Source organism: Coregonus lavaretus (assembly GCF_964263955.1).
Source record: "Coregonus lavaretus genome assembly, chromosome: 16".
NCBI lineage: Eukaryota > Metazoa > Chordata > Actinopteri > Salmoniformes > Salmonidae > Coregonus > Coregonus lavaretus.
In genome coordinates, this window is record NC_140003.1 from 3,614,054 (window position 1) to 3,902,411 (window position 288,358).

The following is a 288,358-nucleotide window of genomic DNA, read 5'->3' on the forward strand; positions in this document are numbered from 1 at the left end:
CTGAGATTAGGAGCACTCCCTTTAAGAGTGTGCTCCTAATCTCAGCTCTTTACCTGTATAAAAGACACCTGGGAGCCAGAAATCTTTCTGATTGAGAGGGGGTCAAATACTTATTTCCCTCATTAAAATGCAAATCAATTTATAACATTTTTTACATGCGTTTTTCTGGATTTTATGTTGTTATTCTGTCTCTCACTGTTCAAATAAACCTACCATTAAAATTATAGACTGATAATTTCTTTGTCAGTGGGCAAACGTACAAAATAAGCAGGGGATCAAATACTTTTTCCCTCACTGTATTTACAATTCCAACTGTGGTAAATTTAATTGATTGGACATGATTTGGAAAGGCACACACCTGTCTATATAAGGTCCCACAGTTGACAGTGCATGTCAGAGCAAAAACGAAGCCATGAGGTCGAAGGAATTATCCGTAGAGCTCCGAGACAGGATTGTGTCGAGGCACAGTTCTGGGGAAGGGTAGGAAAACATTTCTGCAGCATTGAAGGTCCCCAAGAACACAGTGGCCTCCTTCATTCTTAAATGGAAGAAGTTTGGAACCACCAAGACTCTTCCTAGAGCTGGCCGCCCGGCCAAACTGAGCAATCGGGGGAGAAGGGCCTTGGTCAGGGAGGTGACCAAGAACCCGATGGTCACTCTTACAGAGCTTCAGATTTCCTCTGTGGAGATGGGAGAACCTTCCAGAAGGACAACCATCTCTGCAGCACTCCACCAATCAGTCCTTTATTGTAGAGTGTCCAGACGGAAGCCACTCCTCAGTAAAAATAAAATGACAACCCGCTTGGAGTTTGCCAAAAGGCACCTAAAGAATCTCAGACCATGAGAAACAAGATTCTCTGGTCTGATGAAACCAAGATCGAACTCTTTGGCCTGAATGCCAAGACTACTATACCCAAATGCATAGCCTACACAACACACAGCCAATGCAACCTTCATTGCAGTCAATAATTGTGGTCAGTAGATGTGGTTTGTGGTTGTGGTCAGTGATTGTGATCAGAAGTTGTGGTCACTAGTTTCAGTCAATAATTGTGGTCAGTAGTTGTGTGGTTGTGGTCAGTAGTTGTGGTCAGTAGTTGTAGTCAGTAGTTGTGGTCAGTAGTTATGTGGTTGTGGTCAGTAGTTTTGGTCTGTAGTTGTGGTCGGTGATTGTGGTCAGTAGTTGTGGTCACTAGTTTCAGTCAATAATTGTGGTCAGTAGTTGTGTGGTTGTGGTCAGTAGTTGTGGTCAGTAGTTGTAGTCAGTAGTTGTGGTCAGTAGTTGTGTGGTTGTGGTCAGTAGTTATGGTCAGTAGTTGTGGTCAGTAGTTGTAGTCAGTAGTTGTTGTCAGTAGTTATGTGGTTTTGGTCAGTAGTTGTGGTCGGTGATTGTGGTCAGTAGTTGTGGTCTCTAGTTTCGGTCAATAGTTGTGGTCAGTAGTTGTGTTGTTGTGGTCAGTAGTTGTGGTCAGTAGTTACTATCAGTAGTCAGTAGTTGTGGTCAGTAGTTGTGTTGTTCAGTAGTTTTGGTCAGTAGTTGTGTGGTTGTGGTCAGTAGTTGTAGTCAGTAGTTGTGGTCAGTAGTGGTCAGTAGTTGTGTAGTTGTAGTCAGTAGTTGTGGTTAGTAGTTGTGTGGTTGTGGTCAGCTGTTGTGTGGTTGTGCTCAGTAGTTGTGTGGTTGTGCTCAGTAATTGTGGTCAGTAGTTGTGGTCAGTAGTTGTGTGGTTGTGGTCAGTAGTTGTGGCTAGTATTGGTCAGTAGTTTTCTTAAAAGACATAGCTAGCTAGTTAGCTAGAGACATAAGAAACTTGCTAGGAAATTAAGTTTACTTTTGAAACACCATGTTAACTAATGGGAGTTTTTGGAGTTACAAAACATTTGATATTATAAAGGTATAATAGTTATCATAATAATTTTTTTATGGTTTGTAATTTGGAGTGTTCTGCACATTTTAAGAGTGTGTATCATAAAAGGTGTACGAACAGCAGTGTTCCTAAAAATTTCATATTTTGGTCACCATAAACTTCCATGTTAAAATTTGCATTTTTAGGTGATTATATTTCAGAAAGTATGATGAGTATCAACAATTGAAATGTAAGCAATTCTAGTTAGACATCTCTGCATGTTATACAATTGGCATGTTTTGCAGAAAAGCTGTAGATGTCACACCCTGATCTGTTTCACCTGTCTTTGTGATTGTCTCCACCCCCCTCCAGGTGTCACCCATCTTCCCCATTATCCCCAGTGTATTTATAACTGTGTTCTCTGTTTGTCTGTTGTCAGTTTGTTTTGTTTTGTTAAGCCTACCAGCGGTTTTACCCTTGCTCCTGTCTTTCTCATGTTCCTGTTTTCTAGTTTTCCCGGTTTTGACCATTCTGCCTGCCCTGGCCCTGAGCCTGCCTGCCATTCTGTAGCTTTTGGACTCTGCCTGCCTTTCACCTGTCGTTTGCCTGCCCACTGTTTTTGTAATAAACTTTTGTTACTTCGACACTGTCTGCATCTGGGTCTTCTCCTGAAACGTGATAGTAGGATGAGTAGCGGTGGGAATAATAATGATAATAAGAAGAAGAAGAAATTGAAGCATGACAAATAACAGTAGTATATTGCTTCGCAAGCACACTAATAAAAACAGGAAACAACAAAGAAATTACAAACAGCGAAACAGAGAAGCAAACATACAGTACATGAAGACAAAAAACATGAAGCAAACATGAGGGGGTGGGGGTGTGGAAGACAGAGTACAGGGACAATACATGGGGTTAAGGCACATGGGACAGTAGAACATAAAACATTAGGGAGTCCAGTGGGGCAGGAGTGACAGTAAATATTTTCCATTCTTCAATTACATTTTACTGTATTGACTGAATTGGAATTGACCTCCTGAAAGACCAGGAAATGGTGTGTGGTTGACAATCAAGAAAAGGGCAAGCTACAGTATGTTATCATTTATTTCTATAAAGAATATAGATTACCAGTGCAGGAATACAATAACAGGTCCTTACATCATAGGCCTACAGCATTACTTCCTTCTGTACCATTAATGCTTCCATACCTTGAAAGGACACAGTGCTCACAGATGGTGCTGAAATGCATGGCCAATCACAGTTGGAAAGATTCGTGAAGCAGTCTAAGATAAAGGGGCAAGTTCAATGTCTCTTACTCAACTTCATTTTCCACCCTCTCTGTCTGTCTGGCTGTCTAATTTCTCTCAGTTAAACTCTCTGCAGTATATCTCCTGTTCTTTTCTGACATTACACTGATCCTGACAAACAAGGAGTTTCTCATCAGGGTCCCTGGGATCCTTAGTTTATCACCTGGACTCTCCCATTCTCTCCATTCTCGTTTTTTTCTATATAGTTTTATTGTTTAAAACAATCAGGCTCACACAAACACGCGTGGCAGATAGGGGGTTGGGGTGTTAATGGAATGCTTTAGCCTGACTCCATTCACACCACAGGACCACTGTGATATGGCACCAAGGACAATTTCACAGGATTTGTCAGGTTTTGTGTGGTCGGCCATAGGCCTGTCAAAATACGGCATATAAGGAAGATTTAAGGGATTTGTTTTCATTGTTGGAGATACGCAGGCAGCTAAACTAGTTTTTAACCTATTTCAGCCCTGAAGTCGGAAGATAGTCGACACTGTGACAAGATAATGAGCCTCTCAGTTGGTGAAACTGGCTGCTGGCATTAAGACATCATTATAACATCATTAGAACATCATTAGAACCAGAAATAGGTTGATATGACGTCATTGCAACCGGTTTTGCCTGCTGGGTATAAGACTATTTTTGTTGTTTGTTATTTGTGGCTATTGGGAATAGTTTTCTGTTTTTAAATCCAATGACAAACCAAGGAACTTGTTTGCACTTTGGTGCACTCTAGCTCCTTAGTGTCACAGTCGATATCTGTGACGTGTGATGCAGAGCGTTTCTTAAGGTTAAAAAAAAACTACAGGCGACTGACTATGTCTAGGTTTTACTGGTATGTCCACTGTATCTTCAGAGGCAAAGTGAGTCAGACTCCCACCCCATTCACTTGTTGCTGTCGTAAAGGTGTTATTCACACACACACACACCCACACACACACACACACACCCACACACACACGCACACTCAGGTAGACAACAAATCCTTGGAAAGTTGGTTCGTGTAGACGGTAAACAATTGACACACACACACACCAGATACCCCTCTCAGGCGCAGGCAGCCATTACAGAAATAATCGATAAGTCGGGGTGTTGTGACATCAGTGGTTACTGGGGTAACGGGGCCAGAGCAGACAGTGGTGTGTTATCAGTGCGGTGGGCTGGAGAGGTTGCCAGACAGGCCACTGCTTGCGATTATTCTGTCTGACTAAAGAGTGGTGTGTGTGTGTCTGTGTGTGTGTGTGTGTGTGTGTGTGTGTGTGTGTGTGTGTGTGTGTGTGTGTGTGTGTGTGTGTGTGTGTGTGTGTGTGTGTGTGTGTGTGTGTGTGTGTGTGTGTGTGTGTGTGTGTGTGTGTGTGTGCGTGCGTGCGTGCGTGCGTGCGTGCGTGCGTGCGTGCGTGCGTGCGTGCGTGCGTGCGTGCGTGCGTGCGTGCGTGCGTGCAGACCTGGGTTCACTATTTAGGGTAATTGAATTACTTTCAAAGACATTCGGAAGTAAGTATTTGGAAATACACTTGGAAAGTATTGGCATGTATTTGAATTTCCAATACAAATATTTAAACACTCCCCATGCATTTGAAGCAAGGTCTGTTTGGTATTTGAAAATAATTTCAAATAGTACACTATTTATGGGAAATTATTTGAAAAATACACTGAAAATAAATATTTATGTACAAAAAAAGCCCAGGTCAACACATATACATTTAACTGCCAATTCAAGGCAAGTTGATGTGCTATATTCACACCTATTCACACCTCACTTACCTACCAACTTCTAACGGTACCTGTTAAGCTAGTTGATTGAAAGGCAAAAAATGTAGCATTTTAGCCATACATTTGATTTCTTCATGGTTTTTTGAAGGACACTGCTTACATGTTGACAACATCGGCCTTGCGCGCGCATCCGCGGCATGTCGCGAAACACACATGAAACATTAATGGACATTTAGCTAGCTAGCTATTGCTAACTAATTTGTTGTGGGAGATGAACATTGAGTTGTTATTTTACCTAAAATGCATATGGCCCTTTTATTAAAAATTCTTTTGAGTCATACAATATCGTGTGTCAATAAAAATATATTGGTCCGCCAAAGCAAAAACCTGATAAAAATGAATTTATATGAATGCTCTAAGTAAAGAATTTGTTTGCTCCCTGGGAAATGAATATCATATTAGTCAGTGACAACTGTGTGGAGTTTGGAGTTTGTGACAGCAACTATGTGATCTTATTACAGTATTATAGACACTATGTCCTGGGATTTCCTATGATTTCCTATGTAAAACAACCCCTTATAATGTATGTTCCATTGTGTTTAGTCTTGGAAGTTGCATGTGAGCATTTGGCCAGTAACCAAAAGGTAATCCCCGAGCCGACTAGGTGAAAAATCTGTCGATGTGCCCGTGAGCAAGGGAATTAACCCTAATTGCTCCTGTAAGTCGCTCTGGATAAATTACTAAAGTGTAAAATGAGAAAAATCAACCTCCAATGAAACATTAAAACAGGACTTTTGAGCCAGTCGTATCTGCTAAAGCTACCATAAGGAGTGTCTAACTATGCGCTCGCAGGAGGATGGTGCGAGGGGATCGATACAACATGGCATTAGACTGATGTTAACATTGTGTATTAGCATTAGCGATCATCCTGTCCTTCTGAACAGGAACATTATAGACTGATTAGAGCCACTCGCAGTCACACACACACACACACACACATGCAACTATTTAAATACTCAAATACATGTACAGTGGGGAAAAAAGTATTTAGTCAGCCACCAATTGGCAAGTTCTCCCACTTAAAAAGATGAGAGAGGCCTGTAATTTTCATCATAGGTACACGTCAACTATGACTGACAAAATGAAAAAAAAAAAATCCAGAAAATCACATTGTAGGATTTTTAATGAATTTATTTGGTCAATAACAAAAGTTTCTCAATAATTTGTTATATACCCTTTGTTGGCAAAGACACAGGTCAAACGTTTTCTGTAAGTCTTCACAAGGTTTTCACACACTGTTGCTGGTATTTAGGCCCATTCCTCCATGCAGATCTCCTCTAGAGCAGTGATGTTTTGGGGCTGTCGTTGGGCAACACGGACTTTCAACTCCCTCCAAAGACTTTCTAAGGGGTTGAGATCTGGAGACTGGCTAGGCCACTCCAGGACCTTGAAATGCTTCTTACGAAGCCACTCCTTCATTGCCCGGGCGGTGTGTTTGGGATCATTGTCATGCTGAAAGACCCAGCCACGTTTCATCTTCAATGCCCTTGCTGATGGAAGGAGGTTTTCACTCAAAATCTCACGATACATGGCCCCATTTATTCTTTCCTTTACACGGATCAGTTGTCCTGGTCCCTTTGCAGAAAAACAGCCCCAAAGCATGATGTTTCCACCCCCATGCTTCACAGTAGGTGTGGTGTTCTTTGGATGCAACTCAGCATTCTTTGTCCTCCAAACACGACGAGTTGAGTTTTTACCAAAAAGTTATATTTTGGATTCATCTGACCATATGACATTCTCCCAATCCTCTTCTGGATCATCCAAATGCACTCTAGCAAACTTCAGACGGGCCTGGACATGTACTGGCTTAAGCAGGGGGACACGTCTGGCACTGCAGGATTTGAGTCCCTGGCGGCGTAGTGTGTTACTGATGGTAGGCTTTGTTACTTTGGTCCCAGCTCTCTGCAGGTCATTCACTAGGTCCCCCCGTGTGGTTCTGGGATTTTTGCTCACCGTTCTTGTGATCATTTTGACCCCACGGGGTGAGATCTTGCGTGGAGTCCCAGTTCGAGGGAGATTATCAGTGGTCTTGTATGTCTTCCATTTCCTAATAATTGCTCCCACAGTTGATTTCTTCAAACCAAGCTGCTTACCTATTGCAGATTCAGTCTTCCCAGCCTGGTGCAGGTCTACAATTTTGTTTCTGGTGTCCTTTGACAGCTCTTTGGTCTTGGCCATAGTGGAGTTTGGAGTGTGACTGTTTGAGGTTGTGGACAGGTGTCTTTTATACTGATAACAAGTTCAAACAGGTGCCATTAATACAGGTAACGAGTGGAGGACAGAGGAGCCTCTTAAAGAAGAAGTTACAGGTCTGTGAGAGCCAGAAATCTTGCTTGTTTGTAGGTGACCAAATACTTATTTTCCACCATAATTTGCAAATAAATTCATTAAAAATCCTGCAATGTGATTTTCTGGAGAGAAAAAAACTCAATTTGTCTGTCATAGTTGACGTGTACCTATGATGAAAATTACAGGCCTCTCTCATCTTTTTAAGTGGGAGAACTCGCACAATTGGTGGCTGACTAAATACTTTTTTTCCCCACTGTACATGCCAATACTTTCCAACTGTATTTCCAAATACAATCCAATATTCAACTACTTAAAGAAATGTCCAAATACTTACTTCGAAATATCTTTGAAAGTAATTGAAATACCCTAAATAGTAGGTTTGAACCCAGGTCTAATACACGCTCACACATAAACACACAGTGGCATACACACAGTCTAAAAATACAGCCACATCAAGAGGACTGATTCTAAAGATCATTGCAATTTGATCCTGCCAACCTTACCCTGCCAGTGCTATTGTGGATGCAACCTTTGGTCCAGCCAAACACTACCAGACCTGATTCGATTTATCAACTTGTCTTAGCTTTCAGTCAAGGCTTTGATCGGTAGACTCAGGTGTGTAACTGATTGGCTGAAGCAAAAACCTGCGTACTGTAAAAGCCTTCTTTGCTGTTAAACCCCTAATGTACTATTCATGTTGTTCCAGATCTCTATAAAGCCAATATGTTAAGGGATGTCAACATACACATTAAAGTAGTTTAGATTTACAATTATGCACGTATGTTTCCATCTCAACTTCTCACTCTTTTTATGTCAACACACACGAGAGTAGTTTAGATTTACAATATGCATGCTTCCTTCTCACGTATGGGCAGCACTTGTTTCCAATGTGTCTCCGTGTGAACATTACAGCACTGGAGTTATCTCAGCTCACTCCTTTCTGCTTCACATGCTGGAAAAAGTCTGTAGAGGAACATGAAATATGCATAATAGTCACACACATGCACAGATGTTGCACACACAGATGCACGCACGCACGCTCGCACACACACACACACACACACACACAAGCATGCATCCACATGCACGCACACACTCGCACACACACACACACACACACACACATACACACACACACAGAGAGACTCAGGACTTTATTTTGGCTGGCGTTAAGGACAGCCCTAACACCAGGTTCAGCGGGATGGAAATATTTGAGGGGTGTCCTTAAAAACATGATCCAAAGTGCTAATTTCAGGCAGTGCTGATGGGGATATTTAAGACCAACCAAAATCTGGTTTTAGCGGTAACGCAGTTGGTTATGGCATGAATTTTGACAGCGAAAATGCATCCTATCCGGCCGTGATGCACACTGCCCATATGTGCATGGAACAAGAGTATCCCAATGTGCTTTTGGTGCCTGTATACTTAGTATTTAGAAACATAAAAAAGTCATGTTTTTTCCCATTTTGTTTTATTTGATTAAAAACCAAGCATCGCCTCCCCTCCTCTCAATGAAGGCAATTTTTTGTCTGCCCAATGCAATCGCGGAGTAGTCCAGACTGTCGATAAGGGGTTTGGCTCCTGAGACCGCTTGGAAATAAATCTTAATCACCAAAGCTTTATTAAAATATCAAGTTTGAGGGCCTCCCGAGTGGCGCAGCGGTCTAAGGCACTGCATTGCAGTGCTTGAGGCGTCACTACAGACCCGGGTTTGATCCCAGGCTGTGTCAGAACTGGCCGTGACCGGGAGTCCCATAGGGCGGTGCACAATTGGCCCAACATTGTCCAGGTTAGGGGAGGATTTGATCGGGGGGGTCTTTACTTGGATCATCGCACTCTAGCAACTCTTTGTGGCGGGCTGGGCGCCTGCAGGCTGACTTCGGTCGTCAGTTGAATGGTATTTCCAAAATGTGTAGCTGGCTTCTGGTTTAAGGAGTGCAGTTTGGCGGGTCATGTTTTGGAGGACGCATGACTCGACCTTCGCCTCTCCCGAGCCCATTGGGGAGTTGCAGCAATGAGACAAGATCGTAATTGAAAAAGGGGATAAAATACAACAACAAAAAATATATATCAAGTTTGAGAAGAGTAAAACAGTGAGCTGACATTCCCTTTTTATCTATGCATTGTAGGCAGACACACATTATTTTAGCCATGCAGGTCCCATTTTGGACGTCCACAAAACCCACTCCATGATGTAGGCTACGTGTCCATGCCCATCATGAAACGAGAGATGAGAACCTCGAGAGATGAATACCGGTGAACCTCATATTTAGAAGCGATCTGTAAAAATGGCTTTTTTTTCCATTTCATATGTTCAAAACCCAAGCCCTCCCTTAGGTCTACTATAACGAAGGCTGGTTCAACAGAAATGAATGTCTTTTTTATCCTGGCGATTTTATGATATCATTACATTTTACATGTATTTATTGTTGTTCAAAAAAAAAACGGCTTGTTTTTCGTTTAATTTTATTACAACAAAACGTATTAGAATGATTCACCTTCCTGGTTTTATGGTGACAACGTCCGTGGCGCGCTTGCAATGCAACTCCTGGAGATGTGTGAATACGATCTGATCTGTAAGATGGATCCGATTATGTTCATAAAACAGGGGCCTATTTGGGAGCAGTATAACGGTGAGTGAACATTCTACCTTTCTATTTATACTGGATCTTTGTCCAGCTACTGTTAAAAGTTTGGATGTGCGTAAAACCCTCCATAGTCTGCGTTGTTTTAATATTATATGCCCATGGGGAGAAATTATGGTTCCTGTAAGTGTGACATTGCCTATTTAAAACAAGTTGTTGTTTTGTTTGGAATTTGATTGGAATTACTAATTCTCTTTTTAGGCCTTATCAATAATTAATTTAATCTTGCTTATTGGCAATGTTTGGCATGTCCATGCTCAGCCATAATGCAATTTACAATAGGCCTAGCCTCTATATCAGTGTGAATGCTATTGAAGCCATGCAATTACTTAGAACAATGTGGACTGCAAATGGGTTCAAGTTATAATATTTAGCAAAGATAGGTCTACAGTTTGTTATTTTGTTTCTGTAAACCATTTAACAAACTATAACGGACTAACACTGGAATTGGAGTTGATTCCAAGGCAAAACATAAAAGACGGTAAATACACAACTTGAAGCAACCACATATTTCAAAATGGAGAACATTCTGATTGGCCAGTGATGGGCCACGACACACCCACAACTTGTTTATTCCTCAAAACCCAGCCCTTTTGCGCCAACACCAGCAAGTGTACCGATAATTGTGATAGTGAAAATAGTGAAAATATTTCGGACACACCCCTGAATCTGTAGCGCTACCGCGTGCGCTTAGATTTACCATTGCATTAGGTTTGTTAAAATAGAGCCCTGAGTAATTCTCCAGAGTGCAATTACATTTAAGTCATTTAGCAGACGCTCTTATCCAGAGCGACTTACAGTTAGTGCATACATTATTTATTTTTTCATACCCCCTGTGGGAATCAAACCCACAACCCTGGCGTTGCAAACACCATGCTCTATCAACTGAGCTACATCCCTGCCGGCCATTCCCTCCCCTACCCTGGACGACAATTGCGTGCCGCCCCATGGGTCTCCCGGTCGCGGCCGGCTACGACAGAGCCTGGATTTGAACCAGGATCTCTATTGGCACAGCTAGCACTGCGATGCAGTGCCTTAGACCACTGCGCCACTCGGGAGACAATAACTTCACATCAGCCAACACAGGGAGCAGAAGCGACACGAGATGATATTGAAAAGTCTGTTGAGTAGTCGGTTACGGATTATGGAATGGGAGTTGAGGCAGTGGGCTGGAAAGACAGTATAACTTGAGCGGAGGGGCATTGATGGTACACTGCGAGGGAAAAACAAAGACAGTCTGACAAACAGGCCCAGATCTGTTCGTCAGTGCACCACACCTGGTCCTCCATTGCCAAATATTTGGCACCCACCTGGGTGATGCCACAGCTGCTGAAAAAGCACTCAAAAGCTACCATACATCGACAGTGGTTAAGATCCAGTCCCTTAGCTTTCTCTGCCATCTCCAGACACAGCATGCAGACACTGCATGCAATGTGGACTGCAAACATTTTAAACATATTTAACAGAGATGGGATAGGCCTACATTTTGTTGTTTCATTTCTGTAGGCTATTTTGGCTATAACAGACTAACATTGGAATTGGAGGCGAAACATAGACTGAAATACACAACTTCAGCTCTTCTTCTGGAGAGCTCTTCTTTGTCTACACCTATTCTGCATCGTTCACATCCTCTTAAGCCTTAGCCCCACCCATCTCTTTAAGGATTAACATGTGAGGCCATGTGCTAAACAGAGTGAGTAAGATAGTGTAGTAAACAACCACAGATTTCAAGACTAAAAGTGATAGTAGCAGAAAGTAGTAGTACAAATACATTTGATCTATTCCTTGGCCTATTGTCACGACTTCCACCGAAGCTGCCTCCTCTCCTTGTTCGGGCAGGCTTCAGCGGTCGTCATCACCGGCCTTCTAGCCACTGCTGCTCCTCATCTCATCATTCCATTGGTTTTGTCTTGTTTATTACACACACCTGGTTCATATCCCCTCATCAGTACCTGTATAAGTGTTCCCTCTGCCCCCTTGTCTTTGTGTGTGATTGTTTATTGTGGAGGATAGTGAAGCTCGGTGGAGCTCCGTGTATTTTGTATCGCCGGGATATTTCCCCATGTGCCTTGTATTTTCCAGTGCGCCTGTTTTGAGCACTGGAGTCTTTGGAACTCTGTATTTGCGGAATAAAGCTTGTTATTCTGTGATTTACCCTCTTGCGCCTGACTCCTTCAACATCACCTCATCACAGAATCACACACCTGACATGGAGTCAGCAGGAGAGGAGCACATGCCTGGAGTCGTGGCACGGGTCCGGGAGCATTCGACAATGCTAGCCAGCTTGGGAGAAGCGATGATCTTTTGGGACCAGCTGAGCGACCAGATCCAGCCACCCACACCCCAGCACCCAGATTCATATATCCCGACCACGGGATTTTGACGGGACAGCTGCCCTCTGCCAGGGATTCCTCCTACAACTGGAGAAGGTGTCCGCCCTCGTCTCCTGCCTCTCAGGGAAAGCCCTGGAGTGGGCCAACGTGGTCTGGAGTGAAGGAGAAGCCGTGTTGGACAACTTCGGGGAGTTCCCTCGCCTCTTCCGGGCCGTCTTCGATCACCTGCCCGAGGGTAGAGAGGCGGGCGAGCGGCTGGGCCACCTAAGGCAGGGGACGAGGACCACGCAGGACTTTGCCCTGGAGTTTCGGACTCTAGCGGCTTGGTCCGGGTAGAACGAGCGGGCCCTCATCGACCACTTCCGGTGCCATCTGCGAGAGGACGTCCGAAGGGAGCTAGCATGCCGTGACACCACGTTGTCCTTTAATCAACTGGTGGACATTGCCATCCGGTTGGACAACCTGCTTGCTTCTAGAGGACGTCCTGGACGGGGCCTGCCCGTTTCATTCCCACCCCAACCAGGATCACGAGAGGATGGAGCTGGGTGGTGCGGTGATCCGGGAGAGCGGAGGACGAAAGCGCCAGTGTGACTCTGGTGGCACGAGAGGACATTTCACTGCACGCTGTCATCAGCATTCTTTTGGGTCTGGAGGCGGCAGGCAGGATGCTCTTGCGTCACCCCAGGTATCTAACACCCACACTCGTTCAGAGCCATCTGCTGCGCATTCTACCCTACACATCCACTTCCCTGATTACACAGTAGTTCCCAGTGTAAGGCGCTGGTCGATTCAGGCGCAGCTGGGAACTTTATGGACAGGTCATTTGCACATAGTCTAGGTATTACATTGGTTCCCCTATCCATTCCACTCCCCATCAGATCACTTGACAGTCGACCGTTAGGGAAGTTACAGTACCAGTCACTATGGTTACGCACGAGGTCCAGTCTCCTGATTTCCCTGTTGTGTTAGGTCTTCCCTGGTTAGCACTACACAACCCCACCTTTTCATGGCCGTAGAGGGCTCTCACGGGGTGGTCGCGAGAGTGTCAGGGTAGGTGTCTAGGTGTTTTCCGTTGGTGCAACCACGGTGGAAAGTCCAGACACTACCTCCACATTGCACATTCCCCCCGAATTCCTTGATTTGTGCACGCATTTTCCTAAAGGCAGGCGACCAAATTACCACCTCATCGGTCGGGGGATTGTGCGATAAACCTCAGAGTAGACGCTGTGCCTCCCAGGAGCCATGTGTATCCCTTGTCGCAGGCTGAAACGGAGGCAATGGAGACATACGTCTCCGAGTCCCTGCACCATGGCTTCATACTACCCTCCACTTCGCCCGCCTCCTCAAGTTTCTTTTTTGTGAAGAAGAAAGACGGAGGTCTGCACATTGATTACCGAGCACTGAACAAGGGAACAATACCTTATAGTTATCCTCAACACCTCATTCCATCGGTAATCGAGACAATGCATGGGGCGCGCTTCTTCACAAAATTAGATCTTCAGAGTGCGTACAACCTGGTGCTTGTCCGAGATGGGGATGAGTGGAAGACAGCATTTATCACAACCACAGGGCATTCCGAATACCTGGTGATGCCGTACGGTTTGATGAATGCTCCATCTATCTTCCAGTCCTTTGTGAACGAGGTGTTTCGGGACATGCTTGGTCGTGGTGTGGTGGTCTACATCGATGACATTCTGGTGTATTCCGCTACGTGCGCCGAGCATGTGTCCCTGGTTCACAAAGTACTGGGCCGACTGTTGGAACATGACCTTTATGCCAAGGCAGAAAAGTGTCTGTTTTTCCAACAGTCCGTCTCCTTCCTCGGATACCGCATTACCACCTCAGGTGTGGAGATGGAGGGAGATCGCATTACAGTCGTGCGTAATTGGCCAACTCCAACCATGCTAAAGGAGGTGCAGCGCTTTGTAGGCTTTGCCAACTACTATCGGAGGTTCATCCGGGGCTTTGGCAAGGTCGCAGCTCCCATCTCTGTTGAAGCGTGGGCCGTCCCGGCTCCGCTGGTCTGCTGAGTCTGACAGGGCTTTCAGTAACCTGAGGGTTCTGTTCACCTCTGCCCCGGTACTGGCCCATCCCAATCCATCACTACCCTTCGTAGTGGAGGTGGATGCGTCCGAGGTAGGGATAGGTGCTGTCCTATCTCAACGCTCGGGCACGCCACCCAAGCTCCGCCCCTTTGCCTTCTTCTCCAAGAAGCTCAGCCCGGCGGAGCACAACTACGACTTTGGTGATCGGGAGCTGTTGGCTGTTGTCAGAGCCCTGACCTTGTGGAGGCACTGGCTCGAGGGGGCGAAACACCCTTTCCTCGTCTGGACAGACCACCGTAACCTGGAGTACATCCGGGCAGCGAGAAGGCTGAACCCTCGCCAGGCCAGGTGGGCCCTATTCTTCACCCGGTTTGACTACACTGTTTTACATCCCAGCTACGAAGAACATGAAGGCAGACGCACTGTCACGGCTGTACAACACAGAGGAGAGGCCAATAGACAACACCCCCATACACCCGGCCTCCTGCATTGTGGCGCTGGTAGTATGGTTGATGGATGCGGATATAGAGCAGGCATTACGCACAGAGCTATCTCCACCTCAATGTCCAGCTGGGCTGAAGTACGTGCCGTCTCTTGCCCGTGACCGTCTAATCTATTGGGCACACACGTCCCCCTCCTCTGGTCAACCAGGTATCGGCCATACAGTGCGCTGCCTGACCGGAAAGTACTGGTGGCCTACCTTGGCTAAGGACGTGAGGGTGTATGTCTCCTCCTGCTCGGTGTGCGCCCAGAGCAAGGCACCTAGGCACCTCCCAGCGGGTAAGTTATAGCCATGGTCCCACCTGTGTATTGACTTTCTCACTGATCTTCCCCTCTCTCAGGGTAACACCACCATCCTGGTCGTTGTGGATCGCTTTTCAAAAACCTGCCGCCTCCTTCCTCTGCCCGGTCTCCCCACGGCGCTGCAGACTGCGGAGGCCCTGTTTACTCACGTCTTCCAGCACTATGGGGTGCCAGAGGACATAGTGTCTGACTAGGGTCCCCAGTTCACATCCAGGGACTGGAAGGCGTTCATTGAACGTCAGCGTGACCTCTGGGTTTCACCCCGAGTCTAATGGGCAGGTGGAACGGGTGATTCAAGATGTGGGTTGGTTCCTGCGGTCCTACTGCCAGGACCGGCCCGGGGGAGTGGTCGGTGTTCTTGCCATGGGCCGAATATGCCCAGAACTCTCTCCGCCACTCCTCCACTAACCTATCACCATTTCAATGTGTTTTAGGTTATCAGCCGGTTCTGGCACCATGGCATCAGAGCCAGACCGAAGCTCTTGCGGTGGACGACTGGTTTCGGCATGCGGAGGAGACGTGGAACGTTGCTCACGTCCACCTCCAGTGCATTGTGTGTCGCCGAAGGCCAATGCTGACCACCACTGCAGTGAGGCCCCGGTCTTTGTACCGGGTGATCTGGTCTGGCTCTTGACCCAGAATCTGCCCCTCCGCCTGCCCTGCCGGAAGCTGAGCCCACGGTTTGTGGGGCCATTCAAAGTCCTGAGGAGAATAAACTAAGTTACATATAGGTTACTATTCCCTCCGGATTATCGTATTAACCCCTCGTTTCATGTGTCTCTCCTCAGGCCGGTGGTGGCTGGTCCGCTCCAGGAGTCTGACTCCTTCAACATCACCTCATCAAACCTATATCATAATCTGACTTTGGTGCAGGTCATGTTGTTCTTCACATTACTGTCTCTGGTAAACACACACTATATCAAATAAAATCAAAGTTTATATGTCACATGCACAGGATACAGAAGGTGTAATGGTACAGTGAAATGGTTACTTGCATTGTAGCAATATCAAAAATAGAAAATGTCCAGAAAATATATTTTATAAATAATTTATATTTATTAGGTTATGCTTGCCCAGACACACTTTTCTAAATTGATGGGTCATGTGAAATAAATGCTATAACCACCCCCCAGCCACATCTAGCTATATGGATGGGTCACTATTGTCTAGACATATACACATGTTCATGAAACAGATTTTAATAGCTAGCCACCATGCATGAAATGCAGTAGTATGAATCTGCAGGTAGCTAAAGCTAACCAACTAGGTTCAACGTTAGCTAGCTAACATTAGACTATACCTAGCAATGCAAATAACTATAACTAGATATGATTTCTGAGATATAAATAATATTTCTACACAGATAATACACGTAACGCTAGCTAGCGAGCCAGCAAGCTACTGTTCGCTAGCTAGCAAACAATATGCTTTAACTTGCAATGAAAATGACTTTCTGATAAAATTAGAAACGTATAATATCTGAAAATGTAGCTAGACTCTTACCCGTATACATGGATGAACGCTTCACAGCAGCGTGTCTTTTCTGTTTTGTTTGTAGCTAGCTACAGCTTGTTTGGCCAGTTGTGTCAAGTCACTCCGGTTCACACTGACCGTGTGCAGAAAGTAGTCCATCACAACTTTTTCCCACTGTTCTTTGTTCATAGAGCCTGCTAAATTCAGGGCAGCAATGTTATTGAGAGCAGTACCAACACTTTTGCAGTTCTCCATGTCTAACGTTATATAATTTAAAAAAGCAGTGGTAGCAAGGATAATCTACACATACTGAGTAGCTCATGACCAATCCGAACTCATCTCTCGGCATGTCCAGCCCATCAAGATGGTCCTGACAGACATGGAAGCTCTGCTTCTAGCTCCTTAGCAAGTTCGCAGTGTTTTGTTTCTTTGTACATTATTTCTTACATTATTAGCCCAGAACATTTTTTGTGTTATTACAGCCGGAAATAACTTTTGGATATCAGAGCGGTGGTAACGCCCCAGCATTACGACCAGCAATACAACTTTCCCGAATTGTATCCTTTATTCGTTCCCCCCAGGGCAATTTAATTTATCCCAGAGGCTGCTCCAAGACGCCGCCAGCGGAGAAGAGGTATTCGGAGTGGACTTCTAGTCCGACTCAGGAGGCGTGCACACCATCCATCGCTTCAGATGGCAAACAAGCTAGTCAACGTTAGCCAGTTAGCTTAGGTGCTTGACGCTCGGATCAACCCTACTTTTCGGCCAGAGCATCCAGTGTGCGCTCCGAGAGCGAAACGCTCTGAATTTTATGAACGTCCAATCTGACAAAGCTCTGAGTTTACAAACGCCCAGAGCACACTCTGGCACTCCAGATTAAATTGACGAATACACCCGTAGTATAAACCAGCCTTTAGTCTTGAACTCTTTGGTTGTTTAGTACATAGCCTCACATGGGAATCCTTAAAGAGATGGGTGGGGCTAAAGCTTAAAAGGGTGTGAACGATGTTGAATGGGTGTAGACAAAGAAGAGCTCTCCAGTAGGTACCAAAACATTCAAGGGCCATTTTCTCAAAAATTTGGTTACAAGTTTACTTTGAAAGCCATTGTTCCTCAACTGTAGTGTATGATATACAATTTTCTAGCACTGAGTCTCTACTTTTATCCAATGTAAAAAAAACAATTTCAAATTTAGCTACATAAGACCGAATCGAGCCGGTCGGTCACAAATGACTATCGCCCCATAGCACTATCATCATGAAGTGCTTTGAGAGGCTAGTTAAGGATCATATCACCTCCACATTACCTGACACCCTAGACTCACTTCAATTTGCACACCGCCCCAATAGATCCACAGATGATGCAATCGCAATATCACTGCACACTGCCCTATCCCATCTGGACAAGAGGAATACCTATGTAAGAATGCTTTTCATTAACTATAGCTCAGCCTTCAACACTATAGTACCCTCCAAGCTCATCATTAAGCTTGGGGCCCTGGGCCTGAACCCCGCCCTGTGCAACTGGGTCCTGGACTTCCTGACGGGCCGCCCCCAGGTGGTGAAGGTAGGAAACAACATCTTCACTATGCTGATCCTCAACACTGGGGCCCCACAAGTGTGCATGCTCAGCCCTCTCCTGTACTCCCTGTTCACCCATGACTGCGTGGCCACGCACGCCTCCAACTCAATCATAAAGTTTGCAGACGACACAACAGTGGTAGGCCTGATCACCAACAATGACGAGACAGCCTACAGGGAGGAGGTGCGGGCCGTGGCGGAGTGGTGTCAGGAAAATAACCTCTCCCTCAGCATCAACAAAATGAAGGAGCTGATTGTGGACTTCAGGAGAAAGCAGAGGGAGCACGCCCCTATCCACATCAACGGGACCGCAATGGAGAAGGTGGAAAGCTTCAAGTTCCTCGACATACACAAAATAGTCCACATTGGTGAAGTGAAATGAAAAAAATAACTTGTTTCAAAAAAGTATAACAATTTAATAATGGAAAAGTGGTGCGTGCATATGTATTCACCCCCTTTGCTATGAAGCCCCTAAATAAGATCTACTGCAACCAATTACCTTCAGAAGACACATAATTAGTTAAATATAATCCAATCTAAGTGTTACATGATCTCAGTAAATATACAACTGCTCTGAAAGGCCCCAGAGTCTGCAACGCCACTAAGCAAGGGGCACCACCAAGCAAGCGGTACAATGAAGACCAAGGAGCTTTCCAAACAGGTCAGGGACAAAGTTGTGGAGAAGTACAGATCAGGGTTGGGTTATAAAAAAATATCCGAAACTTTGAACATCCCACGGAGCACCATTAAATCCATTATTAAAAAATGGAAAGAATATGGCACCACAACAAACCTGCCAAGAGAGGGCCGCCCATCAAAACTCATAGACCAGGCAAGGAGGGCATTAATCAGAGGCAACAAAGAGACCAAAGATAACCCTGAAGGAGCTGCAAAGCTCCACAGCGGAGATTGGAGTATCTGTCCATAGGACCACTTTAAGCCAAACACTCCACAGAGCTGGGCTTTACGAAAGAGTGGCCAGAAAAAAGCCATTGCTTTAAGAAAAAAATAAGCAAACACGTTTGGTGTTCGCCAAAAGGCATATGGGAGACTGCCCAAACATATGGAATAAGGTACTCTGGTCAGATGAGACTCAAATTGAGCTTTTTGGCCATCAAGGAAAACGCTATGTCTGGCGCAAACCCAACACCTCTCATCACCCCGAGAACACTATCCCCACAGTGAAGCATGGTGGTGGCAGCATCATGCTGTGGGGATGTTTTTCATCGGCAGGGACTGGGAAACTGCTCAGAATTGAAGGATTGATGGATGGCGCTAAATACAGGGAAAATCTTGAGGGAAACCTGTTTCAGTCTTCCAGAGACTTGAGACTGGGTTGGAGGTTCACCTTCCAGCAGAACAATGACCCTAAGCATACTACTAAAGCAACACTCGAGTGGTTTAAGGGGAAACATTTAAATGTCTTGGAATGGTCTAGTCAAAGCCCTGACCTCAATCAAATTGAGAATATGTGGTATGACTTAAAGATTGCTGTACACCAGCGGAACCCATCCAACTTGAAGGAGCTGGAGCAGTTTTGACTTGAAGAATGGGCAAAAATCCCAGTGGCTAGATGTGCCAAGCTTATAGAGACATACCGCAAGAGACTTGCAGCTGTAATTGCTTCAAAAGGTGGCTCTACAAAGTATTGACTTTGGGGGTGAATAGTTATGCACGCTCAAGTGTTCTGTTTTTTTGTCTTATTTTTAATTTTTTTCCCCCCAAACAAATATTTTGCATCTTCAAAGTGGTAGGCATGTTGTGTAAATCAAATGATACAAACCCCCCAAAAAAATCCAGGTTGTAAGGCAACAAAATAGGAAAAATGCCAAGGGGGGTGAATACTTTCGCAAGCCACTGTGTGTTACTTTTCCGTATGGGAAGCTACAGCAGCCAAGGTGATAATGGCTTGAGTCATTTTTGCTGTTTTTTGCTGTTCTCCATATCACATTTTAGAGCTTTTAAATTGTGTAGAAATGCAGTAAATCAGCTTCAACTTTCAAAAAATGTATTGGAGGGGGGGTAAAAATTCATTGGAAGGGGAGTTACTACTGAACATTGAATATGGATCAATATAGATCACGTCAAATGGATTTATTTGAATAAATTAGCGCAGATACAAATTAACATTTGAAACAGTTATTCAGTACAATGCTTCATAGTTTAAGCCAATTTTCAACACTATTTGTGACACAATTGGCTGATTTCTCATGGCCACCCATGACTGGTTCTTGGCCCGCCCTTGGCCACCACATAAAAAAAAAAGAGAATCGCTCATGAGAACATTTAACATTCTTCAGGGACATTGATGATGATTTTGCACTTTGTAACAAACATATGGAGCAAATCAATGGGATTTTACTGTGAAGCTCGAGGTGCATAATTTTGTACATCTTATTCTCCTAAAGACAAATCCAAAGTCATGTCCATAAAACTCTATCTAAACTCTGCGTTTCATGTACAACCAGACTTTTCAAACCGATAACAACATTCATAAAAAGATATGTGTGTTTGAAGAGTGGAATGTTAGCTTGGCCAGAACTGAAATTACCTTTCTATTCTATTCTATTTCTGTGTGGGTGCGTGTGTTTGCGCTGTCGGCCCATTAGGCCAGCCCAGAGAGCGACAAGCTCTTTTAGCAAATTAGCAGAGGATGTCTGAGACAGGGTGGCTGAGACAGGCTTTGTTATTCTCCCTCTGAAGTTGGTTAAGGAGAGGACAGGGGGCATGACTAGGCCTTTTATGTCCCTCCTGTGCACTGTAACTCTTACTTGAGAGAGAAAGACTGTGTGTGTGTGTGTGTGTGTTTGTGTGTATGTGTGCATGTGTGTGTCTGTATGTGTCCCTTGTAGGTCGATCCTCCTAAGCATGTTTACAGTGTATTTGCTGTGGATTTACCATGTGTTTGTCTATTCACCCCAGGTCATGGTTTATTTTGATTTCTATTGCATATCATATGTCTAACCTGTCCCCCACCAGCTCATAGTTTCTACTGGTTTCTATTGTATATCATACACTCCAAAATAGTTCTGCGGCTGTCCCTATAGGAGAACCCTTTCTGGTTCGAGGTAGAACCCATTTTGGGTCCAGGTAGAACTATTTTGGGTTCCATGTAGAACCCTCTGTGGAAAGGGTTCTACATGGAGCTCAAAACGGTTCTACCTGGAACCAAAAGGGGTTCTTCAAAGGGTTCTAGATAGTACCTTTTTTTCTAAGAGTGTATGTCTGCCCTGTCCCCCACCTGGTTATGGTTTATACTGGTTTCTATTGTATATCATATGTCTGACCTGTCCCCCACCTGGTCATGGTTCATACTGGTTTCTATTGTATATCATATGTCTGCCCTGTCCCCCACCTGGTCATGGTTTATACTGGTTTCTATTGTATATCATATGTCTGCCCTGTCCCCCACCTGGTCATGGTTTATACTGGTTTCTATTGTATATCATATGTCTGACCTGTCCCCCACCTGGTCATGGTTTATACTGGTTTCTATTGTATATCATATGTCTGCCCTGTCCACCACCTGGTCATGGTTTCTGTTCATGCGGCCGGAGTATCTGTGGTGAAGGCTGGTTCGGAAAGTTGTGCTCATTCGCTCGGACATGCAAAATGACTGACGCTCCGAGTAAATAGCTGTGCGAGACCGCCGACGGAGTCATGTGCAATGGAAAAGGTTCCATTATTTTATCCTTCGTCATTCTATTTTTGTCATTTCTCTTTCCATCTATTGGCTTCTTGTTGTTTATATTCTCTGCTCTATTTTACTATATTTCAATTCAATTATTTTATACTCCATTGATTTGTGTATACCACTTGAGTGGAGCTCTTCATTAGATCCCATCACACAGATTAGGGTAGGTATGGCATGTAGGCATGATGAACAACGCCCTCATACCTGAAGTCTACCCAATATCCATGGTATCATGTGTTGGATGCCATTTACTCTATTCAGCTATGTAACCAAGGAACTTCTTGCAAGTCATACTGGGATTTTAGCCAATTGCCAGCTGCATGGAGATTACTGGAGTATTGAGTAATGGCAGTGATCTACTAAACCAAAAGTATGTTGTCCTTTAGCACATCCTCACCCTCTGGTCGAGAGAGAGAGAGAGAGAGAGAGAGAGAGAGAGAGAGAGAGACAGAGAGAGAGAGAGAGAGAGAGAGGGAGCGAGAGAGAGAGAGAGAGAAGAGAGAGAGAGAGAGAGAGAGAGAGAGAGAGAGAGAGAGAGAGAGAGAGAGAGAGAGAGAGAGAGAGAGAGAGAGAGAGAGAGAGAGAGAGAGAGAGAGAGAGAGAATAGCCTGTGGCCTGTGTGGTCGCTGACCCCGGTACACATGTATGTAAGAGTCAGCATGGGTTCAAATCTACCATTTGTCTCACCCTCCCCCTATCTTCCCCGTCTTTCCAACACTGCTCTATCTCTTTAAAAAAATTACGAAAAGACTGAGACTGTCCCTCTCCTTATAAGATACCTTGAAAAAAAGAAACCCATCTCATCCAGAGGCGCTGTCTTCTCTCCACTGATAATGGAAACCCCAATAAGAGTTTACAATTAGTATTACCTCAGGGCAGCAGACATTTGGACATATGTTTAGAATTACTTCTCTTATTGGCCACGTGACTACCGTGTCAGTCGTAGTGTCACTCAAAGCAGTGCAGTGACTACAGGATGCATATAAACATGAATTAAAAACGAGCGTGAAAACAAAGGGAATTTATATTTATGTCGGTTAAATGTTGCGGTTTAGCATATCAATGATTAGGGCATATGTTACAATTACCATATGCATGTGGATTATTGAAATCATGTTTTTTCATGTGTCACTGGGAAAAGTGACTTCTCAAAAAACGGGGGTAAGGGGGTCATGGAAATCTAAACAAACAAAAGTCATTCTTCCCTTACTCCCGCTTTTCCCAAGATGCAATGCAGTTAACCCTTTTTTAATTAGAACCACGGAAACATTTGTCTGCCAAGTTTGTGGATGAGTTATTCCACATTTCATGGATTGTTCAAAGCAGGAGATTTTCATTAGACACACAATTGATGAGTGATGTGGAAAATTCTATGTATTAGAAATTCCTGCTGGTTCATTTCATGCACCAAATATGATAACGCTGGCACCGTTTGAGCTTAGAAAAAATAACAAGGGCACAAACTTGTGGCACAAATTAGAACCTGTAACATCTGTCTGCCGGATTTGTGTTACGAAAATGACTTCATGTTTGGTTGTTGTGTTTTTGAATAGTCATTCCAGTCAATCACACTAAGAGAACATAGCAAAATACTGTGGACACAGTTTTAATTGTTAGCTTGTGTAATCATGTAGGTCTTTAAATATATTGTAGTGACCTTGGAACAGCACCAAATGACCTTGTAAAAAGGTACATACCTCCCAAATCTAACTGCCTGTAGCTCAGGACCTGAAGCAAGGATATGCATATTCTTGATACCATTTGAAAGGAAACACTTTGAAGTTTGTGGAAATGTGAAATTAATGTAGGAGAATATACATTTTTTTTTTTGTTCCATCATCATGAAATGCAAGATAAAGGCCACAATATAATATTGCAGTTTATGCGCAATTTAGATGTTGGCCAGTAGATGGCAGCATTGTGTGTGTGCAAGTTTTCAGATTGATCCATTGAAGCATTGCAATACTGGACTATTTTGTATCAAGTCTGCCCAAATGTGCCGAATTGGTTAATGGATACATTTTCAAGTACATAACTATAGAGAACATACAAAAATTATATGGTAATACAAAATGTACGTTTACACACTCCCAGGAATGTGATACATGATGGATCACTAGCTTATACACTAACTTTCACACATCTAGATGGCGGGGTGGGTGTGGAGCCAGAGACAGCAGGGGTTCAAACTGTAGAACCCAGTTCCTACATTTGAATATAAAAATTGATTTTATCAAACAAAAGTATGCTACATTTTATCTCTGGGACCCTTAGGATGACAAATCAGAGCAAGATTACTGAAAGTAAGTACATGCAATGTACTTCAGAGGTGAATGTATCAAACCAGTTGCCGTGATACGTTTTTTGTTGTTGTGCACTCTCCTCAAACAATAGCATGGTCTTTTTTCACTGTAATAGCTACTGTAAATTGGACAGTGCAGTTAGATTAACAAGAATTTAAGCTTTCTGCCCATGTATGACATGTCTATATCCTGGAAAGTGTGCTGTTACTTACAACAGTCATGCTAATCACATTAGCGCACGTTAGCTCAACCGTCTCGTATATGGGACACCGATCCCGTAGAGGTTAAGTAACAAACCAAATATTTGCATAAATAAAAACAAGAAAAAAATGAAAAAATAACAATTACAAGGCTATATACAGGGAGTACAGGTACAGAGTCAATGTGTGGGGGAACAGGTTTAGTCAAGGTAATTGAGGTCATATGAACATATAGGTAGGGATAAAGTGACTATGCATAAATAATAAACAGTGAGTAGCAGCAGCGTAAAAAAGGTGGTCAATACAAATAGTCCGGGTAGCCATTAGATTAACTGTTTAGCAGTCTTATGGCTTGGGGGTAGAAGCTGTTAAGGAGGCTTTTGGACCTCGACTTGGCACTCCGGTACCCCTTGCCATGCGGTAGCAGAGAGAACAGTCTATGGCTAGGGTGGCTGGACAATTTTTAGGGCCTTACTCTGACACCGCCTGGTATTGAGGTCCTGGATGGCAGGAAGCTTGTCCCCAGTGATGTACTGGGCCGTACGCATTACCCTCTGTAGCGCCTTGCGGTCAAATGCCAAGCAGTTGCCATACCAAGCGGTGATGCAACCAGTCAGGATCTCTCGATGGTGCAGCTGTAAAACCTTTTGAGGATCTGAGGACCCATGCCAAATCTTTTCAGTCTCCTGAGGGGGAATAGGCATTGTCGTGCCCTCTTCACGACTGTCCCGTCCATGTAAGCGGGGGCGTGCTCTGCCCTCCTTTTCCTGTAGTCCACAATCAGCTCCTTTGTCCTTCTCACATTGAGGGAGAGGTTGTTGTCCTGGCACCACACTGCCAGGTCTGACCTTCTTCCTATAGGCAGTCTCATTATTGTCAGTGATCACGCCTACCACCATTGTGTCGTCGGCAAACTTAATGATGGTGTTGCAGTTGTGCATGGCCACGTAGTCGTGGGTGAACATGGAGTACAAAAGGGGACTAAGAACGCACCCCTGAGGGGCCCCCGTGTTGAGGATCAACATGGCAGATGTGTTGTTGTCTACCCTTACCACCTGGGGGCAGCCAGTCAGGAAGTCCAGGATCCAGTTGCAGAGGGAGGTGTTTAGTCTCAGGGTCCTTAGCTTAGTGATGAGCTTTGAGGGCACTATGGTGTTGAACGCTGAGCTGTATTCAACTAACAGCATTCTCACATAGGTGGTCCTTTTGTGCAGGTGGGAAAGGGCAGTGTGGAGTGCAATAGAGATTGCGTCATCTGTGGATCTGTTTGGGCGGTATGCGAATTGTAGTGGGTCTAAGGTTTCTGGGATGATGGTGTTGATGTGAGCCATGACCAGCCTTTCAAAGCACTCCATGGCTACAGGTGTGAGTGCTACGGGGTAGTAGTCATTTAGGCAGGTTCCCTTGGCATTCTTGGCCACAGGGACTATGGTGGTCTGCTTTAATCATGTAGGTATTACAAACTCGGTCAGGGAGAGATTGAAAATGTCAGTGAAGACACTTGCTAGTTGGTCAGCTTATGCTCTGAGTACCCGTCCTGGTAATCCGTCTGGCCCTGCGACCTTGTGAATGTTGACCTGTTTAAAGGACTTACTCACATCAGATACGGAAAGCGTGATCACACAGTCATTCGGAACAGCTGATGCTCTCATGCATGTTTCAATGTTGCTTGCCTCGAACCGAGCATAGAAGGCATTTAGCTCGTTTGGTAGGCTCGCATCACTGGGCAGCTCGTGGCTGGGTTTCGCTTTGTAATCTGTAATAGTTTGCAAATCCGATGATAGCATATGAAAACGGCATAAGTCATGACGAAATGTGTAGAAATGCAGGAAATTAGTTTTAAAACTGCAACATTTTCTCCCTGCCACGAACAGGGGGCCCACTAAAATGGTCTTGCCCAGGGCCCCAGATTTGGTTAGTCCTGCCCTGCTCTACCCTGCCCAGTGAAATCACTCACTGCATGATCATACTAGGTCTAAAATTACACTGGGTTCTCTCGTCAACACAGGGAAACTCACTAAACTAAAGCCGGGGTAGGCCCCAATGCTAAGCCCAGAAATATATTGATTTTCTACGACCATTTCACTGTGTTGATGATCTGTGAGGGTGTCTCAATATTTCATACCACACACACATTGTCTTTTACCTCATTACTTTTGTCTTCAACTCAGACTGAGCCTTATGTAATGACTTAAGAATTCACATTGAGAATGTAATCCCACTCTATAGCATCCCCATAGCAACCTAAGAGATCAGGGTGTGAAGCACCTCTCTGGCTTCAGTCCCCACCACGGAGCTACGTCAGGGGAACCAAGGTGTGAAGAGTGAAACCTGGATAAGAAATGTCAGGCAGGCATAATGTGTCCGGCAGCTTTGTCGCGTCACAGTTTCTCCTCTCACCTCTCATCGCAAGGAATGCGATGTGCAACCGCGGCAACTGTGACTGCTGGGATGGCTGGATGGGGAATGCCTGTGAGATCAGGATGGGAACTGAATACTAACATCACAGAACATTTCAGTAGCTACACAAAGAGACTGTTCTGTCAGAAAAGGACAGAGCAGGGAAGGCTGCTGTGAAACCCCAAAGGGGGGAAAGAAAGGCAGAGAGTGATGGAGAGGAGGAGCAAAGAGTAACCAACCAAACTGGGATGCAATTCTTCATTCAGATTTCTGCATATCACTTGTATAACAGCATTCATTGAACTGGTTACAAAACTACGTTTTTTTGTACGCAAGAAAACAACAACTGTGTAAGCAAAAAGCAGTCTTTATCTTTAGAAGACATTCCCATGTAACCCATGTAACCCTTTATATGTTTCCAATACAACTATATGTATGAACATTGTTTATATAGGAATGCTTACATTTTCCAGAAAGCTACACTTAATAAGATAGATGCAGGTACATACACATAATGCAAACATTGAAAAGAAAGGATAAATGTTTTATTATTAATATAATCGTTTTAATCCATAGTCTGTGTGAGGGGATGATGATAATGTGTGTGTGCTGATGATAATTTCCGCTTGGGGTATTTTCACCAGTGGTGTGTTTTTGGGGTTGAAAGTGCTTAATCACAAATTGGACTCAAAGAACAGCCTGCACTCAAGTCAGGAGTATCATTTGAGCATTTTATTTATTTTTTAATAATAAAACATTGAATGTACCACATGACACAATACTTTTGCATGGAAAACAATGTAAATACCATAATAATATGTGGGTATAAATGTGTTATAACACGACATATAACATGTCTCCAAGGGGCATACCTGCAATGGTATATATTTTTATATGAATAATTGTAATAATGCCTATTCCTTTCCATTGCTGTAAACAATCACAACCATCATAATCTTCTACCACAAGTCAATGCATGGTAACTCCCCCTCCCTTGTGAATTCCAATTTTTCAAATGTCGTGGTCAAGAAAAAAAAGAAGAAGAAACCACACATAACTCTATAGTGGCATGGTATTCATGTCACTTCAGAAGGTGGTTTCAGGGGACGTGAGTTGCCTTTACGCGAGAATCCAACCTCTACCTGAAAACACGATTGATTGGAAGTAGTACAGAAACATTTAATGTAAATAATTATACTTTGGCTTTTTCATGCTTTTTAGTACTAGCCAACCTCTCGTTTTATTTATCCCATCAAAATGATAGGTGCAATAATATACTGCACAGTATATTGCATTAATGTTACTGACATTACAGTCACACCTTTATATAAATATTTTATTCAATATGTTGTAAATGTGTGCAGACAAACTCGTTGCATATAATTTATGTATGTAGAATTTGCAGTACATACCAACAGTTCTTGATACACATAGACTACTACATGCAGTTCATCAATGCCATCCTCTCCCCATGCAACAGATGAGACAACGGGCAAACTATGTGGTTGAAAAACTAAACTAAAGCACATGTAACAAAGATCCCCTCCAACTAGATTTCGACAAATGTGTTGACAGAGAGAGAGAGAGAGAGAGAGAGAGAGAGAAAATTGATTTTCTTTTTTTTAATGACAACTGTTTCGGAAGGATCAGGAAAACGACATCACACACAACCCGTATACAGTAGGAACAAAACAAACACACAAACAAGATGGCGTCTAGAGCGATAAAACAGATGCACTTTTACACACGTCAGTCATTTACAAAAATAAAGTTCCGCCTTCGAAGAACCAGTCAACTGGTCTGCAAGGGCTTGGGTAGCCTACCATGTATAGTTAATTATGATGTGGGGAAATGACTGGAGCTACATCCCAAATAGCACCCTATTCCCTATTTAGTGCACTACTTTTGACCAGGGCCCATAGGGCACTTGTCAAAAGTAGTGGACAATGTAAAAAATAAGGTGCCATTTGGGATGCAGCCTGGGTCTCATGTGGAAGAGGGACACCAGCCCTAAAGTCAATTAAAATTATTTCAGCTCCTTTGTTTTATAGTAAGACATTGTTATAATAGCATTCATGTAGCTTTGTACAGACAAGTGTTTTTAAATCTAACTAACAATGTGTTTCAACATCCCCTAGAAACTAGTAGCTCAAAATCCCAATAAACTCTGGAAAATAATATATAGTCAAATTAATCTCTTAATATATTTGCAATTTTAGCAGCATACAGTAGCTTCAGTCTACTTATCAACATTCTAAATCGTATCTATCAAAACTATTATGAAAATCGTTAAATCAAGACAAGTTTGGTAGTAAATCCGCTGATAGATTTAGATAATGGTTGATAAATTGCTAACTGTCATGATCAGATCAGGACTGAACAGAAAGTGCAGTGAAGTACTCTAGCTCCAGTGGAAGTAGGAGTGTGCCTAACAACATGCTAATTCGAGTCCCAAACAATTTCCAAACAACTCCACACTCACATACATAGGTCTGAACAGTACCTTTCCATTATCCCATAGTCCCTTGTGGAAAAACATGCATGTAAATGGTTCTAGGCATGCCGAAACCTCGATTCATATGAACACGAGATTTCAGAGGTTCATCGAGAAAACCAACAGAGAATCTATTCATCAATGGGATTATTTTAGTGAAAATTAACCATATGGTAAATCACAGTGAAAAAAAACACAAAACAGGAAAATCTAGTCAGAATCCGACTGCCGTCGGCTGCTGTTGCCATTGATCTACACAGTAACAACTGTGGTATCGTAAGATGTTCTGGCTTCTTGGATACTTTGGTAATTTTATGAATCAATCTCTGTGGTCTGTAAAGGATGTTGAGTGAATATTGCTACTAGGTCTCTATTGGATGTGTTTGGTGGGTGAGGCACCTTAGGCCCAGTCGTGACTGGATATATGTTTTTGCATGCCAGGGATTGAGGTCTAAACAGGCACGTGATAGGCCAAGTTGAGCGATACTGGACTCTTCATGCTGAGCTAGGAGAAAATCCTCTGGTAATATCTCAAGATATTAAGTAGTTTAAAAAGTTTTTTTTTGTATACCGTGAAAAAGTCATAAGCCATCTCTTGCATTGCTGCTGCAAGTAAAAAGAGAACACAATACTAACCTTTTTTAGTTTGCTGAACAAAATGGGGATGCAGCCGATCAGTGGCACCTACTCGCGTTCAGCCGCTTTCCACTCCAAACCTCGAGTAGAGTTGTATGTAAAGTGGCTGCTTGTAAAATTGCTGCCGCTGTTGGCCTTGAAACATTTGTTCTGAGCCACAACCTAGCCCGTTGCTCAGAGAAGTCACCGAATGAGGGACAGAGGCCTACAAGGCCTATTGATATTCCTAGAGTCCACGCTCCGAAATAAAATAGATTTCAGTTTCCTAGTTACCTACCGGACGAGGCAGAGCTAACCGCTGGTGGGATCGGATAGTGATATGTATGCACCACTTGTTAAAGCGCTCTCCCACACACACAAGCATTTGTGTGTCTATGTGTGTTTGTGGGATCCTCGCATTGATTGCAGTGGGGGTAATTAGCACTTCATCAGCTATGATTGCGGGAGCTCTCCACCAGGCTCCAGTGTTTCTTTATCAAGCCGTAAAAAAAAAACAAGCAGCCTGAGATTCTGACTCTCCCCTTGATGTAGACGTTGTGTGAGAGTGTGTGTATCTGTGTGTCTTCCTAAATAAGTCCCTGGAACCAAGCCACCGGTGGCATCTTATTTTGTGCATGTGTGTGTGTGTGTGTGTGTATTGGTGGAAGAGTGTATTTCAGTGTCTATGTGTCTGTGTGTATTACAAAACCACACACTGCCCCTGCAAAACGTAACTTATTAGACAAAGAGAAAAGTGTGATAATAGAGAAAGAAAGAGAAAGAGACGAGAACATACTTGTAAAAAATAGAGGATAACAGTCCACATTTCTTTTTACTATATTTGTACAGCATTTAGCCCAGACCATAACTGGTGGACTGTGGTATAGGAAATAGACTCTGCTGCAACAGGGCATATAAGTAGAGGGGGTGGTCTTGGGTTACCGTCAGCAAGCAAGGTACCACATGTGGCCGTGAAACACACATCATTCTCATGGATTCTCACAGTTACTGAGAGGATTCTAAAGGCGCATTCCATGGTCAGGGTCACTCTTCCTTCCTTTTTAGGAGGGGGGAGGGTCGACGAACACCTTTCTGGATTGATCCACCATTGATGAGTTAAAGAGAGAGAGTGAAGATGAGGAGGAGAAGAAAGGAAGGAACGAGGGATTGCCTGGATCTGATCCACAGAAGAAAGACGGTGCAAGTTTGGAGTCCAGTAGGGAGAATCCCTGCCTCCATCGTGTCCCCCCCCCCCCCCCCCCCCCCCTCCACACGCACACACCTCCCTGCACACACACATAAGGTGAGGTGTGGCTATGTGTGGGGCCTAGCAGTTGTAGTAGTAGTAGTAGTAGTAGTAGTAGTAGTAGTAGCAGGCTTGCTGGCTGGTTTGCCTCCATTCATCACTGGGGGCTCGGTTGTGCTTTTACTGGGAGGGACGGTGCCTTTGGGAGCTTTGGTCTCTCCTACGTCATGCAACGATGGCTCTCTGTACATAGCAACTATGGGGGAGAGAGCAAGAAAGGGAAGTGAGGAGATGGGGAGACAAGGAGGGGTGAGAGGGAGAAAATGGGAGAAAGGAAGAGAGGGAGGATAGAAAGAGAAAGATAGAGAATAGAAGAGAGGGAGAGAATAGAAGAGAGGGAGAGAATGGAGGAGAGGGAGAGAATAGAAGAGAGGGAGAGAATGGAGGAGAGAGGGAACATGTTGTTAGTAAAACCCAGAGTAAAATAGGTTCTCTTTCTCCTTTCTTCAAATAAATAATTCTAAAACTAAATGACTCCTCTTTCACTAAAGAATACTAGCATGAATGATTTAATCATTTATAAGTCTCATTGACGCAGAGGCTTCGATTTATTTTGGAAATCGTTCCAGACTGCACCCAAAGTGGAGAAAAGAGACCAGAAACGTTCCAAAAAAAGTCGGGTAAGACATTCTTTAGCCTGTGGATGCTGCCATCTCTTCCTCTCCTTTATACGGACCCCAATCTGAATGTGACCAAAGCCTTTGTGCAGTGGGAACATCCCAAATTATCCTGTGCTTTACGCTCCCTGCACTGCAGTTGTGTCACAGTCATGACAGTGTAGTACAGGTTTCTGGAGGCTTCCATGTTTAAATAAATGACACAAATCAGCTGGGGAGGGGCGGAGAGTGATGTGGGCGTCTGCAGACGCACCATAAAGCATCAGCATTTCATGGCCGCAAAGACAGGTCTTGTCCCTTCCCCTTTGTGCTATACGCCAGTCTATAAATTATGGATGGGGCTGATAAATACAAATTGCATGGTAAGGGGAAGATAACTGTACAGAATTCCCTGATTGGTGATTGCCCTCTAGTCCACCTCTATGGTCAGGGATTTAAACAGGAGGGTGCCTCATTTCAATCTGGGTCCTTCAGACAGAGTTGAGGATGCCAACAACAACAACAACAACAACAACAACAACAACCACCACCACCACCACCACCACCACCAGTATGTCATTGAATGTGAGTACCAACATATTTTATTGCATAGAAGACGAATAAGAAAAATACTTCCTTACCTCTGTTTTGTTTGTGTGGGATGTCGGACGCTAATGGCCAAGCCAAGTAGCCATTTAGTAATTTATCTGTTTTTCTTTGTTACATGTAGTTGGTAACTGACTTATGTTTATTGTCATTTGAACCTTTTGTGCAGCTGCTTTATGTTAATTAGGCCTGCTTTATGGCTATGCTTGCTACCTTGTTAACTTTATATTGTTTGTTGCCACATGCCATGCTACGTAGCCACTTCATGTAGCCTGCTCTAGCTTTGGCCTACCATGCCGCATGCTATCGCAGCTCCTTCTGCCATTCGTTCCCTGCTGCTATACCCATTCATATGCTTATCATATTTGAATATTGCTATTGGTACTCATCTGATATGCTAATTAACAGCCAATTAATTATGCATGTTTGCTTTTATTGCCTGTGACGCTCTACAGACCCACTGGCTAGTCCATCTGATTTCAAGACATTTCATGTCAACTGTCTGTCAATCATTCCATGCCATGTATCATCTCCATTACCTGAAAAATATTTAAAGACTCACACCTCTGCCTCCGCCTGCGCTCTAATCATAGTCCCACAGTAGATAAGCATCACCATAACCCTCACCTAAACCTTCATTCAGTTACAATAACCATCCTTCAATGTAGCGATGGGTGGTTACGCGAGGTGGGATTTATGGTGCGATAAACAGTAACAGGGGCGTGATCGGATAGATGCTGCTGTGACAGGGTCTAGGTGTGGAATGGTCATTCTGAGGGGTGGCGGTTGAAATGTGGTCTTGTGAACCTGCAGGGGTGTGCTGGCTTACATGTTTTTGACTTGTGTACGGTTCTGGTGATCTATACATATACCCTGCCTCAGAGGTGACCTTTACATTTAATAAGTTTGACACTTCTGACATGGGTGTAAAATCTGTGGGTGGAAGGGTATTTCCTACCTGCTGCATGAACATGGTACCAGCAGTCAGTAGCAATGTGAACCATATACAGAAAAGGGTTCATTTGCTTTAGTGTCGCTATCAGCCAGGAAGAAAGCCTTCCCATATACAGTAGACGGTACGGAATTGTTTTGCGAAGGTTAACCTTGAAAGAAGTCTAGCAGATTAAGATCCTAATTTTCTAATGCCTATACTCTATGCTACTTTAATGCCGTTGAAACGATTCTGTTCTAATGAACACAAATCGGACTCAGAATGTGGCGATTGCTTACCTTCTAATGGCTTGGGCAGGAAGTGAGCAGCTGGTTTTGTTTTCTTCACTCGATTCCCCTTCATGACTTGGCCCTCTTTGTTGAGTCCCAGGAACCAAGCCCTCCCTGACTCCTGTTGCCTGTACAGCATCGACGAGTAGATCACATAGTAGTTCTCAAACACAGACTCTTTGAACTTGCATTCCACCGTAAAGAGTTCCTGCAAAGAAAGAAATACAGGTTAAGAATCAGGTCTGTGGCAGAGTCATGGCAGAGTGGTAATGGTTCCTGCTCTCAATACATGTACAAATGACCGCTGGAAGCTGGGGTTTGATACCAGAGTCTACCCTTCTAACTTTAGCTCCTCCTCACATGTATCCCCCTTGTAATTTCTATAAAATAATGCTTGAAAATACTTATTTTAAGTATCGGGTATGTTCCATTTTGGTCTCAAGGCATACCGTACATCAAGGGGACACCCTATTTCCCCATAGTTCACTACACCTCTGGTTAACTATCACATAGAGCTCTGGGGAAACAGCAGGGCACTGCTTTTGTAGTAAGGTGTCATTTCAGACACAGGCTTTGTGCAATTGCAAAAATAACAATGAAGCTAAAAAGAGACACGACATACTGCAACTACATCCGATTCATGTTTGAACATGTAGCCATATCCAGAGGTCAAATCTCACATTTGTTTCACACTAGCAGGTTACAAATTAGTGTTATGACTGACATAAGTGCCTACCCAGGTAAAGTGTCGCCCATATTTCCACATGTGCTGCAGTGCCCTGAGGTAAATCTGTTAAAACAACCAGCAGATAGTTAGCTCTCTAGAGTCATGTCTGATAAGTGTGGTGGTGGCAAGATGGCACACTCACTTTCTCCTTCGTCTTACCCTTGACTTCGTGTGTTAATGGGTTGCGCATGTTCCCACCTGAATACACCTTTTGCGAAGCTTTGACCTAATCACCCCAAAACCACCACAGTCCATGCTACTCATGTCCCCACTTGACACGTGCTACCCACTAGAAAGTGTACAAAAGTAGTTCAAATAACCTTGCCTGAAACCTGAAGACTTGTCCTACAGATGCCATATCTTAATTTGACAGTTTCTCACAACAGGAAAATAATCCTGCAGGAAATGTGAATTATTGTGTGGATTATAATTAATGGAAATCTTTTGTAGGGGTTGATACATCTTTCGTTTGGGCAAATCAGGTCTGACATATTGAAGTGGAAATATCAAACTTTAGAAGCATTTAGAAGTGCTTTCCCAAGTTCAATTTGTTACACTAGCTAGATTATATTTGTGTATGTTTTGCTAGCAAACACCCAGGCAAGAGTCATGAAAATACACTCCTTACATCTGAAATAGTCTGTGCAAACAACCTTTTAGCTAATCTAAAGGCATTCACACACACCTTTTTCTCAATGGCAAATACCGGAGCACCGACTCTCTCTCGCCGCTTTCCCCCATTCATCTCCTTAAGCTGAAGAGAACTTTCCTGCATTGTCCGCCCTCATGGTTAAAAATAAAGGGTTTTATTGGGATGTTTTAACGCTTTCTCAGGTTCCGAGGAGAAGCTCTAAGCACATCTGGTTGGAGGAGTTCACTTGAGCCCTATTCAGAACCCTGTTTGAATACTTCCAATACACATCCTTCCCTCATTCCTTAGTATATTGATTGCTGACATGATTACATAGGCAAAGTAAGATATCCCACTACTTAGCGTACACATTTTACATTTTACACTCTTATCCAGAGCGACTTACAGTTAGTGAGTGCATAATTTTTTTTTTTTTCATACTGGCCCCCTTTGGGAATCAAACCCACAACCCTGGCATTGCAAACGCCATGCTCTACCAACTCAGCTACATCCCTGCCGGCCATTCCCTCCCCTACCCTGGACCAATTGTGCGCCGCCCCATGGGTCTCCCAGTCACAATTCGAACCAGGATCTCTGCCTTAGACCACTGCGCCACTCGGGAGTACACCTATCCAGACGTGAGATCAGCAAATTATTTGAACGGGTCTGAATCCTGAAAAGGATTAGTGAATGGCGTTCAAGACCACCAATGAGTCCACATATCTCTTTTCAATGCAGAACATGTAATTTCCATGGCTGTTAACAATGGGTTATTAGGAGAGTTGTACCTTAGGTTTATAGCTTGTGCTAATTCCTGACACTAATCACTCTCTCCCACAAAAGGGACCCTCAAATCTCAATTTCCCTCTGACGTTTAATATCATACCCTGTAATTTCCCATAACTAGGGGTTTATGAGCAGGGCTCGACGTAGTTAATAAATATGAGAAGGTCTTTCCACTTTTGAAGTAATTGCTCATCACTCCCCCAGCATCACCGTGGGGATCATTTATGGGGTGAGCGCGTAGTAGTGGGTACATCCCAAATGATCCTGTGCTTTACGTTCCCTGCACTGCAGTTGTGTCACAGTCATGACAGTGTAGTACAGGTTTCTGGAGGCTTCCATGTTTCAATAAAGGACACAAATCAGCTGGGGAGGAGAGTTATGTGGCCGTCTGCAGACGCACCATAAAGCATCAACATTTCATGGCTGCAAAGACAGGTCTTGTCCCTTCCGTAACTAGGGGTTTATGAGCGGGGCTCGACGTAGTTAATAAATATGAGACGGTCTTTCCACTTTTGAAGTGTTTGCTCATAACTCTCCCAGCATCACCCTGGGGATCATTTATGGGGTGAGCTCGTAGTTCCAACAATGTGCCCCATCACCGAGTAATGGCAGGTTATTAGCGCTGTGTTAAATTACACTTGTCAGGGCTTAACAGCCAGTTAGGAGGGATTTAATGTAAAAATGTCCCCTGAATTACACGAGGCAACACCATCAAATCAAATCAAATTGTATTGGTCACATGCGCCGAATACAACAGGTGCAGACATTACAGTGAAATGCTTACTTACAGCCCTTAACCAACAGTGCATTTATTTTTTACAAAAAAAGTGTTGAGAAAAAAAAGAGCAGAAGTAAAATAAAATAACAGTAGGGAGGCTATATATACAGGGGGGTACCGGTGCAGAGTCAATGTGCGGGGGCACCGGCTAGTTGAGGTAGTTGAAGTAATATGTACATGTAGGTAGAGTTAAAGTGACTATGCATAAATAATTAACAGAGTAGCAGCAGCATAAAAAGGATGGGGTGGGGGGGCAGTGCAAATAGTCCGGGTAGCCATGATTAGCTGTTCAGGAGTCTTATGGCTTGAGGGTAGAAGCTGTTGAGAAGTCTTTTGGACCTAGACTTGGCACTCCGGTACCGCTTGCCGTGCGGTAGCAGAGATAACAGTCTATGACTAGAGTGGCTGGAGTCTTTGACAATTTTGAGGGCCTTCCTCTGACACCGCCTGGTATAGAGGTCCTGGATGGCAGGAAGCTTGGCCCCAGTGATGTACTGGGCCGTACGCACTACCCTCTGTAGTGCCTTGCGGTCGGAGGCCAAGCAGTTGCCATACCAGGCGGTGATGCAACCAGTCAGGACGCTCTCGATGGTGCAGCTGTAGAATTTTTTGAGGATCTGAGGACCCATGCCAAATCTTTTCAGTCTCCTGAGGGGGAATAGGCTTTGTCGTGCCCTCTTCACGACTGTCTTGGTGTGTTTGGACCATGAAATTTCGTTGGTGATGTGGACACCAATGAACTTGAAGCTCTCAACCTGTTCCACTACAGCCCCGTCGATGAGAATGGGGACGTGCTCAGTCCTCTTTTTTTTCCTGTAGTCCACAATAATCTCCTTTGTCTTGGTCATGTTGAGGGAGAGGTTGTTGTCCTGGCACCACACGGCCAGGTCTCTGACCTCCTCCCTATAGGCTGTCTCATCGTTGCGGTGATCAGGCCTACCACTGTTGTGTCGTCGGCAAACTTAATGATGGTGTTGGAGTCGTGCCTGGCCATGCAGTCATGGGTGAACAGAGAGTACAGGAGGGGACTGAGCACGCACCCCTGAGGGGCCCCCGTGTTGAGGATCAGTGTGGCAGATGTGTTGTTACCTACCCTTACCACCTGGGGGCGGCCCGTCAGGAAGTCCAGGATCCAGTTGCAGAGGGAGGTGTTTAGTCCCAGGATCCTTAGCTTAGTGATGAGCTTAGAGGGCACTATGGTGTTGAATGATGAGCTGTAGTCAATGAATAGCATTCTCACATAGGTGTTCCTCTTGTCCAGGTGGGAAAGGGCAGTGTGGAGTGCAATAGAGATTGCATCATCTGTGGATCTGTTGGGGCGGTATGCAAATTGGAGTGGGTCTAGGGTTTCTGGGATAATGCTGTTGATGTGAGCCATGACCAGCCTTTCAAAGCACTTCATGGCTACAGACGTCAGTGCTACGGGTCGGTAGTCATTTAGGCAGGTTATCTTAGAGTCCTTGGGCACGGGGACTATGGTGGTCTGCTTGAAACATGTTGGTATTACAGACTCAGTCAGGGACATGTTGAAAATGTGAGTGAAGACACTTGCCAGTTGGTCAGCACATGCTCGGAGTACACGTCCTGGTAATCCGTCTGGCCCTGCGGCCTTGTGAATGTTGACCTGCTTAAAAAACTTACTCACATCGGCTACGGAGAGCGTGATCACATAGTCATCCGGAACAGCTGGTGGTCTCGTGCATGCTTCAGTTTTGCTTGCCTCGAAGCGAGCATAGAAGTGGTTTAGCTCGTCTGGTAGGCTTGTGTCACTGGGCAGCTCGCGGCTGTGCTTCCCTTTGTAGTCTGTAATAGTTTTCAAGCCCTGCCACATCCGGCGAGCGTCAGAGCCAGTGGAGTACGATTCAATCGTATTCCTGTATTGACTCTTTGCCTGTTTGATGGTTCGTCGGAGGGCATAGCGGGATTTCTTATAAGCGTCCGGGTTAGAGTCCCGTTCCTTGAAAGCGGCAGCTCTACCCTTTAGCTCAGTGCGGATGTTTCCTGTAATCCATGGCTTCTGGTTGGGGTATGTACGTACGGTCACTGTGGGGACGACATCATCGATGCACTTATTGATGAAGCCATTCATTCATTTGGCAATGCGTGTCAGCAGTGAGCGTTTATCAAAGGACCGCTTGATCATGTCCAAGATGTCAGAGGCAGGACCTGTCTCTTCTCGTCTCTCCTCTAGTCTCCCCCTGTGTCCAGGGGTATAGGGGGCAGTCTGTAACACTCTGCACTCTACTGACAGGACTCAGTTTATGAAAAATATAATGGATTGAGGTAGAGGTTATTTGGAGTGAGTATTGACAGGCAAGTTGTTGAGAACGAACAGTCTTAAAATACAGACTTATTTGCGGTAGTGGGAGTTAAAGCTCCATGGCTTCATCTTATGCAACCAAAGGCTCAATTTAAAATGCATCAGCTGAGATGGTACCAATTAGAGGCTAGTATCAATCATGCCTACCTTATTGGGTGGATATTTAAGCTTTATGGGTCTGCTCTCATCCTGCTGCTACTGCTACTATGCGCTGGCTCTTGTTCTACCTCGACGCTGCTGTGTAAGTAGAGGTTTCTCGCTATGGTGCTGTGTTCTGATATTTTCTTTGCGAATCCTCGCTAGCTGTGTTCGAACCTCATCCACGTCGTTCCATATGTTCATGTTACAATGTTTGGCTGCTGCGGGATGTCACTGATTGCGAGGATCAACCATGTTGCTGCTCTACTGTTGTCAGTTAAATAGCGACTTCAAACTAGCTAGATGAGTAGAATTGGCCGTGAGTAGCCTATTATATACAGTGCCTTGCAAAAGTATTCATCCCCCTTGGCGTTTTTCCTATTTTGTTGCATTACAACCTGTAATTTAAATTGATTTTTATTTGGATTTCATGTAATGGACATACACAAAATAGTCCAAATTGGTGAAGTGAAATGAAAAAAATTACTTTTTTAAAAAATTCTAAAAAATTAATAATGGAAAAGTGGAGCGTGCATATGTATTCACCCCCTTTGCTATGAAGCCCCTAAATAAGATCTGCTGCAACCAATTACCTTCAGAAGTCAAATAATTAGTTAAATAAAGTCCACCTGTGTGCAATCTAAGTATCACATGATCTGTCACATGATCTTAGTATATATACACCTGTACTGAAAGGCCCCAGAGTCTGCAACACCACTAAGCAAGGGGCACCACCAAGCAAGCGGCACCATGAAGACCAAGGAGCTTTCCAAACAGGTCAGGGACAAAGTTGTGGAGAAGTACAGATCAGGGTTGGGTTATAAAAAAATATAGGAACATTTGAAAATCCCACGAAGCACCATTAAATCCATTATTAAAAAATGGAAAGAATATGGCACCACAACAAACCTGCCAAGAGAGGGCCGCCCACCAAAACTCACGGACCAGGCAAGGAGGGCATTAATCAGAGGCAACAAAGAGACCAAAGATAACCCTGAAGGAGCTGCAAAGCTCCACAGCGGAGATTGGAGTATCTGTCCATAGGACCACTTTAAGCCATACACTCCACAGAGCTGGGCTTTACGGAAGAGTGGCCAGAAAAAAGCCATTGCTTAAAGAAAAAAATAAGCAAACACATTTGGTGTTCGCCAAAAGGCATGTGGGAGACTCCCCAAACATATGGAAGAAGGTACTCTGGTCAGATGAGATGAAAATTGAGCTTTTTGGCCATCAAGGAAAACGCTATGTCTGATGCAAACCCAACACCTCTCATCACCCTGAGAACACCATCCCCACAGTGAAGCATGGTGATGGCAGCATCAAGCTGTGGGGATGTTTTTCATCGGCAGGGACTGGGAAACTGGTCAGAATTGAAGGAATGATGGATGGCGCTAAATATAGGGAAATTATTGAGGGAAACCTGTTTCAGTCTTCCAGAGATTTGAGACTGGGATGGAGGTTCACCTTCCAGCAGGACAATGACCCTAAACATACTGCTAAAGCAACACTTGAGTGGTTTAAGGGGAAACATTTAAATGTCTTGGAATGGCCTAGTCAATTCCCAGAACTCAATCCAATTGAGAATCTGTGGTATGACTTAAAGATTGCTGTACACCAGCGGAACCCATCCAACTTGAAGGAGCTGGAGCAGTTTTGCCTTGAAGAATGGTCAAAAATCCCAGTGGCTAGATGTGCCAAGCTAATATTTTGCATCTTCAAAGTGGTAGGCATGTTGTGTAAATCAAATGATACAACCCCCCCCCCCAAAATCTATTTTAATTCCAGGTTGTAAGGCAACAAAATAGGAAAAATGCAAAGGGTGGTGAATACTTTCGCAAGCCACTGTAGCTACTCGTGTGTTCCCAATACCAGCTTTCGGGCAGATTTGGCACGCTCCGTGAACACACACCCCATCATGGGGAATCATCCCCCGTCATACAAGAAGGAAGTAACTTATGCTAGGCTAGCATACAGGCAATGAGTCGATATACAAGAGCGAGTAGCAGTGGTTTCTAATCATGAGCAGGAGATGGCGTTATCATGGTGATTCGATAGTATTTCAGTCTATATGCATACGTTTATCGTTTAGTGCAGCATCAATATCGATAGTGTTCACTGCGCGTCGCACTGCTCATGAGAACGCTGGAATTATGCATGTCTAATCCTGTGTCATGCATTTTGCATAGGTGGTCCTCCCTGTCAGTCCATCTTGCGTTCTAGTAGTTTTATTCTAGTGACTGGTCTTATTCTATCATATGCTATAGTAGCGATCACTTCATTCTAGTCATGTATGAATTCATTTTCTGTGCATTTTGTTATTTTTATGTCTTACGTACTAGTTCTACTTTGTGTTTAGTCTGTAACTAATGCTGTGGTGAATGCTTGCACACTCAGTTGTTAACTGATATTCCTTGCTTCATTTTCTACACATAGTATGCACATGGCATGGCTGCCAATATTGCATCGTGGGAGCAACCGCTGGTTAGGCTCTGTATACTTCACCTAGGTGGATGTTGTGTTATTCATGCATGGCTGTATGTTCTGTATCATCTGCACATAGTGTTATGGCATGCAGTGGTGGGAAAAAGTACTAAATTGTCATACTTGAGTAAAAGTAAAGATACCTTAATAAAAAATTACTCAAGTAAAAGTTAGTCACCCAGTAAAATACTACTTGAGTAAAAGTATAAAAGTATTTGGTTTTAAATATACTTAAGTATCAAAAGTAAAAGTAAAAGTACAAATTATTTCACAGTCCTTATATTAAGCAAACCAGGGGGCACTATTTTCTTGTTTTTTAAAAATTAACAGATAGCCAGGGGCACACTCCAACACTCAGACATAATTTACAAACAAAGCATTTGTGTTTAGTGCGTCCGCCAGATCAGAGGCAGTAGGGATGACCAGGGATGTTCTCTTGATAAGTGAGTGAATTGGACAATTTTCCTGTCCTGTTAAGTATTCAAAATGTAACGAGTACTTTTGGGTGTCAGGGAAAATGTATGGAGTAAAAAGTATGTTATTTTCTTTAGGAATGTAGAAAAGTAAAAGTTGTCAAAAGTACAGAAACCCCAAAAAACGACTTAAGTAGTACTTTAAAGTATTTTTAGTTAAGTACTTTACACCACTGATGGCATGGTTGCTACTATTTCAAGAGCACACAGTGAGGTTGTGGTTACTTAGAGGGCAACACTAGCTATTCCTTCCACAGCATCTGCTGGAGCATTTAGTGCGATGGCACATCATTTTAGGATAGTAGTAAGCAAGTTTGTGCGTTTTATCATGCATGCTAGTACATAGTGCATATGCAGGCATCTTATACCCTGATGCAACTTGTGCTGGTCCAAATGTGTGGACTACATGAACTGTTCAGCAGTCAAGTAGCTTGATATCTTGTGCTACTCGAATGGCGTTAGTCTATCGTCAGCTAATGTCTTCTGTTATATATGAGTTCATCATGCTCCAATAGCAGGGATTTAATTCACGTTGGGTGTCGGGACCCTTCAGCGTGCAGTCTGCTCAAGAATCCATCGCTCTGCCTACTCTTCATGGCCTATGGAAAAGCAACATGGATATCAGAGTATTTCTACTCTCTCTCAGTAGCACTGAGTTCATGTTAAGGCAACGTGTCGAGATTACATTACACTTTTGCAGAGGCGGTCTATATGATGGCTTTAGGGGTTCTTCAGTCTGAATACACTAAATGTTCATTTCCTTGAATTTTGCATGATCTCTTAAGTTCTGTTTGTATTATGGACTTTCACATGTGGAACATTGTCGTCTGCTTTGTCCTCTCTTTCATGTTATGCTGCCTGCATGCTGAGCACATGCAGCACCTGGCGAACCTCTATTCAACATTGAGGCTGGTAACCAATGACAAAATACTGGAACTCATCACGGCTCTGGTTCCTTTGTCAGCGCTGAGAGCTAGCTCTGAGCTATTGGCGCTGCTACTGTGCTGCTACTTCACTCTGATCCTCTGCTGCTACGATGTTACAATTTATTTATTCTAAGACTGTGAAACCTACCTGAGTTCTTGCAGTATTGGTTTTTGATCATGATTCTGTCAGCCCGTGGTCCATTAGCTATTTTGCATAGGTAGAATATCCTCATTCACCAAGATGACAGCTCTTTCCACCTCATGGGCTTCAAAAGAGCAATATTCAGGCAACCTCACTCTATGAAAAAAATGAATTAATGTTAAGGGAAGGGTGTTTTGGCTCGTACAATGATTTTATTAGAGGCAGTCGTCTTACGGCTTTCTACATTTATTATATATATTTTTTAAAGTACCCCCTTTTTCGTGATATCCAATTGGTAGTTATGATCTTGTCTCATTGCTGCAACTCCTCAACGGACTTGGTAGAGGAGAAGGTCGAGTCATGCGTCCTCCGAAACATGACCTGACAAGCCACGCTGCCTTTTGACACACTGCTCGCTTAACCGTGAAGGAAGCTGCACCAATGTGTTGGAGGAAACACCATCCAACTGACAACCGAAGTCAGCTTGCAGGCGCCCGTCCCGCCACAATCCCCTCGGCCAAACCCTCCCATAACCCGGACGACGCTGGGCCAATTGTGCGGCCCCCACCATGGGTCTCCTGGTCACGACTGGCTGTGACACATCCTGGGATCGAACCCGAGGCTGTAGTGGCACCTCAGCACTGTGATGCAGTGCCTTAGACCGCTGCACCACTCGGGATACCCTTTCACAGGTTTTTTACGGTTGGGGAATGCACTTCATATTCATAATTTTTTTTATCATTGCATGATCTCACGATTTTCTGATTTAATTATGGACACTCATGTTCACTGTGTTGGTATAGCATTGCCAAACTAATAGGAAGGGTAAAGGTACGCCAGGTGTCATTGCTCAAACTAACACTGCTTTCTGTTCTCTCTTCCATGTTATGCTACCTGCAATGGGGACCATAATTCATGGTCGCCATTGCAAACCAATGACGAGATATTGGTTTTCATCACGACTCCGTCAACTCTGCCATCACTACTGGCTATCTCCTGAGCTATACGCAGCCATTCATTTTGCATTGGCACTGCTTCAAAGGCTTCTCTATCTGTCCCTGCATCCACACTGAAGATCATGGGGCTTGGTCCTCTGCTTCCTACGAATGCTATGTTAGCTTAAAAGCCAAGGAGATTTTAGATGTCAAAAGTGATGAGTTAATCTGCGAGTTCCATGCCTTATATACACTACATGACCCAAAGTTTCTGGACACCTGCTCGTCGAATGTCTCATTCCAAAACCATGGGCATTAATATAGAGTTGGTCCCCCCTTTGCTGCTATAACAGCCTCCACACTCCTGGGAAGGCTTTCCACTAGATGTTGGAACATTGCTGCGGGGACTTGCTTCCATTCAGCCACAAGTGCATTAGTGAGGTCGGGCACGGATGTTGGGCGATTAGGCCCGGCTCGCAATCAGCCTTCCAATTCATCCAAAGGTGTTCGATGGGGTTGAGGTCAGGGCTCTGTGCAGGCCAGTCAAGTTCTTCCACACCGATCTCGACAAACCATTTCTGTATGGACCTCGCTTTGTGCATGGGGGCATTGTCATGCTGAAACAGGAAAGGGCCTTCCCCAAACTGTTGCCACAAAGTTAAAGGTATAGAATAACCTAGAATGTTGTTTGCTGTAACGTTAAGATTTCACTTCACTGGAACTAAGGGGCCTAGCCCGAACCATGAAAACCTGCCCCAGACCATTATTCCTCATCCATCAAACTTTACAGTTGGAACTATGCATTCGGGCAGGTAGTGTTCTCTTGACATCCGCCAAACCCAGATTTGTCCGTTGGACTGCCAGATGGTGAAGTGTGATTCATCACTCCAGAGAATGCGTTTCCACTGCTCCAGAGTCCAATGGCGGCAAGCTTTACACCACTCCAGCCGACGCTTGGCATTGCACACGGTGATCTTAGGCTTGTGTGCGGCTGCTCAGCCATGGAAACACATTTCATGAAGCTCCCAACAAAAAGTTGTGGTGACGTGGCTTCCAGAGGCAGTTTGGAACTCGGTAGTGAGTGTTGTAACCGAGGACAGATGATTTTTACGCACTACGCGCTTCAGCACTCGGCGGTCCTGTTCTGTGAGCTTGTGTGGCCTACCACTTCACGACTGAGCCGTTGTTGCTCCTAGACGTTTCCACTTTCCACTGACCCCGGTCAGCTCTAGCAGGGCAGAAATGTGACGAACTGACTTAATGGCGGTGCCACGTCGAAAGTCACTAAGCTCTTCAGTAAGGCCATTCTACTGCCAATGTTTGTCTATGGAGATAGCATGGCTGTGTGCGCAATTTTATACACCTGTCAGCAACGGGTGTGGCTGAAATAGCCGAATCCACTCATTTGAAGGGGTGTCCACATCGTAATAAAGATCAGTGCATATTAGCACAGGTGGTTGGCTAGGTGCTTATTTCTTAGGTTGCTTATAGTAGATATTTCATGTAGGCCACCGATGATTAGGCTACTCATATAGTTCAGTGATGGCACCCGGCGGTGCTTTTTTAGGGCAGCTGGGTACACACTGCTACGTGGTAGATAGGCAGATGGTCACATGTGCCAAGATGAAGCTCATCTAGCCTCAAGCGAGGGTACCCGGCGGTACGTCACAAGGGATAGATGGAGTTCTACATCTGGTTAACATTCTACTTATGATTAATTAGCATTATAGGATTACTTTAGGTATCATTCAGTAATATTTCAACGGTGCTTCTGCCATAGCTACACATAGTCGTCTGGCATAAGGTTCTGCTGCTTTGGGGGATTGGCATAGCTTAACGCATTCAATGCCCGTAAACTATATTTTATATGGACACTTTGCTCGGGCAGTGAGTTACCCTTCAGGTTGTTATTTTTGCCCACCAGTCAGTGAATGTTATTCCAGTTAATGTGGTCTATTGTAAGGCTTCCCAAACTTTTTATGATTTGTGACCCTCCAATTGAGGTGTCTTTTGAGTCGTGACCCACCATAAAGATTGAGCAGTGAAAATAAACATACACAGACCAAAGTAGTAGAAAGTAGAAAATATAATCTTTGCAGTGGAGAGAATTTTGCAGTTTCAATCTCCTGCAATTTCACACATCCTGCCATGGAACAGAAAGAAAATGTTACTGTTGTAAATCCAATTTCCTGCAATTCTATACATTTTGCCATGGAGCTGAGAGACTGTTTTGTTTACTTTTTAAGCTAATTTCCTACAATTCTAAATTTCAACATGGCTAATCCTGTGTTATGCTCAAACATAACCAAATTAATGGGGGCCTGCGTGTTTAGCTTTTAATTTGTTTGTAGGTTCTCAAAGATTATAGAAAAATATATACAGTTTCTTCAGAAAGTATTCATACCCCTTGACTTATTCCACATTTTGTTACAGCCGGAATTCTAAATTGATTTTTTTCGCTCATCCGTCTACATACAATGCCCCATAATGACAAAGTGAAAACATGTTTTTAGAAGTTTTGCACAAAAAAATGTGAAATACAGAAATATCTCATTTATGTCAGTATTCGCACCTTTGGCAGCGATTACAGCTCTGAGTCTTTCTGGGTAAGTCTCTAAAAGCTTTGCATGCCTGGATTGTAGAATATTATTATTGTAAAAATTCTTCAAGCTCTGTCAAGTTGGTTGTTGATCATTGCTAGACAGCCATTTAAGTCTTGCCGTAGATTTTAAATTCAAACTCAAGAACATTCAATGTCGTCTTGGTAAGCAACTCCAGTTTTACTTTAGTGCCTTATTGCAAACAGGATGCATATTCTGTACAGGAATCCTTCTTTTCACTCTGCCATTTAGGTTAGGATTGTGGAGTAACTACAATGTTGATCCATCCTCAGTTTTCTCCTATCACAGCCATTAAAATCTGTAACTCTTTTTAAAGTCACCATTGGCCTCATGGTGAAATCCCTGTGTGGTTTCTTTCCTCTTCAGTAACTGAGTTAGGAAGGACGCCTGTATCTTTGTAGTGACTGGGTGTATTGATACACCATCCAAAGTGTAATTAATAACTTCACCATGCTCAAAGGGATATTCAAAGTCTGATCCATCTACCAATAGGTGCCGTTTGTGAGGCATTGGAAGACCTCCCTGGTCTTTGTGGTTGAATCTGTGTTTGAAATTCACTGCATGACTGAGGGACCTTACGGACAATGTGGGGTACAGAGATGAGGTAGTCATTTAAAAAATAATTGTAAATACTATTTAAAGTCCATGCAACTTATTATGTGACTTGTTAAGCACATTTTTACTCCTGAACTTATTTAGGCTTGCCATAACAAAGAGGTGAAATACTTATTGTATCGACTCAAGACATTTTGAAAAACATAATTCCACTTTGACATTATGGGATATTGCGTGTTCATCTGAAGTTATATTACTGATTGGTATATGTTTGGTAGTTAAACCTATTCAATTTGTCTGAAATCAAACAACGAGTTTGACAGATCAATGTGTTTTATTTAATTGAATTAATTTTTCTAAATTGCTTTCAACACTTCAAGCACATGCACATTTCATAGCGGGGTGGGGGCAGTGTAGTGGCGGAAGCCTATCAGAAGAGGAGGTATGGCTTATTTGGGGCGTGGCTTTCAGTTTGTTCTTTTAAGCCACCTGTCAGAGTGAATGTCATTCAAGTTAATTTGTTCTGTTTTAAGCACCATGCAGAATTTTCTTTGTAGACTGCCTGTACTGATCTGTATTGATACTTGCACAAGTGCGTGTGATACTTAGAAGCCTAGTTAAGGCTTCCATTGATGAGTCACCATTTGTCTACCATATTGTGGCCAATAAATGTGAAAGTTTTATGTAAAGATAATTTGAGTCATTCCACCACTAATTTCTTGATTTGCGGGGAATTGATTTTAATTGCTTGTAATCCAATTGAATAATTTTTGATTGGTAATTCCAAAGTGAAAAATCAACTCTGAACAACGTGGAAAAACATGTGGTGATAAATAATATTTTGAATCCACCTTATTTTTGGCTTTACAGGGACTTGATTCAATTGCTTGTAATAACTGAGTATTTTTGTAGGTTGATCCAAAGAGTAATTTTTTACAGTGCAAGCTAATATTTTGATTTGCAGAAAATTCTTTCAATTAGATTTTACCAATTGAAGGAACACAGTTAAGTTACTCCAATACAAGAATTTGCTTATCTTTAAACCTACTTTTGAGGTTGTAGTTGCATAGTATTTTAGTTTTTTAGTAAAGCAAATAATCAAGTAAAAAAAAAATGAAAATGTAGGTTGAGTTGCAGTCAAATTAGGTTTTACTGAAGTGAATTATTGATTTGATTGTAATCAAATGATACTAGCAGTTAGAGCGTTGAGCCAGTAACCGAAAGGTCGCTAGTTCGAGTACACGAGCCGACAAGGTGAAAAGTCAGTGACCTTCAACAAGGCACTTAACCCTAATTTGCTCCAGGGGAGCCATACTACTATGGCTGACCCTGTCAAATGACACTTTTCATTGCACCTGTGTATGTGAAAATAAACTTTTATTTAATAATAAAATATTATCTGAAGTATTTATTTGACCTGGAAAAAAGTGTTACCACTTAAAGTAATTTATTTAAGTTTATCCAACAAATCACTTTTTTCAGTGCAGTATGTATCTACTGTATATTAGCACCACAATATGAGAGTGCGGTAACACACAACAAAACAGCAGGTCTGAATGTAAGAGGAAGCAGTGACTGTTGACTGTGCCATTCAACCAATAACCACACCTGCAACAGGTGTGGCACCTGCTCAACTGGGTCCAAGTGTCTCTTTTGGGATCACATCATCTAACACTGTGTTAAAACGTTGCCTTCGAAACCAAGCCAAATTGCCTTGCAGCCAATTTACAAAGCCAAACAAGTTTTTACCTTCATGGTTCCCTGAGTCACTTCAATTAGGTAATTACACATCCTCGTCAGGTGAGGCTCATTGCTGATTGGCTGGCCGATGTAATTGGCAAAATCGTTTGTGCGACGGGCCAGGTTGAGCCAAGCGCTGATGACTTACACCGTACAACTCTCCACTGGCCCAAGAGTGGCTGAACAAACGCACCACCTGACACAGCCTGGTAATTAGAACTAATCACTCAGGCTCTGTAGAAATATGGATATTTTACACCATCATTTTCTAAGTCAATAGCTTGTTAACAGGGGGGGGGTCAGTGCCAATCCCATATTTACAATGTGCAGCGATATTGGAGTGGTAGGGGAAGATATGTATAGGGGCAAGATGACTAGGAATCAGGATATATGATAAACAGCATAGCAGCAGCGTATATGATTGTGTGTAGAGTTAGTATGAATGTGTGTGTGAGCAAATGAAGTGTGTGTTGGAGTGTGAGTGTGTAGAGTCCTGTGAGTGTGAATAGAGTCAGTGCAAAACAAAAACATTAAATAAAAGGGTCAATGCAGATGGTCTTTCTAGCCATTTCTGTTAGCTATTTAGCAGTCTTATGGCTTGGAGATAGAAGCTGTTCAGGAGCCTGTTGGTGTCAGACTTGTTGCTCCGGTACCGCTTGCCATGCGGAAGCAGAGAGAACAATCTATGGCTTGGGTGGATGGAGTCTAACAATTTTCCGGGCCTTCCTTTCACACCGCCTGATATAGAGGTCCTGGATGGTGGGGAGCTCTGCCTTAGTGATGTACTGGGCTGTCCTCACCACCCTCTGTAGTGCCACGTGATCAAGGGCGGTGCAGATGCCATACCGAGCAGTGACGCAGTCAGTCAAGATGTTCTCAATGGTGCAGCTGTAAAACTTTTTGAGGATTTGAGGGACCAAGACAAATATTTTCAACCTCCTGAGGGGGAAGAGGTGCTGTTGCGCATTCTCAACTGTGTCCGTGTGTGTGGAACATTTTAAGTCCTTAGTGATTTGGACACAGGAACTTGAAGCTCTTTACTCGTTCCACTACAGCCCCCCGTTTCCTGTTGTCCACGATCAGCTCCTTGGTCTTACTGACGTTGAGGGACAGGTTGATGTCCTGGCACCCCACTACCAGGTCACTGACCTCCTCACTGTAGGCTGTCTCATCGTCGTCGGTGATCAGGCCTACCACCGTCGTGTCATCAGCAAACTTGATGGTGGAGTTGGATTTGTGCGTGGTCATGCAGTCGTGAGTGAAAAGGGAGTACAGGAGGGGACTAACGGTCGGTGTGGTGGAGGTGATGTTGCCTACCCTCACCACCTGGGGTCGGCCCGTCAGGAAATCCAGGATCCAGTTGCAGAGAGGTGTTCATTCCCAGGGTCCAAAGCGCTTGGTGACGAGCTTGGAGGGGACTATGGTGTTGAACGCTAAGCTGTAGTCAAAGAACAGCATTCTCACATAGGTATTCCTCTCACCTAGGTGGCTGAGGGCAGTGTGGAGTGCAATTGAGATTGCGGCGTCTATGGATCTGTTGGGGCGGCATACAAATTGGAGTGGGCCTAGGGTGTCTGGGATGATGGTTGATGTGTGCCATGCATTTAGTTCATCTGGTCGAGAGGCATCGTTGGGCAGATCACGGAGGGTCTTCCTTTGTAATCCGTAATGGACTGTAGCCCCTGACACATGCGGTGGGCGTCGGAGCCTGTGTAATAGGATTCCACCTTGTTCCTATATTGTTCTTTTGCATGTTTGTTTGCTCTGCGGAGGTCGTAGCAGGACTTCTTGTACTTGTTTGTCCTCCGCTGTAGCCTCGGGGTTGGCTGCGATTGCCAAGTGTGTGGTAGCCCTGTCCTTCATCTTAGCGCCAAACTCTGTGTTAATCCAGGGCTTTTGATTGGGGAAGCAGCTTCACTGTGGGGACAACGTTGGCAAGTCCTGGAACATATTCAGGCTCTAGCAAAGCAGTCCTGTAGCACAGCCTCTGATTCGGATGATCATTTCTCTACGGAGCGCGTCTCGGGTACTTCCTGTTTGAGCTTCTCCTTATAGAAAGGAAGCAGGAGTATAGAGCCATGATCTGATTTGCAGACAAAGGAGGGCCTTGTATGCTTGCTTGTGGGTAGAGTAACCATGGTCTAGGACTTTATCGCCCCTAGTGGCGAAGGAGGCATGTTGATGGAAGTTGGGCATCACGTGTCTTAATGACATGGAATTAAAATCACCTGCGACAAGAAAAGAAGCCTCCGGGTGCATGGCTTCCTGCTTGTTCATAGCCTTGTACAGTTCGTTACGTTCCAGCTTGTTGTTTTTCTAGTCCTGAGGTGGAATATATATATACAGCAGTCACGATAAAAGCTGAAAACTCTCTTAGGAGGTAGAAGGGTCGGCATGTGATCATCAGGTGTTCCAAGACGGGTGAACATGGGTTCGAGACTTCCATTGCACTAGAGTTAGCACACCATTTGCTGTTGATGAAGAGGCATACCCCTCTCCCTTTCCATTTCCCTGAATCCAATGTGCTTTCTGCATGGTGAATGGCAAATCCATTGAGTTGGATAGCCACGGGGGGGGGGGGGGGTGTATCTTGTCCTAAAGCCATGTTTCAGAAAAGCAGAGAATATTGCAGTTACAAGAGTCTAATTGATACCAAGTCTGCGATCGGAGGTCATCCATCTTATTAATCAAGTGATTGGCCAGTAGAATGGAGGCTGGTTTCCCCTTCGCCTTAATCTCGCCAGGACTCCTCCTCTCCTGCTTCTTTTTCGGAAGTTGTTTCCTCTTGGGTAGCCCGAAAATGTGGCGTTTGTATCTGTCATTATAGCGTCTGTGACAGCATGGGCAGCGCCATTGAGGCTATCTCCATTTGAAAGTAGTCCATTTTCTTCTTCATTCGCTGATTGCTCCCAACTCATAGTTATCCCCACCAAGATTACTTATTTAAAATGGTGGAAGCGCTCAATGGAAATGTCCATGCTAAAACGGGTTATATCCATGACAAGTCCTCTATCACTATGACAACAGGCACAACTCCGAAAGGATAATTGTTGTGTATTTATTTTTGCTGAAATGCCACGTGCGTCCACTTGTATCAGTGCATTCAACAACCTAACCATTACATAAATGTAATTAGCTCAAATAAGCCTCAAGTAGCAAATTAGCAATTGCATTTGTTGTTGACCAAATTCGATATTCATTGACCTCCATACAAAAATTCCTCACCCCGTGGGCATATTCTCGTGGACAGATTTTGGGCGGAGTAAAACATCTTGCTTTGTCTTCCTCTCTGCCGATAATCATAGTGGTTTGAAGATGACTCAGTGATAGTCAAACGACTCCTCTTCAGACGCATTGTGTGGCACTGATTGCATCTCCAGCTTCAATAGTTCTTTTATTTATTTTTCATGCTTCTCTCGTCACTGTCTGTTTTCTGGATGATTGTATTGAGAAAGTGAAAAAAGCCAGCCAGACATATGTCCTCTTTTTTGTTTGTTTTTAAAACATGTTCAATAATTCATAAGGGGATGCTAAAAAATCCCAGTCTGAAACTAAGTCCTCTCCCCTTTCTGTTTACCTCATTTCTGATGCCTTGTTTGAATCTTGGATCCAAAATATTTCACCTTCGACTTCAGCTGGCCATAATAAAATTGGGTTCATAAGTATGACACGTTGGTGGTCAAATTGCTTCAGCAAAGACTGACAAATAGGTGAAAAACTAATCCAGAAATCCCGTTGCGGATAGAGACATAGAAGTACATGGTTGTGGCATTTAATTCACCAGTCAAGGCTCTGACATGGACATCCATCTTGTTTCTTCAGGTGAAGAGGTGTGCACAGCACGCCCTCCCAGTTGATGTTTGTGTGTTTGTTGTGTGTGTCTGGTGAGTTTGGTCGATAAGAGAGGGTGTAATGGAAAGCTCGACCTAATTTCCCCACCCCAACCTTTACATGAGCGGTGAGGTGAAAAGGGTGTGTCAGGGGCTGTCTTGGCTTTGATCTGCAGCTTGCAAACTTCATTAAGGAGAGACAACCTCTGGTCCCCACTCTCAGCTCCTGCCGCCGTGCTTTCCTTGGCAAGCCCTTTATCCTCTTCTCTTTTATTCTCTTTTTTTCTTCCAGGGCCCCCAGAATATGACACACACCTTTGCACTCGGTTGCTATGGCAACAGTGAAGGGGGTGCTCTGGAATAGTGAGAAGCGCTTAAAGAAAAAGACCGGTGGTGGTCATTCCCTTTAGGAATGTACATAGCCACAGCGCTGGAGACAAGTGAAACAGATTAGTGAAATTTACATATTTTACCCCCTTTGATTACACTAATTACATCAAATGTCTCCCGTGATCATGTGTCAACATATGACATATTCCCTTTCAAAGTGTACGAGATGTTGTATTTTTCTTGTTAAAGAGAGAGATTATGGTTTGACGCATTGCAGTTTTATTTAGTCAGCAAATAATGGCACAGATTAAAATGAGCTATTTATTATCTAAAGCCCAAAGAAGTTCCTACAATTCCTACACAGTTCAAACAATATTTGGCTAATATTCTACAACTTCAACAGGGAAAATACATTTAACCACCGACTGTTTCCTCATTGCTGTTGCTCTAAGATGGCAACATAGCACATGTCAATTGAATCTCAACAAGGAAACAGTCGGGTTGTATTTGATTAGTGCTTTATTAAAAAGTATGTATTTCAACAAATGAAGAAACCCACTGGGCACCGATGTCAATTCAACATATATTGCACGTTGGTTCAACTTAATTTAGTTGAAGTGACGTGGATCCAATGTTGATTCAACCAGTGTGTGCCCAGTTGGAAGGCACTACAGAGGATAAACATACACTAGCGGTCAAAAGTTTTACAACACCTACTCATTCAAGAGTTTTTCTTTATTTTTACTATTTTCTACATTGTAGAATAATAGTGAAGACATCCAAACTATGAAATAACACATATGGAATCATGTAGTAACCAAAAAAGTGTTAAACAAATCCAAATATATTTTATATTTGAGATTCTTCAAATAGCCACCCTTTGCCTTGATGACAGCTTTGCACACTCTTTGCATTCTCTCAACCAGCTTCACCTGGAATGCTTATCCAACAGTCTTGAAGGAGTTCCCACATATGCTGAGCTCTTGTTGGCTGATTTTCCTTCACTCTGCAGTCCGACTCATCCCAAACCATCTCAATTTGTTTGAGGTTAGGGGATTGTGGAGGCCAGGTCATTACATTTTACATTTTACATTTTAGTTATTTAGTAGACGCTCTTATCCAGAGCGACTTTACAGTTAGTGCATATGCAGTGGGGAGAACAAGTATTTGATACACTGCCGATTTTGCAGGTTTCCCTACTTACAAAGCATGTAGAGGTCTGTACTTTTTATCATAGGTACACTTCAACTGTGAGAGACGGAATCTAAAACAAAAATCCAGAAAATGAAATTGTATGATTTTTAAGTAATTAATTTGCATTGTATTGCATGACATAAGTATTTGATATATCAGAAAAGCAGAACTTAATATTTGGTACAGAAACCTTTGTTTGCAATTACAGAGATCATACGTTTCCTGTAGGTCTTGAACAGGTTTGCACACACTGCAGCAGGGATTTTGGCCCACTCCTCTATACAGACCTTCTCCAGATCCTTCAGGTTTCGGGGCTGTCGCTGGGCAATACGGACTTTCAGCTCCCTCCAAAGATTTTCTATTGGGTTCAGGTCTGGAGACTGGCTAGGCCACTCCAGGACCTTGAGATGCTTCTTACGGAGCCACTCCTTAGTTGCCCTGGCTGTGTGTTTTGGGTCGTTGTCATGCTGGAAGACCCAGCCACGACCCATCTTCAATGCTCTTACTGAGAGAAGGAGGTTGTTGGCCAAGATCTCGCGATACATGGCCCCATCCATCCTCCCCTCAATACGGTGCAGTCGTCCTGTCCCCTTTGCAGAAAAGCATCCCCAAATAATGATGTTTCCACCTCCATGCTTCACGGTTGGGATGGTGTTCTTGGGGTTGTACTCATCCTTCTTCTTCCTCCAAACACGGCGAGTGGAGTTTAGACCAAAAAGCTCTATTTTTGTCTCATCAGACCACATGACCTTCTCCCATTCCTCCTCTGGATCATCCAGATGGTCATTGGCAAACTTCAGACGGGCCTGGACATGCGCTGGCTTGAGCAGGGGGACCTTGCGTGTGCTGCAGGATATTAATCCATGACGGCGTAGTGTGTTACTAATGGTTTTCTTTGAGACTGTGGTCCCAGCTCTATTCAGGTCATTGACCAGGTCCTGCCGTGTAGTTCTGGGCTGATCCCTCACCTTCCTCATGATCATTGATGCCCCACGAGGTGAGATCTTGCATGGAGCCCCAGACCGAGGGTGATTGACCGTCATCTTGAACTTCTTCCATTTTCTAATAATTGCGCCAACAGTTGTTGCCTTCTCACCAAGCTGCTTGCCTATTGTCCTGTAGCCCATCCCAGCCTTGTGCAGGTCTACAATTTTATCCCTGATGTCCTTACACAGCTCTCTGGTCTTGGCCATTGTGGAGAGGTTGGAGTCTGTTTGATTGAGTGTGTGGACAGGTGTCTTTTATACAGGTAACAAGTTCAAACAGGTGCAGTTAATACAGGTAATGAGTGGAGAACAGGAGGGCTTCTTTAAGAAGCCCAACAGGTCTGTGAGAGACGGAATTCTTACTGATTGGTAGGTGATCAAATACTTATGTCATGCAATAAAATGCAAATTAATTACTTAAAAATCATACAATGTGATTTTCTGGATTTTTGTTTTAGATTCCATCTCTCACAGTTGAAGTGTACCTAGATAAAAATTACAGACCTCTACATGCTTTGTAAGTAGGAAAACCTGCAAAATCGGCAGTGTATCAAATACTTGTTCTCCCCACTGTATATATATATATATATATATATAATTTATTTATTTTTCATCTGATGCAGCACTCCATCACTATCCTTCTTGGTAAAATAGCCCTTACACAGCCAGGAGGTGTATTGGTCATTGTCCTGTTGAAAAACAAATGATAGTCCCAATAAGCCCAAACCAGATGGGAATGGCGTATCACTACAGAATGCTGTGGTAGCCATGCTGGTTAAGTGTGCCTTGAATTCTAAATAAATCACAGACAGTGTCACCGGCAAAGCACCCCCACACCATACCACCTCCTCCTCCATGCTTTACGGTGGGAAATACGCATGCAGAGATCATCCGTTCACCCACACCGCGTCTCACAAAGACACAGCGGTTGGAACCGAAAATCTCGAATTTGGACTCCAGACCAAAGGACACATTTCCAACGGTCTAATGTCCATTGCTCGTGTTTCTTGGCCCAAGCAAATCTCTTCTTCTTAGTGGTGTCTTTTATTAGTGGTTTCTTTGCAGCAATTCGACCATGAAGGCCTGATTCACACAGTCTCCTCTGAACAGTTGATGTTGAGATGTCTGTTACTTGAACTCCGTGAAGCATTTATTTGGGCTGCAATTTCTGAGGCTGGTAACTCTAATGAACTTATGCTCTGCAGCAGAGATAACTCTGGGTCTTCCATTCCTGTGGCGGTCCTCATGAGAGCCAGTTTCATCATAGCACTTGATGGTTTTTGCGACTGAACTTGAACAAACTTTCAACGTTCTTGAAATGTTCCGTATTGACTGACCTTCATGTCTTAAAGTAATGATGGACTGTCATTTCTCTTTGCTTATTTGAGCTGTTCTTGCCATAATATGGACTTGGTCTTTTACAAAATAGGGCCATCTTCTGTATACCCCCCCTACCTTGTCACAACACAACTGATTGGCTCAAACGCATTAAGAAGGAAAGAAATTCCACAAATTAACTATTAACAAGGCACACCTGTTAATTGAAATGCATTCCAGGTGACTACCTCATGAAGCTGGTTGAGAGAATGCCAAGAGTGTGCAAAGCTGTCATCAAGGCAAATGGTGGCTATTTGAAGAATCTCAAATATAAAATATATAATGTAGAAAATAGTAAAAATAAAGAAAAACCCTTGAATAAGTAGGTGATCTTAAACTTTTGACCGGTATTGTAGGTACAAGGTAAGCGTTTCATAATGTACATTTTTTTTTACCTTGGGCAAATTTATGTAGTAGGAGCTGAATTCCACAAAGCCTGGTTTCTGCTGAAGTTCATCAGAAACTTCCTTCACCATGGAGTTGAGTTTAGTCAGCTAAGAAAGGAGTGTGTGTGTATGTGCAATCATGCGTGTGTGCGTGTGAGAGAGAGGGGAAGGTGAGAGAGCATAGAGGGGGGGGGGGGGGGGGAGTAGGGATGTTCAGTGATAGTCAGTGGAAATGAGCGAATGGAAGCTATAGTATGAAAATGTATGCACTCACTAACTGTAAGTCGCTCTGGATAAGAGCGTCTGCTAAATGACTAAAATGAAATGAAATGAAATGAATATCTGATGACATGATGGTAAGATTAAGAAAAAACACTGTTTGTATTTATGTTTACTCAGGAATTATCCTTTGCTAATGTAAGAACAAGACTTGTAATTGTTTTGGAGATTTTCAGTTATTACTCCAATTCAAACTCAAGCTGAGGAGCACAGATGGACGGGATGCTTTAACAACTTTATTTTACGTAACTGAAATTGCCATTTTGTGTTAGGATTTTATGACAAACAAAATAAATCAGCATTTGGCAGTCAGATAAACAGATAAACCAAACTTCAGTTTGTGTGTGTGTGTGTGTGTGTGTGTGTGTGTGTGTGTGTGTGTGTGTGTGTGTGTGTGTGCGCATGCATAATATGACCCAATCACAGTGATTATCAAGCAATACATTTCTTTACTTGGCAAAAACTCTTTGTTTTGACAGCCACAATCCGCTAATACTTGGATCAGGAGGCAGCTGGAGACCACTGGATGAGTTCAAGCCCCTTTTCAAACCCATTCTAACTCCATTCTTGCTAGATTATAACCAATAAAATCCTTGTATGCTAAGACTCTATTTGAACGATTTGAACAGTTTTTAGACCGTTATCGAATAGCCTAAATTATCTGACTAGGAAACCGTATATAACTGGTGTAGACTTTACAGTGAAATGTTTGCTTACAAACCATTCCCAATGATGCAGAGTTTAAAAATAACATGAGGAATAAAATAAAATACACAGGAATGGAGCTACAGTATATACAGGGAGTACTAGTACCAGATCAATGTGCACCTCTGCACATACTCTGTACTGGTACTCCCTGTATATACTGTATCTCCATTCTTGTGTATTTTATTTTATTCATGTTAGTTACTATTTTATTTTTTTGGTAGATATGTACATGGTAGATATGTACATGAAGGCAGGGTAAAGTGACCAGCATCCAGATAGATTATGAGAATAATAAGAGTAAAATAAAGAACAGAGCAGCAGCAGCAAATGATGAGTGTAAAAGTGTGTGTGTAGTGTTTGAATGTGTGAGGGATTTGTGTGGGAGTGACAGTGTAGTGTGTGTGTGTATATGGTGTGTATATAAAGTCTAGTGAGTGTGCGTAGGGTCAGTGGAGATATATATCAAGACGGCTGTATAACAGAACACCTGTATTCATAAAAAATGTAGGGCCTGTAATCATATCAATCATGTGTAACTTCTGACATTTATCACATCGGTTAACAAACTAGGTAATAAGTAAGGTAAGTAGTTTAAGTGGTTCTGTAACTATTACCATAGATGAGGTAGACCACTTTTTATCAAAGGACAACAACGTGGTATTATCCTTGATGAAGAATCCCCAGTGCACTGTTTCACTCTTTTCTGTTTGAAGTGCTAACATGGCGTTCTTGATAAACAAGGCTCGTCTAATGATGTCCATAACATAGTTTTGTCTAGAAACCTTGAGAAGCTCTTTGAAGCTGAATCTGGGAATATTGTCTGAATATTAGAGCACAATACCACTCAAGCATAAATTGCACTGTTGATTTCATTTCCCTCGCCGCATTTCACCTTCGGACAAATGTGACAGTTTATTAAATAATTACCAAAAGAAGAATAGCACTACGGCAAAGGGAGACTACAACATCACTTCCTCGGGGGATATTAAAAAGGACAAACTATACATTACTAAAACTAATATTCATAGAGTATTCAAAGAGTCAGTATTGCGTATGATAGGGCAATGTCCCGATTATCTATGACTGAAGTGCCAAAAGTTCACTACGGTTTGTACTAACACTCACCAGTTTTTTTCTGTCTGCTCTCTCCTTTTCTCTTGCTCTCTCTCTGTTTCTCTCTCTCGCTCTACATTTCCTTACAGCGCTCTCTCTCGCTCTTTACTTCTATCATGGAGGATATCGATTTTTGAGAGGTGGATGACAAAAAAGCACTGACTCTTTTAAAACGTTTGGCGACCTGAAGCACTTAAGCGTTCAAAATTGCACCCCCAAGGGGACAGACCTTTTAGGTATGTTTAGATTTTTAAGACCATAGTCAGACTACACACACACAAAATCACACATTGTGCACATGTACGCACGGACGTACACACACTTGCACACACTCTCATGCGTTTCCACTCTAAACCAAAGACATACTGAATTCAGATTTCGTTAAAGGGATAGTTTACCCAAATTACCAAATTACATATTGGTTTCCTTACCCTGTAAACAGGTATAACATCAATCCATGCTTTGGTTTAGTTGACCTGATACTGTTTCCAAATGCTAACGTTTTAGCATTTGTGGCACAAATCATGATGCGCAAAAAATGCTAATGACTTGAATGGACTTTGTGCCACAAATGCTAAATTTCCATCCACATTTAATGACATTACCTTGAATGCATCCTCCATATGCACCGTTGTTCTATCTAACTCGTTTCCAATGAGAAATATGAAGATTGAAGTCCCCTAGCATGTCTGTGTTATAAAAACTTTAAGGCACCGATCGCTAGGGTCATTTTGTAAATGCATTTCTGCTCAAAAACGCATTTTGATAAAAAATCATGTTTACGTTCAAATGCTGCTCCTGTGAAGTAGTGACGTGAGACATACCCCTAATTTCCTGAAACGAGTCACAAATGACTAAAATGTTAAGTCTCCCCAGCAAAAGACAAAGCAATCGTAATGGGATGAACCAGGCCCAAAAAAGTTTGACTAAATCATACAAATAGTCTAAAGTAGAATTCTAGCTTGAGTGCAAGACAATTTTCCAGTCCCAATTCATGGAAATTATTTTCAATTTCTCCTGATAATTGCATCCTCTGGTTTTGTGCTTAACTAGTCAAAAACAAACAGAGCAAAGGCTAACAAGGTCAATAATAAATCTGATTGAGTAGCATAAGTACATTACAAAGGATATTATATTTCTTCACTTTTATTTCCTTTCGTTAAAGCAGGTGTCGCAAGAAATGGAATATAACGTTGCAGATAAAGTTCGGAATAACATCTAAAGACCTGCATCACTATACTGAGAGCTTTGACATTTCTAAAAGGACATATTTAAGTGTTTTGGTCATTTTTTTTCAGGGCCCCCATACTGCACAATTAGGATGAGGAAGTGATTCACTGTTTGGGGTAAGTTTCTCAAGAACAATTGAAATCACTAAGTTGTCTGGACCCTTTAACATGCTATTTACATCAAAAATAGAGATTTGGTTATAAAACAACTCCTTCAAACCTTATTCCAGTGTCTAGTTGTGGATGACAGTTCTGTGTCAGGACAGGGCTAATAAATGATTCAGTAAAGTCAGAGACACACAAGCCGAGAGCAACTGGCCAATACCCAGAACAGACCACCCCGCCACCAGGTTCATAGTTCAAAGGTCAACTGATGGCGCCAGAAACTTAGTCAAATACAGAGGGAAGGGGAAATCATGTGGTTCCAAGACTCTTTAAGAAAATAGTCCTGCACTGGGACTGACTTATTCACACTGGCTTTGCTTGAACTGCATCGCTATGGTTGCTTTTTGAACAAAGTCAACTCTACACATATTGTCACTAGATAGCACTTGAAAAGGCACTCTGTTTCCTTTCATGTTCACAATGACCGTCTTTATATAAAACCATGCTGCATCCTAAATAGTCTTCTATTCTAGATTGGCCAGTCATCTCTCGACAGGGGAAAGCCGAGAAAGTCCTCTCAGATGGGTTTCAGAGAGACACACGCACACACACAGGAAAGAAAACAAGTGCACACACAGGCGTGCGCAGGCATGCATACCTACACACACATATTGCTGGTACGCAAACACGCTTACACACACACAGTGGCTGTCAATATTCAGCTTCAGCCCATAGAAGCATGAGTCGGACTCAGGATCCTGTTCTCCAAAGATGAAAGCTGGGATATAACGGATACCTACTGCATAAGCAGGCAATTGACTGCTTTCCCTGACAGTACAGTAACATTTGAATAGAGATTAGATTAATCTGATATGAATGCAATACTAGAGGTTGACACTGGCAGCATGTGGTAGACAACAGCTTTTCATAAAGATGTTTAGCTTTATTACAAATGAACAGAATGTTAATCTGTTTTGAGCGGCTTTGGCGGAGTTATGGTATGATATTGCATTAATGCATTTTAATGATGACACTATCATAACGAGACTAAACTTTTAATAGATCAAACTGAACAAGTCTGAATGCCATTATATTGTTGAATTACAACTCACCACTGATAATGAACATTGGAGCATGTTTAAAGCAGGTCAGAATATGAATCGACTAGGATCCTCTGCTTTGTGCATCAGATAAATATGTCCAAATGTCACTGAAGATGACATTTCACCTTCCATTTCTTAACTGCTGTTAAGTTCCACTGCATGAATATGCACTGTTATTGATAATTGGCTTTAAAGTTCCGAACCCTCATTGGTTTAAATGGTGTCAGCAATTTTTATCTTGTACTCTTTTAAACTTAACAACATTAATTGGGGTATTGGGCAGCAGGTAGCCTAGTGGTTAAGAGCATTGGGCCAGTAACCAAAAGGTTGTTGGTTCAAATCCCCGAGCTGGCAAGGTGGAAAAATCTGCTGTTCTGCCCTTGAGCAAGGCAGTTAACCATCAACAACTGCACCGATGACGTTGATTAACGTAAACCCCCGCACCTCTCTGATTCAGAGGGGTTTGGTTACATTTCGGTTGAATGCATTCAGTTGTGCAACTGACTTGGTATCACCTTTCCTATTTAGAGTACTATATAGGTAGAGGACATTGAACAGAGCAAGGCTTTGTCAATAACAACATTTTGACAAAAATGCAGATAGAACCTTAGTCCCAAGCTCTCGAAATGCAGTAATATTGACACCGGTGTATATTTAGGACTATAAATTAATACAGAATAGTATTAAATCATGTTTTTCTTCCCTTAACTTAAAACTGGAATTCTAAGATGGCATTCTCTGGTTTCAAATGTTTTATTATGAAGCATAGAACCATGAATACAGATGTACAATTTTTTAGAGCTTATTTTTTTTAACACAAAGGACAAAAATAATATCACAAGGGTATGTTTGACGTGTTTAAAGAAAATTGAATTTATATATCAAAAGTGTGAAAGTAAATGAAAAGGAAAAACTCCAACTCAAGATAAGAAACAAACAGAGAAATAGAACCAAAAATAAAAAAAACTCCTGAATACCCCCCAGACTAAGACGGCATTTTCATCTCAGTTTTCACTGTTATTGTTGATTACTCTCAAGAAAGAGAATTTAGCTCCCTCATGGTTCGGTTGGCCAGCCTTGATGGGCAGTACCATTCCTACTCAGTCGAGTGTGAACGTTGCTGACAAACAATGTTACTGCAAGAGTGCAACCAAATAAAAAAATGAAACAGTTATAAGTATACACAACTTTGATCTGACTGAGCAGACATTAGCCAAATCTGAAAGCACTGAAAGGAAGTAGTACTGTAGGAGATGAGTGTGTGTGTGATAATAACACATATGTGACCCACCACCTGGATTCGGTCCTATGTAGCAAAATTTCAAATGGTGTTTTTTTTACATTGGATAAAAGTAGAGACTCCGAGATAGAAAATGGTATATCATACACTGCAGTTGAGGAACAATGAGAAAGTAATTCTGCTTTGAAAGTTGATAAACTTGTAACCCCACTTTTGAGAAAATGGTTCGTGAATGTTTTGGTACACCTACTGGAGAGCTCTTCTGTGTCTTCACACATTCAGCATTGTTCACACCCTCTTAAGCCTTAGCCCCACCCATCTCTTTTAGGATTCACAGTGTAGTAAACAACCAAAGATTTCAAGACTAAACGTGGTGAAAGTAGTAGCAAAAAGTAGTAGTAAAAATACACTTCATCTAGTCCTTGGCCTATATCCTAATCTGACTTTGGTGCAGCTCAAATTGTTCTTCACATTACTGTCTCTGGTAAACGCACTATCAAATAAAATCAAAGTTTATTTGTCACATGCACAGGAAACAGAAGGTGTAAACAGCAGAGTGAAATGGTTACTTGCATAGTGGAGTCTTTTGTTTAACCATAATCCTAACTCTAATGCCGCATTCAAAACAACTGGGAACTCAACAACAACAAAAAACTCTGACTGGGAAAAATCGGGTTGAACAGTCATCCAATTCGGAATTCCAACTCGGGAACTCGGGCCTCTTTCTAGAGCTCCTACACCGATCTTACACGTAATGTTAGCTAGCGAGCCAGCCAGATAACCATAGCTAGCTAACAGTACGCTTTAACTTTTTTAAAATTTAAATTTATTTTTTATATTTCACCTTTATTTAACCAGGTAAGCCAGTTGAGAACAAGTTCTCATTTACAACTGCGACCTGGCCAATATAAAGCTTGCAATGAAAAACTACTTTCTGACAAAATTAGAAACGTATAATATCTGAAAATGTAGCTAGACTCTTATCCGTATACAGTACATGGATGAACGCTTCTCCCTCTGTCATGGATGCCATGGTTACCCTTAGTTTGAAGATGTAATCCGGAGACAGGTATTTTATACAACAACGTTCTTTCTGTGTTCTCTTTTTGGACTCTCCGCATTTGGCAATCATCTCTCTGCTTCCACCGGGCATTCCATTGATTTTCAAAACTCGGTCAACTTCTTCCGTGACAAAGACTCCGTTTCTTCCCCACCATTGTCATCAGAAGACTCTACAATGTCTGGTTCAATTAAAATGTTTAAAAAAATTAAAAAATTAAAACATTCAAATGTCTCTCCTGTGAAGTAGTGATGTGCGACATACGCCTAGTTTCTTGAAACAGGTCACATCTGATGTAACCAGTGAATTCAGTTTGGACACAAGGTGAAAAATGAGCCTGGATTTCTCAGTTAATCCCACAGATTGCAGAGCATCTGATATGCCAGCACTGTCTCGCTCCCCTGAATCACAGATCAATTTTTCAAACAGACGCATTATGTTCTCTTCAGGATGCCCAATGTACTACCCACACTAGGCTTATTGAACTTTGCAGATTGAGAACATGTACAGAATTGACAAGATGATCTTGCAATATGGAACAACTGAGTACCATGTCCATTATATATGGGTACGGGATAACTATTGCACATAAACAACTGTCACTTTATCCCTATATGAGCAATGCGATATCTACTGTATCTAAAAGTGTACCCTGATATTGGACACTTAAATCTTTCATCAATAGCATCTCTCGCTCCCTCCCTCTCAATCCAAGCACTCTCGGGTAATTACAGTCTCTCAGTTTGTCTGACAACTCTGCAGCCTCACACCCTTCAAATGTAAATGTTCTGCAGAGCCACAGTGGACCGCTGAGAGGAATGCTGTGTGTGTCTGTATATGTGTCTCTGTTGGTCTCTCCTGTCTCAAACTACTAAGACAAAAAATTATCAAGATTCCCTGAGGTTAAAATGTACTGCAACAGAGTCTATGATGCAGGAGAAATTAGTTCCATTTTCTTTTTTGCTGGGTCCAGAACAATTAAGTTAAGAGTTAGGATGAGTTACTTTATTGTCCTCAAAGAGAACTTTCAGGCTTCATAAACGAATATCCACTACATTTATTTTATGGACTGCTTAGTGTTTACTGTAAATGGCCTCAAATGACAGTATTCACTTCAAAATTAACTGGTAAAATGGTAGTTCCATAAGAATAAGTATTGTTTGGGATCTGTTAGAGTAGGACAACACTAGGTTCCATTTCACACAGTGCCTTCAGAGAGTATTCATACCTGTTGACTTTTTCCACTTTTTGTTGCGTAACAGCCTGAATTTAAAATGGATTAAATCGAGATTTTGTCAGTGGCATTCACACAGTACCCCATCATTTCAAAGTGGAATTATGTTTTTAGAAATGAATTAAAAATGAAAATATTTAAATGTCTTGAGTCAATAAGTATTCAACCCTTTGTTATGGCAAGCCTATGGTGTATTGGGTTTAGATGGGTGAAACATTTAGAATTTAGACTGTAACAACAAAATGTGGAATGAGTCAAGATATGAATACTTTCTGAAGGCACTGTATCTGGTAGCTAGTGTCAGTTCTAAATAGTACCAGAACATATCCACTAGTTATGAAATGTAACATAAAAATAAAACATTTCCTAGATATCTTGACAAATGAAACCTAACCCTCAAATATTATTTTAAATCCATTCACCTTTGAACCTTATAATGCATCAGTTGTAAATGGACATTAACATTATGTTATCCAAACTAATAGTACCATCTGGCTGTGTGTCTGCAGACCCTAAGCCATGTCAACAGGGTCACCAGTTAATAACATAGTGATATAAAAGAGGTATTAATCAGACAGTGCCTATCCAATGGAGATCAAAGGTCAGGAGGTAAGGTAGGGTTGATATCAAACCACATGACTAGTATAACTATTGTTATGCAGTATTGCGCTAAAGCACTACCATTATGTCATTCTGGTATTACGCCATTGCAACGGCAACACGTTGTAACTGGATGGAAACATCTGGATGGGGATCACGTACAAACATAGAAACAATATGGTTAGGACTACCATACACACTTACTGCAAGGTAACATTTCATTGTGTGCTGAATGGCCCAAACGTGCACGCACATGGCATGCACAAACACACAAGCAGCTCTTTTAGATGCTTGCCGTGTTGCAATGATGAGACCCATGAAATGGTATATGTCCATGTGCTTGTTATGCAGCCTATGCCAGGCTATAGCAGAGGCGACAGTAGAACACACAATATTTGGAATCTTTAGGTTGGCAGCGCAATGCAACAGTATAATGCCAATTTGTTCCTAATATAGTCCTTACATACTATACAGTGCCTATAGAAAGTATTCTCTTGATTTATTCCACATTTTGTTGTGTTTACAGCCTGAATTCAAAATGGATTAAATGTATTGTTTTTCTCACCCATCTGCACACAATACCTCATAATGACAAAGTGAAAACATGTTTTTTTGAAGTTTCTGCTAATTTATTTAAAAAAAATGAAATACAGAAATATCTAATTTGCATAAGTATTCACATCTCTGAGTCAATACATGTTAGAATCACCTTTGGCAGCAATTACAGCTGAGAGTCTTTCTGGGTAAGCCTCTAAGAGCTTTGCACGCCTGGATTGTACAATATTTGAACATTATTATTTTAAAAATTCTTCAACCTCTGTCAAGTTGGTTGTTGATCATTGCTAGACAGCCATTTTCAAGTCTTGTCATAGATTTTCAAGCCAATTTAAGTAAAAACTGTAACTAGGCCACTCAGGAATATCCAATATCATATTGGTAAGCAACTAGTGTATATTTGGCCTTGTGTATTTTACGTTAATGTTGTTGATGCACCCTCAGTTTTCGCAGCCATTAAAGTCTAACTGTTTTAAAGTCACGATTGTCCTCATGGTGAAATCCCCGAGTGGTTTCCTTCCTCTCCGGCAACTGAGTTAAGAAGGATGTCTGTATCTTTGTAGTGACTAGGTGTATTGATAAACCATCCAAAGTGTAATTAATAACTTCACCATGCTCAAAGGGATATTCAATGGCTGCTTTTTTATTTTTACCCATCTACCAATAGGTGCCCTTCTTTGCGAGGCATTGGAAAACCTCCCTGGTGTTTTGGATGAATCTGTTTGAAATTCACTGCTCGACTAAGGAATCTTACAGATAATTGTATGTGTGGGGTACAAAGATGAGGTAGTCATTCAAAAATCATGTTTAACACTATTATTGCACACACAGTGAGTGAGTCCATGCAACTTATTATGTGACTTGCTAAGCACATTTTTACTCCTGAACTTATTTAGGCTTGCCATAACAAAGGGGTTGAATACATATTGACTCAACACATTTCAGCTTTAAATGTTTAATTAATTTGTAAACATTTCTAAAAACATAATTCCACTTTGACATTATGGGGTATTGTGTGAAGGCCAGCATCACAAAATCTAAATGTAATACATTTTAAATACAACATAATGTGGAAAAAGTCAAGGGGTGTGAATACTTTCTGAAGGCACTGCACATGCTACTGATTTAAAGGACTGTGACATGTCCATATCCCCAGAATGTGGTTTTAGTGGATTATGCAGTAGGAATTTCACCAAGGAGACATTATATTGTTGCCTCCAAAAAAAGTTAAAACTTTCCCATCCTTGCCATCTAGGGATAAAAAATGGCATGGATACAATTGAGATAGCCAGCCAGTCAGTCAGAAAGCCAGCATGAAAATGAGTCCTTCAGATGGCCAGCAAGCAAGCCAGCAAGTCAACCAGCCAGTAAGTCAGCCAAGAACAAAGCCAGTGTGTTGATCAGCTAAGGGATCGAGCGATGCCATCTGCAGCGGTGCGATACAGAGATACTCTGACATACATGGCAGCACAAGACACACACACACCCCGATACAGACACAGCTCCACAGTGTTGTGATAATCTACAGCACAGAGATAAAGGCCATCATCTATCTGATCAGGAGATTGGATGAGGAACTGTCACAGTACTTTTAGTACTACGCGTTATCACCAAGACCAGGGTGATACGCTTTCTTATCAATATATCTAAATTTGGAATATTGTTTTGTAGCAGTATTTGGTTTGATTCCAATGAATTCCCGACTAGCTATTGTTATCAGCATTTGCAATGTAGAGATAAAGACTTAATTCTAGACTATGCCTTTTCCACTCATAATGGACTTGTAGCGTACAGAGTACTTTTAGAGTACAGAATACTTTTAGAGTTGCAGTGGACATGTTTTATAGTGGAGGGGGATGACTTTGACCTTGTTTTAAAACTGCTGAAATGTAACTGCTGCCTGATTTTCTGAGAGCCATAAGTGTAAAATTCCCTGAATCTTACTGTCCTGACAGCAGATCCTCTCTGTGTGTGTGTACACACGTGAGATCTTGGTGAGAAAAAGAGAGTGAGAAAAGCATATTGAGGGCACTCGAAGTGTGTGTGTACTATGGACGTATAGTCCACTTTTTGTCCAACATACAACACTGGCAATTTCAATTATACACATACATTGCCCACTGTGTTAAAGTCTTCTTCTTCTTCTTCTTCTTCTTCTTCTTCTTCTTCTTCTTCTTCTTCTTCTTCTTCTTCTTCTTCTTCTTCTTCTTTCTCCTTTCTCCTTTCTCCTTCTTACCTTACAACCCAGTATAAGCTATTAAGTGAGTTACACTGTATGCCCTCTTGCAGAAAATATTCTGTTGACAGAGAGTAACTCATTTCTATTTCACATTAACACAATTCTACAGAGCTACACATTTCTCACATAGAGCTCTATGATGCGGGATACCAATGCATACAGAGTGTTAACTGACTCAATGGCTCCAAGACTGTAGTGTTATATATGCAGTTAATATTATTTGCATGAATTTACAACAAGCACAGGAAGTGTGAACACACAAATAATTTTCATGATTCACAACCTTCCTGTAAGCGCTCTCTTTGTTTCTCTCTCTCTATTGATTTTAACAACTGCAGTGGTGAAGCTTGATAAAATGTTACATTTCATGGGGTAAAATAGAATGGGCACAGAATAATTGACGTGGAGGAGAGAGAGAAAAAAGGAGAGGAATGGGGCTAGGTTCACTGCATGCTCAGTGGAACACTGGGGGCTGTTCTGTCACAGCAGAGGCTTCCATCTTTCATAACAACACAGAGTAGCAACTGAGGGGGGTCAGCAGGAGCCAAGCTTGAACCAGCATCCCTGCAGCCACAGTGAAAGCTCAGTCCTATGCCATTAAGGTTCAGACTTCTTAGTAGACGCCAAAGCCACAGTATGCCATCCCATAACACAATATACTGTATGCCTAAATCTTACTATAGCACTGAAGGTCACTCCAACACCAATTTGACATACAAAAGTTTACCCTCACAGCTAAATACAACTCCCATGAAATATAGCAGTAAATATAGCATAACCGTAAGTACTGTGGAGAGGTTTGCCAATGATACAATTCAAATTAATATTTGAACACTTGTAATAATAATAATTGACTGGATTGATATAGCGCTGAGGTACTCAAAGCGCTTTACATAGTAAGGGGGAAACTCACCTTATCCACCACCAATGTGTGGCACCCACCTGGGTGATGCATGTTGACAATTTTTGTGCCAGAACGCACACCACACATCTGCTATCAGGTGGTGAGGTGAGGAGTGATATATGCCAATTAGGAATGAGGGGGATGCTTAGGTGGCTATGATGGAATGGGGCCAGGTTGGGAATTTAGCCATGACACTGGGGCAGTTTTAATTTTGGCACTCTTTTTTTATTTTTATTTGTGGTCCTCTGTAGCTCAGCTGGTAGAGCACGGCGCTTGTAACGCCAAGGTAGTGGGTTCGATCCCCGGGACCACCCATACACAAAAATGTATGCACGCATGACTGTAAGTCGCTTTGGATAAAAGCGTCTGCTAAATGGCATATTATTATTATTATTATTTAGTCTAGTCATTTTGACTAAAATATCATGAAGTCTTAGTCACATTTATGTCATTTGAATAATGATTTAGTCTAGTTATTGTTAAAATGATGAAAACAGTGGTCCTTTTTAGTCACGTTTTTGTCACATCACATTTGTATTGACCTATAGTTAACATAAATCACTGACTTCCATGTGAACAAACATACATAGCCTTGTTTTACCAAAACATTTTCTGCATAACATCCTAATCTCTTCCCAACAGCAGACATATGAAAAACACACAGCACCAGTCAAAAGTTTGGACGCACCTACTCATTCAAGGGTTTTTCTTTATTTTTACTATTTTCTACATTGTAGAATAATAGTGAAGACATCAAAACTATGAAATAACAGATATGGAATCATGTAGTAACCAAAAAAGTGTTAAACAAATCAAAATATATTTTACAAGTTAGATTCTTCAAAGTAGCCACCCGTTGCCTTGATGACAGCTTTTGCACACTCTTGGCATTCTCTCAACCAGCTTCATGAGGAATGTTTTTTCCAACAGTCTTGAAGGAGTTCCCACATATGCTGAGCACTTGTTGGCTGCTTTTCATTCACTCTGCGGTCCAACTCATCCCAAACCATCTCAACTGGGTTGAGGTCGGGTGATTGTGGAGGCCAGGTCATCCTATGCAGCACTCCATCACTCTCCTTCTTGGTCAAATAGCCCTTACACAGACTGGAGGTGTGTTTTGGGTCATTGTGCTGTTGAAAAACAAATGATAGTCCCACTAAGCGCAAACCAGATGGGATTGCGTATCGCTGCAGAATACAGTGGTAGCCATTCTGGTTAAGTGTGCCTTGAATTCTAAATAAATCATAGACAGTGTCACCAGTACCCCCACATCATCACACCTCCTCCTCCATGCTTCACGGTGGGAACCACACATGCGGAGATCATCTGTTCACCTACTCTGTGTCTCACAAAGACATGGTGGTTGGAACCAAAAATCTAAAATTTTTGACTCATTAGACCAAAGGATAGATTTCCATCGGTCTAATGGCCATTGCTTGTGTTTCTTGGCCCAAGCAAGTCTCTTCTTCTTATTGCTGTCCTTTAGTAGTGGTTTCTTTGCAGCAATTCTTGCCATAATATGGACATTGTCTTTTACCAAATAGGGCCATCTTCTGTATACCACCGCTACCTTGTCACAACACAACTGATTGGCTCAAACGCATTAAGAAGGAAATAAATTCCACAAATTAACCTGTTAATTTAAATGCATTCCAGTTGACTACCTCATGAAGCTGGTTGAGAGAATGCCAAGAGTGTTCAAAGCTGTCATCAAGGCAAAGGGTGGCTACTATGAAGAATCTCAAATATAAAACATATTTGATTTGTTTAACACTTTTTTGGTTACTACATGATTTCATATGTGTTATTTCATAGTTTTGATGTCTTCACTATTATTCGACAATGTAGAAAATAGTAAAAATAAAGAAAAACCCTGGAATGAGAAGGTGTGTCCAAACTTTTGACTGGTACTGTATATAAGAATAAACAAGCAGCTAATCTCAGTAATGATGAACAAAATGCTTTGAATGAACTGAAAGACAATCCAGATATTATGATACAAATGCTATTAAGGGAGGGTCTATTGTGGTATTAAGCAGGGAACACTAAGTTCTATTTCCCTCTCTGTTCAAACCCCACAGACAGAATAAAAAAGGATATACAGTGGGGGAAAAAAGTATTTAGTCAGCCACCAATTGTGCAAGTTCTCCCACTTAAAAAGATGAGAGAGGCCTGTAATTTTCATCATAGGTACACGTCAACTATGACAGACAAATTGAGAAATTTTTTCTCCAGAAAATCACATTGTAGGATTTTTTATGAATTTATTTGCAAATTATGGTGGAAAATAAGTATTTGGTCACCTACAAACATGCAAGATTTCTGGCTCTCACAGACCTGTAACTTCTTCTTTAAGAGGCTCCTCTGTCCTCCACTCGTTACCTGTATTAATGGCACCTGTTTGAACTTGTTATCAGTATAAAAGACACCTGTCCACAACCTCAAACAGTCACACTCCAAACTCCACTATGGCCAAGACCAAAGAGCTGTCAAAGGACACCAGAAACAAAATTGTAGACCTGCACCAAGCTGGGAAGACTGAATCTGCAATAGGTAAGCAGCTTGGTTTGAAGAAATCAACTGTGGGAGCAATTATTAGGAAATGGAAGACATACAAGACCACTGATAATCTCCCTCGATCTGGGGCTCCACGCAAGATCTCACCCCGTGGGGTCAAAATGATCACAAGAACGGTGAGCAAAAATCCCAGAACCACACGGGGGGACCTAGTGAATGACCTGCAGAGAGCTGGGACCAAAGTAACAAAGCCTACCATCAGTAACACACTACGCCGCCAGGGACTCAAATCCTGCAGTGCCAGATGTGTCCCCCTGCTTAAGCCAGTACATGTCCAGGCCCGTCTGAAGTTTGCTAGAGTGCATTTGGATGATCCAGAAGAGGATTGGGAGAATATCATATGGTCAGATGAAACCAAAATAGAACATTTTGGTAAATACTCAACTCGTCGTGTTTGGAGGACAAAGAATGCTGAGTTGCATCCAAAGAACACCATACCTACTGTGAAGCATGGGGGTGGAGACATCATGCTTTGGGGCTGTTCTTCTGCAAAGGGACCAGGACGACTGATCCGTGTAAAGGAAAGAATGAATGGGGCCATGTATAGTGAGATTTTGAGTGAAAACTTCCTTCCATCAGCAAGGGCATTGAAGATGAAACGTGGCTGGGTCTTTCAGCATGACAATGATCCCAAACACACCGCCCGGGCAACGAAGGAGTGGCTTCGTAAGAAGCATTTCAAGGTCCTGGAGTGGCCTAGCCAGTCTCCAGATATCAACCCCATAGAAAATCTTTGGAGGGAGTTGAAAGTCTGTGTTGCCCAGCGACAGCCCCAAAACATCACTGCCCTAGAGGAGATCTGCATGGAGGAATGGGCCAAAATACCAGCAACAGTGTGTGAAAACCTTGTGAAGACTTACAGAAAACGTTTGACCTGTGTCATTGCCAACAAAGGGTATATAACAAAGTATTGAGAAACTTTTGTTATTGACCAAATACTTATTTTCCACCATAATTTGCAAATAAATTCATAAAAAATCCTACATGTGATTGTCTGGAATTTGTTTTCTTATTTTGTCTGTCATAGTTGACGTGTACCTATGATGAAAATTACAGGCCTCTCTCATCTTTTTAAGTGGGAGAACTTGCACAATTGGTGGCTGACTAAACACTTTTTTCCCCCCACTGTAGATAGCTTCATTGATCATGCTCTTTTGGAGGGTTGGATAACGGAAACAGAGAAGGACTTTCTCATTACGCCACACCCAGCATGTCCAGTTTATTATGGCTTACTGAGAATACATAAAAATATGGATAAACCTTCTTTACGTCCCATAGTGTCAGGTAACAGTAGCACTATTGAACCCCTGAGTATGTTGATTTCTTCATCTCTAAATTTGTGCCAGCATTGCCAGCCTTTTTAGGAGATAACCAGGGATGTGCTTAAGATCATCAATAACTACAGATGCGACACTGAAAGCATCTTGGTTACATTTGACGTTCAGTCTCTCTACACTAATATGACGCAGGTCTACGAGCGCTCTCCCGCGATCTCAAAACTAAACCGGAGAGTATATTACCTCAGTCTAACCTTATTCTGTCTCTCACTGAAAAAGCCCTCACATCAAATTACTTCCAATATGCGGCCAGTTTCTACCCACAGATTCGGGGTACAGCGATGGGAGCTGCATTTGCTCCTAACTATGCACATTTATTTATGGGACACTGGGAGGAGACCTTCATTTATGATGTCCAGAAAAACCCATATTTCAAGAATGTCGCCCTTTGGAAAAGATACATAGACGACATCCTACTGGTATGGAATGGTACTGACGCTCTCCTCTCTGAGTTTATTTCTTATATTAACTTATCTGACTCTAATCTCAAATTCACAGCAGAGAGAAGTCGGGAGACAGACTTCTTGGCTCTTACTTATAAAGGAAACAAGTTGGAGTCTACTATCCTCCGCAAGCCGCAGAGTAGGAATACACTTTCATGCACAGACGGTAACCACCTGGTACACCTTAAGCAGAACATACCTGTGGGTCAATTCCTAAGACTGACCTTACTGTAGTACAGAGATTTAGAGCGCAAAGCTAATGATATGCGCACCAGGTTCCTGCAAGATGGGTATGATAAGAGTGTCATTGAACAGGCTTCTACCCGTGCTAGAGAGACTGAACGTCAAAGCCTATTCACAGGCACTAATAGAAACCAGGACAAAACGCCCCCACGTTTGTTTTTCTATGGACTACAGCCCATGTGCCGGTCATGTCAAATCCATTTTATTGAAACACTGGAACATCCTCAAAGGTGATCCAAATCCAGGAGAGTTCACAACATTGCCCCCTGGCATTTGTTTTGCTCCATTCGCGCAATCTAGCCAATGGCAATTACAAGTGTAGCCAGTGTGCACATTGTCACAATACATATATATTTAGCAGACGCAAGGCACTTAACCCTAATTGCTCCTGTAAGTCGCTCTGGATAAGAGCGACTTACAGGAGCAATTAGGGTTAAGTGCCTTACTCAAGGGCATATCGGCAGCTTTTTCAACTAGTCGGCTCGGGGATTAGAACCAGCGACCTTTCGGTTACTGGCACAACGCTCTTAACCACTAAGCTACCTGCCGCCCCGAACACGAACAATACTCAAGTTTTTTTTACCACCCGAGAACAAGAATACAAAATCCAAAGCTTTATTATTTGCAGCAGGGGCGCAAATTTCACTGGGGACGGGGGGGGGGGACATGTCCCCCAGTTTTATCAAAAAAAAAAAATATATATATAATAATATAAAATCATTTAAATTGTGATACAAAAACAAGGCAACGATGTGCTTTAGGACCATGTGGACGCCTCCGAGTGGTCGGGTAGGCTGTTTGGAGTGTTTATCCGACTGGATTAAAATAATAATAACAATTATGTCGCCCCCCACTTCTAAAAACCAAAGTTGCGCCCCTGAATTGTAGCATCACAAATGTCATATACATGCTCAAATGCATCTGCGCTGCTGCTTATATTGGTCAACCTAAACGAGCATTGAAACGTCACATCACAGAACATAAGGCTGCAATTCGAAATAAAAACATGGACTATGCTATTGCACGCCACTGCATCGAAGCAAACCATGGCTCACCTTCCTCCCTGCGCTTTGTAGCCATAGAACCCGTCCAAATTTCACCAAGTACCGGTGACATCGCACGTAAACTAAAACAAAGAGAGGCATTCTGGCAGTACTCATTAGACACTTTGGATCCAGGGGCTAAACAATGATTTTTCACTGTCCTCGTTTCTAATGTTGTTGCATTGATTTTTTTGTTTGTGTTTCCGGATCACAGACACCCAAATATTACCTATGTATATTCTGACATGGCCTATTGAATACCGAGATGGACTATTTATTTTATTATCTTGTGCTCTAATTTCCCATTTACCTTGAAACATATTATCATTGATTATTGTCCAGTCATATGGTCAAGTGCTGAAAAGAAAGACCTACAGTGGCTTGCGAAAGTGTTCACCCCCCTTGGCATTTTTCCTATTTTGTTGCCTTACAACCTGGAATTAAAAAGTTTTGGGGGGGTTTGTCTCATTTGATTTACACAATATGCCTACCACTTTGAAGATGCAAAATATTTTTTGGGGTGAAACAAACAAGAAAAAAAAAAAAAAAAAAAAACTTGAGCGTACATAACTATTCACCCCCCCCCAAGTCAATACTGTAGAGCCACCTTTTGCAGCAATTATAGCTGCAAGTATCTTGGGGTAGGTCTCTATAATCTTGGCACATCTAGCCACTGGGATTTTTGCCCATTCTTCAAGGCAAAACTGCTCCAGCTCCTTCAAGTTGGATGTGTTCCGCTGGTGTACAGCAATCTTTAAGTCATACCACAGATTCTCAATTGGATTGAGGTCTGGGCTTTGACTAGGCCATTCCAAGACATTTAAATGTTTCCCCTTAAACCACTCGAGTGTTGCTTTAGCAGTATGCTTAGGGTCATTGTCCTCCTGGAAGGTGAACCTCCGTCCCAGTCTCAAATCTCTGGAAGACTGAAACAGGTTTCCCTCAATAATTTCCCTGTATTTAGCGCCATCCATCATTCCTTCTTCCATATGTTTGGGGAGTCTCCCAGATGCCTTTTGGCGAACACCAAACGTGTTTGCTTATTTTTTCTTTAAGCAATGGCTTTTTTCTGGCCACATTTCTGTAAAGCCCAGCTCTGTCGAGTGTACGGTTTAAAGTGGTCCTATGGACAGATACTCCAATCTACGCTGTGGAGCTTTGCAACTCCTTCAGGGTTATCTTTGATCTCTTTGTTGCCTCTCTGATTACTAATTATGTGACTTCTGAAGGTAATTGGTTGCACCAGATCTTATTTAGGGGCTTTATAAAAAGGGGGTGAATACATATGCACGCACCACTTTTCCATGATTTATTTCTTAGAATTTTTTTAAACAAGTAATTTTTTGAAATACACTTCACCAATTTGGACTATTTTGTGTATGTCCATTTGTCATGACTTCCTCCGAAGCTGTCTCCTCTCCTGGTTCGGGCAGGCTTCGGCGTTTGTCATCACCGGCCTTCTAGCCACTGCCGCACCACATCTCATCATTCCATTTGTTTTGTCTTGTTTATTACACACACCTGGTTCACATCCCCTCATTAGTACGTGTAAAAGTGTTCCCTCTGCCCCCTTGTCCTTGTGGGTGATTGTTTATTGTGAGGAGAGTGTAGCTCGGTTGAGCTCTGTGTATTTTGTATTGCCGGGGTATATTTTCCCCGTGTGCCTGTTTGGTTCCAGTGCGCCTGTTTTGCGCACCGGACTGTTTGACGCATTTCTGCGTAACTCTGTATTCTGGAATAAACTCTGTATTCTGTGATTTACCCTCCTGCGCCTGACTCCTTCAAATCACCCATCACAGAATCACCCACCCGCCATGGAGTCGGCAGGAGAGGAGCGCATGCCTGGAGTTGTGGCACGGGTCCAGGAGCATTTGACGATGCTAGCCAGCTTGGGAGAAGCTGTCGGGACCAGCTGTGCGACCGGATCCAGCCACCCACACCCCAGCACCCAGAGGGATCCATATATCCCGACCACGGGATTTCGTTGGGAAAGCTGCTCTCTGCCAGGGATTCCTCCTCCAACTGGAGCTCTACTATTCCAGCATCAGCCTGGCCCCATCGGAGCTGGAGAAGGGGTCCACCCTCGTATCCTGCCTCTCGGGGAAAGCCCTGGAGTAGGCCAATGTGGTCTGGAATGAAGGAAGAGCCGCGTTGGACAACTAGGGGGAGTTCGCTCGCCTCTTTCGGGCTGTCTTCGATCACCCGCCTGAGGGTCGAGAGGTGGGCGAGCGGCTGGTCCACCTGAGGCAGGGGACGAGGACCGCGCAGGACTTCGCCCTGGAGTTCTGGACTCTAGCAGCTGGGCCCTCATCGACCACTTCTGGTGCCATCTACGGGAGGACATCCGAAGGGAGCTAGCCTGCAGGGACACCATGTTGTCCTTCACTCAACTGGTGGACATGGCCATCCGGTTGGACAACCTGCTGGCGGCCAGAGGACGTCCTGGAGGGGGCCTGCCCGTTCCAATCCCGCCCGACTCGGATCACGAGCTGATGGAGCTAGGTGGAGCGGCGATCCAGGAGAGCGGAGGACGACAGCGCCTGTGTCACTCTGGTGGCACGAGAGGACATTTCACTGCACGATGTCGTCAGCTTTCTTTTGGGTCTAGAGGCAGTAGGCAGGGCACTCTCGCATCACCCAAGGTTTCGAAGACCCACACTCGTTCATCCACTTTCCTGATTACATTGTAGTTCCCCAGTGTAAGGCGCTGGTCGATTCAGGTGCAGCTGGGAACTTTATGGACAGGTCATTTTCACACAGTCTAGGCATTACATTGGTTCCCCTATCCATTCCACTCCCCATTAGAGCAATTGACAGTCGACCATTAGGGTCCGGGTTGGTTAAGGAAGTTACGCTACCAGTCACCATGATTACGCTAGGGAGGTTACAGCACCAGTCACTTGGTTACCCACGAGACTCTGTTGTGTTAGGTATTCCCTGGTTAGCACTCCACAACCCCACCTTTTCATGGCTGCAGAGGGTTCTCATGGGGTGGTCGTGAGAGTGTCAGGGTAGGTGTCTCGGTGTTTCCATTGGTGCAACCATGGTGGAAAGTCCAGACAGTACCTCCACCGTGTGCATTCTCCCCGAATACCTCGATTTGGCGCACACATTTTCCAAAACGCAGGCAACCAAATTACCACCTCATCGGGTGATGAGCCTCCGGGTAGTGGCTGTGCCTCCCAGGAGTCATGTGTATCCCTTGTCACAGGCTGAAATGGAGGCAATGGAGACATACGTCACAGAGTCCCTGCGCCATGGGTTTATACGTCCCTTCACTTCGCCCACCTCCTCTAGTTTCTTTTTTGTGAAGAAGAAAGACGGCGGTCTGTGCCCATGCATTGATTACCGATCACTGAACAAGTGGACGATATGATTTAGTTATGCTCTACCCCTCATTCCATATGTGATCGAGTCAATGCGCTTCTTCACAAAATTAGATCTCCGGAGTGCGTACAACCTGGTGTGTGTCCGAAAGGGAGATGAGTGGAAGACAGCATTCAGCACAACCACGGGGCATTACGAATACCTGGTGATGCCGTACGGTTTGATGAATGCTCCATTTGTCTTCCAGTCCATTGTGAATGACGTGTTTCGGGACATGCTTGGTCGCGGTGTGGTGGTCTACATTGATGACATTCTGGTGTATTCCGCTACGCGCGCCGAGCATGTGTCCCTGGTTCGCAAAGTGCTGGCCCGACTGTTGGAACATGACCTTTACGCCAAGGCAGAAAAATGTCTGTTTTTCCAACACTCCGTCTCCTTCCTCGGATACCGCATTACCACCTCAGGTGTGGAGAAGGAGGGAGATCGCATTTCAGCCGTGCGTAATTGGCCGACTCCAACCACGGTAAAGGAGGTGCAGCGCTTTATTGGCTTTGCCAACTACTATCAGAGGTTTATCCAGGGTTTTGGCAAGGTCACAGCTCCCATCACATCTCTGTTGAAGGGTGGGCCGTCCCGGCTCCGCTGGTCTGCTGAGGCTGACAGGGCCTTCAGTAACCTGAGGGGTCTGTTCACCTCAGCCCCGGTACTCGCCCATCCCGATCCATCACTACCGGTAGTAGTGGAGGTGGATGCGTCTGAGGTAGGAATAGGCACGGTCCTATCTCAACGTTCGTGCACGCCACCCAAGCTCCGCCACTTTGCCTTCTTCTCCAAGAAGCTCAGCCCAGCGGAGCAGAACTACGACTTTGGTGATCGGGAGCTGTTGGCTGTTGCCAGAGCCCTGACTGTGTGGAGGCACTGGCTCGAAGGGGCGAAACACCCTTTCCTCGTCTGGACGGACCACCGTAACCTGGAGTACATCTGGGCAGCGAGGAGGCTGAACCCTCGCCAGGCAAGGTGGGCCCTATTCTTCACCCGGTTTGATTTTACACTATCATACATCCCGGGTACGAAGAACGTGAAGGCAGTCACGGCTGTACGACACAGAGGAGAGGCCCAGAGACAACACCCCCATAATCCCGGCCTCCTGCATTGTAGTGCCGGTAGTATGTGCGATGGACGCGGATATAGAGCAGGCGTTACGCACAGAGTCATCTCCACCTCAGTGTCCAGCTGGGCTGCAGTACGTGCCTGCTCTTGTCCGTGACCGTCTGATCTACTGGGCACACACGTCCCCCTCCTCTGGTCACACAGGTATCGGTCGTACAGTGCGCTGCCTAACCGGAAAGTACTGGTGGCCTACCTTGGCTAAGGATGTGAGGGTGTATGTCTCCTCCTGCTCGGTGTGCACCCAGAGTAAGGCACCAAGGCACCTCCCAGCGGGTAAGTTACAGCCTTTACCAGTTCCACAACGGCCATGGTCTCACCTGAGTATTGATTTCCTTACTGATCTTCCCCTCTCTCAAGGTAACACCACCATCCTGGTCATTGTGGACCGCTTTTCCAAAGCCTGCCACCTCCTTCCTCTGCCCGGTCTCCCCACGGCCCTGCAGACTGCGGAGGCCCTGTTTACACACGTCTTCCAGCACTACGGGGTACCAGAGGATATAGTGTCTTCTTGTTTTTATAAGAAACGTGTTGGAAATCCAAAATTCTAAATTATTTGCATAGTCAATTTACACACAGCACTGACACACGCACTTACCCCACCAGACATGCCACCAGGGGTCTTTTCACAGTCCCAAGGTCCTGAACAAATTCAAGGAAACATGCAGTATTATACAGAGCCATGAGTGTATGAAACTCCCATCTTATATTGAGCAAGTGACTAGCAAACCTGGTTTCAAAAAACAAATAAAGAAACACCTCACTGCACAACGCCTCTCCCTCATGTGACCTTGTTGTGTGTATGTACCAGAGTATGTGAGCAGAGTTCAGTGGTTGGAAATCGCTCATGAAATAGTGCTCGCACATCGCTCCAGCGCTCCATGTCCTTTCCAACCGCTGAGCTAAAAACTGCTCTGCTTCAAATTGAGATAATGGCACCGGACGGGATGGCTGCAGTTTTATGGGCTCTTAACCAACCGTGCTATTTGTTAGTTTTTTCACATTCTTTGTAACTTATTTTGTACATAAAGTTGCTGCTACCGTCTCTTATGACTGAAAATAACTTCTGGACATCAGAACAGCGATTACTCACCTTGAACTGGATGAATACGTTTTTTTTATTTAGTCGGACGAGAGGGATTTGCTCCAGACACCCGACAGGGCCCTCATCCCTGTCATTCACAGTAGAAAGAGACAGAGTTATCGCAGAAGGAGATCGAGGTGCCTGGTAAGGAGCCAGCGACGAGTGGCTAATCTGCCTTTACCATAGGTACAACTGGCCAACGTACAATCGCTTGACAGTAAAGTGGACGAACTACAAGCACGTATATCCTACCAACGGGACTTTAAAAACTGTAAAATCATATGTTTCACCGAGTCGTGGCTGAACGACGACATGAATAACATACAGCTGGCGGGTTATACACTGTACCGGCAGGATAGAACAGCAGCCTCTGATAAGACAAAGGGTGGCGGCGGTCTATGTATATTTGTAAACAGCTGGTGCACAATATCTAAGGAAGTCTCAAGGTTTTGCTCGCCTGAGGGAGAGTATCTCATGATAAGCTGTAGACCACACTATCTACCAAGATAGTTTTCATCTACAGTCGTGGTCAAAAGTTTTGAGAATGACACATGTATTGGTCTTCACAAAGTTCGCTGCTTCAGTGTTATGAGATATTTTTGTCAGATGTTACAATGGTATACTAAAGTATAATTACAAGAATTTCATAAGTGTCTTTTATTGACAATTACATTAAGTTTATGCAAAGAGTCAATATTTGCGGTGTTGACCCTTCTTTTTCAAGACCTCTGCAATCCGCCCTGGCATGCTGTTAATTAACTTCTGGGCCACATCCTGACTGATGGCAGCCCATTCTTGAATAATCAATGCTTGGAGTTTGTCAGAATGTGTGGGTTTTTGTTTGTCCACCCGCCTCTTGAGGATCGACCACAAGTTCTCAATGGGATTAAGGTCTGGGGAGTTTCCTGGCCATGGACCCAAAATGTCGATGTTTTGTTCCCCGAGCCACTTAGTTATCACTTTTGCCTTATGGCAAGGTGCTCCATCATGCTGGAAAAGGCATTGGTCATCACCAAACTGTTCTTGGATGGTTGGGAGAAGTTGCTCTCTGAGGATGTGTTGGTACCATTCTTTATTCATGGCTGTGTTCTTAGGCAAAAATGTGAAAAGCAACCCCAAAATGAATGGTCTCAGGATGCTTTACTGTTGGCATGACACAGGACTGATGGTAGCGCTCACCTTGTCTTCTCCGGACAAGGTGTTTTCCGGATGCCCCAAACAATCGGAAAGGGGATTCATCAGAGAAAATGACTTTACCCCAGTCCTCAGCAGTCCAATCCCTGTACCTTTTGCAGAATATCAGTCTGTCCCTGATGTTTTTCCTGGAGATAAGTGGCTTCTTTGCTGCCCTTGTTGACACCAGGCCATCCTCCAAAAGTCTTAGCCTCACTGTGCGTGCAGATGCACTCACACCTGCCTGCTGCCACTCCTGAGCAAGCTCTGCACTGGTGGTGCCCCGATCCCACAGCTGAATCAACTTTAGGAGACGGTCCTGGCGCTTGCTGGACTTTCTTTGGCACCCTAGCGCCTTCTTCACAACAATTGAACCTCTCTCCTTGAAGTTCTTGATGATCCGATAAATGGTTGATTTAGGTGCAATCTTACTAGCAGCAATATCCTTGCTTGTGAAGCCCTTTTTGTGCAAAGCAATGATGACGACACGTGTTTCCTTGCAGATAACCATGGTTAACAGAGGAATAACACCCTCCTTTTAAAGCTTCCAGTCTGTTATTCTAACTCAATCAGCATGACAGAGTGATCTCCAGCCTTGTCCTCGTCAACACTCTCACCTGTGTTAACGAGAGAATCACTGACATGATGGCAGCTGGTCCTTTTGTGGCAGGGCTGAAATGCAGTGGAAATGTTTTTTTGGGATTACATTTTCATGGCAAAGAGGGACTTTGCAATTAATTGCAATTCATCTGATCACTCTTCATGACATTCTGGATTATATGCAAATTACCATCATCAAAACTGAGGCAGCAGACTTTGTGAAAATTAGTATTTGTGTCATTCTCAAAACTTTTGACTACGACTGTATATTCTTCGTAGCTGTCTATTTACCACCACAAACCGATGCTGGCACTAAGACCGCACTCAATGAACTGTATACGGCCATAAGCAAACAGGAAAACGCTCATCCAGAGGCGGTGCTCCTAGTGGCCGTGTACTTTAATGCAGGGAAACTTAAATCCGTTTTACCTCATTTCTACCAGCATGTTAAATGTGCAACCAGAGGGAAAAAAAACTCTAGACCATGTTTACTCCACACACAGACACGCGTACAAAGCTCTCCCTCGCCCTCCATTTGGCAAATCTGACCATAATCCTGATTCCTGCTTACAATCAAATACTAAAGCAGGAAGTGCCAGTGACTCGGTCAATACAAAAGTGGTCAGATGAAGCAGATGCTAAGCTACAGAACTGTTTTGCTAGCACAGACTGGAATATGTTCCGGGACTCATCCGATGGCATTGAGGAGTACACCACATCAGTCACTGGCTATATCAATAAGTGCATCGATGACGTCGTCCCCACAGTGATTGTACGTACATACCCCAACCAGAAGCCATGGATTACAGGCAACATCCGCACTGAGATAAAGGGTAGAGCTGCCGCTTTCAAGGAGCGGGACTCTAACCCGGAAGCTTATAAGAAATACCGTTATGCCCTCCGACGAACGATCAAACAGGCAAAGTGTCAATACAGGACTAAGATCGAATCGTACTACACCGGCTCTGACACTTGTCGGATGTGGCAGGGCTTGTAAACTATTACAGACTACAAAGGAAAGCACAGCCACGAGCTGCCCAGTGACACGAGCCTACCAGACGAGCTAAATTACTTCTATGCTCGCTTCGAGGCAAGTAACACTGAAACATGCATGAGAGCATCAGCTGTTCTGGACGACAGCTGTGTGATCATGCTCTCTGTAGCCGAAATGAGTAAGACCTTTAAACAGGTCAACATTCACAAGGCCGCAGGGTCAAACGGATTACCAGGACGTGTACATGTACCAACTGGCACGTGTCTTCACTGACACGTCTGTAGCCATGAAGTGCTTTGAAAGGCTGATAATGCCTCACATCACCATTGTCCCAGAAACCCTAGACCCACTCCAATTTGCATACCGCCCCAACAGATCCACAGATTATGCAATCTCTATTGCACTCCACACTGCCCTTTCACACCTGGACAAAAGGAACACCTATGTGAGAATGCTATTCATTGACTACAGCACAGCATTCAACACCATAGTGCCCTCAAAGCTCATCACTAAGCTAAGGACCCTGGGACTAAACACCCCCCTCTGCAACTGGATCCTGGACTTCCTGACGGGCCGCCCCCAGGTGGTAAGGGTAGGTAACAACTCATCCGCCACGCTGATCCTCAACACGCAGGCCCCTCAGGGGTGCGTGCTCAGTCCCCTCCTGTACTCCCTGTTCACTCATGACTGGCCAGGAACGACTCCAACACCATCATTAAGTTTGCTGATGACACAACAGTGGTAGGCCTGATCACCGACAACGACGAGACAGCCTACAGGGAGGAGGTGAGAGCCCTGACAGAGTGGGGCCAGGAAAATAACCTCTCCCTCAACGTCAACAAAACGAAGGAGCTGATCGTGGACTTCAGGAAACAGCAAAGGGAGCACGCCACTATCCACATTGACAGGACCGCAGTGGAGAAGGTGGAAAGCTTCAAGTTCCTCGGCGTACACATCACTGACAATCTGAAATGGTCCACCCACACAGACAGTGTGGTGAAGAAGGCACAACAGCGAAATACTGCTTGGCCCCTAAGACCCTCAGAAACTTTTACAGATGCACAATTGACAGCCTCCTGCCGGGCTGTATCACCACCTGGTACGGCAACTGCACCGCCCGCAACCGCAGGGCTCTCCAGAGGGTGGTACGGTCTGCCCAACGCATCACCGGAGGCACACTGCCTGCCCTCCAGGACACCTACAGCACCCGATGTCACAGGAAGGCCAAAAAGATCATCAAGGACATCAACCACCTGAGCCACGGCCTGTTCACCCCGCTATCATCCAGAAGGCGAGGTCAGTACAGGTGCATCAAAGCTGGGACCGAGAGACTGAAAAACAGCTTCTATCTCAAGGCCATCAGCCTGTTAAATAGCCATAACTAGCCAGGTACCACCCAGCTACTCAACCCTGCACCTTAGAGGCTGCTGCCCTATGTACATAGACATGGAATCACTGGCCACTTTTATAATGGAACACTAGTCACTTTAATAATGTTTACATACTGCTTTACTCATCTCATGTATACACTGTATTCTATTCTACTGTACTAAGTCAATGCCACTCCAACATTGCTCATCCTAATATTTATATATTTCTTAATTCCATTCTTTTACTTTTAGATTTGTGTATTGTTGTGAATTGTTAGATACTACTGCACTGTTGTAGCTAGAAACACAAGCATTTAGCTACACCCGCAATAACATCTGCTAAATATGTGTATAATACAATTTGATATGGGATCTCCTTAGATCAGAGGGAAGAGTGCCCCCAGTACCACTTCCAGCAGCATCTGGTCTCCCATCCAGGACCAACCCTGCTTAGCTTCAGAGGCAAGCCAGCAGTGGTATTCTGTCCCAAGGACTACTTGTGGCTGTCCAAACACTGCTCATTTGCACACTACATTGCACTTGAAGCAACAAGCACAAGAACAGCATTTGTATTTGCATGGTACTTGACATTTAAACACTGGCAAAGCAATTAGGTCTGTATTAGGGTCATTTAAACAGAGTGCTGGCTGGGTGCGTACGCTCAGATAGCTACTGCGGTGTGTATTCAAGGGGAAATGAGAATGTTGGCATGGGAACACAGGCACGGACAAGTGCATACATACACATAGGCACTGCACAGACACACATGCATGCACAGGTGGCTATAGAGGAGAATAGAGAAGTATCTTGTATGTTCCCTGGTATGCCCAAATTAATCCATGTTAAGCCCATGTTCTTCTTCAGTTTATTTGTGGACAGGGAAAACAAGAATATACCAATGATTTATTACAATATGACAATAAAATTGAAATCACACTTTTACATAGGTGAGGAAATAATAATAAATTGGCGGCGCTGAGGAGGGTGCGCGTCTTGTCCTGCTCAACTTAGCATTTCTAGGGCTCGTTTTGCGTTAATTATTACTTGCTTTGCTCAGAATATTAGTGCAATAATTTCCTATGACCGACAAACACTTCTGGATCATGAATCGGAAGCTACACACTTATCTCTCAGCCTCCCAGATCTGGATTACTACATTCACTCGGCACAGCGGGCTTACCTGTTGCTGCTGACCAAGATGACTGAAGGCAGCGACAAAGAGGAAGGAAAGGGGGACTCCAAGCTAGGCTACACAGCCTCCTCTTCCTAGTATCCTGATGGCTAATGTCCAATCGCTGGAAAATAAACTTTGTACTCAGAGCAAGGCTTCAATCTCAGAGGGACATCAGGGAATGCTGTGCCTTTGTTTTTACAAAGACATGGCTTATGGACAATTCGAGCCGTGGCTTCTGGTAAGAGTAGGGGGAGGTATATGCTTCCTTATCAACAATTCATGGTGTAGCGAAGTTTAAAATATCTCGAGCTCCTGTTCACCCGACCTGGGGCCTCATTTATAACCGTAGCATAAATTTTACACTAAATATCGGTGTGCGCCATTTCTGAAAAGACTGAGATGTATAAACTTGCAGCATACCATACATACGCATGTTACCTGTTGTAAAACTGTGCGCGCATGAACGAGCATCATAACTCAACCTTAAAAACGCCCACCATTCACATGTTATGGTGACAATAACACACTTATTTGCTTAATACTTTGCGAGTATTGGAATTTGGCTAAATATCTAAAGGAAATAGCAATGGCGAACTTGATCAAATGTCTTTGGAGGTATTGGTAATGTTTTTCTTTTGCAGTGACATTTACTGTAGCCTATCAGAGCATTTCTGAAAGACAAAAACAATTGCAAATTGTTATGGACCTGTAAACAGATGGTTTGAATTCAAGATTGTTTTGCATTTCCTTTTTCCCAAACCTAAATATGCTGCACTGCCAGCGAATTCTGAAACATTATCTACTTTTATTTTTTTACTACAGTAGGCTATACTAACAGTGGTAGCCTAAACACTTCAAAGCAAAATATCAACTGTCTGTTCACCTTGTGTATATTATAAACCACTCTCACTTTTGGAGAGCAAAAACTAAAATTATAATAGCCTATCTAATAGGCCCAATTAAATGAGAGATGTACGTGGTAATTTCTTGAATGGCTACTTCAGGAATATGAACTCATCAAAGGTGAGGAATTTATTCTGCAATAGTTATGATATACACTGTATACAGTATGTGGACACCCCTTCAAATTAGTGGATTTGGCTATTTCAGCCCCACCCTTTGCTAACAGGTGTATACAATTGAGCAAACAGCCATGCAATCTCCATAGACAAACATTGGCAGTAGAATGGCCTTACTGAAGAACTCAGTGACTTTCAACGTGGCACCGTCATAGGATGCCACCTTTCCAACAAGTCAGTTCGTCACATTTCTGCCCTGCTAGAGCTGCCCCGGTCAACTGTAAGTGCTGTTATTGTGAAGTGGAAACGTCTAGGAGCAACAACGGCTCAGCCGCGAAGGGGTAGGCCACACAAGCTCACAGAACGGGACTGCCGAGTGCTGAAGCGCGTAGTGCATAAAACGAGTCTGTCCTCGGTTGCAACACTTACTACCGAGTTCTAAACTGCCTCTGGAAGCAACGTCAGCACAATAACTGTTTGTTTGGAGCTTCATGAAATGGGTTTCCATGGCCGAGCAGCCACACACAAGCCTAAGATCACCATGCGCAATCCTAAGTGACTTGTCCCGAAGCCACACCTGCGAAGTCATGGCTGTGTGCTTAGGGTCGTTGTCCTGTTGGATGGTGAACCTTCACCCCAGTCTGAGGTCCTGAGCACTCTGGAACAGGTTTCATCAAGGATCTCTGTACTTTGCTCCGTTCATTTTTGCCTCGATCCTGACTAGTCTCCCAGTCCCTGCCGCTAAAAAACATAATAATATATAATAATATATATCCAAAGCGACTTAAAGTCATGCGTGCATACATTTTTTTTGTGTATGGGTGGTCCCGGGGATCGAACGCACTACCTTGGCGTTACAAGCGCCGTGCTCTACCAGCTGAGCTACAGAGGACCACATCCCCACAGCATGATGTTGCCACCACCAAGCTTCACCGTAGGGATGGCGCCAGGTTTCGTCCAGACGTGACTCTTGGCATTCAGGCCAAATAGTTCAATCTTGGTTTCATCAGACCAGAGAATCTTGTTTCTCATGGTCTGAGAGTCCTTTAGGTGCCCTTTGGCAAACTCCAAGTGGGCTGTCATGTGCCTTTTACTGAGGAGTGGATTCCATCCGGCCACTCTACCATAAACGCCTGATTTGGTGGAGTGCTGCAGATATGGTTGTCCTTCTGGAAGGTTCTCCCATCTCCACAGAGGAACTCTGGTGCTCTGTCAGAGTGACCATCGGGTTCTTGGTCACCTCCCTGACCAAGGTCCTTCTCCCCCAATTGGTCAGTTTGGCCGGGCGGCCAGCTCTAGGAAGAGTCTTGGTGGTTCCAAACTTCTTCCATTTAAGAATGATGGAGGCCACTGTGTTCTTGGGGACCTTCAATGCTGCAGACAGTTTTTGGTACCCTTGCCCAGATCTGTGCCTCGACACAATCCTGTCTCGGAGCTCTACGGACAATCCCTCCGACCTCATGGCTTGGTGTTTGCTCTGACATGCACTGTCAACTGTGGGACCTTATATAGCCAGGTGTGTGCCTTTCCAAATCATGTCCAATCAATAGAATTTACCACAGGTGGACTCCAATCAAGTTGTAGAAACATCTCAAGGATGATCAATGGAAACAGGATGCACCTGAGCTCAATTCCGAGTCGCATAGCAAAGGGTCTGACTACTTACAGTATGTAAATAAGTTATTTCTGTCTTTTTTATTTTATTTTTGCAAGAAATCTAAAAACCTGTGTTTGCTTTGTCATTATGGGGTATTGTGTGTAGATTGATGAGGGAAATGTTTTATGTAATCCATTTTAGAATAAGGATGTAACGGAACAAAATGTGGAAAAAGGGAAGGGGTCTGAATACTTTCTGAATGTATATATGCTCGGTCTATAACTGTGCATCTCTGAGCTAAGGTTAACTCAATCATTTAATGCTAGGACACTGATTGCAAGATATTAGCTCTTTGTTCCTTAGCTTCTTAACAATTGCATAATGGTAATTGGAAATGATTATGGGCCTATAGCATTCACATAATAATGGAGTCAGATTGATAAATGTAGTTTATTATTCAATATAATTTTTACAAATCTACATAATGGAGACCCCTGATCCTCAGTCAATGGGGATTTACACCAACCTACATAATGGTTGGATAATCTCCACCAAACTAAATGGTGACTCATCTAGTTGATGGTGATTTTCTATATTACACTACAACACCGTTAATAACTAGCAGTCTTGCTAGTTAGTGTTACATTCCTCCTACTATGGCTGACCCTGTAAAACAAGACATTTCACTGCACCTATCCGGTATATGTGAGAAAACATATAAAATAATTTATGCCAGAAATACTCATATCTGGCTATACATTGCTTTGACCTAGCTAGTTAACGTTATCAAACAGAGATATATGTAGGTCTTAGCTACGATTCCTAGCTAGTTGTCTAACGCTAGCTGTAAACAGCCAAGTTGACTTCCTATTTTAAAAGGCCTTGATGAGTAGAATAACTAGCTAGCTAGCTAATTCACATTGGTATTTGGAAACTATCCAGTCCTATGATTAAATGTCTGTCATTTACAATGCATTATTTGTTTTGGCAGTCATACCATACCTGATTCTATTATTTTATATTTTTATATTTCAAGGATATCCCCCCTGTAATCAGCCAACACATTTGCAAATGCAGAACCCCAATCAAAGTAAGTACATCATCATTTTTTTTTGCACATTTACCCTTTTCTCAACATTGTAATATTGTAATAACATGATGTTCTACTGGAAACCTGCCTTTATCTATGTACGTGGGTGTGTGTAATAATGTGTACATTTCCCGCCAATGTGACACCACCAGGTGTGAGCCTGCTTTGAGAAGGTTCTTGAGGAGGTGACCTGCTACACCCCTTGCTACAGTGTCTTTCAAAAGTATTCATCCCCCTTGGCATTTTTCCTATTTTGTTGCATTACAAACTGTCATTTAAATGGATTTTTATTTGGATTTCATGTAATGGACATACACAAAACAGTCCAAATTGGTGAAGTGAAATGAAAAAAAAAAACTAATTAAGTCCATTAACTTACTAACTGGCATATCTGACCACAATGTTACATTGGTGGTTAAAAAGCTAATTAAAAATAGATTTAAGAACCATATTAATGTGCAACAGTACGACAAAAAAATCCCTAAAAGTGAGCAGAGTAACTACGATGCAGCTATAAGTCAAATTTACTGGTCTGATCTGTTAAGCAATGAAGACCCATAGTCTGGATACAGAACATTTCTGTCAGCTTTTGACAAAGTGGATACCTCATTTACCAGGAAATGTCAACGTAAGCCAAGACGGAAAACCTCTCTACCATGGCTCAAAGAGGACCTCTGGAGCCAGATGAGAGAACAGGATCTCTGAGAAATAAGGTGGTAAGGAATATATAAAAAAAGCAAAAGCAGAGTTCTTCCTCAGAGTGATCATTGAAGGAAATGGCAAAGTGATTTGGGAAAATCTCAACAAACTAACAGTGAGAGGAGCTGAAAAATCCAAAAAACATCCTGAATGATAGGTTAATGGGATTCTAATTCAAGACTCCAATTTCATATCCACCACCTTTAGCAATTTTCTTGTTGACTGTCAGGGATCTGGCTCAAAGATTTTCAACCAAGACCACAGTTCTCACTCCCATGGATAATAATAAACCAATTCCTGAAATCTCCGCGTCAGCAGTGGACAGTACTATTAGCTTCTTCAGGAGCTCTAGAACAAAATATGTATTTGGTCTAGACACTGTATTCCTGAAGAGACACAAATATTCTCTGATTGCCCCTATGTACATCTAGTTAATCTGTCCATCAAATATGGGTTCTTCCCCAATGCTTGGAAGTCTGCTGCAGTGACAGCGGTTTTAAAATCTGGTGACCCAACACTTGTGGAAATGTACCGACCTACAAGCATTCTTCCAGTGCTATCAAAAGTAGATGAAATATAGGTGGCTGATCATCTGACTGATCACCTCAATCAGGGCAACTCCATACATCAAATGCTATTTGGATTCAGAACTAACCATTCTACCGAAACAGCCAATTGCTGTTTTCTGGAGTGCATTAAATCTAAACTGGACATAGTGGTGAAGTTGGCACAGTCTTTTTGGATCTTAAAAAGGCCTTTGATACTGTGAATCATGAGGTCATCCTATCCAAACTATCCTCCCTTAATGTGTCCACTGAAGCCATTAGTTGGATGTATTCCTATCTGACAAACAGAAGTAAAATGGTTTGTTTGGGGGACACTCAGTCGGACTCTCTTTACTATAACATTGGGGTCCCAAAAGGGTCAATATTAGGCCCCCTTCTGTTTACCATCTATATAAATGATCTTCCCCTTGCTTGCCCACAAGTTAACATGCAGATGTATGCAGACGATACAGTCCTGTATGTACATTAAAAAAATAGACAACTAGTTGTTAACAAGTTAACAACTGAAGCTATGGTACACATTTCTAAATGGATGACTAATTCTTGCCTCCATTTAAATATCGACAAGACTGTTTGTATGTATTTCTCTAAGAAATCCATTGATTCTTCCCAATGTGCTGCTCTTGTTAATGAGGATAATCTGAAAGCTCTGTCTAACTTCAGGTATCTCGGCGTCATTTTGGACTCCAACTTGACATTTTAAGAAACATGTGAAGAAGGTGGTTAACACGGTCAAGTTTGGATTATCCAACTTTAGGTTTATAAGACCTTACCTTCCTCTGGAGGCTTCCAAACTATATATGCATGCTATGATCTTCTCACATCTGAGATATTGCCTCACATGCTGGTCACAAGCAGGAGCTACTATTCTGAAACCAATTGAATCACTCAACAAACAAACACTTAAGATTTTTGATAACAAACCAAACAGTTACCACCATTGTCACATCATTCACAAACATAATTTATTCAGTCTGGATAGCGTTAAGCAGTATGTAGATGCAGCCCTGTCTTTAAGATCCTGCATAGTCTTGCCCCTCCACCCCTATGCCGGCATATCATACTCAAGGAAAGCACCTTCAGGATAACAAGGGCAATAACTAGAAGGGATTGTGTTGTCCCTTTTCGAAACAGTACATTCGGTCAATCGGCCTTCTCTGTTAGAGCTACAATATACTGGAATGCAATGGACTTGAAAAGCTGCACTGATTATTGTACTTTTACATTTAAATGTAAAACATGGCTCAAATCTATCCAAACCTGTACACATTCGTTATCTGCGTTTCCTCATATGTAAGACGACAGTTGATGATAGTGTTGTTGTTGTTAGAATGATATATTATTGGATGTAATGTATTTTGTATTGTTGTAGTGAGTATTTGTATTGTGGCTGTGTAATTGCCCTTACCTGCCCTGGGACTACAGGTGCAAATTAGCTTTTGGCTAACCCCGGCACATTTACATGGATGTTGCATTACTGTAATATGCATTACTGTACATTGTCCCCTATAAATTATGGGACGCTCTAGACTTCAGCCCCTTTGTTATTGTCAGAGTTAGTCTAATGATCCTACAACGTGACCATTATTAGAGACTATTGTAGGGTAATATACTGGACCGGTCTGCCTTGTTGTTCAATGGAGTCTAATGAAACCTCTTTCAGGAGTGGGCACCAGAAAAGACAAGCATAAAAGGGAACAAAGAGGCACATCAAGGCACAATAGAGGTGAGCATGTCTTTATCTGTCTTGATGACCTCATGCACTAAAGAAGCCATTAACAATAAGTCATAAGCTAAAGACGGCCCTTCTAAAAGCCTATTTCACACCACAGTCTGCTGAATTTGCATGATCACTTTTCTTTAAATTGGATTTCGGCACAAATGAAAATGTGGCACTGATTTACCCATGGATTGATGTTTCAGCATTGTCTCAATGAAGAGTTCGGCGTTCGTCTAGCTATCTGCGACATGCTTGCGCAGTTACAAGCTTGCTAGAGTTAGCGGCAGGCAGGCGAGCAATATCCACCATCGTAGTACAGATGAAGCCTGACCTGCAATGTGAAGCTAACTGAAGCTGGCTAGCTTTATAAAAGCCTTAGTAGATCTAGCTTGCTTCGTAGTATACCACTCTGGTGAAACACAGTGAAACACACACTGTAACACATACATACACCAACCACCATTCCCTTGTATCTCTCTCTCTCTTTTAGTCTAATTGCTGGGATGCCAGTGAGATAGTCAACTAGGAGACATACGGAGTCAACTCCAGCTATGGCTTACTCTCCATGTACATGTGAGTGTCCTCCAATCAGCACCTCAATGTCTTAATGGCTTCTCAATGTCTTTTTAGAAGTTTAAGTAATGCATTATTTGCCTTGACAAGCACCCCATTTCCAACCAGAATACCTGTAGTTATACTGGTATGCCTTACTGATAAGACCATGTCAATTTGCTCTCCTTCCCAGCTATCCCTCTCTCCCCCTCAGTGTTCCTCTGGAGAAGCCTGCCTCAGATGAATGAGACAGAGGGCAACCCCCCAATACAACCACCTCGTCTCACTGAAGAACGATGAAGGCAAGACTCAGGAGTACAAGTACAGTACCATGGTCTAAGAGGGAGAGGTGACATGAATGAGTAGTGCCGAGGGCAGGTGGGTAAAGAAAGGAATCACAGACATACACTAATACATGAACACATACAAACGTGTATCAGAGTTAAGAACGTGCCGTAAGCTCACTCCACAGCTAGCTTGAAATTCAATTCGTACCTTTTGGTGGCTCAAACGTTGTCAAGGAGGACGGTCAACAGTGGAGGTTGCTGAGGGGAGGACGGCTCATAATAATGGCTGGAACGGAACTATTGGAATGGCATCACATGGCAACACATGGAAACCATGTTTGATGTATTTGATACCATTCCACTGATTCCGCTCCAGCCATTACCACGAGCCCGTTCTCCCCAATCAAGGTGACACTAACCTCCTGTGACGGTCATCTGTGTGTGCAAGCAGAGGATCACTGGTTCGAGCCCAGTGTGGGACAGGGACAGTGGAGGAAGACACACCTGATTAAAATCATCCACACGTGATGATAAGTTGATTATTTGAATCGGTTGTGTAGTGCTAGGGCAAAAACAAAAATGTGCACCCCTTTGGGTCCCCAGGACCAGGATTAAGTAATGCTGTTCTGTCTAGACTAATCACATTCCCCACCTCACCTCCCACTGGCTACCTACCGTATGTAGACATGATCCAACTCTGTGAACAAATTTTTACATTTTAGTCATTTAGCAGACACTCTTATCCAGAGCGACTTACAGTTAGTAAGTGCATAATTTTTTTTTCATACTGGCCCACCGTGGGAATCGAACCCACAACCCTGGCGTTGCAAGCACCATGCTCTACCAACTGAGAGACACGGGAATCATCTTTATTTCATATTCTTGATTTTTTGTGCTAAGGAGGTCCGGTAGGTTAATATGAATAGTACTGATGACTGTATTACAATCATTTTGGTAAAGTTGACTTGAGTGAAATATTGTTATGTTTTTTTATGTTTTGGTATTGTAATACTTTCTGTAACTGATCTCATCATCTGCTGCTTTCATTTCAATAGCTAAGTTGTTTATGAATTACACAATTGTCAGAAAGTGAGGATAAATCAGGCTATGATGCTGCAACATCAGTAAACAGCCATCTTAGTGAAGAACAGCATTGCCTGGCCACATATGTATTATTTGGGATGAGACTCAAAGTAATATTGGAGATATGGCCAAAGATTAGCTAATACCGATAATCCAGGTAAGACTATACATAGCTATAAAATTCTACTTCTGTTTGATGAAACTGTTGCGGCATTATGCTATTGTATGTGCTGTAATTTGAGCATTGGTTTGATTAGCTAACGTAGCTACGGTGGAGAGGTCGATTTGATGCAACAAAATCAATGTTTGTAGCCGATCTGAGCTCATGCCTGTTTGATAGTTAATCTGCCTTGAATTTAATTGTGAATATGGCTGAGATAATTGAACAAAAAAAGTATGTTGAGGGCCAATGTTGTCAAGGTACAACGAGTTAACTAGCCAGCTAGCCAATTTGTGCTATAGCTGGGCTGCTCGGACGAGACGTGAACCCGGGGAGTCTATCTGGCTTGAATCCAAGTTTGAATATGGCTTAGATATATGGCTGAGAACAAAAATATATTGAGCGTCAATGTTGTCGGGATATCAAGTTAGCTAGCTAGCTAAAAACTTGTGTAGCTAGCTGTTGCTAAGATACGAGTCACTCACCACCTTCCGGAGACATTTGAAACCCCACCTCTTTAAGGAATACCTGGGATAGGATAAAGTAATCCTTCCACCCCCCCCCCCCCAAAAAAAAAAAAAAAGTGATTGTAAAGTGGTTATCCCACTGGCTATAGGGTGAATGCACCTATTTGTAAGTCGCTCTGGATAAGAGCGTCTGCTAAATGACGTAAATGTAAATGTAAATACGAGCAAGTGGCTAGGTAATTGCAAGAGTAGGGCTGAACAAATACAATCCACAGAGGAACCTATGACTAGAAACAATGACATTTTTTCAGCATCTGAGTCCCACTTGTCTTCCTTATAGCCTATTAGATTACAATAGCCACATTGTATCTATGTGTTTACAAATCAATATTTCCAAGGTGTATTAAGATATCCTAATACAGTTTGTTTGTGTATGTAGTGCAGACAGCTGACTACTTGTATTCCAAATTGTAGCAATATCAGAGCTCGCTATATTGGGTTACATGAGCTTATGTCCTCCAGCCAGGCATATTCTGCACTTTTTAAGTTTAGGGGGTGTGTCACAATATCTATAAATGTAATCACTTTTGCAGTAAAATATTTTTACACATCCATCCATTTCATGAATGGGAGATATAAGAGATGTGAAAAAAACATGGTTGTGTTTTGTTCTACCTTGGGTAAAGCCCTTTTTGAGGATTGGCCAATAGCCTAGAAGTGGCCAGCATGCCAGGCACGGTGGACCCACTCAAATTTGACTACCGCTCCAACATATTCACGGAATATTCAATTTCCATCGCTATTCACACGGCCCTAACACATCTGGACAAGACGAACACCTATGTTCATTGACTACAGTTCAGCATTCAACACTATTGTTCCGTCCAAGCTCGACACCAAGCTCAGAGCCCTGGGTCTGGACACCATCCTCTGCAACTGGATCCTGGACGTCCTTATGGGCAGACCACAGGTTATGAAGATTTTCAACAACACCTCCTTCACACTGACTCTTAAAACAGGGGCCCCCCAGGGGTGTGTCCTCAGCCCTCTGCACTCCTCCCTGTTCACCCACGACTGCGTGGCTTTGTACGACACCAACTCCATCATCAGGTTTGCTGACGACACCACAGTTGTACGCCTGATAGCCAACAATGACGAGTTAGGGAGAAGGTAAGTGAACTGCCATTGTAGTGCCAGGACAACAACCTCTCCCATAACGTCAGCGAAACAAAGGAGAAGAGGAGGGAACATGCCCCGATTCACATAAACAGGACTGCAGTAGAGGGGTGAGCAGTTTTCAGTTACTCTGCATCCAATTCACAGAGGGCTTGACATGGACACCCCCACTCTTGTCAAGAGGGCGCAACAGCATCTCTACTTCCTAAGGCAGCTGAAGAAATTTGGCATGCCACCCCGGGTCATCTCCAAATAGTACCGCTGCACCATCGAGAGCGTCCTGACTGGTTGCATCACGGCCTGGTATGATACTTGCTCCGTCCACGACCACAAGGCCCTCCAGCTGGTGGTGAAGACGGCCCAGTACATCACTGGGACCGTGCTCCCACCCATCCAGGACATCTACTCAAAACTGTGCCTGAGGAAGGCCTGCAGCATCATCATGGACCCCACAAACCCCAGCCACGAACTGTTCACTCCCTTACAATCGGGCAGACGGTATCGGAGCATGGGGTCTGATACCAACAGGCTCAGAGACCGTTTATATCTTCAAGCCATCAGACTGCTGAACACTTGAACTGGACTGACCACCTACACTGACTCTCCGCACCTTAGCACACATGCACTCACTCACACACACACCCACACAGATATACACCCACCAACACACACACACACACACACACACACACATTCAAACTACACACACATCGCAACTGCTGCTACCAGACTTGTATTATTATTGCTAAATACTGCACAATTTAAACACTTGCCCCCCAATCCCCACTTCCCCAAAACACATCTAAACATTGGACACTTAACTGAGACCATATACCTATTAGAGTATATCTCACCCCAAAATTGTATTTAGTCAGGCATTTTGAATTCATACCTCAAAAGTGTTCTATAGTCGAGCAGATGAGATGATAAGGGGTCAAATAAAATAAAATTGTATTTGTCACATGCACCGAATACAACAGGTGTAGACCACTTACGTATTGAGCGAGTCACTGGTAATTCCTGCTTTAGTTTTTGCTTGTAAGCAGGAATCAGGAGGATATAATTATGGTCAGATTTGCCAAATGGAGGGCGAGGGAGAGCTTTGTATGCATCTCTGTGTGTGGAGTAAAGATGGTCTAGAGGTTTTTTTCCTCTGGTTGCACATGTCACATGCTGGTAGAAATGAGGTAAAACGGATTTAAGTTTCCCTGCATTAAAGTCCCCGGCCACTAGGAGCGCCGATCTGAATGAGCGTTTTCTTGTTCCCTTATACAGCTCGTTGAGTGCGGTCTTAGTGCAAGCATCATTTGCGGTGGTAAAAAGACGGCTACGAATAATATAGATGAGAACTACCTTGGTAGATAGTGTGGTCTACAGCTTATCATGAGGTACTCTACCTCAGGCGAGCAATACCTCAAGACTTCTTTAATATTAGACATCGCGCAGCTGTTATTGACAAATAGACACACACCCCCGCCCCTCGTCTTACCAGACGTAGCTGCTCTGTCCTGCCGATGCACGGAAAACCTAGCCAGCTCTATATTATCTGTGTCGTCGTTCAGCCACGACTTGGTGAAACATAAGATATTACAGTTTTTTATGTCCCGTTGGTAGGATAGTCTTAATCGTAGATCATCATGTTTATTTTCCAATGATTGCACGTTGGCCAATAGTACTGATGGTAGTGGTGGATTACACACTTGCCTCCAAATTCTCACAAGGCACGCCGACTTCCACCCCCATTTTCTCCGTCTTTTCTTCACGTGAATGACAGGGATTTGGGCCTGGTCTCGAGAAAGCAGAATATCCTTCGCGTCGGACTCATTAAAGAAAAGATCTTCATCTAGTTCGAGGTGAGTAATCGCTCTTCTGATGTCCAGAAGCTATTTTCAGTCATAAGAGACGGTAGCAGCAACATTATGTACAAAATAACTTACAAACAACGCAAAGAAACAAACAAAATAGCACGGTTGGTTAGGAGACCGTAAAACGGCGGCCATCCCCTCCGGCGCCAGTATTGTCAATATGACTTGAGTGTAAATGATGGCTATGGTCCAATGTCCATACTTGCATAATACTAAGAATGAAACAATGTATGGGGCATTCATTCTAAGTAGTATTCTAGTGTGAAAATTGGAGCAGAGCCGATGTGTGCATGACTACTGTACGTTGATTTCTACTGCCTTTATGGGGACCTTCAGAAGCCAGCTTTTCTACTGAATTCGCATGATGCCCCATGGGCCATAACTCACCAGGTATAACTCTCCAGGTAATCCCGACTGGTGTGGAAGCATTGGTAGAATGTCCATGGCACGACGGCCAAGGCGGAACCAAATTAAATGGATTAAGTGCTCCCTTATGGAAATGATCCTCTCTAAAGATTGTCCTTTAAATGTAATCACGGTGGGGGAGAGAGGATCAATAATCTAGCCACTGCAGAGGTGCCGTGCCTCTCTAAAGCAGGTGGGAATCAGACATGCTAGGGGATTAATTAGTCTATTGGGGGCGAACACACAAGACCACAACCCCACTTTCTCATGGCCACAGAGGGTTCTCACGGGGGGGTCGCGAGAGTGTCAGGGTAGGTGTATGGGTGTTTCCGTTGGTGCAACCACGGTGGAAAGTCCAGACGGTGCCTCCATCGTGCGCATTCCCCCCGAATACCATGATCTGGCACAAGTCTTCTCAAGAAATAAAGCGACTAAATTACCACCTCATCGGGCGGGGGATTGCGCAATAAACCTTCGGGTAGACGCTGTACCTCCCAGGAGTCATGTGTATCCCCTGTCGCAGGAGGAGATGGAGGCTATGGAGACATACGTCACCGAGTCCCTGCGCCAGGGGTACATACGTCCCTCCACTTCACCCGTCTCAAGTTTATTCTTTGTGAAGAAGAAAGACGGCGGTCTGCGCCCGTGCATTGACTATCGACCACTGAACAGGGAGACGATTAGATTTAGGTATCCTCTCCCCCTCATTCCGTCAGTGGTTGAGTCATTGCATGGAGCGCGCTTCGTCACTAAATTAGATCTCAGGAGTGCGTACAACCTGGTGCGTATCTGAGAGGGAGATGAGTGGAAGACAGCATTCAGCACAACCACGGGGAATTATGAATACCTGGTGATGCCCTATGGTTTGATGAATGCTCCCTCAGTCTTCCAGTCCTTTGTGAATGAGGTGTTTCGGGACATGCTTGGTCGCGGTGTAGTGGTCTACATCGACGACATCTTGGTGTATTCCGCTACGCGTGCCGAGCATGTGTCCCTGGTTCGCAAAGTACTGGCCCGAATGTTTGAAAATGACCTTTATGCTAAGGCAGAAAAGTGTACGTTTTTCCAGCAGTCCGTGTCCTTCCTCGGATACCGCATTTCTACCACAGGTGTGGAGATGGAGGGCGACCACATTGCAGCCGTGGGTAATTGGCCGACTCCAACCACGGTAAAGGAGATGCAGCGCTTCCTTGGCTTCGCCAACTATTATCGGAGGTTTATCCGGGGCTTTGGCAAGGTCACAGCTCCCATTACATCTCTGTTGAAGGGTGGGCCGTCCCGGCTCCGCTGGTCTGCTGAGGCTGACAGGGCCTTCAGTAACCTGAGGGAACTGTTCACCTCGGCCCCGGTACTGGCCCACCCCGATCCATCACTACCGTTCATAGTGGAGGTGGATGCATCTGAGGTTGGGATGGGAGCATTCCTGTCTCAAAGCTCGGGCACGCCACCCAAGCTCCACCCCTGTATGTTCTTCTCAAAGAAGCTCAGCCCGGCGGAGCAGAAGTACGGCGTTGGTGATCGGGAGCTGTTGGCTGTGGTCCGAGCTCTGACAGTGTGGAGACATTGGCTTGAGGGGGCGAAACACCCATTCCTCGTCTGGACGGACCAGCGTAACCTGGAGTACATCTGGGCAGCGAGGAGGCTGAACCCTCGCCAGGCCAGGTGGGCCCTATTCTTCACCCGGTTTGATGTCACACTGTCATACATTCCGGGTACGAAGAACGTGAAGGCAGACGCACTGTCCCGGCTGTATGATACAGAGGAGAGGCCCAGAGACAATACCCCCATACTGCCAGACTCCTGCATTGTAGCACCGATAGTATGGGCGATGGACGTGGATATAGCGCAGGCATTACGCACAGATCCATCTCCACCGCAGTGTCCAGCTGGGCTGCAGTACGTGCCTGCGCTTATCCGTGATCGTCTGATCTACTGGGCACACACACCACCCTTCTCTGCTCACCCAGGTATCGGTCGTACAGTGCGCTGCCTGACCGAAAAGTACTGGTGGCCTACCTTGGCTAAGGACGTGAGGGTGTATGTTTCCTCCTGCTCAGTGTACGCCCAGAGTAAGGCACCTAGGCACCTCCCAGCGGGTAAGTTAAAAACTTTACCAGTTCCACAACGACCATGGTCTCATTTGAGTGTTGATTTTTTTAACTGATCTGCCTCTCTCTCAAGGGAACACCACCATCCTGGTCGTTGTGGACCGCTTTTCGAAGGCCTGCCGCCTCCTTCCTCTGCCCGGTCTCCCCACGGCTCTGCAAACTGCGAAGGCCCTGTTTACACATGTCTTCCGGCACTATGGGGTACCAGAGGATATAGTGTCTGACCGAGGTCCCCAGTTCACGTCAAAAGTCTGGAAGGCGTTCATGGAACGTGTGGGAGTCTCGGTCAGCCTGACCTCTGGGTTCCACCCTGAGAGTAATGGGCAGGTGGAACGGGTTAATCAGGATGTGGGTAGTTTCCTGAGGTCCTATTGCCAGGACCGGCCGTGGGAGTGGTCGGTGTTCATGTCATGGGCAGAATATGCCCAGAACTCTCTCCGCCACTTCTCTACGAACCTAACGCCATTTCAGTGTGTTTTAGGTTATCAACCGGTTCTGGCACCGTGGCACCAGAGCCAGACCGAAGCTCCTGCGGTGGATGACTGGTTTCAGCGCTCAGAGGAGACGTAGCACGCTGCCCATGTTCACCTCCAACGTGCCGTGCCTTGTCAGAAGGCCAACGCTGACCGTCACCGCAGTGAGGCTCCTGTCTTTGCACCGGGGGATCGGGTCTGGCTCTCGACCAGGAATCTGCCCCTCCGCCTGCCCTGCCGGAAGCTGAGCCCGCGATTTGTAGGGCCGTTCAAAGTCCTGAGGAGAATCAACGAGGTCACATATAGGTTATTACTCCCCCCTGATTACCGTATTAACCCCTCGTTTCATGTGTCTCTCCTCAGGCCAGTGGCGGCTGGTCCGCTCCAGGAGTCTGAGGTGCGGGAGGTCCCTCCACCTCCTTTGGACATCGAGGGGGCGCCGGCGTACTCTGTCCGATCCATCCTGGATTCGAGGTGCCGGGTGGGGGGCCTTCAGTACCTCGTGGAGTGGGAAGGGTATGGTCCGGAGGAACGGTGCTGGGTCCCGGTGAGGGATATCCTCGATCCCTCTCTGCTGAGGGACTTCCATCGTCGCCATCCGACTTGCCCTGCTCTGTGTCCTCCTGGCCGTCCCCGAGGCCGGTGTTGGCGCGCTGCTGGAGCTGCGCATCAAGGCGGGGGGGGGGGGGGGGGGGGGGGGGGGGTACTGTCACTTATTCAGCCCGAGGCTGCCCCTCTTCCTTGCTCGGGCAGGTTTCGGCGTTCGTCGTCACTTACTAGCCACTACCGCTCCATTTATCATCACTCCATTTGTCTTGTCTTGTCAATCACACACACCTGGTACTCATTCCCTCATTAGTCTGTGTATAAGTGTTCCCTCTGCCCCCTTGTCCTTTGTGAGTGATTGTTCGTTGTGAGAGTGAGTTCGTTGTGCTAGTTTCGTTCTGTCGCTATATGCGCTACATTATTGTACAATGAATAAACTCTTGATTTCGGTGTTTTACCTCCTGCGCCTGACTCCGTCATTCACACCTCATCACACTACTTCTGTAGAGGATAACGCCCACTTCATCTGCCATCTGCAATATTTGCATGGTTGTGTTAAGGGATTGTACAATATCCCCCTCCTCTCTGTCCTATCCATTACACATTCTTATTATTCCTCCTAGTCCATGTAGTCTCTCCATGCAGTGGTTCAATTCCAAATAGCACCCTATTATTCACTATATAGTGCACTACCTTTGACCAGGGCCCATAGGGCTCCGGTCAAAAGTAGTGCACAATATAGGGAATAGACGGTCATTTGGGATGCAGATACAGTTTCTCAGCTCCGCTTCACTGTACTACATCATAAATAAGTGTCTCGTAAACCAGTGACTCAGAAAACAGCTGCCCACAATTTTCCTTACGCAGGTAATGATCTAGAATAAACAGGAGAATAAAGGAGCGAGAGAGGAATGATAGAGAAATGAAGGAGGGGGACATGAAATGAATAGACCATAAGCTGTTGATCCGGAGAGAGATAGAGGATGGATCACCTGGTGGTATGTTTATGAGTTATTGTTCAGCGAGCGTGTTCCCCCATTGTGAAGCAAATCATAGCGCTACAGAGAGTAGAAGCTATGCAGGGAGTACCAGAGTTTATGTTAACTGATTCTGTGCTGTGATGCAGGCACAGATGCAAGCCTCTTCTTGCTTTTGTAATGCCTTTTGACTGCAGCTAGACTTTCTACTGTAAAAGTACAGTACATGCTGCATACAGTAGAGATCGGAGACAGTGCAGTATGAAGTTCTACAGTATTTTATATAGATCTGGACTGCATTCCAATTCTCCACCCCTCTCCTAAAGTGTACACTTGCACACTTCCCAGTCAATTTAACAATGGTGGAAACTCCCTTCAGCCAATGCTCATGTAAAGGACGTCAAGCTGCTTAGTTAGCATTTACCGGTTCACCCTGATTCAGCTCATACCGAGGCTCAAACTCAGGACTTCTGCCTTGCAAACACATACGTGACTGCCCTCCTGAAGCCTCACGACCTGTCACGCTATTGAAAAAGGCTGCCTTCAATTGCGCAAAGGGCAACACCTCAGGCTGAGGTGTGGGTTCCACAGATCCCCATCTGCTACACTTACATCGATCCAATGCTTTTAAATCCATGACAGGGGAGTGTGCAAATGTACACTTTGGGAGAAGGGAGGAGAATTGGGATTTCATATTCATTGTTGTCACAAAGTCAAATAAATTCATAATAATTCCTAATAATTTCATAAAACCATGTTTTAATTAGTGAATGGTGTGGGGGGGGGGGGGGGGGGGATTTGATACAGTAGAGTACTGCGATATAATTTTTTGGACGATATATCAATTCTCTTTTTTTGCTAGGTAGTTAAAGTTAGCTAGAGCTAGTCGGCTGTACTTGCGCCAAAACTCTGGTATTGCTCCTTCTCTATCTTGTTGTCCATATTCTTTTTAAATGGTGAGCCAACATTTTCAGCACTTTCATTTCCATGACATATCAAAACTCGTTTTCTTATGGCTCTCTCTTGTCCATCTGCAGCAGACATGGTGTGCAATATTTTTGGAACATCAAATCGCAATAAAATCGCAGTATCGAATCGCATAGAATCGTTAGAATCGCAATACATATCGTATCAGCACCTAAGTATCATGTTAATATCGTATCGTGAAGTCCCTGGCGATACCCAGCCCTGTAGTTTTAATCTCGTCTAAAGGCTCTAGTCTAAAGGCATTTGAAATCTCAGTCTGTCCTTGCAGATTGGTTCATTATTAATCATAACAGTGCCATAATGTGGCTGATCACCAAAGTATATTCATAGCCCCATCTCGGGCCCCTGCAAGCAGTGTGCCAGGCCAGCTCTGACGGGTACCTCCGACCTTGTTGTTCATTAATGCATGAAGCTGGTCTCCCACTAGCCCCTGTGACCACCGACCTGCCTGACACTGACACTGGCACTGGCACTACATTAGAGAGAGCTGGGAAAATAATGAGGCTCAGCTAACAGGTCTGTGTCTGACTGTCCTCTGTGGCGGAAATTAGCAAAGTAATTAAGCACCTGGAGAAGTGCCTATAATGACCTGCACCTCTATTTCCTCCTCACCTCTAGGTGACGTGCTGGTATGTGAAGTCAGGGGGCGCAAAATGGAACCTGTTATCTGAGTGCAGCATTTTCGATTTGCAGCATGATATCGTTCAACAAGATTGTTCTTCAGGCCTACTAGTTATTATTGTAGGTCAATATCATCGGAAATAACCAAATAACCCATTATACGAGGTTAGCTCCCCATCACAGGTTTTCCTATTAAATTTTTCTATGGGATTGTGTGTTGGTTATCAAGGTACAGTACATAAGGACAAGCTGGCAGGTTTGTAATCAATAAAACAAATTCACACAAACACACACACACACACACGGGGTGCTACAAGTCCTTGACTGCGAAATAGTGCTACAACTGTTCTATTCAATGGTATCTATTTAGTTTCACTACAATAGTTTTCCACCTCATGTACTGGCCACTGCTTGCTGTCATGTTAGAATTGTAGGGAACCCAGCCTTGACTTAAACTGCTGACAAATCCTGTCAGATTGTGGTCCCATTTTGAGCAGATGTTTCTGGCCAGTTGTAGATGCACAAAGAAGACGCATTTTGATCTGATTGTGTCAGATCCGGTTGACCACCACTGAGGGTGGACGAGGACTATTATCCATGGTTTGTCTGTGGCATTTAAAATCAAATGAAAATCAGATCATAACTTGGATGCATTTGAGTCATTATGAATGAAACACAAACGCAAGGGACATATTTCAATACCATTATCTTTTATGAGGGGATTTGAAAAGTAGTTTCATATGATGCATGTTCTGAAGATAGGAGAAGAAAATGACCTAGGCTATTGTACAACCTAAGGGATGAATACCATGCCCATGATCTCAATAGATCAAATCAAATCAAAATGTATTTGACACATGCACCGAATACTTACGAGCCCTTTCTCAACAATTCAGAGTTAAAAAGTAGGACAATTAGCAATTAGCAAAGCAAATTAGCAAAGTGTTGGTCCCATGTTTCATGAGCTGAAATAAAAGATCCCAGAAATGTTCCATACACACAAAAAGCTTATTTCTCTCAACTTTTGTGCACACATTTGTTTACATCCCTGTTAGTGAGCATTTCTCCATTGCCAAAATAATCCATCCACCTGACAGGTGTGGCATATCAAGAAGCTGATTAAACAGCATGATCATTACACAGGTCCACCTTGTTCTGGGGACAATAAAAGGCCACTCTAAAATGGGCAGTTTTGTCACACAACACAATGCCCCAGATGTCTCAAGTTTTGAGGGAGCGTGCAATTGGCATGCTGACTGCAGGAATGTCCACCAGAGCTGTTGCCAGAAAATGGAATGTTAATTTCTCTACCATAAGCCTCTTCCAACGTCGTTTTAGAGAATTTGGCATTACGTCCAACCGGCCTCACAACCGCAGACCACGTGTAACCACGTCAGCCAGGACCTTCACATCTGGCTTCTTCACCTGCAGGATCGTCTGAGACAAGCTACCCAGACAGCTGATGAAACTGAGGAGTATTTATGTCTGTAATAAAGCCCTTTTGTGGGGAAAACTCATTCTGATTGGCTGGGCCCTGCTCCCCAGTAGGTGGACCTATGGCCATTTCCCTTATATGAAATGTAACTCACTACAATTTCAATGATTTTACTATGTTGCGTTTATATTTTTGTTCAGTATACAAGGAGTACCGGTATCAATGTGCTGGGGGTACAAATTAGTTGAGGTGATTGAGGTAATATGTACATGTAGGTAGGGGTAAAAGTGACTAGGCAATCAGTATAGATAATAAACATAGTAGCAGCAGCATTTGTGAAAGTGTGTGTGTGTGTGTGTGTGTGTGTGTGTGTGTGTGTGTGTGTGTGTGTGTGTGTGTGTGTGTGTGGCGTCAATAGGCATGTGTGCGTGTGTTTTGTGTGTGTGTTTGTTGGAGTGTCAGTGTAGTATGTATGAGTGTGTGGGTAGACGTCCAGTGAGTGTGCATAAAGCCGGTGCAAGAGAGTCAGGGTAAAAAAGGGGGGTCAATGCAAATAGTCTGGGTAGCCATTTGATTAACTGTTCAGCAATCTTATGGCTTTGGGGTAGAAGTTGTTCAGGAACATTTTGGTCCCAGACTTGGCGCTCCGGTACCGCTTGCCACACAGTAGCAGAGAGAACAGTCTAGGACTTGGGTGGCTGGGGTCTTTGACAATTTTTAGGGTCTTTCTCTGACACTGCCTGGTATAGAGGTCCTGGATGGCAGGGAGCTCGGCCCCAGTGATGTACTGGGCCATACGCATTACCCTCTCTTGTGCCTTGCAGTCGGATGCCAAGCAGTTGCCATACCAACCGGTGATGCAGCCAGTCAAGATGCTCTCAATGGTGCAGCTGTAGAACTTAGATCTAATAGATTCTGCATAAATGTCAGGTCTGTGTTATAAGTCCAAACTGCAGACATAAGGCACAAAAGGAATCCAAGGGAGCGTGTTCCAAGGGAGCAAACTTTTGAGAGCAGAATGGAGCAGATAGAACAAGACAGGAATGATGAATAGGAATATCAAACACCCAAAGCACCGGGGACTCTTGGTTCCTGCATCTTTGCAAAGAATCACTCCGTTTCACACCGCCAACTCTTATACAAGCTGTTGGGTTCCGCTTTAAATGACGTGCAGCTTATAAATGCTTCATAAAGCCTTCATAAAGCCTTCATAAACACTACATAAATGTGTTACAAATCATCATAACCGTATGTCATGCTTTAAAATGGTTCATAAATGTGGCATAACTGTGACATAACCACCAATATCAAATGTGACATGTCACACTATGTTAAATATGACATAAACCTGTGCTTTATAAAGGGTGGCATAAGCAACACTTAATAAAGGCCTTATAAGTCATATTAAATTGAAGCTTCACAAAGCATTTATAACCCTGTCATGCATCTTGGTAGAGCATTGCAACGGCAGGATATTGGGTTTGATTCCCGGACCACCCATATGTAAAAATGTATGCACGCATGATTGTAAGTCACTTTGGAAAAAAGTGTCTGCTAAATTTGATATATTACAATATATTTCTCTAAAACATTTCTAGGATGGCCCAACCTCTTTCCCTCTTGGGTGCATAGTCAATAATGGACCTGACCTCAAACTTCCCCCAAAGTGCTGTGCTGCAGGATGACACACACTCTAAAGTGCAGTTATGTCAGTCAGTAAAAAAAAACATTTATTTTAATTAAAAAATGTTTTGCCTACTTCTGTTTTTTCCCAAATTCCGTTTTCTTGGTTTTATTATTCCAGGTTTCGGCTTTCCCCCAGTTTTTTCAGGTTTCCCCCAGTTTTTTCACACTTTTTTAATAGAAAAACAAAATTGGATTTTCTCTGTTTACAACAATGCTTAAACCATTGACTTTTGTTGTCTGGGAAAAATCTAATAAACTTTTTTGAGTGTAGTTGCCCTTTAATTCAGTGAGCATGCCCTGCACTGTTGTTTGTTTAGCGGGCTTGCTGCAGTACAGTAAGTGCACATGTGATGTGATTCGGCCGCCAATGGAATGGGTGGAGTAAAAGGCCAACAACACTCCGTATTATTCAGAGTCCCATGAAATGACACCATATATATATTCTACAGACTCTACTGAGTATTCCCTACAATACTTTTACTGCTGCACCCAAAATAGTTCTTGCTCTAAGCCAATATGTATTCCATTACAGTGATTTGCATTGGGGGCATTTATTTGACCTGTTTTACATTTGAGTCATTTAGCAGACACTCTTATCCAGAGCGACTTACAGTTAGTGAGTGCATACATTTTTTCATACTGGCCACCCGTGGGAATCGAACCCACAACCCTAGCATTGCAAACGCCATGCTCTACCAACTGAGCTACCCAAATGTTATGCAAATGTGACTTACATATGAACAAATATGAATAATTGTTCATATTTAGACAATTATTTTTCATATATCATGAATGGTTATTGACACTTTTCTACTATTACGTGGAGGACCGGAAGTCTTTTTTAGTGTTGCTGGTGAGAAGTTGGTTATGTGAAGAGTTCGCAAATCAAATGCCCCACTTGTACTGCCACTGGACTGCAAAAAACGTTATTTATTGTAATTTAAAGTAGTTTGTAGTAGTTAAGTGTTGAGTTATATGACATACTGTAGCTACCTCAATCGTTTTTTCAAATAATTTAGGTGACATTTTGCAAGTTAGCAGGCTCAGCCAAACACAAATCCCCCTAGATACAGCCATGTCTCATTGTCACGTCATGATATTTGTAAATGAGTTTCCCATCTTCCTATTTAGAGTTTCTGGAGCAGCACAGAAATGCCCTGATCCAGATGGTGTGACAAAGGCATTTCCTGACAGACCTGCTAACTTTCATTGTTGTTACTTTAGTCCTGTGTAATGTTCAATGTCATTGCTGGACTTTTTGAAACTTCATGTATTTGTATTGTTTAAAAAATGTACAAATAAAAGGAAGTGTATGGTTTAAACATGTCTTTAATGTTTATTTGTTTTAGCTATTAGTGATAATTCCCTAAGTGTTAATATATGTGTGTTTACATCATTAAGCCTTTATGTACAGTATGTGTTCTGAATGACCAAAGGTGTCTGACTTAATAGTAAGTACAGTGTAATGCGATATAGAGTCTTTATGGATGTGTTATGAATGACCAAAGGTGTCTGACTTAATAGTAAGTACAGTGTAATGCGATATAGAGTCTTTATGGATGTGTTCTGAATGACCAAAGGTGTCTGACTTAATAGTAAGTACAGTGTAATGCGATATAGAGTCTTTATGGATGTGTTCTGAATGACCAAAGGTGTCTGACTTAATAGTAAGTACAGTGTAATGCGATATAGAGTCTTTATGGATGTGTTATGAATGACCAAAGGTGTCTGACTTAATAGTAAGTACAGTGTAATGCGATATAGAGTCTTTATGGATGTGTTATGAATGACCAAAGGTGTCTGACTTAATAGTAAGTACAGTGTAATGCGATATAGAGTCTTTATGGATGTGTTATGAATGACCAAAGGTGTCTGACTTAATAGTAAGTACAGTGTAATGCGATATAGAGTCTTTATGGATGTGTTATGAATGACCAAAGGTGTCTGACTTAATAGTAAGTACAGTGTAATGTGATATAGAGTCTTTATGGATGTGTTATTAATGGCCAAAGGTGTCTGACTTTATAGTAAGTACAGCGTCATGCGATATAGAGCCTTTATGGATGTCTTATGAATGACCGAATGTGTCTCACTTCAAACAAAGTACACTACATGACCAAAAGTTTGTGGACACCTGCTCGTCGAACATCTCATTCCAAAATCATGTGTATTAATATGGAGTTGGTCCCCCCTTTGCTGCTATAACAGCCTCCACTCTTCTGGGAAGGTTTTCCACTAGATGTTGGAACATTGCTGGGAAACTTGCTTCCATTCAGCCACAAGAGCATTAGTGAGGTCGGGCACTGATGTTGGGCGATTAGGCCTGGCTCGCAGTCGGCGTTCCAATTCATCCCAAAGGTGTTCGATGGGGTTGAGGTTAGGGCTCTGTGCAGGCCAGTCAAGTTCTTTCACACTGATCTCGACAAACCATTTCTGTATGGAACTCGCTTTGTGCAAGGCGGCATTGTCATGCTGAAACAGGAAAGGGCCTTACCAAAACTGATGCCACAAAGTTGGAAGAACAGAATTGTCTAGAATGTCATTGTATGCTGTAGCGTTAAGATTTCCCTTCACTGGAACTAAGGGGCCTCGCCAAACCATGGAAAACAGATGCAAACCATTATTCCTCCTCCACCAAACTGTACAATTGGCACTATGCATAGGGGAAGGTAGTGTTCTCCTGGTATCCCCAAACCCAGATTAGTCGACGGATTGCCAGATGGTGAAGCGTGATTCATCACTCCAGAGAATGCGTTTCCACTGCTCCAGAGTTCAATGGCGGCGAGCTTTACACCACTCCAGCCGACGCTTGGCATTGCGCATGGTGATCTTAGGCTTGTGTGCGGCTGCTTGGCCATGGAAACCCATTTCATGAAGCTCCCGATGAACAAGTTTGATGAGTTGGCCTGCCAGACCTTACGCGCATTTGGGCGGAAGTGTCTGGGAACCAGATTAGGTGTAATGTGACTAACATGACATCACTTTAGAGTGTATGCCATCCTTCGACCCAACATGTCACCCTTTATAAAGCACATGTTTATATCATATTCGAGGTAGTGGGTTATGCATAGGGCTGTGTCACAGAATTTTGTCAGCCCGTGATTGTCAAGCAAATAACAGTCGGTCTCAAGGTTAATTAACATAAATACATTAAGCATCTCCTGGCTTCCACACATAGCCTACAAGCCACTGATGCAGACCTGTGGAACATCTACATTTTAAAAAGTCTAATAAATCCATGTAATATAGCCTACACCTTCCCAATAAATCCATTGATATGAAGAAAATGTAGTCTATTTCAGAAGAACAGAAATGCAAATTCTGAATAGAAAAGCCTATTCACCCTCAGGAGACTGAAAAGATTTGGCATGGGTCCTCAAATCCTCAAAAAGTACTACAGCTGCACCATCGAGCGCACCCTGACTGGTTATATCACCGCCTGGTATGGCAACTGCTCGGCCTCCGAGCGCAAGGCACTACAGAGGGTAGTGTGTACGGCCCAGTACATCACTGGGGCCAAGCTTCCTACCATCCAGGACCTACATACCAGGCGTTGTCAGAGGAAGGCCCTAAAAATAGTCAAAGACTCCAGCCACCCTAGTCATAGACTGTTCTCTCTGCTACCGCACGGCAAGCGGTACCGGAGCGCCAAGTCTAGTTCCAAAAGGCTTCTTAACAGCTTCCACCCCCAAGCCATAAGACTCCTGAACACCTAATCATGGCTACCCGGACTATTTGCATTGCCCCCCCACCCCACCCCACCCCACCCCATTGCCCCCCCCCCCCCCCCCCCCACCCCCGTTTTTATGCAATGAGGCTGATGCAACAGATCAGAACGATTAGCTTAAAATGTGATAAACTTTTAGGATATTTATTATCATTATAAGTGCAGCAATGCGCACACGGCAGTAGGCTATAAGCACGAATGACCGCAAATGCGATTATGCATGTAATTGATGTGAGTTTCTGTGCCTCTGACTCTCCGCACATTGTTTTCACCATATTAATTGCGGCCAGTAATATCAAAGCAATAGTGTGTGGTTTCATAGCGTAGTCTAGCCATTCATCGTGGTGATTGGTCAATTGCAGCCTTTCCCCGTGATCAAAGGGCGCTCTTTGGTTTAATTGTATCTTTTAGATCAGAATCATTTTCATTTCGATTTTTAAGGTTAACCACATTACAATGATTCTGAGATACAAAGACAATATTATAATGTATATTATAATATATATATATATATATATATATATATATATATATATATATATATATATATATATATATATATATATAGTAACTAAAAAAGTGTTAAATAAATCAAAATAAATACTACCGTTCAAAAGTTTGAGGTCACTTAGAAATGTCATTGTTAATGTTGTAAATGGCTATTGTAGCCGGAAATGGCAGATTTTTTATGGAATATCTACATAGGCGTACAGAGGCCCATTATCAGCAACCATCAGTCCTGTGTTCCAATGGCACGTTGTGTTTGCTAATCCAAGTTTCTCATTTCAAAAGGCTAATTGATCATTAGAAAACCTTTTGCAATTATGTTAGCACAGCTGAAAACTGTTGTGCTGATTAAAGAAGCAATAAAACTGGCCTTCTTGAGGCTAGTTGAGTATCTGGAGCATCAGCAATTGTGGGTTTGATTACAAGCTCAAAATGGCCAGAAACAAATAACTTTCTTCTGAAACTCGTCAGTCTATTCTTGTTCTGAGAAATGAAGGCTATTCCATGCGAGAAATTGCCAAGAAACTGAAGATCTCATACAACACTGTGTACTACTCCCTTCACAGAACAGCTCAAACTGGCTCTAACCAGAATAGAAAGAGGAGTGGGAGGCCCGGTGCACAACTGAGCAAGAGGACAAATACATTAGAGTGTCTAGTTTGAGAAACAGACGCCTCACAGGCACTATTTAATGAACTGGCAGCTTCATTAAATAGTACACGCAAAACACCAGTGTCAACGTCAACAGTGAAGAGGCGACTCCGGGATGCTGACATTCTAGGCAGAGTGGCAAAGAAAAAGCCATTTCTCAGACTGGCCAATAAAAATAAAAGATTAAGATGGGCAAAAGAACACAGACACTGGACAGAGGAAGATTGGAAAAAAGTGTTATGGACAGACAAATCGAAGTTTGAGGTGTTCGGATCACAAAGAAGAACATTTGTGAGACGCAGACCAAATGAAAAGATGCTGGAGGAGTGCTTGATGCCATCTTTCAAGCATGGTGGAGGCAAAGTGATGGTCTGTGGGTGCTTTGGTGGTGGTACATTTGGAGATTTGTACAGGGTAAAAGGGACAACAGGACAATGATCCGAAGCACAGCTCCAAACTATGCAATAATTATTTAGAGAAGAAGCAGTCAGCTGGTATTTACATTTTACATTTACATTTTAGTCATTTAGCAGACGCTCTTATCCAGAGCGACTTACAGTTAGTGAGTGCATACATTATTTTTCTGTCTATAATGGAGTGGCCAGCACAGTCACCGGATCTCAACCTTATTGAGCTGTTGTGGGAGCAGGTTGACTGCATGGTACGTAAGAAGTGCCCATCAAGCCAATCCAACTTGTGGGAGGTGCTTCAGGAAGCATGGGGTGAAATCTCTTCAGATTACCTCAACAAATTGACAACTAGAATGACAAAGGTCTGCAAGGCTGTAATTGCTGCAAATTTAAGATTCTTTGACGAAGGCAAAGGTTGAAGGACACAATTACTATTTCAATGAAAAATCATTATTTCTAACCTTGTCAATGACTACATCTCCTATTCATTTTGCTATGTTTCCTATTCAAACTAATTTCAAGTATGTTTTCATGGAAAACAAGGACATTTCTAAGTGACCCCAAACTTTTGAACGGTAGTGTATATATATATATATATATATATATATATATATATATATATATATATATATATATATATTGATGCAATCTGAGTATATGTACATGCATAAGCCACATCCAACCTTTCATGTATGGCCTAAATGATGCGGTAAACAAAACAGCAAATCCCACAGTCTCCGTTTATAAGCTTTATGATACCGTTTTTATAAGCAAGGCAAAAGCCACACAGCACTCTGCTCCATCACAGTACTTTGTGAGATTGGTATTATCACGGATCTCATTTCGACAGGGTCACTTCATTTACGTGGCAAGTCAATTTGACAATTGTCCAAAAAAAAAATAATAGTAATAGTATTTCGGGAGTAATAACGTGTACCTGTTTTTAATCTCATTTAAATTTGTCTGGTTTGCTGTTTGCATAAAAAGTTCCTTTACAGTTATCTGGAGAATGATAAATCCTGTTTCTCCTTGTCATTGTTTTGCGATCCATGAGAGAGAATGAGAAACCCTCCCTCTTCTTATTATTATTCCGGAGAAATCTCTCATCCCTGGAACAATGGGAGATGAGAAATTAGCCAGGAGTTTATTGCCCTAGATACAAAGGGACTAGATTGAAAAGACATGATTGAACTCCCTTCATTCTGTGGCGAGTCGGCTCAGTCAGTCTGATGCTATCTGTAGTCTCTGAGGATTCCTCACACAAAAGAATATGATGCAAAACCAGGGGTGCTCAATAGGCCTTCTGTCTCCTCTCTCTGAAAGCCTGCCACACTCACTCTTTAATTCCTCTTTATTTTATTTGTCGAAAAATATAATTATGCTTATCGTCAAAGTGCGTCATCTCTGTCTTGTTGCTACTTGATTCATTATGGTACATTACTCAAGAGTTCATGAAACCGAAGTCGTGCTAAAACTAGAGGAGAAAAGAGCACCGCTAGAGATTGAAAGGACACTTTAAAAAAAGAGCAGCCCTATTTCACCGACTTTTCCATTACCTTTTTTAACCCTGCTTGCTAAAAGTACATTCTCCTTTTACTTAAATACAATCTCCAAGACATGCACTGTAATCAAATACACCTGATGGATGTAAAAGGTTGACCATGAGCTCCCACACTCCCAGCACGGTAAATGGCAGGACCAGATGTACCTTACTTTCAGGGGAGGACAAAAGAGAGGTGAAGGCAAGGAGGAAGAGGGATGCCCACATGAAACAATACTATAGTATATTATGGTATGAATACTATAGTATTCACTGTAGTGTTTTGTGGACTTTACTGTAGTATTTGGTGTAGTGTTTTTGCGGACATGATTGTACAGTGAGGGAAAAAAGTATTTGATCCCCTGCTGATTTTGTACGTTTGCCCACTGACAAAGACATGATCAGTCTATAATTTTAATGGTAGGTTTATTTGAACAGTGAGAGACAGAATAACAACAAAAAAAAATTATAAATTGATTTGCATTTTAATGAGGGAAATAAGTATTTGACCCCTATGCAAAACATGACTTAGTACTTGGTGGCAAAACCCTTGTTGGCAATCACAGAGGTCAGACGTTTCTGGTAGTTGGCCACCAGGTTTGCACACATCTCAGGAGGGATTTTGTTCCACTCCTCTTTGCAGATCTTCTCCAAGTCATTAAGGTTTTGAGGCTGATGTTTGGCAACTCGAACCTTCAGCTCCCTCCACATATTTTCTATGGGTTTAAGGTCTGGAGACTGGCTAGGCCACTCCAGGACCTTAATGTGCTTATTCTTGAGCCACTCCTTTGTTGCCTTGGCCGTGTGTTTTGGGTCATTGTCATGCTGGAATACCCATCCACGGCCCATGTTCAATGCCCTGGCTGAGGGAAGGAGGTTCTCACCCAAGATTTGACGGTACATGGCCCCGTCCATCGTCCCTTTAATGCAGTGAAGTTGTCCTGTCCCCCAAAGCATAATGTTTCCAAATCCATTTTTGACGATGGGGATGGTGTTCTTGGGGTCATAGGCAGCATTCCTCCTCCTCCAAACACGGCGAGTTGAGTTGATGCCAAAGAGCTCGATTTTGGTCTCATCTGACCACAACACTTTCACCCAGTTTTCCTCTGAATCATTCAGATGTTCATTGGCAAACTTCAGACGGCCCTGTATATGTGCTTTCTTGAGCAGGGGGACCTTGCGGGCGCTGCAGGATTTCAGTCCTTCACGGTGTAGTGTGTTACCAATTGTTTTCTTGGTGACTATGGTCCCAGCTGCCTTGAGATCATTGAAAAGATCCTCCCGTGTAGTTCTGGGCTGATTACTCACCGTTCTCATGATCATTGCAACTCCACGAGGTGAGATCTTGCATGGAGCCCCGAGCCGAGGGAGATTGACAGTTATTTTGTGTTTCTTCCATTTGCGAATAATCGCACCAACTGTTGTCACCTTCTCACCAAGCTGCTTGGCGATGGTCTTGTAGCCCATTCCATCCTACAATCTTGTCCTTGACATCCTTGGAGAGCTCTTTGGTCTTGGCCATGGTGGAGAGTTTGGAATCTGATTGATTGATTGCTTCTGTGGACAGGTCTCTTTTATACAGGTAACAAACTGAGATTAGGAGCACTCCCTTTAAGAGTGTGCTCCTAATCTCAGCTCGTTACCAGTATAAAAGACACCTGGGAGCCAGAAATCTTTCTGATTGAGAGGGGGTCAAATACTTATTTCCCTCATTAAAATGCAAATCAATTAATAATATTTTTCACATGCGTTTTTCTGGATTTCTTTGTTGTTATTCTGTCTCTCACTGTTCAAATAAACCTACCATTAAAAGTATAGACTGATCATTTCTTAGTCAGTGGACAAACTTACAAAATCAGCAGGGGATCAAATATTTTTTTCCCTCACTGTAGTATACTGTAGTATTTACATTTTACTATAGTTTAAAGAGTGTAGTACATTTTTTTTATAGTATATACTGTAGTATTTACTGTAGTGTTTTTGTTTTATTATCTTTGAAATAGAAGTGGGGGCTTTCTCCTTGAGGAAACCTATTGGACAGATACTAAAAGATCAACCTTTCCATAACCTGAAGGTAGATAGGACTGAGGTTTGAACGGATAGTTCAGCGCTTCTGCTCTTTGCTATAACCTGTAGGGAACACAATATATGATCTATACTTAGCGTGTAGGTTTCTCACATATTTGTGGCACTAATTGGGATATGGAGGTGGGGAATGGGCAAGGTATATGAAAATGAAATACTATAGTATTACTATTGATTTTTTAAAGTAGTGTTTTTGCGGACATTACCGTAGTATTTCCTACAGTGTTTTTCTTTGCGGATAATACTGCAGTATTAGTATTTACTATAATATTCTACAGTATACAAAAAAATGATATAGTAAGTACTACACATGATCAAGGGATACTACAGTGTGTAATATATTATTATACAGTATACTACAGTTTACTACATAATTCTATAGTAAGTACTGTACTATTCTATAGAAAACTGTAGTATTTTTTCATGTGGCTGAAGAGGTGTGGTTTTGCTAGTTGCGATTATAGAAGTTATTCACACACCAGAGAACACCAAGATAACTGAGTGTGTGTGTGTGTGTGGGTGGTTGGATGGCAAGAGCCTGATCACAAACCCCATTAGCACAGAAATGAGCAGCAAATTGAGCAGAAGAGCTTTCTGAATGCCAGAGCGAAACTGGTAGGGTAGCAGTGTCAAACTGTTCCTTGTGGATGGGACCGCCATGATCCTATCGACACCGCTTACCTCTTTTAACATATTTATTTTTCACACAAATATATACAAGGTTTATGTGCATACTTGTATGCATTCAAATTCTAGGCCGAAGAAGCAGGTAAGCAGATTCCCAATGAACATATTTAAACATCTCACATCACATGCTATGTTATTCTATTTTGAGACTCAAGCGTTATCAAAATACACATGTTGATGAAGAGACCGAGGGGGGAAAGGGGGGAGAGAGAGAGACTGAGTGAAAGCAAATGAGGAGAGCAGAGAGCAAATTGTGCAGATCAAGTCCCCACTCTTTGTACTGCAATATGTAGCATCCATAATCTGTAGCTCAGCTGGTAGAGCACGGTGCTTGTAACGCCAGAGTAGTGGGTTCGATCCCCGGGACCACCCATACACAAAAATGTATGCACGAACGACTGTAAGTCGCTTTGGATGAAAGCGTCCGCTAAGTGGCATATTACATTATTATTATAATGTATATTAATTCCCAATCCCTACATTAAATTCCCTAAACACAATCCATAGATTCTAGGTCAATCCTCTCCAATCGAATTCCATTCATGGCTTTAGACAAGCGGTGAATATTAAGTCTTAGGGAATTCCAACGGAATACCTGCCTGTATACTGTCGCCGGAAAACCATGCCTCTAACCTCTGCACTTAATGAATGAGGACAGGAAGGGGAATGAAAATTGCCTTTCCCTGATGCTCTATGTGGGATGAGAGGGATTTGAAGCACTGATCCTGATCGATCTGAGAGATAAGGTTAGGATGTTCTTCATCCTGATTGATATAGCTAAATAGTAGAGGAAAGGAAATAAATGAAAAGGAAAGGGTAGCATTTTATTTTAAGGGTGATAAACAATAACAATAAACAATTTGTGACCTGTTTCAGGAATCTAGACGTATGTCGCACGTTACTACCTTACAGGAGAGGTATTTGAACATAAAACATTATTTTTTATATCAAAATACCTTTTTTGGCAGAAAATCCTTCTGGAACATGTGAACTTGTATGTGCCTTAGTAACAAATTTGTATGCCATCTGTAAATACAAATAACATTGTTCAATTACGAGCCTAGTTGGTTTAGCCACGGAAAAAGACAGGAACCTTCCCACTAGCCATGATTGGCTGATATAATGGATGGGCTGGACATGCCGAGAGATGAGTTGGGATTGCCATGTAGCACGCTTCTGTCTATAACATGAGCTGCTAAGTATGTGTAGATAAACCTTGCTACCACAGCTTTTTTGAATGATATAACATTTTAAATGGAGAACTGCAAAAGTGTTGCTACTGCTCTTAACAACATTGCTCCACTGAATTTAGCAGGCTCTATGAACAAAGAACAGTGGGAAAAAGTTGTGATGCACACGGTCAGTGTGAACCGGAGTGACTTGACACAACGGACCAAACAAACATACATCCATGTATACGGGTAAGAGTCTATCTACATTTTCTTATATTCTAAGTTTCTAATTTTGCCAGAAAGCCGTTTTCATTGCAAGTTAAAGCGTATTGTTCGCTAGCTAGCGAACGTTAGCTTGCTGGCTCGCTAGCTAACGTTACGTCTATGATCTGTTTAGTAATATTATTTGTATCTCAGACAGCCATTTTGCATTGCTAGTTATAGCCTAATGTTAGCTAGCCAGTTGGTTAGCTTTAGCCACCGGCAGATTCATACTACAGCATTTCATGCATGGTGGCTAGCTATGACAATCCATTTGTACTGTAGCTATGGGTTGGAATTATGGTTCATTGTTTAGCTAGCTAGCTAGCTACATGTCTAAACCAAAGACTCCACTTCGCCAGATGATTACATGACCCATCAAGTTAGCCAGGTGTGTCCTGGGGTGATTACGGCCATCAATTGTATTTCATGAACATGTGTACATGTCTATACAATAGTGAACCATCCACTTAGCTAGATGTGGCTGGGTGGGTGGTTTAGCATTTATTTCACATGACCCATCAATTTAGACAAGTGTGTCTGGGTAAGCATCATCTAATAATTATAAAATATTTATAGAAAATGTGTATCTGGACACATTCTATTTTTGATATTGCTACTATGCAAATATGCAAGTAACCATTTCAATGTACGGTTTACACCTTCTGTATCCTGTTGATGTGACAAATAAACCTAGATTATATCCGATATAGTGTGTGTTTACCAGAGACGGTAATGTGAAGAAAAACATGACCTGCACCAAAATATAGGCCAAGGACTAGATAAAATGTATTTGTCCTACTACTTTTTGCTACTACTTTCATCACTTTTAGTCTTGAAATCTTTGGTTGTTTACTACGCTACCTTATTCACTCTGTTTAGCACATGGCCTCACATGTTAATCCTTAAAGAGATGGGTGGGGCTAAGGCTTAAAGGGTGTGAAAGATGCTGAATGGCTGTAGACAAAGAAGAGCTCTCCAGTAGGTGTAGCAAAACATTCAAGGGCCATTTTCTCAAAAGTGATGTTTCAAGTTGATCAACTTTCAAAGCAGAATTACTTTTCCATTGTTCCTCAACTGCAGTGTATGATATACCCTCTTGTAGCTCTGAGTCTGTACTTTTATCGAATGTAAAAAACACCATTTAAAATGTTGCTATATAAGACTGAATTGAAGTGGGGGTCACATTTATAAGGCATTTATAAATTGTGTGTTCACTATTTATTAATAATTAATCCCACATTAATAATCATTACTAATCATTAGTAAAGTATTTTTGCAGTCCCTAATCTTTATAAATACTTTATAAATGTTTTGACTGACCAGTGTAATGTCTCACAAAAAGAATACCTTTGACTTTTTTAACATTTTGTTACGTAAAAATACAACTGAAAACAAGTGCCCATCTGTAAATATATATATATATATATACACACACATTGCATTCAGAAAGTACCTTCGGAAAGTATTCTGTGCCTCGACATAATCCTGTCTCGGAGCTCTACGGACAATTCCTTCGACCTCATGGCTTGGTTTTTGCTCTGACATGCACTGTCAACTGTGGGACCTTACATAGACAGGTGTGTGCCTTTCCAAATCATGTCCAATCAATTGAATTTACCACAAGTGGACATCTCAAGGATGATCAATGGAAACAAGATGCACCTGAGCTCAATTTTGAGTCTCATAGCAAAGGGTCTGAATACTTATGTAAATAAGGTATTTCTGTTTTTGATAACATTCCTAAAAAAAATGTTTCGCTTTGTCATTATGGGGTATTGTGTGTAGATTGCTGATGTATTTTTTTTTGTTTGTAAATCATTTTAGAATAAGGCACTGTATATGTATACAGTTATTGATTTTGGATTTCTGATTTCTCGCAGTACCTGGTAAAAGAATGAGAACAAAACACAGAATGTTTAAGGAAATATATAATGTGGGAGTATTATTATCAATAAATAGTGAGCAAACAGTTCGTAAATTCCTTAGAAATGCCTTATTATTATTATGGACCCTTAAAATAAACTGGGAAGGGGGAAGTAAGAGTAAGAGGAGACGAGGAAGAGAGGAAAGATCTGTCCTTGGATGAAGTGTTATTGTCTTCATAGCTTTCTGCCTTAAGGATGGCTAGTGTATTTTACAGAGAGAACGTCAATAAGACCAGCTTCACTTTCAGTCGTTAAAACGCGGCCAGGCCACTGACATGGCAGTATGCTACAACCGTCCATGAATAAGAGAAAGTCATTCATAACTACACAAAGTAGTTACCTTCAGAACACACTGTTCAAGAGGGGTTATAGACCCCAGGAGCACTAACAACACTTTACAAAATGTACATTTCATTTTCCCAAGTGATCACCAAAGCATTTACTTAGCATTTGCACCAGATGAAACATTTGTTTGTTGTTTTTGCAAGGGACAAAACATCAAAAAACAAGGTTAAAACATGAAACATGTCTTCATTGACACATCATATTTCTTCTCTTTACCTTTTTTTACAATATTCTTCTGTCTTCAATGTTTGATTCCATTTTGGAAATAACTATGTGCAACAAACTGTAAACACTCAATAAAAAATAAAATATAAATATGTTATTCTACACAGTATGATGAACTGTCTACCATATTGTTTTCTTGATGCATGGACTGAAAATATGTAGGTGATGTGATTCTGGAGGTGATGAATACAAATCTATATGCATGAAGCCATGTGTATTGGGATTTCTCATATTTTCTGCAGAGCAATCAGTCTTGAGATACCACACTAAATAGTCTGATGCCGAAAACTAAGAGAAGGTCGACATCTTCCCGTTAGAATAAACATTGGGATATGATATTGTGTGTGTGTGTACGAACGTGTGTGTACGTGTGTGTCTCTAAAATGCGTAATATGATATGATCACAAAGATGGTTGCGTATCTTAGCAGGACATATATTGCATGTAATGTGTATTGACTGTTTCTTGAATTATTATTTGCATGACCTTTGTGTGTCATGCCTTTATGTCCCAAATGATACGCAGGTTTTTCTTTTTCTTTTTTGATTTCACCTTTATTTAACCAGGTAGGCCAGTTGAGAACAGGTTCTCATTTACAACTGCGACCTGTTGATGTTTATTGTCATGAGTCTTGTCCTGGACGCAGAGCTGAGTGATTTCCCCTTAGGTAGGCCAGTTGTATTAATCTTAATTTAAGGTTAGGCATTAGGATTAGCAGTGTGGTTAAAGTTAGGGTTAAGGTTGGGGTTAGGTTTAAAATCAGATTTTATGACTATGTTGCTGTGCCAGTTAGTGACCACTCTGCAGAACTGCCTCCAGAAAAAGATTCATGACGAAAAAAACTAACATGCAAATGCTACACAAGCAGAAAATGCAATTGTTAGAATAGAAATGACTAGAAACAACTAGAAATAGAATACAATAGAATAGACTGTTACTCACTGATGTGTAGAGATGGCCCTCCCCGTTCATGGCGATGTATAACCCTGTCATCACGGACTGAATCGCAACAACTCGGAGACCCACAGGAATGAGGTTAAACAAAGCTGGAAGACAGTTAATGGAAATAGGGGCAGAGAGTCAGAGACAGACACATAGAGATAGAGACAGAAAGAAAGACAGAGAGACAGACATTTATATACCCCTTGCTGGGTATGTTGTGGTGGACTGTCATTACAATTCCTTCACGGGAACCTGGTAAAATGAAGTTTGTAGTGTGGCTAGCCACTGGATGGCTCTGAATCCACTGGCAGCGTGCAGTCAAAGCTTTTTACTTTTTCCACATTTTGTTCCGTTACAGCCTTATTCTAAAATGTATTAAATAAATAAAAATCATCAGCAATCTATACACATTACCCCATAATGACAAAGCGGAAACAGGATTTTAGAAATAGTATTCAGACCCTTTGCTATGAGACTCAAAATTGAGCTCAGGTGCATCCTGTTCCATTGATCATCATTGAGATGTTTCTACAACTTGAATGGAGTCAACCTGTGGTAAATTCAATTGATTGGACATGATTTGGAAAGGGACACATATATAAGGTCCCACAGTTGACAGTGCATGTCAGAGCAAAAACCAAGCCATGAGGTCGAAGGAATTGTCCACAGAGCTCTGAGACAGGATTATGTCAAGGCACAGATCTGGGGAAGGGTACCAACACATTTCTGCAGCATTGAAGGTCCCAAAGAACACAGTGGCCTCAATCATTCTTCAATGGAAGAAGTTTGGAACCACCAAGACACATCCTAGATCTGGCCGCCCGGCCAAACTGACCAATCGGGGGAGAAGGGCCTTGGTCAGGTAGGTGACCAAGAACCCGATGGTCACTCTTACAGAGCTCTAGAGTTCCTCTGTGGAGATGGGAGAACCTTCCAGAAGGACAACCATCTCTGCAGCACTCTACCAATCAGGCCTTTATGGTAGAGTGGCCAGACGGAAGCCACTCCTCAGTAAAAGGCACATGACAGCCCGCTTGGAGTTTGCCAAAAGGCACCTAAAGACTCCCAGAACATGAAAAACAAGATTCTCTGGTCTGATGAAACCAATATTGAACTCTTTGGCCTGAATGCCAAGTGTCACGTCTGGAGGAAACCTGGCACCATCCCTTTGGTGAAGCATGGTGGAGGCAGCGCAAAGTAAAAGGAGATCCTTGATGAAAACCTGCTCCAGAGCGCTCAGGACCTCAGACTGGGGCAAATGTTCTCTTTCCAACAGGACAGCGACCCTAAGACAACGCAAGAGTGGTTTCGGGACAAGACTCTGAATGTCCTTGAGTAGCCCAGCCAGAGCCCAGACTTGAATCCGATCTAACATCTCTGGAGAGACCTTAAAATAGCTGTGCAGCAACGCTCCCCATCCAACCTGACAGAGTTTGAGAGGATCGGCAGAGAATAATGGGAGAAACTCCCCAAATACAGGTGTGCCAACCTTGTAGTGTCATACCCAAGAAGACTCAAGGCTGTAATCGCTGCCAAAGGCGCTTCAACAAATTACTGAGTAAAGGGTCTGAATACCTACAGTGAGGGAAAAAAGTATTTTGATCCCCTGCTGATTTTGTAAGTTTGCCCACTGACAAAGAAATGATCAGTCTATAATTTTAATGGTAGGTTTATTTGAACATTGAGAGACAGAATAACAACAAAGACATCCAGGAAAATGCATGTCAAAAATATTATACATTGATTTGCATTTTAATTAGGGAAATAAGTATTTGCCCCCCTCTCAATCAGAAGGATTTCTGGCTCCCAGGTGTCTTTTATACTGGTAACGAGCTGAGATTAGGAGCACACTCTTAAAGGGAGTGCTCCTAATCTCAGCTTGTTACCTGTATAAAAGACACCTGTCCACAGAAGCAATCAATCAATCAGATTCCAAACTCTCCACCATGGCCAAGACCAAAGAGCTCTCCAAGGATGTCAGGGACAAGATTGTAGACCTACACAAGGCTGGAATGGGCTACAAGACCATCGCCAAGCAGCTTGGTGAGAAGGTGACAACAGTTGGTGCGATTATTCGCAAATGGAAGAAACACAAAATAACTGTCAATCTCCCTCGACCTGGGGCTCCATGCAATATCTCACCTCGTGGAGTTGCAATGATCATGGGAACGGTGAGTAATCAGCCCAGAACTAAACGGGAGGATCATGTCAATGATCTCAAGGCAGATGGGACAATAGTCACCAAGAAAACAATTGGTAACACATTACGCCGTGAAGGACTGAAATCCTGCAGCGCCCGCAAGGTCCCCCTGCTCAAAAAAACACATATACAGGGCCATCTGAAGTTTGCCAATGAACATCTGAATGATTCAGAGGAGAACTGGGTGTGTTTGGAGCAGGAGTAATGCTACCTATGACCCCAAGAACACCATCCCCACCATCAAACATGGAGGTGGAAACATTATGCTTTGGGAGTGTTTTTCTGCTAAGGGAACAGGACAACTTCACCGCATCAAAGGGACGATGGACAGGGCCATGTACTGTCAAATCTTGGGTGAGAACCTCCTTCCCTCAGCCAGGGCATTGAAAATGGGTCGTGGATGGGTATTCCAGCATGACAATGACCCAAAACACACGGCAAGGCAACGAAGGAGTGGCTCAAGAAGAAGCACATTAAGGTCCTGGAGTGGCCTAGCCAAATCTGTGTAGGGAGCTGAAGGTTCGAGTTGCCAAACGTCAGCCTCGAAACCTTAATGACTTGGAGAAGATCTGCAAAGAGGAGTGGAACAAAATCCCCCCCTGAGATGTGTGCAAACCTGGTGGCCAACTACAAGAAACGTCTGACCTCTGTGATTGCCAACAAGGGTTTTGCCACCAAGTACTAAGTCATGTTTTGCAGAGGGGTGAAATACTTATTTCCCTCATTAAAATGCAAATCAATTTATAACATTTTTGACATGCATTTTTCTGGATTTTTTTGTTGTTATTCTGTCTCTCACTTACCATTAAACCTACCATTAAAATTATAGACTGATCATGTCTTTGTCAGTGGGAAAATGTACAAAATCAGCAGGGGATGAAATACTTTTTTCCCTCACTGTATGTAATGTGATATTTTGTTTTACATTTTTAATCCATTCGCAAAAATGTATAAAAACCAGTTTTTGCTTCGTCATTATGGGGTATTTTGTGTAGTTTGATCAGAAAAAACAAAACAATTTAACCCATTAAAGCTATAACATAACTAAATGTGGAAAAGTGAATGGGTCTGAATACTTTCCCGAATGCATTGTATATTTCCTGGCTGTTAGCGTTAGCAATGTTTTTAATGGTGGTCAATGAGAGCTTGCTAACCAGCAATAGCAAACAATGCAACAAAAGTATAATTTTGGATTAGAAAAACACTCACAACAAGCTCTGCATTTTAGGAATAACAGTAGCAAGTAGCCCTGGTGCACTGTTCCATTGTTTAGCAATTAAGACAATATATTTTTTTATAAACTCAGATTTTAACATTGCCCTCATTGGCTTCCATGCGTTTGAAACGTGAGCTTGTCAGAGCGTCAGAATCGAGCTTGCTTAGAGGCAATTGCTATCCACTGGAGCACTGCAATTGGTTGCTAAAAATTATGGGGCGGAGCTTAGTGAAGGGTCAATTAGGTGTAGTTTGGCTTATACCTGCCATATATCCACATCATCAACACATCATGAAGCCTTCAATATACTCTAGGAATAGGGCAGAAATTAATGGAAAGGCATGTTGCAGTGCTGCGCGCTGCACTACCGACAATGCACCTTTCAAATGTAATGTATGCTTGAGCCGACGTCTGGAAAATTGTCAGTAGTGCAGTGCCCAGTGCTGCAAAAGCGCCTTTGAATTAATCCCAGCCTAGGTATCTATTGTTGTTAGGTAATGATCCTGTACTACATGCTTTTGGCACTGTGTTGCCAGCCTAGTATGTTCCTTGTCACAATAATAAACTTTTGAATTTGTACTGGTGTAATTGGAGCCACCAGTGGAGCATGGCTGATTTAATAGGTCCTTTGTGGCTGTAGAACACACATTGGGCCTGTTAGGTAATGTCCATTGTATTGTTTTTACTGGTTGAGAAATAACAGGGCTAGCCTTGGCAGTGACACTAAGTCTCTGCATCCCAAATGGCACCCTATATAGGCCCTGCTCAAAAGTAGTGCACTATATAGGGAGCTATTTGAGCGTATGGCTGATTTAGAGGCACAGTAATGAGCTCTCCTTACCATTTGATGTAATTAGTACTGTATTGGCATGGATGTACAGTAAATAGCACAGAGTAAGGGATGTGAGACATATGTATGGACACTTTGCTTCAGGAACTTGGCATTGTGATTTAGGCTGATACTGTGTTCTGTAAATGTATTTACAATTACATTTTAGTCATTTAGCAGACACTCATCCAGAGCAATTTACAGGCACAATTACAGTTAAGTGCCTTGCTCAATGATACATATTTCACTTAGTTCCTTCCTCTCCGGCAACTGTGTTAGGAAGGACGTCTGTATCTTTGTAGTGACTGAGTGTATTGATAACCATCCAAAGTGTAATTAATAACTTCACCATGCTGAAAGGGATATTCAATGTCTGCTTTTTTCTTTTTCAACCATAGGTGCCCTTCTTTGCAAGGCATTGGAAAACCTCCCTGGTCTTTGTGGTTGAATCTGTGTTTTAAATTCTCTGCTCGACTGAGGGACCTTACAGATAATTGTATGTGTGGGGTTCAGAGATGAAATAGTCATTCAAAAATCATTGTAAACACTATTATTGAGCACAGAGTGAGTCCATGCAACTTTTATGTCACTTGTAAAGACAAAGGTTACTCCTAAATGTATTTAGGCTTGCCATAACAAAGGACTTAAATACTTACTGACTCAAGACATTTCACCTTATCATTTTGTATTAGTTTGTAAAAATTTAGAAAAAACAAAATTCCACTTTGACATTATGGGGTATTGTGTGTAGGCCAGTGACAAAAAAAAACTATATTTAATCAATTTCAAATTCAGGCTGTAACACAACAAAATGTGGAAAAGTCAAGGGGTGTGAATACTTTCTGAATTCAGATGTATCATCCTCATCAACCTCAAGCACATGCAAATAATTTACCATTATTTATCTAAAAGCTAGAATCCTTAGTTGCTACATCAATTTTTGGACTTATACATTAATGATGGTACACCACCCCTTTCACAAAAATGGATTGCTCCTACAGACAGTGAGTCACGTGGCCGTGGCTTGCTGTATAAAGCAGGCAGACAGGCATAGAGGCATTCAGTTACTGCTCGATTGAACATAAGAATGGGCAAAACGAGTGACCTAAGCAACTTTTTCACGTGGTATGATCGTCAAAGCCAGGCGCGCCGGATCCAGTATCTCAGAAACGTCCACCCTCCGGGGCTTTTCACGCACAACTGTGTCTAGGGTTTACCGAGAATGGTGGGACAAACAAAAAACATCCAGTCAGTTGCAGTCCTGTCTCCGAAAACAGCTCGTTGATGAGAGATCGAAGGAGAATAGCATGAATCGTGCAAGCTAACAGGCGGGCCACAAACAGACAAATAACAGTGCAGTACAAAAGTGGTGTGCAAAACGGCATCTCGGAATGCACAACTCATCGGCCCCTGTCACGGATGGCTATTGCAGCAGATGACCACACCAGGTTCCACTCCTATCAGCAAAAAAACAAGACAAAAGCAACTCCAGTGGGCACGCGATCTTCAACACTGGACAATTGAGGAGTGGAAAAACATTGCCTGTTCCTACGAATCCCGGTTCCTGTTGTGTCATGCTGATGGCAGAGACAGGATTTGGCGTAAGCAGCATTAGTCCATGGACCCATCCTGTCAACAGTACAGGCTGGTGGTGGTTGTGTACCGCTGTCCAATCTGCAGCAACTGTGTGATGCCATCGTGTCTGCATGGACCAACTTCCCTTTCGAACGTTTACAACTTGTAGAACCCATTCCCGGAAGAATTCAGGCTGTTCTGGAGGCAAAGGGGGGTCCAACCCGATACTAGATGGATGTACCTAATAAACTGTCTGGTGAGAGTATACTAGGGCAGGTTTTCCCAAACTCAGTCCTGGGCCCCGCCCTGGGTGCACGCTTAGTTTTTTGCCCTAGCACTACACAGCTGATTCAAATAACCAACTAATCATTTAGCTTTGATTGTTTGAATCAGCTGTGTAGTGCTAGGGTAAAAAACACAATGTGCACCCAGGGGGGGCCCCAGGACTGAGTTTGGGAAACCCTGTACTAGGGTGTCCAATCAAAAATGCATATTTTGACCAATGGGTAATTTAATATGTTAATTGTGTAGATACTCCTCTAAGAAAACCAATGGTCCAAGCCTCATGTATATTTCATAATCCTTTCAAAGGTTATTAGAGTTTTTACCCTTGTAGAATGGCCAAAATTAGGGTGACTAAATCAGGTCAGAGAAAAAAAGTGGTGTAAAATAGCATTGCGTCAGCTAGGCTAGATGCTGTTCAATAATTAAGGCTAACTGACAGGCTCAGCATTGAACTCGTCATATTTCTTCTCGAATCCGGAGGACAATATAGAGGTAAGATAGACATTGATTTTGAGACATGATGTAGTATTATCATATTTTCATATGAATACGAAATTTCTGTTCTTTTTCTAAGATTTCTCACAAAAACAAGCGAATCGCTGTGAAATATTAACAGAGCACTGAGCGTATCGAAAAATAAATAAATAGCCTTTTACATTTAATTCAACTCGTGTCATTCTAATTGTACTTTGCAGATGACCACAGTAAAATCCTCAAAAGTTGCTGCGAGAAAACGGTACCACTCTGTACCGGGTGGACACCCTTTACTCTAAGCCTACACCCTATACACTCCACAATTGTGTTGAAAGTGTTCCATAGGGATGCTGGCCCATGTTGACTCCAATGCTTCCCACAGTTGTGTCAAGTTGGCTGGATATGGTTTGGGTGGTGGACCATGCTTGATACACAAGGGAAACTGTTGAGTGTGAAAAACCCAGCAGCATTGCAGTTCTTGACACAAACCGGTGCGCCTGGCACCTACTTCCATACCCCGTTCAAAGGCACTTAAATCATTTGTCTTGCCCATTCACCCTCTGAATGGCACACATACACAAACCATGTCTCAATTGTCTCAAGGCTTAACAATCCTTCTTTAACCTGTCTCATCCCCTTCATCTACACTGATTGAAGTGGACAGGTGACATCAATAAGGGATCATAGCTTTCACCTGGATTCACCTGGTCAGTCTCTCATGGAAAGAGCAGAGGGGTATTCCAGAAAGATGGTTTAACAAATTCAGGATTTCCTGAACATATCCGGCTTGTTTTAACCAGATGAGGGAGTCCAGGATTTCTTGGTTCCAGAACAGCTGCTTCTAGTTTAAGTTATTAGGCTAAGCGAAGCGCAGATTGGTTGATCTGATAACTGGTGCGTGCACGCAACATTCAAAAAGGTCCTCATGTTGATGACAGAAAAAACAATAGATATGGAGTCAAAAGACAGAGCCCAATAAGTCTAGAACAAGAAACAACTGTAACAAGATATAACGAATATGTTCACATATTTACCCAAAAAAAATATATAATCCAGAGAGGGAGCCTGGCAGAAATTTCAGACAGAGTAAATGCGCAAGTGACGTGGCACAATTCCAGTATCTAATAGGTCTAGCTTACACACACGGGTGATTAGTAATAATGCGTTCACTTTATAGCGCACTTTTATTGCAACACTGGTGATCAGGGGCGGTGTGTTCATTAGGGCGATATGGGCGACACACTGCCAAACGGGAAAAGGAAGGGATTTTTTTTCTAATCAATTATATCACGGCAACAGTAGTTATCAGTGTTCTAATCTAGACGTCTGATCTGCCACTAAATGTCCAATCAGGCTAAAGTCGTGCTTCAAATGGCCCCGCCCCTTTTGGGGCGATTTCAGTCAAATTGAAAATCGCCCAGGAGTCTCTCATAGACTCATGTAAGATGTAAAATCTTTTTTTTTTCAAATATCAGAGCTTTCAATACAATCTCTATGGGTTCCGGGAGGGCTTGCACTTACGCGCTTTCGTCATACGTAACATAAGTAACCATGAACATAACTAAGAAAAGAGCGGGTAGCAGCGTCAATCAATTCACGTACAACTGTCAAGATGGCTAGCTTTGCGAGGCAAAGATGAAACTGAGGGCTCCACCAACCCTGGTATTTTTCTTGGACTTGTCAACTTTGTGGCACAATTAGATGAGGTGTTTGATGACCATCTTAAAAATGCTAAAGTTTTCAAGGGCACATCAAAGACCATTCAAAACGAGCTACTGGAGTGTATGCTAGCGGTCATGAGGGAACATATTGTGGAGGAGGTGAAGTCGGCGAACTTCGTAGCTATCCAAGCTGACGAGACCACGGACGTTTATACACAGACACAGCTGGTGCTTGTGCTGAGGTACATAGATAGCAACCACAAAGTGCAGGAGCGCTTTTTTGAGTTCCTTCCCATCTCGGAATCAACCTCAGTCTCAATCGCCAGTGTGCTTTTGGAGAGACTGAACGGTCTTTTTGCAGACGACGAGAAAGTCAAACTCATTGCGCAAGCTTACGATGGAGCCAGTGTGATGAGGGGAGAGAAGGCTGGTGTGCAGCAAAAGGTGCGTGAGCATTTCAAGAATGCCCATTACGTGCATTGCTATGCGCATCAGCTGAATTTGATCATGCAGCAAGCTAGAACAGTTTCAGTACAAGTAATGTAGCCTCTCTCTCTCTTTGTCCCTCCCTGTCTGTCTCTTTAACACACACACACCCAAATCAGTTCACAGTTGATGTTGTTTAAAATAGTTATTTTTCATTTTTTTAAAAAGTTAAAAAAATAATAATAATCTGTTCATGTTCATTTTTACAAATCTATACAATTGGCCAGAATATGGTTGTTCATATTTACAAATCTATACAATTGGCCAGAATATGGTTGTTCATTTTTACAAAGTCATACAGATAGCTGTGTTTACCTTTTCTATAAATTATTTTCAAATTCTGTTTTCAGGCAAAATGTCTATCACTGTTCATTTTCACAAATCTATACAAGAGGGCAGAATATGGAAGTCTATAAAAATTTCTTATTACCAATAACTTGCATCAATGTTTTCAGTAGCCTCTATCAAAAGCTCCTGCTTGCTTGTTGTGAATTATGCTCAGGTGCACATATTTCCAATTCAACCATGAGGCCTTTTTGAAGCAAGTAATGTGTATATCAGTATTGACTTATATGCTGCCCCTGTCTTCATGTTGTTGCTGGACATATCTTTTTTAAAATGTGTGTAGGTCACCTAAATCATCAGAAAAATGATTTTTTCAGGAGCCGCCACTGCTGGTGATATTACGTTTCAAGGCTATGGCCTAATATGTAGGTTGTATTAACCTATGTCACAATTGCAATGGTATGCCCATTCCATAGGATGAATAATAATTTATTGAATTCATAGAGTGCTTTTCATGACAACACAAGCAACAATGTGTTCTATGTTTAGTTGTATCCCAATGGGAGTCACAGTAATCTGACAAAAGAAGTAAGGAAGATCATTGACTTAAATGACTGTTTCTGAAAATGATTTGGTTTGGTGAAAGTGTAGGCTACAGTATTCAATAGCTACCTGTTTGTTTTATATTCACATAGTCTCCTTCATTTGGTCCAGAGGGTCTTTGAATGGGGGAATATGTGTCCCTGTCACGTTCGTTCATAGACGGGTCAGACCAAGGCGCAGCGTGATATGCATACATGTTTATTATAACGAATAAACACAACGACAAAACAACAAACTAAATGAAACGTGAAGTCCAAGGTAGAAACAAACAACCTTACACGGAACAAGATCCCACAACACACTAGTGCCAATAGGCTGCCTAAGTATGGTCCCCAATCAGAGACAACGAGCGACAGCTGCCTCTGATTGGGAACCACACCGGCCAACATAGAAATACAAATACTAGAATATACAACATAGACAATCACCACATAGAAAATACACACCCTGACTCAACAAATAAGAGTCCCCAGAGTCAGGGCGTGACAGTACCCCCACCCAAAGGTGCGGACTCCGACCGCACAACATATACATAACAGGGTATGGGCCGGGTGGGCATTCCGCCTCGGAGGCGGATCCGGCTCAGGGCGTGACGACCTCTCACTCTTCGCCTCCCCATTGCGCCCCTGGTCTGGTCTAGACCTCGGCGCGCTGCTTCCCCTCTCCTTCCTCCCACTATACTCCAAGACCTGTCTGGACCCTGGTGTGGGAGACCCCGAACCTGGAGAGGAGCGGACTGCTCTGGCTCCGGAGTGGAGTAGCTGACCGGAGCTGGATCAGGCACCAGTGGAGCGGACAGCTCTGGCTCCGGAGTGGAGCCGCTGACCGGAGCTGGACTGGACCCCAGTGAAGCAGATGGCTCTGGCTCCGGAGTGGAGCAGCTGACCGGAGCTGAACTGGGCACCGGTGGAGCGGACTGCTGTGGCTCCGGAGTAGAGCAGCTGACCGGTGCCGAACCAGGCACCGGTGGAACAGGCACGGGCCGTGCCGGACTGGACACACGCACCAATGACTTGGTGCAAGGAGCAGGAACAGGCCGGACCGGGCTGGCGACGCGCACCACTGGCTTGGTGCGAGAGCAGGAACAGGCCGGGCCGGGCTGGCGAAGCGCACCACTACCTTGGTGCGAGGGGCAGGAACAGGCCGGACCGGGCTGGCGACGCGCACCACTGCCTTGGTGCGAGGGACAGGAACTGGCCGGACCGGGCTGGAGACGCGCATCACAGGCTTGGTGCGAGGGACAGGAACAGGCCGGTCCGGGCTGGATACACACACCACTGGCTTGGTGCGAGGGTCAGGAACAGGCCGGACCGGGCTGGCGACGCGCACCACTGGCTTGGTGCGAGGAGCAGGCACAGGCCGGGCCGGGCTGGCGACGCGCACCACTGGCTTGGTGCGAGGAGCAGGAACAGGCCGGACCGGGCTGGCGACGCGCACCACTGGCTTGGTGCGAGGAGCAGGAACGGGTCGGGCCGTACTGGGAACACGCACCACTGGCTTAGTGCGGGGAACGGGCCGGGCCGGGCTGGCGACGCACACCACTGGCTTGGTGCGAGGAGCAGGAACGGGTCGGGCCATACTGGGAACACGCACCACTGGCTTAGTGCGGGGAGCAGGAACGGGCCGGACCGGACTGGCGACACGCACCACTTGCTTGGTGCGAGGAGTGGGACTGGGTTCCTTTATTAACCCCTGCTCCTTCTGCTGCCTAACCAGCTCCTCTCGCCGTGCCTCTACACTTTCCTTCTCCCTTTTAGCCTCCTGTAGCGCCTCCCTCTGACCGAATAACTCCTGCTCCCTCTGAACCAATAACCGCCCTTCCACGGCCTCCTGCTGCCTCGTCGTCCACACCGTGTGCCCCCCCAAACATTTTTATTGGGGTTGCCTCACGGGTCTCCGTCGTCGGCACTGTTGGCGCCATTTCTCCTCTCTATACTGGGCCTCCACTGTCTCCTCCCAAGGACGGCGATCCATCCCAGCCTGAATCTCCTCCCAAGTCCAGGATCCCTTACCGTCCAGGATCTCCTCCCAGGTCTGCTCCTGGACACGCTGCTTGGTCCTCGTTTGGTGGGATCTTCTGTCCCGATCGTTCATAGACGGGTCAGACCAAGGCGCAGCGTGATATGCATACATGTTTATTATAACGAATAAACACAACGACAAAACAACAAACTAAACGAAACGTGAAGTCCAAGGTAGACACAAACAACATACCTTACACGGAACAAGATCCCACAACACACTAGTGCCAATAGGCTGCCTAAGTATGGACCCCAATCAGAGACAACGAGCAACAGCTGCCTCTGATTGGGAACCACACCGGCCAACATAGAAATAGAAATACTAAAATATACAACATAGACAATCACCACATAGAAAATACACACCCTGACTCAACAAATAAGAGTCCCCAGAGTCAGGGCGTGACAGTCCCATCTATAGCACCAATGACGCTTGGAAAATCTGCAGGATGAATTATGCTATTTATAATTTTTTATGTATTATTATGAAATTAGCAAAGCATCGCTGGCAGTCAACTGACCGCAGCCTACTGTACCTGCAATTCTGTCAAAAACCTCCTTGATAATATGAACAGCTTGATGGCCAGGGAGTGCAACACATCTCTTCAATGCGAGGCAGACTTCTTACGGCTCTACACACAGTTGCCTTGCCAAATAGTTCAGCATCGCCCATATTGTACAGGAAATTTCCAGTGGCAAAAAATTGCTAAGCAATACACAGAGTTTGTATAGCAGTCAAAGCGAAACCACATTGGGTTACGTTTGCTATATATGGGTTGAGTAAATCTACCAGATATATGAGTGATTGTGCGGAAATCTTCGGAATAATCGAAAGGATGTATTCGAGGTTCAATAATTTGTTCCCTTTGTAAAGCACGGCGAACAATGCAGGCTCCGATGTCAAGTGGATTTTCCAAGGTCACAGGTCACAGATGACTAACAAGAATCTGATTGGCAGAGAATTGCTGTATTTATTCAACCGGACAGGCTAAGATCAAGTTAACCTAGTAGGTAGCAGGTTTGCTTAAGAGCATTCGTTGCTTTGGTTTCTGATCAGGCTCTCTTTCAAGCTCTCTTTCTGGAGATGGAAATTCTGAGTTTGCACAAGTTTTGGTTTGAAAGATCTCACTAAGTCACTAATCCGGCTTTCTGGATATACACACAGTGTATATCCAATGATTCTTGAGTTTAGTTCAACTGTCGTACCCCATCAGAACCCAAAATATAAGCTTGTTATACTCCAATGTTTGTAAACAAAGTAAATGTAAACAAATACTGTATAGCCTCAAAACATGGTTAAAACTATAACTTTGATATTATGGATGGTCAGTCCTTGCATACATACTGTAGCTCTCACTTTGAATTTGAGAGTGGTTACATTTTTCTAGGCCCATCCCTCAGCTTTTTACCAAAACACAGGCAGGGTGTTCGCTTTGTTATTGTTTCAATTAAGGATTCCATCTTTACATCATACATAATCTTAAATCATATCTTAATTTGCTGATTATGAAACACCACAGCAGACTTGCATACTACTTAGAATAGAGTATTGGTCATGAATGCTAAACAGTTCCACACTACCGTATGCAAAGTGACAACTTGTTGACTCTGTAGCGGGATAGCGGACGAGACTGTATACTCACAGGAGTTACTGTTGTCATCCTTGGTCCCATCAAGAGAGCCATCTGGGTTCATTTGCAAGTAGTATCCCTGCCTGCAATATAACCTGGTCACTATACCCTTGAGCTGGGGATCTGAAACAGAGAGAGAGAGAGAGAGAGAGAGAGAGAGAGAGAGAGAGAGAGAGAGAGAGAGAGAGAGAGAGAGAGAGAGAGAGAGAGAGAGAAAGAGAGAGAGAGAGAGAGAGAGAGAGAGAGAGAGAGAGAGAGAGAGAGAGAGAGAGAGAGAGGGGAGGGAGGGGGAGAGAGAGAGCAAGAGAGAGGGAGAGGTTAGCAAGATTATACAAAGAGTTAGCTCAAGATAATTAATCATTTCAACCGGAGGAGAGAGAAGAGGTCCCACACAAATGCTGCACCAACAAAACACCTATACAGATGAAGGATTTTAATTTGAGCCAGTTTTCTACAGCAGAAAAACTATCCTGCAGCAACAGGACATGTGAATTATAACGTGGATAATAATGGAGATTTTTTGTTATGGAAAATCAAGTCTGACATTTGAAAGTGGAAATGACAAACTTTAGAAGCATTTTTAAACATTGAATACACTACAAGCTTGCATTTCCTGCAACAACAGGATGTTTATATTAAGATACGACATCTGTATACATAAACATAGAGCAAACCTTCAAATCTCTATATCAACTGTAATATACTGTAAGTGTAGAGAAGGAAGATAAAGGATTGCAGAGTAAAGTGCAAGCTCAAGTCATTTTCAAAATAGAATAATTTAACGGAAAATTAACTGTGGATGTTTGAGTGAGATGTTTGTATTGGAACAGGCAGAGAGCTTTTAACCTAGGGAATCTTCCTATATCGTAACAAGAACTGCTTCCACCCACCCAGAGGTCTTGCAGTGAGTTCTTTATATGTGTACATTTTCTACAGAATAAGAATTGCATAGACTAAGAAATTAAGTGTGTGTGTGTGTGTGTGTGTGTGTGTGTGTGTGTGTGAGTGTGTGTTTATTGTAGGTATGAACATACAAGTCCATCTGTTATCTTTCAAAATTTCCAATGCTGAATTCGACCTTGTGGGTGAACAAACCAATATTGAAGGAGAGTAAAGAACATTCGACATTACAAGAAAGCCATGTGTGAGGAGAAAATATTTCTAATGAAACAATCATGAAAGTCTCATTTAGCCTAATACCCACTGATGAAATATGACCCTCTTGATGGAAAAGGTCTGATGTACTAGGCTAAATGACTAAAGAGAAAAATGATCCTCTCTGAATTCTGATGTTAATTCTCGACAATCTAAGGCGATCAGGCTATTACAATGTAGTATATCTTTATAATACCAACATATATCCCCATCCCTATTTTTAAGCATCCCAGTGAAGTTGCCTAAATGTATCAAGTTTTAGCAATAAAGAAGTGGTTTTCATTGAACGTCCAAGTTTCTTTCAGGAGTGGCTCATGGACATTCGGACTATGTCCCAAATGGCATTCTATTCCCTATGTAGTGTGCTACTTTTGACCAGGTTCCATAGGGTTAATTCTCCACTTTAGGCCCCTTGGTTGGACTGTCACATTTTCTTCCCATTCTTTTTATCAGTCAATGGAATCAAACAAACCTTCGTCACATCAATAACGAAAGGACTGTCTCTTTCCCATCATACGGTATTCTTCGTTTAACAGACACGGTCCCACAAGGTTACCTGGGCATCAGACAAAATAGATCCTTTCATGTCTGAATTGGCAAAAAATGCCAACCTTTCATTGTCCCATCAGCTGTCTGCCTGGCTTCATACTCTACCACTTCAAAGCTCCAAAGACCTTAACTATCAGGCTCACACACACACACATACACATGTATGGACACAAACACACACACACATGGATGCACACAGAAACAAACGTAAATACACACACACACACACACACACAGGGACACATACAAAACGAGGACGGACCCTGATGAGACTGACAATTCAAAAGGAAGGAACCCGAGTGCAAAGGGAGTGAATCACATTGGAGAGGACTCAGTAATGCAAATGGTACCAAACCATTAATGACATCACTCTCTCTGTCTCTCTCTCTCTGACTGTAGAGTATGGGGCACTAATGCTGAGGCAGCGTAGAGACTGCATTAGGATTTCCAGATGTCATTAATTTATATCCACATTTATGGAGACTTCATATGCCAGTTCAAACACACACACATGCAAACAGGCGAACACACTAAGATGGCATCCTCCAATCAATTAAAGACTTTGATCAGCAGAGTTTAAAACAATCTGGGAGAGTGAGATTGATTCCTCAGACAGTTCAGCAGGGGCCGATCTGTAATAATTAAAATGGAAACTGGGAGCTCGCTGTGCTGGCACACTGTGCGCAGAGGCGCGCGTGTGTGTGTGTGTGTGTGTGTGTGTGCGCACGCGTGCTTGAATTTGTCTGCATATATGTGTGTGTGTCCTTCAATTTCTGTGCGTGTATACCTGAATTTGTGTGTGTGTGTGTGTGTGTGTGTGAGTGTGTGTGTGTGTGTGTGTGTGTGTGAGTGTGTGTGTGTGTGTGTGTGTGTGTGTGTGCACATGCATGCGTGCGTGCGTGCATGCACAATCACAAGCACACAGGTGAACTTTCCTCTTCCAACATGTTATAAATCATTTAGTTTTTCAAGCCAGGTAACTCGTGATACAAGTCAGTATTCAACGTCCATCCGTGTCTGAGGTATGATATGTGCAAACCGGCCACTAGGGCCAACAGTGAGAGTTGTTACCTTCAAGTAGGTTTTGATTTTGCTAGGGTGTTGTGGACGGGGATGGTAGATGAAGTTACCTGGGCATCTGCATCTGATTTCAAAGGTTGCAAGTTTGAATCCAACGATAGAAAGTTGTTTTTTATATTTTTCAGAGTTAATGCCTAACCTTGAGAATTTGGAGTTTAATTCCTGAACCTAACCCTAACGTTAAGATTCGGAGTTAATGCCTAGACTTAACCTTAACCACTTCAAATTTGTCGTTTGGAACAATTTCAAAAGTTGATGTTTGAGAAACATGAATGAACGTCTAATCCTGGCGTGAGATTGTGAGAGCTGGTTGAGTTTTTCTGGTCACTACACCTTGGGTAAAGGAGCAAGGATATCTTCTGTAGCCCAGGCACTAATCCCCCCACTGGTTCTAAAGTGATCCCAGTTTGATAATAAGACCAGAGTAACCCAGCAAAACCATAGCTGAGATGCACATCCAGAAGCTACATTGAGAACAATGCAGAATATGACATACTGGTTTCCGTAACCCTGTAAGTAGTCTTCACAATAGACAAGGTAAGACAGCAATCCATGCTTTAATTTTGTTTACCTGGCCACTTACTATTTTGTAATATGGTTTACTAAATTCATAATTTTCAACAGGGCAGAAATTGAGCGTTTTAGTCATTCAGTATGAGTGGAGTGGAATGGCTGGGGTCTGTATAAGCACTTTGTGACATCTGCTGATATAATAAGGGCTTTATAAATAAATGTGATTGATTGAGTCTGAAGAACTGTACTCCTATCTATAATGCAAGCCTGTGTCCTCAGACTGAATATCGAATACATTATTCACGATTCCCAATTGAAGGCGGACATTCATGTGCACTGCTACATGTGTTGCCGTGAAATGTTAAGTTAATGGCCTCTTTCACACGCGTACAGTACAAACAAAGATGTGGGTATTACTAGCACACCACTATTGAGAATAACGTGTATTCTCAGACTTAAGAGTCGCAAGGCTTTCAGTAACTTAATTGTCATTCAGTGCAATGAAACCTTTATGATAAATCAGCACCAAACAAACCAAACTGATTAAATAATGACATTCTCTATTACTATAAAATGCAATATTAGTCACTATTCTATATTACTACACAATGAGTGTACAAAACACTCTTTCCATGACATAGACTGACCAGGTGAATCCAGGTGAAAGCTATGATCACTTATTGATGTCACTTGTTAAATCCAGTTCAATCAGTGTAGATGAAGGGGAGGGGACAGGTTATAGAATAGATTTTAAGCCTTGAGACAATTGAGACAAGGATTGTGTATGTGTGTCATTCAGAGGGGGAATGGGCAAGACAAAATACTTAAGTGCCTTTGAACAGGGTATGGTAGTAGGTGCCAGGCGCACCAGTTTGAGTGTATCAAGAACTGTAATTCTGCTGGGTTTTTCACACTCAATAGTTTCCCGTGTGTATCAAGAATGGTCCATCACTCAACTTGACACAACTGTGGGAAGCATTGGAGTCAACATGGGCAAGCATCCGTGTGGAACTCAATATTAGGAAGGTGTTCTTAATGTTTTGTACAGTCTCTATTCTTATACTGCCATACAAAAACTCTGCAGGGGGGGGGAAACATGTATGTGAGGGTGATATAGTAGTCATGTGTCTTAAGAATGACACTGCGTTTTCTCTCTGAACTGAGTGACGGAAAGGGGCTGAATAGAAATGGGGTGGATATACTGTACTGAATATATTGTGAAAATCCATGCTCTTCAAAACCTCATTCTGCACATTCCTCTTTCTGGATTTATCTCTTTCTCCCTCTCTCTATGTCTCTCTCTGTCCATTTCTCTCTCTCTCTCCCTCTTTCTCCCCCCCTCTCTCTCTCTCTCTCTCTCTCTCTCTCTCTCCCTCCCTCTCTCTCTGTCCCTTTCTCTCTCTCCCCCCCCCCTCTCTCTCTCTCCCTCCCTCTCTCTCTGTCCCTTTCTCTCTCTCTCCCCCTCTCTCTCTCTCGCTCTCCTTAAATGTAATTGTCTCAATAGAGTCAGACATTGTGATTTTGCAAACGAAGGGGTGGTCAGGGTACCCTTCTCTCTCCCACACAGACACTGCAGTGGTTTTGCAGCTGTATGCACATCAAACACACATCAAACCCACCTTCTGCTGAGTAGAAACATTGGTTTATGAAGTAGGGGTATCCCTACCTAGCCCTCTCTCTCTCTCTCTCTCTCTCTCTCTCTCTCTCTCTCTCTCTCTCTCTCTCTCTCTCTCTCTCTCTCTCTCTCTCTCTCTCTCTCTCTCTCTCTCTCTCTCTCTCTCTCTCTCTCTCTCTCTCTCTCTCTCTCTCTCTCTCTCTCTCTCTCTCTCACACCAAGTGTAGAAAACCGTCACACCTATCAAAAATAGTCTGACCCTTTTTCTCTGGAGTAGAGTTACCCGCTTTCCGATATTTACAGCCCAAAACCACTCACTTTTCCCGGGATAAATAACTGCCAAAAAAAACGGTAAATTATAATTCATTATTTATATGAACAGCATGGCGTGAAATGGAACTGTTAAATTATATGCAATGTCTAAATATGCCTTCTCTACGGCCTCTGCATGATGAATCAACTCTCAGGGTGGGGACAGACAGCCCATCGCAGTATGGAACACAGTTCACAATGCATGTAGACCTACGTATCATCTCATCATGTTAACTTTTTTTCTTGTGACAAGTAGGCCTACATTTGCTGCAGCCTAGCCTATTCTACAGTGATATAAAGACAGAATGCGCTCTCTAATTTACCCATCGCCATCTGGCTTTCGGGGGTCACCTTGTTTTTTAATTGTAAAGATTTTATTTATTTATTGCAGCTGCAGAGTTTTAAAACAGTCTATAACTCAAATAGCGTTGCTTTAAATCAGTGCACGGGCAAGCACTCTCTCACAGTCTTTCTCTCTCTCCATCAACTCCATTCAAATTGCATCCAAATTAGATCATCCTGTTCTAGATTGATATATAGCCCACTATATAGACGTCCTAGCCTACCTCTTTCAGGTAATACATTAAATGCCATATTAGCCTTATATTTAGCAAATTAATTATTGGTTATTCATAATAACTGTCACGTGGTATAATGACTTGAAGGCAGGAATACATATTAGGGGTTTAATTTACTCCACCCAACACAAACACGTATATATACACAAAAGGGATGTAACCCAAACAAAGAGCGAGGTGTAACCTCTACACAATACACAGGACGAGACCTGTAAACAAGAAGAGCACTATACACGGTACTCACGAGACCAACGGACATGGGACAATAATCGACAAAGACAATGGGGAACAGAGGGCACATATATACAAATCCTAATCAGGGGGAATGGGAACCAGGTGTGCGTAATGAGACAACACAGTCCGGAGCTGGTGGTAATGAACCAGATCAGTGACGTAGACCTCCGGATCTGGTGAACGGAATGAGCAGCAGTACCGGGGGGATCCGTGAAAATATCCTTCTAATTTAACGCCTCTGTCTCTTGCGCAATACGCATGCACCTGTGCTCCGCTGGCCTCTCTCCTTAAAAAACGCTCCTTAGCTCTTGGAGTCCCATGCAGGGAAAGATAGACTAGAATAGGTTGCTGGACATAATTTGTTTTGCATTTCTTATACAAATAGACTATGCAAAGAGGGACACAAGCTATTTTTTGCTGAACGTTTAATACAGCAGCCAATAAAACTCACGGGTAGTTAAAAAGAAGAGCAATCGGGCGATGGCGGTAGGATATACAGTGGGGGAAAAAAGTATTTAGTCAGACATCAATTGGGCAAGTTCTCCCACTTAAAAAGATGAGAGAGGCCTGTAATTTTCATTATAGGTACACGTCAACTATGACAGACAAAATGAGAAAAATAAATCCAGAAAATCACATTGTAGGATTTTTAATGAATTTATTTGCAAATTATGGTGGAAAATAAGTATTTGGTCAATAACAAAAGTTTCTCAATACTTTGTTATATACCCTTTGTTGGCAATGACACAGGTCAAACGATTTCGGTAAGTCTTCACAAGGTTTTCACACACTGTTGCTGGTATTTTGGCCCATTCCTCCATGCAGATCTCCTCTAGAGCAGTGATGTTTTGGGGCTGTCGCTGGGCAACACGGACTTCCAACTCCCTCCAAAGATTTTCTATGGGGTTGAGAACTGGAGACTGGCTAGGCCACTCCAGGACATTGAAATGCTTCTTGCGAAGCCACTCCTTCGTTGCCCGGGCGGTGTGTTTGGGATCATTGTCATGCTGTAAGACCCAGCCACGTTTCATCTTCAATGCCCTTGCTGATGGAAGGAGGTTTTCACTCAAAATCTCACGATACATGGCACCATTCATTCTTTCCTTTACACGGATCAGTCGTCCTGGTCCCTTTGCAGAAAAACAGCCCCAAAGCATGATGTTTCCACCCCCATGCTTCAAGGTAGGTATGGTGTTCTTTGGATGCAACTCAGCATTCTTTGTCCTCCAAACACGACGAGTTGAGTTTTTACCAAAAAGTTATATTTTGGTTTCATCTGACCATATGACATTCTCCCAATCCTCTTCTGGATCATCCAAATGCACTCTAGCAAACTTCAGACGGGCCTGGACATGTACTGGCTTAAGCAGGGGGACACGTCTGGCACTGCAGGATTTGAGTCCCTGGCGGCGTAGTGTGTTACTGATGGTAGGCTTTGTTACTTTGGTCCCAGCTCTCTGCAGGTCATTCACTAGGTCCCCCCGTGTGGTTCTGGGATTTTTGCTCACCGTTATTCTGAGCATTTTGACCCCACGGGGTGAGATCTTGCGTGGAGCCCCAGATTGAGGGAGATTATCAGTGGTCTTGTATGTCTTCCATTTCCAAATAATTGCTCCCACAGTTGATTTCTTCAAACCAAGCTGCTTACCTATTGCAGATTCAGTCTTCCCAGCCTGGTGCAGGTCTACAATTTTGTTTCTGGTGTCCTTTGTCAGCTCTTTGGTCTTGGCCCTAGTGGAGTTTGGAGTGTGACTGTTTGAGGTTGTGGACAGGTGTCTTTTATACTGATAACAAGTTCAAACAGGTGCCATTAATACAGGTAACGAGTGGAGGACAGAGGAGCCTCTTAAATAAGAAGTTACAGGTCTGTGAGAGCCAGAAATCTTGCTTGTTTGTAGGTGACCAAATACTTATTTTCCACCATAATTTGCAAATAAATTCATTAAAAATCCTACAATGTGATTTTCTGGAGAGAAAAAAATCTCAATTTGTCTGTCATAGTTGACGTGTACCTATGATGAAAATTACAGGCCTCTCTCATCTTTTTAAGTGGGAGAACTTGCACAATTGGTGGCTGACTAAATACTTTTTTTCCCCACTGTAGCAGTTATTTATTCAGACCCATAACCATTCAATCTTCGTGACGATAAGTGAAAGCCTTCTGCATCTAATTACAGTCCTACATTATTCAAGGATGTCATACGAATGATGAATATAAGGGCAACGAAACATATTTAATTGAACTGTTGAAAGCGAGAAAGAAATGAAGCAACAATAGAGAGAGAAAGAGGAGGTAGGCTAATAACATTATGGGAAACATTATGAAAGGTACAGTATACAGTATATGCATCAGCCTATTAATTATACAAGTAGGCCTTATTATATTTCAAAATTCAAATCAAATTCGCTAGCCTATACTTGTAACTTCGTAGGCCGCATGTGCTGCACCAGAATTACATGTTCTCTTCTTGCTTTATCATGGTTTGAACGATGTGCGTATTTCCAGTCCATATAATTAAATAATAATAATTAGTCATTTAGCAGACGCTCTTATCCAGAGCAACTTACATGAGCAATTAGGGTTAAGTGCCTTGCTCAAGGGCACATCGACAGATTGCATAGTCGGCTCGGGGATTAGAACCAGCAACCTTTTGGTTACTGGCACAACACTCTTAACCACTAAGCTACCTGTCACCCTTGTTTCATATAATACAGTATAATACAATACAGTACAGTAATACAGTTCACACTCAAAAAGATTAGCCTACTGGAGCTAGTTTCCTTTATTTACCCAAGAGAGCATATAGCTAGCTACATCTATGGGCTTTTATGTTTTTCTGTCGTGCGTAATGTGCAGTAGCCCATATATATATATATATATATATATATATATATATATATATATTGGATAATGGCCCAATCATTTGGGCTTTTTTGGGCTTGGGCTCATAAAATATTGTAAATGTTGGGCTCATAAAATGTATTTAAATATGACTCATCAGGCTCAGGTAGTGATGAAGATTTTTTAGTAAACTATTGGATAACCAAAGTTAAATCACAGACGTGACAAACATATAGTGAGGATTCTCTGTTGCTAGGCAATAACTTGAATGGTTCCTTTCACTGGGCTTGGGTGTGTGTGTGAAGTGAGAATCTGACCTAGGGTCGAATTGCTCGCTCTTACCTAAATCCATGGCTGTCCTACTTTATCTGTGACTGCAACCAGACTATGACCCTGTGGCTCTCTCTTTAGGCATATCCCTGGAACGAGCCAGGGTTGAACAGAGTTCAGGCTAAAACTTTGTCTTGATTGATTACAGCATGATGGGGTGGGGGTTGTGTATGTTTGAAAGATTAAGTATGGACCTGTCATGTCCAACAATCAATCTTCAGGTCAAGCCCGGGAGAGCCGGGGTTGAACAGAGTTTAAACTGAACATGAGTGTTTTTGCATGACAGGTTTGTAATAATATTGTTTCTGAACTGAATGACAGTCAAATTTAGCCCTATCATAGACTAAGGAAGTGGGCGGAGCAGTAGAGAGCGGGAAACTGAAGATAATGGTAGGAGAACCCCAGAGGGAGGGGCTCTAAACTAGGATGTGTGTGAATATGACTATATAAACGGAGAGTGGAGAGAGAGAGGGGAGGTGCTCTGCAGACCATCACGGCTTTGTCCATTGTAATAAAGTAAATCTTGATTCTACAAAAACTCTGGAAGAACTTTGATTTTTAATAAAGTATAGTGATAATTTTCCACATCAGAAGCATCAGGTTTGAATGTTCCTGCTGATCAAAGCTCTAATCAAATCCAGACATATTTATATGCTTTATAGTGCTTTTGAATGGTACTTCCGATTTTGGCGGGAAATACCAGGTTACTCAGGAGAAAAGTGATTTATTCTCAGGATGGAACATTTGTAAAATACCGGGAAAATATTAAACACTACTCTGGAGCTGAAATGTTGGGTTTTCTTTTACAATAGGGATATTCCTGAGGTAAATGGAGCTGTCACTGTAGACCTGTGATGCTGGGGTTTCTCACTCTCTAAATCTCTCTCGCTCTTTCAGAAAAGGTAACTGTCAATAGGGTGGATACACATGCTCAGCTGCATAAACACGCACACACACACACATACACACAAACACCAACACACACACACACACACACAATCACACATAGCAGCTGCACACCTTACCACCAGCCCAGCCCTGATTGACCTACTTTGGATGTTTCTGGAATATGACAGGGGCTTTTCCAGCCCACATTAGAAAAATATCCTTCTTCTCCATGTTGTCATGGAAGACAACAGGAAGCAAATGAAAAAGCTAGTCCCAGATTTGTTTGTGTTTTCATGTTTGACATGGCAATACATTTATATGATAGCATCAACAGATCGGGGACCTGCAGGTTATCAGAAAGCCACTTTCATTGTTACTCTAGCTGTTTATAGGACTTATGTCAACAATTCATATTCTGATATGAACATTATCCAAACAATATGTAACGATCTCACTTCCATCTCAATATTTTTAAATCTATCATCTACTCAAGTGATGTGGACCGTAGACTGTTTCTCATGCATCAAGGGAAAGAACATCCATCGATTGTTTCAATACAAAGATGAGTGTGCAGCCCTTTCGTGGCTTTACATTACAGTACAGGGTGTTCTCTGACTGTCTTGCATTTAGATATTTCCTATACAATCAAGATAACTAGTGCCTTCCACTATGGTTTAATATGACATTTGGGTGTGAAACGCCTCAAGAATAGGTGGCAACAAAAGGGAAAAATCAAATGATTCCAGGAATAAATATGTTCCATTGGAAGAGGCAATGTTGATAATGGATTTTCCTAGTAAAAAAAAAAGCCGGACAGAAACACTGCTCCTAGTCTAGTGTACTAATGTAGTAATATATATATATATACAGTGAGGGAAAAAAGTATTTGATCCCCTGCTGATTTTGTACATTTGCCCACTGACAAAGACATGATCAGTCTATAATGTTAATGGTAGGTTTATTTGAACATTGAGAGACAGAATAACAACAACAAAAATCCAGAAAAACGCATGTCAAAAATGTTATAAATTGATTTGCATTTTAATGAGGGAAATAAGTATTTGACCCCTCTGCAAAACATGACTTAGTACTTGGTGGCAAAATCCTTGTTGGCAATCACAGAGGTCAGACGTTTCTTGTAGTTGGCCACCAGGTTTGCACACATCTCAGAAGGGATTTTGTCCCACTCCTCTTTGCAGATCTTCTCCAAGTCATTAAAGTTTCGAGGCTGACGTTTGGCAACTCGAACCTTCAGCTCCCTCCACAGATGTTCTATGTGATTAAGGTCTGGAGACTGGCTAGGCCACTCCAGGACCTTAATGCGCTTCTTCTTGAGCCACTCCTTTGTTGCCTTGGCCGTGTGTTTTGGGTCATTGTCAAGCTGGAATACCCATCCACGACCCATTTTCAATGCCCTGGCTGAGGGAAGGAGGTTCTTACCCAAGGTTTGACGGTACATGGCCCCGTCCATTGTCCCTTTGATGCGGTGAAGTTGTCCTGTCTCCTTAGCAGAAAAACACCCCCAAAGCATAATGTTTCCACCTCCATGTTTGACGGTGGGAATGGTGTTCTTGGGGTCATAGGCAGCATTCCTCCTCCTCCAAACACGGCGAGTTGAGTTGATGCCAAAGAGCTCCATTTTGGTCTCATCTGACCACAACACTTTCACCCAGTTCTCCTCTGAATCATTCAGATGTTCATTGGCAAACTTCAGACGGGCCTGTATATGTGCTTTCTTGAGCAGGGGGACCTTGCGGGCGCTGCAGGATTTCAGTCCTTCCCGGCGTAGTGTGTTACCAATTGTTTTCTTGGTGACTATGGTCCCAGCTGCCTTGAGATCATTGACAAGATCCTCCCATGTAGTTCTGGGCTGATTCCTCACCGTTCTCATGATCATTGCAACTCCACGAGTTGAGATCTTACATGGAGCCCCAGGCCGAGGGAGATTGACAGTTCTTTTGTGTTTCTTCCATTTGCGAATAATCGCACCAACTGTTGTCACCTTCTCACCAAGCTGCTTGGCGATGGTCTTGTAGCCCATTCCAGTCTATAATCTTGTCCCTGACATCCTTGGAGAGCTCTTTGGTCTTGGCCATGGTGGAGAGTTTGGAATCTGATTGATTGATTGCTTCTGTGGACAGGTGTCTTTTATACAGGTAACAAACTGAAATTAGGAGCACTCCCTTTAAGATTGTGCTCCTAATCTCAGCTCGTTACCTGTATAAAAGACACCTGGGAGCCAGAAATCTTTCTGATTGAGAGGGGGTCAAATACTTATTTCCCTCATTAAAATGCAAATCAATTTCTAACATTTTTGACATGCATTTTTTTGAATTTTTTGGTTGTTATTCTGTCTCTCACTGTTCAAATAAACCTATCATTACAATTATAGACTGATCATTTCTTTGTCAGTGGGCAAACGTACAAAATCAGCAGGGGATCAAATACTTTGTTCCCTCACTGTATATATATATATATATATACAGTGGGGAGAACAAGTATTTGATACACTGCCGATTTTGCAGGTTTTCCTACTTACAAAGCATGTAGAGGTCTGTAATGTTTATCATAGGTACACTTCAACTGTGAGAGACGGAATCTAAAACAAAAATCCAGAAAATCACATTGTATGATTTTTAAGTAATTAATTTGCATTTTATTGCATGACATAAGTATTTGATACATCAGAAAAGCAGAACTTAATATTTGGTACAGAAACCTTTGTTTGCAATTACAGAGATCATATGTTTCCTGTAGGTCTTGACCAGGTTTACATACACTGCAGCAGGGATTTTGGCCCACTCCTCCATACAGACCTTCTCCAGATCCTTCAGGTTTCGGGGCTGTCGCTGGGCAATACGGACTTTCAGCTCCCTCCAAAGATTTTCTATTGGTTTCAGGTCTGGAGACTGGCTAGGCCACTCCAGGACCTTGAGATGCTTCTTACGGAGCCACTCCTTAGTTGCCCTGGCTGTGTGTTTCGGGTCGTTGTCATGCTGGAAGACCCAGCCACGACCCATCTTCAATGCTCTTACTGAGGGAAGGAGGTTGTTGGCCAAGATCTCACGATACATGGCCCCATCCATCCTCCCCTCAATACGGTGCAGTCGTCCTGTCCCCTTTGCAGAAAAGCATCCCCAAAGAATGATGTTTCCACCTCCATGCTTCACGGTTGGGATGGTGTTCTTGGGGTTGTACTCATCCTTCTTCTTCCTCCAAACACGGCGAGTGGAGTTTAGACCAAAAAGCTATATTTTTGTCTCATCAGACCACATGACCTTCTCCCATTCCTCCTCTGGATCATCCAGATGGTCATTGGCAAACTTCAGACGGGCCTGGACATGCGCTGGCTTGAGCAGGGGGACCTTGCGTGCGCTGCAGGATTTTAATCCATGACGGCGTAGTGTGTTACTAATGGTTTTCTTTGAGACTGTGGTCCCAGCTCTCTTCAGGTCATTGACCAGGTCCTGCCGTGTAGTGCTGGGCTGATCCCTCACCTTCCTCATGATCATTGATGCCCCACGAGGTGAGATCTTGCATGGAGCCCCAGACCGAGGGTGATTGACCGTCATCTTGAACTTCTTCAATTTTCTAATAATTGCGCCAACAGTTGTTGCCTTCTCACCAAGCTGCTTGCCTATTGTCCTGTAGCCCATCCCAGCCTTGTGCAGGTCTACAATTCTATCCCTGACGTCCTTACACAGCTCTCTGGTCTTGGCCATTGTGGAGAGGTTGGAGTCTGTTTGATTGAGTGTGTGGACAGGTGTCTTTTCAGGTAACGAGTTCAAACAGGTGCAGTTAATACAGGTAATGAGTGGAGAACAGGAGGGCTTCTTAAAGAAAAACTAACAGGTCTGTGAGAGCCGGAATTCTTACTGGTTGGTAGGTGATCAAATACTTATGTCATGCAATAAAATGCAAATTAATTACTTAAAAATCATACAATGTGATTTTCTGGATTTTTGTTTTAGATTCCGTCTCTCACAGTTGAAGTGTACCTATGATAAAAATTACAGACCTCTACATGCTTTGTAAGTAGGAAAACCTGCAAAATCGGCAGTGTATCAAATACTTGTTCTCCCCACTGTATATATATATATATATATATATATATATATATATATATATATATATATATATATATACTTAATCGACAAAACAATAAGAACACCTTCCTAATATTGAGTTTTCCATGATATAGACTGACCAGGTGAATCCAGGTGAAGGCTATGATCCCTTATTGATGTCACTTGTTAAATCAACTTCAATCAGTGTATCAGTCCACTAAATCCAAGCAGTTTTATCAGTCTACTCTGGCCTACTTGGAGTACACAGTGAGCGCGTGCGCAATTTACAATGGATGCACATGCTGCGTTAGCGCTGCTACAAGATCTGAATGAAAACGACTCAGATGGCGGGGAGAAATGAATCATGACATCTCTGAGGATTATTCTTCTGATTCTGAGTCTCAGCCTGAATAACCTGCACCGCTGAGGCCTTAGTGCAAAAAAACTGAACGGTGCGCACCTTGCAGGTGACCGCGCCACCACCAAATGAAACAGTGAGACAAGAGAGAAGAAGGGACGGCACCGTTTCGATAGAACAAGCCGGTGACAATGCTAGAGCCGATTATCAGCACAAAATGTCATCACTGACAGAGCAGGCCCTACATCTCAAGCAATAAACAACATCAGCAATGCACTTACCAGCTTTCGTTGTTTATCTGACATTTTTGCAAATTTATTGAAAATGAAATACAGAAATTCCTAATTTATATAATTATTCACAACCCTGAGTCAATACATGTTAGAATCACCTTTGGCAGCGATTACAGCTGTGAGTCTTTCTGGGTAAGTCTCTAAGAGCTTTGCACACCTGTATTGTACAATATTTGCACATTTATTATCATTTGTAATTCTTCCAGCTCTGTCAAGTTGGTTGTTGATCATTGCTAGACAGCCATTTTCAAGTCTAGCCATAGATTTTCAAGCCAATTTAAGTCAAAACTTTAACTCAGCCACTCAGCAACATTCAATGTCGTATTGGCAATCAACTCCAGTGTATATTTGGCCTTGTGTTTTAGGTTATTGTCCTGCTGAAAGGTGAATTCATCTCCCAGTGTCTGGTGGAAAGCAGACTGAACCAGGTTTTCCTCTAGGATTTAGCCTGTGCTTAGCTCCATTCCATTTCTTTAATATCCTGAAAAACTTCCCAGTCCTTAACGTTTACAAGCATACCCATAACATTATGCAGCCACTACTTGAAAATATGGAGAGTGCTCCTCAGTAAGGTGTTGTATTGGATTTGCCCCAAACATAACACTTCATATTCAGGACAAAATATGAATTGCTTTGCCAAATTTTTGCAGTATTACTTTAGTGCCTTGTTGCAAACAGGATAAATGTTTTGGAATATTTTTATACCGTACAGGCTTCCTTCTTTTCACTCTGTCCATTAGGTTAGTATTGTGGAGTAACTACAATATTGATCCATCCTCAGTTTTGTCCTATCACAGCCATTCAACTCTGTAACTGTTTTAAAGTCACCTCCGACATCTGAAATTCACTGCTCGACTGAGGGACCCACCTTACAGATAATTGTATGTGTGGGGTACAGAGATGAGGTAGTCATTACACAATCATGTTAAACACTATTCTTGCACAGTGAATCCATGCAACTTATTATGTGACTTGTTAAGCACATTTTTACTCCTGAATTTATTTAGGCTTGCCATAAGTGGTTGAATAATTATTGACTTATTGACAGTATGAATAAAAAAATATGCACTCACTAACTGTAAGTCGCTCTGGATAAGAGTGTCTGCTAAATTACTAAAATGTGAAAATGTGACTCAAGACATTTCAGCTTTTCATTTTTCATGAATACAAAAACATAAAAAAATACTCAAATAATTTTTGGGACCTCACTAAAACTCAGACCCTGGCTACGGCCCTGAATGCTTCTCAGGGCACAGTCACTGAAAACTCATTGTCATTCTTAAAGGCTGAAACACTGACACACAAACATACACATGCACACACATCCACAGTCACGCACACCCACACACGCATGCACACATACCCACACACACAAACACACACAAACAAACAGACAGAGAGGCCCTGAGTTGTGTACCGGCTCTCTAATAAAATGTTGTCAAGGCGTTGTGGGGGTAATTTATCAGGCGGGGTAAGCCTGCCATCAGTGTCTTTGACTCCGGAATTTATTAGCAACAGATTCCCCCCATAGACACCAGTGGCAGGTAGTAAGATACATACCCACACCACAGAGCCCACACTGCCTATTATGGTTTGATCAGGTCCATTTTGGGGATTTCCACACATAGGGGAAAACATTAGCAGGGTCTGTAGAAAATAATTGACCTTTTATAAACACATTTCATGCAATTCTACATAATTCACATGATATCATTGTTTTCATACCACACACATGGCCAAATGCAGGCTACTGTGCAACTTGCTATTCAGGTAGAATGCAATTTTGGAACTGTATTTATATTTTTGTATTTATAATCATATTTGTATTATTATTATTATTATTATTATTATTATTATTATTATTATTATTATTATTATTGTATATCATTTTGTGTGTGTGTGTGTGTGTGTGTGTGTGTGTGTGTGTGTGTGTGTGTGTGTGTGTGTGTGTGTGTGTGCCAATTTGTAAGTCGCTCTGGATAAGAGCGTCTGCTAAATGACGTAAATGTAAATGTAAATGTGTGCGTGTGTGTACGGGTATGTGCTGGTTTATGGGTGTGCATGTGTGTGTCAACAGTAGTGTTGTCAGAGTAACTAAATCAGGTGGCATTAATTGGATGATAATACTGAAGAAAACTGAAAGCAGTAGTAGCCAATCATATATTGATGACCAAGAAGGTCAATTGTTGTCAGAAAAGACACACGGAGACCAATCCGAGTCATTCACAGAAACAGGTGTGGTGCTGGCATTCTTACATGAAAAACTGCTCATTATTTTCAAATGATCTACATATACAAATAATATATGAATCTACATTATTAAAATGTATAGAGGAAACCGAACAACTTTAGAAGTAGAGAGATAGCATCTCTTCTGCAACAGGTTTGACACCTGATGATGCGAGATAATAATCTCACTGTCCTTTCTTCCCTCATCCTCTACAGAGACTGAGTAGAAAACTTTTTCAGATATAGCCTATAAATACAATCCTTCCCAAATGGAGACATACTAGTTGCCTAATGGTTGCACCGAAACACCGGTTGAAAGTGTAGACCTACTTTATCAGCCGCAGGTAGCTGGGCTATATTAGACAGAAAATGCATATGACATTTCATAAGTGGACGGAATATCGCAGGATATAATGAAAGGCCGTTGCCAACCGGTTCCATAAAAGTATGCGAGGAAAGTTTTTTTTTGAAAGGCGCAACCTCTCCGAGGGGAATATTGACCTTTTAGGTTACACAGCAATGGATTTTCGTTGTTCGTTCTGGTCATGTGCAAGGCTTTGTTATATGCACTATGCAGTTCAGTATGAGCTTCATAGCCGCCGGGCCGATTCGAGCTATACGTGGTGACAGCTCCGTCTAGAGAATCACGCACAGCTCGTCTGTTGCCTGTCATCTATCTGAGATTGCATGTAAATCAGGGGTAAATGTATTTTTTCTCTCTCTCTCCCTCCTGCCTTTTAGTCACCAACAAACAGACCCCTATATTGTCCATCGTAAGAACCATGGGATTGGCCACCACATATTCAACATGCGTTTTTTCTCCTTCTGTTCTACGTTGAGCTATGCACGATCGGAAAGACAGTGTAAATAGTAACACCGTAATGGTTTATCCCATGAGTGTAGTGAATTATTGATATTAAATCTATGTTATTGGACATATTTGTTTGCCTACTTCCCAGTGAGGGGTTCCCCAAATGAATGATGTGTGGAAACAGGTTGACGTTACTGCACAATACGTTACCCACACCTGGCACCTCACACACATGGTACACACAACTTCTCACACCTTGTCTCCGTAGTCTCCTCTTCTTCAGGCCGAAGATACGCACTTTGGAGAAGATGTCGACCAGGTTGCCATTGCAGAGCCCCTTGTTCTTAATGGGGCTCTTCCTCCGTCTGTTCTGGGGTGGTCGGTCTACATGCTGCTCCCGTGCCTCCCTCTTCTTCCGGATCAGACCGCTGGCGATAGCGGCTGCCATGGCTCAATGTCTCACTGCTGCTCAGGTCCGGTCCGCACTCCGTCCGCACACGGAGCGCAGACCACATAAACAACCGCCTCTAGTCGCTTGCAGCTCAAGTCACAGTCCCATGGTGGCGGCTAGATGGTCCGGTCCGTGGTGTTGAATCAGGTAGGTATTTCAATACTTCTTCTTGATAACTGCTTTTATTGTCCCGACATTACATTTTAGTGCTTAGGAAACATTTCGTTATCATTAATTGTACGATTCGTGAGCATCATGAAAACGTTGTCATACAATTATTTAATTACATATTTTCATCAGGAGTTGAAGAAATTGCTTGGCAAAAACTCACCCCGAACGAGATAGCTCAAAAGTCATTTATGCGTATTGATTTTCGGTTCATTGGGTGACACTTCCATCTCCTCCTAAATGTCTAGTGTCTGTTATAGCCTCCCCTTCCCACGCTCCTTTTGTCTTCTTTCCCTCCTCTCCTCTTGGAGACCGGATTCAGAACTCAGCACCCTGGACAGCGGCAGCCACGCAGTGTTGAGTGTCTGTGTCGACAGCCCGTCCAAACAAACGAAAGCGCTTTTCTGGGTGATTATCACTGTCGGACGACCGGCACTCACTCACTAGAGTACAGCACAGGAGAACACGACATTTACGAAGACAAGTTGAACATGTAATAGCCTAGGCAACACTGCTCCTGAAATGGCCATTCATCTTGGAGAGTCAAATATTAGACAGTAAATGTCAGTAAGATAAATAGGCTACAACACCAAAAAGTAAGCTAAAAATCAAACGTGTCTAAATCTATTGAATTGCAATATAGGCTACCTATCTGACTGCATGGCATGCGTTTTCACAACGTCTTCTCCTTGTATATTCCATTTTCCCTTCACAGCTGGACTGTCATTGTAGATTGGTGTTGTGGTAGAGAAACAAACACAACATGGATGATTGTACACCGATTGGAGATAGGGAGAAAAAAATGTAATCAAAGCTGACCCTTGTCCTGTGCGGATGACGTCTGCACGGTGTGACAACTACATGCACATAGATCAATTTAAGACTTTGCCCAAAGCGGAGGAGGCAATACGGATGTCCGGATTTGAATATTAAACCCATAATTCCTTGAAAAGACAGCAATCAGGTGTGTAATCAAAAAGACAGGATAGGAGATGCGGCTGCATAGGCTATAGGCAACATTGTACACGCACACCTTTCCCGCGCAAAAGCGCATTTTCCATCAATCCCCGCGCTGCAAGAAAAACTATGAGCGGTGAAGAGACTCGCTTCCGTCTATAGATCGACAATCTTCGACATCAACAAGTCTTAACCGCTCCTTTGCACTCGCCTCAAAGAGGACAGAGCAGAATACCCTCCCTCCCTCCCTCCCTCTCATTCGACCATTCGAGCCCAATACATCGCTTTAGGCGGAATGAACCGGGGTCTGTCCGGCTGTTGCCATGAGCCGGTAGTAAGATTCGACACTTCAAGGCGGCTTCAGCTTGCAATAACTGAAGCCCCCGCTCGGAACTGGCAACTCTGGCAACTGAATTGCGATGGGCATTTCATAGGCTAGTTACATCTCTGGCTGAGAATACATCTATTTGTATATGGTTTAAGGTGTAGGCTATGTGACCGTTCACCATAGCATCTATCCATGTATATTGCCCGGTAGCCTAAGCATGACCCAGGTCAGGGGTGAGTAAACGGTGCATCAAAATGTAGGCTACTGAACTCATCGCAAATCTAATTAAATCATTTTACGACAGAAAAGTGTGTGGTCTGAAGGAATAGCCTAACTGCAAAAACAAATGCTAATAAAATATGTAACTCAAGTAGGCTAATTTGCGTGATGATAGGATATGGGAATGATCAGTATTGCCATTTTATCTCATACAATAATATCACTGCATACGTACGTGACTAATGGCAGATCATGAAACCGGGAGGTCAAGAATGATTCTTTTAAGTTAAGCTTTTCTGTCTTTTCTCAAGGCCCCTGTTGCCTGCGATCTCCGTCAGTCTCTCACTCACTTTCGGGCTCATTAATTTCAGCACCATGTCTTCAGCACCATCTCTCTCGCTCTCTCTCTCTCTCACACATACACACACACACACACACACACACACACCCACCCACCCACCCACCCACCCACCCACACACACACACACACACACACACACACACACACACACACACACACACACACACACACACACACACACACACACACACTGGGTGCACATTCCTCATTGCTGGATAAACGGTGGAGAAAACCGTTAACAAAAAACATAGACACATTCATATTCATATTCAGAAGACTCTTCCGAAAAATTATTTGCCATGTGAAATATTTGATGTCCACTTTTCTCGTTTAGCATCTCTCAACATGCTGGATTGGTGGTGCCAATACTATAAAACACAAAACATTAAATGTTTTCTCCCTTATGATTTCCAGAGACAACATTCACATACACATAATTAAAAAACTCAAGAGAGCCATCTGCCGTTTGTCGCTGCTATTAAACAACTGGGAACATTTGGGGACAGTGGCATCGCTGTAGGCTACGCTCCCTTTCCACACACGATCATAGCCTCCACTTGTTGATGTCATGTCAAGGCATACCGGGCTGAGTTGCATTGCCAAACGCCGGGGGGTGTAAGACCATCTCACCTTATTAAATCAAATGTATGTGCCATGCTGGTTGAGCAGCGTTTCCCCCCGGCTACAGTAGGCCAACCCTTGTGACCAGCCTATAGGCGTGCCTGTCTTCGCATGTAAATGCTTCGCGGAAATATTGCGTTAATTGACAGTGCAGTGCAGTTTGCGTTTCAGCCAGCAGCGGACACTGTCAGCCCAACAATGACTCTACACGTAGGTACAGTGCACCATCAGCACAGTGCAAGGACTGTATGAAATTATAGTCTGGCTATAATGTATTACATAATATCACTGAAAGTGAATGCAATTTGATCCAATGGTTACTATAACATTAATTAATGTTCAATTTGAACATTGACAGGAGTATGTTTTCCATATAGAGACAATCTTTAAAAAACATATTGCACAATTAATTACTTACTGCTGTATGGGGCATAACATGAGAGGCTCATGTACAGTAATAATGAGCTTTTCTGTAAATTACCCAAATATTCTAATCTTTACCCAATGCAATTGCAGGGCAACATGCACAGTCTAGATAAACGATCAAATTGCAAATGATCTTTGCTGAGTTTTTCTTTTTCCACAGTCAATAAATGGACATCATTTTAAATCAGTGTGTATCTCATCCCCTAAGCGAGGAGAATTACACGTCCCCAGCTACTTGCAGAAAGAAACACATTCATTTGGAAATATTACAGTAGCATGTTCAAGGAGTGGCAATACATCTCTATAAAAACTAATTTATAGAGCATATAAATATTACCATGAGTATGGAGCTACAGTTTGCTGTGTCCTCATCGGCAACCTGGATTTAGACTGCTGCGTTACAATATGATACTGAGTAGTCAACACAGAATTTGGGGATAGATACACTGTTCCTTCGCAGAGTGGAGACGTAGACGTACAGTATCTAGAACATACATGTAGAGGCTCTACAGCAGTAATGCAAACAACGGTCTGCGATTTAATCTTGTTCAATTCAACACAGCCAAGTATCCTCATAGAAGCCTGCTGCTGTACTCTACGTGCCGTGCGGCTCTCTGTGATGTGGATAGAGTGGCAGAAGCTACTGCACATCTATGTGGAAATGGAATCCATGACACACTATCTATGTTGAATATGTCTATGCCATGGTGAAAGATAAGCCTGGGTAGGATACTGAACAGGACATTCAACATTATATCAACCTGCATAGTATGTGAGTTAACTTCAGATAGTGCATGTTAATAAATAATTGAGCATACCTCCATGTCTAACCCAGACTACTATATACTACCCTCAGATACTACTGCAAAACCAACCACCCACTCCCCTTGAGGTAATACATTTTGACATTTTGATATTAGACACATAACCTTATTGTAAGACATAAAGGATCAAAAATGCTTATAACAAGTAATAAAGCATTATACCTCTTTAAATAAAGCATTTTCTACTGCTTCTGCTCTTCCATTGGTCACTGTCCTGTAGATAGAAAGTTGAGGACATACCTACATGTCTTTTCCTTCGGAAAGTGTGGGACTCCATGGCCGACCCATTCCAACCCTTAGCAGACTATGAGCCCTTCCTTACTGCATAGGATCTGACCTGCAATGATTTATGCCCCATTTATACAGCTTATACTAGGAGATAACGTTGTTAGTGTGAACTGACAGTCCGCCCCAAACTGTTCAAATTAATTTGTCACTTATGTGCTCTTTAAGGCAGGGACATGGGAAAGAAGAGTTTCTGTTTTAGAGCTGATGTATTGCACTGATAACGACTGAAACTACAGTGGGACTGTCATACTTACCTATACTGTATGACCAAAATGTCAAAAATCAAATACAATTGTAATTAGACACTACTAGGGCACCGAAATCAACTGTGACTTAACACAACATCGCTATAGACAGATATATGATGAAAATGTCCTAAACTTGATGAGAATTGCTCTAAAAGGTCAAATAGAAATGGTAGAGTTGGTCTTGTTAGTATACTCACACTAACTGATCCATCAGGGCTGGACATACTAATCAAATCTCCTTCCTCAGAATTACGTTAGTGCGGAGGAACACAAATTGTCACCGAATGGGACTTCAATAAACAAGGCTGCAGATTATTCCTATTACTTTGGGTCGCTCCGGGGGCCTCTCCTCTCCTCTAGCACCCTCCCTGATGGGGTAAATTGCAGTCACCACTTTTTCAGGACAGACTGAGATGAGAAAAAGAAGAAATATCAAACGCTTCAATGGCAGAAATATAATTACATTACAATATCAAAGTAATTGAAAAATCATAATTTAATTGAGGATGGAGTAATGATTTTGCATAGTGGCAAATTAAGTTGTTTCACTCCCTTTTTCTCTCGCTCTTCGCTAAGCTGTAGGGTTTAATCAAATACTAGAAATGTCACTACTCACTAGTCCATCCAGTGAGGCAATCAGATGCAGGGTCCTTAAAAATAACTGTCTTAGCCAGCGAAACATGACTGTTTGTATGTGTGTGTGTGTGTGTGTGTGTGTGTGTGTGTGTGTGTGTGTGTGTGTGTGTGTGTGTGTGCCAGTGTGTGTGTGGCTACGTGTTGTTGCATGTGTGCCTGCTTGCAGATACCAATATACAAGCCCTAAACTTCAGTTCAGAGCACAATCCAATCTCCATGAATTATAGAAGACTGAAAACAACCCGTTGTTTTTACAATAACTGACTGATCGTTGAAAACACGATGACACTGAATGCATTTACATGGATATGGACATTAATGATTGAAGTGTATCGTATAATAGCAAGATTTAAAAGGTGTTGAAAACACTGGGAAAGTGAAAAAATGATCTTGTATTGGGCAACATATAGCTGGTACTATACATCCCATAGGGACAAACAAGCACACATGAACATAATATTCCAAAAAAAGAAAAGGTGATAGGATCTCCCAATTTTTTTTCAAGGCAGGTGCTCTTAGTTATTAAAAAGTTGACGCGTTTCGACCTCAATCCTTCTTTGTCAAAGCTTGTTTACAAATATTGTTCTAATCATCCTGCATTCATATGAGTTCACACTGCCTGGCTCATTTTAAGTAGATTAAATATATACAAGGGGTGGGACTAATCCTGCATGCTGATTGGTTAAAACCACATTCCAGCTGGTGCCTATTCCACAAGTTACCACCGGCTAAATCTATGACGTTACAATGCCTATTTACTCTGTTCCATCTGACTGAGCAACCAACATTCTCATCAGCCCAGCCAGGCAATTTATAAACTTGATCTCCACTATAAAAAGCATCTAGACATTATCTTACATTTCTTTTAGACTAACATTTAGTTTTCAACAGTGGAGATTTGTATAAACCTTGCTGTCTGTCTCTCCGACATTTGCAACATTGATTCAATATTGAAATTCGATCTCCAGCTGTACCATAGTAATGAACATGTTGGGATGAGACAGACAGGCAGACATCTTTTCTCAGCCAGTCGAAATCATGAATCAGCATCATTTTTATGGATCTATACAAATAACTATCAATTGAAAATAGGTAAAACGAAACGAACTGCAGCTAGTTTGCTGTCTTTCTAGTTTCAGTTTGAAGTGATTGTGTTAGTTGTGTTGTTGGCTAGCTCCTCTCTGAACAACAGTGTCCTGACAAGAGAGTACATTTTCTATGCCAGGCAAAATTGTGCATCATTAGCTCATTGTTATGGATGTATCCAAATAAATGTCACTAGAAAACAGCTTAAACTAACACAAATGCAGCTACTTTGCTGTTATTCTGGCTGCACTTTTTGACGTGACTGTAAGTTAGCCGTAGTTGGCTAGTTAGCAAGCCAGGTATAATAATGTTGCCAGCCAGTATGGCAATGGAACATTTAGAACAAACAACTTGGTCACGTCCATAGATACAGAACAAAAAGACTGAACGACTGGGTCGCATCTCTGGCAACCGAACAGATAGAACGAACAACCAGCCGGCTTGGGTAGCAACCCTAGATTTGTGTCAGAACTATATTTTGTGGAAGGATGAAATAGTATGAATAATTAATGAAAACAACATTTTTAATGAAAATATGTCAATCATTGTTTGAATATGTTGGTAATCCATTGTATAAAAGTGATAATGCCCTCGACTTCATCTCGGGCCTAACAATACCCATGCCAATATCTCCTCCAAACACCGGCTTCTTGGGCATTATCACTTAAATATTGCACATCGAAGGGCAAGTCAAGCTAAGAACAAAAAAACAACCCTCAACAATGGCAACCCATCAATCAGGTCTGGAGGGGCAGACCCCCACCTGTTTAGCAAAAAAAAAAAAATATATAGATATATATAGAGAGAGAGAGAGAGAGAGAGAGAGAGAGTTGAAGTCGGAAGTTTACATACACCTTAGTCAAATACATTTCAACTCAGTTTTTCCACAATTGCTGACATTTAATCCTAGTAAAAATACCCTGTTTTAGGTCAGTTAGGATCACCACTTTATTTTAAGAATGTGAAATGTCAGAATAATAGTAGAGAGAATGATTTATTTCAGCTTTTATTTCTTTCATCACATACCCAGTGGGTCAGAAGTTTACATACACTCAATTAGTGTTTTGCAGCATTGCCTTGAATTTTTTTAACTTGATTCAAACGTTTCGGGTAGCCTTCCACAAGCTTCCCACAATAAGTTGGGTGAATTTTGGCCCATTCCTCCTGACAGAGCTGGTGTAACTGAGTCAGGTTTGTAGGCCTCCTTGCTCACACACGCTTTTTCAGTTCTGCCCACACATTTTCTATAGGATTGAGGTCAGGGCTTTGTGATGGCCACTCCAATACCTTGACTTTGTTGTCCATAAGCCATTTTGCCACAACTTTGGAAGTATGCTTGGGGTCATTGTCCATTTGGAAGACCCATTTACGACCAAGCTTTAACTTCCTGACTGATGTCTTGAGATGTTGCTTCAATATATCCACATAACTTTCCTTCCTCATGATGCCATCTATTTTGTGAAGTGCACCAGTACCTCCTGCAGCAAAGCACCCCCACAACATGATGCTGCCAACCCCGTGCTACACGGTTGGGATGGTGTTCTTCGGCTTGCAAGCAACCCCCTTTTTCCTCCAAACATAACGATGGTCATTATGGCCAAACAGTTCTATTTTTGTTTCATCAGGCCAGAGGACATTTCTCCAAAAAGTACGATCTTTGTCCCCATGTGCAGTTGCAAACCGTAGTCTGGCTTTTTTTATGGCGGTTTTGGAGCAGTGGCTTCTTCCTTGCTGAGCGGCCTTTCAGGTTACGTCTATATAGGACTCGTTTTACTGTGGATATAGATACTTTTGTACTTGTTTCCTCCAGCATCTTCACAAGGTCCTTTGCTGTTGTTCTGGGATGGTTTTGCACTTTTTGCACCAAAGTACGTTCATCTCTAGGAGACATAACGCGTGTCCTTCCTGAGCGGTATGACGGCTGCGTGGTCCCATGGTGTTTATCCTTGCGTACTATTGTTTGTACAGATGAACGTGGTACCTTCAGGCGTTTGGAAATTGCTCCCAAGGATGAACCATACTTATGGAGGTCTACATTTTTATTTCTGAGGTCTTGGCTGATTTCTTTTGATTTTCCCATGATGTCAAGCAAAGAGGCACTGAGTTTGAAGGTAGGCATTGAAATACATCAACAGGTACACCGCCAATTGACTCAAATTATGTCAATTAGCCTATCAGAAGCTTCTAAAGCCATGACATCATTTTCTGGAATTTTCCAAGCTGTTTAAAGGCACAGTCAACTTAGTGTATGTAAACTTCTGACCCACTGGAATTGTGATACAGTGGATTATAAGTGAAATAATATGTCTGTAAACAATTGTTGGAAACATTACTTGTGTCATGCACAAAGTATGTGTCCTAACCGACTTGCCAAAGCTATAGTTTGTTAACAAGAAATGTGTGGAGTGGTTGAAAAACTAGTTTTTTATGACTACAACCTAAGTGTAAACTTCCAACTTCAACTGCATATATATATATATATATATATACAGTACCAGTCAAAAGTTTGGACACACCTACTCATTCATGGGTTTATTTTTACTAATTTCTACATTGTAGAATAATAGTGAAGAAATCAAAACTATGAAATAACACATATGGAATCATTTAGTAACCAAAAATAGGTTAAACAAATCAAAATATATTTTAGATTTTAGATTCTTCAAAGTAGCCCCCCTTTGCCTTGATGACAGCTTTGCACACTCTTGGCATTCTCTCAACCAGCTTCATGAGGAATGATTTTCCAATGGTCTTGAAGGAGTTCCCACATATGCTGAGCACTTGTTGGCTGATTTCCTTCACTCTGCAGTCCAACTCATCCCAAACCATCTCAATTGGGTTGAGGTTGGGTGATTGTGGCGGCCAGGTCATCTGATGCAGCACTCCACCACTCTCCTTCTTGGTCAAATAGCCCTTACACAGGCTGGAGGTGTGTTTTGGGTCATTGTCCTGTTGAAAAAAAAAATTATAGTCCCACGAAGCGCAAACCAGATGGGATGGCATATCGCTGCAGAATGCTGTGGTAGCCATGCTGATTAAGTGTCCCTTGAATTCAAAATAAATCACTGACAGTGTCACCAGCAAAGCACCCCAACACCATCACACTTCCTCCTCCATGCTTCACGGTGTGAACCACAAATGCGAAGATCATCCGTTCACCTACTCTACGTCTCAAAAAAATCTCTAATTTGGACTCATCGGACCAAAGGACATATTTCCACCGGTCTAATGTCCATTGCTCGTGTTTCTTGGCCCAAGCAAGTCTCTTCTTCTTATTGGTGTACTTTAGTAGTGGTTTCTTTGCAGCAATTCGACCATGAAGGCCTGATTCACGCAGTCCCCTCTGAACAGTTGATGTTGAGATGTGTCTGTTACTTGAATTCTGTGAAGCATTTATTTGGGCTGCAATCTGAGGTGCAGATAACTCTAAAGAACTTATCCTCTGCAGCAGAGGTAACTATGGGTCTTCCTTTCCTGTGCCGGTCCTCATGAGAGCCAGTTTCATCATAGCGCTTGATGGTTTTTGCAACTGCACTTGAAGAAACTTTCAAAGTTCTTGAAATTTTCCGGATTGACTGACCTTCATGTCTTAAAGTAATGATGTACTGTCGTTTAAATGTGCTTATTTCAGCTGTTCTTGCCATAATATGTACTTTGTATTTTACCAAATAGGGCTATCTTCTGTATACCACCCCTACCTTGTCATAAAACATCTCATTGGCTCAAACGCAATAAGAAGGAAAGAAATTCCACAAATTAACTTTTAACAAGGCACACCTGTTAATTGAAATGCATTCCAGGTGACTACCTCATGAAGCTGGTTGAGAGAATGCCAAGAGTGTGCAAAGCTGCCATCAAGGCAAAGGGTGGCTACTTTGAAGAATCTCAAACATAAAATATATTTGTATTTGTTGATTTTTTTTTGAGTTACTACATGATTCCATATGTGTTATTTTATAGTTTTGATGTCTTCACTAATATTGTACAATGTAGAAAAAAAAAAAAAAAAAGAAAAAAAAACCCTTGAATGAGTAGGTGTGTCCAAACTTTTGACTGGTACAGTATATACTGTATATATATATATATATATATATATATATTATTTGTTGCCTGTTTTGCATGTTATTTTTGCATTAATTCGTCTCACATATCAGTTTGCAAAAAAATTTAAATAAAAAAAGTTGTTAATAATTGTTAAGCCGCATAGAAATATGGTATTCTTTTTACTTTTTATGAGTAAGGCATCTCCAAAATGCAGGTAAATTCAAGCACTTTGGGTGCTGCCATAGATTTACATAAGAAGTGCCCATCCAAGACGGCTCAAGGTCATTGGCCACAGATAAAATTACGTCAAGTCACGTTATCTCTACCACAGTGGAGGCTGCTGAGGGGAGGATGGCTCATAATATCTCCCGAGTGGCGCAGTGGTCTAAGGCACTGTATTGCAGTGCTAGCTGTGCCACTAGAGATCCTGGTTCGAATCCAGGCTCTGTCGTAGCCGGCCGCGACCGGGAGACCCATGGGGCGGCGCACAATTGGCCCAGCGTCGTCCAGGATAGGGGAGGGAATGGCCGGCAGGGATGTAGCTCAGTTGGTTGAGCATGGCGTTTGCAACGCCAGGGTTGTGGGTTCATTTTCCACGGGGGGCCAGTAAAAACAAAATCTATATATATAAAAAAAGAATAATGTATGCACTCACTAACTGTAAGTCGCTCTGGATAAGAGCATATACTAAATGACTAAAATGTAAATGTGATAATGGCTGGAATGGAGCAAATGGAATGGCATAAACACATGGAAAGCATGTATTTGATGTACAGTGGCTTGCGAAAGTATTCATCCCCCTGGAATTAAAATGAATTTTTGGGGGGTTTGTATCATTTCATTTACACAACATGCCTACCACTTTGAAGATCCAAAATATGTTTTATTATGAAACAAACAAGAAAAAATACAAAAAAACTGAAAACTATTTAAACAGGTCAACATTCACAAGGCCGCAGGGCCAGACGGATTACCAGGACGTGTACTCCGAGCATGCACTGACCAACTGTCAAGTGTCTTCAATGACATTTTCAACCTCTCCCTGTCTGAGTCTGTAATACCAACATGTTTCAAGCAGACCGCTATAGTCCCTGTGCCCAAGAACACTAAGGTAACCTGCCTAAATGACTACCGACCCGTAGCACTCACGTCTGTAGCTATGAAGTGCTTTGAAAGGCTGGTCATGGCTCACATCAACACCATTATCCCAGAAACCCTAGACCCACTCCAATTTGCATACCACCCCAACAGATCCACAGATGATGCAATCTCTATTGTGTTCCACACTTCCCTCTCACACCTCGACAAAAGGAACACCTATGTGGGAATGCTTTTCATTGACTACAGCTCAGCGTTCAACACCATAGTGCCCTCAAAGCTCATCACTAAGCTAAGGATCCTGGGACTAAATACCTCCCTCTACAAATGGATCCTGGACTTCCTGACGGGCCACCCCCAGGTGGTAACGGTAGGAAACAACACATCCACCACGCTGATCCTCAACACGGGGGCCCCTCAGGGGTGCGTGCTCAGTCCTCTCCTGTACTCCCTGTTCACTCATGACTGCATGGCCAGGCACGACTCCAACACCATCATTAAGTTTGCCGATGACACAACAGTGGTAGGCCTGACCACCGACAACGATGAGACAGCCTATAGGGAGGAGGTCCGAGACCTGGTCGTGCAGTGCCAGGACAACAACCTCTCCCTCAACGTGATCAAGACAAAGGAGATGATTGTGGACTACAGGAAAAAGAAGAGGACCAAGCACGTCCCCATTCTCATCGACATGGCTGTAGTGGAGCAGGTTGAGAGCTTCAAGTTCCTTGGTGTCCACATCACCAACAAACTATCATGGTCCAAACACACCAAGACAGTCGTGAAGATGGCACGACAAAACCTATTCTCCCTAAAGAGACTGAAAAGATTTGGCATGGGTCCCAGAACCTCAAAAGGTTCTACAGCTGCACCATAGAGAGCATCCTGACTGGTTGCATCACTGCCTGGTATGGCAACTGCTCAGCCTCCGACCGCAAGGCACTACAGAGGGTAGTGCGTACGGCCCAGTACATCACTGGGGCCAAGCTTCCTGCCATCCAGGACCTCTATACCAGCCGGTGTCAGAGGAAGGCCCTAAAAATTGTCAAAGACTCCAGCCACCATAGTCATTGACTGTTCTCTCTGCTACCGCACGGAAATTGGTACCGGAGCACCAAGTCTAGGTCCAAGAGGCTTCTAAACAACTTCTACCCCCAAGCCATAAGACTACTGAACATCTAATCAAATGGCTACCCAGACTATTTACATTGCCCCCTCTTTTACGCTGTTGCTCCTCTCTGTTTATTATCTATGCATAGTCACTTTAATAAATCTACCTACATGTACGTATTACCTCAATTACCTTGACTAACCAGTGCCCGCGCACATTGACACGGTACCGGTACCCCCTGTATATAGCCTCACTATTGTTATTTTACTGCTGCTCTTTAACTATTTGTTACTTTTATTTATTCATATTTTGTTTTTAGGTATTCTTTCTTAAAACTGCATTGTTGGTTAAGGGCTTGCAAGTTAGCACTTCACTGTTGTATTCGGCACATGTAACAAATAACATTTGATTTCATTTCATTTGATTTAATCATTTTCAACCCTTGTCATATGAAGATAAATTATAGATAAAACGTGTTGGTGCTCATCGGCAATTGGACATAAATATTACACAACAAGTTGGAAATCGCAAATTCAACACTGAGGAAGGAAGGAATCAGTGGCTAACTGCAAGCTTTGCAAAGCAATCACTATCCTTCTATTCAGTGGAGAGGGTGTGTGGTACAAATCTGGGTTTAAGGGTCTCTTTTCCAAATTTAAAAGGATAAATATTCACTCGCAACACACCACGGGCCAGAAAAGGTTGAATACATTCGCCATGCTGTCCATCCAGCATGACTTTCAAAACAACTGGAAACTCAGAACTTTGAAATCTTAGACTTCAGTGAGTTCAAGACAACTGGGAACTCTGGAAAAAACTAGCTCCGACTGTGAAAATACGTCGGGACCTCTGGCCTCTTTCTAGAGCTCCGACCATTATCACTTAATAGCCAGGTGTAGCGGTGGTAAGGATTAACTCCATGGTGCTGAAAATAAAGTTTTGCTGTTGGGGCAGCTTTATATAGGCCCTAAAAGTTTATGGGCACGGTTCGTCACCATCATAGTGCATTTCATGTATTGTTTAGTGTTGTGTAGTGGCTTTGCTGGAACGCATCAAAACATTTATGGGGGAGTTTGCCCCACTAAGATTTACATGCTAAAATCGCCACTGACCCTCAAGTACTGACACAACATTGGTTATTCACAAGTTCTTCTTCTCATAACCACTTAGAATGCAATGGGTAGATGATAGAGCAATGCCCTTCAAACTTTTATAGGATTAGGCTGTATCAAAAGGCACCCTATTCTCTATTGGCCCTGGTCAAAAGTAGTGCACTACATTGGGAATAGAGTGCCATTTGAAATGCAGCCTAGGATGGACCGGAGGTGTCAACAGCCTCCAACTGAGACACTAATGAAAAACAATAACCTACGGTGGCTCATGGGGCTAACCTATAGTCCACAGAACCATTAAATGCTAATTTGCAATCCTCCATGAACAGAATATTCTATTTGTGCCAGACTGGGTTATTTTTTCTGTATTTATTTATCTGTATATGTTATGTACAGTGGGGAGAACAAGTATTTGATACACTGCCGATTTCGCAGGTTTCCCTACTTACAAAGCATGTAGAGGTCTGTAATTGTTATCATAGGTACACTAGCTAGAGGGTAGCTACCGGTAACTTTTAGCAACTGTGGTTAGCTGTTTCCAATGTTATTTCATGCTTGAGAGTACCTGTGATTGAGCCAGCTAGCTGCTACCATTCAGCTGTTTTTCTAACCTCATCCGAGGCATTAACGTTAGGTGGTTGGTAGCTGCTGTACTTAATTACAGCTACTGATAACAGTCTGCTGTAGCTTACAACAATTCTAATTTCTAAAGTGGAAGTTGGGAGAGTTTTATTCGGGTGGTTCAGTGAAACAATTATAGTTTCTGAGGTGGAAGTTGGGAGAGTTATATATTTATTTATTTTTTTGGTGAGGGAGGCCTGCTCTCTCCTTTCCCTGATGTTCAGCTCATTTCATCCCGATCTCCTCTGCATTATTGTAGCCATCTGTTGCAGCCTGTCAACTATGCCTCTGCCTATCCCTGTTCTCTCCTCTCCGCACAGGCTACACAAACGCCCCACACCGCGTGGCTGCTGCCTCTCTAACCTGGTGGTCCCTGCACGCACCCCACACCTGGAGTTCCAGGTCTCAGGCAGCCTCTGGAACTGCCGTTCTGCTGCCAACAAAGCTGACTTCATCCCAGCCTATGCTAATCTCCAGTCCCTCGACTTCCTGGCGCTGACGGAAACATGGATTACCACTGAAAACACTGCTACTCCTACTGCTCTCTCCTCATCTGACCATGTGTTCTCGCATACCCCGAGAGCATCTGGTCAGAGGGGTGGTGGCACAGGAATCCTCATCTCTCCCAAGTGGACATTCTCAATTTTTCCCCTAACCCATCTGTCTATCTCCTCATTTGAATTCCATGCTGTCACAGTCACTAGCCCATTTAAGCTTAATATCCTTGTCATCTATCGCCCTCCAGGTTCCCTTGGAGAGTTCATCAATGAGCTTGACGCCTTGATAAGTTCCTTTCCTGAGGATGGCTCACCCCTCACAGTTTTGGGGGATTTCAACCTCCCTATGTCCACATTTGACTCATTTCTCTCTGCCTCCTTCTTTCCACTTCTCTCCTCTTTTGACCTCACCCTCTCACCGTCCCCCCCTACTCACAAGGCAGGCAATACGCTTGACCTCATCTTTACTAGATGCTGCTCGTCTACTAATCTCACTGCAACTCCCCTCCATGTCTCCGACCACTACTTTGTTTCCTTTTCTCTCTCGCTCTCCTCCCACACTACTCACTCTGCCCCTACACAGATGGTAATGCGCCGCCGCAACCTTCGCTCTCTCTCTCCCACTACTCTCTCCTCTTCCATCCTATCATCTCTTCCCTCTGCTCAATCCTTCTCCCTCCAATCTCCTGATTCTGCCTCCTCAACCCTCCTCTCCTCCCTTTCTGCATCCTTTGACTATCTGTGTCCCCTATCCTCCCGGCCGGCTCGGTCCTCCCCTCCAGCTCCGTGGCTTGATGACTCATTGCGAGCTCACAGAACAGAGCTCCGGGCAGCGGAGCGGAAATGGAAGAAAACTAAACTCCCTGCCGACCTGGCATCTTTTCACTCCCTCCTCTCTACATTTTCTTCATCTTTTTCTGCTGCTAAGGCCACTTTCTACCACTCTAAATTCCAAGCATCTGCCTCTAACCCTAGGAAGCTCTTTGCCACATTTTCCTCCCTCCTGAATCCTCCCCCCCCCGCCCCCCCCCTCCTCTCTCTCTGTGGATGACTTCGTCAACCACTTTGAAAAGAAGGTTGACGACATTCGATCCTCGTTTGTTAAGTCTAATGACACTGCTGGTCCTACTCACACTGCCCTACCCTATGCTTTGACTTCTTTCTCCCCTCTCTCTCCAGATAAAATCCTGCGACTTGTGACTGCAGGCCGCCCAACAACCTGCCCGCTTGACCCCATCCCCTCCTCTCTTCTCCAGACCATCTCCGGTGACCTTCTCCCCTACCTCACCTCGCTGATCAACTCATCCTTGACCGCTGGCCATGTCCCTTCCGTCTTCAAGAGAGCGAGAGTTGCTCCCCTTCTCAAGAAACCAACACTCGATCCCACTGATGTCAACAACTACAGACCAGTATCCCTTCTTTCTTTTCTTTCCAAAACTATTGAGCGTGCCGTCTTTAGCCAACTCTCTTGCTATCTCTCTCAGAATGACCTTCTTGATCCAAACCAGTCAGGTTTCAGGACTGGTCATTCAACTGAGACTGCTCTTCTCTGTGTCACGGAGGCTCTCCGCACTGCTAAAGCTAACTCTCTCTCCTCTGCTCTTGTCCTTCTAGACCTGTCTGCTGCCTTTGATACTGTGAACCATCAGATCCTCCTCTCCACCCTCTCCGAGCTGGGCATCTCCGGCGCGGCTCACTCCTGGATTGCGTCCTACCTGACCGGTCGCTCCTACCAAGTGGCGTGGCGAGAAGCTGTCTCCGCACCACGTGCTCTCACCACTGGTGTCCCCCAGGGCTCAGTCCTAGGCCCTCTCCTTTTCTCCCTATACACCAAGTCACTTGGCTCTGTCATATCCTCACATGGCCTCTCCTATCATTGCTACGCTGACGATACACAACTAATCTTCTCCTTTCCCCCTTCTGATAACCAGGTGGCGAATCGCATCTCTGCATGTCTGGCAGACATATCAGTATGGATGACGGATCACCACCTCAAGCTGAACCCTGGCAAGACGGAGCTGCTCTTCCTCCCGGGGAAGGACTGCCCGTTCCATGATCTCGCCATCACGGTTGACAACTCCGCTGTGTCCTCCTCCCAGAGTGCGAAGAGCCTAGGCGTGACCCTGGACAACACCCTGTCGTTCTCCGCCAACATCAAGGCGGTGACCCGCTCCTGCAGGTTCATGCTCTACAACATTCGGAGAGTACGACCCTGCCTTACACAGGAAGCGGCACAGGTCCTAATCCAGGCACTTGTCATCTCCCGTCTGGACTACTGCAACTCGCTGTTGGCTGGCCTCCCTGCCTGTGCCATTAAACCCCTACAACTCATCCAGAATGCCGCAGCCCGTCTGGTGTTCAACCTTCCCAAGTTCTCTCACGTCACCCCCCTCCTCCGCACACTCCACTGGCTTCCAGTTGAAGCTCGCATCCGCTACAAGACCATGGTGCTTGCCTATGGAGCAGTGAGGGGAACGGCACCTCTGTACCTTCGGGCTCTGATCAGTCCCTACACCCAAACGAGGGCATTGCGTTCATCCACCTCTGGCCTGCTGGCTCCCCTTCCTCTGCGGAAGCATAGTTCCCGCTCAGCCCAGTCAAAACTGTTCGCTGCTCTGGCACCCCAATGGTGGAACAAGCTCCCTCACGACGCCAGGACAGCGGAGTCACTCACCACCTTCCGGAGGCATTTGAAACCCCACCTCTTTAAGGAATACCTGGGATAGGATAAAGTAATCCTTCTACCCCCCCCCCCCCCCCCCCCCCCCCCCCAAAATTGTAAAGTGGTTATCCCACTGGCTATAGGGTGAACGCACCAATTGGTGAGTCGCTCTGGATAAGAGCGTCTGCTAAATGACGTAAATGTGCCCTTGAGCAAGGCACTTAACCCTAATTGCTCCTGTAAGTCGCTCTGGATAAGAGCGTCTGCTAAATGACTAAAATGTAAATGTAAATGTAAACTTCAACTGTGAGAGACGGAATCTAAAACAAAAATCCAGAAAATCACATTGTATGATTTTTAAGTAATTAATTTGCATTTTATTGCATGACAGAAGTATTTGATACATCAGAAAAGCAGAACTTAATATTTGGTACAGAAACCTTTGTTTGCAATTACAGAGATAATATGTTTCCTGTAGGTATTGACCAGGTTTGCACACACTGCAGCAGGGATTTTGGCCCACTTCTCCATACAGACCTTCTTCAGATCCTTCAGGTTTCGGGGCTGTCGCTGGGCAATACGGACTTTCAGCTCCCTCCAAAGATTTTCTATTGGGTTCAGGTCTGGATACTGGCTAGGCCACTCCAGGACCTTGAGATGCTTCTTATGGAGCCACTCCTTAGTTGCCCTGGTTGTGTGTTTTGGGTCATTGTCATGCTGGAAGACTCAGCCACGACCCATCTTCAATGCTCTTACTGAGGGAAGGAGGTTGTTGGCCAAGATCTTGCGATACATGGCCCCATCCATCCTCCCCTCAATACGGTGCAGTCGTCCTGTCCCCTTTGCAGAAAAGCATCCCCAAAGAATGATGTTTCCACCTCCATGCTTCACGGTTGGGGTGGTGTTCTTGGGGTTGTACTCATCCTTCTTCTTCCTCCAAACACGGCGAGTGGAGTTTAGACCAAAAAGCTCTATTTTTTGTCTCATCAGACCACATGACCTTCTCCCATTCCTCCTCTGGATCATCCAGATGGTCATTGGCAAACTTCAGACGGGCCTGGACATGCGCTGGCTTGAGCAGGGGGACCTTGCGTGCGCTGCAGGATTTTAATCCATGACGGCGTAGTGTGTTACTAATGGTTTTCTTTGAGACTGTGGTCCCAGCTCTCTTCAGGTCATTGACCAGGTCCTGCTGTTTAGTTCTGGGCTGATCCCTCACCTTCCTCATGATCATTGATGCCCCACGAGGTGAGATCTTGCATGGAGCCCCAGACTGAGGGTGACTGACCGTCATCTTGAACTTCTTCCATTTTCTAATAATTGCGCCAACAGTTGTTGCCTTCTCACCAAGCTGCTTGCCTATTGTCCTGTAGCCCATCCCAGCCTTGTGCAGGTCTACAATCTTATCCCTGATGTCCTTACACAGCTCTCTGGTCTTGGCCATTGTGGAGAGGTTGGAGTCTGTTTGATTGAGTGTGTGGACAGGTGTCTTTTATACAGGTAACGAGTTCAAACAGGTGCAGTTAATACAGGTAATAAGTGGAGAACAGGAGGGCTTCTTAAAGAAAAACTAACAGGTCTGTGAGAGCCGGAATTCTTACTGATTGGTAGGTGATCAAATACTTATGTCATGCAATAAAATGCAAATTAATTACTTAAAAATCATACAATGTGATTTTCTGGATTTTTTTTTATAGATTCCGTCTCTCACAGTTGAAGTGTACCTATGATAAAAATTACAGACCTCTACATGCTTTGTAAGTAGGAAAACCTGCAAAATCGGCAGTGTATCAAATACTTGTTCCCCCCACTGTATGTGTATATGTATGTATGTATGTATGTATGTATGTATGTATGTATGTATGTATGTATGTATGTATGTATGTATGTATGTATGTATGTATGTATGTATGTATGTATGTATGTATGTATGTATGTATGTATGTATGTATGTATGTATGTATGTATGTATGTATGTATGTATGTATGTACGTACGTACGTATGTATGTATGTATGTATGTATGTATGTATGCATATTATTTTACTGCTCTTGGGATATAATTATTGTTTGGATAACCTTATTTAATATTATGTATAGATTTGTACCTTTAATTTTATGCGATGCGATGCGCACTGCAGAGAACACTGGAAGAAGAATTGTCACTGAATTCCCACGGTGAATTATTGTAATGTTTGTTTATGTGTAAATTAATCCCATAAGGGATGGGTTGCCAATTGGCAATTTGATTAATTGATTTCATTCATTCATTCGTCAGACCATTCACACAGTCACCTCTAATCATGGGCTACGTTCATAACAATTCAAATCCTCCAATTCAAATCGTCCATCAATGATTAAACCACTGCTAAACTTCTCTTCACTTCACATAAAGATAACAGCAGCTGAGGTCATGTTTTCATACTGTGACCTGCCCAGCGAGTGTGAGAGAGGGGAGAGAGAGAGCGATAGGAGAAAGAAAGAGAGGAATTGGAGAAAGAGAGGTGAGAGATAGAGGGTGGAGGGTGATAGAAACTTAGAAACGTTTGGGGGAAAGAGAGAGAGATCACACAGAGTTTGACATTCAGCTAAACTGAATGTGTTTATAAAAACAGCTCAAGTGCTTAACCGAAACAGGTTACCATGGAGATAATGTCCAAGGAGCCCCATCATTTTGACCAATGCTCGCATTAGGCAGTGACCGGACTCTCGCTGGAAGCTAAAGGCCAAGTGGATCGATGCATGATCTGTATATTGTGGTTGTGGGGTTTTGCCATTTAGTTTGACTTTCACAGGGAACCTGATTATAAAGGAAGGAAAGAGAACAGTTGTGTTCTAATGCCAAACGATTAGTCAAAGGCCTGCAGCCTTTTCCCTAAGTGATTAGTTAAATGTCATACCTAGACTCTTACCAATCCAACCACTCACTCTCTCATGTTTGGATCCATGCACTCAACAAAACAATGTGTACAGCGAGAAACTCCACTAATATTAATTTCATAATATGCTTTATCCTTGAATGGAAATAACAGAGAGAGAGAGAGAGTTTTTTTTTTATATAAAAAGAGAGAGAGAGCAAGAGAGGTAGAAAGATGACTGCATACAGCTGGTCACACACACATCTCTCTCTTTCTCTTCCACACATGCACATGCACACCCACACACCCTTCCATCCTTTGATCCTTTATCAAGTCTGTCAGCAGTGTAGGAACGTGCCCTGTCAGCAACACTGCAGAGAGAAGTTTCCAGGAGAAGGCCAGGGAAGCATGCAGGAATATCAATTAGCTATAGCCTACATTATACCCCTCTGTCAGACCTGGACATGGGTGGGTGTGTGTGTGGCCAAGAGAATCCCAGGCTCAGGGAAGGTGCTTGTGTTTCTAAGGCCATAAAAGGTCTTATAGAACAGTAATTATGTTGGAAGGGTGTGTGGGTGTGCATGTGCATGTGTGGAAGAGAAAGAGAGAGATGTGTGTGTGACCAGCTGTCTGCAGTCATCTTTCTACCTCTCTTGCTCTCTCTCTCTCTTTATAAAATCTCTCTCTCTCTCTCTCTGTTATTTCCATTCAAGGATAAAGCATATTATGAACTTAATATTAGTGGAGTTTCTCGCTGTACACATTGTTTTGTTGAGTGCATGGATCCAAACATGCAGTCTGAATATTGACGTGATTGGTTGGATTGGTGGTCCTCTGTAGCTCAATTGGTAGAGCATGGCACTTGTAATGCCAGGGTAGTGGGTTCGATCCCCGGGACCACCCATACGTAAAAATGTATGCACACATGACTGTAAGTCGCTTTGGATAAAATAATCTGCTAAATGGCTTATTATTATTATTATATCAGGTCAGACTTATTTTGAGACAGGACAATTAACGTACTGTACACCAGTGGAGCGTGCTGAGAGGAGGACAGCTGATACTTTGATACCATTCCATTCACTTCATTCATTATTATTGTTATTATTGTCAAGGAGGCAGCTTCAATTTCCTCATTTAAAAAAATCAACTAAGACATACATTGTACCTATTCAAGCTAGCTTTTAATGTTTGATCGCTTAATTTTCTTAAAGTATATATTTTGTATTAGTAGGAAATGTTTTGAATTGTGATAATTGTTTCTATTTATTGATGCTGTTTTTATTTTTATTTTTTATTTTTGACCTTATGCGCATTGAGCATAGGAAATGCACTCTACAAATTAAATATTATTATTATTATTATTATTATTATTATTATTATTATTATTATTATGAGCCGTCCTCTCCTCAGCAGCCTCCACTGCTACTCTACTACAGTACCCATAATTCTATGTAATACAGTGAACACACTGATGCGCATTCATGCTGAAACACACATCTTGAATAATAAACAACTTACAGTGCCATCAGAAAGTATTCACACCCCTTGACTTTATACACATTTTGTTGTGTTACAGCCTGAATTTGAAATGGATTAAATAGAAATTTATTGTCACTGGCCTACATACAATAACACATTATGTCAAAGTGGAATTATGTTTTTAGAAATGTTTACAAATTAATTAAAAATGAAAAGTGGAAATGTCTTGAGTCAATAAGTGTCACGATCGTCGAACACAGTGGACCAATGCGCAGCGTGATGAGTGAACATACTTTTTATTTTATTCACCACACGAAACAAAACAACAAAACGATACGTGAAGTCCTAGGTAACAGACACAAACCATACACGGAACAAGATCCCACAAAACACTGTGGCAAACAGGCTGCCTAAGTATGGGTCCCAATCAGAGACAACAAGCAACAGCTGATACTCGTTGCCTCTGATTGAGAACCACCCCGGCCAACACAGAAACACATGAGCTAGATAATCAACCTAGAACACAAAACACATAGAAACAACACACCCTGGCTCAACATAACCGAGTCCCAGAGCCAGGGCGTGACAATAAGTATTCCACCCCTTTGTTATAGCATGCCTAAATAAGTTTAGGAGTAAAAATGTGCTTAACAAGTGACATAATAAGTTGCTTGGATTCGCTCTGTATGCAGTAATAGTGGATAACATGATTTTTGAATGACTACCTCATCTCTGTACCCCACATAGTGGTGGGAAAAGTACTAAATTGTCATACTTATGTAAAAATAAAGATACCTGCATCGAAAATGACTCAAGTAAAAGTGAAAGTCACCGAGTAAAATACTACTTGAGTAAAAGTAAAAAAATATGTGGTTTTAAATATACAAAAATATCAAAAGTAAAAGCAAACCAGACGGCACAATTTATTTTTTACTTTTTTACAGATAGTCAGGGGCAAACTCCAACATTGTTTACAAACAAAGCATTTGTGGTTAGTGAGTCCGCTAGATCAGAGGCAGTAGGGAGGACCAGGGATGTTCTCTAAATAAGTGCATGAATTTGACAATTTCCTGTCCTGCTAAGCATTCAAACTGTAACGAGTACTTCTGTATGTCAAGGAAAATATATGTAAAAAGTACAATATTTTTGAAGTAAAAGTAGTCGAAAATGTAAGTAAAAGTACAGACACCCCCCAAAAACTAATTATGTAGTAGTTTAAAGTATTTTTACTTAAGTACTTTACACCACTGACCCCACCTATACTATTATCTGTATGGTCCCTCAGTTGAGCAGTGAATTTAAAACACAGCTTCAACCACAAAGACCTGGGAGGTTTTCCAATGCTTTGCAAAGAAGGGCACCTATTGGTAGATGGGTGAAGTTATTAATTACACTTTGGATAGTGTATCAATACACCCAGTCACTAAAAAGACATAGGCGCCCTTCCTAACTCAGTTGCCGGAGAGGAAGGAAACCACTCAGGGGTTTGACCATGAGGCCAATTGTGACTTTAAAACAGTTTCAGTGTTTAATGGCTGTGATAGGAGAAAACTGAGGATGGATCAACAACATTGTAATTACTCCACAATACTAACCGAATTGACAGAGTGAAAAGAAGGAAGCCTGTACATCATACAAATATTCCAAAACATGCATCCTGTTTGCAACAAGGCACTAAAGTAATATTGCAAAAAATGTGGTAAAGCAATTAACTTTTTGTCCTGAATACAAAGTCTTATATTTGGGGCAAATCCAATCCAACACATTACTGAGTACCACTCTCCATATTTTCATGCATAGTGGTGGCTATTAACGGAATGGAGCTAAGCAAAGGCAAAATCCTATAGGAAAATCTGGATCAGTCTGCTTTCCACCAGACACTGGGAGATGAATTCACCTTTCAGCAGGACAATAACCTAAAACACAAGGCCAAGTCTACAGTGGAGTTGTTTAACAAGAATACAGTGAATGTTCGTTAATGGCTGAGTTACATTTTGGCAAGACCTGAAAATGCTTGTCTAGCGATGAGCAACATCCAATTTGACAGAGCAATTTGACAGACTTACCCAAAAAGACTCACAGCTGTAATTGCTACCAAAGGTGCTTCTACAAAGTATTGACTCAGGGATGTGAATACTTATGTTAATGCGCTATTTCTATATTTAATTTTCAATACATTTGCAAATATTTCTAAAAACATCTTTCACTTTGTCATTATGAGGTATTGTGTGTAGATGTTTGAGAGAAAAAATATATTTAATCCATTTTGAATTCAGGCTGTAACTCAACAAAATGTGGAATAAGTCAAGGGTTATGAATACTTTCTGAAGGCAACTTCCATTTTGCTCCAAGGGTGGTTGAATAGCTTTAGGGAGAGCATAGCATACATACTTTGTATGCCTCCCAATGCTCTACAGTTGAGCAACAGGCATCACATTACCCCTGTCTGTTGAATACTTACATTTGCTTCACATACATGCCTGACACACACACACACACACACAAGTGTGCATACACACGCAGACACACACATGCACACACATACACACACTCACATACATGCTTGCATATTCACACAAACATATGCACACACACACACAACCACCCACACACACATAGGCCTCTCTCCTGAATGAATATAATGCTATCAAATAGCATCAAACAAGCACAGGAGAATGGCCTCTCAAGACTGCTACAACTGAGCCTCCAGAAATCCCACCTACCCACCCACCCACACACAAACACACACACAGACACTGCACATCCAAACACACACTATTTACAGTGAGGGAAAAAAGTATTTGATCCCCTGCTGATTTTGTATGTTTGCCCACTGACAAAGAAATGATCAGTCTATAATTTTAATGGTAGGTTTATTTGAACAGTGAGAGACAGAATAACAACAAAAACATCCAGAAAACGCATGTCAAAAATGTTATAAATTGATTTGCATTTTAATGAGGGAAATAAGTATTTGACCCCCTCTCAATCAGAACGATTTCTGGCTCCCAGGTGTGTTTTTATATGTCTCCCGAGTGGCGCAGTAGTCTAAGGCACTGCATCGCAGTGCTAGCTGTGCCACTAGAGATCCTGGTTCGAATCCAGGCTCTGTCGTAGCCGGCCGCGACCGGGAGACCCATGGGGCGGCGCACAATTGGCCCAGCGTTGTCCAGGGTAGGGGAGGGAATGGCCGGCAGGGGATGTAGCTCAGTTGGTAGAGCATGGCGTTTGCAACGCCAGGGTTGTGGGTTCGATAAAATAATATATGCGCTAACTGTAAGTCGCTCTGGATAAGAGCGTCTGCTAAATGACTAAAATGTAATGTAAATGTTATACAGGTAACGAGCTGAGATTAGGAGCACACTCTTAAAGGGAGTGCTCCTAATCTCAGCTTGTTACTGTATAAAATACACCTGTCCACAGAAGCAATCAATCAATCAGATTCCAAACTCTCCACCATGGCCAAGACCAAAGAGCTCTTCAAGGATGTCATGGACAAGTTTGTAGACCTACACAAGGCTGGAATGGGCTACAAGACCATCGCCAAGCAGCTTGGTGAGCAGGTGACAACAGTTGGTGCGATTATTCGCAAATGGAAGGAACACAAAAGCACTGTCAATCTCCCTCGGCCTGGGGCTCCATGCAAGATCTCACCTCGTGGAGTTGCAATGATCATGAGAACGGTGAGGAATCAGCCCAGAACTACACGGGAGGATCTTGTCAATGATCTCAAGGCAGCTGGGACCATAGTCACCAAGAAAACAATTGGTAACACACTACGCCGTGAAGGACTGAAATCCTGCAGCGCCCGCAAGGTCCCCCTGCTCAAGAAAGCACATATACAGGGCCGTCTGAAGTTTGCCAATGAACATCTGAATGATTCAGAGGAGAACTGGGTGAAAGTGTTGTGGTCAGATGAGACCAAAATCGAGCTCTTTGGCATCAACTCAACTCACCGTGTTTGGAGGAGGAGGAATGCTGCCTATGACCCCAAGAACACCATCCCCACTGTCAAACATGGAGGTGGAAACATTATGCTTTAGGGGTGTTTTTCTGCTAAGGGGACAGGACAACTTCACCGCATCAAAGGGACGATGGACGGGGCCATGTACCGTCAAATCTTGGGTGAGAACCTCCTTCCCTCAGCCAGGGCATTGAAAATGGGTTGTGGATGGGTATTCCAGCTTGACAATGACACAAAACACATGGCCAAGGCAACAAAGGAGTGGCTCAAGAAGAAGTGCATTAAGGTCCTGGAGTGGCCTAGCCAGTCTCCAGATCTTAATCCCATAGAAAATCTGTGGAGGGAGCTGAAGGTTCGAGTTGCCAAACGTCAGCCTCGAAACCTTAATGACTTGGAGAAGATCTGCAAAGAGGAGTGGAACAAATCCCTCCTGAGATGTGTGAAAACTTGGTGGCCAACTACAAGAAATATCTGACCTCTGTGATTGCCAACAAGGGTTTTGCCACCAAGTACTAAGTAATGTTTTGCAGAGGGGTCAAATACTTATTTCCCTCATTAAAATGGAAATCAATTTATAACATTTTTGACATGCATTTTTCTGGATTTCTTTGTTGTTATTCTGTCTCTCACTGTTCAAATAAACCTACCATTAAAATTATAGACTGATCATGTCTTTGTCAGTGGGCAAACGTACAAAATCAGCAGGGGATCAAATACTTTTTTCCGTCACGGTATGTAGTGTTTGAGAGATAAGCAGCACGTTATTATGGACACCTGGTTAAAATGGTATGCACGTGTTCAGTGCGTGATATTATAAATATGTATCTGATTGGATGAGCATAGCCTAATTGGCAGGCCCTCATTGGTTGTTGGCTAGGGTGTTCAAGTGTGCTACCTTTGAGCGGGTTCATATGGACTCAGCTTGGATATGTACTGATATATTGTATCCGCTGTCATGTTGGGAATAAACCGTCTTCGTGATGTTAATGTTTTATACTGTTAGAGTTTCTCTTTGCAATAACTAAAAATAACCTGTTTCCTTTAATCGGCGATGCAACAAGCACTTAGGCATTCAGCTTGCATACACCCACCGATGCACACTGCACAGAAACACGCTACCTGAGTATCAGCAGATAAAGAGATATTCCCATTAAGATCTGTGTAATATAATGTTACAGTAATACCCATCCAAAAGCTGCTTAGTGTACCACTCTGGATAATCTTCATGATGAACTGTGTTCAATGACACAGGGCTTAGGTATTGTAAAGGCAGATACAGTATTGTATTACTAAGTAGTAATAAATGTATTACTAATGCCTTGTCTAGGGTTGCTTGTTTCTGAGCAGACAGAACCAGTGTAATGAAGTGGTTCAGGACTGGGTCATGTTCATTCGGCACCAAACGGAAGAAGACAGACAAACAGAGAGGGACTATCTGTACTTGTTCAATGAGAAATACTCATGTTCGTTTGCAAAACATTTTAAAACACTTTCCGAAGCACACAGTAAAAAAGCCAACTTAACCAATTGATTAAACAGCATTATTCTGTTAGTTGGGTAGACTTCAGAAGGACAAGAAATTGAGCTAATGTGTGAACGTTTGTTTATTCAACAAACTTTGCTCACAGTGAGCTGAATTTTCTTTAAAAAATTTAGTCATATTACAAATTCATGTCTGCTTGGCAGCACAATTTCCCAACGTGTCCTATCCATTGGTCTTGACCTGGACCAGCCTGAACAGCCACTAGTGGTCACTATTTACTCGTTTTTTTGACGGATCACTAACAACGTGAAGAAGAACTACGCCATCTAGCGGATATTGGGGCTAATAATGAATTGGATTTATATAGCGCCTTTCTATCAACCGAGGTACTCAAAACAATCTAGCAATATGAGCAATATATAATCCAGCAATATGAGTCTGACAGAGGTCATCACGGTGGATGGGAATGGTGATGGAGGCTTTGGTAGTCCAAACAACAAAGAACCAAGTGTTCCTTCCATTGATGTGGAGCTGCCCATGGACTTGGTGGCAGTAAGGATGGTCTTCACAGAGGCTGTAAGACCTTCCCTCCTTGATATAGGAATCCTTCGACTTCACTGCCTCTTCAATGGAAAAGTACCTTGCAACCAGGGGCGGTGTGTTCATTAGGGCGATATGGGCGACGCACTGCCAAACGGGAAAAGGAAGGGATTTTTTTTCTAATCAATTATATCACGGCAACAGTAGTTATCAGTGTTCTAATCTAGACGTCTGATCTGCCACTAAATGTCCAATCAGGCTAAAGTCGTGCTTCAAATGTCCCCGCCCGTTTTGGGGCGATTTCAGTCAGGTTGAAAATCGCCCAGAAGTCTCTCATAGCCTCTAATGTAAAATCAATTTTTTTCAAATATCAGAGCTTTCAATACAATCTCTATGGGTTTCTGAGGGCTTGCACTTACGCGCTTTCGTCATACGTAACATAACCATGAACGTAACTAAGAAAAGAGCGGGTAGCCTCATCAATCAATTCACTACTACTGTCAAAATGGCTAGCCTTCAGTGCAACTCGATTGTCTCTTTGAAAGAAGTTCCTTTTTGTCGGCGAACAAATCAAGATAAATTGGCAACGAAACAATTAGGACCTCCCAGACCAAATTTAATAATTCAACAGGTTTCTACTAAAGGGGGAAAGTCCTACACCCGAGGATTTTCAAAAAATTGGTATGAACGAAAAATCTGGCTAGCAGGCTGCGATGTAGCTAATGCAGTTTTCTGCTACCCCTGCTTACTCTTTCACCCTGAAGGCGGCACGGCAGACAGCACCGCTTGGACAGCGACTGGTGTAACCGACATGCACCATCTTTCAGAAAAGATTAAGAAACATGAGCTGTCAAAGACCCACATGGATAGCTGTTTGAGATTGTCTGCTTTGGGGAGAGTGAATATTGCCACAACTGGATGAGGGATACAGGCTAGCTGTCCGCCGCCACAACGATGAGGTTAGCAAGAACCGCCACATCCTCAGCCGGCTAATCCAGTGTGTGAAGTTTTGCGGAGTGTTTGAGTTAGCTTTGCGAGGCAAAGATGAAACTGAGGGCTCCACCAACCCTGGTATTTTTCTTGGACTTGTCAACTTTGTGGCACAATTAGATGAGGTGTTTGATGACCATCTTAAAAATGCTAAAGTTTTCAAGGGCACATCAAAGACCATTCAAAACGAGCTACTGGAGTGTATGCTAGCGGTCACGAGGGAACATATTGTGGAGGAGGTGAAGTCGGCGAACTTCGTAGCTATCCAAGCTGACGAGACCACGGACGTTTCTACACAGACACAGTTGGTGCTTGTGCTGAGGTACATAGATAGCAACCACAAAGTGCAGGAGCGCTTTTTTGAGTTCCTTCCCATCTCGGAATCAACCTCAGTCTCAATCGCCAGTGTGCTTTTGGAGAGACTGAACGGTCTTTTTGCCGATGACGAGAAAGTCAAACTCATTGCGCAAGCTTACGATGGAGCCAGTGTGATGAGGGGAGAGAAGGCTGGTGTGCAGCAAAAGGTGCGTGAGCATTTCAATAATGCCCATTACGTACATTGCTATGCGCATCAGCTGAATTTGATCATGCAGCAAGCTACTTCTCGCATCAAAAAAGTGAACATTTTCTTTTCCGATCTGAGCGGGATTGCAACTTTTTTTTCCCGGTCACCCAAACGCACCAGCATTCTTGACCAGACTGTTGCACGAAGACTGCCCAGACCTTCATCCACACGGTGGAACTTCAACAGCAGAGTCGTGAACACTGTCTACGAGAATCGAGACGACCTCATAGAATGTTTTGAAGCCATCCGGACGGGTTCATTGGGTTCATTTGACCAGCCCACCGTGAGAGAGGCATCTGGCTACGTGAGGATGCTACATGATGAAGATTTTATTTTTTTCCTGCGGCTTTTTCACAAAATCATGCCCCACGTCGACATTCTGTACCAGAAGCTACAGAAGAAGGACATCGATGCTGTCTTTATCAAACGTGCCCTCGACAGCTTCACAAGCAGTGTGCAGGCCATAAGGTAAGATTAAACAATATCATTCGATCTTTCTCAAAGCAGAGCTTTATTTGAAAATGTATGCATGAAAGGAGACTGCATTTGTGTTTGAAATTACATTATTCTCATTATATATGGCCAGTGGTGTAATCTAGCTTATTTTATATACTATGTGTACTGTACAGTGGTGCTCATAAGTGTATGAACACATTCTAAAGTTGACTAAAAAGAGGAATACAAAAATAAAAAAATCATCTTTTGGAAATTGACTTAATTAAAAAAGTTGGAAAATCCAACCTTTAAGGACACCAATTTTCTTTTATTTTTTATTCCTCTTTTTAGTCAACTTTAGCATGGGATCATAAGCTTATGAGCACCACTGTATACTGTGCTGAACATCCAGGCTATGTGAGACACAAAGGCTAATTTAAACACTAAAGACTTTATGCATCCCTGCCCATTTTAAGTGGAACTGAAGTATTTGTACTATACATGGATACATTGCATATACCTGTGCATCACATAGACAACAATACTGTACAAAGCCAACAAACACATTGGTCTGTTTGCCTTCAGGGACTCCTCTCAACAGCAGCTGCAAGAAGCAACAGGAGCCAAAAGACCCAGAACAGCTTTGAGAGAAGAGGAGAAGCAGAGGCTGTCTGAAGAGGTCTGCAACACCATCCTGGATCACACCAAAGAAAGGTTCTCTTTCTCTGGCCACCTTGTGAGTGCTACCTTACTGCAAGCAGACATGTTTGAAAGGTACTGCCATTCATTTCCTGATGAGGCTCTGAATGCCACTGTGAATGCATACCCCATGCTGAGCAAGGCAAAGCTCAAGACAGAACTATCTCTGATCTATGAGAATCCTGAATTCAAGGGATGCTGTGGTGCACTGGCACTGTACCAGGTTCTCATGAGCTACAACCTCCAGGAGACGTTCTCTGAGACTGTGACTCTGTTGAACATCCTCATAACTACTCCCATGACAACAGCTGAAGCTGAGAGATGTTTCTCAACTTTGACACGAGTTAAGACATTCCTGCGAAATTCAATGGGCCAGGAACGTCTGAATGCACTGGCCATGCTTTCCATGGAGAGGGAACTAGTCCTCAGCATGCCTGATTTCAATGAGAAAGTCATTGAACGCTTTGCTGTATTGAAACAGAGAAGAGAACAGTTTCAGTACAAGTAATGTAGCCTCTCTCTCTCTTTGTCCCTCCCTGTCTGTCTCTTTAACACACACACGCCCAAATCAGTTCACAGTTGATGTTGTTTAAAATAGTTATTTTTCATTTAAAAAAAAGTTTTAAAAAAAATAATCTGTTCATGTTCATTTTTACAAATCTATACAATTGGCCAGAATATGGTTGTTCATATTTACAAATCTATACAATTGGCAAGAATATGGTTGTTCATTTTTACAAAGCCATACAGATAGCTGTGTTTACCTTTTCTAGAAATTACTTTCAAATTCTGTTTTCAGGCAAAATGTCTATCACTGTTCATTTTCACAAATCTATACAAGAGGGCAGAATATGGAAGTCTATAAAAATGTCTTATTACCAATAACTTGCATCAATGTTTTCAGTAGCCTCTATCAAAAGCTCCTGCTTGCTTGTTGTGAATTATGCTCAGGTGCACATATTTCCAATTCAACCATGAGGCAAAAAATGTGGTAAAAGCTCTTGTTGATCCTGCAATCTGAACAAATACCAAGATGCTGTATTTTCAGCTGATATTTCATTTGTTTATGGAAATGCATATTGTTTATGCAGTGTTGAGGAATGTGAAAGAACACCCTTGATTATTTTTACTGTGATAACTTATTTTGATTTTGTAAGCCAACACTTTTGAGATCAGTCAATAAATGCTTCTGGTATTGACTTATATGCTGCCCCTGTCTTCATGTTGTTGCTGGACATATCTTTTTAAAAATGTGTGTAGGTCACCTAAATCATCAGAAAAATTGCCCCCCCTGAGAATTTTTTCAGGAGCCGCCACTGCTTGCAACATAGGGATACCTGACCATGACTCCTTCACATCCATCCCTGTAGCCATTTTGAATGCCTTGATGCCCTCCTCTTAGTTATCATGAAACTACAATACAGGCTGAATGTCTAAACAAAGTCAATTCTGAATGTCAATAGATTTTTAGATTCATTCTCTTCAATGACAACATTCTAGAACTGAGTTATCACTCATCAAAGTCTGGTATCCGGGGCAATCTGGTTAATTATTATATAATTCATTAAGTGGCTCTTTCCTTGTAGAATATTGACAGCTGTATATAACAAATTGTATCGCCAAGATGCTCAAACTTAACTTAATAGCTACACTTACCGACACAGGATACATTTTACCTGTAAATTGCCCCTCACTATAGCTGCACTTCTATACATAGTCAGACTTCTAGTGGTCTTCTCATCTTTTAATGCTCTTATGCTCATCCTTGAAAAATGCCATAAGGTCTGAAATAGATACCAAAGTCGACATACTGTACAAACAATTATCTAGGTGTCACGCCCTGGCTCGGGGGACTCTTAAATGTTGAGCCAGGGTGTGGAGTTTCTGTTACATTTTCTATGCTTTTGTTCTAGATCGTTTATATCTATGTTGGCCAGGGTGGTTCCCAATCAGAGACAGCTGTAGCTCGTTGTCTCTGATTGGGGACCATACTTAGGCAGCCTGTTTGGCACTAGTTTGGTGTGGGATCTTGTTCCGTTTAGGTTTTGTGTATAACCTAGGACTTCACGTATCGTTTGGTTTATTGTTTTGGTTCATGTGTGTACTAATAAAGAATGTATGCTTATCATGCTGCGCCTTGGTCCGCTTCATCTGTCGACGATCGTGACACTAGGCTAAGTAAAACTAAATATTTTTTTGATCTACTGCTCTGCTAATTAGCTAGCTAAAGTGTAGTCAGTGGCTAGCTAAGACAGAGAAAGTGGATGTACGAAGTTCTTGGATTGAGCACAAAGGTCTCTGATCGTGCGCTGGTGAATGGTAGCTGACAGTGTCGGCTAGGGATGACGTGCAGGAGATTCCTGCAGGAATTTGTAGTATTGCTGAGGTCTTCTCTGTTGATAATTAGCATTTTGAATTTTTTAGAGTAAATTTAGGCAATATATATTGAGAAAACTGACCTTGTCTGAGAGAGAATTACACGGCTATCAAAACATCACGCCAGGGTAAGCCTACACGAAACACAGACCTTAAATGAAGTAGTTCTAAAATCCCAGATGCAAAAATGAATGGGAGAAAAACGATTGGAACCATTACCGGGTTTTACCACTAGGTTTTATGGGTATTATGACACATCCAATGTGCAGGATTATATAGCCTACTTTCTCATCTTCCTCTAATAGTCCAAGGTCTACCACCAAAATGTGTTGTCCGTTCTCGCTCTCTCTCCACTCTCTCTCTCTCTCTCTCTCGCTCTCTCTATCTCTCTCTCTCGCTCTTTCTCTGGAATCACAACATTTCAACATCATTACGTAGATAATGTTATGAACATAACATGAACACTATGTGATTCAAAGCTAGTAAACTTGACACATTCATTTTTCATCTTTAATAAAGTTATATTTAACATTAAAATTGCAGCGCATCTTGGACAATTTCCCTAGCAACATACCGACGTTGCTATGTTTCACCTTGGTTATACTTACATTTTTGTTGCACATTGGGTGCAGAACCTGTGCTATGGCAATAGCCATAAATGGGGTCTAAAACATCAAAACAGAAATAAAATAAAAAATACATCAGGGAATAGCCCCGTAGGAGGTTAGAGGGCTTCAGAGACTGCGTCCCGAAATGCTATCCTCCTATCCCTTTTATAGATCACTACTTTTGACCAGAGCCCAGCCACATGTGAATTTACAACAATATTTAATAATTTAAAAGTTTCAATTATTTAACGCTCCTAAATCTAATCTAGGGTCTCAACATTTATTTTGGAATCGAGTATTGTGTAAACCATTTCATTTATCTTTCATATTTACTTTATTCCAACCCTATTTTACCTTTGTGGATTTACCTTTTTTGACATCATTACCATCTTGGAACCTGTTAGAACACTATATTGTTTGTTTTCCCATTCATCAACCTGGAACTGTGTGACAACCTAGACAATTCTTTGTGAGTAATACATATAATCTAACTGCAAGAACTCTCAAGTCTCTCAATGTGAAAACACGTTCGAACCAACCCTGTAAAGGCATCTATAGAAGTGACCTAGATAGAATGTTGGAACATTGTTTAAAACCACTACATTAGTTACCGATAAGAGCTGTACCGATTCCTATAGCCATAGTAGGTCATAGTAGGCCAGGCTGTGTTTGTAGCTGGCAGTTAGCTAGCTGCTAGCAAACAGCACACATTTGGGCCATCTGAAGTGTAGACAGGGGGTGTTTCTCAATATGCATACTACCTTGTTCAACACTCTCATGCTCAGAGGAAGTTCTCTTCAGTATGTTCTTGTGAGGACAAGAGAGAATGCATAACATTTTACATATGAGAAGTATTCACACTCCGTGCTACTGCATTATTACCATAACTACATGAAGGAAATGCAAACTTTTTTCTTCATAATTATCAGTTAGCTAGATTAATATGATTCACATACAGTGGGGAGAACAAGTATTTGATACACTGCCGATTTTGAAGGTTTTCCTACTTACAAAGCAGGTAGAGGTCTGTAATTGTTATCATAGGTACACTTCAACTGTGAGACGGAATCTAAAACAAAAATCCAGAAAATCACATTGTATTATTTTTTAAGTAATTCATTTGCATTTTATTGCATGACATAAGTATTTGATACATCAGAAAAGCAGAACTTAATATTTGGTACAGAAACCTTTGTTTGCAATTACAGAGATCATAAGTTTCCTGTAGGTCTTGAACAGGTTTGCACACACTGCAGGAGGGATTTTGGCCCACTACTCCATACAGACCTTCTCCAGATCCTTCAGGTTTCGGGGCTGTCGCTGGGCAATACGGACTTTCAGCTCCCTCCAAAGATTTTCTATTGGGTTCAGGTCTGGAGACTGGCTAGGCCACTCCAGGACCTTGAGATGCTTCTTACGGAGCCACTCCTTAGTTGCCCTGGCTGTGTGTTTCGGGTCGTTGTCATGCTGGAAGACCCAGCCAAGATCTTCAATGCTCTTACTGAGGGAAGGAGGTTGTTGGCCAAGATCTCGCGATACATGGCCCCATCCATCCTCCCCTCAATACGGTGCAGTCGTCCTGTCCCCTTTGCAGAAAAGCATCCCCAAAGAATGATGTTTCCACCTCCATGCTTCACGGTTGGGATGGTGTTCTTGGGGTTGTACTCATCCTTCTTCTTCCTCCAAACACGGTGAGTGGAGTTTAGACCAAAAAGCTCTATTTTTTGTCTCATCAGACCACATGACCTTCTCCCATTCCTCCTCTGGATCATCCAGATGGTCATTGGCAAACTTCAGACGGGCCTGGACATGTGCTGGCTTGAGCAGGGGGACCTTGCGTGTGCTGCAGGATTTTAATCCATGACGGCGTAGTGTGTTACTAATGGTTTTCTTTGAGACTGTGGTCCCAGCTCTCTTCAGGTCATTGACCAGGTCCTGCCGTGTAGTTATGGGCTGATCCCTCACCTTCCTCATGATCATTGATGCCCCACGAGGTGAGATCTTGCATGGAGCCCCAGACCGAGGGTGATTGACCGTCATCTTGAACTTTTTTTTTTTTTCTAATAATTGCGCCAACGGTTGTTGCCTTCTCACCAAGCTGCTTGCCTATTGTCCTGTAGCCCATCCCAGCCTTGTGCAGGTCTACAATTGTATCCCTGATGTCCATACACAGCTCTCTGGTCTTGGCCATTGTGGAGAGGTTGGAGTCTGTTTGAGTGTGTGGACAGGTGTCTTTTATACAGGCAACGAGTTCAAACAGGTGCAGTTAATACAGGTAATGAGTGGAGAACAGGAGGGCTTCTTAAAGAAAAACTAACAGGTCTGTGAGAGCTGGAATTCTTACTGGTTGGTAGGTGATCAAATACGTATGTCATGCAATAAAATGCAAATTAATTACTTTAAAATCATGCAATGTGATTTTCTGGATTTTTGTTTTAGATTCCGTCTCTCACAGTTGAAGAGTACCTATGATTAAAATTACAGACCTCTACATGCTTTGTAAGTAGGAAAACCTGCAAAATCGGCAGTGTATCAAATACTTGTTCTCCCCACTGTATGTGAATCATATTAATCTAGCTTGTCAAAAACTACCTAAAACTAATGTTGTTATGAAAGGTAGATGGCCACTGTTAGCTACAAATTATTTGTGGGTAGCTACCAATTCTTTGTCAGTTAACCTGCAATCTGCAGTGGGATTCAAGGCATTTATACATGCCGAAATGAACACAGTATGTATTTATGAACATATAAAAATACTATTGTAGTCAGGAAACATATGAAATGTGAATGGGCAACATTTCATTCCGAAGTTTGAGTTTATTTTATCTCGCTTGAGCTCAAAAACATCCGCCATTGTTTTTAAGATTTCACATTACATCAACAATCCTGGGAATATTTTCAGTTGAAGCTTGCATCGATTGCATGCCTCAAAATGTGTACCAATGAAGTGCCCTCTGTGCTCCATTTTGCATACTTTGATTTGGACTTGGAATGATGTTGTTTACAACAACAATAAGATGCTAAAGTAGAGTGTCTTGATAAATATATACAGTGTTGGAAAAAAGTATTTAGTCAGCCACCAATTGTGCAAGTTCTCCCACTTAAAAAGATGAGAGAGGCCTGTAATTTTCATCATAGGTACACGTCAACTATGACAGACAAAATGAGAAAAAGAAAATCACATTGTAGGATTTTTAATGAATTTATTTGCAAATTATGGTGGAAAATAAGTAGTTGGTCAATAACAAAAGTTTCTCAATACTTTGTTATATACCCTTTGTTGGCAATGACACAGGTCAAACGTTTTCTGTAAGTCTTCACAAGGTTTTCACACACTGTTGCTGGTATTTTGGCCCATTCCTCCTTCCCTGTACTGGCTTAAGCAGGGGGACACGTCTGGCACTGCAGGATTTGAGTCCCTGGCGGCGTAGTGTGTTACTGATGGTAGGCTTTGTTACTTTGGTCCCAGCTCTCTGCAGGTCATTCACTAGGTCCCCCCGTGTGGTTCTGGGATTTTTGCTCACTGTTCTTGTGATCATTTTGACCCCACGGGGTGAGACCTTGCGTGGAGCCCCAGATCGAGGGAGATTATCAGTGATCTTGTATGTCTTCCATTTCCTAATAATTGCTCCCACAGTTGATTTCTTCAAACCAAGCTGCTTACCTATTGCAGATTCAGTCTTCCCAGCCTGGTGCAGGTCTACAATTTTTGTTTCTGGTGTCCTTTGACAGCTCTTTGGTCTTGGCCATAGTGGAGTTTGGAGTGTGACTGTTTGAGGTTGTGGACAGGTGTCTTTTATACTGATAACAAGTTCAAACAGGTGCCATTAATACAGGTAACGAGTGGAGGACAGAGGAGCCTCTTAAAGAAGAAGTTACAGGTCTGTGAGAGCCAGAAATCTTGCTTGTTTGTAGGTGACCAAATACTTATTTTCCACCATAATTTGCAAATAAATTCATTAAAAATCCTACAATGTAATTTTCTGGATTTTTTTTCTCAATTTGTCTGTCATAGTTGACGTGTACCTATGATGAAAATGACAGGCCTCTCTCATCTTTTTAAGTGGGAGAACTTGCACAATTGGTGGCTGACTAAATACTTTTTTTCCCCACTGTACATAGTCTTAGCAAGCTAAGCTTTTTTAGCTATAATATTTAGCTATTCAGCTAGCTTTGCAAATGTTAGCCTAGCTAGCTAGCATCAAGTGTAGGTGATAGAAAAATGGCCATAAAAACAGCTCTAGCGTAGTTTAGAAGAAAGTAAAAGTTTATTTTTTAACCTGAGAATTACTTTTGATGCACCCGTAGCAAATATTTTTATAAATAGTTCCTTGTTTTATCTGTGCCCGTAGTGTACAGCAGCTTCCATTCCTGCAGCATTGAAACACTGTAACCAGTAATTCTCAGAAAATCCCCCGCAATTTGACCAATGTCAATGGAAGATTTGTGTGGAAGTTTGCGTTACACATGCAGATCTGAGGGTGTTAGCATTCAATACCCCCGCTGATCATGTGTATGTACTTTATGCTGAAAGTAAAAAAGAAACATGTAATTATGTGACACACTTAGACTTTATATTTAATTTGCATGTTTATGATGTATACTCAATATTTTATATTATGGCAAGCATTATGAACAGATGACATCCATTTCCTCTGACAGGTCCTGATTGAGACCTTTGGGCCAGAGATAATTAAGGGCAGCTCTATGGTTCTTCCCTGAGACTATGTAATGCTAATTAGTCTGTAACGACCATAGTTATGGGTCTGATGGTCATTAACCCTGACCGCACTTTGACCACACTCAACCCTTTGTTCTGATGAGTGCCAGCATGAGTAGATGAAGACACTTTACAAATGCAAACACTGTGTGTGAGTGTGTGTGTGTGTGTGTGTGTGTGTGTGTGTGTGTGACACACATAAATTATGGCACACTCAGCTCTGACTAGCCCTTATCCACACTTCAACTGTTACAGCAGCTTTGAATATTTAAAATACTTCACATATACTCAGGTCGATCTAACTCGTGTGCAGTAGGATGGGGGAGTTAGTAAGTCAATACTTTCTTTATAATTTGCTCCTGATAAAATATTACTTCTCCAAGGGAAGGGTTTGAATGGAGTTTCACTAATTTAAGAGGACAGTTCATACTGTGAATAGTAGAATGGATTTTCATCATATCATTGCAATATCAAAATCATCATTTCATTGCAATATTAAAACATATCTAGACTCAGAAAGGATTCAACAACAAATGTGCATATTGCAATTAAGCCTGATTATTCAACCGTATAAGCATCAGCAACCACAGCTAATGAAGTCACTGAAACCCTTAACAAAGAGTTGCAGTCTGTTTTGGAATGGGTGGCCACTAATAAACTGAACATCTCGAAAACTAAGAGCATTGTATTTGGTACAAATCTTTCCCTAAATTCTAGACCTCAGCTGAATCTAGTAATGAATGGTGTGTCTGTTGAACAAGTTGATGAGACTAAATTACTTGGCGTTACCTTAGATTGTAAACTATCATGGTCAAATCATATAGATTCAATGGTTGTAAAGATGGGGAGAGGTCTGTCCGTAATAAAGAGATGCTCTGCTTTTTTGACACCACACTCCAAAAAGCAAGTTCTGCAGGCTCTAGTTTTTGTCTAATCTTGATTATTGTCCAGTCGTGTGGTCCAGTGCTGCAATGTCACGGTTTCGGCCGAGGCTGCTCCTCCTCCTTGCTCGGGCAGGCTTCGGCGGTCGTCGTCCCCGGAGTACTAGCTACCACCGTTGTATGTTATCGATGTTTGTTTGGTTTTGTCTTTATTGTACACCTGTTTCCGTTTGCGTTAATTATGTCCCCTATAAGTTTCTCGTTTTGTTAGTCGTGTGTTGTGTGTTATTGTTCGCCTGTCTATTGGTGCTGCTCGTATTTCGTATTTTTGAATATTCTGGTCCGTCACACTGTATGTTTCGTGCGCTAAGGATTATAGTGTTTTACGCACTGCTGCGTATCGTTCGCCTTCTGTTTTGTTGAGGCCCAGAGTCTTGTTTATTTTTGTACAGTAAAGTCGGTTTGACTTAGCTTCTGTGTCCTGCGTGTGACTCCTCCACCACATCCACATCAGCCGGTTCTGACAGAATAACACACCACCATGGAGTCAGCAGGAGCAGCAGCAGCGCACGAGTCGATGGAGGAGCGCGTCCGCGGGCAGGACGAGAGGATACTACAACTCGGGGTCGCCCTGCAGGACGTGATCAACACTCTACACCGATGGGATACCAGAGGGGTACCCACACCTCCACCTACCGTACCTCCACCATCGGCCAGTCCTGCCATCCAAGCTCCGGAATGCAGGGGAATTCGGCTCTCGCTCCCGAGGGCGTATGATGGCACCGCTGCCGGGTGTCAGGGGTTCCTTCTGCAGGTGGAACTCTACCTGGCCACCGTACACCCGGCGCCCTCGGGACACGAGAGCGTTTCCGCCCTCATCTCCTGTCTCACCGGCAAGGCGTTGGAGTGGGCCAACGCCGAATGGAGGGGGATAGACGCCGCCACCATCACCTACGCAGAATTCTCCCGCCGCTTCCGGGCCGTGTTCGACCATCCACCTGAGGGGAAAGCGGCGGGGGAGCGTCTATTCTACCTCCGACAGGGGTTCGCCCTGGAATTCCGGACCCTAGCGGCGGATGCAGGGTGGAATGAGCGGGCCCTCATCGACCACTACCGTTGTAGTCTACGGGAGGACGTCCGTCGAGAGCTGGCCTGCAGGGATACCAACCTCACGTTCGACCAGTTGGTGGACATGTCCATCCGGCTGGACACCCTGCTGGCCACCCGCGGACGTTCTGAGTGGGGTTCGTCCATTCCACCCTCCAGCACCTCAGAGCCGAGCCAAATGGAGCTCGGGGGTGCTGGCGCTAGAGAGAGGAGGAGCCCGAGGGGGGCCGTCCCCTGCACCAACTGTGGCCGTGGAGGGCACACCACGGCTAGGTGCTGGGGAGGGTCTCCTAGGGGAGAGGACAACAGGCCACGCACTGGGGAGCCCTTCCAGGTGAGTAGGCGTCCCACTTACCCAGAGCTCTCTGTTGTGCACTTCTGTATACCTGTAAGATTTCCACAGGTTGCACCTCATTCCCAGCATAAGGTGCTAGTAGATTCAGGCGCAGCTGGGAATTTTGTTGATCGGAAATGTTGTTTAGAGTTAGGGATTCCCCTCCTTCCTGTTGACGCCCCATTTCCCGTTCATGCACTAGATAGCCGTCCGTTGGGATCGGGGTTGATTAGGGAGGTCACAGCGCCACATAGGATGTGTACGCAGGGGGGTCATGAGGAAACTATTCAGTTATATCTGATCGACTCTCCTGCGTATCCGGTGGTGCTGGGAATTCCCTGGTTGAGTACCCATAATCCTTCCATTTCGTGGCAACAGAGGGCTCTTAAGGAGTGGTCTGCCCAGTGTGAGGGGCGATGTCTAGGTGTTTCCGTGGGGGCGACCTCGGTGGAGAGTCCAAACCAGGTGCCCGCAATGCACATTCCCCCTGAGTATGAGGATTTGGCACTTGTGTTCAGTAAATCGAGGGCGACACAGTTGCCTCCTCATAGACAGGGGGATTGTGCGATAGACCTCCAGGCAGGAGCAGCGCTTCCGCGGAGCCACGTGTATCCTCTGTCTCAAGAGGAGAAGAGGGCTATGGAGACTTACATAGCCGAATCTCTGAGACAAGGATACATACGGCCCTCCACTTCCCCTGCGTCCTCGAGCTTCTTTTTAGTGAAGAAAAAGGATGGAGGGTTGCGCCCGTGCATTGATTACCGTAGTCTCAATCAGATCACTGTGAAATACAGTTATCCACTCCCTCTGATTGTGACTATGACGGAATCATTGCACGGAGCGCGTTTCTTCACAAAACTGGATCTCAGGAGCGCATATAACTTGGTGCGCATAAAGGGGGGCGATGAATGGAAGACAGCATTTAGTACCACCTCGGGTCATTACGAGTATCTCGTCATGCCATACGGGTTGATGAATGCTCCTTCAGTCTTCCAATCCTTCGTGGATGAGATCTTCCGGGACATGCAGGCGCAGGGTGTGGTCGTGTACATATATGACATTCTGGTGTACTCTTCTACCCGAGCCGAGCATGTAGCCCTGGTGCGCCGAGTGTTGAGGAGGCTGTCGGAGCACGACCTGTATGTCAAGGCAGAGAAATGTCTGTTTTTCCAGGAGTCGGTCTCCTTTCTGGGTTATCAGTTGTCCGCGTCAGGGGTGAAGATGGAGGTGGACCGTGTGTCAGCCGTGCGTAATTGGCAAACCCCAACCACGGTTAAAGAGGTGCAGCAGTTTTTGGGGTTTGCAAATTACTACCGGAGGTTTATCCGGGGTTTTGGACAGATGGCAGCTCCCATAACGTCCCTTTTGAAGGGGGGTCCGGTGCGTTTGCAGTGGTCAGCCGAGGCGGACAGGGCTTTTGGGAGACTGAAGGACCTGTTTACTTCGGCTCCGGTGCTGGCGCATCCGGATACCGCTTTACCATTTCAGGTGGAGGTGGACGCGTCAGAGGCCGGTATTGGGGCCGTACTATCGCAACGGTCCGGCACGCCACCTAAACTCCGCCCCTGTGCTTTTAACTCTAAGAAGCTCAGCCCGGCAGAGTGAAATTATGACGTAGGGGACAGGGAGCTGTTAGCCGTGATACAGGCCCTAAAGGTGTGGAGGCATTGGCTTGAGGGAGCTCAACACCCTTTTCTCATTTTGACTGACCACCGTAACCTGGAGTACATCCGGGCAGCTAGGAGATTGAACCCTCATCAGGCGCGGTGGAACATGTTTCTAGCCCGGTTCGTATTTAAAATCACGTACATCCCTGGGTCCCAGAACGGTAAGGCAGACGCCCTGTCCCAGCGGTATGACACAGAGGAGAGGTCCGTTGAGCCCACTCCCATACTGCCGGAGTCGTGTCTGGTGGCATCGGTAGTGTGGGAGGTCGATGCGGAAATTGAGAGGGCGTTGCGTAACGACCCTAGCCCTCCACAGTGTCCTGTGGGTCGGACGTACGTTCCGCTAGAGGTTCGGGATCGACTGATTTACTGGGCTCACACGTCACCCTCCTCTGGACATCCAGGTATTGGCCGGACAGTGCACTGCCTTAGCGCTAAGTACTGGTGGCCAACGTTAGCCAGGGATGTGAGGGTTTATGTCTCCTCCTGCTCGGTGTGCGCCCAGTGTAAGGCGCCCAGACACCTGTCCAGGGGAAAGTTACAACCCCTGCCCGTTCCACAACGACCCTGGTCTCACCTCTCGGTGGATTTCGTCACAGACCTTCCCCCCTCTCAGGGGAGTACCACTATACTGGTCGTTGTGGATCGGTTCTCTAAGGCCTGTCGTCTCCTCCCAATGCCGGGTCTCCCTACTGCCCTACAGACCGCTGAGGCACTATTCACCCACGTCTTTCGGCACTACGGGGTACCCGAGGATATAGTGTCTGATCGAGGTCCCCAGTTCACCTCCAGAGTCTGGAGGGCGTTCATGGAACGCTTGGGGGTCTCGGTGAGCCTTACCTCGGGTTACCACCCGGAGAGCAATGGGCAGGTAGAACGTGTGAACCAGGATGTGGGTAGGTTTCTGAGATCGTATTGCCAGGGCCGGCCGGAGGAGTGGGCGAGGTATGTCCCCTAGGCAGAGATGGCCCAGAACTCTCTCCGCCACTCCTCCACCAACCTAACCCCTTTCCAATGTGTGTTAGGGTACCAGCCGGTTCTGGCACCGTGGCATCAGAGCCAGATCGAGGCCCCTGCGGTGGATGAGTGGGTACGGCGCTCGGAGGAGACGTGGAACGCTGCACACGTCCTTCTGCAGCGGGCCATCCGTCGACAAAAGGCGAGCGCCGATCTCCACCGCAGTGAGGGGCCTGTGTACGCACCTGGAGATCGAGTCTGGCTCTCGACCAGAAACCTACCCCTCCGCCTGCCCTGCCGGAAGCTGGGTCGGCGGTTTGTGGGGCCTTTTAAAGTCCTGAGGAGATTGAACGAGGTGTGTTACAGGTTACAACTGCCTAATGATTATCGCATTAACCCCTCGTTCCATGTGTCTCTTCTCAGGCCGGTGGTAGCTGGTCCACTCCAGGAAGGTGAGATAGGAGAGACTCCTCCGCCCCCACTGGACATCGAGGGGGCTCTGGCGTACACAGTTCGGTCCATCTTGGATTCGAGACGTCGGATGGGGGGTCTCCAATATCTCGTGGAGTGGGAGGGGTACGGCCCGGAGGAACGGTGCTGGGTGCCGAGGAGGGACATCCTAGACCCGTCTCTCCTGACAGAGTTCCACCGTGGTCACCCCACGCGCCCTGCTCCGCGTCCTCCTGGTTGTCCCCGAGGCCGGGGTCGGCGCACGGCTCAAGGGGGGGGTACTGTCACGGTTTCAGCCGAGGCTGCTCCTCCTCCTTGCTCGGGCAGGCTTCGGCGGTCGTCGTCCCCGGAGTACTAGCTACCACCGTTGTATGTTATCGATGTTTGTTTGGTTTTGTCTTTATTGTACACCTGTTTCCGTTTGGGTTAATTATGTCCCCTATAAGTTTCTCGTTTTGTTAGTCGTGTGTTGTGTGTTATTGTTCGCCTGTCTATTGGTGCTGCTCGTATTTCGTATTTTTGAATATTCTGGTCCGTCGCACTGTATGTTTCGTGCGCTAAGGATTATAGTGTTTTACGCACTGCTGCGTATCGTTCGCCTCCTGTTTTGTTGAGGCCCAGAGTCTTGTTTATTTTTGTACAGTAAAGTCGGTTTGACTTAGCTTCTGTGTCCTGCGTGTGACTCCTCCACCACATCCACATCAGCCGGTTCTGACATTCAAGGAAATACCTAGTTAAGCTGCAGCTGGCCCAAAACAGACTACCACGTCTTGCTCTTCATTGTAATTAGAGGGCTGATATAAATACTATGCATGCCAGTCTCTCTTGGCTAAGAGTTGAGGAGAGACTGACTGCATCACTTATTTTTATAAGAAACATTAACGTGTTGAAAATCCCAAATTGTTTGCATAGTCAACTTACACACAGCTCTGACACACACACTTACCCCACCAGACATGCCACCAGGGGTATTTTCACAGTCCCCAACTACAGTACGCACACAACACATTTTTACATTTACATTTTAGTAGACGCTCTTATCCAGAGCGACTTACATTTAGTGAGTGCGTACATTTTTTCATACTGACGCCCCGTGGGAAATGAACCCACAACCCTGGCGTTGCAAGCGCCATGCTCTACCAACTGAGCTACAGGGGACACACAAACACATTCCACCAACCTGATATTTCCAACCCACTCATTCAACCCTAACACAGAGGAGCTTCTCAATGGTAAAAATACATTTAGGCTAACACCAGAATCAGAATCAATATTTAATTAATATTGTATAATCTAATGTGATATGTGGACATGTTTTGTCCTGTCCCGTGAACTCTCTCTCTCCTGAAAGAGAACCTAACTCCTGATGTTCATTCAAACCAAGAGAGTAGAGTGTTCATAATAGCTAAAAGAGGAACCAGAGATGGACCCCGGGGGAATAGAACCACTTTATCCAGCCCACTCCAAAGTAAAAAAAAAATATACAAAATACAAACGTAACTGGGTCTGTTTGGGAATGGTCTATTTTTCACACAGGGGAGGGAATATAACAAGCAGTGCAGGTGGACTTCTCTCCACACCCCATATATTTCCTGAACAAAAACACTTTTTTTATTCAAAGGCACCATGTTCAACTACACAAACAACTTCAACTCTGTCTGACATACTGTGAATTGCTGAATCTCTCCAGCTGCACAGTCCTCGAACTGTTGGGGACAGGTTTAGTCCCCAACACACAGGAGCACATCACAATGCCATTCTCCCTAGCCCACAGGCTTATCTCAGAGAACCATACAACATCTGCTAAGAGAGAATTAGTCTGATTAAACCATGGCGGAGGTGGGTCGGGGCTCACTCACATTAAAGAGAGAGAGAGAGTGTGCGTGTACTTGGATATGTGTGTATGTCCGTGTGCATATGTGTATGTGTGTGCATATGCATATGATTGTGTTTGTGCGTCAATACCACATTTCAAACTGCTGTGATAACCAGAGTTGGCCAGAGTTCCCAAACATCATGGAATTCGGGAGAACAATTTCAGGGATTTAATTCCTGAGTGAATGGACGAAGATTCCGGTTCGTAGGCTTTATTATGTTCCTGAAAAGGGACCCAAATTCCATAAAGTGTTTATATAAAGAGGTTTAAGGCTTTAATCTCCTACAGAGATAGGATTCAGCTAGGATTATTAAATGCTGACTGCCATCACATTGAAATTGATCTAAAAGCAAAAAGAACAGGTTCAAGCAGGGTATTCTCCCATCCATAAACCTACTGGGCTAGATACAAGTTTATTGTTTATCTAAGCAATTCACTAGACTAACCTTCATGTAATGGGAAAATAAAGATCCAACTTTAGTATAGTAGTCATACTGTACATATAAGATATTCATTGTCTCTGTAACTCGAAATGGCAATGCACTGTAAAAACGCCAACTAATGAAATGTTGGGGAAACTAGAATGCCAATGTTGTGTCAACATTTTTGTGTGGGTTTAACTGAGAAAAACCATTATATTATGTTTGTGAAATTCCTCTGCAAATATGCTGAGTGAACTGGCTAATTCAAATCCAGCCAACATATTTCTTATTTGAACAGCCAATACGCTGAGTGAACTGGCAGATTCAAATCCAGTCAACATATTGTTTTTCCTGAACAGCCGCAAGTGGGTGCTGTGTCACACATTTCTTGGAGGGCGCATGCGCATTCAATATTTGAGGAGCGATGAGGCACATGACAGAATTTCAAATTCAGGCGCTTTTAGTGGAATTGATTTCAGGTCTTGAGTATTTGTTGTGGAATTTATTTTTTCTTTTAAAAAGGTTGTTGTAGTTTCTTAAAATAAAAAACTGAAACTAACTCGAAACTGAAACTGGAAACGTAGCCTACTAACTGAAATACAGTAAAATAAATACCATGTGAAATTATTGAGCTGGCTATACTCAGCTTGTTAGAACAGACTGACCAGAAACGTTTAAAGTGGAACTGACAGCATTTTAGCCACATAAAATCTTGTTAAAATATGTTCACATACACCCACAGGAAGAATATAACATTTTTCTACATTTTCTGACAAGCAAGCACTTAGAAATGTTTGGGAATTACTATATGTATACTATAGCAATATAGAGTGGGAAAGTGGCAGTGCATTTGGACAATTAATAGACACTGCAATAAATAAAACCTAATAAAAACCTTTCTCGTCCAATCAGAGGTACAGTAGGCCTTTATGCAACCAAGCCATTTGCCACAATGGCCTGCCATCATTCACTTTGAACTGGACTGTGTATATACAGATAGTTGCAACAGCGTGAATATAGATCATTAGAACACATTCGACAAAAGCCACAAAATACAATTTCTGCAAATATGTAGCTAAATACCACGGGAGTCCTCTTACATTTGGGAACTTTACAGTCCTATTGATAAAAAAAAAAACATAAAAAGTTATACTATCTTTCCCTTTATGCACATCAACAACAACAAGATCAACAACTAATCCTAGAAAGAGCAAGATGAGCTAAAATCTAACAAAGGAAAATTTAGATAAACCCTCTCAAACTTCTGCAGCTAGTTGGCCGTCAAAATTGCAATAATAAATGATGGGGAATAGCCTGCTCGTCCTTCTGCAGCTTGCCTGCCAATGCATGCATTGTCCCAACCAAGCACCCAAGCTAACTGGCTAAAGTTGGCTTGCTTGCTACCTAGCTACTTCCATGCACAAATGAGAGAACACCTCACTGGCCATTTTACTCTTCCAGAGGTGGTTATGACTAACTATTACTTTTTTTGCCTACGTTTACTGACACCGGTCATTTTCAGCAGGTCTAGCGCGTTCGTAAATTAATCAGTTATTCTGTGCTCTGGCACACTCAGACCAGTGCTCTGAAATTGGAGCAGTTAGCTAGCCAGAGTGAATTTGCGAACTGGATGTCAGTCATTAAGCATAGCTAGCTAGCTAGCAAAGCAATTCACATTTCTTCAGTGGTGTAAAGTACTCAGGTAAAAATACTTTTAAGTACTACTTAAGTAGTTTATTTTGGTATCTGTACTTTACGTTTTTATTTTTGACAACTTTTACTTCACTACATTTTACATTTTTACATTTTAGTCATTTAGCAGACGCTCTTATCCAGAGCGACATACAGTTAGTGAGTGCATACATTCCTAAAGAAAATAATGTACTTTTTACTCCATACATTTCCCTGACACCTAAAAGTACTTAGAATGCTTAGCAGGACAGGAAAATGGTCCAATTCACGCACTTATCAAGAGAACATCCATGGTCATCTACTGCCTCTGATCTGGTGGACTCACTAACCACAAATTATTTGTTTGTAAAATATGTCTGAGTGTTGGAGTGTAATAAAAAATGAAATGGTGCCTTCTGGTTTGCTTAATTTAAGGAATTTTAAATCATTTATACTTTTATTTTAATATTTAAGTACATTTTATCAATTAAATTTACATTTTAGTCATTTAGCAGACGCTCTTATCCAGAGCGACTTACAGTTAGTGAGTGCATACATTTTTCGTACTGGCCCCCCGTGGGAATCGAACCCACAACCCTGGCGTTGCAAACACCATGCTCTACCAACTGAGCTACACAAGCTACTTTTGATACTTAAGTATATTTAAAACCAAATGTTTTTAGACTTTTACTCAAGTAGTTTTTTATTAACATATCTTTAATTTTACTCAAGTATAACAATTGGGTACTTTTTCCACCACTGCATTTCTTGCTAGCTAAACAAGTGCATCTCTAGTTGTGTAGCCACCGAAAAAACGATACGAGGGGAAAAGTCAGTCACTCACCCACTCCTCCAATGTAATGGTGTTGGCGTCGACGGAGATGGCGGCCTCGCAACTAGCTCTTACAAATTTTGCGGTGTTTTGTTTTTTTATGTATAATTTTTTACATTATTAGCTCAGGAAATATTTTGTGTCATTACATACAGCCGGGAAGAAGTATTGGATATCAGAGTGGCGGTAACTCACCAGAACTAAAAGGATTACGACCAAGAATACGACTTCCCCGAAGCAGATCCTTTGTTCGCTCTCCCCAGAGCAATTGAACTGATTCCAGAGGACGACCCAAAACATCACTGGTGGAGGAGAAGCACTCAAGGTGGCCTGCTGGTTCGACTTAGGAGGCGCGCACACAACCCACCGCTTCCGAGTATATTACTCGCTAATGTTCAGTCTTTGGATAACAAAGTTGAGGACAAGGATTTATTTCCTGAGAGACATCAGGGCCTGTAACATATTTTGTTTCACGGAAACATGGCTCTCTTGGGATACTCTGTAGGAATCGGTCCAGCCAGAGGGATTCTCAGTTCATCACGCAGATAGGAATAAATATCTCTCCAGGAAGCAGAAGGGTGGAGGTGTGTGTTCATGATTAACGACTTATGGCGTAATTGTAGTAACATACAGGATCTCAAGTCCTTTTGTTCACCCGACCTAGAATACCTCACAATCAAATGGCGACAGTATTATCTCTCAAGATAATTTTTCTCCATTATAGCCACGGCCGTTTATATCCCCCCTCAAGCCGATACCACGACGGCCCTCAAATAACTTCACTGGACTTTATGCAAACTGGAAACCACATATCCTGAGGCTGCATTTATTGTAGCTGGGGATTTTAACAAAGCAAATTTGAGGACTAGGCTGCTGAAGTTCTATCAACATATCGGCTGTAGTACTCGTGCTGCTAAAACACCGGACCACTGTTATTCAAACTTTCGCAACGCTTACAAGGCCCTCCCCCGCCCTCCTTTCAGCAAATCTGACCACGACTCCATTTTGATTATCCCTTCCTATAGGCAGAAACTCAAACAGGAAGTACCCGTGTTAAGGACTATTCAACGCTGGTCTGACCAAACGGAATCCACGCTTCAGGATTGTTTTGATCACGCGGACTGGGATATGTTCCAGGTAGCTTGCGAAAATAATTTTGACGATTACACCGATACGGTAACTGAGTATATCAGGAAGTGTACAGGATATGTCGTACCCACTGTGACTATTAAAACCTACCCTAACCAGAAACTGTGTATAGATGGCAGCATTCACACGAAACTGAAAGCGCAAACCACCGCATTTAACCATGGCAAGGTGACTGGGAATATGGCAGAATAAAAACAGTGTAGTTATTCACTCCGCAAGGCAATCAAACAAGCAAAATGTCAGTATAGAGACAAAGTGGAGTCGCAATTCAACGGCTCAGACACGAGACCTATGTGACAGTGTCTACAGACAATCACAGACTACAAAATGAAAAACAGCCATGTCGTCGAGACCGACGTCTTGCTTCCGGACAAGCTAAAAACCTTCTTCACCCACATTAAGGATAACACAGTGCCACAGACGCGGCCCACTAACAAGGACTATGGGCTGGCTCTCCATCTTCTTGGCCGACGTGAGTAAAACATTTAAAAGTGTTAACCCTCGAAAGGCTGCCGGCCCAGACAGCATCCCTAGCCGCATCCTCAGAGCATGTGCAGACCAGCTGGCTGGTGTGTTTACGGACATATTCAATCTCTCCCTATCCCAGTCTGCTGTCCCCACATGCTTCAAGATGGCCACCATTGTTCCTGTACCCAAGAAAGCAAAGGTAACTGAACTAAACGACTATCGCCCCATAGCACTCACCTCTGTCATCAAGTGTTTTGAGAGACTAGTCAAGGATCATATCACCTCTACCTTACCTGCCACCCTTGACCCACTTCAATTTGCTTACCGCCCCAATAGATCCACAGACGATGCAATCGCCATCACTCTGCACACTGCCCTATCCCAACTGGACAAGAGGAATACCTATGTAAGAATGCTGTTCATTGACTATAGTTCAGCATTCAACACCATGGTACCCTCCAAGCTCATCATTAAGCTTGAGGCCCTGGGTCTGAACCCCTCCCTATGCAACAGGGTCCTGGACTTCCTGACGGGCTGCCCCAAGGTGCTGAAGGTGGGAAACAACATCTCCACTTTGCTGATCCTTAATACTGGGGCCCCACAAGGGTGTGTGCTCAGCTCACTCCTGTACTCCCTGTTCACCCATGAATGTGTGGCCAAGCACGCCTCCAACTCAATCATCAAGTTTGCAGATGACACAACAGTAGTAGGCTGGATTACCAACAATGACAAAAAAGCCTACAGGGAGGAGGTGAGGGCTCTGGGAGTGTGGTGCCAGGAAAATAACCTATCACTCAACACCCAAGATTTGACGGTACATGGCCCCGTCCATCGTCCCTTTGATGCGGTGAAGTTGTCCTGTTCCCTTAGCATAAAAACACACCCAAAGCATAATTTTTCCACCTCCATGTTTGACGGTGGGGATGGGGTGTTCTTGGGGTCATAGGCAGCATTCCTCCTCCTCCAAACACGGCGAGTTTAGTTGATGCCAAAGAGCTCCATTTTGGTCTCATCTGACCACAACACTTTCACCCAGTTCTCCTCTGAATCATTCAGATGTTCATTGGCAAACTTCAGACGGGCATGTACAGTGGGGGAAAAAAGTATTTAGTCAGCTACCAATTGTGCAAGTTCTCCCACTTAAAAAGATGAGAGAAGCCTGTAATTTCCATCATAGGTACACGTCAACTATGACAGACAAATTGAGAAAAAAAATCCAGAAAATCACTTTGTAGGATTTTTAATGAATTTATTTGCAAATTATGGTGGAAAATAAGTATTTGGTCACCTACAAACAAGCAAGATTTCTGGCTCTCACAGACCTGTAACTTCTTCTTTAAGAGGCTCCTCTGTCCTCCACTAGTTACCTGTATTAATGGCACCTTGAACTTGTTATCAGTATAAAAGACACCTGTCCACAACCTCAAACAGTCACACTCCAAACTCCACTATGGCCAAGACCAAAGAGCTGTCAAAGGACACCAGAAACAAAATTGTAGACCTGCACCAGGCTGGGAAGACTGAATCTGCAATAGGTAAGCAGCTTGGTTTGAAGAAATCAAATGTGGGAGCAATTATTAGGAAATGGAAGACATACAAGACCACTGATAATCTCCCTCGATCTGGGGCTCCACGCAAGATCTCACCCCGTGGGGTCAAAATGATCACAAGAACGGTGAGCAGAAATCCCAGAACCACACGGGGGGACCTAGTGAATGACCTGCAGAGAGCTGGGACCAAAGTAACAAAGCCTACCATCAGTAACACACTACGCCGCCAGGGACTCAAATCCTGCAGTGCCAGACGTGTCCCCCTGCTTAAGCCAGTACATGTCCAGGCCCGTCTGAAGTTTGCTAGAGTGCATTTGGATGATCCAGAAGAGGATTGGGAGAATGTCATATGGTCAGATGAAACCAAAATATAACTTTTTGGTAAAAACTCAACTCGTCGTGTTTGGAGGACAAAGAATGCTGAGTTGCATCCAAAGAACACCATACCTACTGTGAAGCATGGGGGTGGAAACATCATGCTTTGGGGCTGTTTTTCTGCAAAGGGACCAGGACGACTGATCCGTGTAAAGGAAAGAATGAATGGGGCCATGTATCGTGAGATTTTGAGTGAAAACCTCCTTCCATCAGCAAGGGCATTGAAGATGAAACGTAGCTGGGTCTTTCAGCATGACAATGATCCCAAACACACCGCCCGGGCAACGAAGGAGTGGCTTCGTAAGAAGCATTTCAAGGTCCTGGAGTGGCCTAGCCAGTCTCCAGATCTCAACCCCATAGAAAATCTTTGGAGGGAGTTGAAAGTCTGTGTTGCCCAGCGACAGCCCCAAAACATCACTGCTCTAGAGGAGATCTGCATGGAGGAATGGGCCAAAATACCAGCAACAGTGTGTGAAAACCTTGTGAAGACATACAGAAAACGTTTGACCTGTGTCATTGCCAACAAAGGGTATATAACAAAGTATTGAGAAACTTTTGTTATTGACCAAATACTTATTTTCCAGCATAATTTGCAAATAAATTCATTAAAAATCCTACAATGTGATTTTCTGGATTTTTTTTTCTCATTTTGTCTGTCATAGTTGACGTGTACCTATGATGAAAATTACAGGCCTCTCATCTTTTTAAGTGGGAGAACATGCACAATTGGTGGCTGACTAAATACTTTTTTTCCCCACTGTATATGTGCTTTCTTGAGCAGGGGGACCTTGCGGGGCTGCAGGATTTCAGTCATTCACGGCGTAGTGTGTTACCAATTGTTTTCTTGGTGACTATGGTCCCAGCTGCCTTGAGATCATTGACAAGAACCTCCCGTGTAGTACTGGGCTGATTCCTCACCGTTCTCATGATCATTGCAACTCCACGAGGTGCGACCTTGCATGGAGCCCCAGGCCGATGGAGATTGACAGTTATGTTGTGTTTCTTCCATTTGCGAATAATCGCACCAACTGTTGTCACCTTCTCACCAAGCTGCTTGGTGATGGTCTTGTAGCCCATTCCCAGCCTTGTGTAGGTCTACAATCTTGTCCCTGACATCCTTGGAGAGCTCTTTGGTCTTGGCCATGGTGGAGAGTTTGGAATCTGATTGATTGATTGCTTCTGTGGGCAGGTGTCTTTTATACAGGTAACAAGCTGAGATTAGGAGCACTCCCTTTAAGAGTGTGCTCCTAATCTCAGCTCGTTACCTGTATAAAAGACACCTGGGAGCCAGAAATCTTTCTGATTGAGAGGGGGTCAAATACTTATTTCCCTCATTAAAATGCAAATCAATTTATAACATTTTTGACATGCGTTTTTTTTCTGGATTTTTTTGTTTTTATTCTGTCTCTCACTGTTCAAATAAACCTACCATTAAAATTATAGACTGATCATTTCTTTGTCAGTGGGCAAATGTACAAAATCAGCAGGGGATCAAATACTTTTTTCCCTCACTGTACCTCATGAAGCAGGTTGAGAGAATGCCAAGAGTGTGCAAAGCTGTCATCAAGGCAAAGGGTGGCCACTTTTTGGTTACTACATGGTTCCATATGTGTTATTTCATAGTTTTGATGTCTTCACTATTATTCTACAATGTAGAAAATAGTAAAAATAAAGAAAAACCTGTGAATGAGTGTTACAATGTGTTGATAAAAATGTGGGACATGATTGTTTGGTTGCAGGACGAGGGACTAAGGGCCAAAATGCAGGACTGTCCTGCACAATAATATAATATAATATGCCATTTAGCAGACGCTTTTATCCAAAGCGACTTACAGTCATGTGCGCATACATTTTTACAATCCAGGACATGTGGTCACCCTAGATCAGCGGTGGATGTGGCTGTCGTGCTGGAGGGAGAAGTTGTCCTTGAGGGCCTTCCAGACTTCCCAACCGCCTTTGGAGTGCTCTTCGGCCTGCTCTTCGGCCTGCTTTACACTCTCAACATTGAGTATCCGCAGGAGTGGAAATACTCTTTTGAGGCTGTGCAAAAGATCTTCCTGCATCTCGGTGAACAATGTTCAGTCACTGAGAAACAGACTGTTGCAGGCACAGATGGACAATGTTCTGTCCCACAGGGGTGATCTTGTTGCTGAGCTCTGATTCATAGCAGGGGCATGAGAAAGGCTTGTGTCCAGTGGATATTGCTGTACTGTTCTCTAATGTGTGTCCAGTGGATATTGCTGTACCGTTCTTTAATGTGTTAGTGGTGGTCACTAAAGTAATGTTAAACAACAAACCATTTACAGGTTATGTGAGACTGAAAGTCAGGCTACTTTTTTATTGTTTTTGCCATTCAACATTTGCTCACTTGCATGATGTGAGACTTATTACGGGTGAAGTTCGCATTGTTCTTTTTGTCCTAATATGCATCTGCCTGCATGTTTATTGCACAAATGTAATACGATTTTGAGTCATTACTGGAACACAAGGTTGCAGCATTGTTACTTTGCATGTGAATAGTTCTTTATATATCTAGGAATGCTAGATAATTTACATATAAACACTTGTTTTTAACTGGAAAGGGAGCTCTTGCCACACATCATAGAAGAACGGCTCATTTCAAAAACAACTTTACTGTTGTTGATCTTAAAGAATATATTTTCAGAAGACCAATCAAAGAGTTGTTTGTCTACGTTTACGCTGTTCAATTCAGAATGCACAACATTGTCACTATTTAACTGATTCTTGTTGTATGCTGATGATGAAGGTGCCTTGAAGTTTTTAGTGGAGGTCTACTAGAGTAGTGTTGAATCAGAAACTTTTATTTTCAGGATATACCATTTATTTTAACTGCCCCAATGTGAGAATGTTTACACAACGTTCGTGTATATGGCTTAATACACAAGTTTGTGTTGTCTAATATGAGAACGTTTTTGTGCCATGTTATTTGAGTGTGTTTTAGTTCAAAGCAAAATGAACTGTACATGTATTTATTGAAGCACATGATCTTTTTTCATCCTGAGAGGATTTTTTTCTTCTAGTGTTGGCTGAGCATGTCTTTGGTATTAGAATGCTACAAAATACAGGTTGAGAAAAAATATATTTGCTTTCGGGTGTTGATTCTTTGAATTCAGTAAAGAAGTTAATTTTAGTATGTCTAATTAAGCATTTTGTGTTAGTGGCCTTCAGTTAAGGTGCTCAACTAATAATTGCTTGTTGAGAAAACACATTATTTAAAATTGACTGAATTTTTGCCCCTTGTTCTCTCAAGTTGGAGCAACATAATAATTTCTAGTTGAATGAATATATGAGACAAGTTGTGCAAACACATTTTAAATTGGAAATAACTTTGGGCCAACTAAAACATTTTAAATTCCGGTACCACTTTGACCGAAAAGTTGAGTAAACTAAAAAAGGCTGTAGAACCAGTTACTTAATAATAATTAGTTGAAACACCTTGAAATGTTTTACAGTTTGTAAAATGTTGAATAGTTAATGTTTCACAATGAAAGTCTTATTCAATCATAACAGCCCATGTCTTATCGAAGCAATACTCTGGCATAGAGATTCTATCAAGCCTCTTTCACTGTGTCAGGTGGTTGACACTGGCCACTGACACAGATGTTTTCTAATTTGGCAAGAGTTTATTTCAGTCCAGAGTACACATTCTTCCTTACTTCCTTCTTCCCTTGAGGTAATCACTGATCAGACATGACAGGATAGGTGAAAGCTATGAGATGGAACCCCTGCCTACACCTAACCAGTCGTTATAGATCAGTGATTACTTTAAAGAAGGGAGGAAGAAAGGATGCAAATACATGCCCTGTTTGATTACTTTCAAAACATCCTTTCCTCCTCCATTCCTTGAAGTAATCACTGACCTCAGTGGATTGGTGGAACCGGTGTGGTGGAACTCTTTTTTTCACCTATCCAATCGTGCCAGATCAGTGATTATTTGACTGAGTGGAAGGGATGGAGGAAGAGTGCATTTTAGAAGTATTCTAACATAGGGCCTAAAAGTGCATCCTTCGTTCTAACCTTCCTTAAAGGAATCACAGATCAGAATTGTTTGGATTGGTGAAAGTAATAGGGCGGTAAGCTTGATTACACCTATATATTTATAGATATGTGCTTACCTCCAGGAAACAAGGAAGGATGCCTTTTATAAAGTATTCAAACGAGCGTCTGTGCTTATAGAGCCAGGCTCAAAGTGTCATACTACTGTTTAGCCACCAGAGGGCTATCTGGAGCTCAATTGATCACTGCAGGGACTCAACATTTCTCTGTGCCTGCTACAGCAGGGTTAAATGCCACCATGGAGGACTGTGGTTTATATAATGGCAGCATTATGTTGAGTTGATGATAATGTGCCATGTTGTATACTGTGGATGTATTAGTCTATTGATATAGCTAACAACAATTCACTTCAAAATATAAATCAAACAAGTCCGACAGCTAAAAAAAAAAACATAATCACATTAAAGAAGAAGCAACTCTCAGAGGTATAATAACATTAACTTCATTCAATCTTCATTCTCCCCATAGCTTGACTTGATCTATGAATTGACTACTAACTGTGTGCTGTGTGTGTTGCCTAATGTACAGCCAGTGAATGTGTTTTTGAGGTATAGAAATAGCATCAGGTCCTGCTAGGCCTTGAAGAAATGCAACACTATTTGCTTAAGACAACAAAGATGCCCTCAAGTGGCCACAGTTAGCTATTTCACAGACACTCTCGGTGGTTGAAGACTTCTTCTAACGAGCACCTTACATAATAGTCTTCACATTTCAATTGGCTGATTGATTGATTTTCTAAAGTTTAATAACACACGTACAGCTGCAGAATATCTTGTCGGTGTTACGATTGTGTCCTTATATGTGCCTCTCACATATAATAACACACAATACATTCAATCCATGTAGTGACATCATCAATACAAACACATTATCCATTAGATTCCAACAGCCTCTGCAGTAACTAACCTTAGATAACAGTAACTAGTAATGAGTGCTGACGTGGTCTAGGTTACTGGGCAACAAGCTCTCATCTCATGTCAGAATTAGACGTTCATCCATGTTTCTCAAACATCAAATGTCAAAGTTGTTCCAAATGTCAAATTTCAAAGTGTTTAAGATTAGGTTTAGGCATTAACTCCAAAATCTTAAGGTTAGGCATTAACTCTGAATGTTTAAAGTAAGGGTTAAGGTTTGGGATAGGCTTAAAACAAGAATCGCAAAAAGAAACGTTATATCGCTGGATTCAAACAGGCAACCTTTGGCACCAGAGAAAGTTGTTTATGCAGATCCCCCATCCCCATCACCATAGCAAAACTGAAACCTACTTGAAGGTAACAACGCTCACTGTTGCCCCTAGTTTCCGGTTTCCATGTCATCTCCCAACATCCTCAGACATGGATGGACGTCGAATACTGTATTGCATCACGTGTGACCTGGCTGTTCTGGGTGCTCTAAAACAGACATTGATCCACTGTCCCTTTATGACCAAGCCTGATGTCTTTAGCTGGTGTGTGTGTGTGTGTGTGTGTGTGTGTGCATGCATGCACGCACGTGCATGCGTTTGGAGGTGCATGCATATGCATGTGCACAAGCATTTACATTTTTGCATGTGATTGTGTGTGTGACTGTCATTTCCATGTGTTACGTAACAAATAGAGAGAGAGAGAGACACAGGTCTCCTTGGGATACAGAGTTTCCAATTGTGGAATAGTGGAGTCAATGGCAGAACGTTAGTATACAGTATGTTGTGTGTGTGTGTGTGTGTGTGTGTGTGTGTGTGTGTGTGTGTTGGTTCTTCTATCCTTGTGGGGACCTAAAATCCCCAAAGTCCCCACAAGGATAGAAGGACATTTCCCACATCCCCATGAGGACAAAGGCTATATTAAGCTTAGGGGTTAGGTTTAGGGTTAGGGTTACAAGTATGGTTAGGGTTAGAATTGATGATGTCACTGCATGGATTGAATGGATTGTGTGTAATTATATGTGAGAGGCACATAAGGACACAATCGTAAGGGGTTAGTGGATAGGGTTAGGAGTTAGGTTTAGGGTTAGACTACATTTGTCGGGTCATGGACTCTACAAGGTGTCGAAAGCGTTCCACAGGGATGCTGGCCCATGTTGACTCCAATGCTTCCCACAGCTGTGTCAGGTTGGCTGGATGTCCTTTGGGTGGTGGACCAGTCTTGATACACACAGGAAACTGTTGAGCGTGAAAAACCCAGCAGTGTTGCAATTCTTGACACAAACAGGTGCAGCTGGCACCTACTACCATACCCTGTTCAAAGGCCCTTCTTTAACCTGTCTCCTCCCCTTCATCTACACTGATTGAAGTAGATTTAACAAGTGACATCAATAAGGGATCATAGCTTTCACATGGATTCATCTGGTCAATCTATGTAATGGAAATAGCAGGTGTTCTTAATGTTTTGTATACTCAGTGTATGTTACAAGCTAGTGATCCTCAGGAACAACCACACGAACGTGACAGAGGAAAGAAAGCTAAACTAACGATGTAATGGAATTATGCAAAATGTAAGGAAACTAACACTAAAGTCAGTGACAGTTATAAATGTATGTGGGTATAACTGACGGTGGCTACCGATAGTTGCTACTATTTAACACAATACAAATAGTAAAAAAATGCTGTGAAAAGTCTGGCACATAATTAAAACATTCTAGAAATCATAAATCAACTCAGGTTTGGCACTATACTGTCACTTGCACATGGCTACAGAAGCCTATAGCTTGGGTCTCCAAATTTCATCCCAAGTTATAAGGCCAGTTTTCATAAACTTCACTGTGGGAAAGGTGATATGTTGATAGGCTATGCTTCAGTTTGCAACCATATGACTGGTTTCACATTTGTCTCCAGCAATCATAAGGTAAAATAGATCTAAAACAATTGTAATTAGTATTTACAATCCCCTTATCCAAACAGCTTACTCATTTTACCTAGCTCTTATCAATAGCTCTTATCAATTTGTAAATTACAGTGAATGGAGAATGGTGTTTTTTCTGTTGAAAACATAAAGTAGACGTTGCCCCACTTGGAACCGACAGGTTGCTAGACCATCGCGTAAAAGGTGGTGGAATGATGAGTGAATTAAGTCAAGGTCAGAATATGGCATATAGATACAACTCCACCACACCTTCATTTCTTTGTCTCAAGCAATCACAAGGTGAAATACACTACACGACCAAAAGTATGTGGACAGCTGCTTGTCGAACATTTCATTCCAAAATCATGGGCATTAACATGGAGTCGGTCCCCCATTTGCTGCTATAACAGCCTCTACGCTTCTGGGAAGGCTTTCCACTAGATGTTGGAACATTGCTGTGGGGACTTGCTTCCATTCAGCCACAAGAGCATTAGTGAGGTCGGGCACTGATGTTGGGCGATTAGGCCTGACTCGCAGTTGGCGTTCCAATTTATCCCAAAGGTGTTTGATGGGGTTGAGGTCAGGGCTCTGTGCAGGCCAGTCAAGTTCTTCCACACCGATCTCGACAAACCATTTCTGTATGGACCTCACTTTGTACACGGGGGCATTGTCATGCTGAAACAAGAAAGGGCCTTCCCCAAACTGTTGCCACAAAGTTGGAAGAACAGAATCGTCTAGAATGTCATTGTATACTGTAGCGTTAAGATTTCCCTTCACTGGAACTAAGGGGCCTAGCCCGAACCCAGACCATTATTCCTCCTCCACCAAACTTTAAAGAGAACGCGTTTCTACTGCTCCAGAGTTCAATGGCGGCGAGCTTTACACCACTCCAGCCGACGCTTGGCATTGCGCATGGTGATCTTAGGTTTGTGTGCAGCTGCTCGGCCATAGAAACCAATTTCATGAAGCTCTCGACGAACAGTTCTTGTGCTGACGTTGCTTCCAGAGGCAGTTTGGAACTTGGTAGTGAGTGTTGCAACCGAGGACAGAATGTTTTTATGCGCTACACGCTTCAGCACCAGATATGTATACTGTAGCTTAGAAAGTAATACTAAGTGTATGTTGTGTAGTAAGCTGTTAGTAGCCCATGTGCCTCACCCTAATAATTTGGTCCCTTTCCCACTCAAAACTTAACCTACTCTTCTGACTTGGTGGTGCACATGTAGCCTATAGCCTGTTTTAGAGAACTGTCATCATCTAATATTGTAAGAGCTTTCATTGTCTGCTTATATGTCCCCTTTATTTATCCTACGGTTCTGACTTGCTGTACAGGGAGAATACTGTAAGAATGGCCCATGTTCTGAATTCTGTCGCTGTACATTTCAAAAGTTCTGAACAAATAGTTATATTGACTATGTCTTTCCTAGCTCGCTCATTAATGTCTCAATCGAAATTATGGATTGCCTCTTATCCGCTCATCGTTACCTTATGCGATAGTTTGTACATCTCAATTGTCAGTAGAAACCACATTTGTTTAAGCAACTCAGCCATATCAGCTATGTTTTTTTTAAAGGCAGTAAAATAGGCTGAATTAACTGTTTCGCTGCCAGACAAGGCTCCGCTGATAGCCAGGTGTAGCAGTGGTAAGGATTCAATCCATGGTGCTGAAAAGAAAGCTCTGCTGTTGGACAGCTTTATGTAGGCCCTAGCAGTTTGTGGGCACCGTTTGTCACCGTTATAGTGCAATTAATGTATTGTTTAGTGTTGTGTAGTGGCTTTGCTGGCATGCATCTTATCTTTTTGGGTAGAGTTTGCCCCACCAAGATTTACATGCTAAAATTGCCACTGCTTGCAAGATGTGCCTCCCACTCATCAGAGCCATTCAGGAGGGTCTCTGAAAGCGCTTTGGAGGAATTATCCTTTTGTCAAAGTTCAAGACCTCTTGGACTTACAGAGCAGATGTCATAGAAGTAGGTAAGATTTCCTCAATCTAATATTTGTCCGATTATTTTTAAACCTCAAAAGTGTCCCTATGATAATATGATATATGGTCACTGTGGGTCTTTTCAAAAAATGTTGTCACTATAAGGTTGCATTATGGGTGCTGGCCACTAAAGGCCCCTCATGCACTTTTTACTTGCCTCTTGCATATAACTGTATGAGTCTACACAATATGCACAGCTAGACATGGACTCATCTTAACATTGAAAAACATCTGAAAAAATCACTCAGTATCTGAGAATAATAAGTATAGAAAGTCTGTGTTTGGGCTACTGTAATGTCAGTGATATGATGAACTAAGTTGCCACATAAAGCAGAATTTGCAGAAATAATCAATATGTGTATTTGTCACTATACAGGTTTGGTCTACCTGAAGTATCATCTTGACACAATGGCAGAGGACGAGACAGAGCAACAGAGGAAGCATTCATCTGATGAAGATGATTTCTTCTCATCACTGAAGGTCACAAGGTACAGGGGAGCTGGATGGGTACCTTGCCCCTGTGTGTCAGACAAGATGGACTTCATTCCTTTCCATACATAAAGAAGCTGTCCCTCAAACAGAACACAGGCCTGCCTGCCTCTGTGAGTGTCTTTTTAGCTGTGCTGGACTGCTCTGCACTGCAATGCGAGCCAGGATAGACTCAACTAACTTTGAAAATCAGCTCCTGCTGAAACTGAACAGTAAGTTCAGAGAGAAGTGAAGACGTTCGAACAGAACTCCTTTGTTTTTGCTGAAGGAGCACTGTACTCTGTACATGTAGCCTATATATAATATGCCATTCATAATATATCGTTTATAAATATATAGCAACATATATAGCCCCTTTTCTATTTCTGGGGGTCCCAAAGGTTTGCTCATTAATTTAGATGATGTTCTGTTGTTGCCTCCAGAGCTAATTTGACATCAAATCATTTAGGCATGTCCAGTGTGCCCTGACATTCCCCATTTGGCCTTCTTTGGGTGATTGAGTGAAAGAGGGAGTTTAAGTCTGGGGTATATTGAAGTCTGGAAACTTGATCGTTTATGCACTTGCTTCTTTTGTATTGCTTTTTATGTATCAATAGATTTAACAGCTTTGAATGTTTAATTATTGTTCATTATTAATAGTATATTTTAGACAAATCAGATGTATATATATTTTTTTTACATCCAGATATGCCTTGTTGCAACTCATATAATACATGAACTTAGTTCCTATTGTACATTAACTCAATTACTTGTACTACTTTTTACTTTTAGTTGAGTCGTGTTTTACACCAATAGGTTACTTCTACTTGAGTAAAATGTTATTACAGTAACAGTACTTCTACTTGAGTAAAATGTTATTAAAGTAACAGTACTTCTACTTGAGTAAAATGTTATTAAAGTAACAGTACTTCTACTTGAGTAAAATGTTATTAAAGTAACAGTACTTCTACTTGAGTAAAATGTTATTAAAGTAACAGTACTTCTACTTGAGTAAAATGTTATTAAAGTAACAGTACTTCTACTTGAGTAAAATGTTATTAAAGTAACAGTACTTCTACTTGAGTAAAATGTTATTAAAGTAACAGCACTTCTACTTGAGTAACATATTTCAGTACTCTTCCCACCGCTGCCTGAAGCACAAGCAGGATCATCTGAAAAACAAAGATTCCAGGATTTATTACATTTTCAGTAATGGCTACTGTAACCAAAATAAGTACAAATGTGAATGAGCTAGCTACAGTAGTTGGTTAGAGAGAAGGTCTATGTATTGTAAGCAATGGATTATCAATGGGACTACTCACAGGCTAGCGTAACATTACATGGCCTACTGTTCTTAGTTTACTAGCTAGTGTTACAAAACCATTTAACTAGCCTGTGTCACACCGTGGCTATGGGACTCTAGTTGTTGAGCCAGGGTGTGTTTGTTCTATGTGGTGTGTTTCTATGTTGGGGGTTCTGGTTTGTTGTTTTCTATGTTTGCCTTAGTGACTCCCAATCAGAGGCAACGAGTGTCAGCTGTTCGTTGGTTGTCTCTGATTGGGAGCCATATTTAAACTGTCTGTTTTTCATTCGGGTTTGTGGGATTTTGTTCCGTTAAGGTTTGTGTTGTGTATAACTTCAGGACGTCACGCATCGTTGTTTATTGTTTTTGTGTCGTGTTCAGTACAAATAAAGTATGTACGCTTATCACGCTGCGCCTTGGTCCGCTTCATCATGTGTCAACGATCGTGACAGCCTGCTAATATTGTTGCACTTTCTAAGTTTCTTAGGCCTAGTTAAATGGTCTATAACCTGATTTGATGTTGGCATTTATGTGAGAAATCAGCGTTTGAGGGCAGTGTTGGATGCACATGTGCCCAGGGAGACAGCAACCTTAATTTAGGTCCCGGGCCAGCTCTGTCTTGACCCCTTTGTGTCTGTGTGCCCAAGCGGATTATTAGGTTCAGATGGTGATGAAAGAAATACAAAAAGGAAAACTACAAACATGCCTGCCTAAGCTAAAGATTCTAAATCAAACAAAAAAGGCCTCATGACCACCAAACGACCCAGCAGCCTCATGGCTTGCAAGCTGGGACACTGACTAATGACCTTAATTGGCAGCACCTGAGGTGCTTATCAAGCCTTGGCTCAGAACCTAGACCCAGTTGCTGCCACCTGGGGGATGGAGTGTGGAAGTGTATCCTGGATAGTGTGCTTGTCTATGTCCTAACACTAACCTTCCCCCCATATCTTAACATTGCTGGTACTACAGTGTATCATTGCTATGCATTGTAAGCAATGGACGTGTGCATCATCAGTGGACTAATCACAGGCTAATGGTACATGGCCTAACGTTGTTATTATTTGTTTGCTCGCTAGCGCACGTTAACTTACAGTACCATTGCTATGCATAGCCTACTGTCAATTTACCACTGGGGAAGGAATTGTCAATTTCAGATGACAAACTTCAGTGTCTGGTTTGGATTTTTTATTTGTTGCAGCACCAGCAGGCACAGGACTGGTCTCTGATTATGTATCCACAGTTCCAACTGGGTTGCTTGTTGGTCATGAGCCAATGATAGCGTCAATCATGTTGAAGTATTGACACTTGTCCTTTTCATCCAACTAGCTTCCCGACCTTCAGAGTACATCCCTACCTGAAATGTACTGTGAATATAGTCTTGAAAAAAACAAATTTGCCCTACACTTCTCTGCATTCCGTGAGTAGCCTTTTGCCCCTATATGTTCACTACTTTTCTCACAGTGCTAGATTTTTGTGGGTTTTTGCCAATTCCACCTTGATACTCTCATCACCCCAAATCTCCAGTAAGGTCACAGTTTCACAGACAGTCCATGTTGCACCTAACTCATTTTTTTAAATGTTAGCTAATTCAGCTAATTAAGCTAGTTAATAGTATGTCTAGCTAACATTAGCTGGCTAACAAAAGTTGATGACCAATGAACAATTACAAATATCACTCTTGTTGCTACTTAGTATGGTAAAAGTTTCACGACACGTGAACACAGGCACATCTGCACGCGAACATCAGCACAGGGTGTTGCCGTGTCACAATACCTGGTACCCTGGTCCTGGATCTTGGACCCACAGCCCGAGCAGGGTCCAGGATTAGTTTCGGCCAGGATTCACTTAGATATCACAAATGCTTTATAGCGCAGGTCGGAGTACCAAATGCTGCAGGATCCGGATCATACAGAGATATGTGAAAGCACCCTTAATTAAAAGGAAATAATACCATATCTTAATGAAGCTCTTTACTTCAAATCAGATAAATGAGATAAAAAATAATCATAATCTGTCAAGCAGAGTGTTTCAGTTGCCTGTCAACTGGTGATTGCTAATGAGAAATGGCGATTTAGTAAATTCTGGTGACTATAATTAGCTGGTGTCTAAGTGAGATGCCAGAATACAGGTCTTGATGATCCACTGGGCCAGGATGTGTTAAAGGCAAAATCTGGGCTATTTCCTGCTCATCAATGGTCATTTCAATTAGTCCAATTGATTCTTGAAGAATATAGCAAGCTTAATACAACAGTGTTATCATAACACATAACAATAGGATGTATTACTCCATTATAGTCATTTGAGTCAATTGTATAGCTTCAAATTTGTTTAAATATAGGTTAACCTCATGAACTGTTAAGTCCTTGCATCCATAGGTCTTACAATATTTCCCCAAGCCCGTCCCTCAGCTGACCAAGATGAAGGCGTGATAGAGGGAGTGGGAGAGAGAGCGAGAGAGAGCAAAAGAGAGAGAGAGAGAGAGAGAGAGAGAGAGAGAGAGAGAGAGAGACATTTGCAGTTACCTAAAGAAAATGAATGAGCATAATTACACAAATGACACAAACACACACACACACATTATTACCTCTGAGAACTCTGACAGCAGATGAACAAGATGTCAAGCTCTAAACATACACCTCTAATCTAAACTATTGCATAAACGCACACAAAATTTAAACCATCACATAAAACTGTCTCCAGCTGACATAAAAGATGACATAACACAAGCTAACAGTCAAATGTACAGATTGGTTTGCATCACACACAGCCATTACATCCTTTAGGGTGATTTAAAGTGAGCAGTAATCGCCTGTGACACGGCATCTATTTCCCAGGGGATGCACGTTTCACTGTTACACTGGTGTTATAGCGGTTTTCCAACCAATACAGGAACTGACCTTTCAAAATGCTGCGCTAAAAATAGCATCACACTGAAATACAGTGGCTTGCGAAAGTATTCAGCCCCATTGGCATTTTTCCTATTTTGTTGCCTTACAACCTGGAATTAAAATGGATTTTTTGGGGGTTTGTATCATTTGATTTACACAATATGATTACCACTTTGAAGATGCAAAATGTGTTTTATTGTGAAACAAACAATAAATAAGGCAAAAAAAATGAAAACTTGAGCGTGCATAACTATTAACCCCCCCAAAGTCAATACTTTGTAGAGCCACCTTTTGCAGCAATTACAGCTGCAAGTCTCTTGGGGTATGTCTCTATAAGCTTGGCACATCTAGCCACTGGGATTTTTTTCCCATTTTTCAAGGCAAAACTGTTCCAGTTCCTTCAAGTTAGATGGGTTCCACTGGTGTACAGCAAACTTTAAGTAACACCACAGACTCTCAATTGAATTGAGGTCTGGGATATGACTAGGCCATTCCAATACATTTAAATGTTACCCCTTAAACCACTCAAGTGTTGCTTTAGCAGTATGCTTAGGGTCATTGTCCTGCTGGAAGGTGAACCTCCGTCCCAGTCTCAAATCTCTGGAAGACTGAAACAGGTTTCCCTCAAGAATTTCCCTTTATTTAGTGCCATCTATCATTCATTCAATTCTGACCAGTTTCCCAGTCCCTGCCGATGAAAAACATTCCCACAGCATGATGCTGCCATCTGACCAGAGCACCTTCTTCCATATGTTTGGGGAGTCTCCCACATGCCTTTTAGCGAACACCAAACGTGTTTGCTTATTTATTTTTTTAAGCAATGGCTTTTTTCTGGCTACTCTTCCATAAAGCCCAGCTCTGTGGAGTGTACGTCTTAAAGTGGTCCTATGGACAGAAACTCCAATATCCGCTGTGGAGCTTTGCAGCTCCTTCAGGGTTATCTTTGGTATCTTTGTTGCCTCTCTGACTAATGCTCTCCTTGCCTGGTCCGTGAGTTTTGGTGGGTGGCAATCTCTTGGCAGGTTTGTTGTGGTGCCATTTTTTTTATAATGGATTTAATGGTGCTCCGTGGGATGTTCAAAGTTTCAGATATTTATTTATAACCCAACCCTGATCTTTACTTCTCCACAACGTTGTCCCTGACCAGTTTGGAGAGCTCCTTGGTCTTCATGGTGCCACTTGCTTGGTGGTGCCCCTTGCTTAGTGGTGTTGCAGACTCTGGGGCCTTTCAGAACAGGTGTGTATATATACTGAGATCATGTGTCACTTAGATTGCACACAGGTGGACTTTATTTAGCTAATTATGTGACTTCTGAAGGTAATTGGTTGCACCAGATCTTATTAAGGGGCTTCATAGCAAAGGGGATGAAATACATATGCACACACCACTTTTCCGTTATTATTTTTTGAATTTTTTATTATTATAATTTTTTGGACTATTTTGTGTATGTCCATTACATGAAATCCAAATAAAAATCAATTTAAATTACAGGTTGTAATGCAACAAAATAGGAAAAATGCGAAGGGGGATGGATACTTTTGCAAGGCACTGTAAAGCGGAGCTCCTCAGACGTGAGCAGTGCATGCTTAAACACACACAAACACTCAAATACACACACACAAACACACACACACATTATTCCCTCCCTTACACACAGGCACATACAAATGTGAATGCACACACCCACAGACAAACACGCACACAAACTCACACACACGAGCACGCACACACACGTTCCCCTCTCTCTTGTCAGCCTTCTGACACCTGGGTCAATTCTGCTCAGGCAAATGCTCTCATCTGCTATTGACAGGCATTAGATTGGTTACAGCCGTCCATCCACCTCATAGCTAGCTGTAGACAGGCTGTTGTCTGTAAATGAACAGTGACCATCGTAGCATGGCCACAGTAGCTGAATCTGCTTCATAAAACATATTATTATTATGACTGTCACAGGAATGCCAGCCACTTTTAAACCAAATATGACAACTTAGGGAAAGGGACAGTCATTTAGGGGATGGTTCGAGAATGAGAATGCAACAGAAAGTCCAGGTTTTATTTGCTAGTTATTGTGATGGATCTTATAGCTTCTAGTATGTGGCAGATTGGTAGTACAGTAGCAGTATGTGGAGACAATAAAGTTTGGATGAGTGTGGTGGCTAAATATATCATTTCAAACATTTCACAGGAATTTACAGAGTTTCACATGGGACGTTTTCCGTTGTTTTACGTCCATGCATTTAGTCCAAGCATAGTACGTCTGACAAAGATTCCTGTCCACAAACTCAGTCATGCACAAACAAATACACACATGCACACTGCCCTCCCTTAATTGATCAAGCCGAGTGAGTTCTCCTGCAGTGGTAACCCACCGTTGCTAGGTAACGCCCAGCAAGCCCCCTCTAGCAATCCCTGAAAAGTTCACTGGCACGTCATGAGCTGGCAGCAGCATCCACAGGTTTGTGAATGTGTTTGTGTATGTGTGTGTGTGTGTGTGTGTGTGTGTGTGTGTGTGTGTGTGTGTGTGTGTGTGTGTGTGTGTGTGTGTGTGTGTGTGTGTGTGCGTGCGTGCGTGCGTGTGACAGTGTGTGTCTTACTGTACTCCGAGAACACACAGACAAACCAAAGCATATAGACCTACACCCAAGATAACCACATAAACAAAACTCTGCATTGAGGTCTCTCAATGTAACCTCGTGTAGGTTGAGGTGTGGATTTCTTCAGGCAGTTTTATACTGTGCTTTAAGTCCTACAGGGAACACTAAAAATCAGTGTTACAGGGTTGATTTACAAACTATGGGGACATTTATGTCTCAACATTTCCAAGGCATAAAACCACTGGAAATACATCTGGTTTCAAAGGTGGTCTCAAGACCAACACACACACCAGGCAAACAATACAAACAATAGAAATTCAGTCTAAACATATTGGGCTGCTTGATTATGGCAATAAGACCCTCAGGATACCTGCATATACAGTACATACTCTTCACACAAAGGCTGTCGCCTACAGTATGCATGGCACTGCTCCTGAGCATGAGTTACAAAGCCCATCGCTGACACTATTTCCATAAGGGCACTTCCTAACAAAATATTGATACATTCAATTAGCATGGCATTAAGTAGGCTACAGCAAAACAGGGTGAGAGAGGGCGATGGAAGAAGAGAGAGGGGGGTAGATGGGAGGGAGATAGAGGGGGAGAGTGAGAGTGGGGGAGAGAGAGGGGGAGAAAGAGAGAGGGGAGGGGAGGGAAAAAGAGAGGGGGGAAGAGAGAGAAAGAGAGCTCTCTACTGCTGCAACAGCATAAAAGGCATGTAATTTATGAGGGCCATATTCATAAAACATGAGCATGTGCAGCGCTGAATCATTGGGTGTGTTGGTGCTACTGCTTAGTGAACGCCATACACACACACAGACATACACAAACACACACGCATACACATGCACGCATAAACACACATGTGCACACATATACACACACACTTTACCTCCCTGCTCCATAACTAAACCCTCTCAATCATACTCTCCACACTCTATCAAAAAAAGTCCAGCCACTTACACACACTCAACCCTGACTAACATACAGTACATTCAACTATGTCTGACACAATAATGCTCTTCACACACACTCCTATTCTCATGAAACACTCAGATCTCTCTTATACACGTTCACACACACAAGCACGAATGCACATATATCTCTGACTCTCCTTTCTCTAAATGCCTTTACAAACACACACAAACACATACCTGCATGCACACACACACACAATGCCCATGCAATCTCCATTACGTACCACAACATATCTTGTTTGTGATGCTCCCGCTGTGCTGAATAGGAGCTCCAGTAGTCCTGTTAAACTGCTTTAATACAACCCTGCTTCCCTTGGGTCTGCCTCGGATTGACTAAGTGCCCTGGTTCAGCTATTCAGCAGACTGACACTCAATATCTCTGCTATGGCTATAGCATTACTTCATCAGGCTAGGGCAGGATAGCACAGCATTAGCTGATTAAACACAGTCAAATCTGCTCTCTGATGTCATGTTCATCCGTTTGGGAAAACATTTTCGGGGGAACAGTTAGAAACATCTATCTGTGATGGATTTTGATCTGTCGCTACAAGTTATGAAAACATGTTCTATATTTAAATGGACAAAATATTGCTCTTCGCTTTTGTTTCAGTGCATTGCAAACAAATGATTGGCCCTTTTCAAAGTTTATTCAGCGTGAGTCTTTCATATGTAACCGACGTACAGTACAGTGCCTTGCAAAAGTATTCATCCCCCTTGGTGTTTTTCCTATTTTGTTGCTTTACAACCTGTAATTTAAATGGATTTTTATTTGGATTCCATGTAATGGACATACACAAAATATTCAAAATTGGTGAAGTGAAATGCAAAAAAAAAAATTACTCTAAAAAATAAACAACGGAAAAGTGGTGCGTGCATTTGTATTCACCTCCTTTGCTATGAAGCCCCTAAATAAGATCTGCTGCAACCAATTACCTTCAGAAGTCACATAATTAGTTAAATAAAGTCCACCTGTGTGCAATCTAAGTGTCACATGATCTGTCACATGATCTCAGTATATATACACCTGTTCTGAAAGGCCCCAGAGTCTGCAACACCACTAAGCAAGGGGCACCACCAAGCAAGCAGCACCATGAAGAGCAAGGAGCTCTCCAAACCGGTCAGGGACAAAGTTGTGGAGAAGTACAGATCAGGGTTGGGTTATAAACAAATATCAGAAACTTTGAACATCCCACGGAGCACCATTAAATCTATTATTAAAAGATGGAAAGAATATGACCACTTTAAGCTGTACACTCCACAGAGCTGGGCTTTACGGAAGAGTGGCCAGAAAAAAGCCATTGCTTTAAGAAAAAAATAAGCAAACACGTTTGGTGTTCTCCAAAAGGCATGTGGGAGACTCCCCAAACATATGGAAGAAGGTACTCTGGTCAGATGAGACTAAAATTGAGTTTTTTGGCCATCAAGGATAACGCTATGTCTGGCGCAAACCCAACACCTCTCATCACCCCGAGAACACCAGTGTTTGTGTGTGTTTTCATCGGCAGGGACTGGGAAACTGGTCAGAATTGAAGGAATGATGGATGGCGCTAAATACAGGGAAATTCTTGAGGGAAACCTGTTTCAGTCTTCCAGAGATTTGAGACAGGGACGGAGGTTCACCTTCCAGCAGGAAAATGACCCTAAGCATACTGCTAAAGCAACACTCAAGTGGTTTAAGGGGAAACATTTAAATGTATTGGAATGGCCTAGTCATATCCCAGACCTCAATCCAATTGAGAATCTGTGGTATGACTTCAATATTGCTGTACACCAGTGGAACACATCCAACTTGAAGGAGCTGGAACAGTTTTGCCTTGAAGAATGGGAAAAAATCCCAGTGGCTAGATGTGCCAAGCTTATAGAGACATACCCCAAGAGACTTGCAGCTGTAATTACTGCAAAAGGTGGCTCTACAAAGGATTGACTTTTGGGGGGTGAATAGTTATGCACGCTCAAGTTTTCAGTTTTTTTGTCTTATTTCTTGTTTGTTTCACAATAAAAAATATTTTGCATTTTCAAAGTGATAGGCATGTTGTGTAAATCAAATGATACAAACCCCCAAAAAATCTAATTTAATTCCAGGTTGTAAGGCAACAAAATAGGAAAAAAATATATATACAGTGCCCTCCACAATTATTGGCACCCCTGTTTAAGATGTGGTCGAGGACTTCCAAAAATTCTCATTGTCATGAGCCCTCTCACTCCACCGGGTTACCACCTTAATTTGTTTCCACTATCTTCCACTCTGCTCACCACTCTCTCTACTCAGCCTAACTAGCTCCACCTGTCCCTGCTCTGCTCTGCTCTATTACTCTGCCAGCTGCGCTGCATTACCCACTAACCTCTCCCAGTATTTAAAGCCCTGTCTTTCAGCTCTCCTTTGTCAGATCGTCTGCAAAGCTCACACCCGGAACCTGTTTGCTCACGCTTCTGGCTCACCCTTGTTTTGTGACCCCGGACCTGCCTGATTCTTGGATACTCTTCTGCCCCAGGAAATCCAGACCTGCTTTCTGCTATAACGACTCCTGACTACTCTTCAATCCCGGTAACTCTGACCAGCCTTCTGCCTTGCTACAACGTATTCGGATTTCCCTTGAACTGTACTGCTGCCTTGTTTCATCCGCCCCGTTGTGTCTGTGTTTCCCCCCCCCAGGACTTCTGGACCACCCACCACCGGCGTCATAGGACGCATCGCTGCCACTGGGGGGGGCACAGACCCAGCACATTGGACGGGATCCCTGTTACCCCTGGAGCCTTCACTCACTCCCTACTTCCCTTTTCCCTTAAGTTTTAATAAACTTTCTGGTGTGACGCAATTGTGGTCCTCTGGTCGTCTGTCTGAACCGTGACACTCATTTTTTTTAAACAACATAGAACCCAAATGCAAAAAAAGAGAAAAATCCAACCTTTTATTTAAGTACATTACTTTGGTGTAAAAAAAAAAAATCACACATTTAGAAAAAAAAAAACTTGAAATCATGTGTCCCACAATTATTGGCACCCCTGATGTTAATACTTTGTACAACCCCCTTTTGCCAACAAGACAGCACTTAATCTCCTCCTATAACATTTCACAAGATTGGAGAACACAGAGAGAGGGATCTTTGACCATTCTTCTTTGCACAATATTTCTAGATCATCCAGTGTCCTGGGTCCTCTCTTATGCACTCTCCTCTTTAGCTCGCCCCACAGGTTTCCGATTGGGTTGAGGTCTGGGGACTGAGATGGCCATGGGAGGACCTTGAGTTTGTGACTGCTGAACCATTTTTGTGTAGATTTTGCCACATGTTTTGGATCATTATCCTGCTGAAAGACCCAATGACGACCCATCTTCAGCTTTCTGGCAGAGGCCATCAGGTTTTTATTTAAAATGTCCTGGTAGTTCAAAGCGTTCATAATGCCATGCACCCTAACAAGGTTCCCAGGGCCTTTGGAAGAGAAACAGGCCCACAGCATCACAGATCCTCCACCATACTTCACGGTGGGCATGAGGTGCTTTTCGGCATACTCATCTTTTGTTTTACGCCAGACCCACTTAGAGTGTTTGTTGCCAAAAAGCTCAATCTTAGTCTCATCTGACCAAAGCACACGATCCCAGTTGAAGTCCCAGTGCCGCTTAGCAAACTCCAGACGTTTACGTTTGTGAGTGTTAGTGAGAAAAGGCTTTTTCCTTGCATGCCTCCCAAACAGCTTGTTGGCATGTAGAGAGCGTCTGATGGTTGTTTTGGAGACTTTGTGACCCCAAGATGCCACTCTTTGATGCAATTCTGTGTCAGTGAGCTTAGGACTTTTTCTTACTTCTCTTACCATCCTCCTCACTGTGCGTTGTGGCAAGATAAACTTAGGACCTCTTCCAGCCTTGTTTGTCACTGTTCCAGTTGTTTTAAACTTCTTAATGATTCCTCTGACTGTAGATACGGGCAAGTTAAGGCGAGTGGCTATTTTCTTGTAGCCATTGCCTGACTTATGAAGGTCGACACAAATCTGCCTTACTTGAATGGTGTGTTCTCTTGTCTTTGCCATGTTGACAAATGGGTAAGAGAATTAGGCCTCTGTGTCACGTCATATTTATACCCCAGGGAAACAGGAAGTCATGAATTACTAATTAAAAGTTCCTAGATACCCTGACCAACTTTAGCAACTACAGAAAAATATATTTAAAAAAAAATCAATTAAAATTTTCAGCGGAATTGTTAGGGGTGCCAATAATTGTGGGACACATGATTTCAAGTTTTTTTTTTTCTAAATGTGTGATTTTTTTTTTTTACCACCAAAGTAATGTACTTAAATAAAAGGTTGGATTTTTCTCTTTTTTTGCATTTGGGTTCTATGTTGTTTAAAAAAAAAGGATAATTTTTGGAAGTCCTCGACCACATCTTAAACAGGGGTGCCAATAATAGTGGAGGGCACTGTATATTTTTTTATTTATCCTTTAATTAACCAGGTAAGCCAGTTGAGAACAAGTTCTCATTTACAACTGCGACCTGGCCAAGATAAAGCAAAGCAGTGCGATAAAAACAACAACACAGAGTTACATATGGGGTAAAACAAAACAAAGTCAAAAATACAACAGAAATAAGTATATATACAGTGTGTGCAAATGTAGCAAGTTATGGAGGTAAGGCAATAAATAGGCTATAGTGCAAAATAATTACAATTAGTATTAACACTGGAATGATAGATGTGCAAGAGATTATGTGCAAATAGAGATACTGGGGTACAAATGAGCAAAATAAATAACAATATAGGGATGAGGTAGTTGGGCGGGCTAATTTCAGATGGGCTGTGTACAGGTGCAGTGATCGGTAAGGTGCTCTGACAACTGATGCTTAAAGTTAGTGAGGGAGATAAGTGTCTCCAGCTTCAGAGATTTTTACAATTTGTTCCAGTCATTGGCAGCAGAGAACTGGAAGGAATGGCGGCCAAAGGAGGTGTTGGCTCCAATGGGGGTGAATACTTTCGCAAGCCACTGTAATAGTTCCAATGAAGATAAGTGCAGTATGTACATGTAAACCACTTCTTTGCCATAACTGACAAGATTACTGGGGTGAGTTTCCCCAAAGCCGTTGTAGCTAATGTAATATGTTAATACTCTCCACAACCAAGCTGCACACAGAGAGTAACCTTGTGTTTGACCATCAATCTTCTGTACGTGAATGGGCAAAATGTATCAAATCATGCACTTCACTGTTCTAACAGAAATAAAGTTACTAAGTTATCTACCAAGGGTTTGGGATGCTCACCCTATAATTAATTATTTAATTTGCCTTGTAAATTATCCCCATCAAACTGCACTGCCCTTACAATTTTTTTTTTGAAAAAAACATGTGGTTTAAATAATTTGACCGTGCACTTTGCGGGTTGATACCATTCTCTTTTATGTTTTGCTTTGTAAAAATAAGCTGTTACAGGACTGTTTTATTTACTGTAACTCTAATACTAATCTAATAGCAAGGGAAACTAAAACATTCTACGTGGCCTTTAGAATAACGCAAAACTTATCCTTGACTCTATCCTTATTGATGAGCGGGAATCAAACTTTGCCAGTCAGCCTGCCCATCAAAACTACACCTAAACTTTACCGAAACTCATTTCACACATAATAAGTTAGCCTATAGACACTATTAAATTGACAATAATCTGTTGAGTGACAATATTAGGCCTATCAATTGTCAAATTGTACATGAAGAGATGGGAGCATCTTGTAATTGACAGATGCAGGGAAAGGAGCATCACTTTATCAAATCCTCCTTCAGAGTCAAATGCAGGTAAAACATTTTGATTTCTATATAGTATCAGAAAGAGCATATTCTGCAGTTTCTATGACACTTACATTTGTCAAATAACTCTCAAAATTCAAGAGGTGCAGCTCTATTTCCAAATTTCAATGGCTGGAAATGGTATATAATCTCCCCTCGGAGAGTCAAATCAGACACTGAGTACAACATACAACATGGGAGGGATGGCATGGTTTGGGTAGAAAAGAGTGACGAGTTTATGTGACATGCAGATGTTGCAGCACATCAGAGATTGTACTGTCGCTCATGCGCACAGAATAGGAAACAGTACCTGGTACAACTCAAAGCATTTATTGTACTCTTGTATGTCCACGGGGCATACGGCGGAAAGAGCATGGATGTGGAGTCATTTTGGTCTGATAGGTATGGGGTGGACTTTTTCCGAGAGAGCATACCATGCAACCGCTTCAGAGAGATTATGCGACAGCTGCGGCAGATGCACACGAAACAAGGCCCATGAAAACTATGTGCAGTGAAACTGATTTGTTTGTGGGGCTTGCTCACACAATGCCCCGAGCTGTGTGCATAAAGTGAAGACGATTGATTAATGTACAAAGGCACGGGTATAAGGGCACAGTACAGTGTCTGATACCATCAACAAATTACTGTTTTTATATCTTGTCATGAATATATTTCCACAAATATTTCTTCATGCAATTATCATGCACTGGTGCTTTTGTTTAGGAATACAGCAAATCATTTCCACCGTGCACCTGGCTGGTTATAGTATTTTGTTTCTACTTTGTAAAAAGAAGCTGTAACTGGACTATTAATTTCTATAACTCCATTACTAATCGAGTCTACAAATAAAGTTGATCAAATGGATTACACTGTAATGTTTTTATTGTAATAAATGAAAATAGGCTATAGGGACAGGTTTTTTCTAGGACTTTGTAGAATTATACAAAACATATAATTTGCTCTATCTAAACAAATAACTATTGTTGTTATTTTTCCACAAATATTTATTCATGCAATTAATCCTTAACAATATTTTATGCATATGCTGAAGGGGATGCCCGGCAATGTTCTCAACGTTCTCTAGCAGATCCTTATAGGCTGAAAGACCAGGTGGTTCTAGTGTTAACAAAGTGTACTCCCCGCCACAGTTTCGGTAAAAAGCTGAGGGATGGGGCTGGAGACCAGCAGAGGAGGAGCGGAGGGGGCATGGACTGGGAGAAGGTCAGAGAGGTAGGTGGGTGCCAGGTTGTGGAGGGCTTTGTAGGTGAAGAGGAGTGTCTTAAAGTTAATATGACATTGCACAGGGAGCCAGGTTTAGGGTAAAGGTAGATTGATGAGGATTGGTGTGATGTGTTCAGTTGATCTGTTGTGGGTGAGGATTCTGGCAGAAAATATCTGGACCAGTTGAAGTCTGTTGTTGAGTTTGGTGGGGATACCAGTGAGGAGAGTGTTGAAATAGTCCAAACGGGAAGTGACGAGGGCATGAATTAGGTTTTCGGTGCTGGAATGTGACAGTGAGGGGGGAGCCTGGAGATATTGCAGTGGTGAAACAATTATGTGCTGGTTTTTATATGGGGTTCTGTCCAGGGTGGCACCGAGGTTTTTGACTTGTGTTGACAGAGGTACTGGGAAACCATCTATAGTGATGCTGAGGTTGTGCTGTTTGGAGAGAGTGGATTTGGAGCCAATGAGCATGACCTCTGTCTGGTTGCTGTTAAGTTTTAGGAGGTTCATGCTCATACAGCTCCGGATGTCTTGAAGGCAGCTGATGAGGGTGGTGGGAAGGAGGAGAGTGGTGGGTTTGGTGGAGAGGTAGAGCTGGGTGTCATCTGCATAGCAGTGGAAGTGAACTTTGTGATGTTGCATGATCTTTCCCAGGGGTAAGAGGTATATGATGAAGAGGAGAGGATCCAACACTGACCCCTGGGGGACACACGCCATGATCTGTGATTTTTCAGTTGCACAAACTGTTGGTGGTCAGTGAGGTAGGAGGAAAACCAGGAGAGTGCAACACCCTTGACACCAACACCAGCCAGTCGTTCCATGAGGAGTGGATGGGAGATGGTATCGAAGGCTGCACTCAGGTCGAGGAGGATGAGGATGGATAGCAGCCATGAATCAGCTGCATGGAGGAGGTCGTTAGTGATTTTGACCAAAGCTGTTTCAGTGCTGTGTTTGGAGAGGAAACCGAACTGGAATGGTTCGCGAAGGTTATTGGAGTTGAGATGGTGTTGTAGTTGAGTGGCCACAACCTGCTCCAGTATTTTGGAGGGGAAGGGAAGGTTTGAGATCGGACAGAAGTTGTTCAGGTCAACGGGGGTCAGCATTCGGCTTTTTGAGGATTGGGGAAACTGCAGCAATCTTGAGAATGGAGGGTATGATGCCAGTGGCGAGGCAGGAGTTGATTATGCCAGTGAGGAGGGAAGAGATGGAAGGCAGGCAGGTTTTGACAAGGCTGGTGGGCAGGGGGTTAAGATGGCAAGTGGATGATTTTGGATTTGCGGATAAGCTCAGTGATGGAGTTCTCAGTAGTGAGGGTGAAGTCAGAGAGGCAGGTGGTGTAGGCTAGGCCTTCCGAGGTGTTCATCCAGGAGACGTTGTCGGCAGGAGTACTGGGCATTATAAGTAGATGTGGATGTCGTGGATTTTGGCATGGAAGAAGTTTATCAGGTAGCAGTGTGAGTGAAGGAGCCTGAGTGGGTTTTGAGGGGAGTGAGGGTATCCAGGGAGGAGGAAAGGCAGTCATTGTAGTGAGTGATGAGGTCAGGAGGGGACTGGGAATCAGGACTACCAATAAGGCTCATGAGATCAGTAGGGTTTATGTTTTTTACATTTCTAAAGGAAATGGTGCACTGGACGTTTTGCTTGGGAAGGGGGGCCGAGACTTCAAACAAAACTGTGTGATCTGAGATGGGGAGCTCAACATCAGTAATATTGCAAGGAAGAATACCAGTGGAGCCGGCAAAATCTCAAACGCGACCTTTGTTGTGAGTGGGGAAAGTAACATTTTGAATGGTATCAAGACCATCGAGTAATGACATAAAATCAGCAGCAAAAGTACAGCTTGCACTAGCATCAATGTGGATATGAAAGTCCCCTAGACGCAGTACATTGGGGGACATGGCACAGACAGAATGAGGACAGTACAGATAAAAACAGATCAGATGGCTTAGTGGTCTAGAAATGGTTAAAATGATCAATTGTTGAGAGCCAGGGAGTTTAACAGCCAGACATTCAAAGGAAGAGTGCTGGGGTACACTGACAGGTTTGACGTTAAGATTTTCACGGTTAAGTACAGTAACACCACCCCCTCGCCCCGTAGAGTGAGGTTGACTGATGTACATGTAACTGGGTGGGATCGTCTGATTAAATTGATAAAAACCATTTGGCTGTTGCCAGGTCTCAGTAAGGCACATGATGTCCAACTTTCTATATGTGATAATCTCATTTACCAGGGCTTCATTATTGATATATCAAATATTAAGTCACTGAGACAGGCATAAATCATTGCCTTGGTAACTGGACAAAGCACACTGTGGTCAGCACCACGGCAAGAGTTAGACCAGAAAGAATGGCTGGAAGAAGTCTTGCTGTGTGTTTTCCCCCTCCCCCCTCACTCCTCTCTCTGACTCTCATCCATCTCTCTCTCTCTCTCTCTCTCTCTCTCTCTCTCTCTCTCTCTCTCTCTCTCTCTCTCTCTCTCTCTCTCTCTCTCTCTCTCTCTCCTATCCTCCCTCCCTGTCAGAGCTACTGTAAGTGAGATCAGATGATGTTCAGGGTCAATGGGCAACGACATCGATCCTCTCCACGGTTCTAAACAAGCACTCATTCATAACCCACAATGAAGCCATGCAGATGGATGAGCCCTGGTCTGGTCTGAGGAAAAACCTGTTCCGGGTCGCTACACACTAGGGTTGAATATTTTCCCGGTATTTTACAAATGTTCCATCCTGAGAATAAATCACTTTTCTCCCGGGTAACCCAGTATTTCCCGGCAAAAATGTAAGTGTCATTCTAAAGCATATAAAGCATATTATAAACTGGGTGGTTTGAGCCCTGAATGCTAATTGGTTGACAGCCGTGGTATATCAGACCGTATACCACGTGTATGACAAAACATGTATTTTTACTGCTCTAATTATGTTGGTAACCAGTTTATAATAGCAATAAGGCACCTCAGGGGTTTGTGGTATATGGTCAATATACCACGGCTAAGGGTTCTATCCAGGCACTCCGCTTTGCGTCGTGCATAAGAACAGCCCTTAGCCGTGGTATATTGGCCATATGCCACACCCCCTCGTGCGTTATTGCTTAGTTAATACACTGTGTATACAAAACATTAAGAACACCTGCTCTTTCTATGATATAGACTGACCAGGTGAATCCAGGTGGAAGCTATGATCCCTTATTGATGTCACTTGTTAAATCCATTACAATCAGTGTAGATGAAGGGGAGGAGACAGGTTAAATAATTATTTTTAAGCCTTGAGACAATTGAGACATGGATTGACATGGATAGCAAAATATTTCAACATTGGCATGAGAAGGGAATAACGCATTTAGAACATCGTTATCAGTATGAAACATGTATGCACTCACTAACTGTAAGTTGCTCTGGATAAGACCAAATGACTAAAATGAAAATTTAAAATTTGAGCAACTGAAAGAGAAACACCAGTTATCCAATAATCATTTATTTTGTTATTTACAGTTAAGAAACTTTCTCAGAAGCACTCTTGGAGATATGACTTTACCAAATCTATCAACTATTGAACAACTACTCCATGATAACCATGACTCATATAGATTTATATCCAGAGTGTACTCATTGCTAACGCAACAATGCCCAAAACCAGATGTACATAAGTCAAGAGAGCGATGGGAATCCGATTTCAATACTACAATTGATGAGGGGCTGTATGCCAAGATAGTGTGTCAGCGACCAACAACTCAAGATACAGACTTATACATTACAACTTCCTCCACCTCAACTCTATCTGACATCTCAGAGGTTACAATCCTGAAATATCATAAATGTGTTTTAGATGTGGAACAACAGAAGGCACTCTTTTGCATTCTACTTGGCAGTGTCCTACATGACAAGCCTTCTGGCATGATGTTTGTGATACTCTGGCCTTTATTATGGAGACCCCTTTCCCATTTGACCCTGAAATATGCCTTCTGGGGAACTTCACAAATGTGAATTTGAGGAATAACTTCAACATCAAATGTATAGAAATCGCCCTCGCCAATGCAAGAAAATGTGTTGCATTGACATGGAAATCAGATTCCCCTCTCCCAATTACAAGATGGCTCTCTGAAATTAATGTGTATTCCTATGGAGAAGATTACCTATGCTTTAAGAAATAAATTCAAATACTTTGTGAAAATATGGCAACACTTCCTGAACTATATGGAAACACTTTTCTATTTTTTATTTTATTTTTACCTTTATTTAACCAGGTAAGCCAGTTGAGAACAAGTTCTAATTTACAACTGCGACCTGGCCAAGATAAAGCAAAGCAGTGCGATAAAAACAACAACAACACAGAGTTACATATGGAATAAACAAAACGTACAGTCAATAACACAATAGAAAATCTATATACAGTGTGTGCAAATGTAGTAAGTTATGGAGGTAAGGCTATAAATAGGCCATAGTGCAAAATAATTACAAGTATAATTTAGTATTAACACTGGAGTGATAGATGTGCAGAAGATAATGTGCAAATAGAGATAATGGGGTGCAAATTAGCAAAATAAATAACAATGTAAATAACAATATGGGGATAAGGTAGTTGGGTGGGCTAATTACACATGGGCTGTGTACAGGTGCAGTGATCAGGTAAGCTGCTCTGACAACTGATGCTTAAAGTTAGTGAGGGAGATAAGTGTCTCCAGCTTCAGAGATGTTTGCAGTTCGTTCCAGTCATTTGCAGCAGAGAACTGGAAGGAATGGCGACCAAAGGAGGTGTTGGCTTTGGGGATGACCAGTGAGATATACCTGCTGGAACGCAGACTACGGGTTAAGATAAGGTGGGGATTTGCCTAGAAGTGATTTATAGATTACCTGGAGCCAGTGGGTTTGGCGACGAATATGTATTGAGGGCCAGCCAACGAGAGTGTACAGTTCACAATGCTGGGTAGTAAATGGGGCTTTGGTGACAAAACGGATGGCACTGTGATAGACTACATCCAATTTGCTGAGTAGAGTGTTGGAAGCTATTTTGTAAATGACATCGCCGAAGTCAAGGATCGGTAGGATAGTCAGTTTTACGAGGGCATGTTTAGCAGCATGAGTGAAGGAGGCTTTGTTGCAAAATAGGAAGCCGATTCTAGATTTAACTTTGGATTGGAGATGCTTAATGTAGGTATTTGTAGTTGTCCACATGTTCTAAGTCAGACCCGCCGAGAGTAGTGATTCTAGTTGGGCAGGCGGGTGCAAGCAGCGTTCGATTGAAGAGCATGCATTTAGTTTTACTAATGTTTAAGAGCAGTTGGAATGGGCAAGTTGCAGTGTAGGGTGCAGAGCTGGTGGCCGGGGTAGGGGTAACCAGGTGGAAAGCATGGCCAGCCATAGCAAAATGCTTGTTGAAATGTTCCATTATCGTAGATTTATCGGTAGTGACAGTGTTTCCTAGCCTCATTGCAGTGGGCAGCTGGGAGGAAGTGCTCTTTTTCTCCATGGACTTTACAGTGTCCCAAAACTTCTTGGAGTTAGTGCTACAGGATGCACATTTCTGTTTGAAAAAGTTAGCCTTTGCTTTCCTAACTGATTATGCATATTGGTTCCTGACTTCCCTGAAAAGTTGCATATCACGGGGGCTGTTCGATGGTAATGCAGTACGCCACAGGATGTTTTTGTGCTGGCCAAGGGCAGTCAAGTCTGGGGTGAACCAGGGGCTATATCTGTTCTTAGTTCTGCATTTTTTGAATGGGGCATGCTTATTTAAGATGGAGAGGAAAGCACTTTTAAAGAACAACCAGGCATCCTCTACTGACGGAATGAGGTAAATTTCCATTCAAAATACCCGGGCCAGGTCAATTAGAAAGGCCTGCTCGCTGAAGTGTTTTAGGGAGCGTTTGACAGTGATGAGGGGTGGTCGTTTGACCGCGGACCCATTACGGACGCAGGCAATGAGGCAGTGATCGCTGAGATCCTGGTTGAAGACACCAGAGGTGTATTTAGAGGGTAAATTAGTCAGGATGATATCTATGAGGGTGCCCATGTTAACGGATTTAGGGTTGTACCTGGTAGGTTCCTTGATAATTTGTGTGAGATTGAGGGCATCTAGTTTAGATTGTAGGCCGGCCGGGGTGTTAAGCATATCCCAGTTTAGGTCACCAAGCAATACGAACTCTGAGGATAGATGGGGGGCAATCAATTCACATATGGTGTTCAGGGCACAGCTGGGGGCTGAGGGGGGTCTGTAGCAAGCGGCAACAGTGAGAGACTTATTTCTGGAAAGGTGTATTTTTAGAAGTAGAAGCTCAAAATGTTTGGGCACAGACCTGGTATGATAGAGCTCTGCAGGCTATCTCTACAGTAGATTGCAACTCCGCCCCCTTTGGCAGTTCTATCTAGACGGAAAATGTTGTAGTTGGGAATGGACATTTCAGAATCGTTGGTGGCCTTCCTAAGCCAGGATTCAGACACTGTTAGAACATCAGGGTTGGTGGAGTGTGCTAACGCAGTGAACAGTGGCGGCTCCTGAAAAAATTCTCAGGGGGGGCAATTTTTCTGATGATTTAGGTGACCTACACACATTTTAAAAAAGATATGTCCAGCAACAACATGAAGACAGGGGCAGCATATAAGTCAATACCAGAAGCATTTATTGACTGATCTCAAAAGTGTTGGCTTACAAAAGCAAAATAAGTTATCACAGTAAAAATAATCAAGGGTGTTCTTTCACATTCCTCAACACTGCATAAACAATATGCATTTCCATAAAACACCTCATCTAATTGTGCCACAAAGTTGACAAGTCCAAGAAAAATACCAGGGTTGGTGGAGCCCTCAGTTTCATCTTTGCCTCGCAAAGCTAACTCAAACACTCCGCAAAACTTCACACACTGGATTAGCCGGCTGAGGATATGGCGGTTCTTGCTAACCTCATCGTTGTGGTGGCGGACAGCTAGCCTGTATCCCTCATCCAGTTGAGTGGCAATGTTCACTCTCCCCAAAGCAGACAATCTCAAACAGCTATCCATGTGGGTCTTTGACAGCTCATGTTTCTTAATCTTTTCTGAAAGATGGTGCATGTCCGTTACACCAGTCGCTGTCCAAGCGGTGCTGTCTGCCGTGTCGCCTTCAGGGTGAAAGAGTAAGCAGGGGTAGCAGAAGACTGCATTAGCTACATCGCAGCCTGCTAGCCAGGTTTTTCGTTCGTACCAATTTTTGGAAAATCCTCGGGTGTAGGACTTTCCCCCTTTAGTAGAAACCTGTTGAATTATTAAATTTGGTCTGGGAGGCCCTAATTGTTTTGTTGCCAATTTATCTTGATTTGTTCGCCGACAAAAAGGAACCTCTTTCAAAGAGACAATCGAGTTGCACTGAACGCTAGCCATCTTGACAGTAGTACGTGAATTGATTGACGCTGCTACCCGCTCTTTTCTTAGTTACGTTCATGGTTATGTTACGTATGACGAAAGCGCGTAAGTGCAAGCCCTCCCGGAACCCATAGAGATTGTATTGAAAGCTCTGATATTTGAAAAAAAAAAGATTTTACATGAGAGTCTATGAGAGACTTCTGGGGCGATTTTCAACCTGACTGAAATCGCCCCAAAAGGGGCGGGGCCATTTGAAGCACGACTTTAGCCTGATTGGACATTTAGTGGCAGATCAGACGTCTAGATTAGAACACTGATAACTACTGTTGCCGTGATATAATTGATTAGAAAAAAAATCCCTTCCTTTTCCCGTTTGGCAGTGTGTCGCCCATATCGCCCTAATGAACACACCGCCCCTGGCAGTGAATAACTCAAACTTAGGGAGGAGGCTTCTGATGTTAACATGCAAGAAACCAAGGCTTTTGCAGTTACAGAAGTCAACAAATGATAGCGCCTGGGGAGCAGGAGTGATACTGGGGGCTACAGGGCCTGGGTTAACCTCTACATCACTAGAGGAACAGAGGAGGAGTAGAATAAGGATACTGCTAAAGGCTTTAAGAACTGGTCTTCTAGTGCGTTGGGTACAGAGAAAAAAAGGGGCAGATTTCCGGGCGTTGTAGAATAGATTCAGGGCATTATGTACAGACAAGGATATGGAAGGATATGAGTACAGTGGAGGTAAACCTAAGCGTTGGGTAAAGATGAAAGAGAAGCATCACTGGAGGCAACGATTGAGCCGGTCTCCGCTTGGGTGGGGGGTGGGACAAAGGAGCTATCTAAGACAGGTTGAGCAGGACTAGGGGCTCTACATTGAAAAAGTACAGTTAGAACTAACCGAAACAGCAATAGGCAAGGCATATCGACATGGGAAAGAGGCTTAAAGCAGTCACAGGTGCTATTCGAGAGAGCTAAGACAACAGCTGGTAATGGCGACGAAAGTTTGAGCTGAGGCTAAACAGGATGGGGTACCGTATAAAGGAACAGTCCAGCAGGCATCAGCTTTGTAGCTGAGTGATCATAAGTTCCAGTGAACAGCAATAAGTAAGTCCAGGAGCAGTTCAGTGGCTGCTACGCTACAGGCGAGCTGGAGGCATGGCTGTTGATTGCTTGTGCTAGCGGGCCGGGGCTAGAAGATGGATCTTCGTGGTCGTCGCCTGTTGAAACCACATCAGACGATTACGTCGGCAGACCAGTTGTGATGGATCGGCGGGGCTCCGTGTCAACACCAGGAGGTCCCGTCCGGTTGACAGAGAGGTAGATAGCCGGGAGATGGGCTTAGCTCGAGGCTAGCTCAAGGCTAACTGGGGTTAGCTTCAGGACAGTGGTGATCAGCCAACAATGACAACAGCCATTCGGTTGCAGCTAGCTAGTTGCGATGATCCGGTGTTAAGGTCCAGTGATTCAGTGATTCCGGCAGAAAATCCGATATGCTCTGGCTCGATAGTGCGATTTGCAGACTGTGCAGACTGGCCGACAATTGTCCAGGCTAGAGCTGGCTGGTAGATAGTGCAGGCCACGGACACGGACAATGGTGAAGACCGCTAACGGTGGCTAATAGCAAGTAGCTAGGAGGTAAAATACAAAACAAAAAATTGCTTCTTTACGAGAGAGGCACAACAACTGAGTGGATTATAAAGAGAGAAAGAAACTGCAGTGAAACTGCCGCCCAAATAGTTGGGCGGCAGGTGGCTTAGTGGTTAAGAGCGTTGTGCCAGTAACCTAAAGGTTGCTGGTTCTAATCCCCGAGCCGACTTAGGTGAAAAATCTGTCGATGTGCCCTTGAGCAAGGCACTTAACCCTAATTGCTTCTGTAAGTCGCTCTGGATAAGAGCGTCTGCTAAATGACTAAAAAGTAAAGTAAAAAAGAGAGAAAAATATGATTTACTGTAATATAATAAAAATATAGTGTATCATTATAAGCAGGAGTAGTGAAAATAAAGGTGGGTCAACACTGGTGAGTAACATAAATACTGACGTTTACAACACTAAACGCTAAATGTGTAATTGTAAACGTTATTTAACTAATGTGCACTGGGAGGTTTGCGGCATAAAAGAAGGGAATACTCTCGCATGCTAATCAACAAAGCTGGATGATCAGTTCCGGTGTTATCTCTTAGTAATAATTGATTGGATTTCATATGGTTTTGATCACTTCTGAGTCCATAGCTCACAGCCACAGAGCCCACAAAGACTAAAATGACATGTCTGAGACTTGTAAGGGACAATTGTATGAGCTCGTAAATATGTCATACTATCACTGCTTCACAGCTTTGAACATAATAAGCTACGCTAGTGTCCCGCATTCTAACCTTGTAGCATGCTTTATTTACATTGAAAAGAGCAGTACGCATTCTATTCTCCGGACACCCACTCAAGGCATTGTGTGAGTGTTTAAGTAACAGTTTGATGCGTGCATGCATCCTCACCACTGCAAGGTAATTTATTTATACACCCCAACTAGAAGCAGGCCTGTGTGTCGGGAGGAGGTAACAGTGGCAGTAAAGTCCATGAAGCGATGTAAATCACACAGACAGAATCAGGCCTTTTACAGAGAAGGTTGGAGTTTCAGAACACTCTAGAATATCAAGCAGGTCTGCTCATTTGGAACACCCTCAATTACGCACACAGCCTACTTTGGGAGGCCCATAAGTAACAGGCGGACAGAAATATCCACACCTGACATTGGTTCCATCTGACAACAATGACAATAGCCAGGGGGAAAGTTTAGGAACTGTTTCCCCAACAGTTTCACTGATTGGCTACTGAGAGTGTGACATTTTTTAAAACATGGGAAACATTATGCTCACTTAAAAGCAAATGGATAAGTTAATAAACCTGTGTGCGTGCGCTCTGACCAATAAGACCACTCACTGGAGGTATGTGACATCATTATAAACAATCAACACAACATCATACTATTTCACATAGTACCACACAAAAGTAGAAGCACAGTTATTACATTTACGTCATTTAGCAGACGCTCTTATCCAGAGCGACTTACATTATTATTATTTTTTTCATACCCCCTGTGGGAATCGAACCCACAAACCTGGCGTTGCAAACACCATGCTCTATCAACTGAGCTACATCCCTGCCGGCCATTCCCTCCCCTACCCTGGACCAATTGCGCGCCGCCCCATGGGTCTCCCGGTCACGGCCGGCTACGACAGAGCCTGGATTCGAACCAGGATCTCTAGTGGCACAGCTAGCACTGCGATGCAGTGCCTTAGACCACTGTGCCACTCAGGAGTTATCTTGTGTAGTACCACACAACAAAATGCCATTCGGGTGAAATGCTGTGCGTCGGGCAAAATGTGCATGTTTTTACATATCGCGAGCGGGTTAGGTAAAATTGCACGTTGGTTAGGTTGAATGCGAGTGGGATAATCAAAGCGAAAACTAAACTTAACTCGCCCGAAGGAGGACATGAACCTGGAAGCTTTGGCTTTGCAGACTGGTGTTTTATGCCTATCCACCGCCCCATCTACCAACCTGCTTGCATATTTGTTGTTATCTACTTTCTAAACATTCAATATTACACGTAATCACCCTACTACAGAATCACATGAATCTGCACAATTTTCCAAAGTGACTGGGCTGAAACAATAAACAATCAGAGTCAGACAGACAGAGAGCTAGGAAAAACAACACAGACACACACACATATATCGACCACACGTCCTAGAGGAGTGATTCATCCGGTAGATGACTCTTCAATGATTATTTCTCCATGCGAAGAAAAATACTCAACAGACATGAATCAACGCGTTCACTCATATGATGAGTAAAAATCTATGTGGTTCCAATTACTGTAGGGTTGAAAGTGAATGTGTTGTTTGTCATATCAGACCTAGTTTGTGAAACAGGCCTAGTTTTCATTGAGCATGTTAAATCATTTAAGAGGCCTCTTACCAAACCCCTCGGGTAGAGCGCTAAATATACTGTAATCAGTTGCAACTAACACCCCAACACCACAAGTTACACTGCTCCTCCGTAAGACCTTGGGGCTCTCTTCTCTCCCCTTCTCTCCTCTCCTTTTACCTCCTCTCCTTATGTACAGTGCCTTGCAAAAGTATTCATCCCCCTTGGCGTTTTTCCTATTTTGTTGTATTACAACCTGTAATTAATTTTGGGGGGGATTTCATGTAATGGACATACACAAAATAGTTCAAATTGGTGAAGTGAAATGAAAAGAATTCAAATAAATCAATAACGGAAAAGTGGTGCGGGCATATGCATTCACCCCCTTTGCAATGAAGCCCCTAAATAAGATATGGTGCAACCAATCACCTTCAGAAGTCACATAATTAGTTAAATAAAGTCCACCTGTGTGCAATCTAAGTGTCACATGATATGTCACATGATCTCAGTGTATATACACACCAGTTCTGAAAGGTCCCAGAGTCTGCAACACCACTAAGCAAGGGGCACCACCAAGCAAGCGGCACCATGAAGACCAAGGAGCTCTCCAAACAGGTCAGGGACAATGTTGTGGAGAAGTACAGATCAGGGTTGGGTTATAAAAAAATATCAGAAACTTTGAACATTCCACGGAGCACCAATAAATCCATTATAAAAAAATGGAAAGAATATGGCACCACAAAAAACCTGCCAAGAGAGGGCCGCCCACCAAAATTCACGGATCAGGCAGGGAGGGCATTAATCAGAGAGGCAACAAAGAGACCAAATATAACCCTGAAGGAGCTGCAAAGCTCCATGTCCATAGGACCACTTTAAGCCGTACACTCCACAGAGCTAGGCTTTACGGAATAGTGGCCAGAAAAAAGCCATTGCTTAAAGAAAAAAATAAGAAAAAACATTTGGTGTTTGCCAAAAGGCATGTGGGAGACTCCCCAAACATATGGAAGGAGGTACTCTGATCAGATGAAACTAAAATTGACCTTTCTGGCCATCAAGGAAAATGCTATGTCTGGCGCAAACCCAACACCTCTCATCACCCCGAGAACACCATCCCCACAGTGAAGCATGGTGGTGGCAGCATCATGCTGTGGGGATGTTTTTCATCGGCAGGGACTGGGAAACTGGTGAATAGTCATGCACGCTCAAGTTTACTGTTTTTTCGTCTTATTTCTTGTTTGTTTCACAATAAAACATATTTTGCATCTTCAAAGTGGAAGGCATGTTGTGTAAATCAAATGATACAAACCCCCCCAAAAAACAATTTTAATTCCAGGTTGTAAGGCAACATAATAGGAAAAATGCCAAGGTGGGTGAATACTTTCGCAAGCCACTGTATGAGCATCCTATACTGGAACATATGTTCTCCACATGAACACAAACAGATGCACATTTTCCAACAAAACACCCATCAGTACCTGGAGCGAAAATTCCATAAAGGATTCCATCCCTATTCCATAAAGCTATGAAAGCAAATTAATTGTGTAAACTTTTTATATTGCAAAAAAACAATCAATTAAAAAGCACCAAAAAAAACAGCATTTTATTTTTTTTAATGTTTTAGTTTAGCAGGTTTTGTTGATAGTTATGTATGCCAGGAAATGCCCAGTGCTTTACTCTGATGTCTTTGTATTTGCTGATTTAGCAGGATGTAGTTCCATTCTTTCCAATCCAGCCATAACAGTGAGTCCGTCCTCCTATTTAAAGTGACACCAGCCTCCACTGACAAACACACACACACACACACACGAACACACATGCATGAAAACCTAGGACTGCAGGCACAAGGAGGAACTGCCAGAAAACTAGGAAATCCTGATTGGAACCAGACTTAGAAGGTCAAAAGAAAAAAGGTAATTTCATGAATAGTCGTCACTATTTTATCTAACGATCAAATTCTGAAGAATAAAAAAACAACCTTAGTGTTCTCAGGAACATCTACTTGAGTTACTTCATGCTGTGTATAAGATGCAGTTGTAGCAGGATGTTTGGGAGATGTTTGCAATTGTGTCACGCATGTTTCGTAGCCGACTTCCATGTTTCTGTAGGCCTTTTTACACAGCCAATCAGTTTCTAGTGGGACCATCACTCAGCAATCCCCAGAGCACATTCTGGATACTGTAGGAGCAGACGGCTATTGATAGTTTAGAGACGTGGGCCACACACACACAGACACACTGTATACACACAAATACACACACACACACACACACATTGTAAGCGCACATATACACTATACACACATACACTGGAACGCATACAATACATACTGTATAGAGTACATACACACACACACACACGATTATTGACAGCATGGAGACCTGAGTGTGTTACTACTGACAGCAGGATGGAGAGCTGTGATTTGTTGAAATATGACATTAGTAGAATGTTTGTTTAATACGTTTTTTCCTGGTGGGATGTAAATTATTATACAATCTCAGTGGAAGAGGGATATATTCACACATACACACACACGCAACCTGATCTCATCAAAGTAGTGAAAGTAGTTACCATTCCATGGTAAAGAATCAGCACCTTGTACAGCTTGTATGGACTTACACTTAACAGAGGCCTGTTTTAGCAGGGAGGAAAGAACCTATGTGTTTCAAGTCTAGGACCTGGGGTCTCTAATGATGATTTGAAAAAAGTAGCTTGAAAGGCATGAGCTCTGCTTTGTTTTTTGCACAGGCTGTACACACTTTGTCAGTCTCTCATTCACAATTTGAAAAGCACTTGATAACGCCTCGAATTTCCCTGTGGCATCCCCTTTGTGTGGCCATAAAGCACCCTAAAAAAATCCATGCCTTTGCAGCCCTTCTCCCTGAGTGCTGCCTACTCCGAAGCACCTCTCATCGGCTCTCCATCACGTGATTGGGTCTTTCTCACAGGCTAAAAGTGAAGACAGACACAGCGGGGACACAACTGCACGCTTTCTTATCCAATTCCGAGGTGTATATTGAAGATATTGGAAGAACTGTTCACATTTACTTTTCATCAGCCAACAAGATGAGTAGGCCTAACATTTACAATACATTTACATAATTTAGCAGACGCTCTTATCCAGAGTGACTTACAAATTGGTTCATTCAACGTATGATAGCCAGTGGGACAACCACCTTTGTTTTTTTTGTTTTTGTTTTTTTTAATGGGGGGTGGGGGAAGAAGGATTACTTTATACTATTCCAGGTATTCCTTAAAGAGGTAGGGTTTCAAGTGTCTCCGGAAGGTGGTCAGTGACTCCGCTGTCCTGGCGTCGTGGGGGAGCTTGTTCCATTTGCGGGAAAACACCATTATCAAAAGTGATCACAAATGTGATTATGCATGTAATGTTTTTATTATAAAGGTGCATTTTTATGGTAAAAATGATCTTCCCTAAACTTAAAACTCATGCGCTGCATACAGTATGTATGCCAATTAGGCTCTACATCGTTGTAAAGCGGATTCATGTGCTTCATTTTAAGAAGTTGTTTGGCCATTTTAGTTGTGATACAAACCTTATCAAAACATATAGGCCTATGGGCTAGGCTACATGCGACTATGATTAGAAAGAGTCACACAAAAAAGGCATTGTTTCTTGCCTTAAGCTGGGCAATATTCACAAGTGATAATATAATTGATTTAATCTTGTCTTTACATATTCAAAAAATATATATATGTGTGAAATTTGTTTTGATTTAGAATGGACCATTATCATACAACTGTCTCGAAACAGGGGCAGGGGAAAAAATACATGTAATTTCCGCACTTAAATAGCGAATGGAGGACAATGTTCATGCCATTTTCATGCCAGCCAGGTAGGCTATACTCCTGTTGTAAAGATAAGCAACGTGCTTAACATTAGGAGTGTTGAGAAATAAAAATAGAAGGCTGATGGGATCCTGCTCTTTTTAATAGAGACCATCACTCTGTTTTCTCGCGTAATTGTCACGCCCTGACTCTGGGGACTGGTATTTGTTGAGTCAGGGTGTGTATTTTCTGTGTGGTATGTTCTATGTTGTGTTTTCTAGGTTTAGATCTAGATCGTCTAGATCTATGTTGGCCGGTGTGGTTCCCAATCAGAGGCAGCTGTCGCTCGTTGTCTCTGATTGGGGCCCATGCTTAGGCAGCCTATTGGCACTAGTGGTTTGTGGGATCTTGTTCCGTGTGAGGTATGTTGTTTGTCTACCTTGGACTTCACGTTGCATTTGTTGTTTTGTCGTGGTGTTTATTCAGTATAAATAAATATGTATGCATATCACGCTGCGCCTTGGTCTGACCCATCTGTAAACGAACGTGACAGAAGATCCCACCAAACGAGGACCAAGCAGCGTGTCCAGGAGCAGACAGCCTGGACCTGGGAGGAGATCCTGGACGGTAAGGGATCCTGGACTTGGGAGGAGATTCAGGCCGGGATGGATCGACGTCCTTGGGAGGAGACAGTGGAGGCGCGGTATAGAGAGGAGCAGCGGCAACGCGGAAGGCGCCGGCCGAGGAAGAAGCCCGAGAGACAGCCCAAACAATTTTTTTGGGGGGGGGCTAAAAGGGTGGTTGGCGGAACCTAGTGTTAGAGCAGAGCCAACTCCCCGTACTCACGCGAGGAGGCGTGTGACTGGGCAGGCTCCGTTTTATGCGGAGCTACATACTGTATCGCCAGTACGCGTGCAAAGCCCAGTGCGTCCTGTGCTAGCACCACGCACAAGCCGTGCGAAGATGGGCATCCAGCCAGGACAGGGTGTGCCGGCTCAACGCTCCTGGTCTCCAGTACGCCTCCTCGGTCCCGCGTATCCTGCGCCAGTTCTACGAGCTGTATCGCCAGTGCGCGTGCACAGCCCAGTGCGTCCTGTGCCAGCGCCCCGCACGTGTAGTGCGGAAGTGGGCAGCCAGCCAGGACGGGTTGCGCCAGCTCTCCGCTCCAGACCTCCAGTCTGCCTTCGCAGTCCGGTCCGGCCCGTTCCTGCTCCTCGCACCAGGCCAGTGGTGCGCGTCGCCAGCCCGGTCCGGCCTGTTCCTGCTTCTCGCACCAAGCCAGTGGTGTGTGTGTCCAGTCCGGCACGGCCCGTGCCTGTTCCACCGGTGCCTGGTCCGGCACCGGTCAGCTGCTCCACTCCGGAGCCAGAGCAGTCCGCTCCACCGGTGCCTGACCCAGCTCCGGTTAGCTGCTCCAATCCGGAGCCAGAGCAGTCCGCTCCACCGGTGCCCAGTTCAGCTCCGGTCAGCGGATCCACTCCGGAGCCAGAGTAGTCCGCTCCACCGGTGCCCAGTTCAGCTCCGGTCAGCTGCTCCACTCCGGAGCCAGAGCAATCCGCTCCACCGGGGTCCAGTCCAGCTCCGGTCAGCGGCTCCACTCCAGAGCCAGAGCAGTCCACTCCACCGGTGCCTGATCCAGCTACGGTCAGTGGCTCCACTCCGGAGCCAGAGCAGTTCGCTCCACCGTCGTCGGGTCCAGCTCCAGTCAGCGGTTCCAGTCCAGACCCAGACGTCAGTCCCTCTCCAGGTTCGGGGTCTCCCACACCAGGGTCCAGACAGGGCTTGGTACTTCGTGGGAGGAAGGAGAGGGCAAGCAGCGCGCCGAGGTCCAGACCAGACCAGGGGCGCAACAGGGAGGCGGAGAATCGGTGGTTGTCACGCCCGGAGCCGGATCCGCCTCCGAGGCGGAATGCCCACCCGGCCCCTACCCTGTTATGTTTATGTTGTGCGGTCGGAGTCCGCACCTTTGGGGGGGGTACTGTCACGCCCTGACTCTGGGGACTGGTATTTGTTGAGTCACGGTGTGTATTTTCTGTGTGGTTATGTTCTATGTTGTGTTTTCTAGGTTTAGATCTAGATCGTCTAGATCTATGTTGGCCGGTGTGGTTCCCAATCAGAGGCAGCTGTTGCTCGTTGTCTCTGATTGGGGACCATACTTAGGCAGCCTATTGGCACTAGTGGTTTGTGGGATCTTGTTCCGTGTGAGGTATGTTGTTTGTCTACCTTGGAATTCACGTTTCGTTTAATTTGTTGTTTTGTCGTGGTGTTTATTCAGTATGAATAAACATGTATGCATATCACGCTGCGCCTTGGTCTGACCCGTCTGTAAACGAACGTGACAGTAATCACATAGCCTATAGAAATGTTGTGCAACATGAGCTCATGGGCTCTCGTTAAGTGTTGGATTAGATTTTCGAAAACATTTGCATTGATGTCAGAGTGATTAGAGGGACAATAGAGTGCTGAGTACCAGGCAGTTAGCAAGTTTGTGCCTATAAATGTATTGGTGATCATATCAGAGTGGGCAGTGTTGTAACTGTGATTCTATCACATTGTGATCACTGTGTGTGGTTTTGTTGTTGTTTTACTGTACGTGTTTAGGAGTGTCATTGACATTTCACACCATTAATGAGTTGATTCAATTGCATTTGTAGAACATAGCATACAGCAGTGGAGCTTGGGCTGTAATGTTGCAGAGCATGATGTCTGTGAGGCTCGGGGTTGGCTGGCTGCATGGTGATGCTCATCCTGCCTGCTGTGGCTGATGTAAAGGCCCTTAGAGTTGGGCTGGCATGTCTCCGCTGCTCCCCTCTCAGCCTGGTCTGCAGTTCCAGCTCACTCACACACACACACACACACACACACACACACACACACACACATATACACACACTTACTTTCTCACACATATGAATGCACACATGCACACACACTCACACATAGACACACACTAGCGTGGATCGATGGGGTCAGGAGATCAGTCAGTCACAGCCGCAACCCCTCATCAATCACACACACTACCCGTGGGCCAGGTGGACCGAATAAGCCGTGGCACACAGGACACTCAAGACTCACAAGAGGGGGGTCAAATAAAGCTGTGACACCAGGGATATAGAGGTGGTAGAGATGAAGCCATGACATATGACGTCATAGGATTCACAAGGGGGACCAATGAAGCCATGACTCCCAGTCTCAGGGGACTCACTGGGAGACTAATAAAGCTGTGACACAGGGGAACCAATGACACCCGAGGGAAGCAATAAAGTTGTGACATCCACCAAGGGGGCGGATAGAGCTGTGGCAGCACATACCATGGGGACCAACAAAGATGTAACGCCAGAGGACAAATGAAGTTGGGGAGGAAATGAAAAAAGTTGAAAATAAAGTTGAGACAACCAGGAGTCATACAAATGCTGGTCTGAGAATGTCCCCATGCAGTGGGTCACAAAATGTCTCAAACAAAACCAAATGAAAAACCGTTGGAAATGTTAGCTCTGAGAGAAATATGTAACCACTTGTACATTTCCCTAAAGGATGCATGCTCTGCTCTTTCCATATTCTACCATAAAAACAGAATAAAATGTGTCACTCCTTGGTCCCTGTTAGTAACAGGCAGGTTACCTAGATAAGCACTCACAGAAATGCTCCCAATAAAAAAAACATTCACTCTACAGTGGGGAAAAAAAGTATTTAGTCAGCCACCAATTGTGCAAGTTCTCCCACTTAAAAAGATGAGAGAGGCCTGTAATTTTCATCATAGGTACATGTCAACTATGAGAGACAAAATGAGAAAAGAAAATCCAGAAAATCACATTGTAGGATTTTTAATGAATTGATTTGCAAATTATGGTGGAAAATAAGTATTTGGTCACCTACAAACAAGCAAGAAATCTGGCTCTCACAGACCTGTAACTTCTTCTTTAAGAGGCTCCTCTGTCCTCCACTCGTTACCTGTATTAATGTCACCTGTTTGAACTTGTTATCAGTATAAAAGACACCTGTCCACAACCTCAAACAGTCACACTCCAAACTCCACTATGGCCAAGACCAAAGAGCTGTCAAAGGACACCAGAAACAAAATTGTAGACCTGCACCAGGCTGGGAAGACTGAATCTGCAATAGGTAAGCAGCTTGGTTTGAAGAAATCAACTGTGGGAGCAATTATTAGGAAATGGAAGACATACAAGACCACTGATAATCTCCCTCGATCTGGGGCTCCACGCAAGATCTCACCCCGTGGGGTCAAAATGATCACAAGAACGGTGAGCAAAAATCCCAGAACCACACGGAGGGACCTAGTGAATGACCTGCAGAGAGCTGGGACCAAAGTAACAAAGCCTACCATCAGTAACACACTACGCCGCCAGGGACTCAAATCCTGCAGTGCCAGACGTGTCCCCCTGCTTAAGCCAGTACATGTCCAGGCCTGTCTGAAGTTTGCTAGAGTGCATTTGGATGATCCAGAAGAGGATTGGGAGAATGTCATATGGTCAGATGAAACCAAAATATAACTTTTTGGTAAAAACTCAACTCGTCGTGTTTGGAGGACAAAGAATGCTGAGTTGCATCCAAAGAACACCATACCTACTGTGAAGCATGGGGGTGGAAACATCATGCTTTGGGGCTGTTTTTCTGCAAAGGGACCAGGACGACTGATCCGTGTAAAGGAAAGAATGAATGGGGCCATGTATCGTGAGATTTTGAGTGAAAACCTCCTTCCATCAGCAAGGGCATTGAAGATTAAAAGTGGCTGGGTCTTTCAGCATGACAATGATCCCAAACACACCGCCCGGGCAACGAAGGAGTGGCTTCGTAAGAAGCATTTCAAGGTCCTGGAGTGGCCTAGCCAGTCTCCAGATCTCAACCCCATAGAAAATCTTTGGAGGGAGTTGAAAGTCCGTGTTGCCCAGCGACAGCCCCAAAACATCACTGCTCTAGAGGAGATCTGCATGGAGGAATGGGCCAAAATACCAGCAACAGTGTGTGAAAACCTTGTGAAGACTTACAGAAAACGTTTGACCTGTGTCATTGCCAACAAAGGGTATATAACAAAGTATTGAGAAACTTTTGTTATTGACCAAATACTTATTTTCCACCATAATTTGCAAATAAATTCATTAGAAATCCTACAATGTGATTTTCTGGATTTTTTTTCTTCTCATTTTGTGTGTCATAGTTGACGTGTACCTATGATGAATATTACAGGCCTCTCTCATCTTTTTAAGTGGGAGAACTTGCACAATTGGTGGCTGACTAAATACTTATTTTCCCCACTGTATGCTCTCCTCTTTCCAGCACCACAAATCATTAATGTACTAATGCAATTAAAGTATACCTGAGTAGGACAAGAAAGAAAGTCAAGCAGTAAGTTGGACAGTATTTGGCTCCTGTCTTGCCCCATATTATTACCAGGCTATGCAGGACTACCAACTGTTCTGCTTCTGTACATTAAGTGGGTCTTCCTCTGACAATACACAGACAAACACACAAGAAAAGGGCACCGCATCACTGTCATGAGGGGAAGGAGGGTTTAGTGGCATTAGTGGCTATCCTGTAACACTGCAACTATCACAACACCAACAACAAACGGTGAAGAGAAAACTTCACAGGTACCAGTAAAAAAGCATGATCTGTTTGACCTTGTAAAGCCCTTCACAGCTTTCTGAACATGTTGGCTTTGACATCTCTTCAAATCTCCCTGGAGGACAGCCTTGCCCTGGCAATAAACAACAGATGGACATGGACCGTTTCCTAAACGGTCAACAATGTACCACCGTAGCCTGAGCAAGCCTTCTTTCACACAGAGACGGATCTCATCACCAGAACAAGCAGAACTGATATGAGAAGGCCTGGTGGGGAATGAGCTGAGTGTTTCAGGAGAAGGAGGCACAACTCTCACTCGCTGTAGACTCAGTGATGTACGGTCCAGTACATCACTGGGGCCAAGCTTCCTGCCATCCAGGACCTCTATACCAGGCGGTGTCAGAGGAAGGCCCTCAAAATTGTCAAAGACTCCAGCCACCCTAGTCATAGACTATTCTCTCTGCTACCGCACGGCAAGCGGTACTGGAGTGCCAAGTCTAGGTCCAAAAGAATTCTCAACAGCTTCTACCCCCAAGCCATAAGACTCCTGAACAGCTAATCATGGCTACCCGGACTATTTGCACTGCCCCCCACCCCATCTTTTGACGCTGCTGCTACTCTGTTAATTATTTATGCATAGTCACTTTAACTCTACCCACATGTACATATTACTTCAACTACCTCAACTAGCCGGTGCCCCCGCACATTGACTCTGCACCGGTACCCCCCTGTATATATAGCCTCCCTGTTATTTTATTTTACTTCTGCTATTTTTTTCTCAACACTTTTTTGTTGTTGTTTTATGTTACTTTTTATTAAAAAATTAATGTGCTGTTGGTTAAGGGCTGTAAGTAAGCATTTCACTGTAATGTCTGCACCTGTTGTATTCGGCGCATGTGGCCAATAAAATTTTATTTTATTTTATTTTATTTGACTCCTTGTATTGATGATTCCCAATTAAAAAACGTTGACCTCAATATTTATTTATTATGGAACATCGAAGTCTATTTTTCTTAAGCGAGTACAAGTTGCACCTCCTCCTGAATTGTTGCTGTGAGTTTGGCCAGTACCTGGACTACTGTTCTACTCATACCCAATGACCTGAATGTACTCCACAGACACACAAACTGAACATATACCCTTTTCATAACATTGTTGCGACACACATTGTCCTTTCCAGCATTGTTCCAGAAACTGTTGTGGATGTGTAACTAGGTCAGGGCAGTACAACTCAGCTTGGCTTGGTTCTATTAAGTAGTGTAAAAAGGACAATAATACTGACATTGCCACATGAGCCCCAACACCCCGCCCCCTTGACGTCAGTCCCCTTAATAACCATACTCTTGTTCCACTTCCATTATCCCCTAAACATCCCGTCTGTCTGTTAAACACAGCAACGACAAACCATTAGCTGTATATAAAACCACCCGGGCAAACAGTAACAGTTTGTTTCTATGTCTTCTTAACTTCCCTCAGGCTCAGCATTTAGAGGAAGTTAAAAAATAAATCACTAGCGCAACGCTTTCTCTCACAACACCATCTGTTCAACTTTGGCCAGTCGGCCTGTGAAACGGGTTAATGGGTAATAAGAACCTGCAGCTTCCTGGACACTTAAAGCAGCTAGGAGTCGAGCGGCTAGTGATGCAGAGGCAGTCTATCACCTCCGGTGGAGTCAGTGTCTGCAGGAGACATTTAGTAGCACCTGAATATTAACTGCAAATTAGTCACCCAGACAGATGATTATTCATGACGTAGACTTGAGAAACGACCAACTTTGGTTTAAAGGCTTTTTGTTTTACGAGGGCAGATTGAAACAATCAATAGACTGCCAAATTCAAAGAATGAGAAGTTACTACCTATTGAAAGGGAGCACAGAAATAGTGAATGAGGGAATGATTTGTAACTGATTTGAAACGGATTTGCGACTGATTGCCACGTGCCTACTTGAAGAATAAAAGCACACTGTCGTGCGTGCGTGAGAAAGTCAACATTAACAGTCCGAGAGGGTCCCCGGGAAAAAGAAGTGTATGGGTTAATCCTGTGGGGATGAGACCACTCTGCTGAACATGACATTTACATAGGTCTGACCTGATGTCATTGCATGCCTCATGCATGGCCTGAATGATAGCGGCCTAATGATAACTCATAGGGATGGCAATCAGACATCTTCCAACTGTATTGTTATTATGTACTGTATTTTACAGTATTATATTGTACTTATGTATTGTAGAAGTGCTGTGTGGCTCAGTTAGTAAAAACATGGCACTAGCTACGCTAGAGTTACGGATTCGATTCCCACTGGGGTCACATAAGAACATGTGTAGACTCACTGTTGTCGCTTTGGATGAAAGCACCTGCAGCGTAAATTGCATATATTACAGTACTGTATTGGCCAATGCAATTTTACAGTAGTAAAGCAGTGTGAAATCCCCCATCAAAAAGACCCCAGCAACTTCATTTTGGACACATGTTAACTGTTTAGGGGATGCATTTCTTACATTCAGTACATATTTGATCTTGTCAACAGCAGATTATTTTTCAAACTTACTGTAAAGTAAAATCATAATAATATTACATTATAGTAGATACAGTGCCTTGCAAAAGTATTCATCCCCCTTGGCGTTTTTCCTATTTTGTTGCATTACAACCTGGAATTTAAATGGATTTTTATTTGGATTTAATGTAATGGACATACACAAAATAGTCCAAATCGGTGAAGTGAAATGAAAAAAATAACGGAAAAGTGGTGCGTGCATATGTATTCACCCCCTTTGCTATGAAGCCCCTAAATAAGATCTGGTGCAACCAATTACCTTCAGAAGTCACATAATTAGTTAAATAAAGTCCACCTGTGTGCAATCTAAGTGTCACATGATCTCAGTATATATACACCTGTTCTGAAAGGCCCCAGAATCTGCAACACCACTAAGCAAGGGGCACCACCAAGCAAGCGGCACCATGAAGACCAAGGAGCTCTCCAAACAGGTCAGGGACCAATGATAACCCTGAAGGAGCTGCAAATCTCCACAGCGGAGATTGGAGTATCTGTCCATAGGACCACTTTAAGCCGTACACTCCACAGACCTCGGCTTTACGGAAGAGTGGCCAGAAAAAAAGCCATTGCTTAAAGAAAAAAATAAGCAAACACGTTTGGTGTTCGGCAAAAGGCATGTGGGAGACTCCCCAAACATATGGAAGAAGGTACTCTGGTCAGATGAGACTAAAATTAAGCTTTTTGGCCATCAAGGAAAACGCTATGTCTGGCGCAAACCCAACACCTCTCATCACCCTGAGAACATCCCCACAGTGAAGCATGGTGGAGACAGCATCATGCTGTGGGGATATCTTTCATTGGCAGGGACTGGGAAACTGGTCAGAATTGAAGGAATGATGTAGGGCACTAAATACAGGGAAATTCTTGAGGAAAACCTGTTTCAGTCTTCCAGAGATTTGAGACTGGGACAGAGGTTCTCCTTCGAGCAGGACAATGACCCTAAGCATACTGCTAAAGCAACACTTGAGTGGTTTAAGGGGAAACATCTAAATGTCTTGGAATGGCCTAGTCAAAGCCCAGACCTCAATCCAATTGAGAATCTGTTGTATGACTGTACACCAGTGGAACCCATCCAACTTGAAGGAGCTGGAGCAGTTTTGCCTTGAAGTATAGTACAAGCCCATCTCTGAAAGATAAGGTAAAGAATGAAAAGAAAAGCACATTGATAAAGAAAAGCACAGTGCTAGCTCACCTTAGCATGTACGCTAGTGGTGCGCGGGTCAACTGTTTGTTCACACACACCCATCCGCAACCGCCCGACTATTTGTGATAAAGTGAAAATCTGAGGCCTGCAACCGACCCTAACCTTCAAATGTAGAAAATATGCTGTAGGCTACAGTCCGAGACGGTGGAACGATTTTTTGACAGGGGGTGCAGGATGTTTTTTGCCTCATTTAGATACATTTCTGCTTATAATTTCCAACATTTTAGTAGGCTATTTGTTAGTCAGGCCATGCACAACTGAGACATGTTCAGCTTCCAGGAATTGTGTACAGATCTTTGCGACATGGGGCCGTGCATTATCATGCTGAAACATGAGGTGATGGCGGCGGATGAATTGCACGATAATGGGCCTTAGGATCTCGTCACGGTATCTCTGTGCATTCAAATTGCCATCGATAAAATGCAATTGTGTTCGTTGTCCGTAGCTTATGCCTGCTCATACCATAACCCCACCGCCACCATGGGATACTCTTTTCAAAAGGTTGACATCAGCAAACTGCTCGCTCACACGACGCCATACACGTGGTCTGCGGTTGAGGCCAGTTGGACATACTGCCAAATTCTCTAAAACGACATTGGAGGCGGCTTATAGTAGAGAAATTCAAATTTAATTATCTGGCAACAGCTCTGGTGAACATTCCTGCAGTCCGCACGCCAATTGCACTCTCCCTCAAAACTTGAGACATCTGTGGCATTGTGTTGTGTGATAAAACTGCACATTTTAGAGTGGCCTTTTATTGTCCCCGGCACATGGTGCATTATTTTTTTCAGTTTTGTTGTAACCTTTACTTAACTAGGCATATGTGTAATGATCATGCTGTTTAATCAGCTTCTTGATATGCCACACCTGTGTCATGACTCTCTCTGGGTGAGGATCAAAGGCCTCACATCAGCTTGGCAAATGGCCGACAACAACCAGACCCTCTTGCCCACAGGGGGCTGTGCCGGTCTTGACACCTTAATACTGCCATAAATTAGAGAGGAGGATAATCTATCTCTGGCATTCTAGTATGGTGAAAGGACTGCCTTTGTTTCAAATACTTTTGCCGCCCAAAAACTTCAACATCCAACAATGAACATTGGAACAATATATTTCAACATCCAAACGTTGGGAATGATGAGAAATGGAATATAGAAAATTAATGTCTATTTTGTGATGGAATAAAGGCATTATAACAAAAACGTTGTGACTTGAAGAGCTTTTACACTGTGTATATAAGGTTTACATCCTTAACCTTGTGTAGAAAATATCAAGGAGGTGTTACATGATTGATTTAATCTAGTAACAATGAAACATAGTAGGTAATTATTCGATAAATAATAGTCATCACAATAATGAAAGTCATGTCACGACACCTGTCAGGTGGATTGATTATCTTGGCAAATGAGAAATGCTCACTAACAGGGATGTAAACAAATGTGTGCACAACATTTGAGAGAAATAAGATTGTTGTGCATATGGAACATTTAAAATCAAATCAAATTGTATTTGTCACGTGTGTCGAATACAACAGGTGTAGATCTTATCGTGAAATGCTTACTTACAAGCCCTTAACCAACAATGTAGTTAAGAAAAATAAGAGTATATATAAGAAATATTTACTAAATAAACTAAAGTAAAAAATAAAAGAGCAACAATAAAATAACTATAACGAGGCTATATACAGGGCGTACCGGTACCGAGTCAATGTGCGGGGGTACAGGTTAGTCGAGGTAATTGAGGTAATATGTACATGTAGGTAGGGGTAAAGTGACTATGCATAGATAATAAACAAATAGTCCGGGTAGCCATTTGATTAGCTGTTCAGCAGTCTTATGGCTTTGGGGTAGAAGCTGTTAAGAAGCCTTTTGGACCTAGACTTGGCGCTCCAGTACCGCTTGCCGTGCGGTAGCAGAGAGAACAGTCTATGACTAGGGTGGCTGGAGTCTTTGGCAATTTTTAGGGCCTTCCTCTGACAACGCCTGGTATAGAGGTCTTGGATGGCAGGAAGCTTAGCCCCAGTGATGTACTGGGCTGTGCACACTACCCTCTGTAGTGCCTTGTGGTCGGAGGACCGAGCAGTTGCCAGTCAGGATGCTCTCGACGGTGCAGCTGTAGAACATTTTGAGGATCTGAGGACCCATGCCAAACCTTTTCAGTCTCCTTAGGGGGAATAGGCATTGTTGTGCCCTCTTCACAAATGTCTTGGTGTGTTTGGACCATTATAGCTTGTTGGTGATGTGGACACCAAGGAACTTGAAGCTCTCAACCTGCTCCACTACAGCCCCGTCGATGAGAATGGGGGCTTGCTTGGTTCTCCTTTTCCTGTTGTCCATGATCATCTCATTTGTCTTGCTCACGTTGAGGGAGAGGTTGTTGTCCTGGCACCACACTGCCAGGTCTCTGACCTCCTACCTAAAGGCCGTCTCATCGTTGTCGGTGATCAGGCCTACCACTGTTGTGTCGATGGCAAACTTAATGATGGTGTTGGAGTCGTGCTTGGCCACGCAGTCATGAGTGAAAAGCAAGTACAGGAGGGGACTAAGCACGCACCCCTGAGGGGCCCCAGTGTTGAGGATCAGTGTGGCAGATCTGTTGTTGCCTACCCTTACTAAATGCTGAGCTGTACTTAATGAACATCATTCTCATGTAGGTGTTGATTTGTCCAGGTGGGAAAGGGCAGTGTTGAGTGCAATAGAGATTGCGTCATCTGTGGATCTGTTGGGGCGGTGTGCAAATTGGAGTGGGTTTAGGGTTTCTGGGATGATGGTGTTGATGTGAGCCATGACCAGCCTTTCAAAGCACTTCATGGCTACAGACGTGAGTACTACGGGTCGGTAGTCATTTAGGCAGGTTACCTTGGTGTTTTTGAGCAAAGAGACTATGGTGGTCTGCTTGAAATATGTAGGTATTACAGACTCGGCCATGGACAGCTTGAAAATATCAGTGAAGTCACTTGCCAGTTGGTCAGCGCATGTACGGAGTACACGTCCTGGTAATCTGTCTGGTAACCTGCGGCCTTGTGATTGTTGACCGGTTTAAAGGTTTTACTCACCTCAGCTATGGCGAACGTGATCACAGTCGTCCGGAACAGCTGGTGCTCTCTTGCATGCTTCAGTGTTGCTTGCCTCTAAGCTCGCATAGAAGTCGTTTAGCTCGTCTGGTAGGCTTGTGTCACTGGGCAGCTCGCAGCTGGGCTTCCCTTTGTAGTCCGTAATAGTTTGCAAGACCTGCCATAGAGCCGGTGTAGTAGGATTCAATCTTAGTCTGGTATTTACGCTTTGCCTGTTTGATGGTTCGTCTGAGGACATAGCGGGATTTCTTATAAGCGTCCGGGTTAAAGTCCCGCTCCATGAAAGTGGCAGCTCTACCCTTCAGCTCAGTGCAGATGTTGCCTGTAATCCATGGCTTCTGGTTGGGGTATGTACGTACGGTCACTTTGGCGACAACGTCATCGATGCACTTATTGATGAAGCCGGTGACTGATGTGGTATACTCCTCAATGCCATCGGATGAGTCCCATAACATATTCCAGTCTGTGCTAGCAGTCCTGTAGCTTAGCCTCTGCATCATCTTCCCACTTCCGTACTGAGCGAGTCACTGGTACTACCTGCTTTAGTTTTGCTTGTAAGCAGGAATATATATATATTTTTTGTTTTTGGTTGCACATGTAACATGCTGGTATAAATGAGGTGAAACGGATTTAAGTTTCCCTTTATTAAAGTCCCCGGCCACTAGGAGAGCCGCCTCTGGATGAGCATTTTCTTGTTTGCTTTTGGCTTTATACAGCTCATTGAGTGTGGTCTTAGTGCCAGCATCGGTTTGTGGTGGTAAATAGACAGCTACGATAAATATAGATGTGTCATGAATTCCGCCGAGACTGCTCCTCCTCCTTGCTCGGGCAGGCTTCGGCGTTCGTCGTCCCCGGAGTACTAGCTACTACCGCTTGATGTCTCGATGTTTGTTTGGTCTTGTCTTGTTAGTGCACCTGTTTTGTGTTATGTATTGATTAGGTCACCTATAAGTTTCCTTTAGTTTTGTTTGCAGTTGTGTGTGATTGTCCGCCTGTCCGTTGATGTAAGATATTTGTTCTCATGTTGATAGTGTCTTTACGCACTGTATGCGTAATCGCTCGCCTCCAGTGTTTGAGGCCCATTTATTTTGTATTGTATTGTTGACTAGTAAAGTCTTTTTGACTGAGCTTCTGTGTCCTGCGCCTGACTCCAACACCGCATCCACATCAGCTTGTGACAGAATCACACACCTTTACTATGGAGTCAGCAGGAGCAGCGGCGGCGACCGAGTCGCTGGAGGATCGGGTCAGCTGCCAGGACGCCAGGATCCAGCAACTCGGCTCCGCCATGCAAGAGGTGATGAACACCCTGCGCCGATGGGAAAGGGGAGGCGTGCCCACACCTCCTCCTACCTTACCACCACCATCGGCCAGCCCCACCAGACCAGCTCCGGAGTCCAGTGGGATTCGGCTCTCGCTCCCGAGGGCGTATGATGGCACCGCAGCCGGGTGTCAGGGGTTCCTCCTTCAGGTGGAACTCTACCTGGCCACCATACACCCGGCGCCCTCGGGATACGAGAGCGTTTCCGCCCTCATCTCCTGTCTCTCCGGCAAGGCGTTGGAGTGGGCCAACGCCGAATGGAGGGGAATAGACGCCGCCACCATCAGCTACGCGGAGTTCTCCCGCCGCTTCAGGGCTGTGTTCGATCACCCTCCTGAGGGTAAAGCGGCGGGGGAGCGTCTGTTCCACCTCCGACAGGGGAAGAGGAGCGCACAGGAGTTCGCCCTGGATTTCCGGACTCTAGCGGCGGATGCGGGGTGGAATGAGAGGGCCCTTATCGACCACTATCGGTGTAGCCTACGTGAGGACGTTCGACGAGAGCTGGCCTGCAGGGACACCACTCTATCCTTCGACCAGCTGGTGGACATGTCCATCCGTCTGGATACCCTGCTGGCCACCCGCGGATGTCCCGAGTTGGGGCCGTCCATTCCATCCCCCAGCATCTCCGAGCCTAGCCCTATGGAGCTCGGGGGTGCTGGCGCTAGAGAGAGGAGGAGAGAGAGCCCGAGGGGGGCCGTCCCCTGCACCAACTGTGGCCGTGGAGGACAAACTGCGGCTAGGTGCTGGGCAGGGTCTCCAGGGAGTCGGGGCAACAGGTCATGCACTGGGGAGTCATTCCAGGTGAGTAGGCGCCCCACTCACCCAGAGCTCTCTGTTGTTCACTTGTGTCTACCTGTGGTATTTCCTCAGGTTGCATCTCATTCCCAGCATAAGGCGCTAGTCGATTCAGGCGCAACTGGGAATTTTATTGATCAGAAATGTTGTATTAAGTTAGGGATTCCCCTCCTGACCGTTGATGCACCCTTCCCTGTCCATGCCCTAGATAGCCGCCTGTTGGGATCTGGGTTGATTAGGGAGGTCACAGCGCCACTAAAGATGAAGACGCAGGGGGGTCATGAGGAGATCATTCAGTTGTACCTGATTGACTCTCCTGCGTATCCCGTGGTGCTGGGGCTTCCTTGGTTAATCACCCATGACCCCACCATTTCGTGGCAACAGAGGGCTCTCAAGGAGTGGTCTGACCAGTGTGTTGGGCAATGTTTAGGTGTTTCCGTTGGGGCGACCACGGTGGAGAGTCCGAACCAAGTGCCCGCAATGCACATTCCCCCTGAGTATGAGGATTTGGCACTCGTGTTCAGCAAGACTAGGGCGACGCGATTGCCACCTCATAGACAGGGAGATTGTGCGATAAACCTCCAGACAGGTGCGGCACTCCCGCGGAGCCATGTGTATCCTCTGTCTCAAGAGGAGATGGCGGCTATGGAGACATACATAGCCGAGTCCCTGAGACAAGGATACATACGGTCCTCCACTTGCCCTGCGTCCTCGAGTTTCTTTTTTGTGAAGAAGAAGGATGGAGGGTTGCGCCCGTGTATTGATTATCGTAGTCTCAATCAGATCACTGTTAAATACAGTTACCCTCTTCCTCTGATTGCGAGTATGACTGAATCATTACGCGGAGCGCGTTTCTTCACAAAACTGGATCTCAGGAGCGCCTATAACTTGGTGCACATTAGGGAGGGAGATGAATGGAAGACGGCATTTAGTACCACCTCAGGTCATTATGAGTATCTCGTCATGCCATACGGGTTAATGAATGCTCCTTCAGTCTTCCAATCATTTGTGGACGAGATCTTCCGGGACCTGCATGGGCAGGGTGTGGTAGTGTACATTGACGACATCCTAGTGTACTCTTCTACACGAGCCGAGCATGTAGCCCTGGTGCGCCGAGTGTTGGGTAGGCTGTTGGTGCATGACTTGTATGTCAAGGCAGAGAAATGTCTGTTTTTCCAGGAGTCTATCTCCTTCTTGGGTCATCGGTTGTCCGCGTCAGGGGTGAAGATGGAGATTGACCGTGTGTCAGCCGTGCGTAACTGGCAAACCCCAACCACTGTTAAAGAGGTGCAGCAGTTTTTGGGGTTTGTCAATTACTACCGGAGGTTTATCCGGGGTTTTGGACAGGTAGCAGCTCCCATTACTTCCCTGCTGAAGGGGGGCCCGGTGCGTTTTCAGTGGTCGGCTGAAGCGGACAGGGCGTTTGGTAAACTGAAGGACCTGTTCACTTTGGCTCCGGTGCTGGCGCACCCGGACCCCGCTTTAGCGTTCCAGGTAGAGGTGGACGCGTCAGAGGCCGGGATTGGGGCAGTACTGTCGCAACGCTCAGGCACGCCTCCTAAGCTCCGTCCCTGCGCTTTTTATTCTAAAAAGCTCAGCCCGGCGGAACGTAATTATGACGTAGGGGACAGGGAGCTGTTAGCCGTGGTTCAAGCTCTAAAGGTGTGGAGGCATTGGCTTGAGGGGGCTCAACACCCTTTTCTCATTCTGACTGATCACCGTAACCTGGAGTACATCCGGGCAGCTAGGAGATTGAACCCTCGTCAGGCTAAGTGGAACATGTTTCTGACCCGGTTCGTGTTTAAGATAACCTACATCCCAGGGTCCCAGAACGGTAAGGCAGACGCCCTGTCCAGGCGGTATGACACAGAGGAGAGGTCCATTGAGCCCACTCCCATACTGCCGGAGTCTTGTCTGCTGGCACCGGTGGTATGGGAGGTCGATACGGAAATTGAGTGGGCGTTACGCACCGACCCTACTCCCCCAGAGTGTCCAGTGGGTCGGACGTACGTGCCGCTCGAGGTCCGTGATCGTCTCATTTATTGGGCTCATACGTCACCCTCCTCTGGACATCCAGGTATTGGCCGGATAGTGCACTGCCTTAGTGTTAAGTACTGGTGGCCAACATTGGCTAGGGACGTGATGGTTTATGTCTCCTCCTGCTCGGTGTGCGCTCAGTGTAAGGCGCCTAGACACCTGCCCAGGGGGAAGTTACAACCCCTGCCCGTTCCACAACGGCCGTGGTCTCACCTCTCGGTGGACTTTGTTACGGACCTTCCCCCCTCTCAGGGGAATACCACTATTCTGGTCGTTGTGGATCGGTTCTCTAAGGCCTGTCGTCTCATCCCAATGCCGGGTCTCCCTACTGCCCTACAGACTGCTGAGGCTTTGTTTACCCACGTCTTCCGGCACTACGGGGTTCCCGAGGATATAGTGTCTGATCGGGGTCCCCAATTCACCTCTAGAGTCTGGAGGGCGTTCATGGAACGCTTGGGGGTCTCGGTTAGCCTTACCTCGGGGTTCCACCCTGAGAGTAATGGGCAGGTGGAGAGAGTGAACCAGGATGTGGGTAGGTTTCTGAGATCATATTGCCAGGGCTGGCAGGAGGAGTGGACGGGGTATATCCCCTGGGCAGAGATGGCTCAGAACTCTCTTTGCCACTCCTCTACTAACCTGACCCCTTTCCAGTGTGTGTTAGGGTATCAGCCGGTTCTGGCACCATGGCATCAGAGCCAGATCGAGGCTCCTGCGGTGGATGAGTGGTTTCGGCGCTCGGAGGAGACGTGGAACGCTGCACACGTCCATCTGCAGCGGGCCATCCGTCGGCAGAAGGCGAGCGCCGATCTCCACCGCAGTGAGGGTCCAGTATACGCCCCTGGAGATCGAGTCTGGCTCTCGACTCGAAACCTGCCCCTTCGTCTGCCCTGCCGGAAGCTGGGTCGGCGGTTTGTGGGGCCATTCAAAGTCCTGAGGAGATTGAACGAGGTTTGCTACAAGTTACAACTGCCTAATGATTATCACATTAACCCCTCGTTCCATGTATCTCTCCTCAGGCCGGTGGTAGCTGGTCCACTCCAGGACAATGAGATAAGAGAGACTCCTCCTCCCCCACTGGACATCGAGGGGGCTCCGGCGTACTCGGTCCGGTCCATCGTGGATTCGAGACGTCGGATGGGGGGTCTACAATATCTCGTGGAGTGGGAGGGGTACGGCCCGGAGGAACGGTGCTGGGTGCCTAGGAGGGACATTTTAGATCCAGCCCTCCTGACTGAGTTCCATTGTAGTCATCCTACGCGCCCTGCTCCACGTCCTCCTGGCCGTCCCCGAGGCCGGGGTCAGCGCACGGCTGGAGCCGCGCGTCAAGGGGGGGGGTACTGTCACGATTTCCGCCGAGACTGCTCCTCCTCCTTGCTCGGGCAGGCTTCGGCGTTCGTCGTCCCCGGAGTACTAGCTACTACCGCTTGATGTCTCAATGTTTGTTTGGTTTTGTCTTGTTAGTGCACCTGTTTCGTGTTATGTATTGATTAGGTCACCTATAAGTTTCCTTTAGTTTTGTTTGCAGTTGTGTGTGATTGTCCGCCTGTCCGCTGATGTAAGATATTTGTTCTCATGTTGATAGTGTCTTTACGCACTGTATGCGTAATCGCTCGCCTCCAGTGTTTGAGGCCCGTTTATTTTGTATTGTATTGTTGACTAGTACAGTCTTTTTGACTGAGCTTCTGTGTCCTGCGCCTGACTCCAACACCGCATCCACATCAGCTTGTGACAAGATGAAAACTCTCTTGGTAAATAGTGTGGTCTACAGTTTATCATGAGATACTCTACCTCAGGCGAGCAAAACCTTGAGACTATCTTAACATTTGATTTTGTTATTGACAAATAGACACAGACCGCCACCCCTTGTCTTACCGGAGGCAGGTGTTCTGTCTTGCTGATGCACAGAAAAACCAGCCAACTGTATATTATCCATGTCGTCATTCAGCCACGACTCGGTGAAACATAAGATATTACAGTTTTTAATGTCCCGTTGATAGGATAGTCTTGAACGGAGTTCATCCAGTTTATTCTCCAATAGGACAGATGGTAGAGGCGGGTTCTAACAAGGCACCCGGACCTGCGTCCCCTGTATCGGCGTCTTCTCTTCATGCGAATGACGGGGATTTGGGCCTGGTCTGGTTTCTGGAGTAAATCCTTCATGTCCGACACGTTAAAGAAAAATTATTTGTCCAGTTCGAGGTGAGTAATCGCTGTTCTGATATCCAGAAGCTATTTTCGGTCATCAGAGACGGTGGCAGATACATTTTGTACAAAATAAGTAACAAACAATGCGTAAAAACACACAAAACAGCACAATTGGTTAGGAGCCCGTAAAACATTTCTGGGATATTTTATTTCAGCTCATTAAACATGGAACCAACACTTTACATGTTGTGTTTATATTTTTATTCAGTGTAGTATGGGCATGTAAAGTAGGCCTATAGGGCTGATTTCCCAGACACAGATTAAGCCTAGTCCTAGACTAAAACATTTTCTCAATGCAGATTATCCATTGAAAGAGCCTTTTTAGTCCTGAACTAGACTTAGTCTTTGTCTAGGAAACTTGAACTAGACTTAGTCTTTGTCTAGGAAACCAGCCCTATATATTATAGGTCAGTGACGAGTGAATTTGAGCAACTGAGAGATTAAAGTCGTTCAGTTCTAATTGCTCTCTCCCTGCCCCAATAACTCTGGACACAAATGCTCCTCAGAGAAATTTCAGATCAGATTAACAATAATCAGTCTATGACCCGTATCTCTCCATCTCTCTCTCTCTCTCCGGTACAGAAATGGACAACACGGAACAGTGTCTGTGTGTGTGTGTGGCAGTGAGAGTTTGAGTTGATACAGTGAGAGGTATGGTGGTCCTCTGTAGCTCAATTGGTAGAGCATGGTGCTTGTAGCGCCAGGGTAGTGGGTTCGATCCCCGGGACCACCCATACGTAAAAATGTATGCACACATGACTGTAAGCCGCTTTGGATAAAAGTGTCTGCTAAATGGCATATATATATATATATATATATATGTATATTAGGTATGGAACATAGACACAATCAGACTCCCTTTGTTAACCCTGTCCTTTGTCTCCCTGGCCTGTCTAGGTAGCTAAACCCTGTCCCCTGCCCCCTGCCTCCTGTCCCTCCAGCTTGACTCTGAAGCTAAACCTTGTCCCCTGTCTTCTGTCCCCTGTCCCTTTAGTTGGACTCAGTTGCTAAATCCTTCCCCCTGTCCTTCTAGCTAGACTCAGTAGCTAAACCCTGTCGACTGTCTCATGTCCCCTGTCCCTCTAGTTGGAATCAGTAGCTAAACCCTGCCCCCTGTCCCCTGTCCTTCTAGCTGGACTCAGTAGCTAAACCCTGCCCCCTGTCCTTCTATCTGGACACAGTAGCTAAACCCTGCCCCCTGTCCCCTGTCCCTCTACCTGATCTCAGTAGCTACACCCCTGTCTCCTGTCCCTCTATATGGACACAGTAGCTAAACCCTGCCCCCTGTCCCCTGTCCCTCTACCTGGTCTCAGTAGCTAAACCCCTGTCTCTTGTCCCTCTATCTGGTATCAGTAGCTAAACCCTGCCCCCTGTCCCCTGTCCTTCTAGCTGGTCTCAGTGGCTAAATCCCTGTCCCTCTATCTGGTCTCAGTGGCTAAATCCCTGTCCCTCTATCTGGTCTCAGTAGCTAAACCCTGTACCGTTGGTGGCTAACATTCATGTGGAACAGGATTATGGGTGTCAACAGCACACTGATTATCTGGTTCCCACCTCCACAAAAAAAAAAAAAAAAAAAAACACACACACAAACACACAGTGTGAGGAGAGAGAGAGCATGAACATATTCAAAAGTGTGTGTTTGTGTGTGTTTGCGTGTGTGTGTGTCAGCTGGCTGTGTATAAGGTTATGACCTCCACTCTGTGCAGCCCAAATCTTAGTAGCACTGTCATCACTTGCTTTTCTTTTTCTCTTTCTGCTCTCCCTCTTTCTCTCTCCCTCTCACACTCTCTCTTTCTTTGTCTATCAACTACAGTGTGGGAAAAAAGTATTTGATCCCCTGCTGATTTTGTACATTTGCCCACTGACAAAGAAATGATCAGTCTATAATTTTAATGGTAGGTTTATTTGAACAGTGAGAGACAGAATAGCAACAACTAAAAATCCAGAAAAACGCATGTCAGAAATGTTATAAATTGATTTGCATTTTAATGAGGGAAATAAGTATTTGACCCCTCTGCAAAACATTACTTAGTACTTGGTGGCAAAACCCTTGTTGGCAATCACAGAGGTCAGACGTTTCTTGTAGTTGGCCACCAGGTTTGCACACATCTCACGAGGGATTTTGTCCCACTCCTCTTTGCAGATCTTCTCCAAGTCATTAAGCTTTCAAGGAAGACATTTGGATTCTCAAACCTTCAGCTCCCTCCACAGATTTTCTATGGGATTAAGGTCTGGAGACTGGCTAGGCCACTCCAGGACCTTAATGTGCTTCTTCTTGAGCCACTCCTTTGTTGCCATGGCCGTGTGTTTTGGGTCATTGTCATGCTGGAATACCCACCCACGACCCATTTTCAATGCCCTGGCTGAGGGAAGGAGGTTCTCACCCAAGATTTGATGGTACATGGCCCCGTCCATCGTCCCTTTGATGCGTGAAATTGTCCTGTCCCCTTAGCAGAAAAACACCACCAAAGCATAATGTTTCCACCTCCATGTTTGACGGTGGGGATGGTGTTCTTGGGGTCATAGGCAGCATTCCTCCTCCTCCAAACACGGCGAGTTGAGTTGATGCCAAAGAGCTCCATTTTGGTCTCATCTGACCACAACACTTTCACCCAGTTCTCCTCTGAATCATGCAGATGTTCATTGGCAAACTTCAGACGGGCATGTATATGTGCTTTCTTGAGCAGGGGGACCTTGCGGGCGCTGCAGGATTTCAGTCCTTCACAGCGTAGAGTGTTACCAATTGTTTTCTTGGTGACTATGGTCCCAGCTGCCTTTAGATCATTGACAAGATCCTCCCGTGTAGTTCTGGGCTGATTCCTCACCGTTCTCATGATCATTGCAACTCCACGAGGTGAGATCTTGCATGGAGCCCCAGGCCGAGGGAGATTGACAGTTTGTTTGTGTTTCTTCCATTTGTGAATAATCGCACCAAATGGTGTCACCTTGCCACCAAGATGCTTGGCGATGGTCTTGTAGCCCATTCCAGCCTTGTGTAGGTCAACAATATTGTCCTTGGAGAGCTCTTTGGTCATGGCCATGGTGGAGAGTTTGGAATCTGATTGATTGATTGCTTATGTGGACAGGTGTCTTTTATACAGGTAACAAGATGAGATTAGGAGCACTCCCTTTAAGAGTGTGCTCCTAATCTCAGCTCGTTACCGGTATAAAAGACACCTGGGAGCCAGAAATCTTTCTGATTGAGAGGGGGTCAAATACTTATTTCCCTCATTAAAATGCAAATCAATTTATAACATTTTTGACATGCGTTTTTCTGGATTTTTTTGTTGTTATTCTGTCTCTCACTGTTCAAATAAACCTACCATTAAATTTATATGCTGATCATTTCTTTGTCAGTGGGCAAACGCACAAAATCAGCAGGGGATCAAATACTTTTTTCCCTCACTGTAGTTAGAGGAGCTTTGTAAGACAGGTGTGCAGCAGACCACGCAAGCCTGATGATTAACTTTTTACTACTTTCTCTCGCATTAAGAGAAAAATAAGGAAAGAGATGCTAGAGTGACTTAAGTGTTGTCTCTGTAGCATCTCTTTCCTTCTTTCCCGCTCTCTCTCCATCTCAGTCTTGATTCATTTAGTGTTTTTTGCATTTACTGTACACAATGGTGCCATAGCAGGAATATTGGAATGCCGCGAACCAAGAGGTTGTGAATTCAGATCCCTGGTGAGGACATGTTGAATAATAATTACTGTATAAATGAACATGCACAATGGACTTGTGTGTCAGATATGTAAGTTAAAAGTATGTGGGTGTCACTAACTTTGCCAACAGACAAAGAGCTGTTAATGCATCACTGGTTCACAGCTCTGACACACACAGTTACCCCACCAGACGTGCCACCAGGGGTCTTTTCACAGTCCCCAAATCCAGAACATATTCAAGAAAGCGTACAGTATCATATAGAGCCATTATTGCATTGAACTCCGTTCCAACTCATATTGATCAAATAAATAGCAAACCTGGTTTCAAAAAACAGATAAAGCAACACCTCATGGCACAACGCCTCTCCCCTATTTCACCTAGATAGTTTGTGTGTACAGTTGAAGTCGGAAGTTTACATACACTTAGGTTGGAGTCATTAAAACTCGTTTTTCAACCACTCCACAAATTTCTTGTTAACAAACTATAGTTTTGGCAAGTCGGTTAGGACATCTACTTTGTGCATGACACAAGTAATTTTTCCAACAATTGTTAACAGACAGATTATTTCACGTATAATTCACTGTATCACAATTCCAGTGGGTCAGAGGTTTACATACACTAAGTTACACCTTACGTAAAAATGTATGCAAACATGACTGTAAGTCGCTTTGGATAAAAGCGTCTGCTAAATGGCATATTATATTATATTATTATATTAAGTTGACTGTGCCTTTAAACAGCTTGGAAAATTCCAGAAAATGATGTCACGGCTTTAGAAGCTTCTGATAGGCTAATTGACATCATTTGAATCAATTGGAGGTGTACCTGTGGATGTATTTCAAGGCCTACCTTCAAACCCAGTGCCTCTTTGCTTGACATCATGAGAAAATCAAAAGAAATCAGCCAAAACATTGTAGACCTCCACAAGTCTGGTTCATACTTGGGAGCAATTTCCACACGCCTGAAGGTACCACGTTCATCTGTACAAACAATAATACGCAAGTATAAACACCATGGGACCACGCAGCCGTCATACCGCTCAGGAAGGAGACGCGTTCTGTCTCCTAGAGATAAATGTACTTTGGTGCGAAAAGTGCAAATCAATCCCAGAACAACAGCAAAGGACCTTGTGAAGATACTGGAGGAAACAGGTACAAAAGTATCTATATCCACAGTAAAACGAGTCCTATATCGACATAACCTGAAAGGCCGCTCAGCAAGGAAGAAGCCACTGCTCCAAAACCACCATAAAAAAGCCAGACTACGGTTTGCAACTGCACATGGGGACGAAGATCATTATTTTTGGAGAAATGTCCTCTGGTCTGATGAAACAAAAATAGAACTGTTTGGCCATAATGACCATTGTCATGATTGGAGGAAAAATGGGGATGCTTGCAAGCCGAAGAGCACCATCCCAACTGTGAATCACGGGGGTGGAGCATCATGCTGTGGGGGTGCTTTGCTGCAGGAGGGACTGGTGCACTTCACAAAATAGATGGCATCATGAGGAAGGAAAATTATGTGGATATATACCCCCCCCCCCCCCCCCCCCCCCCCCCTCACTCTCTGTGGATGACTTCGTCAACCATTTTGAAAAGAAGGTTGACGACATCCGATCCTCGTTTGTTAAGTTAAATGACACCGCTTGTCCTGCTCACACTGCTCTACCCTATGCTTTGACTTCTTTCTCCCCTCTCTCTCCAGATGAAATCTTGCGACTTTTGACGGCCGGCCGCCCAACAACCTGCCCGCTTGACCCTATCCCCTCCTCTCTTCTCCAGACCATTTCCGGTGACCTTCTCCCTTACCTCACCTCGCTCATCAACTCATCCTTGACCGCTGGCTATGTCCCTTCCGTCTTCAAGAGAGCGAGAGTTGCACCCCTTCTCAAAAAACCTACACTCGATCCCTCCGATGTCAACAACTACAGACCAGTATCCCTTTTTTATTTTCTCTCCAAAACTCTTGAGCGTGCCGTCTTTAGCCAACTCTCTTGCTATCTCTCTCAGAATGACCTTCTTGATCCAAACCAGTCAGGTTTCAAGACTGGTCATTCAACTGAGACTGCTCTTCTCTGTGTCACGGAGGCTCTCCGCACTGCTAAAGCTAACTCTCTCTCCTCTACTCTCGTCCTTCTAGACCTATCTGCTGCCTTTGATACTGTGAACCATCAGATCCTCCTCTCCATCCTCTCCAAGTTGGGCATCTCCGGCGCGGGTCACTCTTGGATTGCGTCCTAACTGACTGGTCGCTCCTACCAGGTGGCGTGGCGAGAATCTGTCTCTGCACCACGTGCTCTCACCACTGGTGTCCCCCAGGGCTCAGTTCTAGGCCCTCTCCTATTCTCGCTATATACCAAGTCACTTGGCTCTGTCATATCCTCACATGGCCTCTCCTATCATTGTTACGCAGATGACAAACAATTAATCTTCTCCTTTCCCCCTTCTGATAACCATGTGGCGAATCGCATCTCTGCATGTCTGGCAGACATATCAGTATGGATGACGGATCACCACCTCAAGCTGAACCTCGACAAGACGGAGCTGCTCTTCCTCCCGGGAAGGACTGCCCGTTCCATGATCTCACCATCACGGTTGACAACTCTGTTGTGTCCTCCTCCTAGAGTGCAAAGAGCCTTGGCGTGACCCTGGACAACACCCTGTCGTTCTCCGCTAACATCAAGGCGGTGACCCGATCCTGTAGGTTCATGCTCTACAACAACAGAGTACGACCCTGCCTTACACAGGAAGCGGCACAGGTCCTAATCCAGGCACTTGTCATCTCCCGTCTGGATTACTGCAACTCGCTGTTGGCTGGGCTCCCTGCCTGTGCCATTAAACCCCTACAACTCATCCAGAACGCCGCAGCCCTTCTGGTGTTCAACCTTCCCAAGTTCTCTCACGTCACCCCGCTCCTCCGCACACTCCACTGGCTTCCAGTTGAAGCTCGCATCTGCTACAAGACCATGGTGCTTGCCTACGGAGCTGTGAGGGGAACGGCACCTCCGTACCTTCAGGCTCTGATCAGTCCCTACACCCAAACGAGGGCATTGCGTTCATCCACCTCTGGTCTGCTGGCCCCCCTACCTCTGCGGAAGCACAGTTCACGCTCAGCCCAGTCAAAACTGTTCGCTGCTCTGGCACCCCAATGGTGGAACAAGCTCCCTCACGACGCCAGGACAGCGGAGTCACTCACCACCTTCCGGAGACACTTGAAACCCCACCTCTTTAAGGAATACCTGGGATAGGATAAAGTAATCCTTCTACCCCCCCTTACCCCACCCCAAAGAAAAAAAAAATTGTAAAGTGGTTGTCCCACTGGCTATCATAAGGTGAATGCACCGATTTGTAAGTCGCTCTGGATAAGAGCGTCTGCTAAATGACGAAAATGTAAATGTAAATGTAAGACATCAGTCAGAAAGTTAAAGCTTGGTCGCAAATGGGTCTTCCAAATGGACAATGACCCCAAGCATACTTCCAAAGTTGTGGCAAAATGGCCCTGACCTCAATGCTATAGAAAATTAGTGGGCAGAACTGAAAAAGTGTGTGCGAGCAAGGAGGCCTACAAACCTGACTCAGTTACACCAGCTGTGTCAGAAGGAATGGGCAAAAATTCTCCCAACTTATTGTGGGAAGCTTGTGGAAGGCTACCCGAAACGTTTGACCCAAGTTAAACAATTTAAAGGCAATGCTACCAAATACTAATTGAGTGTATGTACATTTCTGACCCACTGGGAATGTGATGAAAGAAATAAAAGCTGAAAGAAATAATTCTCTACTAGTATTCTGACATTTCACATTCTTAAAATAAAGTGGTGATCCTAACTGACCTAAGACAGGGAATTTTTACTAGGATTAAATGTCAGGAATTGTGAAAAACTGAGTTTAAATGTATTTGGCTAAGATGTATGTAAACTTCCGACTTCAACTGTACGAAATTGATATGTAGGCTATGTGTGCCTTTAAAAAAAAAGGTTTGTAGTTCTGTCCTTGAGCTGTTCTTGTCTATTAATGTTCTGTATTATGTAATGTTTCATGTGTTGTGTGGACCCCAGGAAGAGTAGCTGCTGCTTTTGCAACAGCTAATGGGGATCCTAATAAAATACCAAATCAGAGCCTTGATGTGCTCGGCAACAGTAAAAAGGGGTAATGTGTAATGAAACACGTTTTTTTTAGAAGGTTTCTTTGGTAACATTTCAAAAACATTACTGGTAACATTAGAAAAACGTTATCTCCTCCTAGAATTGTTAGCTGGGATGAGATGTTGAGGATTATAATAAATACCGCTTTGATGTCATACAAGCAAACCACACACCTGTCCAAATATGCACTTCACATTTCCATATTTGAAAACTCGTGTAATTTACAGTATCAACGTTATGGTCACTATGTTTGATGTACAGTTACAAGGATGACGTGTCATACGCAAAGGCAAATATACTTTATAGGCTAATAAATCCTCAAGCTACTTGGAAATTAGTGTCGGGTGTGTGTGTTTTTATTTTTACTCACGCAAAAGACTAAAAGTCCTCATAAGTGACTTCAGCTAAGTAAACCCCGACCGGGCAAAATTGGCGCAGATTGTGTTGATTATCCCTGTTTCCGGTGTGCCCACCAAGTGGAGATTCTTTCTCCAAAACAGAGAAAAGACTACCTCAAGATCGCACTTTCTTGAGGACAAAGTAACAACACTGATGCGCATCACAAGCTGCTCGAAGGAGTTGGAAAGTTTTGACTTCCCAACAGCCATGGCATACTTTGAGCAGGCCAAGGTCCACCGCAAACGCAAGTAAATTAGAGGCAAATTATTGAGTTTGTCGTGCCCGGTCCTAGCAGTTCTGCTGCCTCCCTAGGCAATATCAACATATGTGTCATATCAACATACAGTATGTGTCGCCCCTGTGTTATGTATAGTATAAAGATTTAGAATGGATTGATAGACTAGAGTAGAGTAATGATGTGTATCATGCGCAATTGGTGCATTTCAGATGCCAACTATTCACATCGGAGAGTTACAATGTTGCAATCACTAGGCAGCCATCTGCCTATAGTAGGAAACAGAGTTGTTATCAATAAGCCACGTACAGTATATCACACATGACACTAGTCACGACCCCATGATAGTTCAAATTACAATAAACATAACATTTATTACGTCATCCAGTAGAACGGTAAAAAGAGTGAGATATTGTTTGAGCTTTGGAAACAAGTGCTTTCATAAATGCTTGCGGCGGGCCTCGTTTCACAGGAGCATTCTAAAATAAGCTTTTTCTCAATGAACCAGCCTTAACTAATTTATTTAGAATTTGATTGTCCAACATCAGTTTTATTATTTATGTATTTTGTGGCCGCCTAACGTGGCCTCTTTGCACTGCTAGATTGTATTTGAAAACAGCTGTGTTTTGTTATTTATTAATTTAAATGTTCATAGTGTAGGACAGATCGTTCGCAAATTGTATTATACAAACATTATATTTTGAAGTTGCGTTTCATTACTGTGTAGGTGACTTGTCCTTCTAGGCTAAATGTTTTATTTTATTTTATTTTTGATGATATTCATTTATGACTTATAGCAGGGATGAAGATGCAACTTTTCAATAAAACCTGTTATGTTGGTATAAGAACATCATTCTACTTTAATTTATTATAACTTTACGGGCTAATTTCTATTCTGTTCAAATGAATTACAATTATCTAAATGTGATTTTGAGCACCGTGGGTGGACGCCCTAATGCGTTATGCACCCAATGTGTAATGTTCATTAATTAAAATCTTTCAAAACACGTTGTCCGGCGCCAAATTTTCCTAATAGAAACCCTGGGGTCTCCCTCTACTACTACAGCTTAGCCTCCATACTGTATGCTCTAACAGTAATAACAGGGTAATAGTGTTCCTTGGCCTCCATACTGTATGCTTTAACAGTAATAACAGGGTAATAGTGTTCCTTGGCCTCCATACTGTATGTTCTAACAGTAGTAGTAAGGTAATAGTGTTCCTTGGCCTCCATACTGTATGCTATAACAGTAATAACAGGGTAATAGTGTTACTTGGCCTCCATACTGTATGCTTTAACAGTAATAACAGGGTAATAGTGTTCCTTGGCCTCCATACTGTATGCTTTAACAGTAATAACAGGGTAATAGTGTTACTTGGCCTCCATACTGTATGCTTTAACAGTAGTAGTAGGGTAATAGTGTTCCTTGGCCTCCATACTGTATGTTCTAACAGTATTAGTAGGTTAATAGCTCTGCGTGGCCTCCATACTGTATGCTTTAACAGTAGTAGCAGGTTAATAGTGTTACTTGGCCTCCATACTGTATGCTCTAACAGTATTAGTAGGTTAATAGCTCTGCTTGGCCTCCATACTGTATGCTCTAACAGTATTAGTAGGTTAATAGCTCTGCGTGGCCTCCATACTGTATGCTCTAACAGTAGTAGCAGGTTAATAGTGTTACTTGGCCTCCATACTGTATGCTCTAACAGTATTAGTAGGTTAATAGCTCTGCTTGGCCTCCATACTGTATGCTTTAACAGTAATAACAGGGTAATAGTGTTCCTTGGCCTCCATACTGTATGCTCTAACAGTAGTAGTAGGTTAATAGCTCTGCTTGGCCTCCATACTGTATGCTTTAACAGTAATAACAGGGTAATAGTGTTCCTTGGCCTCCATACTGTATGCTCTAACAGTAGTAGCAGGTTAATAGTGTTCCTTGGCCTCCATACTGTATGCTTTAACAGTAATAACAGGGTAATAGTGTTCCTTGGCCTCCATACTGTATGCTCTAACAGTAGTAGCAGGTTAATAGTGTTACTTGGCCTCCATACTGTATGCTCTAACAGTAGTAGTAGGTTAGTAGCTCTGCTTGGCCTCCATACTGTATGCTTTAACAGTATTAGTAGGTTAATAGCTCTGCTTGGCCTCCATACTGTATGCTTTAACAGTATTAGTAGGTTAATAGCTCTGCGTGGCCTCCATACTGTATGCTTTAACAGTAGTAGCAGGTTAATAGCTCTGCTTGGCCTCCATACTGTATGCTTTAACAGTATTAGTAGGTTAATAGCTCTGCTTGGCCTCCATACTGTATGCTTTAACAGTATTAGTAGGTTAATAGCTCTGCGTGGCCTCCATACTGTATGCTTTAACAGTAGTAGCAGGTTAATAGCTCTGCTTGGCCTCCATATTGTATGTTCTAACAGTAGTAGTAGGTTAATAGCTCTGCTTGGCCTCCATACTGTATGCTTTAACAGTAGTAGCAGGTTAATAGCTCTGCTTGGCCTCCATATTGTATGTTCTAACAGTAGTAGTAGGTTAATAGCTCTGCTTGGCCTCCATACTGTATGCTTTAACAGTAATAACAGGGTAATAGTGTTACTTGGCCTCCATACTGTATGCTCTAACAGTAGTAGTAGGGTAATAGTGTTCCTTGGCCTCCATACTGTATGATCTAACAGTAATAACAGGGTAATAGTGTTCCTTGGCCGCCATACTGTATGCTTTAACAGTAATAACAAGGTAATAGTGTTCCTTGGCCTCCATACTGTATGCTCTAACAGTAGTAGTAGGTTAGTAGCTCTGCTTGGCCTCCATACTGTATGCTCTAACAGTAGTAGTAGGTTAGTAGCTCTGCTTGGCCTCCATACTGTATGCTCTAACAGTAATAACAAGGTAATAGTGTTCCTTGGCCTCCATACTGTATGCTTTAACAGTAATAACAGGGTAATAGTGTTACTTGGCCTCCATACTGTATGCTTTAACAGTAATAACAGGGTAATAGTGTTCCTTGGCCTCCATACTGTATGCTTTAACAGTAATAACAGGGTAATAGTGTTCCTTGGCCTCCATACTGTATGCTCTAACAGTAGTAGCAGGTTAATAGTGTTCCTTGGCCTCCATACTGTATGCTCTAACAGTAATAACAGGGTAATAGTGTTCCTTGGCCTCCATACTGTATGCTTTAACAGTAGTAGCAGGTTAATAGTGTTCCTTGGCCTCCATACTGTATGTTCTAACAGTATTAGTAGGTTAATAGCTCTGCGTGGCCTCCATACTGTATGCTCTAACAGTAGTAGCAGGTTAATAGTGTTACTTGGCCTCCATACTGTATGCTCTAACAGTATTAGTAGGTTAATAGCTCTGCTTGGCCTCCATACTGTATGCTCTAACAGTATTAGTAGGTTAATAGCTCTGCGTGGCCTCCATACTGTATGCTCTAACAGTAGTAGCAGGTTAATAGTGTTACTTGGCCTCCATACTGTATGCTCTAACAGTATTAGTAGGTTAATAGCTCTGCTTGGCCTCCATACTGTATGCTTTAACAGTAATAACAGGGTAATAGTGTTCCTTGGCCTCCATACTGTATGCTCTAACAGTAGTAGTAGGTTAATAGCTCTGCTTGGCCTCCATACTGTATGCTTTAACAGTAATAACAGGGTAATAGTGTTCCTTGGCCTCCATACTGTATGCTCTAACAGTAGTAGCAGGTTAATAGTGTTCCTTGGCCTCCATACTGTATGCTTTAACAGTAATAACAGGGTAATAGTGTTCCTTGGCCTCCATACTGTATGCTCTAACAGTAGTAGCAGGTTAATAGTGTTACTTGGCCTCCATACTGTATGCTCTAACAGTAGTAGTAGGTTAGTAGCTCTGCTTGGCCTCCATACTGTATGCTTTAACAGTATTAGTAGGTTAATAGCTCTGCTTGGCCTCCATACTGTATGCTTTAACAGTATTAGTAGGTTAATAGCTCTGCGTGGCCTCCATACTGTATGCTTTAACAGAAGTAGCAGGTTAATAGCTCTGCTTGGCCTCCATACTGTATGCTTTAACAGTATTAGTAGGTTAATAGCTCTGCTTGGCCTCCATACTGTATGCTTTAACAGTATTAGTAGGTTAATAGCTCTGCGTGGCCTCCATACTGTATGCTTTAACAGTAGTAGCAGGTTAATAGCTCTGCTTGGCCTCCATATTGTATGTTCTAACAGTAGTAGTAGGTTAATAGCTCTGCTTGGCCTCCATACTGTATGCTTTAACAGTAGTAGCAGGTTAATAGCTCTGCTTGGCCTCCATATTGTATGTTCTAACAGTAGTAGTAGGTTAATAGCTCTGCTTGGCCTCCATACTGTATGCTTTAACAGTAATAACAGGGTAATAGTGTTACTTGGCCTCCATACTGTATGCTCTAACAGTAGTAGTAGGGTAATAGTGTTCCTTGGCCTCCATACTGTATGATCTAACAGTAATAACAGGGTAATAGTGTTCCTTGGCCGCCATACTGTATGCTTTAACAGTAATAACAAGGTAATAGTGTTCCTTGGCCTCCATACTGTATGCTCTAACAGTAGTAGTAGGTTAGTAGCTCTGCTTGGCCTCCATACTGTATGCTCTAACAGTAGTAGTAGGTTAGTAGCTCTGCTTGGCCTCCATACTGTATGCTCTAACAGTAATAACAAGGTAATAGTGTTCCTTGGCCTCCATAATGTATGCTTTAACAGTAATAACAGGGTAATAGTGTTACTTGGCCTCCATACTGTATGCTTTAACAGTAATAACAGGGTAATAGTGTTCCTTGGCCTCCATACTGTATGCTTTAACAGTAATAACAGGGTAATAGTGTTCCTTGGCCTCCATACTGTATGCTCTAACAGTAGTAGCAGGTTAATAGTGTTCCTTGGCCTCCATACTGTATGCTCTAACAGTAATAACAGGGTAATAGTGTTCCTTGGCCTCCATACTGTATGCTTTAACAGTAGTAGCAGGTTAATAGTGTTCCTTGGCCTCCATACTGTATGCTATAACAGTAATAGTAGGGTAATAGTGTTCATTGGCCTCCATACTGTATGCTCTAACAGTAGTAGCAGGTTAATAGTGTTCCTTGGCCTCCATACTGTATGCTTTAACAGTAATAACAGGGTAATAGTGTTCATTGGCCTCCATACTGTATGCGTTAACAGTAGTAGTAAGGTAATAGTGTTCCTTGGCCTCCATACTGTATGCTTTAACAGTAGTAGTAGGTTAGTAGCTCTGCTTGGCCTCCATACTGTATGCTTTAACAGTAATAACAGGGTAATAGTGTTCCTTGGCCTCCATACTGTATGCTTTAACAGTAATAACAGGGTAATAGTGTTCCTTGGCCTCCATACTGTATGCTCTAACAGTAGTAGCAGGTTAATGGTGTTCCTTGGCCTCCATACTGTATGCTCTAACAGTAATAACAGGGTAATAGTGTTCCTTGGCCTCCATACTGTATGCTCTAACAGTAGTAGCAGGTTAATAGTGTTCCTTGGCCTCCATACTGTATGCTCTAACAGTAATAACAGGGTAATAGTGTTCCTTGGCCTCCATACTGTATGCTCTAACAGTAGTAGTAGGTTAATGGTGTTCCTTAGCCTCCATACTGTATGCTATAACAGTAATAGTAGGGTAATAGTGTTCCTTGGCCTCCATACTGTATGCTCTAACAGTAGTAGCAGGTTAATAGTGTTCCTTGGCCTCCATACTGTATGCTCTAACAGTAATAACAGGGTAATAGTGTTCCTTGGCCTCCATACTGTATGCTTTAACAGTAGTGGTAGGTTAGTAGCTCTGCTTGGCCTCCATACTGTATGCTTTAACAGTAATAACAGGGTAATAGTGTTCCTTGGCCTCCATACTGTATGCTTTAACAGTAATAACAGGGTAATAGTGTTCCTTGGCCTCCATACTGTATGCTCTAACAGTAATAACAGGGTAATAGTGTTACTTGGCCTCCATACTGTATGCTTTAACAGTAATAACAGGGTAATAGTGTTCCTTGGCCTCCATACTGTATGCTTTAACAGTAATAACAGGGTAATAGTGTTCCTTGGCCTCCATACTGTATGCTCTAACAGTAGTAGCAGGTTAATAGTGTTCCTTGGCCTCCATACTGTATGCTCTAACAGTAATAACAGGGTAATAGTGTTCCTTGGCCTCCATACTGTATGCTCTAACAGTAGTAGTAGGTTAATGGTGTTCCTTGGCCTCCATACTGTATGCTATAACAGTAATAGTAGGGTAATAGTGTTCCTTGGCCTCCATACTGTATGCTCTAACAGTAGTAGCAGGTTAATAGTGTTCCTTGGCCTCCATACTGTATGCTTTAACAGTAATAACAGGGTAATAGTGTTCCTTGGCCTCCATACTGTATGCTCTAACAGTAATAACAGGGTAATAGTGTTCCTTGGCCTCCATACTGTATGCTCTAACAGTAATAACAGGGTAATAGTGTTCCTTGGCCTCCATACTGTATGCTATAACAGTAATAGTAGGGTAATAGTGTTCCTTGGCCTCCATACTGTATGCTCTAACAGTAGTAGCAGGTTAATAGTGTTCCTTGGCCTCCATACTGTATGCTCTAACAGTAATAACAGGGTAATAGTGTTCCTTGGCCTCCATACTGTATGCTTTAACAGTAGTGGTAGGTTAGTAGCTCTGCTTGGCCTCCATACTGTATGCTTTAACAGTAATAACAGGGTAATAGTGTTCCTTGGCCTCCATACTGTATGCTTTAACAGTAATAACAGGGTAATAGTGTTCCTTGGCCTCCATACTGTATGCTCTAACAGTAATAACAGGGTAATAGTGTTACTTGGCCTCCATACTTTATGCTCTAACAGTAGTAGCAGGTTAATAGTGTCCCTTGGCCTCCATACTGTATGCTTTAACAGTAATAACAGGGTAATAGTGTTCCTTGGCCTCCATACTGTATGCTCTAACAGTAGTAGCAGGTTAATAGTGTTCCTTGGCCTCCATACTGTATGCTCTAACAATAATAACAGGGTAATAGCTCTGCTTGGCCTCCATACTGTATGCTTTAACAGTAGTAGTAGGTTAATAGCTCTGCTTGGCCTCCATACTGTATGCTTTAACAGTATTAGTAGGTTAATAGCTCTGCTTGGCCTCCATACTGTATGCTTTAACAGTATTAGTAGGTTAATAGCTCTGCTTGGCCTCCATACTGTATGCTCTAACAGTAGTAGCAGGTTAATAGCTCTGCTTGGCCTCCATACTGTATGCTTTAACAGTATTAGTAGGTTAATAGCTCTGCTTGGCCTCCATACTGTATGCTTTAACAGTAGTAGCAGGTTAATAGCTCTGCTTGGCCTCCATACTGTATGCTCTAACAGTAGTAGTAGGTTAATAGCTCTGCTTGGCCTCCATACTGTATGCTTTAACAGTATTAGTAGGTTAATAGCTCTGCTTGGCCTCCATACTGTATGCTTTAACAGTAGTAGCAGGTTAATAGCTCTGCTTGGCCTCCATACTGTATGCTTTAACAGTATTAGTAGGTTAATAGCTCTGCTTGGCCTCCATACTGTATGCTTTAACAGTAGTAGCAGGTTAATAGCTCTGCTTGGCCTCCATACTGTATGCTTTAACAGTATTAGTAGGTTAATAGCTCTGCTTGGCCTCCATACTGTATGCTTTAACAGTAATAACAGGGTAATAGTGTTCCTTGGCCTCCATACTGTATGCTCTAACAGTAGTAGCAGGTTAATAGTGTTCCTTGGCCTCCATACTGTATGCTCTAACAGTAATAACAGGGTAATAGTGTTCCTTGGCCTCCATACTGTATGCTTTAACAGTAGTAGCAGGTTAATAGTGTTCCTTGGCCTCCATACTGTATGCTATAACAGTAATAGTAGGGTAATAGTGTTCATTGGCCTCCATACTGTATGCTCTAACAGTAGTAGCAGGTTAATAGTGTTCCTTGGCCTCCATACTGTATGCTTTAACAGTAATAACAGGGTAATAGTGTTCATTGGCCTCCATACTGTATGCTTTAACAGTAGTAGTAAGGTAATAGTGTTCCTTGGCCTCCATACTGTATGCTTTAACAGTAGTAGTAGGTTAGTAGCTCTGCTTGGCCTCCATACTGTATGCTTTAACAGTAATAACAGGGTAATAGTGTTCCTTGGCCTCCATACTGTATGCTTTAACAGTAATAACAGGGTAATAGTGTTCCTTGGCCTCCATACTGTATGCTCTAACAGTAGTAGCAGGTTAATGGTGTTCCTTGGCCTCCATACTGTATGCTCTAACAGTAATAACAGGGTAATAGTGTTCCTTGGCCTCCATACTGTATGCTCTAACAGTAGTAGCAGGTTAATAGTGTTCCTTGGCCTCCATACTGTATGCTCTAACAGTAATAACAGGGTAATAGTGTTCCTTGGCCTCCATACTGTATGCTCTAACAGTAGTAGTAGGTTAATGGTGTTCCTTGGCCTCCATACTGTATGCTATAACAGTAATAGTAGGGTAATAGTGTTCCTTGGCCTCCATACTGTATGCTCTAACAGTAGTAGCAGGTTAATAGTGTTCCTTGGCCTCCATACTGTATGCTTTAACAGTAATAACAGGGTAATAGTGTTCCTTGGCCTCCATACTGTATGCTCTAACAGTAATAACAGGGTAATAGTGTTCCTTGGCCTCCATACTGTATGCTCTAACAGTAATAACAGGGTAATAGTGTTCCTTGGCCTCCATACTGTATGCTATAACAGTAATAGTAGGGTAATAGTGTTCCTTGGCCTCCATACTGTATGCTCTAACAGTAGTAGCAGGTTAATAGTGTTCCTTGGCCTCCATACTGTATGCTCTAACAGTAATAACAGGGTAATAGTGTTCCTTGGCCTCCATACTGTATGCTTTAACAGTAGTGGTAGGTTAGTAGCTCTGCTTGGCCTCCATACTGTATGCTTTAACAGTAATAACAGGGTAATAGTGTTCCTTGGCCTCCATACTGTATGCTTTAACAGTAATAACAGGGTAATAGTGTTCCTTGGCCTCCATACTGTATGCTCTAACAGTAATAACAGGGTAATAGTGTTACTTGGCCTCCATACTGTATGCTTTAACAGTAATAACAGGGTAATAGTGTTCCTTGGCCTCCATACTGTATGCTTTAACAGTAATAACAGGGTAATAGTGTTCCTTGGCCTCCATACTGTATGCTCTAACAGTAGTAGCAGGTTAATAGTGTTCCTTGGCCTCCATACTGTATGCTCTAACAGTAATAACAGGGTAATAGTGTTCCTTGGCCTCCATACTGTATGCTCTAACAGTAGTAGTAGGTTAATGGTGTTCCTTGGCCTCCATACTGTATGCTATAACAGTAATAGTAGGGTAATAGTGTTCCTTGGCCTCCATACTGTATGCTCTAACAGTAGTAGCAGGTTAATAGTGTTCCTTGGCCTCCATACTGTATGCTTTAACAGTAATAACAGGGTAATAGTGTTCCTTGGCCTCCATACTGTATGCTCTAACAGTAATAACAGGGTAATAGTGTTCCTTGGCCTCCATACTGTATGCTCTAACAGTAATAACAGGGTAATAGTGTTCCTTGGCCTCCATACTGTATGCTATAACAGTAATAGTAGGGTAATAGTGTTCCTTGGCCTCCATACTGTATGCTCTAACAGTAGTAGCAGGTTAATAGTGTTCCTTGGCCTCCATACTGTATGCTCTAACAGTAATAACAGAGTAATAGTGTTCCTTGGCCTCCATACTGTATGCTTTAACAGTAGTGGTAGGTTAGTAGCTCTGCTTGGCCTCCATACTGTATGCTTTAACAGTAATAACAGGGTAATAGTGTTCCTTGGCCTCCATACTGTATGCTTTAACAGTAATAACAGGGTAATAGTGTTCCTTGGCCTCCATACTGTATGCTCTAACAGTAATAACAGGGTAATAGTGTTACTTGGCCTCCATACTTTATGCTCTAACAGTAGTAGCAGGTTAATAGTGTCCCTTGGCCTCCATACTGTATGCTTTAACAGTAATAACAGGGTAATAGTGTTCCTTGGCCTCCATACTGTATGCTCTAACAGTAGTAGCAGGTTAATAGTGTTCCTTGGCCTCCATACTGTATGCTCTAACAATAATAACAGGGTAATAGCTCTGCTTGGCCTCCATACTGTATGCTTTAACAGTAGTAGTAGGTTAATAGCTCTGCTTGGCCTCCATACTGTATGCTTTAACAGTATTAGTAGGTTAATAGCTCTGCTTGGCCTCCATACTGTATGCTTTAACAGTATTAGTAGGTTAATAGCTCTGCTTGGCCTCCATACTGTATGCTCTAACAGTAGTAGCAGGTTAATAGCTCTGCTTGGCCTCCATACTGTATGCTTTAACAGTATTAGTAGGTTAATAGCTCTGCTTGGCCTCCATACTGTATGCTTTAACAGTAGTAGCAGGTTAATAGCTCTGCTTGGCCTCCATACTGTATGCTCTAACAGTAGTAGTAGGTTAATAGCTCTGCTTGGCCTCCATACTGTATGCTTTAACAGTATTAGTAGGTTAATAGCTCTGCTTGGCCTCCATACTGTATGCTTTAACAGTAGTAGCAGGTTAATAGCTCTGCTTGGCCTCCATACTGTATGCTTTAACAGTATTAGTAGGTTAATAGCTCTGCTTGGCCTCCATACTGTATGCTTTAACAGTAGTAGCAGGTTAATAGCTCTGCTTGGCCTCCATACTGTATGCTTTAACAGTATTAGTAGGTTAATAGCTCTGCTTGGCCTCCATACTGTATGCTTTAACAGTAGTAGCAGGTTAATAGCTCTGCTTGGCCTCCATACTGTATGCTTTAACAGTAGTAGCAGGTTAATAGCTCTGCTTGGCCTCCATACTGTATGCTTTAACAGTAGTAGCAGGTTAATAGCTCTGCTTGGCCTCCATACTGCATGCTTTAACAGTAGTAGCAGGTTAATAGCTCTGCTTGGCCTCCATACTGTATGCTTTAACAGTAGAAGTAGTAGTAGTAGTGTGTTGGTTGTGTTTTGCTGTGGGGAGAGTCTGCCCTAAACACATTCATCACAACTGCAGCACTCGCTCTGAGCTGGAAAGATGCCATTTGTATTGAATGTAAGTGCCTTACAACCAGCAGAGTTTATCACACACACCACGCAAACATTAGGTACAGAATATAGATACTGTATACACATAAACACACATACTGTACATACACACACACAAAGAAGCATGCAAAATGGAAAAAAGAATGTCTCTGCTTGCATGTTGGACTAATTCTAACATCCAGTTAAAAGACAAACACACACACACACACACACACACACACACACACACACATACACACCCAATAAGACCAAGAATGTGTGTGTGTGTGTGTGTGTGTGTGTGTCAAATCAATGCTTCGTAAACAACAGGTGTAGACTAACAGTGAAATGCTTACTTACGGGCCTTTCCCAAACTAGAGAAATAATAGAAAAAGTATTAAACACATAATAATAAAAGTAATAATAAATACACAATGAGTAACGTTAACTTGGCTATATACACGGGTAGCAGTACCGAGTCGATGTGCAGGGGTATGAGGTAATTGAGGTAGATATGTACATATAATTAGGAATAAAGTGACTAGGCAACAGGATAGATAATAAACAGTAGCAACAGCATATGAAGGGGACAACCCCTAAACACAAAATCCTAGTGGGAGAGGTATGCACAATGGAGAGGCCTTTGTCCCAACAATCTAAAATGGCTCCCATTCCTTGCCTCACTTCCTTTTAACACTACTGGGAAAGGTATGCCTAATGGAGAGGCTTTGTCCCAACAATCTGTCGCTAACTGCGGTTTCTGTCTGAGAGCGGCACTTTTTCCTTATTTATACAATTTTCTACATTGTAGAATAATAGTGAAGACATCAAAACTATGAAATAACACATATGATCATCTCAAACGCATTAAGAAGGAAAGAAATTCCACAAATTAACTTTTAAGAAGGCACACCTGTTAATTGAAATGCATTCCAGGTGACTACCTCATGAAGCTGGTTGAGAGAATGCCAAGCGTGTGCAAAGCTGTCATCAAGGCAAAGGGTGGCTATTTGAGAAATCTCAAATTTCAAATATATTTGTATTTGTTTAACACTTTTTGGGTTACTACATGATTCCATATGTGTTATTTCATAGTTTTCATGTCTTCACTATTATTTTACAACGTAAAAAATAGTACAAATAAAGAAAAACCCTTGAATGAGTAGGTGTGTCCAAACTTTTGACTGGTAGTGTATAACTTTTAAGTTGCATGTATTTTTTATTCTGTCATGGAAATAAATGAATGTCCTGTCACCAAGTCATTTGCCTTTAGTTTTCCATGTGGACCAATTTGCCGGTGAATTCTGAAAAGCTATCCAAGGATTGTTCCATAAGGTTGTGTTTTAGGGAGTGATATTCGTTCTTGTAAAATACGCTTCATTTTCATTCCATATTTTTATAGTGATCTTAACTATAATGTTGTTAATGTTCTTAGCTTTATCCTTTGAAAATAAACACAAAAAAGATTCTGGGGATGAGAATGCACATCTTCAAAATGTACCCATTGTTCCTCTTTAGTAAATATATATTATTATTTTTTTGTTGTTGTTGTTGTTGCATTTATTAAGGATCCCCATTAGCTGCTGCTAAGGCAGCAACTACTCATCCTGGGGTCCAGCAACATTCAGGCAGTTATATAAAATTAAAAATATTACATGACATTACATTTCATAACACTTTTTACAACACATTAAGAGTGTGCCCTCAGGCCACTATTCTAATACCACATATCTACAATACAAAATCCATTGGTACGTGTGTGTAGAGTGCGTGTTTTATCATGTGTATGTGTAAGCGTGTGTCTGTGCCTGTGTGTGTGTGTCTCTTCACAGTCCCCGCTGTTCCATGAGGTGTATTTTTATATATATTTAAATTTGACTCTACTGCTTGCATCAGTTACCTGGTGTGGAATACAGTTCCATGTAAGCATGGATCTATTTAGTACTGTGCGCCTCCCATAGTGTGTTCTGGATTTGGGATTGTGAAGAGACCTCTGGTGCTATTTCTTGTTAGGTATGCATGGGTGCATTCAGCATGTCAATACTTCTTACAAAAAAAAGGAGCAATGAAGTCAATCTCTCCTCTAATTTGTGCCATGGGAGATTGACATCCATATTATTAATGTTAGCTCTCCGTGTATATTTAAGGGCCAGCTATGCTGCCCTGTTCTGAGCTAATTGTAATTTTCCTAAGTCCCTCTTTGTGGCACCTGACCACATGTGGCAGGTAGCTTAGTGGGTAAGAGCGTTGTGCCAGTAACCGAAAGGTCGCTGGTTCTAATCCCCGAGCCGACTAGGTGAAAAATCTGTCGATGTGCCCTTAAGCAAGGCACTTAACCCTAATTGCTCATGTAAGTCGCTCTGGATAAGAGCGTCTGCTAAATGAATAAACTGTAAATGTAATGACTGGACAGTAGTCCAGGTGCGACAAAACTAGGGCCTGTAGGACCTGCCTTGTTGATTGTGTTGTTAAGAAGGCATAGCAGCGCTTTATTATGGACAGACTTCTCCCCATCTTAGCTACTGTTGCATCAACATGTATTGACCATGACAGTTTACAACTTGCTTAATTTCCACATTATTCATTACAAGATTTAGTTGAGGTTTAGGGTTTAGTGAATGATTTGTCCCAAATACAACACTTTTACTTTTATAAATATTTAGGACTAACTTATTTCTTACCACCCATTCTGAAACTGATTGCATCTCTTTGTTAAGTGTTGCAGTGTTTTCACTCACTGTAGTAGCTGACGTGTATAGTGTTGAGTCATCTACATACATAGACACACAGGCTTTACTCAGAGCCAGTGGCAGGTCATTAGTAAAGACTGAAAAAAGTAAGGGGCCTAGACAGCTGCCCTGGGGAATTCCTGATTCTACCTGGATTATGTTGGAGAGGATTCCATTAAAGAACACCCTCTGTGTTCTTTTATTCAGGTAACTCTTTATCCACAATATAGCAGGGGGTGTAAAGCCATAACACATAGGTTTTTCCAGCAGCAAACTATGATCAATAATGTCAAAAGCCACACGGAAGTCTAACATAACAGCTCCCACAATATTTGTATCATCAATTTCTCTCAGCCAGTCATCAGTCATTTATGTAAGTGCCGTGCATGTTGGATTTCCTTCCCTATAAGCATGCTGAAAGTCTGTAGTCAATTTGTTTACTGTAAAATAGTGTAAGGGTTGATGTGAGGTGTGACACAGGTGCAGTGCAGGATATACAGTAGGCAGAGATGGTGAAACAAGGATATTTACTGGTGGTCCCGAAGCCAGAATACAAAATAACAGACTTATCACGATAAAAGAAAGGCAGAGCAAATAAGTCTGACAGCCAAAATACGAAATACTACCTAAGACTGAAACAAATGACGAACCAGGGAGAACACTTCTCAAGTACCTGTTCATAGGTCTCTGACCAGACACTGCGTAGTACTGCTGGACATAGAGAAACTAGCAGAGAAAACTGAGCAAGGGAACACAGGGAAGTGAGAGCATAAATTCACAGGTGAACAGGTAGACACAGGTGACACCAATAAGATAATGATTAGTCCAGACTGTGAGTGAGGAGGTGCCTAAGGTTGTCGGAGGATGACACCTAGTGGTTCACTCCGGAACTGCGACCTCCTCCTCTAACAAAATAGCATTGTATCTGGTCAAACACAATTTTCTCCAAAGGTTTACTAAGGGTTGGTAACAGGATGATTGGTCGGCTATTTGAGCCAGTAAAGGGGGCTTTACTATTCTTGGGTAACGGAATGACTTTTGCTTCCCTCCAGGTCTGAGGGCACACACTTTCTTGTAGGCTTAGATTGAATATATGGCTAATAAGATTGGCAAGATCGTCCACTATTATCCTGAGTAATTTTCCATCCACGTTGTCAGTGCATTTAACTATATGTCGCAAGTATGTAATTACCTTGGGTAGCGAGTTGATACAATTCCAAGTCTGGAAGGTTAAAACCTCCCTCAGAATTAGGAAGATGTAAAATGTTTCTTTTTATTCTATGAATTTTACTAGCCCATATAAAGTCTGTTATGACCGTGTATACTTTTTGAAAGAATGTCTTCAGTGGGGTAATTGGTATTACTGAAAATAAATACCAAAACTTTATGGGAAGATGATTCTATTTAATTAGATCTGCTTTCATATTGTTGAGTAATGGAATAAATGTATCTTTATATATTTGTTGTTTGTTGTCACTTATTAAGCATCCTAAGTATTTAGTTTGTGGTCCACTTAAAGGATTGCTGTAGATTGTGAGTTATTATTTTTCTTTTTCTTATTGCCATTATTTTGTTTTTTTCCACATTAATTTTCTAACCCGAGAATATTTTGTATTCTGAAAATAGTTTTCAATATTGGTCAGATAAATCCGGAGATAATCTGCAAATAAGTTTAGTTTTTATTCATGTTTACCAATACTAATACCTGTTACGTTTGGGTCCTATCTTTCTGCAAGCGGTTCAATTACCAGTGCAACAAGAGGGGGGAGAGGGGACATCCCTGTCTTGTGCCCCTTTCTAAAGTAATTGCATCAGATAATGTATTATAAGTTATGTTTTTTGTTTATTTTTTGCTTTAGGGCATTTATACAATATTTTTTATAAAATGTATTATTTCAGCTAGAAAGTTAAAAGCTTCCAAGGTTTTGAATAGAAAACGCCATTCAAGATGGTCGAAAGCCTTTTCGGCATCACAGCCACTATTGATTTTATTTATTTATTTAATTTTTTTATCATTTAGCAGACGCTCTTATCCAGAGCGACTTACAGGAGCAATTAGGGTTAAGTGCCTTATATATCTAATTTTTTTGCATATTGTATTAAACTGAAATATGTTCTTGTACTTGGATGTAAGTGTCTATTTTTAATAAACCATGTTTGATTGATATGTATCAAGTCTGGTAAGACTTTTGGCATTCTATTGCATATAAGCTTTGTTATTATTTTATTGTCACAATTTATTAAACTTATGGGTGTATAATCAGCAGGGGACTCTTCAGATTTCCCTGGTTTTAATATAACTGAAATAACTGTTTGATACATGGAACTAGAAAGCACTGAATTGAATGACGTGTGTTATTTGTGTAAATAGGGGGGCTTCTTTGTCCCAAAATGTTTAATAGAATTCTATGGGAAAGCCATCCATTCCTGGTGCTTTTCTCCGTGTGACTGTTTTAACAGTATCTACAGTCGTGGTCAAAAGTATTGAGAATGACACAAGTATTGGTCTTCACAAAGTTCGCTGCTTCAGTGTTATGATATATTTTTGTCAGATGTTACTATGGTATACTGAAGTATAATTACAAGCATTCCATAAGTGTCAAATGATTTTATTGACAATTACATTAAGTTTATGCAAAGAGTCAATATTTGCAGTGTTGACCCTTCTTTTTCAAGACCTCTGCAATCCGCCCTGGCATGCTGTCAATAAACTTCTGGGCCACATCGTGACTGATGGCAGCCCATTCTTGCATAATCAATGCTTGGAGTTTGTCAGAATTTGTGTTTTTTTTTTGTCCACCTTGAGGTTCGACCACAAGTTCTCAATGGGATTAAGGTCTGGAGAGTTTCCTGGGCATGGACCCAAAATGTCGATGTTTTGTTCCCAGAGCCACTTAGTTATCACTTTTGCCTTATGGCAAGGTACTCCATCATGCTGGAAAAGGCATTGGTCATCACCAAACTGTTCTTGGATGGTTGGGAGAAGTTGTTCTCGGAGGATGTGTTGGTACCATTCTTTATTTATGGCTGTGTTCTTAGGCAAAATTGTGAGTGAGCCCACTCCCTTGGCTGAGAAGCAACCCCACACATGAATGGTCT

General features: G+C 43.2%; 1 protein-coding gene across 1 annotated transcript; it reads right to left on the minus strand.

Annotated features, from left to right (window-relative positions):
* Positions 1 to 31,110: 31,110 nt before the first annotated feature.
* LOC311143361 (fibroblast growth factor 14-like) lies at positions 31,111 to 153,348 on the minus strand (the record flags this gene model as incomplete). Its single annotated transcript, XM_084179202.1, has 5 exons — positions 31,111 to 31,298; positions 33,535 to 33,733; positions 121,781 to 121,884; positions 135,059 to 135,169; positions 153,156 to 153,348. The coding sequence occupies 5 exons, from the start codon at positions 153,346 to 153,348 to the stop codon at positions 31,111 to 31,113; spliced, it is 795 nt and encodes a 264-aa protein (XP_084035328.1).
* Between the last annotated feature and the right edge of the window lie 135,010 nt (positions 153,349 to 288,358).